Here is a 288358-nt window from a genome sequence, read left to right on the forward strand (position 1 = left end):
CTGCTGAAACACATGCAGAGCTACATCGTTTTCCCTCACGTGGAGGATTTGCCTACAGTGAAAGGTGATTTCCATGCCCTGAGACATATCCTCAACATCATAGGTGCCATTGATGGGACACATGTGGCCTTGGTCCCCCCCGCAGGAGTGAACAGGTTTACAGAAACCGGAAGAGTTATCATTCAATGAATGTGCAGATGGTGTGTTTGGCCGACCAGTACATCTCCCATGTGAACGCCAAGTTTCCTGGCTCAGTGCATAACGCTTACATTCTGCGGAATAGCAGCATCCCTTATGTGATGAGGCAACTCCAGAGGCACCGTGTGTGGCTATTAGGTGAGGACATGGACCCTATACAGTGTGGATAGTTGTCTGGGTCTGGGGTTGTCCCTAAGGGTTAGTGTGTGTCTAACAGTTGTCCCTCGACATTTGCAGGTGACTCTGGCTACCCCAACCTGTCATGGCTACTGACCTCAGTGAGGAATCCCAGGACAAGGGCAGAGGAACGCTACAATGAGGCCCATGGGCGAACTAGGAGGGTTATAGAGAGGACCTTCGGCCTCCTGAAGGCCAGGTTCCGGTGCCTTCATATGACAGGTGGTTCCCTATTCTACTCACCAAAGAAGGTATGCCAGATCATCGTGACCTGCTGTATGCTTCACAACTTAGCTTTGCGACGACAGTTGCCTTTTCTGCAGGAGGATGGGCCAGATGGAGGTGTTGTGGCAGCTGTGGAGCCTGTGGACAGTGAAGACGAGGAAGCTGAAGAAGAGGACATAGACAACAGGAATACGGTGATCCTGCAATTCTTCCAGTGAGACACAGGTAAGAAGACAACACAGCCTGCTACATCTGATTTAAATCTACTACCTCTCATCTGTCTGTCATTTTCACCCAGTGTATGGTCACTGAATTGTCACTTTCCCTTACGATTTCACAGATGTGGGTCCCACTTTGTGACATCTGCTTTGTTTACGCATGGACTGGTGCTGTGTGACATAGGTATGTTGACATTACATTTTATATAGCATTTTGCCACTGTAATTGCAAATACACATGTTCAAAAGCACAGACTGACTCCAGATAGTTATGTGATTTAAGGGTGTTTATTTAAGTACTCAATAGTGGAGGGGGTTGTAAAATGGACAGGGCTGATGGTAGAGGAATGTCCATGACAGAGTCCAGTCTATTAGTCTCACAGGTGCATTGTCCATAGGAAGTGGAGCTGGGGCAGTTTAAGTATGGACAGGGTGACAAAGTGGGACAGAAGGATGACAATCAGGGTGGTCTCATTTTTTGGCGGGGGTCTTGGCATTGTTCTCTCTCTTTGTCCTGGACCTCAGGGACCGTTTGCGGGGTGGTTCTCCATCTGCAAGGGGTGGGGTGCTGGTGTGGTGGTCCTGTGGCGGTGCCTCCTGTCCACTAGTGCCAGCGGAGGTGGTGGGCAGTTTCTTGTTCAGGCTAGTGTCAGGGGCCCCTTGTTGTGCCACAGTGTCCCTCCTGGTGTTGACGAGTTCCTTCAGCACCCTTACAATGGTGCCCAGGGTGGAATTGATGGATCTGAGTTACTCCCTGAAGCCCAAATACTGTTCCTCCTGCAGCCGCTGGGTCTCCTGAAACTTGGCCAGTACCGTTGCGATTGTCTCCTGGGAATGGTGATAGGCTCCCATGATGTTGGAGAGGGCCTCGTGTAGAGTGGGTTCCCTGGGCCTGTTCTCCCCCTGTCGCACAGCAGCCCTCCCAGTTCCCCTGTGTTCCTGTGTCTCTGTCCCCTGAACCGTGTGCCCACTACCACTGCCCCTAGGTCCCTGGTGTTGTTGGGGTGGTGGGTCAGCCTGGGTTCCCTGTAGTGGTGGACACACTGCTGCTTGATATGTCCTGGGGACAGAGGTATGGGCCCGCTGGGGTGCTGCGCTGGTGTTCCCAGAGGGGGAAAGCTCTGTAGTGGCCTGTGCCAGTGTGAGAGGAACTGACTGTCCCGAGGTCCCAGATGGGCCGGGCTGGTCATCTTGATCCAGTTAGACAGAGCTGCTGACATCACTGTGGGCCTCTTCTGTGGGTGGAGTGAACATATCTGGACCCTCCTGTCTGGTGACGTTGGGTAGGGGTCCTGCAGGGGTGTAAAGGCATGATTATTGCATCTGTGTGTGCCATGGTGTGCAATGGGTGGGTGACCGTGTACCCCAGTGCTTGCATTCCTGTGTAGGTCCTTGTGTGATAATGGTTTAGGGGGGTGTATGGGTATTTGTAGTGGCCATTTATTGGTAATGGGTGTCCATGCTTTGGTGTTCCATGCAGGGCTTGAGTTTGAGATGTGTGGTTTGTGATATTGGGACATACGGGAGGAGTTGGAGTGATGGGGGTGCGGGCGAGGGTGGGGGTATGTGATAGCATGGAACCTACCACCTCCTTGCACCACAATAGTCTTATATGTTGTAACACCATAGTTGCCCTACTAAGCCAGACTGTGCCATCCATGTTACCATGTGGCACTATGAATGCAGTGTGACACTTAGTGATCCTTTGTGGCAAATAATAGTTGTGCCAGCCATCCAATGTTAGAGAGTGTGCATCACACATTAGTAGGATGGTATAAATTTAGAGCAGTAGTATCTCCTAGCTTCCAATATATGATTTCTCATAGACACTTTCTATACATGCACAGTGCAGGCTTTGGGAGGGGGCACAGTTATTTTTCACATGGGCCCCTTAGTACTGTGCATGTGAGGTCGAGTCTGTCCTACTATGTCCTACTATGACATCCATGATTGTTAGAGTTTTTTAACAGACTCAGCACCATGGTGGACTTTTTCTGGTATATGGAACAGACATGGTGGTGTTAGGGGGCCCTAGGGGTGCATGTGAGGTGACACTTGAGTAGGTGCTGCACCATTTTTCACGATTCAGCCACATGTTCTTCAATGACAGATCATTAGTGTGTATGTATGTGTGCGACACAATGCAGCAGAAGGTATATGTGCACACAAAAGGTATGTTAGGTATATGTAGATAATATGTATTTGGTTATGGCACCACTTGGGTGGCATTTGATTTAGGTTCTGCCAGAGACTTGCACACCATGGTTTATGTTGGATTGTGCGTATGAGTGACTTACTCAAATTGACCATGGCCTATGGCATTGACATGCCTGTGCGCTTCTTTGTTTGGTGCAATGTGTGTGTGATCTGTATTTAGTTGTCAACCAGTACACAATTGTAGTGGTTTGTGTGCAGCTTCTGTATGCAAAGGGGGACTTGGCTCCACCTGTTTACACGTGGTGGGCCAGTCAGGGTGTGGCTATGTTATGTACATTTGGGTGTATGTGCTTTTGACATGCAATGTATGCAGTGTTGTATGGCATAGTGCATATGTGGTGCTGCATGTACATCTCTGTGGCCCTGCCCATGTGCACTTAGTGTGATGTTTGCCTTGTTTGTGCTAGATGGTTGGTGTGTTATGTGTTATGATTGGTATGGTGGCTTACCTATGAATGGACCATTGTCATATTGGCTATCCTACAACTGCTTGTTATTTCGCCAGGATGTTGGTGAAGAGCCAGCGGTGATTCACGATGGCCTGCACATTGATAGAATGTGTGTACTTGTGGTTCCTATATAGGTATTTTGTTGCTGCAGATAGCACCAGTTGCACATGGGACCAGTCCATTGCACCCAGCACATGTGGAAACCCAGCAATTTGCTTCAAACCTTGCTTGGTCTCCTGCTTCAGATGCTGGGTGTTTGGAAAGCAGTTGTGGCGGGGTATGAGGTGAAGGATAGCATCCAGGACATTTGATAGAAAGACCAAGAAGGATGTCTGGGAGATTACCTAATATGATCCAGACACCATCATATGAAGAACAGCGAGGGGTTTTGTCATGTATGGAATGGTAGTGGAAGTTTGCACCCTTGGCATGATGTGTGGTGCAATAAGGTGAAGCAGGTGTACAATGGACTCCCAGTTGAGTCTGTACATCCAGATCACATTTTGTTTCTGCATTCCAAGAATGGTTGTGTGCTGTCTGAAGGTCCTCCCCCTTTGTGGCTGCTGTGGTAGTGTTTGGGGTTCCTACGGTGGTGGTGGAGGGGTCTGCTGTCTTCTCAGAAGACTGTGGTGTATACCAAGCTGGAGCAGTACCACATCCATGTTGTACTGGACATTTCCAATGCCCCTTCTGTGTGTTTTCCTTAAGTGGTGGTGTGTGAGCCTCTTGTTAACGCCTGGTCTGACCAGGCGTTACAATTTGATGCGAATCAAACTTTTTTAGTCCGATTTCTTGGTTAACGTTTTTTTTGCGTTGGTTGGTAAATATGTCGCCAGAGGGCTAGCATCTTTTTTCAGAAGGAAACACCTACCTTACATCTCCTTGTCGCAATGAGATGCAAGGTGGTTTAGCGCTTCCTTCAAATGGCGCTAAATCCTATATTTTGACATTAGACGGGTCTAGAGTCAAAATATAATTATGGAGTTAATTTTGGGCCACTTTAGCATCAAATTAAATGACGCTAAGGTGGTGCAAATATTTAAGAAATATGGACCTTAGTGTTGTAAAATATTAGTATCTACTTCCTTATCATATTTGATAAAATTACATGTACTGCATGAAAATTAGTAATATTAATCCAAAGTTTTTATTTGCAGAAACTTATGTGAAAATTGGAGAAAGGAGTGAGAACAAAAATTTTGCTTTGTTGGATTTAATGACAATGGCCCTCATTATGACCCTGGCGTTGAGTGATAAAGTGGCGGTAATACCACCAACAGACTGGCGGTAAGTACTGCCAGATTATGACCATGGCGGTGATAACTCCCATAGAAAGCCAATGTACCACACCAACTGCCAGGGCGGAAACAACACTCATCACGGCGGTAGCCGGCAACAACCAGGCGGAAGACATAGTACCGTCCACCATATTAAGACACATGACTCTGCCACCTTTTCCGGGGCGGTACTAATGCCATCAAAAGCCTGGTGGAAACAGAGTTCAGAAGAGAAAGGACTCACCATCGGAGACACAGTGAAGAACAATGCCGCCATGGAACCCGAACTGCAAGTCTTCCCGATGATCTTCTACGTTATGCTTCATGTGGAACACCAACACCGACGAAGATGATGACGGTGAGTACAGCTGCCTAGCACACAAGGGAGGGAGGGAGGAAAACGAGAGTGACATACACACACACAACACACACCCGACACACACACACCATACACACAACCAGCGGTAGACGTAAACCAATGGCACATGACACACGGCAGAATAACACATGATCAGAGTACGGATGTACAGAAAATGTATTAGCATAGAAAAAGCCACCACACGAACCAAATATATACAAATGTTCACAAAGGGCCAATGCCCAGTGCAAAGTCATAAGGGCACACAAGGCCACAGGGCACGGTCCAAGGCCCAACTTGTATCCTGACATTATCCGGTGAGAACACTGCAGGGGCATCATTATGCAAGTGGGCAGGCCTCTCATGGGGTTTGTGGGGCACCTCAGCCGAATATGAAAACTTCCCCACTGGTTCTGGAGGGGGCTCCATGCCCATTTCTCCGTGCTGGGGAGTGCAAGGTCACAGTCTCTGAGCTGGGAAACATGCCCACTGGTTCTGGAGGGGGCTCCTTGCTCATTTCTCTATGCTGAGGAGTGCAATGCCACAGTCACTGAGCTGGGGAACATGACCACTGATTCTGGAGGGGGCTCCAGGCCCATTTGTCTTTGATGGGGAGGGCAAGGTAACAGTCTCTGAGCTGAGGAACATGCCCACTGGTTCTGGAGGGGGCTCCATGCCCATTTCCCTATGCTGGGGAGTGCAAGGCCACAGTCACTGAGCTGGGGAACATGCCCACTGGTTCTGGAGGGGGCCTCTTGTGCATCAGTCCCTGGATGGTGGCCTACAAGTCCTACGCTGGTGTTTATAGCAGAACTGCCTCTGCTGGTGGTCAGGGCTGCTCTGTGGTAACAGGTGATGGTGCCTCCTGGCCTTCCTCTGCTGGCGGTGATAGCTGTAGTGCCTCAGCTGGTGGTGAGGGCTGCTCTGTGGCAATGATTGATGGTGCCTCCAGGCCTGTTCTGTGGCAACAGGTGATGGTGCCTTCTGGCCTGCCTCTGCTGGTGGTGAAGACTCTGTGACCACAGGTCGTGGCGGTGGTGGTTTCACCCTCCCACCTTCCGATGGAGTTGAGGGCTTCATTCCCTCCATGGCATGAGGTGCGAGCACCTTCGTCTTCCTGGCTGTAGGTGTTGTGGGCTCCTTCCCCTTCCTGGCTGTAGGTGTTGTGGGCTCCTTCCTCTTCCTGGCTGTAGGTGTTGTGGGGCGGGAGGATGGAGGAGGGATGGGAGTGGAGGTTGAGGGAGAGGTTGTCGGAGGTGTATGTTTGTTGGATTTGGGTGCAGGTGCATGGGCAGTGTGCATGTGTGAGGTGGATGGCTGTTAGGTGTCTGAGTGCTTGCGTTTGTGTCCTTTAGGAGGGGGACAGACACTGTGGAAGAGGACACAGGGGACAAGTGGATGGATGTTGTGGAGGTGTCTGCTAGTGGGGTGTGTGTGCTGCTCGGTGTTGTGATGCTGGTGGTGGATGTTGATGTAGTACATGCAGGTGTGAGTGTGGATGTGACTGGGAGGGAGGTGGAGGAGGAGGAGGGGGAGACAATGGAGGCAGTGGATGTTGTGTCTGCAACTGTATGGTGTTTGAGTGAGTGCTTGTGGGATGAAGTATGGTGCTTGTGTTTGCCTGTGACACTCTTGGGTGCTGTCTTGTGTGCATGCTCGTCTGTATGTGTGCATGGGATGGCTTGGGGTTGAGGAGAATGGGACTGGGAAGTAGTAGTTGGGGGGGTGGTAGAAACAGGGAAAATGGTTGCCATCAGAGAGGAGGCCAGAGCCTGAATCGATCTCTGTTGGGCCACCAATCCACAGTAAATGCCCTTGAGGAATGCAGTGCATTGCTGCATCTGTGATGACACCCCCTGGATGCATTCACAATGGTTGATTGCCCTACAGAGATGGATGTCAAGAGGTCAATAGCCTCCTCACTGAGATAGCAGGGCTCACTGGGGTATGGCCTGAGTTGCCTGGGGTGAAGGAGATGCCCACCCTCCTGCATGAGCAGGCACGGGCAACTCCCTGAGGGGCTACCGGGAGGGCGGTGCTGATACGGGGGTGGCGGCTGTACCTGCAGCTGGGGTGGTCCGCCACCACCATGGAGCTTCCATCGGTGTAGGTATCCGAGTCTGTGTTGTCTCTTCCAGTCTATGCCATGGTGCTCCCCTCACCCTCCATCCCACTGGTTCCCTTGGCGTCAGTGGACTCTGCCTCCTGGGTCCTGTGGGATGCAGCTCCCTCTGTCGCCGGTGCCCCTGCTCCCTGCCTGATGATGCTTATGCACACGAGGACAGGATGAGAAAAAAAGAAAGGTGGGGAGACAAAGGATACACTTGGTCAATGAATGCACCAACACCACTATTGGCATTCTCATCACCGTTACACACAGGGAACAATTTTAAACACTATGCATTACACTACCAGTTATATGGCTAGTCACTAATGCAAGATGAGGACCACACACTGCCAACTGCAGCACTCCTGTCACCCACAATGCCTTAACTGAAAAGGAATGATAACAAGCTAGGTTACCTGTATTTGCCATAGACCCCTTACCCTTCAGTTGACCCATGCTGCAATGTCTGGCCTGGTCTTAGGGGCACCCACTAACACACATCCACCACCCGAATACCACCCCACCAGCCAAAATATGTATTGATACCCCCTGTACTCACCCCCCTTGCGGCTGCTGTGATTCCCTCAAGCGCCCATCCAGCTCAGAACAGGCCACTGCAAGTATGCGGGGGGTCAGGGTCCGACCGGCACCCGTTCCTCATTGGGAGGCCAACCCTAGCTGGGCCTCCACAGTCTTCCTTGCCCAGCATCTCAAGTCCTCCCACAGTTTCCGACACTGGGTGGCCCGCCTGCCATACACCCCTAGCATCCGCATGTCCTAGGCGATGGCACGCACAATACCCTTCTTTTGATGGGCACTGACCTGCAGAGGCAATACAAACATGAGAACACCATTAGACAAACAGTCCAGCCTGTCACACAAATGGCCAACCATACCCGTTTACATCACCATTGCCACACATATAGCCCAGCGCACAAAATGTACACAGCCACTAGACATTCCCCCTAACCGCTACCCCTATTACATGATGCTTGCACACACAACTCCATGCATCCTCCCCACGTGCATTGTGCCCAAAATGTACTCACCTGTTGGTCTGAAGGCCCATATAGCTTTCAGTACTGGGGTAGTACCCCATCCACCAGTCGCTCCAACTCCTCCGAAGTGAAGGCTGGGGCCCTTTCCCCAGTCACACGGGCCATGGTAGGTTCCAGACACAGGTCACAGCTGTACACGCAGTGTAGGTGTTCTCCTGTTGAAGGTCAGGAAACAAGTGAGGAATTAGATAGAAGATGGCGGTCACGTCCACGACGGTGTATACCGTCACAGCCGGCGTAGATCCCTATTGGCCACTGTACTCCATAGAACCCCACAGTATCCAATGAGAAATTGCACAGCGGTGCAAGACCGCCTTCCGCCACGACGCCCAACGTTGGCAGAATCACCTCACTTCCACCTGTCCCTCCATACAGGACAGGCGGTCGGCGTTTCAGGGGGGTGAACAGGCCTATCGACAATTACTGGTCACAGATTAGATTGGCACATACTTCTCCATTTACTCTGTCCCAATACATACATAAGTGCACCATGTGGACTGCAGTTGTGGTTTTGTTGTTCCAATTGTGACACCCTACTCACTCTTGTGTCCCTTAGATACCCACAGCTGCAGGTGAATAGGAGGTGCAGACATACCCCTGTGTACAGACCTCTGGTGGACTTGGCTACACTGGAGGGGAGGCATATAATACTCACCAGAGATATGTGCCCAGTTGGATCCTGACCTGATATCAGCTATCCGTCATCCCACTGGCATCCCCCCTCTTCTATCAGTGCTCCATTTCTTGGCAACTGGTTCTTTCCAAGTGACAGTGGGCTTGTCAGCACGAATGTCACAGCCAATATTTTCAATCGTGCTGTCAAGAGTTTTGTCTGCCCTGGTGAAACACATGTGCAGCTACATAGCTTTCCCCCAGGTGGAAGATCTGGCCACTGTGAAGGCCGGATTCTATGCAATGGGACATATCCCCAATATTATTGTGGCGATTGACGGGTCATATATTGCGTTTGTCCCTCCCTGTTAGAATGAACAGGTGTTCAAGAATCGTAACAGTTTGCACTCAATGAATGTGCATATGGTGTGCCTAGCGGACCAGTACACCTCCCATGTCAATGCTATGTATCCTGGGTGGGTGCATGATGCCTTTGTTCTGTTGAATAGCAGCATCCCAAATGTTATGGCCCAACTACAGAGGCACAGGGTGTGGCTAATAGGTGATCCAGAGTCCCAACCAACTGTATGTTAGTGTATGCCTTCTGGTGTCAACCCCAAAGGATTGTGTGTGGCTAAATGTTGTCCCTCAAAACTTGCAGGTGACTCTGGCTACCCAAACCTATTGTGGCAGCTGACCCCTCTGAGGAATGCCTGAAAAGGGCTGAAGAATGTTATAATGAGGCACATGGGTGAGCCAGACAGATCATCAAGAGGACCTTTGGCCTCCTGAAGGCCAGGTTCAGGTGCCTCCATCTGACAGGTGGATCACTGTGCTACTCACCTGAGAAGGTCTGCCAGATAGTAGTGGCATGCTGCAAGTTGCAGAACCGGGCCCTCAGACGCCATGTACCTTTTCTGCAGGAGGAGGAGACTGGAGATGCCCCAGTGGCAGCAGTATACCCTGATGACAGTGAGCATGAAGAGGCTGAGCATGGGGATGAGGACAACAGAACATCAGTTATCCGTAAATACTTCCAATGACACACAGGTGAGACACTGCAGATTAACATTGCTATGACTATTGGTGTATCATTTGTGGCTGTGGCATGATGGCATTCACTTCCGTTTACCTCTACCCACTGTCACCTATGGTTTGTCATTTTGCAGATGTTGTTAATATAACAACTGTGTAATGATGTGCTAACTGCAGCCAGCTACAGGTCATTATTTCTATGCTGTCACAATGTACTGTACATTTGCAATTTATTAAATTGTTTCCATGAATACACATTTTCAACACATGACATACAAGCAGTCGAGTTGTGTCCAAGGGTGTTTATTGTAGTGCTAAGACATTGAGGAGAAAGTGTAATGGAATGGGGTGATGATGGAGGAAACTCCAGGGTATTTTTCCCATCTGTGTGTAGCACAGGTCCAGTATCTAAGGGGCCACAGGAAAGGGAGCAACAGCAGTTCAAAGTGGATGAGGTCACAGTGTGGGACACAAGGGGGACAATCAGGAGAGTCTCATTTCCTGGCAGTGGTCTTGACAAGTGTCTCCGGCTACTGTCTGGGTCGCAGGTAACATTTGTGGGGTAGTTCACCATCTTCAGGGGGAGGGATGCTAGTGGCCTGTGGGTCCTGTGGCGGGGCCTCCTGCCCACTAGCGTCAGCGGAAGTGGCGGGCTGGACGATGGACTGGCTAGTGGTAGGGGCCCGCTGGTGTGCTAATACCTCCCTCATGATGTTGGCCATGTCTGCCAGCACCCCTCTATGGAGATCAGGGTGGTGTTAATGGCCTGCAAGTCCGCTCTGATCCCCTGATACTGTCCCTCCTGCAGCCACCTGTTCTCTTGCACGTTGACTGGGATCTGGCCCATCATGTCCTGGGAATGTTGGTAATCTCCCTGAATCTCTGAGAGTGCCTCCTGGAGAGTCAGTTCCCTGCTGCTGTCATACCCCTAGCGCACAGTGGTCCTTCCAGTGTCCCTGTTGGCCTGTGTCTCTGTCCCCTGGTGGTGTGCCCACTGCCACTGACCCCGGGTCCCTGATTGTCTTGGGGGGGTGAGGTGTGGCCTAGTGTCCCTGTACAGGTGGGCATACTGCTGATTGACATGTCCTGGGGATAGAGGTGTGGGTACGCTGGGTGGGTGCGGTGGTGTTGGATCCTGATGGGGAGGCTCTGTGGTAGTCTGTGAGTGGGCTTGGGTGACTGGCTGTCTAGTGGCTCCTGATGGGCCAGGGAGGTCATCCAGATCCAGAAGTCCAGAGTTACTGTCATCACTGGGGTTTCTTCTATTGGGGGACTGGATAACCATTGCACCTCCTCTCCACTGACATTGGCTGGGGTACCTGTGGGGAAGTACGTGATGTATTATGTTTCAGGTGGCATATCCTCTATGGTTTCTGTTGCCCTGCCGCCTTTTGTTTGCGTGTGGTGATGTATTGTGGGACTGTTAGTTTCCTATGCTGTGCATTCTTTAGTGATGGGTGTCCATGCAGGGCTGGGAGGGGTATCCATGCATTGGTATAGCATGCAGGGGTTGACATTGGGGTTAGTCATATCTGCAGGTGCAGTATGTGGGATGGAGTGGAGTGATGGGAGTGAGGGTGAGGGTGTGAGATGGCAATCAGGTATGGTGGGGGTGATAGGTAGTAAATGTTGACTTACCAGTGTCCAGTCCTCCGTCTACTCCAGCAAGTCCCTCAGGATGCAGTAATGCCAGTACTTGATCCTCTGATGCTGTGAGCTGTGGGGGAGGAGGTACAGGTCCACCGCCAGTCCTCTGTATGGCGAGCTGGTGCCTTGAGGCTATGGAACGTAGCTTCCCTTGTAAGTCATTCCACCTCTTCCTGATGTCGTCACTTGTTCGGGGGGGCTGTTCCACGGCGTTCACCCTGTCCACGATTCTTCACCATAGCTCTATCTTCCGGGAAATGGAAATCTGCTATACCTTTGCTCCAAACAGCTGTGGCTCTACCCCGACAATTTCCTCCACCATGACCCTTAACCCCTCCTCAGTGAAATGGGGTTGCCTTTGTGGTGCCATGGGTGTTGTATGTTGTGTGTTGGTGAGCATGTGTTGAGTAATGTGGTGGGGTGTGTGATGTGGGGGGTGTGAGGGATATATGGGTCTAAGCGGTGTGCATGTAGTTGTCTCCCTTATGTCAGAGGCTAACTCTTGCAGTCTTTTGGTGTTGGCAAAGGATTGTGGGTAATGTGGATATGAGTTTTATATTGCTGTGGGTGTGTGGGTGTGGTGGGTGTATGAATGACAGATGTGTGTTTTTAGTATTGGCCAATGTAGTGTTATTTTGTTTGTGGGTATCCATTCTTAGAACAGCGGTATGTACCACCAATGGTTCACCGCCAGTGAATGTCCGTCGTGGTGATTCATGGGTCATAAAGTGGTGGGCATTGTTTTGTTGGCATAACGGTATGGGTGTTGGTACCGTCACTTTAGCACTGACCTTTGGGCTGGTGGATTTGTGTGTGTGGCAATATTATGTTGGATTGGGGTGTGTGTGTGTGTGTGTCATAATATGGAAAGTGGTATGTTGGCGGCCGTCAGCGTGGCTGTAAGCAGCATTTACCACCAGTATCATAATGTTGGCCAATATGTTTTAATCATTGTAATGAAATGACTGTAATGAAAGGTAGAAGTAGGTTGGCCATTTACTAGGTAACTCAATTGCAGTTTTACTGTGCTATTTTCAAAAAGGAGTGTTTCAGGTGAAAACTGTATGTAATAGAATCTTGGGGAAAAGAATTCTGCTGTACACATTGCTGCAGGATGAGCTATGTGCAGGCTGAAGTCTATATGTGGAAGAGGGTTGGTGGAGTATCTTGTGGGGGACTATGGTTCTTATGATAACCTATGAAGAGGATGCAATAATAGGTTATGTATTGTATGGTACCATGGTGTGTCAGTGAGCAGGTATGTTCATATGTGAAAGAATTAATTAAAGTGGCTTATATACGTTCTATTTTGTATTTGGTCAGTGGTACTAGCTGTCTCTGAAAATGTCAATTCAGACTGACAGGTTTATGTTGAATACTCCTGTCAAGCAATAAACTATGTTCTGTTGTGTATTAATGACCTATTTTGGACATTGAAAGGTACACTAACATTATATATATTCATTGTCCTTTTTGGAACAGACCTAATAGTTTAGTGTTATGTCATACATTCATGAACTGGTAGGTGAAGCCACTTCTACATAAAGCTCCCACTGTAAACAAAGCTGTGCATATGGAGGCCAGTATTCAGGTGCACAGGTTTCATAGCACAAGGCCCAGGTACTTCTGCACTCAACTTCCAAAGCTTACTGCTCAGTCACTACTCCCTTACTAGACACAAAAGTTCAACCTTTTTAAAAAAACAAGTTTATCTCTGAACAGAACTGACTATAAACTTTTCAGCTAGTCTAAAACCATACAAACTATGTAGGAGCACTACAATACCCACAATGTACCACCGCCCCCTCACTAAATGCATCAAAAAGAACATGAAGAGACCCTGCATGCCACTACATGGGAATGTAACACCAATTACTGGTGAGCAGTTCTGCAATTGACAAGAAAGTGCAGGACACCCGCATCTCTATTCTCCCACACACAGGCCACCCAGATGGCGATGTCAAGGAGTGCCAGTCCTCTAATGGAAGACGAAAGCTCAGCTCAGGAGAGTGCAGAGGGATGTCTGGACACAGAGGCAATCCCTGGGCCATCCCACAGTCCTCGACATTCACCCTCCAGAAGCAGCACCCATAACACCACTGACACCCCTATCACTCAGCCACCACCATCAGCTCTAGTCCAACGCCCCAATACCAGTGTCTCCAGGCCACGGACTGTCTGCCCACATGTACAAAGGCCTGAGTCTCCTCCCATCACCACGCAGGTTGATGAAGGGCCCAGTGCAAGTGGCACTGCCAGACCTGTACAGGGGACACAGTCACAGGGGGCTAGAGCCATTGGGAGGGTATCAGTGGCCCAGGGGGGTGGCCCAAGGAGGGATGCTGCTGGCCAGGAGGTCATTGCTGAGGTCCTGGGAGCATACCATCATTCCCACAACAGGATGGGCCAGACCATGGCCATGTTGGAGAAGAATCAGTGGCATCTACATCTGCTGCAGCTACCGGACTGGTGGCACTGCCAGAGGACTCACAGGACACCAGTACCCCTTCCCCTGACATCCCACTGAAACACCAGCCAAGATCAAGCCCACCGCCTGGAAGTGGCTCCCTTGTATGCCACTGAGCTACCTTGTTGGCATGCCACTGCCATTTCACCATCTTCCAATGGCCCCATGGAATATGCCTCTATGTTACCAACAGCTGTGCAAATGTACCTGAGTATATTGTTCACCATATGCCTACTCCCTTCCACTGTCCCATCACTCATGTATGTATTATCTACAAATAAATACACTTGTACACACAAAATATCTGTCCTTCTTCAATATGAGCAATCAAATTTGAATGTGTATGCATTAGCCTTTTTCCATCATAATACCACTTTCAATGCAGGAGGGGGACAATGCAGTAAAGCCATTAGCATTATAGTAAATGTACATGAGAGTCACTGGAAGTATAGCCAGATTAGCTGGGATCTGGAGTTGATTTCTTCCCCCTCTTCTTCTCCATCACTCTCACCCATTACACTGTTATGTAATTGTGTCCTTTCCTCCTTTGTGTGCTAGGCTACTGTACTTACCGTCCCGTAGTCATGTTCTTTGGCGGTCATAGTCCTGGAGAAATATGGCAAGGAGAAGCACTGGGATTATTTTCAACTCGCGCTCCATGTCGGCATGTTCTGTGTGCCTCCAATGAGTGTTTCCCTTCATATGGGTCATTTCTGCAAAGCTTTGCGTGGTGGTGGTTCCCGGCCCGGAACTGATGGCAGTGTGGAGTTTCATTATATGGTGTGCAGGTAGAGCCTTTCTGTCGGGCTGAATATGGCCTCTGATGTCATCGGCAGAACTACCAAAATGGCGGTGGGTAGACGCCCCGCTGGCTGTTTCTCATGTGCTTCATTATATGGCAGTCCAGACCGCCAGCCTGTTGGCAGTAGTTGCAGCCACCGCCGGCGGTGCAGTGTTTTCCACCATGTTCATAATGAGGGCTGAAGTCCCCAGGTCAACACTTCACCTACTACCAGACTTTTGAATAAAATTGTTCACTAAGCAAAGCTTACATCTCAGTCACTAATCCCCTACTAGACATGTTAGATGTTATAAGTACCACACACTTTTAATAGAAAAGTATCTTCATAAACAGAGCACATTGCGTATTATCTAGCCTCAGGCCATTTTGTGGAGGAACGCCTACCTAGCCCACCCTGGCCACTGTGGCACAATGCTTAGCAAACTAGTGCAATTGGACCATTGCTCCAATTCGTAAATGTGATGCTGTGTGGAGGATTCTTTGCACCGTCTTAGTGTAAAAAGAAAATGATGCTACAGTGACGCAAGTGGATTGTAAATGAGACCCTGAGCATCTAGCCCTCTACTGCACTTGTAAGGTATTTAAAGTCCTGAGCCTCTCTTCTGTTTCTCTCAGAGCCGAACTGATGATGAAAACTCCAGTCCCCTATCACACATACAGTGTATTGGTAGATGAAGTCACTTGTACACACAGGTGTTTCCTTTAACCCCTTCGCTGCCAGGCCTTTTCCCCCTCCTGTGCCAGGCCTTTTTTTGCCTATTTGGGGCAGTTCGCGCTTAGGCCCTCATAACTTTTTGTCCACATAAGCTAACCAAGCCAAATTTGCGTCCTTTTTTCCCAACATCCTAGGGATTCTAGAGGTACCCAGACTTTGTGGGTTCCCTTGAAGGAGGCCAAGAAATTGGCCAAAATACAGTGAAAATTTTGTTTTTTTTAAAAAAAAATGAAAAAGTGGCTGCAGAAGAAGGCTTGTGGATTTCCCCCTGAAAATGGCATCAACAAAGGGTTTGCAGTGCTAAACTCAGCAGCTTCCTAGCTTTCAGGAACAGGCAGACTTGAATCAGAAAACCCAATTTTTCAACACAATATTGGCATTTTACTGGGGCATACCCCATTTTTGCATTTTTTTGTGCTTTCAGCCTCCTTCCAGTCAGTGACAGGAATGGGCATGAAACCAATGCTGGATCCCAGAGACCTAACCATTTCTGAAAAGTAGACAAAATTCTGAATTCAGCAAGGGGTCATTTGTGTAGATCCTACAAGGGTTTCCTACAGAAAATAACAGCTGAAAAAGAAACATATTGAAATTGAGGTGAAAAAACCATCAATTTTTCTCTACGTTTTACTCTGTAATTTTTCCCTGCAATGTCAGATTATGGAAAGCAATATACCGTTACGTCTGCTGGACTCCTCTGGTTGTGGGGATATATAGGGCTTGTAGGTTCATCAAGAACCCGAGGAACCCAGAGCCAATAAATGAGTTGCACCCTGCAGTGCGTTTTCATTCTATACCGGGAATACAGCAATTCATTTGCTGAAATATAAAGAGTAAAAAATTGCTATCAAGAAAACCTTTGCATTTCCAAAAACGGCACAAGATAAGGTGCTGAGGAGCAGTGGTTATTTGCACATCTCTGAATTCCGGGGTGACCATACTAGCATGTGAATTATAGAGAATTTCTCAAATAGATGTCTTTTTTACACACTCTCCTATATTTGGAAGGAAAAAATGTAGAGAAAGACAAGGGGCAATAGCACTTGTTTTGCTAATCTATGTTCCCCCAAGTCTCCCGATAAAAATTATACCTCACTTGTGAGGGTAGGCCTAGCGCCCGCGACAGGAAACGCCCCAAAACGCAACGTGGACACATCCCATTTTTTTTAAAGAAAACAGAGGTGTTTTTTGCGAAGTGCCTACCTGTAGATTTTGGCCTCTAGCTCAGCCGGCACCTAGGGAAACCTACCAAACCTGTGCATTTCTGAAAACTAGAGACCTAGGGGAATCCAAGATGGGGTGACTTGCGGGGCTCGGACCAGGTTCTGTTACCCAGAATCCTTTGCAAACCTCAAAATTTGGCTAAAAAACACAGGTTCCTCACATTTCTGTGGCAGAAAGTTCTGGAATCTGAGAGGAGGCACAAATTTCCTTCCACCCAGCGTTCCCCCAAGTCTCCCGATAAAAATGATACCTCACTTGCGTGGGTAGGCCTAGCGCCCGCGACAGGAAACACCCCAAAGCGCAACGTGGACACATCCAAAATTTTTGAAGAAAACAGAGGTGTTTTTGGCGAAGTGCCTACCTGTAGATTTTGGCCTCTAGCTCAGCCGGCACCTAGGGAAACCTACCAAACCTGTGCATTTCTGAAAACTAGAGACCTAGGGGAATCCAAGGAGGGGTGACTTGCGGGGCTCGGACCAGGTTCTGTTACCCAGAATCCTTTGCAAACTTCAAAATTTGGCTAAAAAAACACATGTTCCTCACATTTCTGTGGCAGAAAGTTCTGGAATCTGAGAGGAGCCACAAATTTCCTTCCACCCAGCGTTCCCCCAAGTCTCCCAATAAAAATGATACCTCACTTGCATGGGTAGGCCTAGCGCCCGCGACAGGAGACACCCCAAAGCGCAACGTGGACACATCCAAAATTTTGGAAGAAAACAGAGGTGTTTTTTGCGAAGTGCCTACCTGTAGATTTTGGCCTCTAGCTCAGCCGGCACCTAGGGAAACCTACCAAAGCTGTGCATTTCTGAAAACTAGAGACCGAGGGGAATCCAAGGAGGGGTGACTTGCGGGGCTCGGGCCAGGGTCTGTTACCCAGAATCCTTTGCAAACCTCAAAATTTGGCTAAAAAAACACATGTTCCTCACATTTCTGTGGCAGAAAGTTCTGGAATCTGAGAGGAGCCACAAATTTCCTTCCACCCAGCGTTCCCCCAAGTCTCCCGATAAAAATGATACCTCACTTGCGTGGGTAGGCCTAGCAGCCGCGACAGGAAACACCCCAGAGCGCAACGTGGACAAATCCAAAATTTTGGAAGAAAACAGAGGTGTTTTTTGCGAAGTGCCTACCTGTAGATTTTGGCCTCTAGCTCAGCCGGCACCTAGGGAAACCTACCAAACCTGTGCATTTCTAAAAAATAGAGACCTAGGGGAATCCAAGGAGGGGTGACTTGCGGGGCTCGGACCAGGTTCTGTTACCCAGAATCCTTAGCAAACCTCAAAATTTGGCTAAAAAAACACATGTTCCTCACATTTCTGTGGCAGAAAGTTCTGGAATCTGAGAGGAGCCACAAATTTCCTTCCACCCAGCGTTCCCCCAAGTCTCCCAATAAAAATGATACCTCACTTGCATGGGTAGGCCTAGCGCCCGCGACAGGAGACACCCCAAAGCGCAACGTGGACACATCCAAAATTTTGGAAGAAAACAGAGGTGTTTTTTGCAAAGTGCCTACCTGTAGATTTTGGCCTCTAGCTCAGCCGGCACCTAGGGAAACCTACCACAGCTGTGCATTTCTGAAAACTAGAGACCGAGGGGAATCCAAGGAGGGGTGACTTGCGGGGCTCGGGCCAGGGTCTGTTACCCAGAATCCTTTGCAAACCTCAAAATTTGGCTAAAAAAACACATGTTCCTCACATTTCTGTGGCAGAAAGTTCTGGAATCTGAGAGGAGCCACAAATTTCCATCCACCCAGCGTTCCCCCAAGTCTCCCGATAAAAATGATACCTCACTTGCGTGGGTAGGCCTAGCACCCGCGACAGGAAACACCCCAGAGCGCAACGTGGACAAATCCAAAATTTTGGAAGAAAACAGAGGTGTTTTTTGCGAAGTGCCTACCTGTAGATTTTGGCCTCTAGCTCAGCCGGCACCTAGGGAAACCTACCAAACCTGTGCATTTCTAAAAAATAGAGACCTAGGGGAATCCAAGGAGGGGTGACTTGCGGGGCTCGGACCAGGTTCTGTTACCCAGAATCCTTAGCAAACCTCAAAATTTGGCTAAAAAAACACATGTTCCTCACATTTCTGTGGCAGAAAGTTCTGGAATCTGAGAGGAGCCACAAATGTCCTTCCATCCAGCGTTCCCCCAAGTCTCCCGATAAAAATGATACCTCACTTGAGTGGGTAGGCCTAGCGCCGGCGACAGGAAACACCCCAAAGCGCAACGTGGACACATCCAAAATTTTGGAAGAAAACAGAGGTGTTTTTTGCGAAGTGCCTACCTGTAGATTTTGGCCTCTAGCTCAGCCGGCACTTGGGGAAACCTACCAAACCTGTGCATTTCTGAAAACTAGAGACCTAGGGGAATCCAAGATGGGGTGACTTGCGGGGCTCGGACCAGGTTCTGTTACCCAGAATCCTTTGCAAACCTCAAAATTTGGCAAAAAAAACACATGTTCATCACATTTCTGGGGCAGAAAGTTCTGGAATCTGAGAGGAGCCACAAATTTCCTTCCACCCAGCGTTCCCCCAAGTCTCCCGATAAAAATTATACTTCACTTGCGTGGGTAGGCCTAGCGCCGGCGACAGGAAACACCCCAAAGCGCAACATAGACACGTCCTAAATTTTGGAAGAAAACAGAGGTGTTTTTTGCGAATTGCCTACCTGTAGATTTTGGCCTCTAGCTCAGCCGGCACCTAGGGAAACCTACCAAACCTGTGCATTTCTGAAAACTAGAGACCTAGGGGAATCCAAGGAGGGGTGACTTGCGGGGCTCGGACCAGGTTCTGTTACCCAGAATCCTTTGCAAACCTCAAAATTTGGCTAAAAAAACACATGTTCCTCACATTTCTGTGGCAGAAAGTTCTGGAATCTGAGAGGAGCCACAAATTTCCTTCCACCCAGCGTTCCCCCAAGTCTCCCGATAAAAATGATACCTCACTTGCGTGGGTAGGCCTAGCGCCCGCGACAGGAAACACCCCAAAGCGCAACGTGGACACATCCAAAATTTTGGAAGAAAACAGAGGTGTTTTTTGCGAAGTGCCTACCTGTAGATTTTCGCCTCTAGCTCAGCCGGCACCTAGGGAAACCTACCAAACCTGTGCATTTCTGAAAACTAGAGACCTAGGGGAATCCAAGATGGGGTGACTTGCAGGGCTCGGACCAGGTTCTGTTACCCAGAATCCTTTGCAAACCTCAAAATTTGGCTAAAAAAACACATGTTCCTCACATTTCTGTGGCAGAAAGTTAAGGAATCTGAGAGGAGCCACACATTTCCTTCCACCCAGCGTTCCCCCAAGTCTCCCGATAAAAATGATACCTCACTTGCGTGGGTAGGCCTAGCGCCGGCGACAGGAAACACCCCAAAGCGCAACGTGAACACGTCCTAAATTTTGGAAGAAAACAGAGGTGTTTTTTGCGAAGTGCCTACCTGTAGATTTTGGCCTCTAGCTCAGCCGGCACCTAGGGAAACCTACCAAACCTGTGCATTTCTGAAAACTAGAGACCTAGGGGAATTCAAGATGGGGTGACTTGCGGGGCTCGGACCAGGTTCTGTTACCCAGAATCCTTTGCAAACCTCAAAATTTGGCAAAAAAAACACATGTTCATCACATTTCTGTGGCAGAAAGTTCTGGAATCTGAGAGGAGCCACAAATTTCCTTCCACCCAGCGTTCCCCCAAGTCTCCCGATAAAAATTATACCTCACTTGCGTGGGTAGGCCTAGCGCCGGCGACAGGAAACACCCCAAAGCGCAACATAGACACGTCCTAAATTTTGGAAGAAAACAGAGGTGTTTTTTGTGAATTGCCTACCTGTAGATTTTGGCCTCTAGCTCAGCCAGCACCTAGGGAAACCTACCAAACCTGTGCATTTCTGAAAACTAGAGACCTAGGGGAATCCAAGGAGGGGTGACTTGCGGGGCTCGGACCAGGTTCTGTTACCCAGAATCCTTTGCAAACCTCAAAATTTGGCTAAAAAAACACATGTTCCTCACATTTCTGTGGCAGAAAGTTCTGGAATCTGAGAGGAGCCACAAATTTCCTTCCACCCAGCGTTCCCCCAAGTCTCCCGATAAAAATGATACCTCACTTGCGTGGGTAGGCCTAGCGCCCGCGACAGGAAACACCCCAAAGCGCAACGTGGACACATCCTAAATTTTGGAAGAAAACAAAGGTGTTTTTTGCGAAGTGCCTACCTGTAGATTTTGGCCTCTAGCTCAGCCGGCACCTAGGGAAACCTACCAAACCTGTGCATTTCTGAAAACTAGAGACCTAGGGGAATCCAAGGAGGGGTGACTTGCGGGGCTCGGACCAGGTTCTGTTACCCACAATCCTTTGCAAACCTCAAAATTTGGCTAAAAAAACACATGTTCCTCACATTTCTGTGGCAGAAAGTTCTGGAATCTGAGAGGAGCCGCAAATTTCCTTCCACCCAGCGTTCCCCCAAGTCTCCCGATAAAAATGATACCTCACTTGCGTGGGTAGGCCTAGTGCCCGCGACAGGAAACACCCCAAAGCGCAACGTGGACACATCCTAAATTTTGGAAGAAAACAGAGGTGTTTTTTGCGAAGTGCCTACCTGTAGATTTTCGCCTCTAGCTCAGCCGGCACCTAGGGAAACCTACCAAACCTGTGCATTTCTGAAAACTAGAGACCTAGGGGAATCCAAGGAGGGGTGACTTGCGGGGCTCGGACCAGGTTCTGTTACCCAGAATCCTTTGCAAACCTCAAAATTTGGCTAAAAAAATACATGTTCCTCAAATTTCTGTGGCAGAAAGTTCTGGAATCTGAGAGGAGCCACAAATGTCCTTCCACCCAGCGTTCCCCCAAGTCTCCCGATAAAAATGATACCTCACTTGCGTGGGTAGGCCTAGCGCCGGCGACAGGAAACACCCCAAAGCGCAACATAGACACGTCCTAAATTTTGGAAGAAAACAGAGGTGTTTTTTGCGAATTGCCTACCTGTAGATTTTGGCCTCTAGCTCAGCCAGCACCTAGGGAAACCTACCAAACCTGTGCATTTCTGAAAACTAGAGACCTAGGGGAATCCAAGGAGGGGTGACTTGCGGGGCTCGGACCAGGTTCTGTTACCCAGAATCCTTTGCAAACCTCAAAATTTGGCTAAAAAAACACATGTTCCTCACATTTCTGTGGCAGAAAGTTCTGGAATCAGAGGAGCCACAAATTTCCTTCCACCCAGCGTTCCCCCAAGTCTCCCGATAAAAATGATACCTCACTTGCGTGGGTAGGCCTAGCGCCCGCGACAGGAAACACCCCAAAGCGCAACGTGGACACATCCTAAATTTTGGAAGAAAACAAAGGTGTTTTTTGCGAAGTGCCTACCTGTAGATTTTGGCCTCTAGCTCAGCCGGCACCTAGGGAAACCTACCAAACCTGTGCATTTCTGAAAACTAGAGACCTAGGGGAATCCAAGGAGGGGTGACTTGCGGGGCTCGGACCAGGTTCTGTTACCCACAATCCTTTGCAAACCTCAAAATTTGGCTAAAAAAACACATGTTCCTCACATTTCTGTGGCAGAAAGTTCTGGAATCTGAGAGGAGCCGCAAATTTCCTTCCACCCAGCGTTCCCCCAAGTCTCCCGATAAAAATGATACCTCACTTGCGTGGGTAGGCCTAGTGCCCGCGACAGGAAACACCCCAAAGCGCAACGTGGACACATCCTAAATTTTGGAAGAAAACAGAGGTGTTTTTTGCGAAGTGCCTACCTGTAGATTTTCGCCTCTAGCTCAGCCGGCACCTACGGAAACCTACCAAACCTGTGCATTTCTGAAAACTAGAGACCTAGGGGAATCCAAGGAGGGGTGACTTGCGGGGCTCGGACCAGGTTCTGTTACCCAGAATCCTTTGCAAACCTCAAAATTTGGCTTAAAAAATACATGTTCCTCAAATTTCTGTGGCAGAAAGTTCTGGAATCTGAGAGGAGCCACAAATGTCCTTCCACCCAGCGTTCCCCCAAGTCTCCCGATAAAAATGATACCTCACTTGCATGGGTAGGTCTAGCGCCGGCGACAGGAAACACCCCAAAGCGCAACGTGGACACATCCTAAATTTTGGAAGAAAACAGAGGTGTTTTTTGCGAAGTGCCTACCTGTAGATTGTGGCCTCTAGCTCAACCGGCACCTAGGGAAACCTACCAAACCTGTGCATTTCTGAAAACTAGAGACCTAGGGGAATCCAAGATGGGGTGACTTGCAGGGCTCGGACCAGGTTCTGTTACCCAGAATCCTTTGCAAACCTCAAAATTTGGTTAAAAAAACACATGTTCCTCACATTTCTGTGGCAGAAAGTTAAGGAATCTGAGAGGAGCCACACATTTCCTTCCACCCAGCGTTCCCCCAAGTCTCCCGATAAAAATGATACCTCACTTGCGTGGGTAGGCCTAGTGCCCGCGACAGGAAACACCCCAAAGCGCAACGTGGACACATCCTAAATTTTGGAAGAAAACAGAGGTGTTTTTTGCGAAGTGCCTACCTGTAGATTTTCGCCTCTAGCTCAGCCGGCACCTAGGGAAACCTACCAAACCTGTGCATTTCTGAAAACTAGAGACCTAGGGGAATCCAAGGAGGGGTGACTTGCGGGGCTCGGACCAGGTTCTGTTACCCAGAATCCTTTGCAAACCTCAAAATTTGGCTAAAAAAATACATGTTCCTCAAATTTCTGTGGCAGAAAGTTCTGGAATCTGAGAGGAGCCACAAATGTCCTTCCACCCAGCGTTCCCCCAAGTCTCCCGATAAAAATGATACCTCACTTGCGTGGGTAGGTCTAGCGCCGGCGACAGGAAACACCCCAAAGCGCAACGTGGACACATCCTAAATTTTGGAAGAAAACAGAGGTGTTTTTTGCGAAGTGCCTACCTGTAGATTTTGGCCTCTAGCTCAACCGGCACCTAGGGAAACCTACCAAACCTGTGCATTTCTGAAAACTAGAGACCTAGGGGAATCCAAGATGGGGTGACTTGCAGGGCTCGGACCAGGTTCTGTTACCCAGAATCCTTTGCAAACCTCAAAATTTGGTTAAAAAAACACATGTTCCTCACATTTCTGTGGCAGAAAGTTAAGGAATCTGAGAGGAGCCACACATTTCCTTCCACCCAGCGTTCCCCCAAGTCTCCCGATAAAAATGATACCTCACTTGCGTGGGTAGGCCTAGCGCCGGCGACAGGAAACACCCCAAAGCGCAACGTGAACACGTCCTAAATTTTGGAAGAAAACAGAGGTGTTTTTTGCGAAGTGCCTACCTGTAGATTTTGGCCTCTAGCTCAGCCGGCACCTAGGGAAACCTACCAAACCTGTGCATTTCTGAAAACTAGAGACCTAGGGGAATTCAAGATGGGGTGACTTGCGGGGCTCGGACCAGGTTCTGTTACCCAGAATCCTTTGCAAACCTCAAAATTTGGCAAAAAAAACACATGTTCATCACATTTCTGTGGCAGAAAGTTCTGGAATCTGAGAGGAGCCACAAATTTCCTTCCACCCAGCGTTCCCCCAAGTCTCCCGATAAAAATTATACCTCACTTGCGTGGGTAGGCCTAGCGCCGGCGACAGGAAACACCCCAAAGCGCAACATAGACACGTCCTAAATTTTGGAAGAAAACAGAGGTGTTTTTTGCGAATTGCCTACCTGTAGATTTTGGCCTCTAGCTCAGCCGGCACCTAGGGAAACTTACCAAACCTGTGCATTTCTGAAAACTAGAGACCTAGGGGAATCCAAGGAGGGGTGACTTGCGGGGCTCGGACCAGGTTCTGTTACCCAGAATCCTTTGCAAACCTCAAAATTTGGCTAAAAAAACACATGCTCCTCACATTTCTGTGGCAGAAAGTTCTGGAATCTGAGAGGAGCCACAAATTTCCTTCCCCCCAGCGTTCCCCCAAGACTCCCGATAAAAATGATACCTCACTTGCGTGGGTAGGCCTAGCGCCCGCGACAGGAAACACCCCAAAGCGCAACGTGGACACATCCTAAATTTTGGAAGAAAACAAAGGTGTTTTTTGCGAAGTGCCTACCTGTAGATTTTGGCCTCTAGCTCAGCCGGCACCTAGGGAAACCTACCAAACCTGTGCATTTCTGAAAACTAGAGACCTAGGGGAATCCAAGGAGGGGTGACTTGCGGGGCTCGGACCAGGTTCTGTTACCCACAATCCTTTGCAAACCTCAAAATTTGGCTAAAAAAACACATGTTCCTCACATTTCTGTGGCAGAAAGTTCTGGAATCTGAGAGGAGCCGCAAATTTCCTTCCACCCAGCGTTCCCCCAAGTCTCCCGATAAAAATGATACCTCACTTGCGTGGGTAGGCCTAGCGCCCGCGACAGGAAACACCCCAAAGCGCAACGTGGACACATCCTAAATTTTGGAAGAAAACAGAGGTGTTTTTTGCGAAGTGCCTACCTGTAGATTTTCGCCTCTAGCTCAACCGGCACCTAGGGAAACCTACCAAACCTGTGCATTTCTGAAAACTAGAGACCTAGGGGAATTCAAGATGGGGTGACTTGCGGGGCTTGGACCAGGTTCTGTTAACCAGAATCCTTTGCAAACCTCAAAATTTAGCTAAAAAAACACATGTTCCTCACATTTCTGTGGCAGAAAGTTCTGGAATCCGTGAGGAGCCACAAATTTCCTTCCACCCAGCGTTCCCCCAAGTCTCCCGATAAAAATGATACCTCACTTGCGTGGGTAGGCCTAGCGCCCGCGACAGGAAACGCCCCAAAACGCAACGTGGACACATCCCATTTTTTTAAAGAAAACAGGGCCTACCTGTGGATTTTGGCCTCTAGCTCAGCCGGCACCTAGGGAAACCTACCAAACCTGTGCATTTCTGAAAACTAGAGACCTAGGGGAATCCAAGGAGGGGTGACTTGCGGGGCTCGGACCAGGTTCTGTTACCCAGAATCCTTTGCAAACTTCAAAATTTGGCTAAAAAAACACATGTTCCTCACATTTCTGTGGCAGAAAGTTCTGGAATCTGAGAGGAGCCACAAATTTCCTTCCACCCAGCGTTCCCCCAAGTCTCCCAATAAAAATGATACCTCACTTGCATGGGTAGGCCTAGCGCCCGCGACAGGAGACACCCCAAAGCGCAACGTGGACACATCCAAAATTTTGGAAGAAAACAGAGGTGTTTTTTGCGAAGTGCCTACCTGTAGATTTTGGCCTCTAGCTCAGCCGGCACCTAGGGAAACCTACCAAAGCTGTGCATTTCTGAAAACTAGAGACCGAGGGGAATCCAAGGAGGGGTGACTTGCGGGGCTCGGGCCAGGGTCTGTTACCCAGAATCCTTTGCAAACCTCAAAATTTGGCTAAAAAAACACATGTTCCTCACATTTCTGTGGCAGAAAGTTCTGGAATCTGAGAGGAGCCACAAATTTCCTTCCACCCAGCGTTCCCCCAAGTCTCCCGATAAAAATGATAACTCACTTGCGTGGGTAGGCCTACCGCCCGCGACAGGAAACACCCCAAAGCGCAACGTGGACACATCCTAAATTTTGGAAGAAAACAAAGGTGTTTTTTGCGAAGTGCCTACCTGTAGATTTTGGCCTCTAGCTCAGCCGGCACCTAGGGAAACCTACCAAACCTGTGCATTTCTGAAAACTAGAGACCTAGGGGAATCCAAGGAGGGGTGACTTGCGGGGCTCGGACCAGGTTCTGTTACCCACAATCCTTTGCAAACCTCAAAATTTGGCTAAAAAAACACATGTTCCTCACATTTCTGTGGCAGAAAGTTCTGGAATCTGAGAGGAGCCGCAAATTTCCTTCCACCCAGCGTTCCCCCAAGTCTCCCGATAAAAATGATACATCACTTGCGTGGGTAGGCCTAGTGCCCGCGACAGGAAACACCCCAAAGCGCAACGTGGACACATCCTAAATTTTGGAAGAAAACAGAGGTGTTTTTTGCGAAGTGCCTACCTGTAGATTATCGCCTCTAGCTCAGCCGGCACCTAGGGAAACCTACCAAACCTGTGCATTTCTGAAAACTAGAGACCTAGGGGAATCCAAGGAGGGGTGACTTGCGGGGCTCGGACCAGGTTCTGTTACCCAGAATCCTTTGCAAACCTCAAAATTTGGCTAAAAAAATACATGTTCCTCAAATTTCTGTGGCAGAAAGTTCTGGAATCTGAGAGGAGCCACAAATGTCCTTCCACCCAGCGTTCCCCCAAGTCTCCCGATAAAAATGATACCTCACTTGCGTGGGTAGGTCTAGCGCCGGCGACAGGAAACACCCCAAAGCGCAACGTGGACACATCCTAAATTTTGGAAGAAAACAGAGGTGTTTTTTGCGAAGTGCCTACCTGTAGATTTTGGCCTCTAAATCAACCGGCACCTAGGGAAACCTACCAAACCTGTGCATTTCTGAAAACTAGAGACCTAGGGGAATCCAAGATGGGGTGACTTGCAGGGCTCGGACCAGGTTCTGTTACCCAGAATCCTTTGCAAACCTCAAAATTTGGCTAAAAAAACACATGTTCCTCACATTTCTGTGGCAGAAAGTTAAGGAATCTGAGAGGAGCCACACATTTCCTTCCACCAAGCGTTCCCCCAAGTCTCCCGATAAAAATGATACCTCACTTGCGTGGGTAGGCCTAGCGCCGGCGACAGGAAACACCCCAAAGCGCAACGTGAACACGTCCTAAATTTTGGAAGAAAACAGAGGTGTTTTTTGCGAAGTGCCTACCTGTAGATTTTGGCCTCTAGCTCAGCCGGCACCTAGGGAAACCTACCAAACCTGTGCATTTCTGAAAACTAGAGACCTAGGGGAATTCAAGATGGGGTGACTTGCGGGGCTCGGACCAGGTTCTGTTACCCAGAATCCTTTGCAAACCTCAAAATTTGGCAAAAAAAACACATGTTCATCACATTTCTGTGGCAGAAAGTTCTGGAATCTGAGAGGAGCCACAAATTTCCTTCCACCCAGCGTTCCCCCAAGTCTCCCGATAAAAATTATACCTCACTTGCGTGGGTAGGCCTAGCGCCGGCGACAGGAAACACCCCAAAGCGCAACATAGACACGTCCTAAATTTTGGAAGAAAACAGAGGTGTTTTTTGCGAATTGCCTACCTGTAGATTTTGGCCTCTAGCTCAGCCGGCACCTAGGGAAACCTACGAAACCTGTGCATTTCAGAAAACTAGAGACCTAGGGGAATCCAAGGAGGGGTGACTTGCGGGGCTCGGACCAGGTTCTGTTACCCAGAATCCTTTGCAAACCTCAAAATTTGGCTAAAAAAACACATGTTCCTCACATTTCTGTGGCAGAAAGTTCTGGAATCTGAGAGGAGCCACAAATTTCCTTCCACCCAGCGTTCCCCCAAGTCTCCCGATAAAAATGATACCTCACTTGCGTGGGTAGGCCTAGCGCCTGCGACAGGAAACACCCCAAAGCGCAACGTGGACACATCCTAAATTTTGGAAGAAAACAAAGGTGTTTTTTGCGAAGTGCCTACCTGTAGATTTTGGCCTCTAGCTCAGCCGGCACCTAGGGAAACCTACCAAAGCTGTGCATTTCTGAAAACTAGAGACCTAGGGGAATCCAAGGAGGGGTGACTTGCGGGGCTCGGGCCAGGGTCTGTTACCCAGAATCCTTTGCAAACCTCAAAATTTGGCTAAAAAAACACATGTTCCTCACATTTCTGTGGCAGAAAGTTCTGGAATCTGAGAGGAGCCACAAATTTCCTTCCACCCAGCGTTCCCCCAAGTCTCCCGATAAAAATGATACCTCACTTGCGTGGGTAGGCCTAGCACCCGCGACAGGAAACACCCCAGAGCGCAACGTGGACAAATCCAAAATTTTGGAAGAAAACAGAGGTGTTTTTTGCGAAGTGCCTACCTGTAGATTTTGGCCTCTAGCTCAGCCGGCACCTAGGGAAACCTACCAAACCTGTGCATTTCTAAAAAATAGAGACCTAGGGGAATCCAAGGAGGGGTGACTTGCGGGGCTCGGACCAGGTTCTGTTACCCAGAATCCTTAGCAAACCTCAAAATTTGGCTAAAAAAACACATGTTCCTCACATTTCTGTGGCATAAAGTTCTGGAATCTGAGAGGAGCCACAAATGTCCTTCCTTCCAGCGTTCCCCCAAGTCTCCCGATAAAAATGATACCTCACTTGCGTGGGTAGGCCTAGCGCCGGCGACAGGAAACACCCCAAAGCGCAACGTGGACACATCCAAAATTTTGGAAGAAAACAGAGGTGTTTTTTGCGAAGTGCCTACCTGTAGATTTTGGCCTCTAGCTCAGCCGGCACTTGGGGAAACCTACCAAACCTGTGCATTTCTGAAAACTAGAGACCTAGGGGAATCCAAGATGGGGTGACTTGCGGGGCTCGGACCAGGTTCTGTTACCCAGAATCCTTTGCAAACCTCAAAATTTGGCAAAAAAAACACATGTTCATCACATTTCTGGGGCAGAAAGTTCTGGAATCTGAGAGGAGCCACAAATTTCCTTCTACCCAGCGTTCCCCCAAGTCTCCCGATAAAAATTATACCTCACTTGCGTGGGTAGGCCTAGCGCCGGCGACAGGAAACACCCCAAAGCGCAACATAGACACGTCCTAAATTTTGGAAGAAAACAGAGGTGTTTTTTGCGAATTGCCTACCTGTAGATTTTGGCCTCTAGCTCAGCCGGCACCTAGGGAAACCTACCAAACCTGTGCATTTCTGAAAACTAGAGACCTAGGGGAATCCAAGGAGGGGTGACTTGCGAGGCTCGGACCAGGTTCTGTTACCCAGAATCCTTTGCAAACCTCAAAATTTGGCTAAAAAAACACATGTTCCTCACATTTCTGTGGCAGAAAGTTCTGGAATCTGAGAGGAGCCACAAATTTCCTTCCACCCAGCGTTCCCCCAAGTCTCCCGATAAAAATGATACCTCACTTGCGTGGGTAGGCCTAGCGCCCGCGACAGGAAACACCCCAAAGCGCAACGTGGACACATCCAAAATTTTGGAAGAAAACAGAGGTGTTTTTTGCGAAGTGCCTACCTGTAGATTTTGGCCTCTAGCTCAGCCGGCACCTAGGGAAACCTACCAAACCTGTGCATTTCTGAAAACTAGAGACCTAGGGGAATCCAAGATGGGGTGACTTGCAGGGCTCGGACCAGGTTCTGTTACCCAGAATCCTTTGCAAACCTCAAAATTTGGCTAAAAAAACACATGTTCCTCACATTTCTGTGGCAGAAAGTTAAGGAATCTGAGAGGAGCCACACATTTCCTTCCACCCAGCGTTCCCCCAAGTCTCCCGATAAAAATGATACCTCACTTGCGTGGGTAGGCCTAGCGCCGGCGACAGGAAACACCCCAAAGCGCAACGTGAACACGTCCTAAATTTTGGAAGAAAACAGAGGTGTTTTTTGCGAAGTGCCTACCTGTAGATTTTGGCCTCTAGCTCAGCCGGCACCTAGGGAAACCTACCAAACCTGTGCATTTCTGAAAACTAGAGACCTAGGGGAATTCAAGATGGGGTGACTTGCGGGGCTCGGACCAGGTTCTGTTACCCAGAATCCTTTGCAAACCTCAAAATTTGGCTAAAAAAACACATGTTCATCACATTTCTGTGGCAGAAAGTTCTGGAATCTGAGAGGAGCCACAAATTTCCTTCCACCCAGCGTTCCCCCAAGTCTACCGATAAAAATTATACCTCACTTGCGTGGGTAGGCCTAGCGCCGGCGACAGGAAACACCCCAAAGCGCAACATAGACACGTCCTAAATTTTGGAAGAAAACAGAGGTGTTTTTTGCGAATTGCCTACCTGTAGATTTTGGCCTCTAGCTCAGCCGGCACCTAGGGAAACCTACCAAACCTGTGCATTTCTGAAAACTAGAGACCTAGGGGAATCCAAGGAGGGGTGACTTGCGGGGCTCGGACCAGGTTCTGTTACCCAGAATCCTTTGCAAACCTCAAAATTTGGCTAAAAAAACACATGTTCCTCACATTTCTGTGGCAGAAAGTTCTGGAATCTGAGAGGAGCCACAAATTTCCTTCCACCCAGCGTTCCCCCAAGTCTCCCGATAAAAATGATACCTCACTTGCGTGGGTAGGCCTAGCGCCCGCGACAGGAAACACCCCAAAGCGCAACGTGGACACATCCTAAATTTTGGAAGAAAACAGAGGTGTTTTTTGCGAAGTGCCTACCTGTAGATTTTCGCCTCTAGCTCAGCCGGCACCTAGGGAAACCTACCAAACCTGTGCATTTCTGAAAACTAGAGACCTAGGGGAATCCAAGGAGGGGTGACTTGCGGGGCTCGGACCAGGTTCTGTTACCCAGAATCCTTTGCAAACCTCAAAATTTGGCTAAAAAAATACATGTTCCTCAAATTTCTGTGGCAGAAAGTTCTGGAATCTGAGAGGAGCCACAAATGTCCTTCCACCCAGCGTTCCCCCAAGTCTCCCGATAAAAATGATACCTCACTTGCGTGGGTAGGTCTAGCGCCGGCGACAGGAAACACCCCAAAGCGCAACGTGGACACATCCTAAATTTTGGAAGAAAACAGAGGTGTTTTTTGCGAAGTGCCTACCTGTAGATTTTGGCCTCTAGCTCAACCGGCACCTAGGGAAACCTACCAAACCTGTGCATTTCTGAAAACTAGAGACCTAGGGGAATTCAAGATGGGGTGACTTGCGGGGCTTGGACCAGGTTCTGTTAACCAGAATCCTTTGCAAACCTCAAAATTTAGCTAAAAAAACACATGTTCCTCACATTTCTGTGGCAGAAAGTTCTGGAATCCGTGAGGAGCCACAAATTTCCTTCCACCCAGCGTTCCCCCAAGTCTCCCGATAAAAATGATACCTCACTTGCGTGGGTAGGCCTAGCGCCCGCGACAGGAAACGCCCCAAAACGCAACGTGGACACATCCCATTTTTTTTAAAGAAAACAGTGCCTACCTGTGGATTTTGGCCTGTAGCTCAGCCGGCACCTAGGGAAACCTACCAAACCTGTGCATTTCTGAAAACTAGAGACCTAGGGGAACCCAAAGAGGGGTGACTTGTGGGGCTCGGACCAGGTTCTGTTACCCAGAATCCTTTGCAAACCTCAAAATTTGGCTAAAAAAACACATGTTCCTCACATTTCTGTGGCAGAAAGTTCTGGAATCTGATAGGAGCCACAAATTTCCTTCCACCCAGCATTCCCCCAAGTCTCCCGATAAAAATGATACCTCACTTGTGTGGGTGGGCCAGGTGCCTGCAACAGAATAAGGCCCAAAACCTGAAGGGATAGAAGAGATAGCACAGCAAGTTTATAAGGGCATATTCTTTAATACATCTTTAGACGGACTCTGCTTTGGGGACCCACATAAGTGAGGTGTCATTTTACTTGGGAGACTGAGGGGAAAACTGGGGAGTAGGAATTTTGTGCTGGAGCGGTGATCCTACTAAGAAAAATCAGGAAAATATGCTTTTTTATGCAAATTTTGAGGTTTACAGAGTAGTCTGGGTAAGAAAATGTTGGGGGAGCCACGCAAGCCACACCTCCCTAGACTCCTTGGGGTGCCTAGTTTTAAAAAGTTTCTGGGTTTTGTAGGTTTCCCTACATGACGGCTGCACCCAGGACCAAAAACATAGGTGGGCCCTCCCCCCCAAACACAGGTATTTTTGGAATATATCACTTTGATGTGTGCACATACGTCCGTGATGTGCCAAGCACTAAAATTGTGAAAAGAAACACACTTAGGTTATGTGAAGAAGACCCCTCACCCACCAACCAAGTTGGTGGCATGCTTCATCTTCGGGGTCCCACCCGAGGCACCTAGCGTGTCTCAAGTGTGCTGCGACGCCTGATTACAGCGGAGCAGGTTTTGTCATTTGTACCACACATACTGGTTGGATTTGGCACGAGGGTGAGTGATGGTTCAGTAGATCAAATTTTATTAACAAGAGATTTCACAAAAGTGAAATGCACTGGTAATAACTGAAAGGCCAAAAAACTGAACCAATGACTCACAGCTCGTGAGCTGTAAAGCCACGACAAGGCACCAACCGCTTTACAGTCCATTCACACACCTTTCATACATGACATGCACTAGACCATTCACGCCGCCAGCCACGGGCCCAGCACATTACAAGACTCGCATCCACAGACAGCGCCAGTCAAGGGCCCATCACTTTCATACGCCCACATGCCTGATACAGCAATCACACCAGCTGATGAGTGTGTGGACTGGCGTTTGGCCTGCACTGCCAGCCAAGCGCCACCCCACCCACACCACCAGCCAAGCACCACCCCACACACACCGCCAGCCCAGCGCCACCCCACACACACCGCCAGCCCAGTGCCACCACACCCACAACACCAGCCCAGCGCCACCCCACCCACACCGCCAGCCAAGCGCCACCCCACACACACCACCAGCCAAGCGCCACCCCACACACACCGCCAGCCAAGCGCCACCCCACCCACACCGCCAGCCAAGCGCCACCACACCCACACCGCCACACCGCCAGCCAAGCGCCACCCCACACACACCGCCAGCCAAGCGCCACCCCACACACACCGCCAGCCAAGCGCCACCCCACACACACCGCCAGCCAAGCGCCACCCCACCCACGCCGCCAGCCAAGCGCCACCCTACACATGCCATCCCCTTTTTTTTGTTTTTAAACAACAAAAGAAACCACTAATCATAAATTAGTACAAAACTACAAACACAAAAGCTCTAACTGAATACATGACTAATGCCAACCGTGAAACCGAACATATAAAAAAATAAAACACCAGTTTACGCTCACGGAATTTCCCAATAATTCTTCTGTGTGTGGTAGCTCCTGAAACAGCCACCCACACACAGCCCAGGCTTTGAAGGACAATCAGGGCAGTACATCCTAGTCTCCTTCCTGATACCTCTTCGAGCACAGACTCTACATCTCTTAGCAGGAAAGTTTTTTTTGGCCGTGGGAGGAATGTGCTCAGGAAAGTGACGATCTTTCAATCTAGCCACATCCTCCACCACTGCTTCTCTAGGAACTCTTGCCTGTTCCAGCACAACAAGGCTAGCTCTGATAGACTCCTGAAATTTCACAAATGTCATCCTTGACTCTGGAGAACTATCCTTAAACACAACAAAAGCATTAAAAGTTGCCAAATGGAACAAGTGAAGCGCTAATTTCTTATACCACACATAAGACTTACGAGCAGCAGTGTAAGGTTCTAACCTCTGATCTACTCTATCAACACCACCCATGTGCTTATTATAGTCTAAGATGCACACAGGTTTGCGCACTTCGGCAACCTGACCCCAAACAGCCACAGGTGAAGTACTCTCATCATGGATGGTGCTTAGCATGTATACATCCCTCTTGTCTACAAATTTCCGAGCTAGCAGCTCATCATTCCACAAGGCACTGCACTGTCCCTTCTCAAGTTTTTTACAGACAAGCTCTTTTGGATTGTGCCACAAGCAACAGTGTCCACTCTGAACAACTCCTTGAACAACCGAACTCCAGTGTAGAAGTTATCTACATATAAATGGTGACCTTTGTTAAACAGTCGTCTACCAAGTTCCCACACAATTTTCTCACTAACTCCAAAAGTGGGAGGACAACCAGGGGGGTCAATATTGGAATCCCTACCAGTGTAGACCCGGAAATTATAAACATATCCTGTACTACTTTCTGACAGCATATACAATTTAATTCCATACCATGCCCTCTTGCTAGGAATGTACTGCCTAAAAACCAAACGACCCTTGAACAGGACCAAAGACTCATCTACAGATATTTCTTTCCCTGGAACATAGATCTCTGAAAACCGATCTACCAAATGATCAAGGACAGGTCTAATCTTAAAAAGACGGTCAGAATCAGGATGATCTTGTGGCAAGGCTAAAGCATTATCTACAAAATGCAACATCCGAAGAAGAAGCTCATACCGGTTACGACTCATGATGGCAGGAAATATAGCAGTTGCCATCAAGGGACTAGTAAACCAATATGAAGACAGCGATGGCTTCCTTATCAGCCCCATCAAAAAAGTTAAACCCAAGAACTTTTTCAACTCTTCCAGATTTGTGGGAATCCACCGGCTAGCTCTAGAGTGTGGCCTAAGTCTGGCAGCGTTGTCCCTCAAAAACTGCTCTGCATACAAATTAGTCTGCTCAACAATCTCTTCCAAAAATATATCGTCCATAAACAACTCAAAAAAGTTGACGGGCAAAAAGTTTTCCATATTAACTCGACACCCTGGAAAACCAGTAAACGCAGGCAACTGTGGCTGCTCCATGTTTGGTGCAACCCATGCGTCAGGTCTTCCAATGGGAAGCCTTTCAGCCGCTGGCTCCTGCACCATTGGCACATCACTGTCCTCCTCTAAAACAGGCCCTTCATCAGCACTGAGAGTGGCTTCATCATCAGATGATTCATCTCTGACAGAAAATTCACTTCCAGAATCCTGCACTTCCTCCTCTGCCTCAGATGCAGAGTCAGTCTCATATTCATGGTCAGAAGATGACTCAAAAAGCACACTAACAACCTGCTGAGCGGTCATCCTATGGCTAGCCATGATCCTTCCTACAAAAATTAACTGGACAAATACACCACCAACAACCAGCACTGTGTAAGATAAGTAACAAAGTATAGGTTTATCACTAAGAATTATAAACTCAAAAACTATACTGCTCACTTGCCTGAAAAAGCTTGACTCACCAGCAACTACTCTGCACAGCCACAGCAATCACCAACGATATCCCACTAAAAAGAGAAAAAAAAAAGCAAATTAGACATAAGACAACACAATAATCATTGTGCATAACTCTAAGGACAATTTCACACACAATCCTGCATTCAGTACACCACCTACAAACATGTCATTCATGCATTGCAACAATACTCACTTGGAGTAAATTTATTTACTTACCTAAAACATGCAACTACGCAAACCGCAGGACAACTACTGCCAAAACTGCAACAAGCCACAGCAAAGTCAGCAAAAGCTTTGAACAAGAACAAAAAGGAGAAAAACTGTTATTATCATAAAAGCAAATACTTCGCCAGTTGACAAACACTCCGCCACTAACCATTTTTTCATTTTCCCTTGTGTCTAGTCTTCTCTGCTTGGGGGAAGATGGGCCTAAAAAAAAATAGGCCAATCTACCCCCAAGGGGAGGGGGCAGAAATCGCCCAGATTACATTGCACCCTTTGGGGGGGGCGACCCTTGCCCAAGGGGCCACACCCCCACACAAAGCACACACACACACACATATAGTATCCCTGGCGCTATGGGGATTCTGCCCCCCTTGGGGACAGAAAGGCCTAAAAAATAGGCATATCTGCCCCCAAGGGGGGCAGAACTGCCCAATAATACATATGGGCCCCTGGGGCCGACCCTTGCCCAAGGGGCCGCCCCCAACACAAATAAAAAAAAAACAACAATAAAATCCCTGGTGTCTAGTGGCTTTCTGCCCCCCTTGGGGACAGATTGGCCTAAAAATAAGGCCAATCTGCCCCCAAGGGGGGCAGAAACGATGATAAATACATTGCCCCCCCAGGGAGAGTGACCCTTGCCCAAGGGGCCAACCCCCAACACAAAGCACACATACAAAACATAATATTTCTGGCGCTATTGGGATTCTGCCCCAGGCCTAAAAAAAATAGGCCTATCTGTCCCCAAGGGGGGCAGAACTGCCCAAAAATACATTTGGGCCCCTGGGGGCGACCCTTGCCCAAGGGGCCGCCCCCCAATACAAAAAATAAAAACCAACAATAAAATCCCTGGTGTCTAGTGGCTTTCTGCCCCCCTTGGGGACAGATTGGCCTAAAAATAAGGCCAATCTGCCCCCAAGGGGGCAGAAACGACGATAAATACATTGCCCCCCCAGGGGGAGCGACCCTTGCCCAAGGAGCCAACCCCCAACACAAAGCACACATACAAAACATAATATTTCTGGCGCTATTGGGATTCTGGGCCTAAAAAAAATAGGCCTATCTGTCCCCAAGGGGGGCAGAACTGCCCAAAAATACATGTGGGCCCCTGGGGGCGACCCTTGCCCAAGGGGCCGCCCCCCAACACAAAAAATAAAAACCAACAATAAAATCCCTGGTGTCTAGTGGCTTTCTGCCCCCCTTGGGGGCAGATCGGCCTAAAAATAGGGCCAATCTGCCCCCAAGGGGGGCAGAAACGACGATAAATACATTGCGCCCCCGGGGGGAGCGACCCTTGCCCAAGGGGCCACCCCCCAACACAAAGCACACATACAAACATATCTTTCTGGCGCTATTGGGATTCTGCCCCCCTTGGGGGCAGAAAGGCCTAAAAAAAATAGGCCTCTCTGACCCCAAGGGGGGCAGAACTGCACAAAAATACATGTGGGCCCCTGGGGGCGACCCTTGCCCAAGGGGCCGCCCCCCAACACAAAAAATAAAAACCAACAATAAAATCCCTGGTGTCTAGTGGCTTTCTGCCCCCCTTGGGGGCAGATCGGCCTAAAAATAGGGCCAATCTGCCCCCAAGGGGGGCAGAAACGACGATAAATACATTGCGCCCCCGGGGGGAGCGACCCTTGCCCAAGGGGCCACCCCCCAACACAAAGCACACATACATACATACTATTTCTGGCGCTATTGGGATTCTGCCCCCCTTGGGGGCAGAAAGGCCTAAAAAAAATAGGCCTCTCTGACCCCAAGGGGGGCAGAACTGCCCAAAAATACATGAGGGCCCCTGGGGGCGACCCTTGCCCAAGGGTCCGCCCCCCAACACAAAAAATAAAAATCAACAATAAAATCCCTGGTGTTTAGTGGCTTTCTGCCCCCCCTTGGCGGCAGATCGGCCTAAAAATAGGGCCAATCTGCCCCCAGGGGGGGCAGAAACGACGCAAAATACATTTGCCCCCAAAGGGGAGCGACCCTTGCCCAAGGGGTCGCTCCCCCACACTAATAAACACACACACACACACACATAGCGAAATCCCTGGTATCTAGTGGGCATTCCTGCTGCCCGATCGCATCGCGATCGGGCAGCAGGAATGCTCAAAGAGACATCGAGGGAAAGGAAAACCCCTTCCTTTCCCTCGATGCCTCTCTCAGAGCACCCCCACCCCGCACGAAGGTGAAATACTCACCTTCTCCCTTAGACGCGCTGGAAGCAAATGGCTTCCAGCGCGTCTTTCCCCCTTTCCATGAAATCAGCGCGCGATCGTGCTCTGACGTCTTGGGGTGGGGCAGGGGGGGCGTGAAAGGGGAAGGGATTCCCCTTTCAGCCCTGGCCTGGGGGTGTTGGGTGGCGGCCCTCGGGGGAAGCGCTAGCGCTTCCCCCGACTGCCAGTCCCAGGATGTAATGGTTACGTCCATGGTGCCACACGGGCGCTGCCATGGACGTAACCATTACGTCCCTGGCGGGGAAGGGGTTAACAAAGTTTGCACCAAAAGGTCAGTCTCTCAATGAACACATCACATAATTCTGGGCCCAGCCACTTCTGAATACAACTCGGCCCCTAAACAAAGCTTAGAACTATGACCCTCATTATGACTTTGGTGGTCTTCCATGAAGACCGCCAAAGCCACAGGTGCAAGAAGATCGCCAGTGCTGGTGGTCTTCCGCCTACCATATCAATGGTACTGCTGGATTTCTGCCATACTTTGGTGGACATCCAGCAGTAATCATGCTGGCAGTGCAATAATATGGCCTGGCAGTGTCCTGATGGCGGGGGGCTGCCGGCAATAGAAGCACCCCTTCTCGTTCCCTGCCAGATAACCTCCTCGCCGGACAAGGTAAGTTGATCGTCCAACAGGGGAGGGGTGTGTCAGTGGGTATTGTCTGCGTGCGTAATTGTAAGAGTGCATGCATTTGTGTATGCATGTGTGAAAATGTACCTGAATGCATGTGTTTATGTGTGTGTGTATGGGTGTGTGAATACATGTATGATTGTTGAAGTGAGTGTGTGTTGGAATGTTTTTGTGAATGCGTGTATGTATGCATGTGAGTGAATGCGTGTATGTAATTGTTGGTGAATTGGTATATGCGGGGTATTTGCGGGTATGCAAGGGGAAAGTGGTGTGCTGGTATGGAAGGGGGATGGGGGTATAGAAATTGCTGGGGGGGTTTGCCGGAGGCATCTGCTGGTGATAGGAAAGAAACTTCCTGTCACCTGTAGCCTTTCCACCAGGGTTTCTGTAGCGGTGCTACCAACTTTTGCAGCATCTTTGATGGGGAAAGGAAACATACATCAAGCAGTGAGGCTTACTCTAATGAAGAAAGCTATTGTCAAATCAATAGCTTTTTGGTTGCTGTTGATAGAGGTGGCCGGTCTTATGAGGTAAAACAAGGTACAGCCATACCAAAGGAAAAATGATGCATACAATTACACATTAAGTGATCAGGGATAAAAGTTTACAGCAACATCCACCAGCTCCAGTGTATGATTCGCAGTGCATCCGTTTCTAAAACATATGGAAATAATCAATTGACACGATTAGATTATTCCTGGGAAAGTTTCATAGTGGAAACAACAAGTGATGGACGGAATGCTGAACATTGTCAAACACTCACCCCCAGTCATAGATCTGGGTTCAATCCATCGTTCTTTTGCTCACCATGCCACCCCAGTTTGGACCCAGCCATATGCAAATCAGTCTTGACCCTGTTCCTCATGGGAACAGTCCAGACCGAACTGCCAAGCCAGGTCCTCACTGGACCGGAAACAAGCATCCTGGGACCGGTTTCAGGGTTTCACCCCTCATCAGCCAGGCTAGCTTGAATCCAGTGGCATGGGAAGCACGGGACCCACGTCTGGGCATACCCTTCCCACTTAGGGTGACAAAGCAAAAACAACAAGTGATGGACGGAATGCTGAACATTGTCAAACACTCACCCCCAGTCATAGATCTGGGTTTAATCCATCGTTCTTTTGCTCACCATGCCACCCCAGTTTGGACCCAGCCATATGCAAATCAGTCTTGACCCTGTTCCTCATGGGAGCAGTCCAGACCGAACTGCCAAGCCAGGTCCTCACTGGACCGGAAACAAGCATCCTGGGACCGGTTTCAGGGTTTCACCCCTCATCAGCCAGGCTAGCTTGAATCCAGTGGCATGGGAAGCACGGGACCCACGTCTGGGCATACCCTTCCCACTTAGGGTGACAAAGCAAAAACAACAAGTGATGGACGGAATGCTGAACATTGTCAAACACTCACCCCCAGTCATAGATCTGGGTTTAATCCATCGTTCTTTTGCTCACCATGCCACCCCAGTTTGGACCCAGCCATATGCAAATCAGTCTTGACCCTGTTCCTCATGGGAACAGTCCAGACCGAACTGCCAAGCCAGGTCCTCATTGGACCGGAAACAAGCATCCTGGGACCGGTTTCAGGGTTTCACCCCTCATCAGCCAGGCTAGCTTGAATCCAGTGGCATGGGAAGCACGGGACCCACGTCTGGGCATACCCTTCCCACTTAGGGTGACAAAGCAAAAACAACAAGTGATGGACGGAATGCTGAACATTGTCAAACACTCACCCCCAGTCATAGATCTGGGTTTAATCCATCGTTCTTTTGCTCACCATGCCACCCCAGTTTGGACCCAGCCATATGCAAATCAGTCTTGACCCTGTTCCTCATGGGAACAGTCCAGACTGAACTGCCAAGCCAGGTCCTCACTGGACCGGAAACAAGCATCCTGAGACCGGTTTCAGGGTTTCACCCCTCATCAGCCAGACTAGCTTGAATCCAGTGGCATGGGAAGCACGGGACCCACGTCTGGGCATACCCTTCCCACTTAGGGTGACAAAGCAAAAACAACAAGTGATGGACGGAATGCTGAACATTGTCAAACACTCACTCCCAGTCATAGATCTGGGTTTAATCCATCGTTCTTTTGCTCACCATGCCACCCCAGTTTGGACCCAGCCATATGCAAATCAGTCTTGACCCTGTTCCTCATGGGAACAGTCCAGACCGAAAGTTTCATAGTGGAACTTTAAAACTAAAAATTAGGATTTTGCACACTCTTGAGCCTACAAGGTTTGCTTATCCAAACACAAATGTGATTGTAATGTTCATCCTTTGCAAATGCTACATTAAAAAATGTGCAATCTAGTTAGAAGATTGTATTTTGAAAAAAAGTACAGCTCTCCAGCTTTGAATGGAACTATTTTACATGGTTCCTGTGGCTGAACTTTCTACTGTGTATGAAGATATCCAAATATCTTACTTTGGACCAGATAGTCGTGTAGTGTGGTTAGTTTTACGTATCCTTTGCGCGTTAGCTTCAGGCTTTAGGCCTTTGTGCACTTTGCCCTGGATGTATTTTATTCATTTGCTTGCAGCTTAGAGCCTCTGTGCACTTTGCTCTAAATGCTTTTTATTAGGCTTCGTACTGTTATTTTTCAAATAGCCAGTTCTACGGTTTTGTTTTTTATTTCATATCACACTGTTTAGCCTACTTCAGCACTGGAGTTCTCCATAACACATTCACTCTGTGCTTCAGTCAAGGATACAGTCTGGTACATTGCCGATAGACGTGGTAGGAGTTTAGACTTGGCATTCCTGCGTAGGGACATTTTGTGATCACGCTGACATGTTAGTTATAAAATCACTTCCTTGTCGCAATACACGCAAGAGGGAGATTCCGACCAGGGAACCACAACTAGACGCTGACTGCCTCGTTGCAGATGCTGAACCAAGATCACAGGCCTTTGCTCAGGTATGAGGGCTGATGTCTCCCCAGTGACTCAGAAAGGCAAGTTAGAAGCTTAACATGCTGTGCTTGAAATAGAACAAGCAGAGGGAGAGTAGAAACTATTAGACACAATGATCGCTTTGTTCTTATGTTTTACTCTCCTGGTGACTATTTCAATCCTACTGTGTTGTATGGTTCTAGTTATTGTGGCTCACGCCTTATTATCTAAAATACAGTCGCTTTATTAAAACATTATATAAAACTTATACTGTCTTTGTCATTTGTATATGAGATCATACTGTAAATGAGAGAGTTGGTTTGGATCTGAGTGACCACGACTTCCCTGAGAAGTTCCAATGATGTCATGCGCTCGGCTGCCCAATCATCTCTTCCCCGTGGGAGAAATGAGGCACTGCTAGTTAGCCGGAGCAAAGACCGGATTTAGGGTGACAGAGTTCCTTGCACGTGGGTCAGACTCAGTCCCCCAGACCGTTATCGATCCTGCTGCCTAGAAATCCAGTAGTCTCATTTAGGATAATGAGAGCCCACGCGACAGTCAAACAAACATATATAGAGTAGTTGTACCATCTACCTCAGGGAGTAACAGCAATAATAATAAATTAGAGAATTTCAGGAAAGAAAGAAATCAATTTGAATCTACAACTACTGAGTTTCTAAACAAGATATGTGTTTGTTGCCGAAGTACACAATACAAAGCACAAACAACAATCATCGACATCTGTGCAAAAAGTGAAGAGGAAGGTCTTATTCAGTGGTTTGCACTTGCCCTTTATTTATTTGCAGAGGCACAAGTAGTCTGCAAATACTGCATCACTAAACTTGATTATAATACAATGCCTGCTAGAGGTAGTCACAATAATGTTTGCATGTTTCCAGTTGCTCCAGAACTGAAAGAGCTAAATGTCTGTGAAAGCATTTTAATTCAAACCCTGCACCCTTTTCAAGCCATAAACAGAATACAGCCAAAAAGTACAAATTATCTCAAATTGAATTAGTAAAATATCCTAAAGAGAAGGTTGTGTATCTACCGGTAGATTTTAAGCAAAACATTTAAACTCTTCTCATAGTTGAGAAGTCAGGGAACCAGTAGTAGTTTTAGTAAACATGTCCCAACAAATAAGTACAAAAATCCATAGAACATATTAAAAGAAAAAAACATATTCTATAAATATATAAATGTAAATCACCATGTGAGTTTACTGAGGACATCAACTTCAAAGTTTCCTGGGAGTGGGCAACTTGAAAAAGTAGCCTTTGCAAAAGCTGAAGAGATATATGAGCACAACAGTATCCATCCTCTTCATTCTAAGGTTGTAATGGTGATGCTTTAGAATTATATCAAATGAAACAAACCAAAGATACATTTATCAGTCTATGGGAAATGAGCTTAGGAGATCACTGTTTTCAACATCCATTTCCAACTAGAGATGGAGGTTGTAATGAAGATCGCTGAGTTCAGACTCCTCCTTTAGGGTACCGATCAACTAGACTGTATTCATAAGATCCCAGATTTAGAAAAAATGTTCTCTACCCCGTTTACTTTGAAAATGAACTGTTTTGTCATATGCTGTTGCACATATTGTGAAAACAGGAGCATGTTTTTAAAATATGAGTGGAAGATAGTTTGTTTAAAAAGTTTGTGGGAAAGATGAGAATCTTGAGTGTTACCTCATGAATCTCACGGCATGCCAGCTTGGCATTAATGAGTGATTGTTTAGTTAACATGATGAACTAAGGTGAGTGTAATGAAACTTTGGTGTACATACCTGGTTTGTAACTCTAAGTTGTGCAAAGCACTCATGGGATGTTTTGCATACGTTCCTTAGAAAGCTAACATCAGCATTCTAGGCATTAACTTTAAAACACCAGGTGACCATGCAAATGTATGCAGATACCTTAATCATAGATTTCATACTACACTTCACTTTAGCTGCAATAAAAGAAATCATCCTCTTGGTGAGGTTACTTGACTACTTTTGGAAGAAAGTATTCAAAGCATAGGGTGTCTCACACATTGACTTGTTGCTGTGAGTTAAAGGTACACCAACATTTGGAGACTATGCTAATGAGTCAATACTATGATTAAATGAGGAGTATATAACATGTGAGATTCCCAGTGAGAGTCTCAACAAGAGTCTTAGACAGCAAGTGCTGACATTTCGTTCACACAGATGTGGCACATCCTAATTTTGCAAATACAGAACCAAAGGTAAATACTACACCAAATGTCACTTTGGTTTTCCATGGCTTGTTATCACTAAATTAAAGGTAAACAATTTTATGCTGCCAGACATGCAGTCACTATAAACTCTTCAAAGAATGCATACAAAATAAAGAGAAGTGAGGCTTTGAAACTCATCAATAACTACAACCCTGTTATTTTGTCAATGTGGAATGCTAACATGCATATTCAATTTGTGGCAGACAATTCCACTAGAGTTGCACACCATGTTACCTCTTCCATTACAAAGTCTGAAAAAACAGAAATGAAAGAGTTGTGGGAAGAAATTTCAGCAGAAAAGTTTTTAACAAAGAAGTTGTATTTCTTTAGTTTAAAGATGCTTCCTTATAGAGAGGTGAACATGGCAAATTCGTTGTGACTGGTTGTGAGGTTTGTTTAGTTAGATAAAATAAAGCAAGTCTCATAAACCACCATAAACTGCCTTGACAAAGTAATCATAAAAGAGAGTTATTTTATTTTGCTCTTCTTAAGCTGTTTAAAATTTGGCACTGTTCAGTGATTATGACTGCTGTACGGACCAGAAATAATGACCAGTGTTTCCTAATTATTTAAAAAAATTTAAAGATGCGATTCAACAAGAGGAGGCTGTAGCAGTCGAGATTGCATAGGACAGTTCATAAGGAAGCCAATGTTCAGGATCTCATAGTGAAGATCCACTTGAGCACCTCATTATTGAGAATGAGGCAGCCCTTGCAATTAATGAGGTGCAGAATGTTATGGACCAAGTCAAGATTCAAACTATAAACTTGGATGAGTTGGTAGGTCAACTAAACGAAGAGCAATTACAGATATACCAGGAGATAACTGCATCAGTGGATCATGGAATACAGCATGTGACTGTACATGCATCAAATTCAAGCCCACACATCTATATATTGGTAGACATGCAGGGACTGGGAGAAGTTTCCTTATAAAAGTGCATAATGCATTTGTCCAGAAAAAAAAGGATTGTAACCTTTCTTGTGTTGTAACAGCCCCAAGAGGACCTTCTACACACGATAAAAAAGGAATTCCTTTGCATCTACCTCGACTGTCACCAGTGGCGCATGATAACAATCTGGAGTATGTAACGTTAAATGGTGATGCTTGTCATGACGTATCTAAAGTTCTGATGAGGTGGAATGTCCTGATAATAGATGAAGAGAGTATGGTATCAAATTTAATGTGTGCCTTTATTCTCCTTAGAATGCACAATGTTCTCAGGAGAGACAATGGCCCATATTTATACTTTTTTAGCGCCGTATTTGCGTCGTTTTTTGACGCAAAATCATCGCAAACTTCCAAAATACAATTGTATTTTAAAAGTTTGCGCTGCTTTTGCGTCAAAAAATGACGCAAATGCGGCGCTCAAAAAGTATAAATATGGGCCTATGTTGTTTTGTTGGTGGTAAATACATAATAATTTTTGGGGCTCAACTTGAGCCTGCCCCTTTGAAAGGTCAGCAAATGTTGAATAAGTTGTTCTATGATCAAGAAATTCATTAGTCAGCATTGAAAATGTTAATATTTAGATGAATTTTCAATATAGAGAGCTCACTAAAAACATGAGATGCAGATGTAGAGAATGGAGATATTTTGAAAGGCATTTGAATAGGAATATTTAAAAACAAACTGGTTCCTCAGAGTCTAATTTTTGTTACTCTAGTTCCACACCAAAAGTCTCCAGCACTGTAATGGAACATTTTCAAAAAACCCACAAACAAATTGTATGTCTTTAATACAGACTTGCTAAAATTAGAGAATGAGGCCATTACTACCTTTCTGTGCAAAGACACGATGAAACATCACGGTATTAATTTACCATTCTGTCAAACATTGTTTAAGACATTAGAGGGATGAGAGAAATCAGCAGCTTTAGAGAAAAATCTAGTCCTCTTCAGAAAATGTAGGATCATTTTGCATCACAATTTAAATGCTGAGGAGTTTTTAGTGAATGGTGCTATGGGAAATGTGCTAGACTTTTTCACATATCCTTTATACATTCTCATACAAGTTGATCATATACTTGATCCAAAATAAATTGGTAGGTGTAGTGCTAGGTTTCTCCTAGTGAAAGATTGGTATTTATATAGAGAATAGTGTCCTCTATGTTTGGCATGGCCAGTTTCCTTTCTTAAGTCTCAATAATTATGTCTAGATGGAGCACTTATAAATGAAGGGCTAATAGTATTCAAAGAGGGGATATGTTATATTGCACAGTGTTATATCTCTGACTGAACTGTACCTTATAAATTTTGATGAAAGCAAAATAAGTGCATGCAGCTCAAATGTCAGTGAGTACAATTGTTTGAGAAGTCTGTATGCTCCTCATCTGGGTCAATACCCAATAAAACAATCCATCCGTGTCAAATTTAAAGTCGGTAAACTTGGTGAGGAAAGAGATTAGCCAAAGCATGAGTTAAAATCAAAGGTATAGAAGAAAATTAAACTTGGAACTGTAGAACAAATCATTGGATATCAGATATGTAGTATATCTGATAAAAAATGTTATTGAAATGTACTTCTTAATGCTCATTTTGGGATACCATCAGTGCTAGAAAGAATTGAGGAGAACAAAGATAAGGCATTGAGTAGAACACACTTAACTTTATTTACAACTGTATGATTTAAAAAAAGATGCTTCTCACACCAAGACAAGTAAACATAATTGCATTGACACTTGTGCTATTGAACATAAAAAGCAAACCTTTACTTTTTGATACAAGTTCACATTGATGTGCATTTTCCTACTTCTGATTTCAAAATGTTTGCTATATTATTTGTTAATTATACAAGTTTTCAAATAACCTACTTTTTTGAATCTCAAGATGCTGTGTTCAGTCTTAGGCCCTCATTGTGACATTGGCGGTGAGTACTGCTTACTGCCATGCCGACCTCCGCTAACATACCGCCGGTGCGGTGGATTACCGCTACTCATATTATGACACACACATAGCAATCTGTCACTATACAGACACACACACAAGTCTGCCAACCCAAAGGTCAGTGATAAAATGGCGGTTCCAAAACCCACACTTTTACGCCAACAAAACTAAGCCGACAGCATTATGACACACGAATCACTGCGGCAGGCATTCAACCACGGTAAACCATTGGTGGTACATAACGCTGCCCTCAAAATACACACACTCGTACAAAACAACACTACATTGGACAATTTGAATAAAACACACCTGACACACATACACACACCACACCCACACCACTAGAAAACACCCACCCACAATACCCACGAACCCTTATGACTCAAAAATATTGCCAACAGAGAGGCAGACCAAGAGCACCCACAGAACCAGAGCCACAAAACACCATCACCCATACACCAGCCCCGCAACTTACATCACACATCCCAACACATCACTGCACACACCCTCACACACACCACTCACAGTACACCCATGGCACCACAAAGACACCCCAGGTTCTCACTGGTGGAGCTAAGGGTCATGGTGAAGGAAATCATCCGGATAGTGCCACAGCTGTTCGGATCACAGGTGCAGCAGACATCCATTGCTAGGAAGATGGAGCTATGGCGGAGAATCGTGGACAGGGTCAACGCCATGTGACAGCACCCAAGAACAAGGGATGACATCAGGAAGAGGTGGAATGACTGACGTGGAAGGTGCATTCCGTGGTAGCAAGACACCAGATAGCAGTACAGAGGACTGGTGGTGGACCCCCACCTCCTCCCCGACAACTAACAACTTGGGAGGAGCAAGTCTTGGCAATCATGCATCCTGAGGGCCTGGCAGGAGTAGAAGTAGGATTGTACTCTGGAAAGTAAACTATTTAATACTATCACCCCCATACCTGCATGCCATCACATACCCCCACCCACACCCTCACTCCCATCACTCCACCACCTCCCACACACCCCACCATCACAGCACACCCCTCCCAATACCAAGCCCTGCATGTAACACCAATGCACGGACCCCCATCACAGACCTGCATGGACACCCATCACTAAAGCATGCACACTTGAGACAATCACCTAGCCCACCAAATCACTACTCACACAAGTCTATACTACCAGGGCAATAACAACCATAGAGGACAATCCACCCATGCACAAGATAGCACATACAGAAACAATAATACTGCATTTACATCGCCACAGGTCCCCCATCCAACGTCACCAGAGGGGAGGTGCAGCAACAGCCAGTCCCCTCCACAAGAGGCCCACATGGATGACAGCAGCTAGGGACGCTTGGATCTGGATGATCAACCTGGCCCATCAGGGACCTCCAGCCAGTCGGTTACCCAGGCACAGTCCCATATGACCACAGAGCCTCCCCCCTCAGGAAACACCACCACAGCACCCACCCAGCGGACCCATATTACTGTCCCCAGGACACATGAATCAGCAGTGTGTCCACCACTACAGGGACCCCAGGACACCCCACAAACACAGGACGATCAGGGACCTGGGCTCAGTGGTAGTGGGCACATGGATCAGGGGACAGAGGCACAGGACAACAGGGAAACTGGGAGGACTGCTGTACGACAGGGGGAAGAAAGGCCTAGGGAAGTGACTCTCCATGGGGCTCTCACCAACATCCCGGGAGCATACCACCATTCCCAGGAGACCATGGGTCAGATACTGGCCAAGTTGCAGGAGGCAGCGGGTGCAGGATGGATAGTACCTAGGGATCAGCGTGGACCTGAGGGACATCCACACCACCCTGGTCACCATTGCAGGGGTGCTGGCAGACATGGCCAACACCATGAGGAAGGCAGTGACACACCAATGGGTCCCTGACAGTAGCCACACCGATCAACAGCCCTCCATCTCCGCTGCTGCTAGTGAACAGGAGGCCCCGCCACAGGAACAACAGGCCAACAGCACCCATCTACCTGCAGAAGGAGAAGCACCCTGCAAACAGTCCCTGTGATCCAGGCAGAAACCAGAGAACATTGCCAAGACCCCCGCCAGGAAATAAGACTCTCCTGAATGTCTCCCTTGTGTACCACTCTGTCACTCTGTCCACCTTGAACTGCTATTGCTCCACTTCCTATGCCCCCTTGGACAATTCACCTCTGATACAAATAGACTGGAACTATACCCTGGACTTTCCTCCACCATCACCCCAGCCCATTGCAATACCCCTTCCACTTATTAGCACCTAAATAAACACCCTTGGAAAAAATACAAGTATGGAGTCTGTCAATTGATTGAACTATGTATTCATTTTACAAGTTGTAAACATTGCAATTCACCTGTACAGTAATGCATACATAGGTATGACCTGTAGTTGGCTGCAGTCAACACACCAAGAGCCAGAGTGGGGCACAGATATCTGAAAATAAAGATGCCACAGGGTACAGTAAATGGCTGCAGTAGTGGGAAAATCAGCCTGCCATTTACAATGTCCATACAAAGCTGTCAATGGAAGCTGAAGTTCCAGTGTCTTATCTATGTGCCGCTGGAAGTACAGTTGTATGATTGCTGTTCTGTTCTCCTCATCCACATCCTCTGCCTCCTCTTCGTCACTGTCCACAGGGTCCACTGCTGCCACACGCCTATCTCCAGCCTCATCCTCCTACAGAAAAGGCACCTGGCATCTCAAGGCAACATACAGCATGCCACGATGATTTGGCAGATCTTCTTGGGTGAGTAACACAGGGAACTACCTATTAGATGGAGGCACTGAAACCTGGCATTAAGGAGGCCGAATGTCCTCTCTATCATTATTCTTGTTCGCCCATGTGCCTCATTGTAATGTTCCTCTGCCCTTGTCCTGGGATTCCTCACAGGGGTCAGTAGCCATGAGAGGTTGGGGTAACCAGAGTCACCTGCAAATATCGATGAATACCTGTACCCTGAAACCGATCCCAGGATGTTTGTTTCCTATCCAGGGAGGACCTGGCCTAGCAGTTTGGGCTGGACTGTTCCCATGGGGAACAGTGTCAAGACTGATTTGCATATGGCTGGGTCCAAACTGGGGTGATGCGACGAGCAAAATAAAGATGGATTAAACACAGATCTGTGACTGGGGGTGAGTGTTTGAAAAGTTTCAACACTCTGTCCATCATTTTATTTTGTTTTGTGATGTTGCTTTGTGCGCCCTAAGTGCAGGGGTATGCCCAGATGTGGGTCCCTTGCTCGCTGCACCACTGGATTCAAGCTAGCCTGGCTGATGAAGGGTGATACCCTGAAACCGGTCCCAGGATGCTTGTTTCCTATCCAGGGAGGACCTGGCCTAGCAGTTTGGGCTGAACTGTTCCCATGGGGAACAGGGTCAAGACTGATTTGCATATGGCTGCGTCCAAACTGGGGTGACGTGGCGAGCGAGCAAAATAACGATGGATTAAACCCAGATCTGTGACTGGGGGTGAGTGTTTGAAGAGTTTCAACATTCCGTCCATCATTTTATTTTGTTTTGTGATGTTACCTGTTAACCAAACACTACCCTTAGACCAACACCAGACCCATACACCAACATATACTGAATGGGAACCATGGACTCGCCTATTAGCCACACCCTGTGCCTCTGGAGTTGAGCCATCACATATGGGATGCTGCTATTCCTCAGGAGAAATGCATCATGCAGAGACTTAGGATACTTTGCATTGACATGGGAGATGTACTGGTTTGCCAGGCACACTATCTGCACATTTATCGAGTGAAAGCTCTTTCGATTTCTGAACACCTGTTCATTTCTTCCGGGGGGGGGGAGACAAATGTAATACGTGTACCATCAGTAGCCCCAATAATGTTGGGGATATGTCCCGTTGCATAGAAGTCACCATTCACCGTGGCCAATCCTCAACCTGGGGGATAATAATGTAGCTGCGCATGCGTTTAGTGAGGGCAGACAACACTCTGTTCAGCACTATTGAGAACATTGGCTGTGACATTCATGCTGCCAAGCCCACTGTCACTTGGAAAGAACAAGTTGCCAAGAAATGGAGCACAGATGTCACTTGCACAAGAGGGGGGATCCCAGTGGGTTGACAGATAGCAGATATCACGTCTGGCTCCATTTGGGCATGCAACTCTGTAATTGTGGCCCTTTCAAGTCTGTAGGTGAGGATAATGTGCCTGTCCTCCATTGTTGCCAAGTCCACCAGGGGTCTGTACACGGGGGGATATCTCCATCTCCTATTCATCTGCAGCAGTTGTAATCTAGGGGGAAAAACAAGGAGCAGCTAGTCAGTATTCCACATTTCCAAACTGTACACTGCATTGCATGTTGTGACTGAAACAGTGTGTTGTTGTATAGGCCCAAATGGTGCCTATGTGTACTGTGATGCAGTTAGGTGCCATGGCCTGCCTCTCCCCTGAAATGGCATCCGTCTGTCCTGTGTGGATGGACATATGGAAATGAGTTAATTCCACTGACGTTGTGCGCCGTTGTGGGAGGCGGTCGAGTAACGCCATGCAACTCCTCATTGGTTGTCATTGGGCCCTAAGGGTTAAAGTGGCCAATGGTGATGTACGCCGGTGGTGACGGTGCGCTTAGGCCATCATAACCGTATGTCCATATAAGCTACTTATGCCAAATGTGTTCTCTTTTTTCCAACATTCTAGGGATTCTAGAGGTACCCAGGTTTTGTGCGTGACTGCCATTTTCTATCTATTCTCTCACTTGCTACCTGACCTTCAACAGGAGAGGACCTACACTGCAAGTACTGCTGTGACCTGTATCTGGAACCGGCCATGGCTCGAGTCACTGGAGGAAGGGCCCCTGCCTTTACCGCTGCGGAGTTAGAGAGACTGGTGGATGGGGTCCTACCCCAGTACCGAATGCTGTATGTGCTTCCAGACCAACAGGTGAGTACACTGTGAGCACGATGCATGGGGCATGAATGCATGGAGTGCTGTGTGTGAGGGCGTCGTGTAAGGGGGGATTGGTGGAAGGGTCCTGGGCAGCGTTCTGCATGTATGATGGCGTCTCAGGACCTTAAACACCTAACATGTGCAGTGGAGGGCTAGACGCTCAGGGTCTCATTTACAATCCACTTGCGTCACTGTAGCATTGTTTTCTTTTTACACTAAGACAGTGCAAAGAGTCCTCCACACAGCATCACATTTACGAATTGGTGCAATGGTCTAATTGCACTAGTTTGCTAAGCATTGTGCCACAGTGGCCAGCGTGGGCAAGGTAGGTGTTCCTCCACAAAACGGCCTGAGGCTAGATAATACACAGTGTGCTCTGTTTATGAAGATACTTTTCTATTAAAAGTGTGTGGTACTTATAACATCTAATATGTCTAGTAGGGGATTAGTGACTAAGATGTAAGCTTTGCTTAATGAACTATTTTATTCGAAAGTGTCTAAGCCTAGTAGTAGGTGAAGTGTTCACCTGGGGACTTAGGCCCTCATTATGAACATGGTGGAAAACACTGCACCGCCAGTGGTGGCTGCAACTACTGACATCAAGCTGGTGGTCTGGATCGCCATATAATGAAGCACATGAGAAACAGCCAGCGGGCCATCAACCCACCGCAATTTTGATAGTTTCGCTGACGATGGCAGAGGCCATCTTCATCCCGACGGAAAGGCTCTACCCGCACACCACGTAATGAAACACCACACTGCCATCAGTTCCGGGGCGTGAACCACCACCATGCAAAGCTTGGCAGAAATTACCCATTTAAAGGGAAGCATTCACTGGAGGCACACAGAACACGCCAACGCCGACATGGAGCGCAAGTTGAAAATAATCCCAGTGCTTCTCCTTGCCATATTTCTCCAGGACCGTGATCATCAACTAACACGACGACAGTAAGTACAGCAGCCTAGCACACATAGGAGGAAAGAGCACAATTACTCAACAGTGTAATGGGTGAGAGTGCTGGAGAAAAAGAGGGGGAAGAAATCAACTCCAGAACCCAGCTAATCTGGCTATACTTCCATTGACTTTCATGTACATTTACTATAATGCTAATGGCTTTACTGCATTGTTTCAGGGTGACTTATGTAGTAAGTGCTGTGGTGACCCTTACCAGTGATGTGTCAACTTTATGACTGAAGAAACAGATGTGTGTTAAAGCAATGACATGTACAGTGTGATATACTTCAGACACTACAGTCTGTTAGTTCCCCTCCTGCATTGAAAGTGGTATTATGATGGAAACTGGTTAATACATACACATTCACATTCACATTTGATTGCTCATATTGAATAAGGACAGACATTTTGTGTGTACAAGTGTATTTATTTGTAGATAATACATTCATGAGTGATGGGACAGTGGAAGGGAGTAGGCAGATGGTGAACAATATACTCAGGTACATTTGCACAGCTGTTGGTAGCATAGCATAGTCCATGGGGCCATTGGAAGATGGTGAAATGGCAGTGGCATGTCAACATGGTAGCTCAGTGGCACACACGGGAGCCACTTCCAGGCGGTGGTCTTGGTCTTGGCTGGTGTTTCAGTGGGATGTCCGGGGAAGGGGTACTAGTGTCCTGTGAGTCCTCTGGCAGTGCCACCAGTCCGGTAGCTGCAGCAGATGTAGATGGCAGGGTAGTGTCCTGGCTAGTGGAAGGGTCCTGCAGGTGGGTGGAGGAATCAGGCTGGATGTTGGTCTAGCAAGCAGCACCCCTGCAATGGTGGCCATAATAGCATTGAGCTGTTTCCATTGCTCCAGAGCCTCCTGGCGGTGTACTACCTGCAGCCACTGATTATTCTCCAACATGGCTATGATCTGGCCCATCCTGTCTTGGGAATGATGGTATGCTCCCAGTACTTCAGCAATGACTTCCTGGCCAGCAGCATCCCTACTTGGGCCACCCCCCTGGGCCACTGATACCCTCCTAATGGCCCTAGCCCCCTGTGACTGTGTCCCCTGCACAGGTCCGGCACTGCCACTTTCACTGGGCCCTTCATCATCCTGCGTGGTGGTAGGTGGAGATTCAGGCCTTTGTACATGTGGGCAGACAGTCCGTGGCCTGGAGACACTGGTGTTGGGGCGTTGGGCTAGAGCTGATGGATGTGGCTGAGTAATAGGGGTGTCAGTGGTGTCCTGGGTGGGGCTTCTGGAGGGTGAATGTCGAGGACTGTGGGATGGCCCAGTGATTTCCTCTGTGTCCAGACATCCCTCTGCACTCTCCTGAGTGGAGCTTTCATCTTCTGGTGGAGGACTGGCACTCCTTGACATCGCCATCCGGGTAGCACAGGTGGTAGTGTCTGTGTGTGGGAGAATAAAGATGCGGGTGTCCTGCACTTTCTTGTCAATTGCAGCACTGCTCAGTAGTAATTGGTGGTTACATTCCCATGTAGTGGCATGCAGGGTCTCTTTGTGTTCCTTTTGATGCATTTATTGAGGAGGCGGTGGTACATTGTGGGCATTGTAGTGCTCCTACATAGTTTGTATGGTTTTAGACTGGCTGAAAAGTCTATAGTCAGTTCTGTTCATTGATAAACTTGTGTTTTAAAAAAGGTTGAACTTTTGTGTCTAATAAGGGAGTAGTGACTGAGCAGTAAGCTTTGGAAGTTGTATGCAGAAGTACCTGGGCCTTGTGCTAGGAAACCTGTGCACCTGAGTACTGGCCTTCATATGCACCGCTTTGTTTACAGTGGGAGCTTTATGTAGAAGTATGACATAACACTAAACTATTAGGTCTGTTCCAAAAAGGACAATAAATATATCTAATGTTACTGTAGCCTTCAATGTCCAAAATAGGTCATTATTACACAACAGGGCACAGTTTATTACTTGACAGGTGTATTCAACATAAATCTGTCAGTCTGAATTGACATTTTCAGAGACAGCCAGTACCACTGACCAACTACAAAATAGAACTTATGTAAGCCACTTTAATTAATTCTTTCACATATGAACATACCTGCTCACTGACACCATGGTACCATCAAATACGTAACTTATTATTGTCCAAACCTTTTGCATCCTCTTCATAGGTTATCATAAAAACCATAGTCCCCCACAATATACTCCACCAACCCTCTTCCACATATAGACTTCACCCTGAACATAGCTCATCCTGCAGCAATGTGTACAACAGAACATTTTTTTCCAAGATTCTATTACATACAGTTTTCACCTGAAACACTCCTTTTTGAAAATAGCACAGTAAAACTCCAATTGATCACCTAGTAAATGGCCAACCTAATTCTACATTTCATTACAGTAATTTCATTACAACGATTAAAACATATTGGCCCTCATTATGGCACTGGTTGTAAATGCTGTTTACAGCCACGCTGATGGCCGACAACATACCACTTTCCATATTATGACACACACACACACACACCAATCTTACATAATGTTGCCACACACACAAATCCACCAGCCCAAAGGTTAGTGCTAACGTGGCGGTACCAACACCCAACAAAACAATGCCTACCACATTATGACCCATGAATCACCACGGCGGACATTCAATGGCGATGAATCATTTGTGGTACATACGGCTGTGCTCAGAATGCACACCCACAAACAATACAACACTACAATGGCCAATACTAAAAACACATATCTGTCATTCATACACCCACCACACCCACACACCCACAGCACTACAAAAAACATATCCACATTACCCAAAATCCTTTGCCGACACCAAAAGACTGCAAGAGTTAGCTTACGACATCACTGAGACAACTACACACACACCGCTTAGACCTATATATTCCTCACGCACCCCACATCACACACCCAACCACATTACTCAACACACTCTCACCAACACACAACATACAACACCCATGGCACCACAAAGGCAGCCCTGTTTCACTGAGGAGGGGTTAAGGGTCATGGTGGAATTGTCAGGGTAGAGCCACAGCTGTTTGGAGCACAGGTACAGCAGATTTCCATTGCCCGGAAGATGGAGCTATGGTGGAGAATTGTGGACAGGGTGAACGCCATGGGACAGCACCAACGAACAAGGGACGACATCAGGAAGAGGTGGAACGACCTACAAGGGAAGCTACGTTCCATAGTATCTAGGCACCAGCTCGCCATACATAGGATTCCCCCCCCCACAGCTCACAGCATCGGAGGAGCAAGTACTGGCATTACTGCATCCTGAGGGACTTGCTGGAGTAGCTGGAGGACTGGACACTGGTAAGTCAACATTTACTACTTATCACCCCCCCATACCTGCATGCCATCTCACACCCTCACTCCCATCACTCCACTGCATGCCCCATACTGCACCCATACATATGACTAACCCCAATGCCAACCCCTGCATGCTGTACTAATGCATGGACACCCCTCCCAGCCCTGCATGGACACCCATCGCCAAAGCATGCACAGCATAGGGAAACTAACAATCCAACAATACATCACCATACACAAACAAAAGGTGGCAGGGCAACAGAAACCATAGAGGGTATGCCACCTGAAGCATCGTACATCACGTACTTCCCCACAGGTACCCCAGCCAATGTCAGTGGAGAGGAGGTGCCATGGCTATCCAGTGACCCAAGAGAAGAAACCCCAGTGATGACAGTAACTCTGGATTTCTGGATCTGGATGACCTCCCTGGCCCATCAGGGGCCACTGGACAGCCAGTCACCGAAGCCCACTCACAGACTACCACAGAGCCTCCCCCATCAGGATCCAACACCACAGCGCCCACCCAGTGTACCCACACCTCTATCCCCAGGACACATAAATCAGCAGTGTGCCCTCCTGTACAGTGACCCCAGGCCACACCTCACCCCGCCAAGACAATCAGGGACCTGGGGTCAGTGGCAGTGGGCACACAGTCAGGGGACAGAGGCACAGGCCAGGGGGAGGACAGCAGCAGGGAACCGACTCTCCAGGAGGCACTCTCCGAGATCCAGGGAGATTGCCAACATTCCCAGGACATGATGGGCCAGATCCCAGTCAACGTGCAAGAGAACAGGTGGCTGCAGGAGGGACAGTATCAGGGGATCAGAGAGGACTTGCAGGCCATTAACACCACCCTGATCTCCATAGAGGGGTGCTGGCAGACATGGCCAACATCATGAGGGAGGTATGAGCACACCAGCGGGCCCCTACCACTAGCCAGCCAATCGACCAGCCCTCCACTTCCACTGCCGCTAGTGGGCAGGAAGCCCCGCCACAGGACCCACAGGCCACTAGCATTCCTCCCCCTCAGATGGTGAACTACCCCAAAAACGTTCCCTGCGACCCAGACAGGAGCCAGAGACACTTCTCAAGACCACTGCCAGGAAATGAGATTCTCCTGATTGTCCCGCTTGTGTCCCACACTGTCACCTCGTCCACTTTGGACTGCCATTGCTCCCTTTCCTGTGGCCCCTTGGACACTGGACCTGTGCTACAAACAGACGGGAACAATACCCTGGAGTTTCCTCCATCATCACCCCATTCCATTGCACTTTCCCCTCAATTTCTTAGCACTACAATAAACACCCTTGGACACAACTCGACTATTTGTATGTCATGTGTTGAAAATGAGTATTTATGGAAACAGTTTATGTATCTTTGATGGCGAAAGGAAACATACATCAAGCAGTGAGGCTTACTCTAATGAAGAAAGCTATTGTCAAATGAATAGCTTTTTGGTTGCTGTTGATAGAGGTGGTTGGTTTTATGAGGTAAAACAAGGGACAGCCATACCAAAGGAAAAATGATGCATAAAAATACACATTAAGTGATCAGGGGTAAAAATGTATAGCAACATCCACCAGCTCCAGTGCATGATTGGCAGTGCATCCGTTTCTATAACATAAGGAAATAATCAATTGACACAATTAGATTATTCCTTGGAAAGTTAAAGATTTTGCACACTCTTGATCCTACAAGGTTTATCCAAACACAAATGTGAATGTAATTTCCATCCTTTTCAAATGGTGCATTAAAAAATGTGCAATCTAGTTAGAAGATTGTATTTTGAAAAAATGTACACTTCTCCAGCTTTGAATGGAACTATTTTACATGGTACTGTGGCTGAACTTTCTACTGTATCTGAAGATATCCAAATATCTTACTTTGGACCAGAAAGTCACACAAACGGATATAGTGTAGTAGTACCATCTACCTCAGAGAGTAACAGCAATGGTCATAAATTAGAGAACTTCAGGACAGAACGAAATCAATTTGAATCCTGGACTAGTGGGGCATATGAATGATACTTTAAAATCGAGAATCGGCAAGATGTGTGCAATAACAAATCTGAAATGGCCAGATGCATTGCCTTTGGTGTTGATGTCAATGAGAAAATCACCTGACAGGAAAACAGGATTGTCTCCCCACGAGATTCTTATGGGTAGAGCAATGAGGTTGCCAGACGTTCTAGCCAATGCACTTGTAAATATTACAGATGATATGGTGATGGACTACTGCAAGGGTCTAGCGGATGTGGTTCTCACTTTCTCTCAGCAGGCGGAGGCCATCACACCTCCACCAATTCATGATCCAGGACATAACTTGAGAGCCACCGACTCGGCTGTCATCCAAAAACATGTTTGCAAGACTTGTTTAGAGCCACGTTGGAGAGGGCCATACCAGGTGATTCTAACAACTACGACAGCTGTGAAGTGTGCAGGAATCCCAAACTGGATTCACACCAGTCACACGAAGAAAGTAGCATGTACACTGGGTCATGAAGAAGCATTATTAAGAGTTCCAGTGATTGTGAAGAAAATTGCAGCTCCAGAACCAGAGAAGGAACAGAGTGATCCTGAAGTCAAACCAGAGCTGGTGGAAGAGGGTTCTATCACCCCTGTGAGAGATGAAAGAGAAGAGTTACTGAAGGGTGCAGGAGAACTTATCTCAACTGATACAGCAGGAGAATCTATCATAACTGATACCACTGGAGAGCCTAGCTCGGCGGGAGATCTCCCAGAAGCAGACGGGTCCGAAAAACAAACAGAGCAAGGAGCAGGCACAGAGGGTAAAGGAATGGAGCTGGATCAAAGTCAAAATGATTCAACTCTTTCTGAGCCTGTTGCAGGTCCTTGAAGAGAAAACACCATAGAAAAGGAGAATAGTCCAATCCTGAAAAGAATATTGACTGAAGGAACAAGAAAAGGAGACAAGTGGCCAGAATCGCAGATAAAGAAAGAATTAGTTATAAATGAGACAATAGAGGAAGAAGTAAATACAACAAGCAACAAAGAATTGAGTGAAGGAGAATTAAGTGGTGATTGTAAGTTGAAAAGAAAAAGAATAGCAAGTCAAAGATACGCTGGTCCTGAATGGACGTACACAAACACAAATGAATGGCAACTCGAGTTCATGTCTTTTTGCTTTGATAGGGATGTTCTGAGTCAGCATTTTGATGTAACCTCAAGGTGATTAAGGAACTGAATTTGCTCAAAAATCTAAAAAGAGACTGTTAAAAGAATCTGCGAAAGAGACATTGATAACTTGATTTGACATTTGAAAAACCGGATGGGACAAGCTGCTAATCGATTTTGACAAAAGGGTTTCCTAAGAGTGAAACTAAATTGCTGGAGAAGAATTTTTGTTTTTGATTTTTGCTGCACTTTATAAAAGTTACTTTTGCTTTCTGATTATTTACAGATCATGGCTGAGCTAAATAACAAGATTAGAGATGGCAAGCGCTGTAAATATATGTTTGGCGATGATGTGAGGGATTTTTGTTTGTGGTAATGATTGTGAGAATGTCTGTTCTTGATATGAAAGGAGCCAACCATGCTATTGCTTCTTAAACTACTACAATGACTGCTTTAGAGAAGTTTAAGCTAGATGAGACGTATTTGCATGATTATACTAATGCTCAAGGAGAACTTTCTTCTAACATTTTCTATTGCTTGCTGATTGAGTATGTTGAGACAATGGATGCAAAGGATTGTCTTGTGTGCACGTAAATTCCTTCATCAGTTGAACAAGGAGTTACTTATCATAGCTTGCCTTTAACCTATGGAATAGGTTGTAGTCTGCTACTAAAAAGGTTTATGATCAGGAGCATATACAATATGTTTACTCCAACCACGACGTGGTGTTGTCGTTTGTTCCTATTATTAGATATTTGAGTAGAATAGATAAAGATCATGACATAGTACTGGTTAGAGGATTCTTTGAGCTCACACTGACATTTGGGACTGCTTATGCTCATAGTAATATTCTTACATGCTTGTTTCCACCTTTAGAGAAGAGCTTTTTAGGTCATACTGATGACAGGAGAAAGGCATTAAAAATAAAATAGAAAAAGGCTTGGAGAAAAGGACTTACAAAAATGAATATGCTTACACTGCAACTGAGACACAAGGGAAATTAACTTTAGATGCATTACATGTAGGGAAGCTTTGTGTATATATAGGCCAAAATCACGCACTGACACTTTATTTGTAGGAACAAGTGAATATAGCCATGTGTTTTTGTTTCAGAGTAAATTAATCTTTATGTTAAATTGTCAGGACCCTGCGATTCCAGGAATCTATTATATTTGTGAACTTAATGCTTATTATCATCTTCCAAGAGGATGGTATGGGCCATGTTATTTGGGGATGGTATTCCCAAAGATTTACCAGATAGATGACTTGAAAAAGTTATCGAAATTGATTGAATTACATCATAAAAGACAGAGGAGGGAATTATTTTCTGCAGTGATGGGTGATATATTTTGTGCTGTGATTCCTTCCCTGGGAGTCATCCTGAACTCAATCAAAATTCTAAAGTTGTATACTATTGAGGATAGCATGCTGACAAATTTTACTGGGGCAAAATTCCTGATTGATACTGAATTGGCTGTGCATAGAGCTATGATTCTTCAAAATCGCCTTGCTTCAGACATCCTTCTAGCGAAGGACGGCGGAGTCTGTAAAATGATTAACACTAGGCATTGCTGTTCATACATCCCTAACAATAGTAAAGAGATACAAGACTTACTTACTAACCTGACTAACTCAAGTAGTGATTTGAAGGAATTGAAGGAACCAGGTGTTTGGGAAAAGGTTGGAAAAGGATTTGCTTCAGTTGGAAATTTGCTTGGTCAAATATGGAATGGGGTACTATTAAAAATTATACAGGGACTATTGATTGTAATTGCTTGTTTACTAGGTTTATGGGGATTATGCAAATCATGTCAAAAGATTAAATTGAAAAGGTCTAAAAATAATCAATGGAGGGAAGAACTAAACAGGATAAGGACTTATAAAGAAGATTTGAGAAGAAGGCAAAACATTGAGGAAACTGAGTTGTAAAACTAACAAAAGGGAAAAGTAGTGTGATGACATATTTAGTCATCAGAGGAGGTATTGTTAACACAAATGTATTAATTCGAAATTATTAATGAATGTTTCTGTAATTTGAAGAAAGAAATAAGTAGTAAAATGAATAATGCAGAAAATAATGTGCATCTTTAAAATTGTGACCACGGAGTGTGGCTGTCAGTGTTAACGAAGATATTAAAAAGAAGGCTAACTTATACGTAAAAGAAGAAAATGTAATAAAAATAATTTAGTAATGTGACATATTGAAAGATATAACCTATGTTTTATTAATTATGTGCCTTAACTTAGCAATTGTCTTGGCCTAATTTTGGTGAGCTGAACTAACCATGAACTGCCCATTGTTTAATAAAATCTGCTTAGCAAAGAACCTTCATGTGAACCGACGGACAGGATATGGTAGAATCAAAACTGTAGAAATTGTTGTGTAAGTCATACTGGGTATATTTTCCTAGGACTCGAACAATGAAGACACTGACTGGAGAAGAAAATGCAACATTTTCAATACCTGATGAGCCGGATAATGAGGACATCACAAGACGAACCAATCAACAGTCTGAGAACTATGAAATATTAGAATCCATAGATTTGGTGTGTTTTATTCATTGGTTAAGTAAATAACGTATTACTAATTGACCAATTAGGAATTTGGGGATAGTCTGGGTGACTTTGATATAACATCTTGACAGAGGGAAAAGACTTCAGATGGAGAGGGGGAAGGAGAGTTTGCTAGAGCAGACCTTTATCAAAATTGCAGAGGTGACTCGAGAGTCTGTCATTGGGCTCGACTCTCAGACTGAGAGCCTGATGCGATGCTGATCAACTGATGACCTGAGGACAAAGGCTTATTCTGTTGCTGACCCATACCGATGATCGGTAGATATGACAATGTGACTGTATTGCATTGCTTTTCCTTTCTTGGGAACCAACTGCGCTGTTTACATAGTATTCCTTAGTTAGATGATTTTCTTCAAATTCATGTTCTAAATTGTTTTTGCATGACACCCCACATGCTAATGCTGATCTGGGTTAGATAGGGTTTTTCTCTCACATGAAGGTACATGACTATATGACAAATTGATTGACGGACAAATTCTGATGAACTTATGCCACTAACTGGGCTATTGGGATTGATTTTCTTATCGATTTGTGCCAATTCTCTAGAATGTATCTTGATGCAAGCTTTGGTTAAATTATGTTCATGGCATCTTATGATTGACTAATCGTGGTTATTGAATTGAATAAAGTTTTGAATTAATCTTACGTCTTAGTAGTGGAACAAAAGGGCAATAAAAACTACTAAACGTATATTTTGAGGTATGGTTATTCATGGCTGAAAGGTAATGGTGTGTCTATCATTTGGTATTCATGAATAAGGCCCTTATTCTGAACACGGCGGTAAACACCACACTGCCGGTGGTGGCGGTAACAACCTTGCCATAAACCTCCACAACGAGACCACCGACGGTAAGTACCGCAACCTACTAAAAAAGGGAAGAAAGGGCACAGTTACATACCCACCCACTTCACTCACCCTGCAACACTCCCAGAACCCTTCACAGCAGCAAAAGCCACACACCCCACAGCAAGAGGTACTTACTCGACACAAGGCAAATCCAACCTGCCCAAAGTACATACATGTGCCCAACACCCCCAAACAATGAAACGAGAGACCACAGAGTGTGCTTCAAACAACACAGGCCACATATTAACTTTTATTCTTCTCACAGAGCAACAGAAGTGCATAGAAGGCCAATGGCCAGTCCATAGTCCAAGAAGTCCGAATGGCCACAATGACCTCAATTTGATTCCCAGAAGTGCAATGGTACTCCACCTCAGAGGGGCAACAGTGGGACATCCCCGCACCTCAGGAAACAGGGGCAGGGAGTTGTGGGGGTGGGGACTTACGACTGGGGGGAGGCTTTGATTTACATTTGGAAGGTGGAGGGGGCTTGGGTTTTGTGCTTGCAGCTGGTGGAGTGGATTTGGCCTGGGGTGCAGCAGATGTTCCTGGGCCAGCACAGGATCTCTTCCTCACAGGGGGGAATGCGAAGGGCGGACAGGGGCAGGCTGTGACATTGGAGGAGTGGACATGGCAAGGAGGTGAGCATGTTTCGGGACAAGGCAGGGTGGACCAGTGGTTTTAAATAGGTCAACACGGGATAGGAAAAGTTTCTTAGGTGCAATTGGGGTGGACCTGGAGGAAGGTGTGGGAGTGGAGGTAGAGGGAGTGGTCGTGACAGGTGTAGGTGGCCGTGATGTGGGTGAAGGTGACTGGACAGTATGCTGAGGTGTTGTGGATGTGTGATGGGTGGGTGTTTTGGTGAGTTTGAGTGTATTGGGAGGAGGAGGGGTGGATACAGTGGGACAAGACAGGCTGCCAGTGTAAATGGATGTTGTTTGGGTGTCTGCAAGTCTGTTGTGTGCTGCATGTGTCAACCAAAGTCCTTGTGGTGAGTGAAGGTGTGGTGTCTGGGGTGCATGAATGGATGTGTGCTATTGTGGTGACTACAGAAATAGGGTCAGCAACATTGTATGAGGGTGCAGTGCCTGTGGGTGTGCATGTACAGGGGACAGACAGGGAGGCGGAAGAGGTGGACACACTGGGGGAAGTGGATGTTGGTGTGTGTTCATGTGTATGTTGGCTGTGTGTATGCTTGTGGTGGGAGGTGTGGTGCTTGTGTTTTGAAATGTGCTTCTTGTGTGTTGAGGTGTGTGACTGAGTGTCAGAATGTGTAGAGGAGGCCAGAGCCTGAAAAGATCTCTGAAGGCCAGACACGGCACTGTGAATGCCATCCAGATAGGCATTGGTCTGCTGCACCTCTGATGCTAGCCCATGGATGGCATTGACGATGGTTGTCTGCTATTGACCTCCTGAGATGGTTCAGGGTAGGAGGTGCCTGGGGGAAGGAGACGCCCACCCTTCTGGGTGAGCGGGCATGGGCAACTCGGTGGGGAGCAACTGGGAGAGTGGTGATGGTATGGGGATGGCGGAAGATGACACAGTAGGGGTGGGCCCACTAGGGTCCGCCACCGCCAGGGAGCTCCCATCGGAAGGGGTATTGGAGTCACTACCTCCAGTGGTAGTTGCCTCCCCCATGGTATTTCCCTCCCCCTCGAACCCACTTTTCCCCTTGGCGTCGGACGACTCTGCCTCCGAGGATCCATGGGCCGCTGCCTCCCCACTCATCGGTGCCTCAGATCCCTTGCCAGATGATGCTGATGTACACAGACAACACAAGATAACAGGGATAGGGAGACAAAACAGGAGAGATACTTGTAAATAGCTGAATAGAGGTACAGAACTGGTTCACACACACAACCACCCTGAAAATTTTCCACCAGGCAGCACCTACCGCTATGCACATGGCTATGCCCCTGACTAGTGGCCAGAACCCTGCTCTACAGCCATTCTCCAACTAACTTAAGGACCTGATGTGCTGCAGACTTGACCCAAACACCCCTACTCCCCACGGGGGCCATTATGTAGATGGACATCAGTCATATTCCCTGCCACTAGACAGCATAAATACCAATGCACACACACACATCCATCAAGGGGCCAAAATATGGTATATGTGCTCACCCCCTTGTGACTGCTGTGAAGCCTTCAAGCACCCATCCTGGTCCGGGTACGCCACTGCCAGGATGCTTTGCATAAGGGGGGCCAGTGCCCGACGGGCACCCCTTCCTCATTGGGAGGACTTCCCCAGCTGGGCCTCACAGATCTTCCTCACCCAGTGCTGCAGGTCCTCCCACCTCTTCCTGCAATGGGTGCTCCGCCGGTAGTAGACCCCCAGGGTCCGCACCTCCTTGGCGATGGCATGCCAAAGTCCCCTCTTCTGGTGGGCGCTTACCTATAAGGGACATACAGAAAAATAACACTGAGGTTAGACACTGGCCCATCATATACAGCTGGCTATACGTCCACTATGGGACAGACATTTCAAACAGCCTCACAGCACACACACATGCTGAATGTCAGGAACCCTGGACCATGCAGTGTCACAAATGCACACATGTATGCAGCCAACACCCACCACAACACACATTTATGCACCCCAATCCTCCTACTCACCTGTACCTCTGGCCGACTGTAGAGGTTGGAGTACAGGGGCAGGACCCCGTCCACGATCTTCTCCATTTCATCATTGTTGTAGGCCGGGGCCCTTTCCCCTACAACACGTGCCATTTCCATCACCAGAGGCAGGACACAGCAGTATACTCAGTGGAGTACCTGCATGCACAAGATCAGGGAGTCAAGTGATGTTGGGGTGCCAAGTTTGCATACGCACCGTGGCGGTGTGCACCGTCACCACCGGTGGCGATCATGATATGCTAATAATGTCCCCTGACAACCATGTTAACCAATGAATTTGTGCACAGCGGTAAACACCGCCTTACGCTATTACGTCAACCGCTATCGGTATGAGGTCAAGACACATCTGGATTACAAGGGGGAGACATTTTGGCCTTCACTATGCAGTTGTAAAACCCTCATCAGCACAATGCAGGCCCTATTGTCCCCTAAACACCCATAGGCATGTAACAATATACATTACCTCACCTGACCAGTCCTGATATTTCATTGTGGTCATGTTGCTGTAATTTCACAAACACTAAGCATTTGTGTCATTGACAATCATGACAGCCGTGCTGAATGAGAAACAATGTGTGCAGATGTATGTATGTTCCTCACATGTGTTTTCAACTCCTCCTAGGTACAGACCCTTGTGGCGAGGGAGGGCCCCATCAGTGAACAGACCACTTGTTGATTTGCGGACCATCGTGGAGCGTCACATCATTATCAAATACAGACTCACTTGTGTTACTATTGATGAACATTGTGCATTACTGGATCCAGCACTGAAACCGGCTAATCGTAATCAGCATGCCATCCCTACTGAGGTACAGGTGCTCCCTGCTTCCCATTTCCTGGCCACTGGCTCATTTCAAGTGACAGTGGGCATGGGTGCAGGGTTTCACAGCCAATGTTGAGCATTATACTGTCCAGATTCCTGAATGCATTTGTAGGACACCTGCAGTCCTATATGAGGTTTCCCCAAAGTGGTGACCTCCCTGCCATCAAGTCGGACTTCTATGCCTTTGCCAATATACCCCATGTGATAGGTGCCATCGATGGCACCCACATAGCTATCATCCCCCAAGAGTCAGTGAACAGGTGTACAGAAACAGGAAGAACTTTCATTCCATCAACATTCAATTGGTGTGTACTGCAGACCAGTACATCTCACATGTGAATGCCATGTTCCCTGGATCAGTCCATGATTTCTTTGCGCTAAGGAACAGTAGTGTGCCACACAAGATGGAACAACTACAAGAGGATAGAGGGTGGATCATAGGTAGATGTTTCTGATACTTATTGCCACATAGCAGACAACCACATAGCAGACTGAGGGTTGTCAAAGAAAGTCCTGTTTTGCACCATTTTCTTTGTGATTCTGGCTCTCCCAACTTCCATTGGCTCCTGACACCAGTGAGGAATCCTGGAACAGATGCAGAGAGAAATTACAATGAGGCCCATGGACGTACTAGGAGGGTGATAGAGCGCACAATAAGTCTCCTGAAGGCTAGATTTTGTTGCCAACATATCTCTTGTGGTTCCCTGGCCTATGGGCCTGAAAAGGTGTGTAGAATAGTGGTTGCCTGCTGCATGCTGCACAACGTGGCTGTGAGGAATTCTATTCCACTCTTGGAGGGGGAGGGTGCTTTATATCCAGACCAACTTCCTCAGAGAGGTGATGAGAGAGATGGTGATGATGAGGAGGGGGAAGATCTAAATACCAGGACCCAACTGATACAACTCTACTTCCAGTAACTCTGTGGGACAATAGGATAGGATTGCTGTCTGTGCAGCATACTGTCAGTGTGCCTTGTCATCTGGGGGGTGTTGGGTCAATACTAATTGCCACTCTGACCAGGTCTGCATAGGACAGGTTACAATATAATATAATAGTTCAACACATCTGTATACATACCACAATGTAATGCGTGTGGTGTATTTCCTGCTACTCAGATAATAATAAATGAGTTATCATACAGTTGCATCCATACTTTGCTCAACTTAATGACAGGGGATATTAAAACAGTTGAAATTGTGTTTTATTTGGTGGAGGGATTAAATAGTGCAGATGACAGTGATGGGAGTGGGCAACTGGTGGTTGTACAATATGGCAACATTGTCACAGTATTTGTTGGCAGTAGTGGTAGGTCCATCAATGTTTACATGAGTTTGTTGTAGTTCTCCCACGTTTTTGGTTGTTGATTCAGTGGGACACTTGGAGGACAGTTCTTGCCGGAGTCACTTCTTTCAGGGGGCCTTGTTCTTTGCAGGTGTTCCTGTGCCATAGCTGGGCCTGAGGGTCCGTTTGGGTGCCTAGTGTTGGCCAGTACGGGTTGGGATGGACGTCCCCTGTGTGTTCTGAGAGGGTGGTACATGTGCAGTTGATGCTGCCTTTGTCCAGTCTGTATCCTAGTCTGTAGTAGGGGCTTTCTGGTCTGTGTGGGCCTCAGGCTGTGTTGGGACAAGGTGCAGCAGTGCACCTGCTATGCTGGCCATTGTGGCATTGTGCAGTTTCCACTGCTTCTTGGCCTCTTGGTGGTGTGCTAGCTGCATCCTTTGACTCTGCTCCAGGGTGGATACTATCTGAACCAATCTGTCCTGGGTATGGTGATATGTTCCCTGGACCTCAGAAATCTTGTCCTGGGCTGCAGCATCGATCTTGTGGCCTATCCTCTGGACCACTGATGCCCTCCAAATGGGCCGAGCCCCCTGTGCCTGTATCCCCTGCACAGGTCTGGCGGTACCACTTGTATTGGGGCCACCGTCTTCCTGCCTGTTGGTAGGTGGTGACTGTGACCTCTGTCCATGTGTTCCACCAGTCTATGGCCTGAATACACAGGTATGGGGACGGTTGCCCTGGGCTAATGTTGTTGGCTGGGTGGTAGGGGTGTAGGTGGTATCCTGGTTGGGGCTGCTGGATGGTGACAGTCCAGGACTGTGTGAGGGGCCAGGGTGATCGTCAATGTCCAGGGTTCCATCCCCAGTGTCCTGGGAGGTTACCTAGAATCCTTTTCAAACCTCAAAATTTGGCCAAAAAAAAACTTTTTCCACACATTTCGGTGATGGAAAGAGCTGTAATCTGAGTGAAGCCACATACTTCCTTCCTCTCACTGTTCCCCCATGTCTCCTGATAAAAATGGTACCTCACTTGTGTGAGTGGACCCTGTTACCGCATTAGGAAATGTCCCAAAACAAAACTTGTACATATCACCTTTTCCTAGAGAAAACGGACCCGTTTTTTGCAAAGTGCCTAGCTGTGGATTTCAGCCTCTAGCTCAGCCGGCACCTAGGGAAACCTAGCAAACCTGTATATTTTTTAAAACTAGACACCTAGGGGAACATAGTACAGGGTGACTTGTAGGGCTTTCACCAGGTTCTTTTGCCTAGAATCCTTTGCAAACCTCAAGAATTGGCAAACAAATACACTTGTTCCTCATATTTTGGTGATGGAAAGTTCTGTAATCTGAGGGGAGCCACATACTTCCTGCTACCCAGCATTCTCCCAAGTCTCCCGATAAAAATACTACCTCACTTGTGTGGTAGATCCGGTGCCAGTGTTAGGAAATACCCCAAAACACAACGTGGACACATCACCTTTTCCCAAAGAAAACTGACCTGTTTTTTTGCAAAGTGCCTAGCTGTGGATTTTGGCCTCTAAATCAGCCGGCACCTAGGGAAACCTAGCAAACCTGTATAATTTTGGAAATTAGACACCTAGGGAAATACAGGATGGGGTGACTTCTAGGGCTCTCACTAGCTTCTGTTACCCAGAATCCTTTGCAAACATCACAATTTAGCAAAATTAACACTTTCTCCTCACATTTCGGTGATGGAAGGTTCTGGAATCTGAGTCAGAGCCACAGACTTCCTTCCACCCAGCATTCCCTCAATTCTCATGATAAAATGGTACCTCACTTGTGTGAGAGTGTACATTTTCTAACATGTTTATTAATTAATTTATGCTAAAACGTGTGATGCATTAACATGAGAGAGCGAATAGTGTTTAAACAAATAGTAATGCTGATTTTTCTGTCTGTGGTTATTTTCCATTATTCAGAGCTTACACAAAAGTGTTTTCAAAACTTCTGTAGATGTGTCTACAGCTACCCCTAGTGGGTTGCTGCATTATGTCTTACAAGGTCATGTTTTAACCGAGCATTGCATAAATTGAAATGTTTTATGGTTTGAGAATGTTACTAAAATCTGGTCTTTCCTCGATTATGGAAGAGGAATGACAACTGTAAAGCTTTCTTCCTGAGAAGCGGTGACTGAATGGAGATGAGACAATTGAGCCTCAGACAGTCAGAAAAGGATAAAGACAAGGAAAAAGTTTCAGCTAATGCTGAATTGTTGTATTTTAGGCTATCAATTGCTCAATGGTTAGAGAATAAACACCACGAGGACTGACCAAACATAAGTTTTTACAATTTAGTATAACAAGTCAGGGAGAAGAAGAAAGTTGTTGTTGCTTATTTTGGAGTTAGGACAAATGAAGATTAGGAGTTTGCAGAGAGCAATCGATGACAAGAGTCAGACAAACAAGTGTTCCAATATCACAAGGAGGGTTTAGCTGTGTCTAATGGTGTCCACTGGCTGAAGAAGACTGCTTGTTGATGTTTCTAATTAATTGGGTAAAGTATAATATTGTAGTACTATGTGTTTTATTCTGTTTTCAGGTACCAGATGCACTAAGTGATATTAACTGCTGTGCAATATAATAATATAGGTTTTTTTTTCCATTACGCTAATCTAGAATAAGAGTTTTTCAAAATTTCTGTTACTAAATTCTTTTCACATGAATCCCAACATGTTAATGCTAATTTGTGGTTAGCAAGGGAACTAATCTGAAATGCTTATGACATATCTTGAGATCATTTGAATGCTGAACTAATGTATATATTGCCGTTATTACCGATCTTTATTCTGTTAATAATTGTTATCCTATTGGAAGTAATCTGTTTGATTGTCCTAATTAGATTGAGATTTGTGAGAAGATATAGTCAACCACTGATAGTCTTATATGCTTATCATTTGTGTTTGAGAGTCATATTTGTGACATTAGCATTGTTAATATAGAAGAATGAATTCATAATAGTTCTTAATAAATTGGTGTTGTCATTGAGTATAGTTGATATTAAATGTTATTGTTGTTGTTCACCTCACTCATTGATGACATCCCCTCAAACCTATGTTGATTTGATCCATCATCCTCTAGTGCAGAATCCACTTTTTAGAGTAAATAATAGCTAGAATTCCGAGGAGCTGCAGCAGTTTTTGGAAGTAGATTACGGTTACGTCATTGTTTTGATGATGTCATAATGAGGTCATGAGGGGGCGTTGAAAATATTTGATCTGTTCTTATCTTTTCTATTTTTCAAATGGTATACAAATTTAACGTGATGTGCTGCTAGTTACCTTAAGTGACTTCCCCTGGTTCTTGGAGATCCCCTGGGTTGAAGGGCATGTACTTGGCAGTGTTTGAATGGGTTGAGTAAAAGAGAATTTATAAGGATAAGGTATTTTTAGATGGAGTGGGTGTACTCCTATAGTTAGGTATGAGAGTAGAGAAGAAGTGATCTTCATTTGAGTGTAGAGCTTGGTGTAGGAAAAATTATCTACATGGTTTTTGATGACAGACCTAATGATAGAGGTCTGGGACTCCAGAGTATATTGATAAGTGTACACTTGGTATATGTTGTAATTCGTTCATTTAGTAGACCGATTTGTTGAGATTGGTAAAATAAGTTTGTAAGAAGTTAGTGTGAATGAAAATGTACTGAAGACTTGGTGAGTACTAGGTTCACTAGACAATAATACAAGGAACAATGGAGAAGTAAAGTTTGCGGGTCGAATTTTACTCACAATCGTGGGAACTGTGAAAAAGGAGTAAGCGAGAACTGAAGGTTACTTTGGAAGGTTCTAAAGCGTTTGTGTTACCCAACCTGCAGTAAATGAACGAATTTGTTTTTCTTAAGTTAGCTCGCAAATTAATATTGCGTTGATTTTATGTGGGTTTTGAAAGATTTGGTACAACAGACTTTGTCAGCGTCTCAGTGAGTGTGCTGAAGAGGGGTGAATGTGTTAGTGTGACGTGATTGGTGCCGCGCTGGGATTGGTTGGAAGTAGGAACAGAGTCACACAATGATTTGTTCATTAGTCCGACAACAAAACAGATGAACATGATTGGAAAGAAAGGTGGTTGAAGAGGATTGTGGGATCGTAGTCACTTTTCATGATTGATTATTCTTTTACTTTTGAATTATAATTTGTATTTTTTATCTTAATTAGGGTTGATATAAATGTTTTGTTGTGGACATCAGATGTGAATACATTTTTGTCAAAATGAAGTTTTTCAAAGCTTTGAGAAGTGCTTTATGGGGTGATGAATAAATTCCGGCACTTAAGGGAGAGTTTTCCCCGCCAGAAAATACCCCAGCATATATTGCGTTTGAGAAGAGAGGTGAAGTGGCATGCCTTTGGTTGAAACATTGGGTCAAAATGACAAAGAAAGAAGGTTGTCTGGCTTTTCCAGAACATGGAACATTTAACTTAAGAGTTCTGGATAATTTGAATTCAAGGCTGTACAGTTTAAAACCTCCACCGAGGCCAGCACAATATGAAGCATTAGCAATATGTGAGCAGGTAGCGAAACAGCAGCAGGCTTTAAAATTTGAAAAGAAAATTATGATAGTAGAAAATACATTATCTGAAGCTGTGTGGGATGAGGATCAGAAAAGGTGGAGAGTGGACATGTTACATGGAGTCAGACTGTTTCCTGAAAAAACAAAGGAGGATGCGATTGAAATAAAAGATGGAAAGAAAAAGAAAAAGGGTTCATTAGCCACAAAAGAGCAAAATTTGATGGTCCCGAAATGGGTAATGTTTTACGATGATGAAATGGAAAAAGATGTGATAGTTACTCATGTCTTAGAGGCCTATCTACCCCCAGATGTGAGGCAGTAAAATCAAAATAGATTAAATTAAAGAAGAATTAGGAGTAATACAATTCCTACTGCACCATTGATTTCGGTATCAGCAAAAAGTAATCTGGACAATGAGAGAGTCCAGATGCAGAGTAGTTTTAATGACTCATAGAGTAACAGACAACAATTTGAGATTAACATTCCTGAGATACAGCCAGAGGTTCAGGTTGTGAAAACAACTACTAATTTAGTGCTGCCACAAAGTCAGCAAGGTCTGAATTTAAGAGAACCGGTTCATATATAGATTCTGCCAATGCAGAGCCTGGGAGCAGGACAGACACAGAGAGCTGGAACTTTAATAAGTCTGATGCGATTACTGTACCTGTTACAATGGGTCTGGTAACTCCATTGTATACTTGTGTAGACAATAGTGGAGAGAAATCACTAATAAGTGTACAGAATAGACAGGGACAAAGTTTAAATGAAATAAATTATTTAAATGACCTGTCTCCAGTTAAGAATTCTGGAACCACGTCTTATACTAATCAGGGGAAGAGAATAATGGTTCCACAACAATGTGCGAGTTCAGGGCACGAACAAGGAGCAGGTGCACAGGCAAATGGAGTTCCATTAAAGGGTTTGTCAGCACAAGAGATAAGGAAATGGTTAGAAGACCTGTATGGTTCAAAATCACAGGGCAATAAGGAAAAGGAAGATAGAAGAATAAATACAATAACATTGAACATAGAAGGGAGTGAACTTCTAGAAGAAACAATGGGGGTGAGCAGACTTGACTCCTATACTCAAGAGCAGTTGAGAAACGTATGTAAAGTTATTACAAAAGGGGTAGACAGAGTTTATCAACAGTTACAAGAAGTAGCAGATGAATATGCCATTGACTTGACAATGATGAAAACATTAAAAAGAAGTTACAGATTAAATTTGGAGAAGGAAGATGTTGCTCACATGAGATCTGCAGGAATGAGAACACATATTAAAGAATTACTTGAGAAAGTGCAGGTTTGGAGAGCATTAGACAAATGGGAGAGCAGATGGGACAGAAAACGAGAAAGACCAAAGAAAGATGATGTAGAACAGACAGGAGATGCAGTAAAGATGCTGCTGATGAGAGAAGCACCAGGAGGAAATTGTATACATGTACCCTGGAGTAGGAGTGATATCATTAGTTTTACAAATGATTATCCAAGGTTGAGGGAGAAACCAATGGAGTGGTACCAGCAGAAAGATAGATTTGTGAAACTTTCAAAGTGTCTGTGGGAAGACTTGAATACACTTTTTGATATTGTGGTCCCGGCAGATTTATGGGTTGAATGCAAAAGAAGTGTTGATTGGCTGACGAATGAACCACAACGTAATTCAAAAACTGGTGCACCATCTCCTGCAGTAATGAAACATTCCTATAAAGTCATTGAATTCCTGAAAACAAGAATTGCACCGAAAAGAGTTGATTGGCAACTCATAGATAGAACATCACAGGAAGTAAAAGAATCAGTTCATGCGTACTATGAAAGATTGTTAAGGCATTTAAATAATTCAGCGGGGTGGAAACAATTGGTAAGGAGATCATGAATCATCTGGTGTTTAGATTTGTTGAAGGGTTGAAACCAAAAATCAGTCAGATGATTAAAAATAATTTTATCTGCTGGCAAGCAAAGCCGATTGATAAAGTCTTGCAATATGCTAAAAATTGTAGTGATGAAATTGAATTGAAGCCGAAAAAGTTAAAGGAGAAAGCAATGGTCATGCAGATGTAGGCTGCACAGTTAGGTTTACAAGGAAGTATTCAACAACTGTTGCAGGAAAATTGTTTGTTTCCGAGTCAAGGTCAAGGAAGAGGTCTAGGTGGAATGATGCTTCCAGTAGTCAATAAAAATGTTGATTTAAATTCAGTGGTGAAGCAAGATGAGCAGCAGAGCTGAAAGGTGTTGCCTCATCACGTTTGTGGATCGATGGGACATTGGAAAAGACAATGTCTGATGTTGAATCAGGGAGGAATAGTTCAGCAGAAAAATGTTGTCAATTCATTTCATGGCGTGAGAGGAATCAGAATGGGAGGTCAAAATCAGAATTTTCAGAATGACATGAATAATATGCAAGGTTTTCAGCCTTTACAGCTGATGCAAAAGGTACAAAATGTACAACCTTAGGTACAACAGGTACAAATGCCACAAATACAACAAATATAGCCGTGGATGCAGATGGTGTCTGTACAACAAATGCACATACCAAGGCAGGCTCAAATGATACAAAAGCCAATAGAGCAGCAACAGGTAATGCTTTTGCAAGTGGTCACAAATCAGAATAAAGACAAAAGTGCATAAACAGTTTAACAATTTCCTGTAGACAGTGAGAGTGAAATAAATGCTGAATGGCTGTTGGATAGTTCAGATGAGGAGGAATATATGATAGCTGCATCATTAGATGTGGATCTGAGAGGTCCTTATGTGCAGGACAAAGTACATGGCCCTGAGGTTAATTTCCTGGTTGACACAGGGGAAATGCGTTCAACAATAAGAACTGTGGAAGTGCCAGACATACCTGTTTCAGACAGAACAGTGCAGATAGTAGGAGTTGCGAATCAACACCTGGTTAACACTCTTACAGAACCAGTTCTTGTGAAAATTAGAAATTTTAGAGATTATCACTGTTTCATTATTTGTGATTCCTGTCCAGTATCATTATTGGGAAGGGACTTGTTGTGCAAGATAAACTGGTTGATTATGTGTTCCATTCAGGGAATCAAAATAGAGACAAACAGCGATGATGAGAAATATTTGGCAGCCAATGAAGAGAGAAGAGCGATGACTTATGAAATAGCTTTGCTAGATGTTGATGAAGATCAAACAGATGACAATGAGCAGGCAGAGGAGGAGCACAATTTGGAAAACATGATTATTTTTTTCCCAGTCTTTCAAAGAAAAGACTTACCAATTGATTGCCAGGAAAGAGTCAAGCCAAAGGTTTGGGATTTTTTCAGGAAAAGACAGTGGTCTGATCAAGGGAGTTGAGGGATTCAAATTGGCAGTGAAAGAAAATGTGGTGTTTCCACAGACAGCACCATACCCGAGGACAAATGAAATAATTGAAGGGATACGACCATTGATAGAACAATTTGTGAAGCAGGGAGTTTTGAAAGAAGTGTTGAGCAGTCCGTGTAACTCACCAATAATGGGTCTGAAAAAGCCGAATGGAAAGACTCATTTGGTTCAGGATTTGAGAAAAATAAATGACATAGTGGAGAAATGTTGCCCAGTTGTACCAAATCCAGCAGTGCTAATGTTTCAGATTCCATGTGATGCAGAATGGTTTACAGTCATTGATTTGTGTCAAGCATTCTTTTCAGTACCTCTACTTGTGGACAGTAGATATCTCTTTTGTTTTAAATTCCTGACCAGAGTCTACTGCTGGTGCAGAATTCCTCAAGGGTTTTCAGAGTCATCATAAATTTTCAATCAGATTTTGAAAAAGAACCTGGAGTCATTGGTAATGCTTTATCAGTCGACTTTAGTACAGAACATTGATGATTTGTTAATTGCATCCAAAATGAAAGAAGGCTGTAATGAAGATATGTTTGCATTGTTAACATTTCTGGGAGATAATGGTCATAAAGTTTCTCCTGCTAAATTACAATACTGTCAGCAAGAGGTGAAATATCTGGGACATTTGATTGAAAAAGGGTCTAGGAGAATTTCAAGAGAGAGAGAAGCGGCAATAATGAAAATGAAAATACCAGGCTCCCAGAAAGAGTTGAAGATGTTTCTGGGGATGGTAGGCTATTGTCGTCAATGGATTTCAAATTTCTCAGCCATTTCCAAGCCACTGTAGAGATTAACACATAAGGATGTTTCAGATCCGATAATGATGGATGAGGAATGCATGAAAGCCTTTACTAAAATGAGAGAGAGTTTGTGTCAATCACCAGCCCTAGGTATACCTGATTACACAAAACCTTTCCTATTGCTTTGTCATGAGAGAGATGGATGTTCTTTGTCTGCTTTGATACAAACACATGGTGGTGTCAATCGTCCAGTTGCATATTTTTCAGCTACTCTGGACAATGTTGCAGCAGCTTTACCAGGATGCCTGCTGGCAGTTGCAGCTGTAGAGCAGAGTTTAACTCAAAGTGAAAAGATTGTAATGGGTTATCCTCTGACAGTGATGGTACCTCATTCCATAGAAATACTTTTGACCAGATCAAAGACGCAATACCCGACAAATGCGAGATTGACAAGATATGAAACAGTGATTTTGGGTTGACCAAATGTGGCAATAAAAAGATGTACAGTGCTTAACATTATCAGCAAATGAAGAAGGAAATGTAAATAGAATTGATGAAGTTGAACATGATTGTTTGGAGTTGACAGAATTATGTACCAAACCAAGAGATGATATCAAGGATACATGTTTGGAAACAATGATCAAATTCTTTTTGTCAATGGCTCCTGTTTACGAGACAACAGAGGTGCCCTAGGATCAGGATATGCAGTGTGCAAAGTCACAAGCATAATAGAAGCCTTGTGGTTCAAAGGAGTGATTTCCACACAAGTTGCAGAATTGGTGGCTCTTAACAGAGCATGTCTATTATCAGATGAAATGAAAGTGACAATGTATACTGATAGTCAGTATGGATTTGGCATTGTACATGATTTTGGGCGAATTTGGTCACAGAGGGGTTTCCTGACCTCTTCAGGGTCACCCATAAGAAATGGGGAAAGAATACATGATTTGTTACAAGCTGTACAAAAGCCTGAGAAAATTACTTTGGTTAAATGCAGTGCACACCAGAGAGGACATGATTATGTAACATTGGGAAAAGCTCATGCAGACCAAGTTGCAAAATGTTGTGCTCTGAATGGGATTTCATTTAAAAGAAACTGGGAATTGATGTCTGAAAGTGATGAAGTCTATGCAAATTTTACCCAGCAAATAATTGAAACATAAGACAAACTAAAAGCTATTCAGAATAATGTGCCAGAAGAAGAACACTGGTATTGGTTGAAACATCATTGCATACAGAGAGAGGATGAAATTTGGGTAACAGTAGAGGGAAAGGTGGTCGTGCCAAACAGTTTACTAACACAAATTGCCAGGTTTTATCATTGTCAAATGCATATAAGATGGGATGCAAAGATTAGGAGTTTTAATCAATTCTGGTACAACCCGAATTTCAGACAAGTGGCGGAGCTGGTTTGCCATAGGTGTGTAGTTTGTCAACAAATGAACATTGGCAAAGGAACGGTTGTCAACATGGAACACATAGGTATGGCAGGAGGTTCATTCAGTAGGATGCAAATTTATTTCATTGAGATGCATGCATGTGCTTGTTTGAAATATGTGCTGGTGATTGTGTAAATTTTTAGTCGTTGGATTGAGGCTTATCCAACAAGGAGAAATGAAAGTCTACAGCGGCTAAATTACTCTTGCGAGAACTAATTCCACGCTTTGGTTTCCCGGTTTCGATTGAATCAGATAGGGGAACTCATTTCAATAATGAGGTGATACAATTACTTTTTTCAGCATTAAACATTCAACAGAGACTGCATTGTAGTTATCGCCCAGAAGCTTCAGGTCTTGTGGAGCAAATGAATGGAACATTAAAGTCACGATTGGCAAAAGTGTGTGCATCAACTAATCTAAAATGGCTGGAAGCGTTGCCACTAGTGTTAATGTCACTGAGAAATATACCAGATAAGAAAACTGGACTGTTTCCACACGAGATCCTGATGGGAAAAACTATGAGGTTACTAGCTATTCCTTTAAAAGCACTTGTAAATATTATAGATGATATGGTGTTTGATTACTGTAAAAGCCTGGCTGATGTAGTTCGATGTTTTTCCCATCAGGTGGAAGCTGCAACAGTGTAACAAACACAAGGTCAAGGCCACAGTCTGAGAGCTGGTGACTGGGTGCTCATAAGAAAGCATGTACGAAAGTCTTGTCTAGAGCTGCGCTGGAAGGGACCATATCAGATTGTGCTAACTACGACGACTGTTGTGAAGTGCGCCGGTTTGCCAAACTGGGTACATGTGAGCCATACGAGAAAAGTACATGATCCAACAGAAAGAGAAGAAGAACTGTTGAGATTACCAACAGTTGAAAACATTGGAAACAAAGAGAAAGAAAAAAAGAATATTGACAATGACAGAGATATACCTACTCCTATAACAGATGAAAATGAGCGAGATGCTGTAGAAACTGAGTAGTCTGCAAAAGGAGTAGAGAAATCAGTCCAAGAAAAGGAGAAGACTGATTCTGACCCAAAGAGGGTGTCTACGATTGAGAATGAATCACAAGAATCATCGGAAGAAAAATCTGCACAGAGGAGGGTATCCTCAGAGGCAAGTGGTTTGACTTACCAAACTGATATAAAAACTGACCCCATTGGGAAAGGAATTGAGAATAGTCCAGCCCAAGTGGGTTATACTCTTCCTGAACCAGTAGCAGGAATGTCAGGAGAGAAAGGTTCAAAGACAAGTGAAGATTCAATTTTGAGAAAATTGCTAATGAAAAAGACGTTGAAAGGAGACAATTGGCCAGAAAAGGACCAGAAAAGTGGAAAAGTAGATGTGATTCCACCAATACAGGAGGAAAGTGATTCGAATGAAGGAGAACATACTAGTGGAGAAGAAAGTGAAAGTAGCAGAAGGCCAAAGATGAAAAGAGTAGCGAACAGAAGGTATTCTGGCTACAAATTAATTTCAAGAACAATTTTTGAATTATTGCTTTGACAGAGACATTGACAGTTTTTATTTTGGCACATAAAGATAACAAAGAAAAGAATTGGGAAAGAGAAAATAGTATTGCTGTACTTAAAGAAATGCTATCAAACATACTGAAAGAGAAAAATACATAACTGGACTTGATAAAGCTGCTACATTGAACTGACAAAGGGACTATCAAGAGTGAATTAACTTTAAAAAAAAATAGGAGGGATTGTTTGAATTTTTTTGACTTTTTGAAAATTTAAGAAATGTTTTTTTTTTTTTTAGTTTTTAGTTTTTATTTTACCCTTAATATAGAAAACATGAGTAGTTCATATAATCAAAACAATGGAATTAGTTGTTGCAAAGTGATTAATATTGGTTTGGCGGTAGTGAGTATGATAATATGTTTATTATTGTTTATTATTGTTTATTGGAGTGTCTGTTTATGAGATGGATAGAGAGCCAACCAAAGTGCGAAAATTAATATTACATTAGATTTGACTGATATGTCACTAACAAAAGATACATTTAGGATAGATGTCAAATACTTACATAAAGAGGAAGAGCTTTTCTGTAATGTCTTCTATCGCTTATTGCATGAGCATGTTGAAGTGATGGACGTGAATGATTGTTCTGTGTGTACACAGATTCCGACTTCAGTGAAAGGTGGAACTACTTACCACAGACTTCCTGTAACCTTTGATATAAGCTGTAGCCTTTTGCTAACACATTTCTATAATCAAGAGTATATTCAATATTTTTATTCAAATTATTACATGGTATTGTCTCTTGTACCTGTCATAGGATATTAGAATAAAACAGCCAAAGAAAATAACATAGTAATTATTAGCGATTTCTTTGAGCCTACTTTAACCTTTGATACAGCTTTTGCCCATAGACACAATCTCACTTATTTATTAATACCAGTAGAGAAAATGGTTTTAGATAATACATAAGACAGGAGAAGAGAGATAAAGGCAATGGTTGATATGGGAATTATAAATAGAAAGCCTGGAGTAGATTATGGCTATACTGACATTACTAAACAAGGAAGACTAACAATAGATGCTGAGCATGTAGGGAAACATTGTATATATAGACCTTGGAGTAAGAATGATAGAGTGTTTGTTGGAAAGAGTGAAAGTAGATATGTTTTTCTATTTTGGAGTAAGTGGGATTTTATGACGATTGGACAGGACCCTCCAGTACCTGAGATCTATTATATTTGTGAGAGAAATGCCTATTATCGTCTTCCTAGAGGATGGTATGGGACATGTTATTTGGGAATAGTCTTTCCAAAAAATTATCAGTTGGATGATTTGAGTAAGATTCCTGAATCAATGAAATTTAAAACAAGACACAAGCGAGAATCAATTTCTAGCAGTGTGGGTGACATTTTCGGGCCTGTAATCCCTTCAGTGGGAGTAGTCTTGAACTTGATTAAGATTCAGAAGCTGTCCACAATAGTGGACAGCATGTTGACAAGATATTCCGGAGCTAGCATTCTTTTGGATACAGAACTAACTGCTACAAGATCCATGACACTTCAGAATCTCCTTGCTTTAGACATCCTTTTAACGAAAGAGGGCAGAGTTTGTAAATTACTAGGTTCTAATCATTGTTGTTCCTACATACCTGATAATTCAGGTAAAGTTAGAGAGTTGATTAATAATATAACCAATTCTAATTGGGAGGATTTAAAAGAACTAAGAGAAACTACTGTTTGGGAGAAAGCTGAGATGGGATTAAAGCTGTGTGTAATTGGTTAGCAACGTGGGAAGGAATATTGTTCTGACAATAGCAAAATGGATATCAATAATTGTATTTTCTATCATTAGTATTTGGGGAACATATAAAGTGATACAATGTTTTAGGAAAATAAAATTGGAAAAGAAAGGGAGAAATTTAGAAATACAAATGAGTGAATTTTATAGAGAAAACAAAGGGAGGAAAAAGAAAAATACAAAAATTAAAGAGACAAAAATTTGAAAATAATGACAATAAATGAATTTATTGTAGATTGATGTGATGACATAAATAGACATCAGAGGAGGGATTGTGAGAGTGTAAGTTTTCTAACATGTTTAATAATGAATTTATACTAAAACATGTGATGCATTAACATGAGAGAGCGAATAGTGTTTAAACAAATAGTTAGTAATGCTGATTTTTCTGTCTTTAACGAAGCAAAATCTAAACTAATGCTGTGGTTATTTTCCATAATTCAGAGCTTACATAAAAGTGTTTTCAAAACTTCTGTAGATGGGTCCACAGCTACCCGTAGTGGGTTGCTGCATTATGTCTCACAAGGCCATGTTTTTACCGAGCATTGCATAAGTTGAAATGTCTTATTCTTGAGAATGTTATACCTGGTCTTTCTTCGAGGATGGAAGTAGAATGACAACTGTAAAAGTTTCTTCTTGAGAAGCGGTGACTGAACCGAGATGAGATAATGGAGCCTCAGAGGAGTCGGAAAAGGAAAAGGAGAGAGGCGAGGAAAATGTTTCAGCTAATGTTGAATTGTCGTATTTTAGGTCATCAATTTAGTTTTTAATTGGTTCAAGAATGAACACCCCAAGGATTGACCAATCATAAGTTTTTAGAATTTAGTATAACAAGTCAGGGAGAAGAAGAAAGTTGTTGTTGCTGATGTTGGAGTTAGGAGAGAAGAAGATCAGAAGTTTGCAGAGAGCAATCGTTGACAAGAGTCAGACGAACAAGTGCTCCAGTATCCGAGGAGGGTTTAGCTGTATCTGATGGTGTCCACTGGCTAAAAAGTAGACTGCTTGTTTTCAGGTACCAGCTGCAATAAGTGATATTAACTGTTGCACAATATAATAATATTGTTTTTTTTTTCATCACGCTAATCTAGAATAAGAGTTTTTCTAAATTTCAGTTATTGAAGCCCAACATGTTAATGCTAATTTGTGGTTAGTAAGGGAACTAATCTGAAATGCTTATGACATATCTTGAGATCATTTGAATGCTGAATTAATGTATACATTGCCATTATTACAGATCTTTATTTTGTTAATAAGTATGATTCTATTGGAAGTAATCTGTTTGATTGTCCTAATTAGATTGAGATTTGTGATATCTGTGTTTGATTGTTTATAATCAACCACGAATAGTCTTATATGCTTATCATTTGTGTTTGAGAGTCATATTTGTGACATAAGCATTGTTAATATAGGGAAATAAATTCATACTACTTCTTAATAAATTGGTGTGGTCATTGAGTATAGTTGATATTAAATGTTATTGTTGTTGTATACCTCACTCATTGATGACATCCCCTCAAACCTATGCCGCTTCGATCTATCGTCCTATCACAGAATCCATTATTTAGAGTAAATAACATCTAGGATTCCGAGGTGCTGCAGCACTTGTGTAGCTAGGCCTAGAGCCAGTGACAGGAAATGCCCCAAAACATAACGTAGACACATCTCCTTTTCCTAAAGAAAACTGACCTGTTTTTTGGAAAGTGTCTAGCTGTGGATTCTAGCCTCTAGCTCAGCCAGCACCTAGGGAAACCTAGTAAACATGTATATTTTTGGATATTAGACACCTAGGGAAGTCAAGGATGGAGTGACTTGTGGGGCTCTCATCAGGTTCTATTACCCAGAATCCCATGCAAACACCTCTAAATTTAGCACACAAAAAACACTTTTTCCTCATATTTCGGGGATGGAAAGTTCTGGAGACTTACAGGAGACACACACTTCCTTCTACATAGTGTTTTTTGCAAAGTGCTTAGCTGTGGATTTTGGCCCCTAGCTCAACCGACACCTAGGAAACCCTAGCTAACCTGTATAGTTTGGAAACTAAACACCAAGGAAAATCCAGGATGGGGTGACTTGTGGGGCTCTTAACTAGTTCTGCTACTCAGAATCCTTTTTAAACCTCAACATTTGGAAAAAAACACTTTTTCCTCAAATTTCAGTGATGGAAAGTTCTGGAGTCTCAAAGGAGTCACAAACTTCCTTCTACCTAATGTTCCCTCAAATCTCACAATAAAAATGGTAACTCACTTGTATGGGTAGGCTTAGTGCCTGCGACAGGAAATGCCCCAAAAGAGAACGTGGGCACATTACATTTTCACAAAGAAAACTGACCTGTTTTTTGCAAAGTGCCTAGATGTGCATTTTGGCCTCTAGCTCGACCAGCACCAAGGGAAACCTAGTAAACCTTTATATTTTTGGAAATTAGACACATAGGGAAATCCTGGCTGGAGTGACTTGTGGGGCTCTCATCAGGTTCTATTACCCAGAATCCTATGCAAACCTCTAAATTTAGCACAAAAAAAACACTTTTCCCTCACATTTCGAGGATGGAAAGTTCTGGAGTCTGACAGGAACCACAAACTTCCTTCTACCTAGTGTTCCCCCAAGTCTCGCGATAAAAATGGTACCTCACTTGTGTGGGTAAGCGTAGTGCCTGCAACAGGAAATGCCCCAAAACAAAACTTGGACACATTACATTTTTCCAAAGAAAACGGACCTGTTTTTTGCAAAGTGCCTAGTTGTGGATTTTGGCCAGTAGCTCAAACGACACCTAGGGAACTCTAGCAAACCTGCATACTTTTTTAAACTAGACACCAAGGAAAATCCAGGTTGGGGTGTCTCGTGGGGCTCTTAACTAGTTCTGCTACTCAGAATCCTTTTTAAACCTCAACATTTGGAAAAAAACACTTTTTCCTCAAATTTCAGTGATGGAAAGTTCTGGAGTCTCACAGGAGCCACAAACTTCCTTCTACCTAATGTTCCCCCAAATCTCACAATAAAAATGGTAACTCACTTGTGTGGGTAGGCTTAGTGTCTGCGACAGAAAATGTCCCAAAAGAGAACGTGGGCACATTACATTTTCACAAAGAAAACTGACCTGTTTTTTGCAATGTGCCTAGCTGTGCATTTTGGCCTCTAGCTCGACCAGCACCAAGGGAAACCTAGCAAACTTTTATATTTTTGTGAACTAAACACCTAGGGAATTCCAGGACAGGGTGACTTGTGGTGGTCTCTCCAGGTTCTATTGCCTACTATCCTTGGCAAACCTTGCAATTTGGCAACAAAACACTTTTTCCTCATATGTCGGTGATAGAAAGATCTGTAATATGAGTGAAGCCACATACTTCCTTCTACTCCGCATTCTCCCAAGTCTCCCAATAAAAATGGTACCTCACTTGTTTGAGTAGACCCAGTGGCCGTGTTAGGAAATGCCCCTGATACACAACGTGTACACATTATCTTTTCCATAATAAAACAGACAATTTTTTTTTCCACAGTGTCTAGCTGTGGATTTTGGCCTCTAGCTCAGCCGGCACCTAGGGAAACCTAGCAAACCTGTATATTTTTGGAACCTAGACACCTAGGGGAATTAAGGATGGGGTGACTTGTGGGGCTATCACCAGGTTCTATTACCCAGAATTCTTTGCAAACAAGACACTTTAGCAAAATAAATACTTTTTCGTCACATTTTGGTGATTGAAAGTTCTGGAATCTGAGGGGAGCCACAAACTTCCTTCCACCCAGAATTCCATACAGTCTCCCGATATAAATGGTACCTCACTTGTGTAGGTAGGCCTAGTGCCCGTGACAGGAAATGCCGCAAAACATAAAGTGGACACATCTCCTTTTCCTAAAGAAAACGGACCTGTATTTTGCAAAGTGTCTAGCTGTGGATTCTGGCCTCTAGCTCAGTCGGCACTTAGGGAAACCTAGTAAACCTTTATATTTTTGGAAATTAGACACATAGGGAAATCCTGGCTGGAGTGACTTGTGGGGCTCTCACCAGGTTCTATTACCCAGAATCCTATGCAAACCTCTAAATTTAGCACAAAAAAAACACTTTTCCCTCACATTTCGAGGATGGAAAGTTCTGGAGTCTGACAGGAACCACAAACTTCCTTCTACCTAGTGTTCCCCCAAGTCCCACGATAAAAATGGTACCTCACTTGTGTGGGTAAGCTTAGTGCCTGCAACAGGAAATGCCCCCCAAAAAAACATGGACACATTAAATTTTTCCAAAGAAAACGGACCTGTTTTTTGCAAAGTGCCCAGTTGTGGATTTTGGCCAGTAGCTCAACCCACACCTAGGGAACTCTAGCAAACCTGCATACTTTTTTAAACTTGACACCGAGGAAAATCCAGGTTGGGGTGACTCGTGGGGCTCTTAACTAGTTCTGCTACTCAGAATCCGTTTTAAACCTCAACATTTGGAAGAAAACACTTTTTCCTCAAATTTCAGTGATGGAAAGTTCTGGAGTCTCACAGGAGCCATAAACTTCCTTCTACCTAATGTTCCCCCAAATCTCACAATAAAAATGGTAACTCACTTGTGTGGGTAGGCTTAGTGCCTGCAACAGGAAATGCCCCAAAAGAGAACGTGGGCACATTACATTTTCACAAAGAAAACTGACCTGTTTTTTGCAATGTGCCTAGCTGTGCATTTTGGCCTCTAGCTCGACCAGCACCAAGGGAAACCTAGCAAACTTTTATATTTTTGTGAACTAGACACCTAGGGAATTCCAGGACAGGGTGACTTGTGGTGGTCTCTCCAGGTTCTATTGCCTAGTATCCTTGGCAAACCTTGCAATTTGGCAACAAAACACTTTTTCCTCATATGTCGGTGATAGAAAGATCTGTAATATGAGTGAAGCCACATACTTCCGTCTACTCCGCATTCTCCCAAGTCTCCCAATAAAAATGGTACCTCACTTGTTTGAGTAGACCCAGTGGCCTCGTTAGGAAATGCCCCTGAAACACAACGTGTACACATTGGGGGTGATTCTAACATTGGCGGGCGGCGGAGGCCGCCCGCCAATGTTCCCCCGTCAAAATACCGCTCCGCGGTCACAAGACCGCTGAGGGTATTTTGAGATTTGCCCTGGGCTGGCGGGCGGCCGCCAAAAGGCCGCCCGCCAGCCCAGGGCAAATCTACCTTCCCACGAGGACGCCGGCTCCGAATGGAGCCGGCGTAGTGGGAAGGTGCGACGGGTGCAGTTGCACCTGTCGCGTATTTCAGTGTCTGCTTTGCAGACACTGAAATACTTTGTGGGGCCCTCTTACGGGGGCCCCTGCAGTGCCCATGCCATTGGCATGGGCACTGCAGGGGCCCCCAGGGGCCCCGCGGCACCCCCTACCGCCATCCTGTTCCTGGCGGGAGACCCGCCAGGAACAGGATATCGGTAGGGGGTGTCAGAATCCCCATGGCGGCGGAGCGCGCTCCGCCGCCATGGAGGATTCTGTAGGGCAGTGGTAAACCGGCGGGAGACCGCCGGTTTACCCTTTCTGGCCGCGGCTGAACCGCCGCGGTCAAAATGCCCTTGGGAGCACCGCCAGCCTGTTGGCGGTGCTCCCGTGGTCGGTGACCCTGGCGGTCACCGGCCGGCAGGGTCAGAATGACCCCCATTATCTTTTCCATAATAAAACAGACAGTTTTTTTTTCCACAGTGTCTAGCTGTGGATTTTGGCCTCTAGCTCAGCCGGCACCTAGGGAAACCTAGCAAACCTGTATATTTTTGGAACCTAGACACCTAGGGGAATTAAGGATGGGGTGACTTGTGGGGCTATCACCAGGTTCTATTACCCAGAATTCTTTGCAAACAAGACACTTTAGCAAAATAAATACTTTTTCGTCACATTTTGGTGATGGAAAGTTCTGGAATCTGAGGGGAGCCACAAACTTCCTTCCACCCAGAATTCCATACAGTCTCCTGATATAAATGGTACCTCACTTGTCTAGGTAGGCCTAGTGCCCGTGACAGGAAATGCCGCAAAACATAGGTGGTCATTCTGACCCTGGCGGTCTTTGACCGCCAGGGCGGAGGACCGCGGGAGCACCGCCGACAGGCCGGCGGTGCTCCAATGGGGATTCCGACCGCGGCGGTAAAGCCGCGGTCGGACCGGCACCACTGGCGGGGTCCCGCCAGTGTACCGCGGCCCCATTGAATCCTCCGCGGCGGCGCAGCTTGCTGCACCGCCGCGGGGATTCCGACCCCCCCTACCGCCATCCAGATCCCGGCGGTCGGACCGCCGAGATCCGGATAGCGGTAGGGGGGGTCGCGGGGCCCCTGGGGGCCCCTGCAGTGCCCTTGCCACTGGCATGGGCATTGCAGGGGCCCCCGTAAGAGGGCCCCTACATGTATTTCACTGTCTGCTGCGCAGACAGTGAAATACGCGACGGGTGCAACTGCACCCGTCGCACAGCTTCCACTCCGCCGGCTCGATTCCGAGCCGGCTTCATCGTGGAAGCCTCTTTCCCGCTGGGCTGGCTGGCGGTCTGAAGGCGACCGCCCGCCAGCCCAGCGGGAAAGTCAGAATTACCGCCGCGGTCTTTCGACCGCGGAACGGTAACCTGACGGCGGGACTTTGGCGGGCGGCCTCCGCCGCCCGCCAAGGTCAGAATGAGGGCCATAATGTGGACACATCTCCTTTTCCTAAAGAAAACGGACCTGTATTTTGCAAAGTGTCTAGCTGTGGATTCTGGCCTCTAGCTCAGTCGGCACTTAGGGAAACCTAGTAAACCTTTATATTTTTGGAAATTAGACACATAGGGAAATCCTGGCTGGAGTGACTTGTGGGGCTCTCACCAGGTTCTATTACCCAGAATCCTATGCAAACCTCTAAATTTAGCACAAAAAAACACTTTTCCCTCACATTTCGAGGATGGAAAGTTCTGGAGTCTGACAGGAACCACAAACTTCCTTCTACCTAGTGTTCCCCCAAGTCTCACGATAAAAATGGTACCTCACTTGTGTGGGTAAGCTTAGTGCCTGCAACAGGAAATGCCCCCAAAAAAAACATGGACACATTAAATTTTTCCAAAGAAAACGGACCTGTTTTTTGCAAAGTGCCCAGTTGTGGATTTTGGCCAGTAGCTCAACCCACACCTAGGGAACTCTAGCAAACCTGCATACTTTTTTTAACTAGACACCGAGGAAAATCCAGGTTGGGGTGACTCGTGGGCCTCTTAACTAGTTCTGCTACTCAGAATCCTTTTTAAACCTCAACATTTGGAAGAAAACACTTTTTCCTCAAATTTCAGTGATGGAAAGTTCTGGAGTCTCACAGGAGCCACAAACTTCCTTCTACCTAATGTTCCCCCAAATCTCACAATAAAAATGGTAACTCACTTGTGTGGGTAGGCTTAGTGCCTGCAACAGGAAATGCCCCAAAAGAGAACGTGGGCACAATACATTTTCACAAAGAAAACTGACCTGTTTTTTGCAATGTGCCTAGCTGTGCATTTTGGCCTCTAGCTTGACCAGCACCAAGGGAAACCTAGCAAACTTTTATATTTTTGTGAACTAAACACCTAGGGAATTCCAGGACAGGGTGACTTGTGGTGGTCTCTCCAGGTTCTATTGCCTAGTATCCTTGGCAAACCTTGCAATTTGGCAACAAAACACTTTTTCCTCATATGTCGGTGATAGAAAGATCTGTAATATGAGTGAAGCCACATACTTCCTTCTACTCCGCATTCTCCCAAGTCTCCCAATAAAAATGGTACCTCACTTGTTTGAGTAGACCCAGTGGCCGTGTTAGGAAATGCCCCTGAAACACAACGTGTACACATTATCTTTTCCATAATAAAACAGACAATTTTATTTTTCCACAGTGTCTAGCTGTGGATTTTGGCCTCTAGCTCAGCCGGCACCTAGGGAAACCTAGCAAACCTGTATATTTTTGGAACCTAGACACCTAGGGGAATTAAGTTTGGGGTGACTTGTGGGGCTATCACCAGGTTCTATTTCCCAGAATTCTTTGCAAACAAGACACTTTAGCAAAATAAATACTTTTTCGTCACATTTTGGTGATGGAAAGTTCTGGAATCTGAGGGGAGCCACAAACTTCCTTCCACCCAGAATTCCATACAGTCTTCCGATATAAATGGTACCTCACTTGTGTAGGTAGGCCTAGTGCCCGTGACAGGAAATGCCGCAAAACATAATGTTGACACATCTCCTTTTCCTAAAGAAAACGGACCTGTATTTTGCAAAGTGTCTAGCTGTGGATTCTGGCCTCTAGCTCAGTCGGCACTTAGGGAAACCTAGTAAACCTTTATATTTTTGGAAATTAGACACATAGGGAAATCCTGGCTGGAGTGACTTGTGGGGCTCTCACCAGGTTCTATTACCCAGAATCCTATGCAAACCTCTAAATTTAGCACAAAAAAAACACTTTTCCCTCACATTTCGAGGATGGAAAGTTCTGGAGTCTGACAGGAACCACAAACTTCCTTCTACCTAGTGTTCCCCCAAGTCCCACGATAAAAATGGTACCTCACTTGTGTGGGTAAGCTTAGTGCCTGCAACAGGAAATGCCCCAAAATAAAACATGGACACATTAAATTTTTCCAAAGAAAACGGACCTGTTTTTTGCAAAGTGCCTAGTTGTGGATTTTGGCCAGTAGCTCCACCAACGCCTAGTGAACTCTAGCAAACCTGCATACTTTTTTGAACTAGACACCGAGGAAAATCCAGATTGGGATGACTCCTGGGGCTCTTAACTAGTTCTGCTACTCAGAATCCTTTTTAAACCTCAACATTTGGAAGAAAACACTTTTTCCTCAAATTTCAGTGATGGAAAGTTCTGGAGTCTCACAGGAGCCACAAACTTCCTTCTACCTAATGTTCCCCCAAATCTCACAATAAAAATGGTAACTCACTTGTGTGGGTAGGCTTAGTGCCTGCGACAGGAAATGCCCCAAAAGAGAACGTGGGCACATTAAATTTTCACAAAGAAAACTGACCTGTTTTTTGCAATGTGCCTAGCTGTGCATTTTGGCCTCTAGCTCGACCAGCACCAAGGGAAACCTAGCAAACTTTTATATTTTTGTGAACTAGACACCTAGGGAATTCCAGGACAGGGTGACTTGTGGTGGTCTCTCCAGGTTCTATTGCCTAGTATCCTTGGCAAACCTTGCAATTTGGCAACAAAACACTTTTTCCTCATATGTCGGTGATAGAAAGATATGTAATATGACTGAAGCCACATACTTCCTTCTACTCCGCATTCTCCCAAGTCTCCCAATAAAAATGGTACCTCACTTGTTTGAGTAGACCCAGTGGCCGTGTTTGGAAATGCCCCTGAAACACAACGTGTACACATTATCTTTTCCATAATAAAACAGACAGTTTTTTTTTCCACAGTGTCTAGCTGTGGATTTTGGCCTCTAGCTCAGCCGGCACCTAGGGAAACCTAGCAAACCTGTATATTTTTGGAACCTAGACACCTAGGGGAATTAAGGATGGGGTGACTTGTGGGGCTATCACCAGGTTCTATTACCCAGAATTCTTTGCAAACAAGACACTTTAGCAAAATAAATACTTTTTCGTCACATTTTGGTGATGGAAAGTTCTGGAATCTGAGGGGAGCCACAACCTTCCTTCCACCCAGAATTCCATACAGTCTCCCGATATAAATGGTACCTCACTTGTGTAGGTAGGCCTAGTGCCCGTGACAGGAAATGCCGCAAAACATAATGTGGACACATCTCCTTTTCCTAAAGAAAACGGACCTGTATTTTGCAAAGTGTCTAGCTGTGGATTCTGGCCTCTAGCTCAGCCGGCACTTAGGGAAACCTAGTAAACCTTTATATTTTTGAAAATTAGACACATAGGGAAATCCTGGCTGGAGTGACTTGTGGGGCTCTCACCAGGGTCTATTACCCAGAATCCTATGCAAACCTCTAAATTTAGCACAAAAAAACACTTTTCCCTCATATTTCGAGGATGGAAAGTTCTGGAGTCTGACAGGAACCACAAACTTCCTTCTATCTAGTGTTCCCCCAAGTCTCACGATAAAAATGGTACCTCACTTGTGTGGGTAAGCGTTGTGCCTGCGACAGGAAATGCCCCAAAACAAAACGTGGACACATTACATTTTTCCAAAGAAAACTGACCTGTTTTTTGCAAAGTGCCTAGTTGTGGATTTTGGCCACTAGCTCAACCAACACCTAGGGAACTCTAGCAAACCTGCATACTTTTTTAAACTAGACACAGAGGAAAATCCAGGTTGGGGTGACTCGTGGGCCTCTTAACTAGTTCTGCTACTCAGAATCCTTTTTGAACCTCAACATTTGGAAAAAAACACTTTTTCCTCAAATTTCAGTGATGGAAAGTTCTGCAGTCTCACAGGAGCCACAAACTTCCTTCTACCTAATGTTCCCCCAAATCTCACAATAAAAATGGTAACTCACTTGTGTGGGTAGGCTTAGTGCCTGCGACAGGAAATGCCCCAAAAGAGAACGTGGGCACATTACATTTTCACAAAGAAAACTGACCTGTTTTTTGCAAAGTGCCTAGCTGTGCATTTTGGCCTCTAGCTCGACCAGCACCAAGGGAAGCCTAGCAAACTTTTATATTTTTGTGAACTAGACACCTAGGGAATTCCAGGACAAGGTGACTTGTGGTGGTCTTTCCAGGTTCTATTGCCTAGTATCCTTGGCAAACCTTGCAATTTGGCAACAAAACACTTTTTCCTCATATTTCGGTGATAGAAAGATCTGTAATATGAGTGAAGCCCCATACTTCCTTCTACTCCGCATTCTCCCAAGTCTCCCAATAAAAATGGTACCTCACTTGTTTGAGTAGACCCAGTGGCCGCGTTAGGAAATGCCCCTGAAACACAACGTGTACACATTATCTTTTCCATAATAAAACAGACAGTTTTTTTTTCCACAGTGTCTAGCTGTGGATTTTGGCCTCTAGCTCAGCCGGCACCTAGGGAAACCTAGCAAACCTGTATATTTTTGGAACCTAGACACCTAGGGGAATTAAGGATGGGGTGACTTGTGGGGCTATCACCAGGTTCTATTGCCCAGAATTCTTTGCAAACAAGACACTTTAGCAAAATAAATACTTTTTTGTCACATTTTGGTGATGGAAAGTTCTGGAATCTGAGGGGAGCCACAAACTTCCTTCCACCCAGAATTCCATACAGTCTCCCGATATAAATGGTACCTCACTTGTGTAGGTAGGCCTAGTGCCCGTGACAGGAAATGCTGCAAAACATAATGTGGACACATCTCCTTTTCCTAAAGAAAACGGACCTGTATTTTGCAAAGTGTCTAGCTGTGGATTCTGGCCTCTAGCTCAGCCGGCACTTAGGGAAACCTAGTAAACCTTTATATTTTTGGAAATTAGACACATAGGGAAATCCTGGCTGGAGTGACTTCTGGGGCTCTCATCAGGTTCTATTACCCAGAATCCTATGCAAACCTCTAAATTTAGCACTTAAAAATCACTTTTCCCTCACATTTCGAGGATGGAAAGTTCTGGAGTCTTACAGGAACCACAAACTTCCTTCTACCTAGTGTTCCCCCAAGTCTCACGATAAAAATGGTACCTCACTTGTGTGGGTAAGCGTAGTGCCTGCAACAGGAAAATGCCCCAAAACAAAACTTGGACACATTACATTTTTCCAAAGAAAATGGACCTGTTTTTTGCAAAGTGCCTAGTTGTGGATTTTGGCCACTAGCTCAACCGACACCTAGGGAACTCTAGCAAACCTGCATACTTTTTTAAACTAGACACCGAGGAAAATCCAGGTTGGGGTGACTCGTGGGGCTCTCATCTCACCACGTTCCACTACTCCAAATCCTTTTCATACCACAAAATTTGGAACAAAGCACTTTTTCCTCATATTTTGGTGACGGAAAGTTCTGGAGTCTGACAGGAGTCACAAACTTCCTTCTTCCTAGTGTTCCTCCAAGTCTCATGATAACAATGGTACCTCACTTGTGTGGGTAGGCTTAGTGCCTGAGACAGGAAATGCCCCAAAACACAACGTGGACACGTTACATTTTCCCAAAGAAAACAGACCTGTTTTTTGCAAAGTGCCTAGCTGTGGATTTTGTCCTCTATCTCAGCCAGCACATTGGGAAACCTAGCAAACCGGTATATTTTTGGAAACTAGACACCTAGGAAAATCCAGGAGGGGGTGACTTGTGGGGCTCTCACCAGTTTCCATTACCCAGAATCCTTTTCAAACCTCTAAATTTGGCAAAAAACACATTGACGTCACATTTCAGTGATGGAAAGTTCTGGAATCTGAGGGGAGCCACCCAGAGTTCCCCCAAGTCTCCTGATAAAAATAGTACCTCACTTGTGTGGGTAGGCCCAGTGCCCGCGACAGGAAATGCCACAAACCACAACGTGGACACATAGGCCCTCATTACAACCCTGGCGGTCGGTGATAAAGCAGCAGTAATACCGCCAACAGCCCGGCAGAAACAAAAATTTGAATGACGACCATGTCGGAAACCGCCAACATAGACAGCCACTTTAACACTCTGACCACCACAGCGGTAGAAACAAACACCGCAGCGGTAACCGCCAACAAACAGGCGGAGGGCAAAGTAGCACCCACACTATTACAAGAGGCCTATCCACCACCTTTTCCGGGGCTGTACCACTCTATCAAAAGCATGGCGGAAGCAGGAATTGCAACGAAACCACTCACCTCTCGACACCCAATGAGTAACCAGGACGTCATGGAGCCCGAACTGCAGGTCCTGCCCATGCTGGTCTTCCTCTTTCTGTATCAGGAGCAGGAAAGACGCTGTCGATGACCACGGTGGGTACTGCACCTACAACACAGGGGAGGGTGGGCGGGAAAAGAGAGTGACACACACACAAAACACAATACCCCCACCCTCACCCACAACACCGTACACACAAATACATGCAGCAACATTACATATACGCCGCCTCAACCCCTGGAAGAACGCTAGGACAAAAGGAAATGATTGTAACGATTGTAATCAATAAAAATCTGATAGTGCAATTTCAAAAATCAGTATATACAAATAAGTACACCAACTACACAAGTCGGGATATTAATCAAACATCGTCCATGGAGCAGTGTCCCAAAATTCATGGGTGAAGCCTACAAAAGATACCTGACTCGAAACGGAGAGAACACTGCAGGTGCATCAGATCGAAATGAAACAGGCACCTCAGGGGGAGCGGGGATGGGGGCACCTCAGCCGGATGAACGCATGACGCCACTGCTCCACGAGGGGGCTCCATGCCCACTGCTGTATCCTGGGGAGTGCAAAGCCACAGACTCACAAGTCTTTCAAGTGGGTGGTTTGCCCACTGCTCTATCCTGGAGAGTGCAAAGTCACAGTCTCACAAGTCTTTCCAGTGGGTGGTTTGCCCACTGTTCTATCCTGGGGAGAGCAAAGCCACAGTCTCACAAGTCTTTCCAGTGGGTGGTTTGCCACTGCTCTATAGTGGATGTCAGTCTGGTTCTGGAGGGGGCTTGGTGCCCAGAGTGCTTCATCCTGCCAAGGACTGAGGAAGTGGATGTGATTCTCCACTGGTTCTGGAAGGGACTTTGTGCCCAGAGTGCTTCATCCTACCAAAGACTGAGGAAGTGGATGAATCTCTCCACTGGTTCTGGAGGGGGCTTTGTGCCCATAGTGCTTCATCCTGCCAAGGACTGAGGAAGTAGATGTATCTCACCACTGGTTCTGGAGGGGGCTTTGTGCCCAGAGTGATTCATCTTGCCAAGGACTGAGGTTGTAGGTGTGATTCTCCACTGCTTCTGGAGGGGGCTTGTTGCCCAGAGTGCTTCACATGCAGTGTGGCAGGTCCCATTCCCTCACATGGGTGTGTGTGCCACAAGATTGCCTGGGAACAGGTAGCATGATACGCCATGGAGGCAGAGACACACTCCACCCTGCTGCGACTTCGCCTGCCACCTGCAGGTAAAAACAGTGCTGAGAGTCATGCCTCATGGATGCTGGGCAGGGTCCAGGACTCCTCCTGCAGGGTTGGAAGGCTGCCCATTGGAGATGATTGCCATGTCAGCTGTGGTGGCACTGTCTGAGCACGTCGCGGGGCTGGTGGCGGTGGTTGCGGTGGTGTCTGTGGCGGAGGTGCTGGCGGTGGTGCATGTGTGTGCACCTGTTGAGGGACACAGCAGTACGTCTCCTGCAGCCTCGGACGGCTGCCCACTGGGGATGATACTGGGGACTGTTGCTGAGGCAGCAAACGTGCAGGTGGTGGTGCTGGTGGTGGTGCTGGTGGCAGTGCTGGTAGCGGTGCATATGGTGGTGCAAGTGGCAGTGTCCACCACCATACAGGTTGGTGTAGTGGTTGACAGAAAGGGTGACTCTGGTCCCTCAGTCGGAGCCACCGTGCCCTGTCCTGACCTGGCCTTCAGCTTGTGTCCCTTCCCCACCTCTGATGTTGCTGCTGGTGTCTTGCCACTGTCCCCTTTTGGTTTGGAGGAGCCCTTGCTTGCTGGTAGGTGCGGCTTCTCCCTCCGGCATGTGGGCACCTTCTTCATCTTGACAGGTGGCGGAATGGCCTTCTCCTTGGTCTCGCTCAGTGGCACACTGGCAGCCCTGATGGGTGGTGCCCTTGATGAGATCAGAGTTGCTGGTACCACTGTGCTTGGGGATTTGGTGGCTGAGGTGCTGGGCTGGGACCTGGAAAGCCTTACCCTAGGGGAAGGACGGGGGGAGGTGTAAGGAAGAGGTCAATGTTAGCCAGGAAACATTTCTTAGACACACTGGGACGGGAAGATGGAAGGTGTTTGGGAGTGGAGGAAGAGGTAGTGGTTGTACGAGGTGTACATTTGCTGAATTTGGGTGTAGGTGCATGGGCCGGAGGCTGTTGTGAGGTGGATGGCTGTTGGGTGGGTGTGTGCCTGCGTCTGTGTACTTTGGAAGGAGGGCTCACAGACACACTGAGAGAGGACACAGGGGATGTGTGGTAGTGGAGGTTGTGAGTGCACATGAGCGGTGTGTGGTGATGGGCATGCTAGCGATGGAGGTAGTGACTGAGGATGTAGTACATGCAGGTGTGAGTGGAGACGAGACAGGGAGGTAGGAGGAGGACGTGGAGGAGGGGGACACATTGGAGGCAATGGGTGTTGCTGTGTCTGCATGAGGATGGTGCTTGTGTGAGTGCCAGTGGGATGTGTGGTGCTTATCTTTGCCTGAGCCACTTTTGTCTGTTGATGTGTGTGCATGCTGGTCTGATGGTGTGCTTGGGACAGGCTGAGGTACAGGGGATTGGGTCTGGGTGGAGCAAGTTGGAGGGGGGGAGGCTGGACACAGGGACAATGGCTGCTATCAGTGCTGAGGCCAGAGCCTGAAATGCTCTCTGTTGGGCCGCCTGCCCAGAATGAATGCCCTCCAGGTATGCATTTGTTTGCTGCAAATGCCTCTCAACACCCTGGATGGCATTCAAAATGGTAGATTGCCCAACAGTGAGGGATCCTAGGAGGTCAATAGCCTCCTCACTGAGGGCAGCAGGGCTGACGGGGTAAGGGGCTGAGGTGCCTGGGGCGAAGGAGATGCCCACCCTCCTGGGTGAGCGGGCACGGGACAAGCGCTGAGGAGCTGCTGGGAGGGCAGTGCTGGTAGGGGGGTGGCGGCTGTACCTGTTGATGCGGTGGACACAGAGGTGCCCACAACCGCAAGGGAGCTCCCATCAGACGAGGAGTCGCTGTCGCTGGTGTATGCTCCTGTCCCCGTCGTGGAGTTCCCCTCGCCCTCTGTCCCTCTGGTGCCTTCAGGCTCTGTTAATTCACCCTCCAGGGCCACGTGGGATGCAGCACCCTCTTGCTCCGGTGCCACTTCTCCTCCGCCAGATGATGCTAATGCATGCAAGAACAGGGTGACAAAACAAAAAGGGGGGGAAGGCAGAAGATACACATGGTCAGTGCATGCAACACCACTACCGTTGGCGGACACAACACACACAGGTAGCAGCCCTATGCACTAAGCCATGCACTAACAGTGCAGGGGAAAAGCACATGCCTAATGGGGACGCTGTATAGACCCATTTCATGCATAGCTGGCACACATGGGAACCTGACAAGGTGTAGAGGACAAATACCACATTTGGGGTTGGACTGCGAATGAGGCTGCAAAACAATGGCTCTACAATAAGGCGTCTGCCCTTGCCTAGGGGAACCCACAGGCTACCACCCCCACCCAGACACCTTGTTAAGCGTGCAGAGTCAGCCGAATTAGAGTGTACTCACCCCCTTGTGGCTGCTGTGATACCCCCAAGTGGCCATCCAACTCCGGATATGCCACAGCTAGGATCTGGTACATCAGGGGGGTCATGGTGCGACGGGCACCCCTTCCACGTTGGGAGGCCATCCCCAGCTCAGCCTCCGCCGTCTTCTTGCTCCAGCGGCGCAGGTCCTCCCATCTTTTTCAGCAGTGGGTGCTCCGTCTATGGTAACCCCCCAGGGTCTGCACTTCCTTGGCAATGGCATGCCAAATACCTTTCTTCTGGTGGGCGCTGACCTGGAGGAAAAGAATGGATGTTACTATCCCGTATGGTTCTTCTCACACATTGCCTAAAAACCTCCCACCCTGGCCCAGACATACATACACACAAATTATCCTCTAAGCTGGCCTGTCCCCCTCCCCTCCCTCTTCCATCCACGACACTCCATACAATCATGTGCCATCCACCATGCTTACAGTGTACTCACCTGTTTGTCTGGAGGACCGTACAGTTGCGTGTACTGGGGGAGGACCCCATCCACTAGTTTCTCCAACTCCTCTGAAGTGAAGGCAGGGGCCCTTTCCCCAGACACTGTAGCCATCATCGCTTCCAGACACAGGTCACAGCAGCACTTGCAGTGTAGGTCCTCTCCTGTTGAAGGTCAGGTATCAAGTGAGTGAACAGATAGAAAATGGCGGCCACGTCCACAGCGGTGCGTACTGTCACCGCCGGCGTACATCTTCATTGGCTATTGGAACCCATAGGGCCCAATGTTAACCAATGCTGAATTGCGCCACGGTCTTCGAGCACCTACCGCGATGGTGTACAACGCCAGGTCAGTTACCTAATTTCTCCTTGTCCCACCTTACAGGTCAGGCAGCCGCCATTTCAGGGGGCCACATGGCAAGCCAAATAACTGTGTCACACCTATTTAGGCCAGGAATACGGACACTACTATGCAATGAAATACACTGTTCCAAAAAGAAAGACAGGGTAAATACTATGGAGTCCTAATTATTAGGAGCAAGAGTCCTCACACACCCTATTGGGTGTCATGCTTCATCATCGGACGTGCTCCTCGTCAGACTATAAACTAAATTGACTCCTGCAATCTGTAACTGTCAGAAAAAAAGTTACCAGCCACTTCCATGAGTCCAATCTGACCCGAACTTGCTGTTTCTATTCATCTGAATCATTCGGGAGCGCGGACAGTGGTAGGTTACCTACACGCATCCAGGACTAGAAAAAGTTTTGGCAAGCCTGGCTAATGGCCTGTGTGGTCCCAGGAAGCCCAGTCCCTACTTGAGAGGGGTGACTAATAGGAACAGCAAGTTCGGGTCAGATTGGACTTGTGTAAGTGACTGGTAACTTTTTTTCTGACAGTTACAGATTGCAGGAGTCAATTTAGTTTATAGTAGGAGAAGTTTAAGATGCATTAGGTCCTGAAGAAGCGTCATAGGATCCTTTTGGACCATAGAGACGCGAAACATGTCGACCGCATTTTGAGGTTGGTCTGGTAGTTCCTGGCCTCCTCTCTTCCTTAATAAGTTGATATAGAGTGGTTGAGCATTATCTCTATTTCACTCCCTTGTTACATTTTTTAATCTTGGCCATCACCCTACACATACAAATAAACCTAGTATTCAGTTAGAGTCTTGAGCTAATTTTAGTTTTTCTGTTGTTTTCTCCTCTTTTTCTCCTTACTCACTCTTGGGGTTTGTGGCATCATTGAGAAAAAGATCTCCGGCAAAGAGCCCCACTACGGGGGGTGCCCGTCAGACATTGCAGCGCCGGTCTGACGAGGAGCGCGTCCGATGATGAAGAATGACACCCAATAGGGTGTGTGAGGATTCTTGCTCCTAATAATTAGGACTCCATAGTATTTACCCTGTCTTTCTTTTTGGAACAGTGTATTTCATTGCTTAGTAGTATCCACAGGAGGGCATACACTGGACCATTAATCCTCAGAATCCCCCTTCTTTCTTTAAGTATTCAGGAATACGGACAGACAAAGGCACATGGAAAAATGGTAACGTTGTTGCAAAAAAACATTGTGCTACCTAAGTGTTGTATGACCCTCTGTTCACTGTTCTCCTCCATAGGGCATGTCCGCTGGAGCAGGTGATACAATGGCGGCATCCTCAAGTGTACAGACCCCTGGTGGACCTGTCGACAATGGAAGAGAGACACATAATTATCACTTACAGACTTGATTGTGCAACAATTTAGGAACTGTGTGCCCAGTTGGAGCCAGACCTGATTTCAGCTATCTGCCATCCCACAGGAATACCCCCTCTAGTGTCTGTACTCCATTTCCTGGCCAGTGGGTCTTTTCAAACAACAGTGGCCATGGCATCAGGGATGTCCCAGCCAATGCTCTCTAACGTGTTGTCCAGAGTGTTGTCTGCCCTGCTGCAAGACATGCGCAGCTACATTGTTTTCCCTCAAGTGGAGGATTTTCCCACAGTGAAAGGTGACTTCTATGCCCCGGGACATATGCCCAACATCATTGGTGCCATTGATGGTACACATGTGGCTTTTGTCACCCCGCAGGAATGAACAGGTGTACAGAAACCGGAAAAGCTATCATTCAATGAATGTGCAGATGGTGTGTTTGGCAGACCAGTACATCTCCCATATGAATGCCAAGTATCCTGGCACAGTGCATGACGCTTACATTTTGAGAAATAGCAGCATCCCTTATGTGACGGGGCAACTCCAGAGGCACTGTGTGTGGCTAATAGGTGAGCCTAATGTCCCCACACAGTTTCATTTGGTGTCTGGGTATGGGAGTGTCCCTAATGTTTGGAGGATGTCTAACAGTTGTCCCTCGATATTTGCAGGTAACATGTCATGGCTACTGACCCCAGTTAGGAATCACAGGACAAGGGCAGAGGAACGTTACAATGAGGCACATGGGCGAGCTAGAGGGATAATAGAGCACACCTTCAGCCTCCTGAAGGCCAGATTCCGGTGCCTCCATCTGACAGGTGAATCCCTATACTACTCACCAAAGAAGGTGTGGCAGATTATCATGGCCTGCTGTATGTTGCACAACCTGGCTTTGCGATGCCAGGTGCCTTTTCTGCAGGAGGGTGGGCCTGATGGTGGTCTTGTGGCAGCTGTGGAGCCTGTGGAGAGTGAAGAAGAGGAGGCAGAAGAAGAAGATGTAGCAACCGAAACAACATCATCATGCAATACTTCCAGTGAGACACAGGTAAGAAGATGGAACTGCTTCCCACATCTCATACTCTTGAAGGACCTAGCATGAGTCTGCCTTTTTGACTCTGTGTATGGACCCTGATTGTCACTTTGGCTTTCCATTTCACAGATCTGGGTCCCGATTTGTGCCCTCTGCTATGTTTATTCCTGGCCTGCAGCTGTGTAACATTGGTATGTGAACAAGTACATTGACATTGCTATATTTCAGAGATATTGCAATTACACATTTAAGAAAGCACAGACTGACTCCATATTGTTTTGTGATTCAAGGGTGTTTATTTCTGTGCAAATAAGTGGAGGGGTGTGTGGAATGGGCTGGGGTGATGGTGGAGAAATGTCCATGGCAGAGTCCAGTCTCTTGGTCTCACAGGTGCATTGTCCAATGGGGCATAGGAAGTGGAGCTATGGCAGTTTAAGGTGGACAGGGTGACAAAGTTTGACGAAAGGGTGACATTCAGGAGGGTCTTATTTCCTGGCAGAGGTCTTGGCAATGTTCTCTGTCTTTTCTTGGATCTCAGGGACCGTTTACGGGGCGGTTCTCCTTCTGCAGGGGGTGGGGTGCTGGTGGCCTGTTGGTCCTGTGGCGGTGCCTCCTGTCCACTAGCACTGGCGGAGGTGGAGGGCTGTTCATCATCCAGGCTTGTGTCAGGGGCCCGTTTGTGTGCCACTGTGTCCCTCATGGTGTTGACAAAGTCTGCCAGCACCCCTGCAATGGTGACCAGGGTGGCGTTAATGGACTTCAAGTCCTCCCTGATCCCCAGGTAGTGTTCCTTCTGCAGCCGCTGGGTCTCCTGAAACTTGGCCAGTACCGTGCCCATGGTCTCCTGGGAATGGTGGTATACTCCCATGATGTTGGAGAGTGCCTCGTGGATAGTGGGTTCCCTGGGCCTGTTGTCCCCCTGTCGCACAGCAGTCCTCCCAGCTTCCCTGTTATCCTGTGCCTCGGTCCCCTGAACCTTGTGCCCACTGACACTGACCCCAGGTCCTTGGTTGTCTTGGGTTGATGGGTTTGCCTGGGGTCCCTGTAGTCATGGACGTACTGCTGATTGATGTGTCCTGGGGACAGAGGGATGGGCCCGCTGGGTGGGTGCTGTGCTGGTGTTTCCTGAGGGGATAGGCTCTGTGGTGGTTTGGGACTGTGTCAGGGGAACCGACTGTGCCGAGGTCCCTGATGGGCCGGGCTGGTCATCTTGATCCAGGCGTGCAGAGCTGCTGTCATCATTGTGGGCCTCTTCTGTGGTGGTACTGGATATGTCTGGCACCTCCTGTCCGGTGACATTGGGTAGGGGTCCTGTTGGAGTGTAAATGCATAATTTTAGTATGTGTGTGTGCCATCTTGTGCATTGGGTGAGGTACCCTCTACTCCTGTGCTTGCGTCATTGTGTTAGCCCTTTTGTGATAGTTGGTTTGGGGTCTGTGTGGGTTTCTGTACTGGACATGCTTTGGTGACGGTGGTCCATCCATAGGTTGTTGCATGCAGGGCCTTGGTATTGAGACGTGTGGGTTGTGATAGTGGGACATATGGAGTTGATGGTGTGATGGGGTGAGTGTAAGAGTGGGAGTATGTGATGGCATGCAGGTGCGGTGGGGGGGATGAAGTAGTTAAGATATGACTTACCAGAGTCCAGTCCTCCTGCTACTCCTGCGAGGCCCTCGGGATGCATTATTGCCAAGACTTGCTCCTCCCATGTTGTTAGTTGTAGTTGAGGAGGTGGGGGCCTACCGCCAGTCCTCTGTACAGCAATCTGGTGTTTGGATACCACAGAACGTACCTTCCCCCCATAGGTCATTCCACCTCTTCCTGATGTCATCCCGTGTTCTTGGATGCTGTCCCACTGCGTTGACACTATCGACAATTCTCCTCCATAGCTCCACCTTCCTTGCAATGGAGGTCTGCTGCACCTGTGATCCGAATAGCTGTGGCTCTACCCAGATGATTTCCTCCACAATGACCCAGAGCTCCTCCTCTGAAAACCTGTGTTGTCTTTGAGGTGCCATGATGTGGTGTGGGTGATGTGTGAGGTGCTGTCTGTTGTGATGTGTAGGGGGATGTGGTGGTGTGTGTTGTTTGAGGTGTGTGGATGTTGTATAAGTGATGGTGTTGTGTGTCTGTGGATGCTAGTGTTGTGTTAGCTAATCTCTCTCTCTGGCCTTGTTCCAAATTTTTGGTTGCAAGGGTTTGTGGGTAATGTGGGTGTGTGCTTTATATTGGATTGGGTGTGTGGGTGTGGTGTGTGCATGTGTATCAGGTGTGTGCATTTCAAATTGTCCAATGTAGTTGTGTTTTGTAAGTGTGTGTGTATTTTGAGCACAGAGGTGTGTACCGCCAATGGATTACCGCGGTTGAAAGACCACCACGTTGATTTATGGGTTGTGATAGTGTGGACGTATTCTTGTTGGCGCGACGGTGTCGGTTTTGGTATCGCTAGTTTATCACTGACCTTTAGTGAGGCGGACTTGTGTGGGTGTCGGTATTGTGGCGGATTCCAGGATGTGGGTATGTTGGCAGCTTCAGAACGGTGGAAAGTGGAATTTACCGCTAGGGTTGTAATGAGGGCCATAATCTTTTTCTGAACAAAATTTACTTTTTTTGCAAAGTGCCTAGCTGTAGATTTTGGCCTCTAGCTCAGCCAGCATGTAGGGAAACCCAGAAAACCTGTATATTTTTGGAAACTAGACACCAAAGGGAATCTAGGATGGGGTGACTTTTGGTGCTTTCACCAGGTTCTATTGCCCAGAATCCTTTGCAAATCTAAAAATTTGGCAAAAAGACTTATTTTTCCTCACATTTCGCAGATGGAAAGTTCTGTAATCTAAGGGGAGCCACAAACGCCCTGCTACCAAGCGTTCTCTCAAGTCTCCCGATAAAAACAGTACCTCACTTGTGTGGGTAGAGCCAGTGCCCCCATAAGGAAATGCCCCAAAACACAACAAGGACACATCACCTTTTCCCCAAAGAATACTGACCTGTTTTTTGCAAAGTGCCTAGATTTGGATTTTGGCCTCTACATAAGACGGCACCTAAGTAAATCTAGTTAACCTTTATATTTTTGGAAACTAGACACCTAGGGAAATCCAGGACAGGGTGACTTGTAGTGCTCTCCCCGGTTTCTATCACCTAGAATCCTTTGCAAACCTTACAATTTGGCAAAAAAAATACTTTTTCCTCACATTTTGGTGATGGAAAGTTCTGGAATCTGAGCAGAGCCACAAACTTCCTTCCACCCAGCATTCCCATGAGTCTCCCTATAAAAATGGCACCTCACTTGTGTAGGTAGGCCTAGTGCCAGGGACCAGAAATGCCCCAAAACATAACATGGACACATCTCCTTTTCCTAAAGAAAATGGACCTGTTTTTTCAATGTGTCTAGCTGTGGATTTTGGCCTGTAGCTCAGCTGGCACCTAGGAAAACCCAGTAAACATGTATATTTTAGAAATTAGACACCTAGGAAAATCTAGGATGGGTGACTTGTGGGGCTCTAACCAGGTTCTATTACCCAGAATCCTATGCAAACCTCTGGAATCTGAGGGGAACCACAAACTTTCTTCTACCCAGAATTCCCTCAGGTCTCCTGATAAAAATGGTACCTCACTTGTATAGGTAGGCATAGTGCCCAGAACAGGAAATGCCCCAAAACAAAACGTGGACACATTACATTTTTCCAAATAAAACTGACCTATTTTTTGCAAAGTGCTTAGCTGTGGATTTTGGCCTCTAGCTCAACCGACACCTAGGGAACCCTAGCAAACCTGTATATTTTTGGAAACTAGACACCGAGGAAAATCTAGGATGGGGTGACTTGTGGGGCTCTTACCAAGTTCTACTACTCAAAATCCTTTTCAAACCTCAAAATGTGGAAAAAAATGTTTTTCCTCAAATTTCAGTGATAGAAAGTTCTGGAGTCTCACAAACTTCCTTCTACCTAATGTTCCCCCAAATCTCACGATAAAAATGGTAACTAACTTGTGTGGGTAGGCTTAGTGCCTGCAACAGGAATGTCCCAAAAGAGAACGTGGGCACATCACATTTTCCCAAGCAAAACTGACCTTATTTTTGTAAAGTGCCTATCTGTGGATTTGGCCTCTAGCTTAGCCGGCACCTAGGTAAACCTAGGAAACCTTTATATTTTTGGAATCAAAACACCAAGGGGAATCCAGGATGGGGTGACTTGTGCGGTTCTCACCAGGTTCTATGGCCCAGAATGCTTTGCAAACCTCAAAATTTGGAAAAAAAACCTTTTTTCCTCACATTTCGGTGACGGAAAGTAATGTAATCTGAGGAGAGCCACATACTTCGTTCTACCCAGCATTCCCCTAAGTCTCCCGATAAAAATAGTACCTCACTTTTGTGGATAGACCCAGTGCCCGTATTAGGAAATGCCCTAGAACACAACGTGGACACATCATCTTTTCCAAAGAAAACTGAACTGTTTTTTGCAAGTGCCTAGCTTAGGGAAATCCAGAATGGGGTGACTTGTGGGGTTCTCACCAGGTACTATTAGTCAGAATCCTTTGCAAACCTCTTAATTTAGCAAAAAAACACATTTTCGTCACATTTCAGTGATGGAAAGTTCTGGAATCTGAGGGGAGCCACAAATTTCCTTCCACCCAGTGTTCACCCAAGTCACCTGATAAGTATCGTACCTCACTTGTGTGGGTAGGCCTAGTGCCCTTGACAGGAAATGCCCCAAAACAAAAAGTGGACAAATAACATTTTCCAAAGAAAACTGACCTGTTTTTTGCCAAGTGCCTAGCTGTGGATTTTGGCCTCTTGCTCAACCGGCACCTAGGGAACTCTAGCAAACCTGTATAGTTTTGGAAACTAGACAACTAGGAAAATCCAGGATGGGGTGACTTGTGGGGCTCTCACCAGGTTCCATTACTTAGAGTCCTTTTCAAACCTCAAAATTTGGCAAAAACAAACACATTTTCGTCACATTTCAGTGATGAGAAAGTTCTGGAATCTGAGGGGAGCCACAAACTTCCTTCCACCCAGGGTTCCCCCAACTCTCCTGATAGAAAAAGTACCTCACTTGTGTGGGTAGGCCTAGTGAGCGACAGGAAATGTCCCAAAATACAACATGTGCACCTCACATTTTCCCAAAGAAAACTGACATGTTTTTTGCAATGTACCTAGCCGTGTATTTTGGCCTCTAGCTCAGCAGGAACCTAGCAAACATGTATATTTTTTTAAACTATTGCCAATGGGATTCTAGGATGGGGTGACTTGTGGGGCTTTCACCTGGTTATATTACCCAGAATCCTTTGCAAACCTCAACATTTGGAAAAAAACGAACACTTTTTCCACACATTTCGGTGATGGAAGGCTCTGGAATCAGACGGGAGCCACAAACTTCCTTCTACCAAGTGTCACCCCAAGTCTCTTGATACAAATGGTACCTCAGTTGTTTGGGTAGGCCTAGTGCCTGCAACAGGAAATGCCCCAAAACACAACGTGGGCACCTTACATTTTCACAAAGAAAACTGACCTCTATTTTGCAAAGTAGAGAACCGGGTGAGTCTATACTGGAATCCCTACCAGTGTAGACAGATAAATTATAAACATATCCTATACTACTTTCAGACAGCAAATACATCTTAATTCCAGACTGTGCCCTCTTGCTAGGAATGTACTGTCTCAAAACCAAATAGCCCTTGAACAGGACCAACGATAAAAACAGCGCAATTGGTACCTAGAAAGGAAAAGCAAATATGTATAGAAATCACAGTTTATCACATTCTACAAATCCTCAGTATGGATCAGCAAAGCAGAATCAGTCTTCATCTTCAGGACATCAGTCGATCAGCAAGGCATCAGGGTCTTGGTCAGGGAATATGAGCCCAATGTTGGGATGAATGTCTCCCTCTCCTAAAATCTATATAGTCTCTCCCCCTCCTAAAGTGTCTGAACTCTTTTCCCTTCTGCGGAGTTGTCATATCAAAGTCACCTGAACTATCCCCTAATTCCCTGTTGGTCAGTTAATCGTATGTTCACACTCTGTCCAATGATACTACTATATCAAATCTATGAATTCTAATATTTCTACGTTCTCATACAGTTGATTGGTCCACCTTACACTGCTCTCATCATTCGGCTTGTCAGGTAACAATATTGTTGCAGCGTCCACTCTAGTCAGTATCTTCATTGTTCTTGTCTTGGGAAACTCCATCTCACACACATTACACATAAAATGTTGCATTAGCAAGAACATCATCTACCAGCAGTCAGTTTTCACGAAAAGCTTCCAGTAGGCACATTCAAACAATACAATAGACATTTCACAGTTTAATTCACTTGGTCAGCAATTTTATTAAACGCTAAGAAATACAGCTTCTACATGAGGCCAGAAAAATAGGCCATGACGTTCGCTAAGTTACGGCCTACAATTAATAAAGATTAAACCATACTTCATGACTCTTAATATGACATATTATTGCAATAGTCCAACACATATTTAATATTTCATGAGTATTGTTCATTGATTAGTACATTTTGTTAACATTAGTGGCCATTCTTCACGTCACATTTTCAAATGCGTGCATTATTTTTCTATGTTATTTCATTTTCTACATAAACTCACTATTCAAAAAACATAAACACTCATTGATAATTCTAATTAAACACCCCCGCTAGCAACCCCATCAAAAAGGTCAAACCCAAGGACTTTATCATCTCTTACAGATTTGTGGGAATCCACTGAGTAGATCTAGAATGTGGCCTATTTCTGGCAGCGTTGACCCTCAAACACTGCTCCGCCTACAAATTAGTCTCAACAATCTCTTCTAAAAATACATCGTCCATAAACTATTGAAAGAAATTGACAGGCAAAAAGTTTTCTGTATTCACTCTACACCCTGGGAGACCAGTAAAGGCAGGCAACACTGGCTGCTCCATGTTTGGGGCAACCCAGAGTTCAGGACTATCAATGGGAAACCTTTCAGCCCCAGGCTGCTGCACTATTAGCACATCAGTGTCCTCATCTAAAACAGACCCTTCGGGCCATATGTACGAACACATTTTCTCATTGACACAGAATGGGAAAAAACCTTTGCTACATCTGCCCCTTCATCTGCACTGAGAGTGGCTTCCTCATCAGAAGATTCCTCTTGGACAGAAAATTCACTGCCAGAATCTCTCTCTTCCTCCTCTGCCTCAGATGCAGAATCAATCTCATAATCATGATCAGAAGATGACACAAAAAGCATATCAGCAACCTGCTGCGTGGTCACCCTGCAGCTAGCCATAATCCTTTCGAAGAAAAGTAACTTGACAAATGCACCAGCAACAACCAGCAGTGTCCAAAATAAGTAATAAACAAGGTGTGGCTTCCTCAGAAAGAGTCATGTACTCAAAAACTATACCACTCACTTGCTTGAAAAAGCTAGACTCACCAGCAAATACTCTGCACAGACACAGCAATCACCAATGATACACCACTAAAAAGAAAAAATAATTCTTTTTTAGACATAAGCCAAAACAAATATCATTGTTACAAATTGAAGGACAATTTCACACACAATTCTGCATTTAGTGCACCACTTACAAAAATGTCATGCATGCATGGTAACAATACTCCTTTGAGGTAAACAGTTTTTCCTTACTTAAAACATGCAACTACGCAAACTGCCGGTTAACCACAGTGAAAACCACAAGTATTCACAGCAAAGGAAGCAAAAACTTTAAACTAGAACAAAAAGGAGAAATAAACAGTTGTAATCACAAATACAAATACTTTGCCAGTTGATGAACACCCCACCACCAAACATTTAGAAATTTTCCCTGGTGTCTAGTGGTTTCTGCCCCCCTTGGGGGCATGTGGGCCTAATAAAATGAGGCTGCTCTGCCCCCAAGAGGGTTTGGAAATGTCCAACAGTTATATGCCCCCATTAGGGGGCAACCCTTGCCCAAGAGGATGCCCCCTACACAAAAAGAAACATAAACAAACACTATCCATGCCCCTTGGGGTCAGATGGGACTAACAAATATTATGCTGACCTGCCCCCAGGGGGGGCTGAAATGGCCAACAGTTGAGTGTCCCCTTTGGGAGATGACCCCATACACAAAAAATAAAACAAGAAATATCCCTGGCACCTTAGTAGCATCTGCCCCCATTGGGGCAGATGGACCTTAAACAAATAGGCCAATCTGCCCCCTAGGGGGACATGAAGGGCCATCACTATTGTGCCCCCTTTCGGGGTGACCCTTGCCCAAGGGGCTGACCCCCACACAAAAAAACAAAGAACAAAAATCCCTGGCATCACTGTGGCTTCTGCCCCCCTTGAGGATAGATGGGCCTAAAAAGAAATAGGCTGATCTGCCTCCAAGGGGGGCAGGAATGGCCTACAGTTGTGTACCCCCTTTGTGGGGTGATCCTTGCCCAAGGGGCTGCCCCCCACACAAAAAAAATAAAAAATATCCCTGGTGCCTTAGTGGCTTCAAATAGGCTGATCTGCCACCAACGATGGCAGAAATCACCATCAGTACTGTGCCCCCTTAGGGGGGTGACACTTGCCCAAGGGACCACCACTCCACACACAAAACACACACACACAAGATCCTGGGCGCTAAGTGGTTTCTTGGGGGGCAGATGGGCCTAGAAAAATGGGCCTGTCTGCCCCAAAGCGGGCAGAAATGGCCATCAGAGTTGTGCCCCCCTTGGGGCAACCCTTGAACAAGGCCCATCCACAAAAAATAATCCCTGGTGTCTTTTTGGCTTCTGCCCTCATTGGGGGCAAATGGGCCTTAAAAAATAGGCCAATCTGCTCCCAAGGGGGGCAGAATGGCCCAAAAGTGCGGTGCCTTCTTTGGGGGGCAACCCCTGTCTAAGGGGCCACCCCCTAACTCAAGAAAAACTAAGAGCAAAAATCCCTGGCGTCACTGTGGCTTTTGCCATACTTGGGGGAAGATCGGCCTAAAAATAATTGGCTGATCTGCCCCCCAACGGGGGCAGAATGACATACAACATGTTGGCCCCCTTAGGGGAGCAACCCTTGACAAAGGGGCTGCTCCCAGACATATGCAACTTACAAAAACAAAATCCCTGGTGTCTAGTGGGCATTCCTGCTGGCAGATCACAATGCGATTAGGCAGCAAGAAAGCTGACATACATCAAGGGAAAGGAAAACCCTTTCCTTTCCCCTGATGCCTCTTTTAGAGGGATTCCCTCCCGGCTGGAGGAAAACCTTACCTCTTCCCTCCTGGATGTGCTGGAAGCAAACGGCTTCCATCTCGTTCGGCAGCCTCTAATGAAGTCGGCACACGATTGCGCACTGATGTCATAAGATTGGGAGGGGAGCAGATGGGTGGGAGTGGAAGGGGAAGCAATTCCCCATCCCTGTCCATGGGATGGGGGTAGGAGGCCCTCAGGGGGGGCGCAAGTGCTTCCCCCCAGGGCTGGGTGCAGGATGTGAAGGTAACATCCTTAGCACCTGAGAGGTGCTGCCGAGGACGTAACGTATGTCCCTGGCACCCAAAGGGTTCACCCAAAGACACTGAGATACACACTTGCCCACACTACCACAGTCATACATTTATAATTACTCATCACAATCCACAAGTCCACCAAAGCACATGCACCCTCACTAACTTATACTCACAAATGAAACCACATTCTCTATATACCCGTACTCATTGATACTCACATACACACACACACAATTATCACACACAGCCACAGATTTACTTGAACACTCTTTTCTGTTCAGTAACAGACATTCATAACTGCAACCACACAAAAAAACAAATGCATAGCTTGACTCATGCTGACAAACACATGAACTAAATTTATAAACACTCTCTCATGCACTCCTATACTCATGGACACTCAGTGACTCACTTACTCTCACACAAAAACACTAGCACACACAAGCAGAATTTTCAATTTGTATTCAGTCACACATATGCCCAAAATCAGTCAGTAAGTCACATACATTTACACTGTGTACATGCTCACTCACATCCTCACTCATATATACATACAAGCTACCATTCACTTTCTCAGTCTTAAACCAAGGCATGCAAATATTGACCCTATCACAACAACACAGACAAGCATGTACAGAATTCATTACACTCATACAATCACACTCACTCACTCCGCACATGCTCACATTGCAACTTGCTCCCTATTGCTAACACGGTGCAATAAGTTGCACTTTTCTGCAGTTTAGGTAGCCGATAAGAGAAATATTGTGTTAAGTGGCCAGGAATTCGGTCACCCGCTGCTAAAGTTGGTAGAGCAGCAGGAGTGGAGGCAAGTGCAGCATTTCTCTGAAGCTCAGTTCATGTAAGCTGATGTGGATGGATGGTACGCAAGTGATTTGTTATGCTTGAAGTACCATGACTGTACTGCTTGCTGGTACTTCTTGACAGCTGCTTGTTGCACAAATTGCACATACTTTGCAACCACCTCTGTCTCCCAAGGTAGAATGCAAAAGAACTCCCACACCAGTGACTGCTTCTTCGGGCCAGCTGTTCACTTTCCTGATCTTCCACTTTCTTCATGCTACTTTGCCCGCTCAGGTTGCTCTCCAGAAGCCATGATATTAATGTTTTGAAACACAGAGAAAAAATTGTCAAAAATTAGATGCACAGCCAGTAGCAGTGAACTGCAACGAGGCTAGTGACACACCAAAGAACAGAGCTGGGGCGGGAACTTCCTGTTGAAGAAAGGGAGGACTTCTTTTAACCAATGGGCTGTGTTCTTTGATTGTGTTTCAGGAATCATTAGGGTTCTCAATGGCACTGCAGTGGCTCTGCAAATCCTAAAAAGTTATGACAGGACAGATGAAAATGAAAAGTTACACATGACAATTTACTTGAATGTTGTTTATAGAAACATTTACATTGATTAGTATCTAATATGGTGATCTATTTAGAGATAACAGCTCAAAAAAGACAAAACGGGGATCCATACATCTATCACGGTACCCGGAACAGGTTGTATAACATAATGGGGATCTCAGGGCCACACATTTTAGGCTCTGTGGTGGCTTTATATTGCCCAAATGCAGGTAAAAGAAAAATCTACAACTTGGATTGTTACCTTTATTTTTGCAAATGTGGTTTTGTTTTATTTTCACAAACACATTGATTTTAATGTAAAATTCTGCAATAAGATGCAAATCAGGAAAATACGGTGTAGATTTATAGATACAACATAATTGACAGAGAAACGCAGATAAGCTCACTAAAGAATACAGAGATGAAAGTAATTACAGTATATAGTAAGGAGTCATAAAAAAACTGAACTATTGTTAAATAAAAAAAATTAGAAAATCAATTGAAAAAATATGAAGCTTAAAGTAACTTTATATGTAGGAATTAAAATAAATGATTATGGGCCTCATTACGAGTTTAGCGGTCTGACAGTAAGACCGCCGCAGTAGTGACTGCCAAAAGACCACCATGTTGGCGGTCATACAGACCACCGTATTTTAAGTTACACAGGTAGAAAAGCCTAAACTCAGCCAAAATTCAGCCACTGCCAGGATTCTGGAGGGTGGGAAAGAGGAGGTTCCGCCATTAGCACCGCTAGCCCATCAAAAATCCTCTGAACCAATTACAACCCACAATTAGCAATAGCATTTCTCCCATGGTGGAAAACCAATGGTGATGTGAACCGTGGTGGTTGGCGGTCTACACAGTAATAGACTATATTGTATTGGATAGTTTGAATTCCAAAGCTCTGACACACATCCACACACATGACACACCCCATACACAGCAAGATAGAGGCAGCACACAGAAATCAGAAACTATTGAATAGGTACACCTCACCACTCCAAATACCGCTCATTCCACACCTGCACATCATACATATCATATAATTTTTTGACACACATCAGACACCACCCGTCACCCACTCACAACACAGCACCCACACCTCATCATTCATTTTTCATACCTTATTGTGTCATCCACCACTACCATGTCTCCACAAAACATCCAGCTTCACAGACGATGAGTTGAGGGCCATGGTGGATGAAATCATTAGAGCAGAGCCACACCCATCAGAGACACAAGATCACACACATGACAGCATTGGACCCAGATAACATGGCACACAAGTCTATTGTGTGGAACATCCCACTGTCCTGACAGTCTGGGGATGGAACTTAGACACCACCAATATGATGCCATACAGTATCTGGATCTACCCATGTTCACTCAACATGCCAGACCTTCAAATACCACCTGCCTGTCGCAAAATTCAGAACTGACAACATGAGGATAATCTTGTGAAGAAATCTGCAAAGCAAAAATGTAATACAAACAGTATAGGCAGGTAATGGTAATGAAGGTCACTAAAGACGTACTAAATACAATAGTAACACTGATTGTGCAATGTGACAAACATTAACAAAGCAGATCAACAGAATAGTCACAACTCTATGTACAATTTTGCATGCACATCTGAGCTATGTACTGCTAAGCAACTAATGAGCTGTCTGATGGTTATACAAAGACCCTTCTCAAACATCTCTAAGTCCCCCAGTAACCCACTGAGTCAAGTATTTTATAGAACAATACATATCTCAGTCAGTTGAAGTACTGATTGATGATATCGGCTGAGCTGTCTCCAACTTCATCCTCATTACAGTAATCCTCACTTGGCATTTCTGCATTCTCACCCACTGGAACTGGTGGCTCCTCCGCATCTGGTAGATATGGGATCTGACGTCTCAGGGTGAGGTTGTGGAGCATTCAGCAGGCAACCATGATTTGACACACTTTGGCAGGTGAATAAGGGAGGGCTCCACCATACTGATCAATGCAATTAAATCTAGTCTTTAGGAGGCCAAACGTCCACTCCACAACACGATTTGTCCTTCCGTGGGCCTCACTGAAGCAAACTTCCCCTGGCGTGTTTGGGTACCTCACTGCCGTCAACAACCAGGTACGGTTTGGGTAGCCAGAATCCTCTGTAAGGAATCATTACATGTGTGCAAACATAAATCTTGCAAATCCTTACATTTGGCAGCAGACATAAGATACTGACACACATCATATACCTGACTTACTAACTAGCCAGGGCCCCTCTGTGTACTGTCATGTCATCAGCAGTGGGATATTGCTGTTCCACATGACGAAGACATCATGAACGGAACCCAGCTAGTTGAACTTACTTGGGAGATGTTGAGGTTGGCCAAACAGACTTCTTGGACACTTATAGAGTGGAACTTCTTCCTGTTCCGAGACACCTGTTCATTGTCATTTGAGGGAACCAATGCTACATGGGGACCATCAATCGCTCCCACCACATGTGGGTTGTGTGCCAAAGCATAAAAATCAGCCTTCACATGGGCCAAATCTTCAAGCTGTGGATGTAGCTGTACAGGTGTTTCAACAAAGCAGAGAGGACATCCTTCAAGGCCAAACTGAACATAGAATGTAACATCCCAGCAGTTAGGGCCACCGTATTTTGAAAGGAGCCTGTGGCCAGGAAGTGCAGCACTGACATGACTTGTTCAATGGGTGGAATGCTTTTGGGATGACAAATAGCAGGCATCCGATCAGGCTCCAACTGATGACAGAGATCCATGATTGTCTGCCTATCCAGGTGGTAGATCTGGATGACATGTTGATCCTCGATGGTCTGCAGGTCTGCTAGTGGACGGTACAATAGAGGTTGTCTGACCCTTCTCATTCCAGGGTAACTAGATGAAGTAATATACGAAGGTTTGTCTGTCAGTCAATGTGTTTATTGTAAGTATGAAAATACATAAGTCACACATGATGCTTGACATGCCACATGAAATAGTAAAAACATGGTACACTGGACATACCTAAGGAAATTATGGGTTGTTGCTACAATGTCATCCCCTTACCTCAATTATGACTAGAAAATGGAGATGAATCTCACTGAAAGTCTCAGTGATAATGACAATCTCACTATGTTTCACAAAGAATAGACACAAATCCCATCTGTTCCAATGCAATGAGGGAGCAGGCTATGCCACTAATGATACATAACTCACATAACATAATTCTTACAACGTCTATTAATTCGGATTTAAATACATGGTTGCTCAAAGCCAGCACTGAAAACTATGGTGTAGGAATGTTTCTGACCTCGTGACACATCTTCAATGTAACTTTTCCGACCATCTGAGGAACTTAAAACAGCAGCTGTACTGGTAATTAGGAAATTACCTTCATCCGCCGGTAGAAGTCGACATGGTGGTAGACAGACACTACCCTGTGGATATTGCTACCGGAACACATTGCTGCCTTTGGTGGACTTGGGCCAATGGTGATGTTCGCCAGTGTTGATGGTGTCTTACATGGTGGATGTGACCACCATTTCATACTTCATCTCTCACTTGACTCCAAGACTAGAGCTGCAGTGTATTGCCTCTGGGAGCAATCATGCCATATCCTACAGGTGATAGGGCCTCTGCCTTCTCACCCAGGGAGCTAGACACACTTGTGGAGGAGATCCTACCCATATATGGGCAGCTCTATGGTGCACCAGAGGAGCAGGTAAGTGTGCAATGTGCACAAATATTTCATTAGCTCAAATATACTTTGTTAAAAGAAGCAAAGGCTGATGGGCAATGTTTCTGATTATGTCCTTAAGGTCTGTAGGGTGCCAAAGTTGTGATAGACTGAGATATGCTCCTGGTCATGAACTTATGTTGTGTGACATATTTTGAGTCCCTGACCCATCTTGTGACTGTTGCACAAGGTCACTGGAGTTGGTATACCAGACTCCACCTGAAATAGCATATTTGCTAATGTGGTTGTGATTACATGACAGCTGATGTTGGAAGTGCATGTTGTCTGCTTGTTTCAACCTCACATCTGGCCTGACTCATTGTGAGAAACAAAAGGCTGATTGCAGAGGCCACCTGACTTTTTGCTCCCTTTTTTCATTTTTTTCTAGTGTTTTCCTTGCTCTGATGGTGCCCTGGTTGTTGGTAACTAGTCGAAGGGCCTGTACTCTGTATAAAATGAGTATGCAAATTAGGTTAATTATAATTGGCTAAGTCAACCTACCTTTAAGTCCCTAGTGTATGGTAGGGCATGTGGGTTTAAGCACCCCAGCATTGATGGTGCACCCATAGGTACACTGCTGAAGTGCCCAGTGTCATTGTAAAGGCAGGCCTGCTTTGTTGGCTGCTTTTAAATTAAAGTTACATGCAAATTCGACTTTGGAATTAAAAGTACTTCCAAAGTCTTGTATCACCTTATTTTTACATATAAGTCACCCCTAATGTGTGCCCTGTGTGCCCCTAGGGCTGGGTGCCATGTGACTATAAGCAGGGACCTTATGAAAATAGTTATTTAGGCCTGGTGAGGTAAAACAGCCAAATATGTGTTTCTCTTTTTGTAGTGAATGGCCTCCATAGTATAAAATGGGGAGACTTTATTTTAATTTATAAAGTCCCCTTAGGTGACAGATACCTTAAGTCTGGTATCAAATTAATTGTTATAATAAATCCCACAACTTACTATTGTTGGATTTCCTATAACTTGTTAAGGTAAAGAGTTTTACACTTTGCCTGAAAAGTTGTCAACTTCAGCCCTGCAGTGTTGTGCTGCTTTGCTCTGATTGGCGAGCCTCTGGCAGCCAGCCAGGCTGCCTTGATGAGGTGTGAAGTGGCCTGGCTCAACACAAAGAGATGTGCCTGGTGGAGAAGTTTTTTCCCCAGCAGATGGAGAGGCAGGTAGGGGGGAGGGCTGCCAAACTAATCTTCTAAGGCAGGGAAGGACATTTGTAGCAACCCAGCACCTCCCTCATATCCTGCGAACCCAGATAATTAGGTGTCCCCTGATTAGATTAAGAGAGGGCAGGAGTGGGGTGTGTTTAAGATTTTTAGCCACACCAGTGGGTGGGCTCAGCCAGATGTAACCTCCACAAAACCCTTTCAGGCATGATGGATTTTTATGGAATGTTGCTCCTTGGGATTGATTTTTGCCATACTTCCCAGGAAGTGGTCATGTTAGGGGGAAGGACCCTGCACCTGATTGGAGAACCAGGACCACCCTGTTTTTCGACCAGGAGAAAGGATAAAACTGGCGGACCTGCACCCACACCTCAGATCCCTACCATATTCCAACAAGGAAGAACAACAGAAGAAGAAGGACTGCCCTGTTGGACCCCTGACCTGCATCTGGACATTGAACTCTGGAGGACTGCACCAGCTGCACACTTGGGTTCCACCACAAGAAGGACTTTGCCTGGCTTCAACTGGTTCAAGGAGGGACTTCCTGTTTGCTACAGGTGAAAACTTGCTAACCAGAATCCCCTTCACCAACTCCTGAAGAAACAAACCAGCTGACCACTCTCATGTGGCCAAAAAGGAGTATGCGCCAGGTGCATTCTGGGAGTTGTATTCCGCACCCTCAAGGAGCATCTCAGAGCTTCTGGAACCTTCGGGTGAGCTATGGACCTCAAAAGACCCTCAAAGGAACATCTGGAAGAAGATGAAGTTTTGAGAACTTTTGGAAAAAAGCTACATAAAGGGGACGACCCGCCACAGTAACTCTAGCCGACTTTTCTCAACAGCGGCCCAGCCTGACTTGCAGGTTTGTCCCTGTGAAGAAAATCTCAGAAAAAGTGACTAAGGGGGTTATTCTAACTTTGGAGGAGTGTTAATCCGTCCCAAAAGTGACGGTAAAGTGACGGATATACCACCAGCCGTATTACGAGTTCCATAGGATATAATGGACTCGTAATACGGCTGGTGGTAAATCCGTCACTTTTCCGTCACTTTTGGGACGGATTAACACCTCCTCCAAAGTTAGAATAACCCCCTAAGTCTGAACGTAGAAAGTTGACCGGGACCTCCCACAGTGTATCTGAAGAGGGCTCCTGGGAAGTCGAATCAAAATTCAGGTTTGCCCCGGTTGTAGGATCTTCATCTCAAAAAACGACTAAGTCTGAAGGTAAAAATCTCCACTGAGGGCTCCTGCTACGCGTATCCAAGTAAGAGTTCTAGGAGGTCTGATTGGACTGGTGACTTGGTCCCGCTGAAGAAAATCTCCAGAAAAACGACTAAGTCCTAATGTAAACTTTTGACCTAGGCCTCCTGCAAGCTGAAGCCCAGCAGGGTTCTATTGCGGTCTGCCTCAAACTTTGACCTTTCCCCAGTCGAGGTGCGACCAGATGACCAGATTGGCGCTATTCGTTTCTAAGCGGTAAAAACATTAATTCTTTAAAAATTTATATCTCCAGTTCCCTTTATCCAATTTTATTCTTTTTTAGTGTCATTTTAAAGATAAAAATATAATCAATTTTTATCAATTTGTGTTGGATTTTTATTTGTTTTGTGTTTTACGTATTTACTGTTTTGTGATTTTTAAATGCTACCAAGGGTTGAGCTGGGTTTAATTTATTGAGACCTAACTGGACCCAAGTTGAGGTTAGTGGCCTATTGATAGTGTAGGTGCTTACCTGCCCTTACAAATAACCCATTTTCCCACACTCATCTATAAGTGGAGGGGATGTTAAAGACAGTCTGTGTTTGGCTTGTTGTATTAACTTGTTAGTAACCCTGCCTGTTTTAGTATGGTACATGTGGACATAACATATTTTTTTATCTATGTCATCCATGCAGGAGGACCTGAGAAGCTGGACCCAGAAGATCGCAGAGGCCCAGCTAGGCATGTACTTCAAACGAGGATGGGATACCTGTCGGACTATGACCAGTGGCCTACCCTGAGTTGGATGGGTGTTTGAAGTCAGCACAGCAGCCACAAAGAGAGAAGTATAAACCTAAGTTATGTCTGTCACTTTACTAGATGATTGAGTGAGAGAACAGAATATTGGCTCTGACAATGTGGTAAGTGCAAAGTGTCACATATCTCCTGTGTGCACATTGATGGACTGTAGCCATCTATAGCACACCAGTGTGCACATACAAATGTATTTAGAGGTATGTTACTCAACTATGTTGTTTCCTCAGTACAACAGCACATTATGGTGAACATATGACAGTGTCATATGTGTACACTATACAGCATTTTCTACTCTGGTGATTGTTAAAACTTACCAACAGGTCAATTCTCCCGGTGTCAGGGGTGGTAAGTGTTTTGCTTTCCTTCTTTTATCTTATGACCGAGCTTACAAAACCTCTCTGGAATGCACTTCTCAGTTTAAAGAAGACATTTATTATTATTATGACTTCACCACAAGGTTCCAGAAAGACGAAATTAATAGGTTGGAAGCACACGTTTAAAAGTAGTCGCAGCAATGAAAGCAAAATGTATCAAAGTACTTCTCAGTTGCAATGTGCACAGCAAATACATGTGATTATATTATAGTATAACTTCAAAGCAAAGCATAAAAGTCAAAATTGCATCACCGTAGGGCCTATCACTCCGCTTCATCTTTCTGGTGCTTGCAAGTAGATGACTCCAGTTTAACTGCGAGAAAGAGATTTTCTACCCAAACGGGAGACAGGCAACTGACGTCCGTTCCTGTCTGAAGTCAAGATATTTCTCCCCCTCACTGTTGCCCAGGGCCATCGTTCCAAAAACGTGCCCCCTCCTCTCAGACTCGGGAAAACTAAGCATGCCTTTGGAGACTGGCCAGAGCTCCTAGACCCCTCCTCTTCCCAAGGCTGAGCAGAAAGGAAAACACCAAATGTACTCTCTCTTATCAGCTAGGGTTTGGTGTGAATTCAATTTGAAAAACACAGCTTGGTCTATCATGTGGAAAAACACAGCTCATCTGAAATGTCTCAACTGCAATGTCTAACTCCACGTTAAAGCCAATAGGCAGCTAATCTAAATACCAAATGTAATGGCTAACTCCACGTTAAAGCCAATAGGCAGCTAACCTGAATACCAAATGTAATGTCTAATGCCATGTTAAAACCAATAGCAGGTAAACTGAATACAGAATGTAATGGCTAATGCCATGTTAAAGCCAATAGGCAGCTAAACTGAATACAACATGTAATTTGCTACTGGTGAACATTGAGCAACTAATATGCGCAGTGGTGAAACACAAAGTCATTGGTCAAACACAATTAATAGCATCACAGTAAGGTATGAAGGCCCTTGATCTCTGTCCTCTACAATGTCTCAAGATTCATGACTGTGCGAAACATAAAGTAAGCCATATTCAAGTCATCTCAGGTTTTCAAATGCTTTCTGATAAGTGACAGTAGCATGTGAGGCTGTGATGCCCATCTGACATGTCACATGACATAGAAGGTTAACATCTTCACACCTGCTACAATGTAATCCCACTTAGTAAGTGCGGGATGTACATAGACATTTGCAGTCTCATCAGAGTAGACAACATGCATGTTGGATACCATTGTGGGGTTGCAACATTTCATTGGGCACACATATATTAGTATCGGAAGCTAGGAATGTTACTACCTTGCTAATGTTCTGTTAGTGGAACGTGGCCACACAGAATTGTCCTTGGGCATACTGTTATAGGCATTGCACATAGGCAATGGTAGCGTATTCACAGCTACATTTTTTACAGATATGCATCAACATCATGTAACACTTGAAAGGTCTAGTCATGAATCAACATTGGAAATAGTTATGTCTACGTGCTGTTGCCATGAAGGATGTGGCAAATGAGTCCTGGGTGTTTAGGAACCTAACGCTGGCAATGACACCTGTGTGGTGCAGGTGTGGTAGTTCACATACACATGAGTAGTATTGTAAATGTATCTAGGCTTGTGGCTTGCATCATGATTGGTGTACCTGTCATGCTAGCAACACATGTGTTTGGCCCTGATAATCCTCCACAGATAGAAGTAATGATTGCCATGTCTGATGTGTGTGTAGTGATGTAGTGATGTACCCACTCAGGCAGTGGCCTACTAAAAGACTGATAGACTAATTGCATAATTAGGTAGGTCTGATTGTCATCTTTCTGCACAGTATAGTAGTCCATATGTAAGGTACACTCTTTTTGACATCTTGTGGTTGTCTGTGGGACATGGGTCTGAGCTTACTCGGCCCTTTCCTGACTGGTAAAGTTTGTTTCAGAAGTCCAGTGACCTAGATGACTTGGTTCACATTGTATTTTCAGTCCTTGATACATCACAATTGGTGCATGTGTGTGTATGTGACGTGTTCTGACTCCTCAACCTTAAATTGAAATGAATGACAATTTGAGTTCTTGCAGGTTTGCATATTTCATTTGTGCATGGTTTTATGTGTCATAGCGTGGTACATGACATCAGAGAAAATTATTTGTGTGTGCTGAGTAGGAGTTTTTAATTAGTGGTAAGCAATGTCACATTCCAAAACTATTGCTTGATTGGTGCTTGACTATGTTATATTGAATAGGGAACCTGTATCATGTGGCAAAGTCACCTTATATGGTATGGTCGGTGTAATTGGTTAACTTTATTCATGGTATTGTGAGTGTCAGTTAGGTAGCTTAGCTGGTGTTTAAGAATGTTGAGACATGATGTTGGCACTTTACGGGTACTACCTGGGAGTGCTGGTGAACAGGATGTAATGAAACTTATGTGTACTGTATGATGGAAGAGTTATCTTGTGATTGTGATGGCCATACCTGACTTTCTGTTTTTTAGCATCAGCACTGGCAGGAGAAGGAGACGGGACACAGCCAAGTGGTGAAGCTTCTGACAACAGGACCTCCAGTCACGAGAACACTAATAGCGAGGGACCCAGTGGCCTGAAGGACGAAGGAAATGCCATGGGGGACACCAGATCCACTACATCTTCTTCAGAATCCTCCTCCAGTGGTCATTTCCTAGTGGTGGAAGACACATCTGGGACCACCTCAGTACCATCTCTGTCTACCCTCCCCCATTCTATAACCACCGCCCTGTAGCTCCCCACCCAGTTGACCATGCCCGCCCATCCAAGAAGGTGGGCTTTTCCTTCGCTGCAGGCACCTCTGTCCCAGCCCCTGTTAGCCCTGCTGTCCTCAGTGAGGAAGCTATTGACCTCCTGAAGTCAATCTCTGTGGGTCATCCGACCATCGTGAATGCCATCCAGGGAGTGGGATCTGAAATTGAACAGAGCAATGCGCTGCTAGAAGGCATTCATGTGTACTAGCTGGCCTAAAGAGAACATTTCAGGCTCTGGCCTCCACAATGGGAGCAGCCAGTCACCCCTTGTCTAATGTCCCCCCTCTACCTTTATCTTCCCAGTCCGAATTCCCCCTTTTCCCGAACCAGCCAAAGCACACAAACAGACAGACATGCATCCACCTCAACATCCAATGGTAGCAGAGACAAATATAAGCACCACAAGACACACTAACGGCAACCCCAGCATCACAAACACACCTGACACACCTGCAGACATCCACCCCAGTCACTGTATCTACAGAGACCACAACCATTGACACGCCTAAATTCAGCATATTCACCATACCTGCAGTCACCCTCCCACCATGGCATCCCACAGCACCTCCAACCCCTCTTAGCCCAAGACACAGAAATGACCTCACTCACCCACCCAACAGACAGTCACCCACCACAAGCATACCTCCCACAAACACGCACCCAAGACATCCTCAGCTAAATGTTAAACAGCCACTCCCTCACCCTCCACATCCAAATCCCCTTCTGATGACTGTCGCCATGTATCTAATATACTTTCCTTTTGGAAGTTAACCTTTTCCAAACTCCCCCGTGACCCTAAGAGAAATATTTTCCTCCCCAAGGCCATCCCTTCCACCTCCAAAGCCTCTCCTACTCCTCTGACAGCACCCATGCCCCTCCCCACCATGAAGAAGCCCACCCCTCTCAAAAATGTCCAACCCCTCCCACCCCAAAGCCTAAACCCCCCTTTCATGCCTAAGCCCAACCTCTATCCGACATCACCCTCCAAGAATCCCTGAGGTACCTGCCCCCTTGATTCCCCTACCTGTGGAGGTTACATGGCAGTGAGGAGTCAATTTGGGGTGCAATTTTGTGCCTTTGGTGCATAAATTATATATATGGACTGGTCAATTGTCTTGAGCTTCTATTTGTTTATGAAAAACAATAACATATATAACTAACCAGTTGCTGGTTTTCGGTTACATCTTTGTCCTGTACTTCCTTTCTCAATTTTGAGCTGTTCCTGGTTAACATTGGTTGTGCAGCAGTGTGTGTGTGGGTGTGCATTTGCTGCTAGATGCTCCCAGTATTGTCTGAGCAGTCTTTGAGGTTGTGTGCAGTGCTTTTGTGTGATGGGGATGTAAATGTGGCTGAAGTGTGGTTGTCATGGTGGTATGTTGTGTTAGTGTTGATATTTGTTTGTTGTAGTGCTGTTTGGCTTTGTGTGTGATACAGTTTGAGTCTGCATGTATTTTACAAAGCATAACAGGTTTGGTCCACTGTGTGTGTGTGATGTGTATGTCGATTGCTGGGTTGTATGATGATATAATTGTGTGTGTTTCATCACAGATGGTTGCATATTGTGTTGTATGTGCATGGAGTCCCTAGCCAGTGTTGGTTGTGAGTGGTTGACATGTGTTTATCTTTGTGCAGTTGTGGTGTTGTTGTTAGGAGTTTGTATGTCCCCTTAGGTGACAGATACCTTAAGTCTGGTATCAAATTAATTGTTATAATAAATCCCACAACTTACTATTGTTGGATTTCCTATAACTTGTTAAGGTAAAGAGTTTTACACTTTGCCTGAAAAGTTGTCAACTTCAGCCCTGCAGTGTTGTGCTGCTTTGCTCTGATTGGCGAGCCTCTGGCAGCCAGCCAGGCTGCCTTGATGAGGTGTGAAGTGGCCTGGCTCAACACAAAGAGATGTGCCTGGTGGAGAAGTTTTTTCCCCAGCAGATGGAGAGGCAGGTAGGGGGGAGGGCTGCCAAACTAATCTTCTAAGGCAGGGAAGGACATTTGTAGCAACCCAGCACCTCCCTCATATCCTGCGAACCCAGATAATTAGGTGTCCCCTGATTAGATTAAGAGAGGGCAGGAGTGGGGTGTGTTTAAGATTTTTAGCCACACCAGTGGGTGGGCTCAGCCAGATGTAACCTCCACAAAACCCTTTCAGGCATGATGGATTTTTATGGAATGTTGCTCCTTGGGATTGATTTTTGCCATACTTCCCAGGAAGTGGTCATGTTAGGGGGAAGGACCCTGCACCTGATTGGAGAACCAGGACCACCCTGTTTTTCGACCAGGAGAAAGGATAAAACTGGCGGACCTGCACCCACACCTCAGATCCCTACCATATTCCAACAAGGAAGAACAACAGAAGAAGAAGGACTGCCCTGTTGGACCCCTGACCTGCATCTGGACATTGAACTCTGGAGGACTGCACCAGCTGCACACTTGGGTTCCACCACAAGAAGGACTTTGCCTGGCTTCAACTGGTTCAAGGAGGGACTTCCTGTTTGCTACAGGTGAAAACTTGCTAACCAGAATCCCCTTCACCAACTCCTGAAGAAACAAACCAGCTGACCACTCTCATGTGGCCAAAAAGGAGTATGCGCCAGGTGCATTCTGGGAGTTGTATTCCGCACCCTCAAGGAGCATCTCAGAGCTTCTGGAACCTTCGGGTGAGCTATGGACCTCAAAAGACCCTCAAAGGAACATCTGGAAGAAGATGAAGTTTTGAGAACTTTTGGAAAAAAGCTACATAAAGGGGACGACCCGCCACAGTAACTCTAGCCGACTTTTCTCAACAGCGGCCCAGCCTGACTTGCAGGTTTGTCCCTGTGAAGAAAATCTCAGAAAAAGTGACTAAGGGGGTTATTCTAACTTTGGAGGAGTGTTAATCCGTCCCAAAAGTGACGGTAAAGTGACGGATATACCACCAGCCGTATTACGAGTTCCATAGGATATAATGGACTCGTAATACGGCTGGTGGTAAATCCGTCACTTTTCCGTCACTTTTGGGACGGATTAACACCTCCTCCAAAGTTAGAATAACCCCCTAAGTCTGAACGTAGAAAGTTGACCGGGACCTCCCACAGTGTATCTGAAGAGGGCTCCTGGGAAGTCGAATCAAAATTCAGGTTTGCCCCGGTTGTAGGATCTTCATCTCAAAAAACGACTAAGTCTGAAGGTAAAAATCTCCACTGAGGGCTCCTGCTACGCGTATCCAAGTAAGAGTTCTAGGAGGTCTGATTGGACTGGTGACTTGGTCCCGCTGAAGAAAATCTCCAGAAAAACGACTAAGTCCTAATGTAAACTTTTGACCTAGGCCTCCTGCAAGCTGAAGCCCAGCAGGGTTCTATTGCGGTCTGCCTCAAACTTTGACCTTTCCCCAGTCGAGGTGCGACCAGATGACCAGATTGGCGCTATTCGTTTCTAAGCGGTAAAAACATTAATTCTTTAAAAATTTATATCTCCAGTTCCCTTTATCCAATTTTATTCTTTTTTAGTGTCATTTTAAAGATAAAAATATAATCAATTTTTATCAATTTGTGTTGGATTTTTATTTGTTTTGTGTTTTACGTATTTACTGTTTTGTGATTTTTAAATGCTACCAAGGGTTGAGCTGGGTTTAATTTATTGAGACCTAACTGGACCCAAGTTGAGGTTAGTGGCCTATTGATAGTGTAGGTGCTTACCTGCCCTTACAAATAACCCATTTTCCCACACTCATCTATAAGTGGAGGGGATGTTAAAGACAGTCTGTGTTTGGCTTGTTGTATTAACTTGTTAGTAACCCTGCCTGTTTTAGTATGGTACATGTGGACATAACATATTTTTTTATCTATGTCATCCATGCAGGAGGACCTGAGAAGCTGGACCCAGAAGATCGCAGAGGCCCAGCTAGGCATGTACTTCAAACGAGGATGGGATACCTGTCGGACTATGACCAGTGGCCTACCCTGAGTTGGATGGGTGTTTGAAGTCAGCACAGCAGCCACAAAGAGAGAAGTATAAACCTAAGTTATGTCTGTCACTTTACTAGATGATTGAGTGAGAGAACAGAATATTGGCTCTGACAATGTGGTAAGTGCAAAGTGTCACATATCTCCTGTGTGCACATTGATGGACTGTAGCCATCTATAGCACACCAGTGTGCACATACAAATGTATTTAGAGGTATGTTACTCAACTATGTTGTTTCCTCAGTACAACAGCACATTATGGTGAACATATGACAGTGTCATATGTGTACACTATACAGCATTTTCTACTCTGGTGATTGTTAAAACTTACCAACAGGTCAATTCTCCCGGTGTCAGGGGTGGTAAGTGTTTTGCTTTCCTTCTTTTATCTTATGACCGAGCTTACAAAACCTCTCTGGAATGCACTTCTCAGTTTAAAGAAGACATTTATTATTATTATGACTTCACCACAAGGTTCCAGAAAGACGAAATTAATAGGTTGGAAGCACACGTTTAAAAGTAGTCGCAGCAATGAAAGCAAAATGTATCAAAGTACTTCTCAGTTGCAATGTGCACAGCAAATACATGTGATTATATTATAGTATAACTTCAAAGCAAAGCATAAAAGTCAAAATTGCATCACCGTAGGGCCTATCACTCCGCTTCATCTTTCTGGTGCTTGCAAGTAGATGACTCCAGTTTAACTGCGAGAAAGAGATTTTCTACCCAAACGGGAGACAGGCAACTGACGTCCGTTCCTGTCTGAAGTCAAGATATTTCTCCCCCTCACTGTTGCCCAGGGCCATCGTTCCAAAAACGTGCCCCCTCCTCTCAGACTCGGGAAAACTAAGCATGCCTTTGGAGACTGGCCAGAGCTCCTAGACCCCTCCTCTTCCCAAGGCTGAGCAGAAAGGAAAACACCAAATGTACTCTCTCTTATCAGCTAGGGTTTGGTGTGAATTCAATTTGAAAAACACAGCTTGGTCTATCATGTGGAAAAACACAGCTCATCTGAAATGTCTCAACTGCAATGTCTAACTCCACGTTAAAGCCAATAGGCAGCTAATCTAAATACCAAATGTAATGGCTAACTCCACGTTAAAGCCAATAGGCAGCTAACCTGAATACCAAATGTAATGTCTAATGCCATGTTAAAACCAATAGCAGGTAAACTGAATACAGAATGTAATGGCTAATGCCATGTTAAAGCCAATAGGCAGCTAAACTGAATACAACATGTAATTTGCTACTGGTGAACATTGAGCAACTAATATGCGCAGTGGTGAAACACAAAGTCATTGGTCAAACACAATTAATAGCATCACAGTAAGGTATGAAGGCCCTTGATCTCTGTCCTCTACAATGTCTCAAGATTCATGACTGTGCGAAACATAAAGTAAGCCATATTCAAGTCATCTCAGGTTTTCAAATGCTTTCTGATAAGTGACAGTAGCATGTGAGGCTGTGATGCCCATCTGACATGTCACATGACATAGAAGGTTAACATCTTCACACCTGCTACAATGTAATCCCACTTAGTAAGTGCGGGATGTACATAGACATTTGCAGTCTCATCAGAGTAGACAACATGCATGTTGGATACCATTGTGGGGTTGCAACATTTCATTGGGCACACATATATTAGTATCGGAAGCTAGGAATGTTACTACCTTGCTAATGTTCTGTTAGTGGAACGTGGCCACACAGAATTGTCCTTGGGCATACTGTTATAGGCATTGCACATAGGCAATGGTAGCGTATTCACAGCTACATTTTTTACAGATATGCATCAACATCATGTAACACTTGAAAGGTCTAGTCATGAATCAACATTGGAAATAGTTATGTCTACGTGCTGTTGCCATGAAGGATGTGGCAAATGAGTCCTGGGTGTTTAGGAACCTAACGCTGGCAATGACACCTGTGTGGTGCAGGTGTGGTAGTTCACATACACATGAGTAGTATTGTAAATGTATCTAGGCTTGTGGCTTGCATCATGATTGGTGTACCTGTCATGCTAGCAACACATGTGTTTGGCCCTGATAATCCTCCACAGATAGAAGTAATGATTGCCATGTCTGATGTGTGTGTAGTGATGTAGTGATGTACCCACTCAGGCAGTGGCCTACTAAAAGACTGATAGACTAATTGCATAATTAGGTAGGTCTGATTGTCATCTTTCTGCACAGTATAGTAGTCCATATGTAAGGTACACTCTTTTTGACATCTTGTGGTTGTCTGTGGGACATGGGTCTGAGCTTACTCGGCCCTTTCCTGACTGGTAAAGTTTGTTTCAGAAGTCCAGTGACCTAGATGACTTGGTTCACATTGTATTTTCAGTCCTTGATACATCACAATTGGTGCATGTGTGTGTATGTGACGTGTTCTGACTCCTCAACCTTAAATTGAAATGAATGACAATTTGAGTTCTTGCAGGTTTGCATATTTCATTTGTGCATGGTTTTATGTGTCATAGCGTGGTACATGACATCAGAGAAAATTATTTGTGTGTGCTGAGTAGGAGTTTTTAATTAGTGGTAAGCAATGTCACATTCCAAAACTATTGCTTGATTGGTGCTTGACTATGTTATATTGAATAGGGAACCTGTATCATGTGGCAAAGTCACCTTATATGGTATGGTCGGTGTAATTGGTTAACTTTATTCATGGTATTGTGAGTGTCAGTTAGGTAGCTTAGCTGGTGTTTAAGAATGTTGAGACATGATGTTGGCACTTTACGGGTACTACCTGGGAGTGCTGGTGAACAGGATGTAATGAAACTTATGTGTACTGTATGATGGAAGAGTTATCTTGTGATTGTGATGGCCATACCTGACTTTCTGTTTTTTAGCATCAGCACTGGCAGGAGAAGGAGACGGGACACAGCCAAGTGGTGAAGCTTCTGACAACAGGACCTCCAGTCACGAGAACACTAATAGCGAGGGACCCAGTGGCCTGAAGGACGAAGGAAATGCCATGGGGGACACCAGATCCACTACATCTTCTTCAGAATCCTCCTCCAGTGGTCATTTCCTAGTGGTGGAAGACACATCTGGGACCACCTCAGTACCATCTCTGTCTACCCTCCCCCATTCTATAACCACCGCCCTGTAGCTCCCCACCCAGTTGACCATGCCCGCCCATCCAAGAAGGTGGGCTTTTCCTTCGCTGCAGGCACCTCTGTCCCAGCCCCTGTTAGCCCTGCTGTCCTCAGTGAGGAAGCTATTGACCTCCTGAAGTCAATCTCTGTGGGTCATCCGACCATCGTGAATGCCATCCAGGGAGTGGGATCTGAAATTGAACAGAGCAATGCGCTGCTAGAAGGCATTCATGTGTACTAGCTGGCCTAAAGAGAACATTTCAGGCTCTGGCCTCCACAATGGGAGCAGCCAGTCACCCCTTGTCTAATGTCCCCCCTCTACCTTTATCTTCCCAGTCCGAATTCCCCCTTTTCCCGAACCAGCCAAAGCACACAAACAGACAGACATGCATCCACCTCAACATCCAATGGTAGCAGAGACAAATATAAGCACCACAAGACACACTAACGGCAACCCCAGCATCACAAACACACCTGACACACCTGCAGACATCCACCCCAGTCACTGTATCTACAGAGACCACAACCATTGACACGCCTAAATTCAGCATATTCACCATACCTGCAGTCACCCTCCCACCATGGCATCCCACAGCACCTCCAACCCCTCTTAGCCCAAGACACAGAAATGACCTCACTCACCCACCCAACAGACAGTCACCCACCACAAGCATACCTCCCACAAACACGCACCCAAGACATCCTCAGCTAAATGTTAAACAGCCACTCCCTCACCCTCCACATCCAAATCCCCTTCTGATGACTGTCGCCATGTATCTAATATACTTTCCTTTTGGAAGTTAACCTTTTCCAAACTCCCCCGTGACCCTAAGAGAAATATTTTCCTCCCCAAGGCCATCCCTTCCACCTCCAAAGCCTCTCCTACTCCTCTGACAGCACCCATGCCCCTCCCCACCATGAAGAAGCCCACCCCTCTCAAAAATGTCCAACCCCTCCCACCCCAAAGCCTAAACCCCCCTTTCATGCCTAAGCCCAACCTCTATCCGACATCACCCTCCAAGAATCCCTGAGGTACCTGCCCCCTTGATTCCCCTACCTGTGGAGGTTACATGGCAGTGAGGAGTCAATTTGGGGTGCAATTTTGTGCCTTTGGTGCATAAATTATATATATGGACTGGTCAATTGTCTTGAGCTTCTATTTGTTTATGAAAAACAATAACATATATAACTAACCAGTTGCTGGTTTTCGGTTACATCTTTGTCCTGTACTTCCTTTCTCAATTTTGAGCTGTTCCTGGTTAACATTGGTTGTGCAGCAGTGTGTGTGTGGGTGTGCATTTGCTGCTAGATGCTCCCAGTATTGTCTGAGCAGTCTTTGAGGTTGTGTGCAGTGCTTTTGTGTGATGGGGATGTAAATGTGGCTGAAGTGTGGTTGTCATGGTGGTATGTTGTGTTAGTGTTGATATTTGTTTGTTGTAGTGCTGTTTGGCTTTGTGTGTGATACAGTTTGAGTCTGCATGTATTTTACAAAGCATAACAGGTTTGGTCCACTGTGTGTGTGTGATGTGTATGTCGATTGCTGGGTTGTATGATGATATAATTGTGTGTGTTTCATCACAGATGGTTGCATATTGTGTTGTATGTGCATGGAGTCCCTAGCCAGTGTTGGTTGTGAGTGGTTGACATGTGTTTATCTTTGTGCAGTTGTGGTGTTGTTGTTAGGAGTTTGTATGTCCCCTTAGGTGACAGATACCTTAAGTCTGGTATCAAATTAATTGTTATAATAAATCCCACAACTTACTATTGTTGGATTTCCTATAACTTGTTAAGGTAAAGAGTTTTACACTTTGCCTGAAAAGTTGTCAACTTCAGCCCTGCAGTGTTGTGCTGCTTTGCTCTGATTGGCGAGCCTCTGGCAGCCAGCCAGGCTGCCTTGATGAGGTGTGAAGTGGCCTGGCTCAACACAAAGAGATGTGCCTGGTGGAGAAGTTTTTTCCCCAGCAGATGGAGAGGCAGGTAGGGGGGAGGGCTGCCAAACTAATCTTCTAAGGCAGGGAAGGACATTTGTAGCAACCCAGCACCTCCCTCATATCCTGCGAACCCAGATAATTAGGTGTCCCCTGATTAGATTAAGAGAGGGCAGGAGTGGGGTGTGTTTAAGATTTTTAGCCACACCAGTGGGTGGGCTCAGCCAGATGTAACCTCCACAAAACCCTTTCAGGCATGATGGATTTTTATGGAATGTTGCTCCTTGGGATTGATTTTTGCCATACTTCCCAGGAAGTGGTCATGTTAGGGGGAAGGACCCTGCACCTGATTGGAGAACCAGGACCACCCTGTTTTTCGACCAGGAGAAAGGATAAAACTGGCGGACCTGCACCCACACCTCAGATCCCTACCATATTCCAACAAGGAAGAACAACAGAAGAAGAAGGACTGCCCTGTTGGACCCCTGACCTGCATCTGGACATTGAACTCTGGAGGACTGCACCAGCTGCACACTTGGGTTCCACCACAAGAAGGACTTTGCCTGGCTTCAACTGGTTCAAGGAGGGACTTCCTGTTTGCTACAGGTGAAAACTTGCTAACCAGAATCCCCTTCACCAACTCCTGAAGAAACAAACCAGCTGACCACTCTCATGTGGCCAAAAAGGAGTATGCGCCAGGTGCATTCTGGGAGTTGTATTCCGCACCCTCAAGGAGCATCTCAGAGCTTCTGGAACCTTCGGGTGAGCTATGGACCTCAAAAGACCCTCAAAGGAACATCTGGAAGAAGATGAAGTTTTGAGAACTTTTGGAAAAAAGCTACATAAAGGGGACGACCCGCCACAGTAACTCTAGCCGACTTTTCTCAACAGCGGCCCAGCCTGACTTGCAGGTTTGTCCCTGTGAAGAAAATCTCAGAAAAAGTGACTAAGGGGGTTATTCTAACTTTGGAGGAGTGTTAATCCGTCCCAAAAGTGACGGTAAAGTGACGGATATACCACCAGCCGTATTACGAGTTCCATAGGATATAATGGACTCGTAATACGGCTGGTGGTAAATCCGTCACTTTTCCGTCACTTTTGGGACGGATTAACACCTCCTCCAAAGTTAGAATAACCCCCTAAGTCTGAACGTAGAAAGTTGACCGGGACCTCCCACAGTGTATCTGAAGAGGGCTCCTGGGAAGTCGAATCAAAATTCAGGTTTGCCCCGGTTGTAGGATCTTCATCTCAAAAAACGACTAAGTCTGAAGGTAAAAATCTCCACTGAGGGCTCCTGCTACGCGTATCCAAGTAAGAGTTCTAGGAGGTCTGATTGGACTGGTGACTTGGTCCCGCTGAAGAAAATCTCCAGAAAAACGACTAAGTCCTAATGTAAACTTTTGACCTAGGCCTCCTGCAAGCTGAAGCCCAGCAGGGTTCTATTGCGGTCTGCCTCAAACTTTGACCTTTCCCCAGTCGAGGTGCGACCAGATGACCAGATTGGCGCTATTCGTTTCTAAGCGGTAAAAACATTAATTCTTTAAAAATTTATATCTCCAGTTCCCTTTATCCAATTTTATTCTTTTTTAGTGTCATTTTAAAGATAAAAATATAATCAATTTTTATCAATTTGTGTTGGATTTTTATTTGTTTTGTGTTTTACGTATTTACTGTTTTGTGATTTTTAAATGCTACCAAGGGTTGAGCTGGGTTTAATTTATTGAGACCTAACTGGACCCAAGTTGAGGTTAGTGGCCTATTGATAGTGTAGGTGCTTACCTGCCCTTACAAATAACCCATTTTCCCACACTCATCTATAAGTGGAGGGGATGTTAAAGACAGTCTGTGTTTGGCTTGTTGTATTAACTTGTTAGTAACCCTGCCTGTTTTAGTATGGTACATGTGGACATAACATATTTTTTTATCTATGTCATCCATGCAGGAGGACCTGAGAAGCTGGACCCAGAAGATCGCAGAGGCCCAGCTAGGCATGTACTTCAAACGAGGATGGGATACCTGTCGGACTATGACCAGTGGCCTACCCTGAGTTGGATGGGTGTTTGAAGTCAGCACAGCAGCCACAAAGAGAGAAGTATAAACCTAAGTTATGTCTGTCACTTTACTAGATGATTGAGTGAGAGAACAGAATATTGGCTCTGACAATGTGGTAAGTGCAAAGTGTCACATATCTCCTGTGTGCACATTGATGGACTGTAGCCATCTATAGCACACCAGTGTGCACATACAAATGTATTTAGAGGTATGTTACTCAACTATGTTGTTTCCTCAGTACAACAGCACATTATGGTGAACATATGACAGTGTCATATGTGTACACTATACAGCATTTTCTACTCTGGTGATTGTTAAAACTTACCAACAGGTCAATTCTCCCGGTGTCAGGGGTGGTAAGTGTTTTGCTTTCCTTCTTTTATCTTATGACCGAGCTTACAAAACCTCTCTGGAATGCACTTCTCAGTTTAAAGAAGACATTTATTATTATTATGACTTCACCACAAGGTTCCAGAAAGACGAAATTAATAGGTTGGAAGCACACGTTTAAAAGTAGTCGCAGCAATGAAAGCAAAATGTATCAAAGTACTTCTCAGTTGCAATGTGCACAGCAAATACATGTGATTATATTATAGTATAACTTCAAAGCAAAGCATAAAAGTCAAAATTGCATCACCGTAGGGCCTATCACTCCGCTTCATCTTTCTGGTGCTTGCAAGTAGATGACTCCAGTTTAACTGCGAGAAAGAGATTTTCTACCCAAACGGGAGACAGGCAACTGACGTCCGTTCCTGTCTGAAGTCAAGATATTTCTCCCCCTCACTGTTGCCCAGGGCCATCGTTCCAAAAACGTGCCCCCTCCTCTCAGACTCGGGAAAACTAAGCATGCCTTTGGAGACTGGCCAGAGCTCCTAGACCCCTCCTCTTCCCAAGGCTGAGCAGAAAGGAAAACACCAAATGTACTCTCTCTTATCAGCTAGGGTTTGGTGTGAATTCAATTTGAAAAACACAGCTTGGTCTATCATGTGGAAAAACACAGCTCATCTGAAATGTCTCAACTGCAATGTCTAACTCCACGTTAAAGCCAATAGGCAGCTAATCTAAATACCAAATGTAATGGCTAACTCCACGTTAAAGCCAATAGGCAGCTAACCTGAATACCAAATGTAATGTCTAATGCCATGTTAAAACCAATAGCAGGTAAACTGAATACAGAATGTAATGGCTAATGCCATGTTAAAGCCAATAGGCAGCTAAACTGAATACAACATGTAATTTGCTACTGGTGAACATTGAGCAACTAATATGCGCAGTGGTGAAACACAAAGTCATTGGTCAAACACAATTAATAGCATCACAGTAAGGTATGAAGGCCCTTGATCTCTGTCCTCTACAATGTCTCAAGATTCATGACTGTGCGAAACATAAAGTAAGCCATATTCAAGTCATCTCAGGTTTTCAAATGCTTTCTGATAAGTGACAGTAGCATGTGAGGCTGTGATGCCCATCTGACATGTCACATGACATAGAAGGTTAACATCTTCACACCTGCTACAATGTAATCCCACTTAGTAAGTGCGGGATGTACATAGACATTTGCAGTCTCATCAGAGTAGACAACATGCATGTTGGATACCATTGTGGGGTTGCAACATTTCATTGGGCACACATATATTAGTATCGGAAGCTAGGAATGTTACTACCTTGCTAATGTTCTGTTAGTGGAACGTGGCCACACAGAATTGTCCTTGGGCATACTGTTATAGGCATTGCACATAGGCAATGGTAGCGTATTCACAGCTACATTTTTTACAGATATGCATCAACATCATGTAACACTTGAAAGGTCTAGTCATGAATCAACATTGGAAATAGTTATGTCTACGTGCTGTTGCCATGAAGGATGTGGCAAATGAGTCCTGGGTGTTTAGGAACCTAACGCTGGCAATGACACCTGTGTGGTGCAGGTGTGGTAGTTCACATACACATGAGTAGTATTGTAAATGTATCTAGGCTTGTGGCTTGCATCATGATTGGTGTACCTGTCATGCTAGCAACACATGTGTTTGGCCCTGATAATCCTCCACAGATAGAAGTAATGATTGCCATGTCTGATGTGTGTGTAGTGATGTAGTGATGTACCCACTCAGGCAGTGGCCTACTAAAAGACTGATAGACTAATTGCATAATTAGGTAGGTCTGATTGTCATCTTTCTGCACAGTATAGTAGTCCATATGTAAGGTACACTCTTTTTGACATCTTGTGGTTGTCTGTGGGACATGGGTCTGAGCTTACTCGGCCCTTTCCTGACTGGTAAAGTTTGTTTCAGAAGTCCAGTGACCTAGATGACTTGGTTCACATTGTATTTTCAGTCCTTGATACATCACAATTGGTGCATGTGTGTGTATGTGACGTGTTCTGACTCCTCAACCTTAAATTGAAATGAATGACAATTTGAGTTCTTGCAGGTTTGCATATTTCATTTGTGCATGGTTTTATGTGTCATAGCGTGGTACATGACATCAGAGAAAATTATTTGTGTGTGCTGAGTAGGAGTTTTTAATTAGTGGTAAGCAATGTCACATTCCAAAACTATTGCTTGATTGGTGCTTGACTATGTTATATTGAATAGGGAACCTGTATCATGTGGCAAAGTCACCTTATATGGTATGGTCGGTGTAATTGGTTAACTTTATTCATGGTATTGTGAGTGTCAGTTAGGTAGCTTAGCTGGTGTTTAAGAATGTTGAGACATGATGTTGGCACTTTACGGGTACTACCTGGGAGTGCTGGTGAACAGGATGTAATGAAACTTATGTGTACTGTATGATGGAAGAGTTATCTTGTGATTGTGATGGCCATACCTGACTTTCTGTTTTTTAGCATCAGCACTGGCAGGAGAAGGAGACGGGACACAGCCAAGTGGTGAAGCTTCTGACAACAGGACCTCCAGTCACGAGAACACTAATAGCGAGGGACCCAGTGGCCTGAAGGACGAAGGAAATGCCATGGGGGACACCAGATCCACTACATCTTCTTCAGAATCCTCCTCCAGTGGTCATTTCCTAGTGGTGGAAGACACATCTGGGACCACCTCAGTACCATCTCTGTCTACCCTCCCCCATTCTATAACCACCGCCCTGTAGCTCCCCACCCAGTTGACCATGCCCGCCCATCCAAGAAGGTGGGCTTTTCCTTCGCTGCAGGCACCTCTGTCCCAGCCCCTGTTAGCCCTGCTGTCCTCAGTGAGGAAGCTATTGACCTCCTGAAGTCAATCTCTGTGGGTCATCCGACCATCGTGAATGCCATCCAGGGAGTGGGATCTGAAATTGAACAGAGCAATGCGCTGCTAGAAGGCATTCATGTGTACTAGCTGGCCTAAAGAGAACATTTCAGGCTCTGGCCTCCACAATGGGAGCAGCCAGTCACCCCTTGTCTAATGTCCCCCCTCTACCTTTATCTTCCCAGTCCGAATTCCCCCTTTTCCCGAACCAGCCAAAGCACACAAACAGACAGACATGCATCCACCTCAACATCCAATGGTAGCAGAGACAAATATAAGCACCACAAGACACACTAACGGCAACCCCAGCATCACAAACACACCTGACACACCTGCAGACATCCACCCCAGTCACTGTATCTACAGAGACCACAACCATTGACACGCCTAAATTCAGCATATTCACCATACCTGCAGTCACCCTCCCACCATGGCATCCCACAGCACCTCCAACCCCTCTTAGCCCAAGACACAGAAATGACCTCACTCACCCACCCAACAGACAGTCACCCACCACAAGCATACCTCCCACAAACACGCACCCAAGACATCCTCAGCTAAATGTTAAACAGCCACTCCCTCACCCTCCACATCCAAATCCCCTTCTGATGACTGTCGCCATGTATCTAATATACTTTCCTTTTGGAAGTTAACCTTTTCCAAACTCCCCCGTGACCCTAAGAGAAATATTTTCCTCCCCAAGGCCATCCCTTCCACCTCCAAAGCCTCTCCTACTCCTCTGACAGCACCCATGCCCCTCCCCACCATGAAGAAGCCCACCCCTCTCAAAAATGTCCAACCCCTCCCACCCCAAAGCCTAAACCCCCCTTTCATGCCTAAGCCCAACCTCTATCCGACATCACCCTCCAAGAATCCCTGAGGTACCTGCCCCCTTGATTCCCCTACCTGTGGAGGTTACATGGCAGTGAGGAGTCAATTTGGGGTGCAATTTTGTGCCTTTGGTGCATAAATTATATATATGGACTGGTCAATTGTCTTGAGCTTCTATTTGTTTATGAAAAACAATAACATATATAACTAACCAGTTGCTGGTTTTCGGTTACATCTTTGTCCTGTACTTCCTTTCTCAATTTTGAGCTGTTCCTGGTTAACATTGGTTGTGCAGCAGTGTGTGTGTGGGTGTGCATTTGCTGCTAGATGCTCCCAGTATTGTCTGAGCAGTCTTTGAGGTTGTGTGCAGTGCTTTTGTGTGATGGGGATGTAAATGTGGCTGAAGTGTGGTTGTCATGGTGGTATGTTGTGTTAGTGTTGATATTTGTTTGTTGTAGTGCTGTTTGGCTTTGTGTGTGATACAGTTTGAGTCTGCATGTATTTTACAAAGCATAACAGGTTTGGTCCACTGTGTGTGTGTGATGTGTATGTCGATTGCTGGGTTGTATGATGATATAATTGTGTGTGTTTCATCACAGATGGTTGCATATTGTGTTGTATGTGCATGGAGTCCCTAGCCAGTGTTGGTTGTGAGTGGTTGACATGTGTTTATCTTTGTGCAGTTGTGGTGTTGTTGTTAGGAGTTTGTATGTTGTATGTGAATTTCTGAGGCAGGGCCTCTGCTGTGTTAACATGTATAGCTGGGTGTTTTTGATGTCTTGTGTGTCTGTATGTGTGTGCTGGCTGCTGTGTGCGTGATGTGTATGTGTGGGTATATTTGTTGCTGTATGTGAGTGTGTGTGTGTAGCTGTCCTAGTATATCTGAGTATAGCCTTCGCATCCCTCTCCCTCTGGTATGTTACGTAACAGTTCAAATTTCTATATTTTACAACTGTAACAGGTGAGTGTATGTACTTGCAGTTGTTGTTTTCCTTGTCGGCGTTGTCTCTCTGCCAGCAGGAGCAGCGGGATGACTTCTAGTTGGGGTTCTATGACAGCTCCAGAGGAGTGTGGCTTCCTGGAGGTGAGTGTCTCCTTTTATTCGGTACGTTTCCACCTGGTATTCTGTGGTGGTCCAACCGCATCGAAAATGTTGGTGGTGAGCAACCTCGTAATGAATATGGCGGAAACATGGTCTCCACCGGACTTGTGGTGGATCCATTCAACCGTGGCAGTCTGCCTGCACTGGCGGTGCCAGCGCTGCTTTGGCGAGATTCTGAATGTATCACCGCCATGTCGTAATTTGGCAGTCTTCTCCACCAGCCTGTTGGCGGTCGGACCGCCACAGCCAACATGGTGGTCCTCAGACAGCCAAAACCTGTATTGAGGCCCTAAGTGTTAAAAAGTTGTGAAACTCAATGAAAAAAAACAAAGATTGAAGTAACCTAATAGTTAGGAGTAACACAATTGGAAGTAGAGTTAAAAAAGACCTAGGAAATTAACTGAGAAAACAAAGGTTAATGTATTTTTGTATTTAGGAGTCATGAAAACTGTTTTTTTTTGTTTTGTTTTTTAAAACCTACAAAATAGTGATATAGTTAGATGAGACTTTCAGTTATAACTTAACATTTTGAACTTAAAGAAATACAGAAAGCTTTTTATGCCATACCTTGTTATGGAGTAATGTGGGAAAACTAGCTTGGATAATGTTATCAGTGATGTCATCAGTAATGCCAGGCTCCGACGATAAGGAGAAAATCACATACACTCTTGTCATGAGAATTGAATCAATAATTTATTGTGGCAACCCACTCAACATTTTTGAACTCCGATGGGTGTCTTGGTCACTCGTGCCCTAAGGAAACTATAACACGTGCCCCCGCCAAGCACAGTATTGTTATCAATAATTATATGATCAATTTTGCAGGATAATATCAATGATGCCTTAGAAGATGTCATGAATAGTGTAATATGTGGAGTAATTAGCTGTGCATGGTGATGGCACGATATATAGCTAGCTTAGGGCATAAATTATAGTTACTTGAAATAACTCTAACAGCTGAATTTAAATGGTTTTAGAGTGTAAATTCAGAATCTAACTATAACATCCCTGTAACCTTTGATTTTGTTCAGAGAATTTCTAAGGTTTTTTTGAAATGCTAATTGCTAATTCCTAACTATCACACCCTTATAATCTTTGTTTTTTTCAGTCAATTTCTATGATTTTTTTATGTAGCAAGGGGTTGGTTGAAGAGGCCTGGCGCCAACCACTTGCATGCATTTAGGCCCATGCCACACATGACCTTCATCCTACCTTTAGACCTGGACCTGTGCCCAACCCCCACATGCTGCCACCCACAGCATGCATCCAGCCCAATACCACACAAGGCCTACCCCCGGAGGCTTCCAGGGCATGCACAGCCTTTGAGCATACATTGTGGTACTGGCAGCAGGACGTGCCATTTAGAGTTATAAGTTAGAGGCATTGAAGTACCTGCGTGACAGTAGATGCAATAAGGGCAACTCAGTGACAGAATATCACAAGACTATGACATTTTCCCATGACCTACTGACCATGACTTGCTGTCACATCAGATTATGATGAGTATAATAAATAGACCAGCTCTGTATATCTACCATGTATTTTATTCCAAAGATGCACAAACGTCCCACTAAGCCACTGGGAAGACCCATACTGTGACCAAATGAGGGGCTATTGGAGAACACTGCAATATATTTGAAACATTTTTTAGCACCCTTTGTTTCTACCACTGCCATAATATTGCAGGACACATAAGATTCTTTATAAAAGGATAAACAGCATCCAGTGTGAATCTAATTACACTCTTATAACTCTAGATATGAATTAATTATATACATCCATAAAACAGAGACAGGAGCTCATGGTCTGCATGCACTTTCTCAAAAGGAAGACTAATTATTATATGTGATCACACCAACATGCTGAGGTCCTGATGGAGTACTGTTTACAACAGATTGATTTTGTTTTTGATAATACCTATTACCTCAGGGTATCGAGAATAGCAATGGGCACCTGCTTCGCCCCAAGCTTTGTAAATGTATTTATGGGCTGCTGAGAAGAGCAGGTGGTCTGAAAGGACAAATACTTGCACTGGACATCACACATTCCCCTCCGGATAAGGTAAATTGGAAACCTTTTTTGTGAAATGAGAGGTTGACCCCAGAAAGAGATCTATTAATTTTTTTGCAACAGAATGACCTTAACTTGAGCTTCACATGCAAAATGGATAACACAAGAGCTGGATATTTAGATATGCTGGTAACAGTATAAAATAATCAACTCAATATGCAACTTAACAGGACAGAGGCAACTGGCAACAGCATGCTCAGTGCTGACAGTCACAAGCCCACTATTTTGAACTGGAACATTTATTTATGGAAATTGCTCCATGCCAGATGCAATTGCAGCAGTAATGAAACATATGGGAGAGAACAAGATGTCATTGAAAATAATTGAACAATGAAGATCTCCCACAAAGGTACTATGCCAAGAAACTGAAAAAATGAAAAGGTAAACCAAAGATTAAATTTTGCTACAAGCCGCAACAATGACTCAATTAAATTAATAACAGGGTTCAGCAGTCAGTCCAATACATTCTTCACAAGTACTAGGGGATCTTACTGTCTGAGTGAAAGCCTATTTATTCGGGCACACTCCTCAGTTGCATGTAGGAGAACTAAAACTCTCCAAAACTATTTTGTACACAGTCTTATAACCATACAGCACCCAAAAGAGTCCAGGATACACATAGGGATTTCATTAAAGGCAATGCTTGTAAGGCATGTAAGTCAAGCAAGAGCGTATATTCTGTTTCTTTACCTACTGATACAATTAAGAGAATCACACAATGAATGTCTTGCAATTTCAATTTGTGTAAATATGACCTGTAATGTCTGAGAATGTGGCAAGTACCAAATTCCTGGTGCTCAAACCTTACTGGGCTATTAGGAATCAGGATATCATCTATCCCGTGCCAGACTTTCAGTTGAGAAGCACAAAAGTCAAACTGAACTTATTTAAGTTTTTTAGAAGTGGATAGGATTCCCATCTTGTGGAGGTGATAAAGAGAAAAGAAATCACATACAAGGTGGATCTTGGAATTTGGCACAAAACATCCAAATTGGATGAACATAGATGGGGAATTATTCACACATTTTGGTTGACTGTTAATTCAAATAGCATGCTATATTTTAGGGCTTCACCATATACTCCCTTGTCATGATATGCATATGGGTTCTAGTGAAGTTATTTGACTTTTTCAATATGTTCTTAGATGATGATCTTGGGCTTCACAGAAGTGAATCCCCATTTGCCTTTTACATTACAAAAGGTTTCCCAGAAGACACTAGGTGAGGTCTTACTGGGGAAATGAATAGAAACACACCTTCAAAATTTCCTTCAAGTGGTAAAGCTGTCCAGTGACAGTGATGTACCCATATTCACACTTCCTGCTATTCCTGTAGTGTGTTCAAACTCTAACTCAAGAACAAAGAATAAAGCTCCCCTTACCTATTTCCCTTTTCTGATGTCTACACAACTGTGGGATCTGACTCTAGGACTCTAGGGCTGCTAACCAAGAAGGAGAATAGTGTAGCCTGAGAGAGAGGAAGGGAGGGACCGGAAGAAGAGGAAGAGGATGAGTTAGTTAATCTCTTCAAGGATAGGTGAGCAGGAGTGGAGGTAAGGTACTAAAGAGAAATAAAAAGGCTTTCCATCCTCAATCGGTGTCCTGTCATTCTTGAGGCTCTAAAGTAGGGATGCAACAGTTGGTAACAAGGAGGTCTGGTCCCACCACAAGGCTGCAATCTTTTATTGGGCAGGTTGACAGAGACTTCCACAAATCCCTGGTGGCCATCTTGGATTGGGCAGCTCATCTACAGTCAACTATGACCAGCAGCTGACATCAAGGGTTGGGCTAGGCATCCCAGTGTCCACAGTGGCACTTTGCAGTCATTTTTGGTAGATCAAAAGTATCCTTTAGTGGGTTTTCCCCATGTGGGTGGCAATCTCCTGATACTACCTCACTCAGAAAACTTCATGCTGGGAAACCCACCTCAGCTACCACTTTGGGACTCTCGGTGAGACAACAACAACCATGTCTAAGGACAAAATAGTCACATATGATGCTGCTGCTTTCCTGGAACCACCACACCCTTTTGAGCAGGGAAAACACAACATAGGTGCAAGATAGTTTGACTGGATGGAATCAGGAGCAATCCACAAGGAAAATGTGCTAGCCATGCCGAGCAATCACCAGTCACAACAAATCAAACGCAAGCCCCCATCCAGAGTAACCTCACAAACATGCTCTAGATTTGGCCTTCCCTTTCCCCATGAAGCAACATGCCCAGCCATAGTGCAGGGTTGAAAAGGGTGCAGAAAAGAAAACTACTTCAAATCCATCTGTCAGGTATGGGACAGGTGTAAGACACCTGACCCATGCAGGCCCCAGGAACAACCGGAGAGAAAGAGGCAAAAAGGCATTTCACCATGTGAGGAGCATGGGGTTGTCACCCAGATATCAACCATCCACATGATCCTCCACCCAGTCAATGATGTAAACAACCAGCAACAGTGAAGAAAAAAGTTATCTTGTGATGCTGTCAACAAGAGGTCTAGCAGAGAAGAGGCTTATATGCAACCTCCTAATGGGACACACAACAGTAGACGTTGCCATAGACATCAGGGCTTCATTCAATGTGATGGGCATACCTAAATGAAACAAGGAAGACAATCTGGGTGTGGGGTGGGACACAACTGCTAAATTTCCTTGGGAAATTCACTGCAGTCCTCAGATACAAAGTTCGGGCAGAGACTATCAGGTTTCACTGTCAAGACACTGTCACTAAATTGGGAATAATGGGCAGGCCTCCGAGGGGCACAGTGATAACAGAAGTAAGGCCCAAAGAAGGACTCACCAAATGCCCAGTTGTACACCTCACAGTGAATAACCACACTATACAATTCATAATTGACAGCAGAGCATCCACCAATGTGATGCCAGTTGATTCAATAAATTAATACCTCCTCCCAGGCTAAAACAATCCAGCATCCAAATCTACTCTTGAACCATATACAAGCCTTTACACAGTAGAAGGCCATTCACAGCAACTGTGGAAGATAGTCAGACAAACACCAAAGCAACAGTACACATAATGCAAGGCAAAACAACGGGTGCATGCCTCCTCAGCTTCACCACAGCCATGAAAATGGGCCTAATAGCTATCAAATAAAACATACAGACTGGATGAAATGAAATTGAATAACTATTCGCTGCTCTGTTCAGTGGCTTAGGGAAGCTAAGAGGCATGAGTATCAACCTTCACATCAGAGAGGACATCCATCCCGTAACACAAATACACAGGCAAGCGACATTCCATCTACACGAGACAGTCAAGAAGGAAATCAAGAACCTTCTCAAACTTAACATCTTCAACACATTCACTAGGCCTTCTCCCTTGAGTGTCTCTGATTGTCACGGTGCTGAAGGAAGACAGATCCAGTGATCTTAGGATATTTGTTGACATTCAGCAACCTAAGAGGGCCATAGAACGAGAATGTCACCCCGCCCCAGACATTACGGACATGATTGCCCAGCTGAATGGAGGTTACATTTTCTCCAAACTCAACCTAAACAAAGGTTATCACCTAATAGAACTTAGAGAAGGCTGCTGATACATCACTGTCTTTTCCACTCAACAGTGTGTTTTCAGATACAAGATCCTACATTTTGGCATCTCATCAGCAGCTGAAACCTTCAAAGATGTCATTAACGGGGACATACAGCCGGTGGTGATTACCTTCAACTACAGACACGACATCCTAATATTCGGCACAATAGTCACACCATATGATGTGGCCTTTGATAAAACCTGTCAACTACTAACTGAGACTGGTTTGAATCTGAATGCTGAGAAGTGTGAGTTCCACAAAATCAAGCTGTCACTTTTTTGTCACATATTTTCTGAACAAGGAATGGCACCACACCTAGATAAAGTCCTTTTCCCTCAATACAGTCAGCCTGCAATGAGATGTACTTGGCAGGTCACTGTGCCAAGTACATACATCATTATGCCACTATCAGTGCCCCTCTCTGGCACCTATCCAGAGAAAGTGTAGACTTCCAATGGCCATCAAAGTGTGAACAAAGCAATTACTAATGCATATATCATGGCCTACTTCGACCCCAAGCTAGCAACCAAAGTGACTGTCAAGAACCAGCCCGGGAGGGCTAGGAGGCATTATAGAGCAACATTTAGGAGGTCCAGAGTCCCTGCGGTGCATGGTGACATACATCAGCAGGATCCTACTTGATAGCATGAGGACTTATTCCTAACGTGAGAAAGAGAGTCTATCAGTATTCTGTATGTGTGAACACTTTCATATTTTTATACTTAGCAAACAATTCACTATCATAACTGACCATCAGGACCTCCTGTCAAAATGTCACCCAGGATTGAAAGGTGGGAAATTCACCTCCAAGAGTAGGACTATGTCATCACTCACAAACTGGAAAAGGAACACATCCCTGCTGACTACCTCTCATGACACCCCACATCACAGTCAAGGCAGCGCACACCCATTGCTGAAGAATACCTCCACTTTATGATCAACACAGGCTTACGCCAGTACTGTCAGTTCCTCAGGTGGTTGTCATCACGCAGGAGGATGGGGACCTAACATTACATGGAACTATGCAAACATCTGATCACCATTCAGAAGTAGAAGCACAGCAAGGACTGGAGTGGTGTCTCCGAGGAAAAATCTTTGTGCCATGTCTTGCACAGCTATTACATTACCTCTCATGAAATGACAGGTGAAAGTCCTGCCACATTCATCTTTGGGCAATCCACCAGAACCAAACTCCAGCAGTGACACCAACAAGATCAGGATCAATGACAGGATGAAGAAGGAGAAAATGAAGGCATATGGTGACACCACTCAGTGAGCGTGAGAAGACATCCCAGAGTCTGGAGAGTGAGTGATCATCAAAATAAGGCAGACAAAACAATCTGGCACCATGTACGACACTGAACCTTTACAGGTAACAACCCAGAAAAAGAGCATGATCACAACATCCCGGACTGGGAAGTCCACCATACAGAACGCGTCACACTTCAGGATGGCTGCACCACCCCTCAAACACATGGATTGAGGAGACTGAGACCGATGTAGTGTCCACCAACCCTCTCTATGAGCCAGTCTTGGGAGAAATGGCCATCCTGAAGAATAGATACTTTAACTGCCCATTAAATGACTTGGTCTAGGTGACTCATTGAGGAGATGTTAACTCCATAGACGTTGAAGCTTATCTTTAAATGGGGGGAGGTGTGGGATCAGACTCTAGGATCCTAGAGATACCAACCAGGAAGGAGGATGGTGCAGCATGGAGAAAGAAAGGGTCAGACCTGATGGAAAGGAGTTAGTTAAACCCTGGAAGGGACGGCAGAGGAGAGCAGGAGTGGAGGTCTGGAGTGTGAGAGAAATAAAAAGGCTTTTTACCTTCAATCAGTGTCCTGTCATTCATGAGGCTCTAGAGTGGGAACACAACAACTACGTTAATGTATTCTGTCAAATGAAGTGGTCTTCTCACAATGGATAAGTATTACAGCAACATGCACTAAAATAAAACTCTCTTTGTTCCAAAAATATGCAATGAAAAGCAGTCTTCCAGTAGGGGTAACTTCCATAGGGAAAGGAAATGTAAGAAAGCAACCTCTCTTTTCAAACATTTTAACAGATTTGTCACAAGCAATGCACTTTTATCTTGGAAGATATGTACAAAGTCAACATACAACATGGAAATGTGTCTGTATAGTTATGTGCATTTGTTTGAATAAACCTAGCTGTAAAGTAGCAGGTACTGCATGGTATAGGCTTAGATTATTCGGAAATCCATTTTGACTTGCTTAGCTGAAGTGAGATGCCCTATTAAATGGCTCTGAATTGTCGGAGCAGTCAATCGTTTTACTTATGAATGATCAGTGTTAAATTGAAATACCAGACTCTGGGAGACTGCAGCAGAGGACTTGTCATCTCATCATTTCTATTTCTTCTGCTTTCTTGTCTAACAAGGGCAAAACCAGCCCTGGGTTGCTTGTGTTCAGGTTCAGGGAGCTCCTGGTCTAGCAAATCAGGCTGTATTGTTCACATTAGAATAGGTTTGAAAATGATTTGCATTTTACTGGGTCCAAACTGAGTTGGCATGGTGTGCAAAGTAACAATGGCACAAAAGTGTGATGGGTAGGGCTAGATATGGGTTCCACGCACACTGTGACACTGGAACCCGTGTCACTGGAACTACGCTGTACCCAGCTGATGAGACCATAACTAGTTTGGAACCGGTCCTGGGTTGCTTGTGTTCCAGTTCAGGAAGGACCTGGCTGTTTGGGTTGGACTGTCCCCATTGGCCCAGGATCAAGACTAATTTTCATATGGCTGGGTCCAAACTGCAGTGGCATGAGCTTGTATGAAGGCCTGAGTGATAACCAGTCGACGAGATTAATTTATGTATTCCTTCATTGACTTGTTTGTATAATTTAGCTAGGACTGCAGAAGCATTTATTTACAACTCTAAAGTAAACAACAGAACATAACACAGTAACCTAACATAAGGCAACATAATAACACAACAAAGAGACCAACACAAGAACCACATGCAGCATAAAACACAATAACACAAAAGCGTAACACATGACCACATCAACAAGATACCACACAAAAAAATACATATCCTTGTCACTCACCTCCAGAAATTTCCATTTATAAGCAGTGGTAATGGTGTTTGCATCAGATAATGCCAGATGTGCTACCAAAGATATATACCAGTGTGAGGCAAAATAGTTTTGCATCACTGTAATTTGATCATCCTCCCTCTATTTCAAGTGTACGTTAAATCTGTATTGTTTTAGACAGCTGCTATTGGTGAATTAAATATCTGTTTATCTTTTCGCCGGTTTTAATTTATCTGCCTCGTTGTCTGCTTCATTTCCGTGTCAAGCTGAGCTGTAATACCCTATCTGTGTTTTTGACGTTGCTATGTATGTCACTCTGGTTGTTGATCCACTGTAGTCTTGGGGGCATATTTATACTCTGTTTGCGCCGAATGTGCATCAAATATTTTGACGCACATTCAGGGCAAACCTTGCCCCATATTTATGCTTTGACGCCCGACCCCGCGGACGTCAAAATTCCTCTGTGTGCGTCATTTTTTGGATGCGGGAAACCACCTTGCTTTAATGACATGCAAAGTAGGCGTTCCCACCCAAAAAATGACATTAAGGCCTGTGCGCCTTATTTATACTCCTGCGTCAGTTTGATACACAGGAGGGGGCGGGCCTTAAAAAATGACGTACAGCCTGATGTTCACCGTTTTTTAACGCCTGGGTGAGGGCAGGCGTTAAGCGACCTGTGGGCTCACTTCCAAGGTCTCTGACCATGGAAGCAGTCCACAGGTGCCCTTCCCTGCCCCCAGGGACATCCCCTGCCACCCTCGCCCACCCCTGGAGGACACCCATGGACGGGCGGACCCTTCCCAGGTAGGTACAGGTAAGTTGGGGTGAGTATTTTTTTATTTTATTTTTTAATGGCATGGGGGGCCTAATTTGCCCCCCCCCTACATGCTACTGTGCCCAATGCCCATGCCCAAATGACTGAAGTCCCCTTGGCATGGCCCCTGAGCAAGGGGGCATGACTCCTGTTTTTGCTAAGACAGGAGTCATTTCAATGGGGGTTGTGTGTCAAAAAATGGCGCAAGTCCGGTTTGAGCCATGGTTTTTGCCTCAAACCTGACTTGCACCATTTTTTGACGCACAACCCCCATTTTCCCCTAAAATGCCTGGATTGAGTCATTTTATTTAACTCTGACCAGCCCGCAGCGCCGCCTAACATCAATCCTTAAATAAGGCGCCCGCATGGCGCGTAAGAATGGCGTTAGTTGGCGGTAAAACTTTTGACGCAAACCGGCGCTGGTTTGCGTCAAAAGTATAAATATGGGCCTTGGTTTTTGTTCATATGCGCTCCTCAATTCTAGATTCCGCTTTCGACGTGCCACTCCCTCAGTGATAACGTAGTTTATTCCACCACTCTACCTTACATTATCACATTTTACTGTCACCTCGGCTATTTATACTAACCATTTTGCATTCCTGCTTTTCTTTCTGATCTGGTTGCTGGTCTGATCATACACAACCCCTAATTTATAACGCAGTACATAGAATATTTTATTTATGTATGCACCCGTATGTCCTTCTATGAATACCAATACAGAAGCTCACAGTGAATTATGTTGAAACACATGAAAAAAGGACACTGCAAGATCTTCCCTTGAACAGAAAGTCAATAGACAGGCTTGATTATGCATAGTCACACTGCCGTATAAATCTTTTCTTGGAATGTCTTCGCTATTCAAAGTGCAATGCCATTATCACCATCTAATCAAGAACTCCTCGCTGCAACCTTTCACAGCGTGACATTTATTCGGCGGGTTTCGTTATACATTTTTAGCAGCCATTTTTGATGGCTCAACTGAGTGCCTGATAATTTTCTCTTAAGATATTTGTATGAACCAATTGCCTTGATCTCATAAAAATAAAGCTGTGAGCGGTACGAAAATGCCGCCCTGTGAAATGCCTGTGCTGATTGCATGCATCACTCTTCATAAGAAAACCTTACCCTGAAATATCAGTGCATATACACCAGTCTAAAAAGTGATAACAACAGAGACATTTCCAGGTTTAATCTACTTTAATCTGCATTCAGAAAATGGCTCTTACTAATTAAAATATACGTCTAATACAGATGGGTTTTGATTATTTTTTGTGTATTAACATTCTAGATCCGAGTGGTTGTGTTATTCCTAATATGGGCGTTTGCAGGTGGCAATGTTCACGCCTAGGTATGTCTTTTAACGTCATTGACTGATAATAAATGTTTATTGTTAACCAGATCAATGGTACTCATGTAATTTATCTCGGGAGAAAGAAAGGCTGAGTGGACCCACTGGGATTCAAACCTGCAACCATGGAATCATAGACAGTTCCCTTGAGTGGACGCATATTTCCACTGAGCCGCCAGAACGTGCAGCAATACATTTATGTCCTTGTCTCTGCTGTGGTGGTAGCTTTTTGACGAAGAAAGGTACTGCCCTGCAGTGCCACTGATATGCAAATAAAGGAATCCCACCATACACAGATACATGTTAGAGGCAAGGAGGGCACTTAATAATGTGCTGAAATTCTGTCATCCGTGTTTATTGAGGTCTGATAGGCAGCATTGTAAAGGGCATGGTAGGTCCTGTTGACAATTCAAGGTCTCCTACAAGAATTTCTCTCCTCAATATGGAGTGGTTGACCCCCTCCTACAGAATTGCAGGGGTACTTAAGTGCCCTGTCTGTGATAAGCGGGTGTGAGCATCTAGCCTTTAAGGAAAACCATGACCCTTCAAAAGACTGTTTGCTGTTTGGGGCTATCCCCTCATGTGGAGGTCTTTAAAACACAGCCTCATGGGGTGAAGGCAACTGAATTCCACTACCATTAGTCGGCAAGTTATCCTACTTCTCATTCATGTTGTTCTACATGCCCTCTTCTGCACTAAAGCAACACAACTATGAACACCTGTACGGGAGAAAATATTTATTTGGATTTTGCAATGCCAGGTGTGCTCCCTGTTGGCTCAAGGCACAGCCCATTGTACTGTGACAATGTGCAATTTAACACAATGGTTGCACAAAAATATACTTTTATTCTACCAAATTCTGACTTTGCTCCTGTGTTGGATCTGATCACCATAGAGTGCTCTTCCTCCAAACCTTTTGCCTGATTGCCTCATATTTTCACTGTATCTTTTAGTTGGCTTTAGGACCTTACCACTGCGTACCAGTGCTAAAGTGCATGTGCCTCTCTCCAAATCTAGGCAACATTGATGTGTAGACAAAAACAAACCAGGGAGATTGTTTCTTCTTTCTATGTGTGCTGCATAATTCAGCACACATAGAAAGAGGAAAAAATAAGGAGACGCACCACAAGGTTTATAGAGCCTTGTAAATCTGCAAATGTGTCAAAACCCACGAGTTTTGTTTGGGAAAACCCACTGCAATGCTCATGGAATGCCCCCCTGAAGCAGTGTAAGGCAACGCAGTGACTTCTGCTGCGTTGCCTTACATCATATCTATGAGGCCATAAAAAGTCACACATAATTGGTTTGAGTGGACACATAGATATGGTGCACCAGCAGTGCAAGGAGCTTGCAAATGTGCCTCTAGTGACAAAGACAGATTCTAATCCCATGCCCTGGGCTGATGTGCTGATTGACCGGTGAGGGGCTGCCTAATACTTTAGTACCTTTGATCTTACATCAGGGCACTGGCAGATCGCCCTAACAAATGTTGCCAAGGAGAGGTCAGCCTTCTCCACTCCAGAGGGCCTTTACCATTTTTGAGTTACACTCTTCAGACTCAAGAATGCCCCTCCCACCTTTCAGAGGTTGGTGAGCCAGGTCCTTGCCGGTATTGAGGCCGTCTCAGGTCAAAGCATTCTTTGGCCTCAATGGGTTCTACACAAGGTTTGTTAAAGGATATGGCCCCATTGTTGCCCTCTTGACAGAGCTGACTTCAACGAAGCAACCCAGAAATGTGACTCAGACAGAGGAATGCCAAAAAGCCTTTGATTCTCTGAAGTAAGCCATGTGCACAGCCCTTGCGCTCATGGTCATTGACTTCTCCGAGGAGTTTTTCATTCAAAAACAAAAACAAACCAGGGAGATTGTTTCTTCTTTCTATGTGTGCTGCATAATTCAGCACACATAGAAAGAGGAAAAAATAAGGAGACGCACCACAAGGTTTATAGAGCCTTGTAAATCTGCAAATGTGTCAAAACCCACGAGTTTTGTTTGGGAAAACCCACTGCAATGCTCATGGAATGCCCCCCTGAAGCAGTGTAAGGCAACGCAGTGACTTCTGCTGCGTTGCCTTACATCATATCTATGAGGCCATAAAAAGTCACACATAATTGGTTTGAGTGGACACATAGATATGGTGCACCAGCAGTGCAAGGAGCTTGCATATGTGCCTCTAGTGACAAAGACAGATTCTAATCCCATGCCCTGGGCTGATGTGCTGATTGACCGGTGAGGGGCTGCCTAATACTTTAGTACCTTTGATCTTACATCAGGGCACTGGCAGATCGCCCTAACAAATGTTGCCAAGGAGAGGTCAGCCTTCTCCACTCCAGAGGGCCTTTACCATTTTTGAGTTACACTCTTCAGACTCAAGAATGCCCCTCCCACCTTTCAGAGGTTGGTGAGCCAGGTCCTTGCCGGTATTGAGGCCGTCTCAGGTCAAAGCATTCTTTGGCCTCAATGGGTTCTACACAAGGTTTGTTAAAGGATATGGCCCCATTGTTGCCCTCTTGACAGAGCTGACTTCAAAGAAGCAACCCAGAAATGTGACTCAGACAGAGGAATGCCAAAAAGCCTTTGATTCTCTGAAGTAAGCCATGTGCACAGCCCTTGCGCTCAAGGTCATTGACTTCTCCGAGGAGTTTTTCATTCAAATAGATGCCTAAGAACATGACATGAGGCATTTTTATCACAACTAAATAAAGAGGTCCTGGACCAATCTGTAGCCTTCAACTCTAGGAGATTACTCCCCACCAAACAGGGATGGAGTACTATAGAAAGAGAAGATTTTGCTGTGGTTTAGGCACTGAAGAAGTTGAGGCCATACCTGTTTGGCACTCACTTCCTGATTCACACTGACCACAGGCCCCTCAGGTGTCTCATGCAAATGAGGGGTAAAAATCCAATATTGTTGAGGCTTTCCATTTCACTGCTGGGTATAGACTTCAGGTGGATCACAGGACAGGGGTAAACCACACCAATACTGATGGTCTATGCAGATTTTCCCACCTTAATAATGGGAAATCCCTAGAGGTTGGGTAGCTCCCCCCACTTTTCAGCTGGGGGGCATGTGTTAGACCTGTCAGCCTTAGGGCGGTCTCCCCCAAACCTTTTGCCTATTTGCCTCACATTTGTGTTGTACCTTTTTGTTAGCTTTAGGACTCTGAGCACTTTAGCACTGCTGACCAGTGCTAAAGTGCCTATGCTTCTCCCCTAAACGTGGTAACATTGGTGTATCCACAATTGTCATATTTAATTATCTTGTCCCTTGTAAAGAGGTATACCATATATCTAGGGCCCGTAAATTGAATGCTGCTAGTATGCCTGCAATACCGATTGTGACACCAATTTAAGTACCCCTTTAAACATGTCTTAGGTCTGCCACTGAAGAACCTATGTGTGCAGTTTCACTGCCACTTCAACTTTACATTTAAAACTCCTTGCTAAGTCTTAAAACTGCCTTTTATTACGTATAATTCACCATTAAGGTAGTCCTCTGGGACCCCATAGGGCAGGGTAGGAGGTAACTAAAAGGTGGTGTAGGAAGGGGCCCTCTTTCTTGGCATGGTTATCCCCCTTTTCTGCCTGTTGTCAGTGTGTTTGACTGTGTTCACTGTGATCCAGCTATCCAGGACCCCAGTGATTATGCTCTCTCCCTTCTAACTTGGTAACTGTACCTTTTTCTTTCCACAGTTGGCATACTGGTCCCCCATGTAAGTCCCTAGTATATGGTACCTAGATACCCAGGGCATTGGGGTACCAGGGGATACCTATGGGCTGCAGCACTTATTCTACCACCCATAGGGAGCCCATGCAAAGGGTTGTGCAGGACTACCATTGCAGTTTGCGTGAAACAGGTGCATGTACCCGTTTTCACTACAGGCCACTGCTCCAGGCCACTGTAAGTAAACCCTATTGTAGGCCCTTTCAGCCCAGAGGGCAGGGTGCAGCTATCTGTGTGTGAGGGCACCCCTGCACTAGTAGAGGTGCCTCCAAAAACCCCAGGCCCATTTTTCTGTACTTTGTAAGTGCTTGGATGCCATTTTTCATGTGTACTGGACAGAGGTCACTACCTATGTCCAGCTACATAATGCTAACTCTGACCCTGGGCATGTTTGGTATCATACATGTCAGAATCATCCCCCAATACTGTTGCAAATATTGGAAGTATGATTCCATGCACTCTAGGGTCTCCTTAGAGGAGCCCCAGCATTGCTACACCAATCTTACAAGGTTTTTCGAGCAGCCCAAGCTGCTGCCACCCCTAAAACATGTTTCTTACCTCCTGCTGCTTGATCTGATGAAGCCCAGGAGGGCAGAACAAAGCATTTCCTTTGGGAGAGGGAGGTAACACCCTCTCCCTTTGGAAATAGGTGTGACTGGCTTAGGGGTGTAGCCTCCCCAAGCCACTGGTATGCTTAGAAGGGCGCATTTGGTGCCCTCTGTGCATAAACCAGTCCGCACCAGTTCAGTGACCCCCAAGCCCTGCTCTGGCATGAAACTGGACAATGGAAAGGAGATTAATCACTCCCCTGTCCATCACCACCCAGGGGTCGTGCTCAGAGTGCCTCCAGAGGGTCCCTGGGTTCTGCCATCTTGTTTCCAAGGGTGTCAGGGAACTCTGGGAGCATCTGAGTTCACGCCAGGCAGGTGACGTCAGAGACCTCTCCTGATATCTGCTTACCTGGCTAGGTGACCAATCCCACTTTCAGGGCTAGTTAGGGTCTCTCTCCTGGGTGGGTACTCAGATTTGGCTTGCAAGCTTTCAGCAGGACTCCTCTGCAACCTTCACTTTGACATCTGGCCACTGGAACTGCCACTGGACCCTCCAGGAACTGACAATGCAGCAATCCACAAAGAAGACTCTTCTGCAACTTTGTTTCCACGGCTCCTGCCAGCTTTGCAACATTTCACTGACTGTGCATCCCCAGAAGACAGCAACTCTTCAGCCTGCACAAGAAAAAGAAGAAATCTCCCTTGGAGCGAAGGAGTCACTCCCCTGCATCTGCAGGCACCTGCTTCAACAATGACCAGCTGCGTGGATCTCCTCTCATCCTGAGCTGCATGGATCCTGCATCACGGGTGGTAATCCAGAGTAGTCCTCTTGGTGCTCTCTGCCAGCTGTCCAAATTCGGTGGAGGTAAGCCCTTGCCTTCCCATGGAGGATAGTACCGCCATACACTGTGTCTCTTACAGCTACTAAGGCTTGTTTGCATCTCCTCCAAAGGATCTTCAGGTGACCTGTAGGTCCATTCCCCAGTACTCTTTACTGTGATGCACAGCCCTCTGCGTGGTTATCCTGTGACGTGGGATCCCTTTCTGTGGTGCTGCATTGACTTCTTCTGCAGCTTCTGTGTCATCATCCTGTGGCACTTCTGTGGATGCTGCCTCCACTCCTGTGGGTGATCTGTGTCGGTGAGGGTCCCCTCTGACTCCCGTTCCTGGATTGAGTCCCCTGGGCCTTGCTAGTCCCTGGCACCACCACTTTTCCACTAACTGCGAGTTTGCCTTTCACCAAGGCTTTTTGATGGAATTCCTGCACGGACAACCATCTGCAATCTTCACTCTAGTGTGGGGCATCATCTGTATCCATCAGGAACTCTTCTCCAGCTACAGGGCTGCAGTGCTAACCTGTTCTTCCTCACTCAACCAACTCCTGCAAGTAAAGCTAGGTGGGTAGTAGTGCCTACTCCTCCTGGTCCCACTGTGACTTTTGTACTTGGTCCTCTCTATCCACAGGTCTTCTTCTCCAGGAATCCACTGCTGGGTTCTTGCAGTCTTGTCTGGGTGTCTTCTTTTCTTTGTGTTCTTCCTTTTGGGTGGTTCGGGAACATTCTACAGAATTACTCCTGCTTTCCTGGTCACTGGGAGGTACTGTGTTACTTACCTCTGTGGTTTTCCGTACTCCCAGCTCCCTCCTGCACATTCCACATACCTAGGTGGGGGTCCTGTGTTTGCATTACATTCTTTTAGTATATGGTTTGGGCTCCCCCTAGGGTCACTATTGTTTACTATTATTTGCACGGTTTTCTAACCTCTTCAATGCCTATTTCTGATTACTAATGTACATATTTAGTGTGTCTACTTACCTCCTGAAGGAGTATTGCCTTAATAGTAATTTTGGTATTCTGTTCCTAAAATAAAGTACCTTTATTTTTTTGACACTGTGTGGTTTCTTTCATGTGTATTAGTGTTGTGTAACTACAGTGGTATTGCATCAGCTTTGCCTGTCTCCTAGATAAGCCTTGGCTGTTCTTCCAAGGGTACCTATAGAGAACCTGGCTTCTAGGCACTGCCAACACTTCACTAAGAGGGATAACTGGACCTGTTGTAAGGTGTAAGTACCTTAGGTACCCACCACCCGCCAGGCCAGATCCTACAGGTGGTACATGTACTTTTATGTTTTACATGTCCTGGTAGTGAAAAACTCCCAAAGTCATTTTTCACTAGTATGAAGCCTACTCCTTTCATAGCTAGCATTAGAATTTCCTTAATATACTTTCAAGCTGTAATAATCAGAAAGGAATAGTTGCATAATTTTTCATATCATTCGAATGGTAATGATAAATTCTTTTTACGGGTAAGGTCAGATTTCAGATTAGTATTTTAGAAATGTCCCTTTTATAAAGTGGACATATCTCTGCTCTTACAGCCTGGTGGGCCTGCAGCCTGTCTCCAATACACTTTGTACATTCCCTCTAGACAGCTACAAACACATGTGGATAAGGTATCTCTGAGTACTGAGTACTCATCTGCATTCATCTGCAATCGTCTGCATTCTGATGGTTCTTCTGGGGCAGAAAGGGAGGGGAGATGACACACCTAAATAGGTGGGTGCCTGCCCCTACACAAAGGGCTGATTACCCACTACTGCTAGTCTGGTTATCAGGGCTGAGGAAGAAAGGATGTCTATGCACTTCAAAGACCCTTCTTTCAAGGTATGCCCACTTCAAAGGCACATTAGTGTGTAAGAACTCGGTCTCTCATACTATCAAATCAGTACACCACTATGCTTATGAAGAATTCTACCAGGAGCAAGGACTGCTGTGCTACAAGGAGTACCACTCTGCTGGACTGTTTTCCAAGAAGCACTGCTCTCTGCTTTGATGAGTTTCCATGCTGTCTACTGATCTCTGCCTTGCTTAGGAATACCTAGACCCCTCTCATCTGAACCCCGATTGACTCCAGGGACTTGTTTCCTTCCCCCCTATTCTCTTGCAGTCTTAGTTACATAAAAGACTGACTGCAACTTACAATCAGCACCTGGATACTATCTGCTTTGAGTTTTGCTCTGCCAAGTGGTGCCAATCCAGTCCTGGACCCTTGGGAGTGAGTATGTGTGCTGCAACTGAAGAAAACTAAAGCATCAATGAAGTTGTACCGATCAAAACTAGTGCATTTCCACTTGGCGCCGACACATCACTGCTGTTGCCTGAGCCTCAAACACTGCATTTCTGACTGCGTGACACATTGTCGCTGGATTTTGATGAATCATCTACCTTTCACAGCTTGGCGCCAACATTTAGCCCCAGCCCAATGATTCAAAGTCAATGCATTTCCTTGATGCCTAACACTATTGGATCTTCGATGCATCCTCGACACTGCGTAGCTCAGAACCTACGCATCACCTACATCTCCTCGATTGACAGAGATGCATCTCCTCCTCTGCTCCATAATTCAGTCCTTGACATTGACACTTTTTCAATCTAAGGTACTTTCTCAGCAGACCCTGCTTGGTTCTGCAGCCGGACTACCCTCCATTGCGGTCATATTTTTGATTTACCCTGGTTTAGCATAATGTCAAGTAACCTTTTAGCACTATTGCCTTTTAAGCACAATTTTTACTTTATTTAAAAAAAAATTATTTCTCATTAGATTTTTTTCATTTTGGTCTTGTTCTACTCATAAACACAGGTTCTATTTTTCTAACCCTGTGGTGAGTACTTTTTGTGGTGTTTTCATTGTGTTGCTGTGTGTTTGTGTTGTCCAAATAACTTACACATTGCTTCATTAGATAAGCCTGACTGCTCTGTGCCAAACTACCAGAGGATGAGCACAGGTTCTTTCTAAGTGTGTATCTGACTTACCCTGACTAGAGTAGTGGTTTCTGCTTGTATAGGATGCAGTATCCCACAATCAGAAACCCCAGTTCTAACATGCTGTCATTCTTGTAAAACAACTTTCCTGCTTCGAACTAGCCACTTCCGCTGTTTAACCCATTTTCATATTGCAATGCTGTGCACCTCAACATCTTCTCCTTTTTTTGCTGCATAATGAAATGGATGCTCTCCACTACTCTTATACCAACTAGGAAAACCCAATTTCTGTGTTCTGGTACTATGAATTGCAGCAGATGTGGTCAGGGTGAATATGTCAATAGGATATACTGACTGGCCAGGAGCAGGCATATGAATCCTTTCAAACCTCAGTGCTTACTCCCATGGATGGGATTTCTTAATAACCAGAAATTGCATTTTCCTACTGTGTCTGCTGTTTGAGAAGCATTCCTGTGCTGGCTTCTTCCTCACCATGTGTTTTGTTTTGGTATCATACGTATGAGCAGGGAGATTTAGGACAGAGCTGTGAACATGATTCACTGATGGGACATGTGCTGGAAAGAAAATCTACAGGGACAGAGTCATTGAAAATGTCACCTTTCCTACTGCAATTGTCTACATTTCCTGAAGCTGCTTTCACGACAGTGCACTCAAATTCCAGTCTCTCAATGACAACCACTGGAACTCCCAGCTATAGTACTCTTTAGTGTCAAGATACCTACAAGGAGCTTACACATTTTTGTCTATTGTCATAAGCCCAAGTCACTACCCCCTCTCTAGGGATCAACTTACATTTCTAAATCACTTACACTTTGCCTAGATGGGAATGGTGATCTGAACCCTATTATTAATGTAAACAAATCTTACTTTGTTTTGACCACTTTGCCCTACTAGCCTGCAAGAGAGACCAAGTACAAATTCCTACAAAACCACTTTGGTCATGTTGGGGGTGGGTTAAAAACTTAGGAACTTTGTATGCATGTATATATACAGAATTTCAGTAGTTCTGATCTAGTCAAAAGAACACTGTATGTGGTCAAAGATAAGCATAAGCAGTGAATATGTAATAGGAAAGGGATCCAGGTTGTGGATGGTTAATGCACTGTGATATAGTCTTCTTTAAAGAGGTGAGTTCTCATTTCCTTCATAAACTGGAGCAGTTTTGGGTCAGTCCTGATAGGTATGAGGTGTTGTTTCAGATCCTGCTTTGCAAGATAGAAAAGCCTTCAGCCTCATGATGTCCTGGCTGTAGGTTTTCTGAGAGCCACAAGAAACATATGAGCTTGTCTGCAAGACAGAGGGGGTGCTGATCGTGATGGCTTTCTAAATGAGGCAGTTTGTTTTGAAGATTGTGTGAGCTGGCAAGAGTATCAATTGAAGTTCCATTAGGAAAGGGGTGAAGTGATCATATTTCTTTGAGCCCTGCATGAGACATGCTGGAGTATGTGTGTTGCTCCTAAGAGGTGCCAGTGTTAAGTCGTAGAGGCCATGAAATAGGGATTTACCTCCATCCGGACGCAAAACTACAAAGGCTTTAAAAGCAGTTCTGAAGTTATTTTCTGGAAGAAACACTTGACTTTCTTTAGTACCTTCTCCAAATCCAAAATACATAACATCTTGAACCTGGACTGGAAGAAAACTCTAGTACCAATCAGAGACACAGAGAATATACAGAAAAAATAGTCCACCAGCATTTCCAAAAACATTGATATTCATAGCTATAGATATGAGAGTAAAAGCAAATGAATGCCTATGCAGACTTATTTCAAAACATAGCAAGGCCAGACGTACTAAAGGGTTTGTCAGATTCAATTCACTAAAGTTACACCAATATCTACTCCAGTAGTACCACTGCCCATACAGGTTTAGAACGGCTTCAACTTAGCCTTGAGTAGTTCACACACTGCACCTGACCACTTACATGTATTGCAGGGGAATCTCATAGCAATCAGTGCTGCCAATAAATAACACTACCAGCAGTTCAACAGTTAAACAATGTAAACTGTGGTCATCTGGATGGGGTAGACCGACACCTAGGCATAATTGGAAGCTGACTGAGATAGACGATGGATCAGCTACAGAAACCTGGTTCCACCGAGTTGGAAACATTACCTTCAGACGTAGGGCCTAATTTTTGTCTTGGCAGTATGTATACTCCATTGCAATGGCCAAGATTAAGACCCACCCCAGATTTAGATGTGGGCAGACCATAGGTTTAATCAGAGAACACTCTGGCCCTCATTACAACCCTGGTTTGTAAATCCCTCTTACCGCCGTGCTGACGGCCGCCAACATACCGTGACCACGGCGGAATTCTGTTACGGGTATTATGACCCACAGTGAGAAATCCGTCACTATACAGACACCAACACAAGTCCGCCACACCAAAGGTCAGTGATAAACTGGTGATAGCAAAACCCACACCGTTACGCCAACAGGAATACGCCCAGAGTATCACGACCCACGAATCACCGCAGCGGTCTTTCAACCGCGGTAAACCATAGGCGGTACACACCGCCGCACTCAAAATATGCACACACTTACAAAACTACACCACATTTGACAATGCAAACTACACACGCCTGACACACATGCACACACCACACCTACACACTCACACCACTATAAAACACACACCCACATTACCCACAACCCTTTCAACTAACAAATTAGAACAAGCAGAGAGAGAGAAAAGCAAAGACCATACCATCACCCAGAGGCACACAATACCATCACATATACACCATACACTCACATCACATAATACATTATAACACAGCACCCCACACATCACCTCACACATCACTCACATCACATCATGTCACCTCAAAGACACCCCAGGTTTTCTGAGGAGGAGCTAAGGGTCATGGTGGAAGAAATCATCGGGGTAGAGCCACAGCTATTCGGATCACAGGTGCAGCAGACCTCCATTGCAAGAAAGATGGAGCTATGGCGGAGAATCGTGGACAGGGTAAACGCCATGGGACAGCATTCAAGAACAAGGGATGACATCAGGAAGAGGTGGGATGACCTACCGGGGAAGGTGCGATCTGTGGTTTCAAGACACCAGATTGCTGTACAGAGGACTGGCGGTGGACCCTCACCTCCTCCCCCACAACTAACAACATGGGGGAGCAAGTCTTGGCGATCCTGCACCCTGAGAGTCTCGCAGGAATAGCAGGAGGACTGGACTCTGGTAAGGCAAATCTTTATTACTTTATCCCACCACCCTACCTGCATGCCATCACAAACTCCTACCCCTACCCTCACCACCATCACTACAACACCTCAGATATACCCACTATCACAACCCACCCCTCCCAATACCAAGGCCTGCATGCAACAACAATGCATGGACCCCCATCACAGACCTGCATGGACATCCATCACCACAGCATGCACACTCAATAGACTCACCCAGCCCACATAATCACCAACCACACAAGGCCAAGGTGACAGTGCAAGCACGTTTATACAGGGAAACACACACATTGCACAAGATGCCACACACAGATACAATAACAATGCATTTGCATCCCAACAGGACCGCTACCCAATGTCACCGGACAGGAGGTGCCAGCTACATCCAGTCCCCCCCAGAAGAGGCCCACAGTGATTACAGCAGCACTGCAAGCCTGGATATGGATGACCAGTCTGGCCCATCTGGGACCTCTGGGCAGTCGGTTTCCCTGCCACAGTCCCAACCCATCACAGAGCCTCCCCCCTCAGGAAACACCAGCACAGCACCCACCCAGCGGGCCCATCCCTCTGTCCCCAGGACACATCAATCAGCAGTGTGTCCACCACTACAGGGACCCCAGGCAAACCCACAATAACAGGACGATCAGGAACCTGGGGTCAGTGGCAGCAGGCACACGGTTCAGGGGACAGAGGCACAGGACAACAGGGAAGCTGGGAGGACTGCTGTGCGACAGGGGGAGGACAGGCCCAGGGAACCCACTCCCCACGAGGCACTCTCCAATATCATGGGAGAATACCACCATTTCCAGGAGACCATGGGCATGGTTCTTGCCAAGTTTCAGGAGGCCCAGTGGCTGCAGGAGGGACAATACATGGGGATCAGAGATGACCTCACCAAAATTTTCACCATCCTGGTCACCATAGCAGGGGTGCTGGCTGATATGGGTAAGACCATGAGGGAGGCAGTGGCTCAACAAAGGACCCCTGACACTAGCCAAACCGAGGAACAGCCTTCCACCTCTGCCGGCGCTAGTGGACAGGATGCCCCACCACAGGGCCAACAGGCCACCAGCACCCCACCCCCTGCAGAAGGAGAACCACCACTAAAACGGTCCCTGCAATCCCGGCAGAAGACAGAGAACATTGCCAAGATCCCCGCCAGGAAATGAGACTTTCCTGATTGTCACCATTCTGTCCCACTATGTCACCCTGTCCAACTTGAACTGCCATTACTCCCCTTCCTATGCCCCATTGGACAATGCACCTGTGATACAAATAGACTGGATTCTACCATCGACCTTCCTCCACCATCACCCCAGCCCCTTGCACATACCCCTATACCCATTAGCACCTAAATAAACACCCTCAAATTAAAAACCAACCTGGAGTTTGTCTGATCTTTCACAAAGGTATAATTACAACATTAGCAACAAATAGCACTGTAAATGTTCATTTACTCATACCAATGTATGAAAGTTGTTGGGCAGCAGAACATATAGCAGAATGCAGAATGGGGTACCCAGATCTGGAAAAAGGAAATCCAAAGGGAACAGTCAGTGTCCATAGACAGAGGTTAAGAGGCTGACATGTACAATGTTCCACAGTATACTGAAATGTGAGGAGGAGTTACAGTCTCTTACCTGTGTGTCACTGGAAGTGCTGCATGATGATGTTCGTTCTGTTGTCAATATCTTCTTCCTCTGCCTCCTCTTCCTCAATGTCCATGAGCTCCTCCGCTGCCACAAGACCATCATCATTCTCATCCTCCAGCAGAAAAGGCACCTGGCGTCTCAATGCCAGGTTGTGCAACATCCAGCATGCCACGATTATCTGGCACACCTTCTTCGGTGAGTAGTATAGGGAGCCACCTGTTAGATGAAGGCACCAGAATCTGGCCTAGGGAGGCAGAACGTCCTCTCAATAATACACCTAGTTCATCCATGTGCCTCATTGGAGCGTTCCTCTGCCCTTGTCCTGGCATTCCTCACTGGGGTCAGTAGCCATGAGAGGTTGGGGTAACCAGAGTCACCTACATATTTCGAGGGATACCTGTTAGACACACACTCACCGTTAGGGACTACCCCATACCCAAACACGTACACATACTGTGTGGGGACCTTGGGCTCACCTATTAGGCACACCCGGTGCCTCTGGAGTTGGCCCATCACATAAGGGATACTGTTATTCTGCAAGATATAGGTGTCATGCACAGAGCCAGGATACTTGGCATTCACATGGGAAATGTACTGGTCAGCCAAACACACCATTTGCACATTCAAAGTGAGGTAGCTTTTTCTATTTCTGTACACCTGTTCATTTCTGCGAGGGGGACAAATGCCACATGTGTACTATCAATAGCACCAATGATGTTGGCGATATTTCCCAGGGCATAAAAGTCAGCTTTCACAGTTGCCAATTCCTCCACCTGGGGGAACACGATGTAGCTGCGCATGTGTTTCAGCAGGGCAGACAAATCTCTCGTCAACACGTTAGAAAACATTGGCTGGGACATCCCAGATGCCATGGCCACTGTAGTTTGAAAGGAGCCACTTGCAGGAAATGGAGCACTGACAGGACCTGCACTAGAGGGGGGATACTTGTGGGCTGGTGGATTGCTGACATCAACTCTGGCTCCAAATGGGCACGCAGTTCTTGGATTGTAGCACAAACAAATCTGTATGTGATTATGATGTGTCTGTCTTCCATTGTCGACAGGTCCACCAAGGGTCTGTACATCGGAGGATGCCACCATCTCACCATCTTCCCCAACGGTTGTAGCCTGTGGAGGAGAACAGTGACCAGAGGGTCATTTACCACATAGGTAGCACAACTGTGTCTGCATGAATGATAGTGAATATGTGTGTGAAAGAGTTAGTCTGTAAATGCGCCAATATGTGGTGTGACGCAGTTAGGTGCCATGCCATGTGCACCCCTGAAATGGCAGTTGCCTGACTTGTGAGGAGGGACAAAGGGAAATGAGGTAACTGTGCTGGCATTGTGCAGCATCGCCGTAGGCGGTCAAAGACCGTCGCGCAACTCAGCATTGGTTATCATTGGGCCCTATGGGTTCCAGGAGCCAATGGCCATGTACGCCGGCGGTGACGGTATGCACCACCGCGGACGCGACCGCCATTTTCTATCTGTTCACTCACTTGATACCTGACCATCAACAGGAGTGGACCTACACTGCAAGTGCTGCTTTGACCTGAGTCTGGAAGCGACAATGGCTACAGAGTCTGGGGAAAGGGCCCCTTCCTTTACTGTGGAAGAGTTGGACAAACTGGTGGATGGGGTCCTCCCCAGTACACGCTACTCTACGGTCCTCCAGACAAACAGATGAGTACACTGTACGCATGAAGCGTGGGCAATGCCTGTTTGGAGTGGTGTGGGTGGAAGCCACATGTTGTGAGGGGCTGAGTGCTGCATGTGAGGATGGTCAGGGTATGTGCATCAGGGCATGGGTAGGAACTGGTGGTCAATGAGTATGACGTTCCGGACGGGTGAGTAATTTCCTTTCCTCCTATACTTTCCCTCTAGGTCAGTGCCCACCAGAAGAAGGGTATTTGGCATGCCATCGCCAAGGAAGTGCGGACCCTGGGGGGGTCTATCACAGACAGAGCACTCACTGCCACAAATGATGGGAGGACCTGCGAGGCAGGACCAAGAGGACAGTGGAGGCCCAGCTGGGGCTGGCCTCCCAACGTGGAAGGGGTGCCCGTCGCACGATGACCCCCCTGATGTTCCGCATTCTGGCGGTGGCCTATCCAAAGTTGGATGGGCGCTTGAGGGCATCACAGCAGCCACAAGGGGGTGAGTACAGTGTCATAAAGCTGACTCTGTGTGGTTTAGGAGGGATCTAGGTGAGGGGTGTGGGCTATGTGTGCCCCTAGGCCAGTGCAGTCATGCCAGGGTAGGTCCCTTGTTTGCAGGCTCTGAAGCACCCCTACCCCAATGGTACAATTGGGCAGCTACTAGTGTGCAGGGTCTTGTGGGTGTCAGGCGTGCATGTGTTGGCGTTAGGCATTGTACCCTATGGGGTGGTGACAACCATAGTGACTGGTTGGGCAAGGCCTAGTGTGCAGGGAAGCTCAGTGTGTGTTACGTCCGCCAACGGTAGTGGTGTTGCTGGCATTGACCATGTGTGTCCTCTGTCTTTCCCCCCTTCTTGTTTTGTCACCCTGTCCTTGTGTGCATTAGCATCATCTGGCAGAGGAGCAGAGGCACCTGCGACGGAGGGAGCTGCATCCCACATGGCCCAGGAGGGTGAATCCACTGAGGGTGAAGGCATCAGTGGGACGGAGGGCGAGGGGAGCAGGAGGGGATAGCAGCGACAGTGACTCCTCCTCTGATGGAAACTCCCTGGCGGACACCTCTGTGCCCACCCCAACAACAGGTACAGCCATCACCCCCCCTACAAGTACTGCCCTCCCAGCAGCCCCTCAGCGTGTTTCCCGTGCCTGCTCACCCAGGAGGGTGGGCATCTCCTTCGCCCCAGGCACCTCAGGCCCTGCCCCAGTCAACCCCGCTGCCCTCAGTGAGGAGGCTATTGACCTCCTGAGATCCCTCACTGTTGAGCAGTCAACCATTCTGAATGCCATCCAGGGTGTTGAGAGGCATTTGCAACAAACAAATGCATACCTGGAGGGCTTTCATTCTGGCATGGCGGCCCAACAGAGAGCATTTCAGGCTCTGGCCTCAGCACTGCTGGCAGCCATTGTCCCTGTGTCCAGCCTCCTCCCTCCAACTTCCACTACCCAGACCCAATCCCCTCTACCTCAGCCTATCCCAAGCACACCTTCAGACCAGCATGCACACACATCAACAGACAAAAGTGGCTCAGGAAAACATAAGCACCACACATCACATAGGCACTCACAAAAGCAGCATAACCATGCACACATACCAACATCCACTGCCTCCACTGTGTCCCCCTCCTCCACGTCCTCCACCTCCCTCCCAGTCTCGTCTCCACTCACACCTGCATGCACTACATCTTCAGCCACTGCATCCATCACTAGCACACCCATCACATCACACCGCTCACATGCAATCACAACCCCCACTACCATTCACACGTCCCCTGTGTCCTCTCCCAGTGTGTCTGTGAGCCCTCCTTCCAAAATATGCAAACCCAGGCACACACCCACCCAACAGCCATCAACCGCACAACAGCCTCCAGCCCATGCACCTTCACCCAAACTCAGCAGACGTACACCTCCTACAACTACTACCTCTTCCTCCACTCCCACACCCCCTCCATCTTCCCGTCCCAGTGTGCCTAAACAACTTTTCCTAGCTAACTTGATCCTCTTCCCTACACCTCCCCCAGTCCATCCCCTAGGGCCAGGATGTCTGGATCCCAGCCCAGCACCTCAGCCACCAAATCTGCGTCTGCTGTGATCCGTGCAAGTCGGGGTGGATCAAAGGGGGCACCCGTCAGAGCTGCTAGTGTGCCACCTACAGATGTGAAGGGGCACACGATTCCGCCACCTGCCAAGGTAAAAAAGGGGCCGGCTTCCAGGAGGGGAAGGATTCACCACACACCCAGCAAGGCCTCACCCAAACACAGAGAGGAGAGTGCCAAGGTCCCAGCAGCGACTGCCAAGGTGGGGAACGGACACAAGACAAAGGGCACCTGCACCGCTGCTACGACCGCCACCTGCACCGCTGCAATGACCGCCACCTGCAACGCCGCTGCCACAACGTCAGTCTGCATCCTCCTCCCCAAGGATCAGCCATCCGAGGCTGCCGGATACGGTATGGTGTCTCCCTCCACCACACCAGCCACCTGCACCACGGCCAGTACCGGCAGCATCTCCGCTGCAGCCACTGCCACCTGCACCACCATCTACCCCGCTGCGAGCCCAGCCACGACCAGTATATTGGGCGTCAGCAGTGGGCAGCCGTCCGAGGCTGCAGGTGAGGTCCTGGACCCTGGACACGCCACTTGAGGCACCACCACTAGCACTGGCACGATCAGCAGTTGGCAGCCTAAGTCACCACTGAATGGAGTGTGGCTCTGTATCCATGGAGTATCATCCTACCTGTTCCATGTACATCTCGTGGCTCAGACACCCAGATGAGAGGATGTTAACTGCCACACCCCAGGTGCAGCATCACTGGGCACAAAGCCCCCTCCAGAACCAGTAGAGAAAGGCATCCACTCCCCCAATCCTTGGCAGGGTGAAGCACTCTGGGCACAAAGCCCCCTCCAGAACCAGTGGAACATGTCACCCATTTGAGAGACTGTGGCTTTGCACTCCCAGGACCAAGCAGTGGGCAACCCACCCACTTGAGAGACTTGAGAGACTGTGGCATTGCACTCCCCAGGACCAAGCAGTGGGCAACCCTCCCACTTGAGAGACTGTGGCTTTGCACTCCCCAGGACCAAGCAGTGGGCAACCCGCCCCCTTGAGAGTCTGTGGCTTTGCACTCCCCAGGACCAAGCAGTGGGCATGGAGCCCCCTTGAGCGGCATTGACGTCGTACCATCATCCGGCTGAGGTGCTAGGTGCAGTACTCACCATCGTCGCCGCCACTGCCACCTTCTTTCTACTTCGTGGTGTATTAGTAGATACACCAACATGGGTAGGATCTGCAGTTCGGGCTCCATGGCGTCCTGGTTCTTCTTGGAGTGTCAGAAGGTGAGTGGTTCCCCTTCGTTGTTCTGTTTCTGCCGTGCTTTTGATGGCATTGGTACCGCCCCGGAAAAGCTGGCGGATCGGCCTCTCATAATATTGTGGGGTTACATAGTCTTCCGCCTGTCTGTTGGCGGTGACCGCTGTGGTGTTTGTTGCTACCGCCGTGGGGGTCGGAGTGTTAAAGTGGCTGTCTATGTTGGCGGTTCCCGCCGTGGTCGTGATCCCATTTTTTTTTTACCTCCTGCCTGTTGGTGGTGTTACCGCTGCTTTAACACCGACCGCCAGGGTTTAATGAGTGCCTCTGTCTCTTCCTTGGTTAAGCCCTTTCAATTCCCCTGAAGAGTAAGGGCTGACGGAGGCAGATCTATAATTCTGTCCACCTTATGTAGATTTGCAGAATTATAAGTCAATTTTCACAGCCTGTCATCATCAGGAAAACTCCAGTGGTAAGAAGGAGTGAAAACTACTAAGGCCCATATTTATACTTTTTGACGCAAACCAGCGCCGGTGCTGGTTTGCATAAAAAATTTCACAGCCAGCTAACGCCATTCCTACGCGCCAGGCAGGCACCTTATTTAAGGATTGATGTTAGCCGGCGCTGCGGGCTGGTCAGAGTAAAAAAAAATTACTCAAACCAGGCAGTGCCGTCGTAGGGGAAAATGGGGGTTGTGCGTCAAAAAATGGTGCAAGTCAGGTTTGAGGCTCAAACCGGGCTTGCGTCATTTTTTGATGCACAACCCCCATTGAAATGACTCCTGTCTTAGCAAAGACAGGAGTCATGCCCCCTTGCCCAATGGCCATGCCCAGGGGACTTCAGTCCCCTGGGCATGGCCATTGGGCACACTGGCATGTGGGGGGGGCAAATTAAGCCCCCTATGCCACTTTAAAAAAATAAAAAAAAAAATACTTACCCCAACTTACCTGTACCTACCTGGGATGTGTCCCCCCATCCATGGGTGTCCTCCAGGGTGAGCGAAGGTGGCAGGATGTGTTCCTGGGGGCAGGGAAGGGCACCTGTGGACTGCTTCCATGGTCAGAGGCCATGGAAGTGAGCCCACAGGTACCTTAACGCCTGCCCTTACCCAAGTGTTAAAAAATGGCGCACATCAGGCCCATTATTTGGGAGGGAACGCCTACCTTGCATGTCATTAACGCAGGCGGATTCCCGCATCCAAAAAATGATGCACACGGAGGAATTTTTACGTCCGCGGGTCGGGCATCAAAGTATAAATATAGGGCAAGGTTTGCTCTGAATGTGCGCCAAACATTTTGATGCACATTCGGCGCAAATAGAGTATAAATATGCCCCTAAATGCCCCTCTCACCATGGGAGAGAACTCCCATGGTGAGGGCTGCATTTTATTTTTTATTTTCAAAGTGAAAATCCCATCAAAGTCTTGCTTTGCTTTGAAGGCAGGAGTTAGATTGCATGCAGGTTGGGTGCAGGCCCTACCAACAGGCCTGGCTGTATAGGCAGCCCTTGCTGAGCAAGGCTGAAGGACATGCACAGCAGGTGCTGGATAACTGCAGTGAGAGGGCCAAATGATGTGCGCAGCAGGGGTCGGAAATTCAATAATTTACAAAGAAGCTATCAAAGTTAACTGAAAACCCACAGGTAAAAATGAAGGGCCTGGTATATAGGTGGGGGATGCGTATGCCCATCAAAAACTGTCTATTTAACTTTGTGCCACTATGGATGACAATATGTCTACTTTAGAGTATGGTGGAGTGACAGACAAACGGTTGTCACTGTTTTCCACCTCTGCTGCATTTTCTTTCCCCCGTCATTGAACTTATACTACAAACGTGATGACATAGCAATGTGAAAGGAAGACACAAGGTTGTAGTGGTAAGTGGTTTATTGCCTACACTCGTCTTCCTCCTTGCCCAACTGCCACTCTCCTCACTCCCCAGTTTCCACGCAGGGAACCAGAACCGTGCCACATCAACATTCTTCCCAACACCCCCCCTCCTTTACAATGAGAACTACAAAACATTAGCAGAAAAATTATAGCAAATAAGAGAAAACAAAACTTATATACCACACAATTATCAAATTTAGCATTATCAGGACATCAGAACTCTTAACTAACCTGGTTGAGTCATAGAAGCTAATCCATTCTGTAATCTCGGAACCTTGCAGGACCAGACTTAGACCTGAACGAAATTCTCCTATCCCCCTTACCATTCCTGCAACACTTCCTTTTTGCACGCCCATCTTATCCCTCATATATTCAGCTTTATTTTCAGGTATGATGGAAAGGAAGGACTTGTTCTTCATTTTCCCATTATCCAACACCACCACGTGATCCTTGACCTCCTTCACTCTCACAGGAGAAGACCAACAAGATAACCCTTTGTGGACAAAACCTGGCTTCCTGATCCTGACCAACTTTCCTTCCTAAACATCCAATCTCCTGTGCACACAGTCCTTGGACATGTACTTCTTTTGTATTGCAGATCTAACATCCACCACACTTCCTATTCTTTCCAAATCAATACCCTTCTTGTCCATCCATTCTTTGTTTAATATAGAACCAGCCACTCTACCTTTCAGCAGGGTGAATGGGGACATGCCACTACTTATGTGTGGTGTAGTTTTTATTCCACACAATAGCTCTTCAATAGAATCTTTCCAATCTATTCAATTGATAAGAGCAAGTTGCAGATTTTCTTTTATGACCCTGTGTAACCTTTCTATCAGGCCGTTGGTGCGGAGATGATATCTAGATGTTAAAACATGCTTTATGCCTGCACTTACTAGGAAACGTTGCATTTCCAATGACACCAGTTGGGTACCATTGTCGGTTACCATTTCCTCTGGGAAACCTTCCCTCGAAAACACCTCTTTAAAGAATTTGATAATGGAATCCGAACTCATATCATCCACAAATTTTACTTCTGGTCACTTGCGCATGTAGTCTATCATGACCAAAGCATATTTAGGTGAACTACCAAAAACTCCAAATTGTCCACATACATCAAATGCAACCAAGGTCCATGGTATATTCTTTACCACAATTGGGTGCACAAGTGAGGGATACGTTACCTGAGTCTTGTCACTTAACACACAAACTGCACTCATACATAATGTTCTATGGCTTTGTCAACAGCTGGCCACCTATAATCCTCCCTCACTCTGCATTTCATGGGGTTAATTCCAGGATGCCCCTCATTTGCTAAGTCTAATACCCTTGTACGTAAGGTTCCTGGAACCCCAATTGATCACCTCCTCGAAGTATGTTTCCAACCACAGACAATTCCTCCTCAACTCTCTTGTAGGGAATTAACCCCTTCTGTGCCGTGGACATAGTGGTTACGTCCCGCGGCACAGTGCTGCTGTGCCGAGGACGTAACCACTACGTCCTCGGCACACAGCCCAGAGGGAGCGCTCTCGCTCCCTCTGTGTGCTTCCCCCCCACCCCCCAAAGTCAGGGATGGAAGGGGAAGCCCTTCCCCTTCCTCCCCCGAACCCCCCACACCCCCATAATGACGTCAGCGTGCGATCGCGCACTGACTTCATTATGGGATTCTCGCCGCACAGGAAGCCATTTGCTTCCTGTGCGGCGACGAGTGAAGAGGTGAGTTCCTCTTCCCGGTGGGTGGGGGGTTGGGGCTAAAGAGGCACCAGGGAAAAGGAAAGGCTTTTCCTTTTCCCCGGTGTCTCTTTGAGCATTCCTGCTGCCCGATCGCATTGCGATCGGGCAGCAGGAATGCCCACTAGACACCAGGGATTTGTTTTTTTTTGTTGTACTTTCTGTTTCTGGCTTGCGGGGAGCGGCCCCTTGGGCAAGGGCCGCTCCCCTTTAGGGGGCAATTACTTAGGCCATTTCTGCCCCCCTTGTGGGCAGATCTGGCTACTTTTTAGCCAGATCTGCCCCCAAGGGGGGCAGAAAACACTAGATCACCAGGGATTTATATTGTTGTGTGCATTTATGTGTGGGGGGGTGCCCCCTTGGGCAAGGGGCGCCCCCCCCAAGGGGGCAGAGAACAGTTGGCCTTTTCTGCCCCCCTTGGGGGCAGATCGGCCTATTTTTTTTAGGTCCATCTGCCCCCAAGGGGGCAGAAGCCACTTAGGCACCAGGGATTGTGTGTGTAGTGGATGGGGGGGCGCCCCCTTGGGCAAGGGTCGCTCCCCTTTGGGGGGCATGTCTTTTAGGGCCATATCTGCCCCCCTTGAGGGCAGATTGGCTACTTTTTAGCCAGATCTGCCCCCAAGGGGGGCAGAAAACATTAGATCACCAGGGTTTTTTATTTTTATGTGTATTTATGTGGGGGGGGGTGCCCCCTTGGGCAAGGGGCGTACCCCCAAGGGGGCAGAGAACTGTTGGCCTTTTCTGCCCCCCTTGGGGGCAAATCGGCCTATTTTTTTTTAGGTCCATCTGCCCCCAAGGGGGGCAGAAGCCACTTAGGCACCAGGGATTGTGTGTGTAGTGGATGGGGGGGGCGCCCCCTTGGGCAAGGGTCGCTCCCCTTTGGGGGTCATGTCTTTTAGGGCCATTTCTGCCCCCCTTGAGGGCAGATCAGCCTATTATTTTTAGGCTGATCTGCCCCAAGGGGGGCAGAAACCACTAGAACGCCAGGGATTTTTTTTTATATTTGTTTATTTTAGTGGGCCTATTTTTGTAGGCCCACCTGCCCCCAAGGGGGGCAGAAGCCACTTAGACACCAGGGATAGTGTGTGTGTGTGTTAGTGGATGGGGGGGGGGGCCTTGGGCAAGGGTCGCCCCCCACTTTGGGGGCACATGTACCCAGGCCATTTCTGCACCCCTTGGAGACAGATCAGCCTATTATTTTTAGGCTGGTCTGCCCCCAAGGTGAGCAGAAACCACTAGAACGCCAGGGTTTTTTTTTTTTATTTGTTTAATTTTGTGGGGGGGCGTCCCCTTGGTCACGGGGCGCCCCCCCAAGGGGGGCATTGACCTGTTGGCCATTTCTACACCCCCTGGAGGCAGATGGGCCTATTATGTTAGGCCCACCTGCCCCCAAGGGGGGCAGAAGCCACTTAGACACCAGGGATAGTGTGTGTGTGTGTTAGTGGATGGGGGGGGGCCTTGGGCAAGGGTCACCCCCCACTTTGGGGGCACATGTACCCAGGCCATTTCTGCACCCCTTGGAGACAGATCAGCCTATTATTTTTAGGCTGGTCTGCCCCCAAGGGGGGCAGAAACTACTAGAACGCCAGGGATTTTTTTTTATTTGTTTATTTTTGTGGGGGGGCGTCCCCTTGGTCACGGGGCGCCCCCCCAAGGGGGGCATTGACCTGTTGCCCATTTCTACACCCCCTGGGGGCAGATGGGCCTATTTTGTAAGGCCTACCTGCCCCCAAGGGGGGCAGAAGCCACTTAGACACCAGGGATAGTGTGTGTGTGTGTGTGTGTTAGTGGATGGGGGGGGCCTTGGGCAAGGGTCGCCCCCCACTTTGGGGGCACATGTACCCAGGCCATTTCTGCACCCCTTGGAGACAGATCAGCCTATTATTTTTTTAGGCTGGTCTGCCCCCAAGGTGGGCAGAAACCACTAGAACGCCAGGGTTTTTTTTATATTTGTTTATTTTTGTGGGGGGGCGTCCCCTTGGTCACGGGGCACCCCCCCAAGGGGGGCATTGACCTGTTGGCCATTTCTACACCCCCTGGGGGCAGATGGGCCTATTATGTTAGGCCCACCTGCCCCCAAGGGGGGCAGAAGCCACTTAGACACCAGGGATAGTGTGTGTGTGTGTGTTAGTAGATGGGGGGGCCTTGGGCAAGGGTCGCCCCCCACTTTGGGGGCACATGTACCCAGGCCATTTCTGCACCCCTTGGAGACAGATCAGCCTATTATTTTTAGGCTGGTCTGCCCCCAAGGTGGGCAGAAACCACTTAGGCACCAGGGATTGTGTGTGTAGTGGATGGGGGGGGGCGCCCCCTTGGGCAAGGGTCGCTCCCCTTTGGGGGTCATGTCTTTTAGGGCCATTTCTGCCCCCCTTGAGGGCAGATCAGCCTATTATTTTTAGGCTGATCTGCCCCAAGGGGGGCAGAAACCACTAGAACGCCAGGGATTTTTTTTTATATTTGTTTATTTTTGTGGGCCTATTTTTGTAGGCCCACCTGCCCCCAAGGGGGGCAGAAGCCACTTAGACACCAGGGATAGTGTGTGTGTGTGTGTGTTAGTGGATGGGGGGGGGCCTTGGGCAAGGGTCGCCCCCCACTTTGGGGGCACATGTACCCAGGCCATTTCTGCACCCCTTGGAGACAGATCAGCCTATTATTTTTAGGCTGGTCTGCCCCCAAGGTGAGCAGAAACCACTAGAACGCCAGGGTTTTTTTTTTTTATTTGTTTATTTTTGTGGGGGGGCGTCCCCTTGGTCACGGGGCGCCCCCCCAAGGGGGGCATTGACCTGTTGGCCATTTCTACACCCCCTGGAGGCAGATGGGCCTATTATGTTAGGCCCACCTGCCCCCAAGGGGGGCAGAAGCCACTTAGACACCAGGGATAGTGTGTGTGTGTGTTAGTGGATGGGGGGGGGCCTTGGGCAAGGGTCACCCCCCACTTTGGGGGCACATGTACCCAGGCCATTTCTGCACCCCTTGGAGACAGATCAGCCTATTATTTTTAGGCTGGTCTGCCCCCAAGGGGGGCAGAAACCACTAGAACGCCAGGGATTTTTTTAAATTTGTTTATTTATGTGGGGGGGGCGTCCCCTTGGTCACGGGGCACCCCCCCAAGGGGGGCATTGACCTGTTGGCCATTTCAACACCCCCTGGGGACAGATGGGCCTATTTTGTTGGGCCCACCTGCCCCCAAGGGAGGCAGAAGCCACTTAGACACCAGGGATAGTGTGTGTGTGTGTGTGTGTGTGTGTTAGTGGATGGGGGGGGCCTTGGGCAAGGGTCGCCCCCCACTTTGGGGGCACATGTACCCAGGCCATTTCTGCACCCCTTGGAGACAGATCAGCCTATTATTTTTAGGCTGGTCTGCCCCCAAGGGGGGCAGAAACTACTAGAACGCCAGGGATTTTTTTTTATTTGTTTATTTTTGTGGGGGGGCGTCCCCTTGGTCACGGGGCGCCCCCCCAAGGGGGGCATTGACCTGTTGCCCATTTCTACACCCCCTGGGGGCAGATGGGCCTATTTTGTAAGGCCTACCTGCCCCCAAGGGGGGCAGAAGCCACTTAGACACCAGGGATAGTGTGTGTGTGTGTGTGTGTTAGTGGATGGGGGGGGCCTTGGGCAAGGGTCGCCCCCCACTTTGGGGGCACATGTACCCAGGCCATTTCTGCACCCCTTGGAGACAGATCAGCCTATTATTTTTTTAGGCTGGTCTGCCCCCAAGGTGGGCAGAAACCACTAGAACGCCAGGGTTTTTTTTATATTTGTTTATTTTTGTAGGGGGGCGTCCCCTTGGTCACGGGGCACCCCCCCAAGGGGGGCATTGACCTGTTGGCCATTTCTACACCCCCTGGGGGCAGATGGGCCTATTATGTTAGGCCCACCTGCCCCCAAGGGGGGCAGAAGCCACTTAGACACCAGGGATAGTGTGTGTGTGTGTGTTAGTAGATGGGGGGGCCTTGGGCAAGGGTCGCCCCCCACTTTGGGGGCACATGTACCCAGGCCATTTCTGCACCCCTTGGAGACAGATCAGCCTATTATTTTTAGGCTGGTCTGCCCCCAAGGTGGGCAGAAACCACTAGAACGCCAGGGTTTTTTTAAAATTTGTTTATTTTTGTGGGGGGGCGTCCCCTTGGTCACGGGGCGCCCCCCCAAGGGGGGCATTGACCTGTTGGCCATTTCTACACCCCCTGGGGGCAGATGGGCCTATTATGTTAGGCCCACCTGCCCCCAAGGGGGGCAGAAGCCACTTAGACACCAGGGATAGTGTGTGTGTGTGTGTGTGTGTGTTAGTGGATGGGGGGGGCCTTGGGCAAGGGTCGCCCCCCACTTTGGGGGCACATGTACCCAGGCCATTTCTGCACCCCTTGGAGACAGATCAGCCTATTATTTTTAGGCTGGTCTGCCCCCAAGGGGGGCAGAAACCACTAGAACGCCAGGGATTTTTTTTAATTTGTTTATTTTTGTGGGGGGGGCTTTCCCTTGGTCACGGGGTGCCCCCCCAAGGGGGGCATTGACCTGTTGGCCATTTCTGCCCCCCCTGGGGGCAGAAGCCACTTAGACACCAGGGATAGTGTGTGTGTGTTAGTGGATGGGGGGGGCCTTGGGCAAGGGTCGCCCCCCACTTTGGGGGCACATGTACCCAGGCCATTTCTGCACCCCTTGGAGACAGATCAGCCTATTATTTTTAGGCTGGTCTGCCCCCAAGGTGGGCAGAAACCACTAGAACGCCAGGGTTTTTTTTTTATTTTATTTTTTTTGTGGGGGGCGTCCCCTTGGTCACGGGGTGCCCCCCCAAGGGGGGCATTGACCTGTTGGCCATTTCTACACCCCCTGGGGGCAGATGGGCCTATTTTGTTAGGCCCACCTTCCCCCAAGGGGGCAGAAGCCACTTAGACACCAGGGATAGTGTGTGTGTGTGAGTGTGTGTTAGTGGATGGGGGGGGCCTTGGGCAAGGGTCGCCCCCCACTTTGGGGGCACATGTACCCAGGCCATTTCTGCACCCCTTGGAGACAGATCAGCCTATTATTTTTAGGCTGGTCTGCCCCCAAGAAACCACTAGAACGCCAGGGATTTATTTTAATTTGTTTATTTTTGTGGGGGGGGGGGTGTCCCCTTGGTCACGGGGTGCCCCCCCAAGGGGGGCATTGACCTGTTGGCCATTTCTACACCCCCTGGGGGCAGATGGGCCTATTTTGTTAGGCCCACCTGCCCCCAAGGGGGGCAGAAGCCACTTAGGCACCAGGGACAGTGTTGTGTGTGTTTTTTTGTTTTTTTGTTTGTTTGAGGGCTGTCCCCTTTGGCAAGGGTCGCTCTCCATGGGGACACACTACTAAAGGTATTTTCTGGCTTCCTTGGGGCAGACAGGCCTATTCTTTTAGTAGGCCCATCTGCCCCTATGGCAGAATCCACTTAGGCACCAATTTCTAAATGTTTGATGGTGGGGTGTTTGTCAACTGAAGAAGTCTTTGCATTTGTGATAAAAAATGTTTTCCTCCTTTTTGTTCTAGTTCAAAGCTTTTGCTTTATTTGCTGTGGCTCCTTGCGGTTTTGGCGGTGGTTGACCTGCAGTTTGCACAGTTGCATGTTTTAGGTAAGTAAAAACAATTTACTCCAAAGGAGTATTGCTGCAATGCATGAATGACATGTTTGTAGGGGGTGTACTAAATGCAGGATTGTGTGTGAAATTGTCCTTAGGTTTGTGCACAATGATATTTGTTTTGTCTTATTTCTAATTTGCCTTTCTTTCTTTATTTTTAGTGGGATATCATTGGTGATTGCTGTGTAGTTGCTGGTGAATCAAGCTTTTTCAGGCAAGTGAGCGGTATAGTTTGTGAGTTTATAACTCTTACTAACAAAGCTACACTTTGTTACTTGTCTTACACAGTGCTGTTGTTGGTGGTGAATTTGTCCAGTCAATTTTAGAAGGAGAGATTATGGCTAGCCGCAGGATGACCGCTCAGCAGGTGGTTGGTATGCTTTTTGAGTCACAGTCTGATCATGACTATGAGACGGACTCTGCATCTGAGGCAGAGGAGGAAGTCAGAGATTCTGGCAGTGATGTTTCTGTTGGAGGGGAATCTTCTGATGATGAAGCCACACTCAGTGCAGATGAAGGGCCTGTTTTAGAGGAGGACATTGATGTGCCAATAGTGCAGCAACCTGGGGCTGAAAGGTTTCCCGTTATAAGACCTGATGTCTGGGTTGCCCCAAACATGGAGCAGCCAGAGTTGCCTGCCTTTACTGGTCTCCCGGGGTGTAACGCCAATACAGAGAACTTTATGCCTATCAATTTCTTTGAGTTATTCATGGATGATATGTTTTTGGAAGAGATTGTTGAGCAGACTAATTTGTATGCGGAGCCGCATTTGAGGGACAACGCTGCTAGACTTAGGCCACACTCTAGAGCTGCCCAGTGGATTCCCACAAATTTGGAGGAGTTAAAAAAGTTTTTGGGTTTGACTTTTTTGATGGGGTTGATAAGGAAGCCGTCACTGGCTTCGTATTGGTCTACTAGTCCCTTGATGGCAACAGCTATATTTCCAGCGACCATGAGTCGTAATCGGTATTTGCTTCTTCTTAGGATGCTGCATTTTGTTGACAATGCATTAGCCTTGCCATGAGATCACCCAGATTCTGACCGTCTTTTTAAGATTAGGCCTGTACTTGATCATTTTGTAGATCGGTTTTCGGAGGTCTATGTTCCAGGCAAAGTGTTAAGTGTGGACGAGTCTTTGGTCCTCTTCAAGGGTCGTTTGGTTTTTGGGCAGTACATTCCTAGCAAAAGGGCACGATATGGAATTAAATTGTATATGCTGTCTGAAAGTAGGACAGGATATGTGTATAGTTTCCGTGTGTACACTGGTAGGGATTCCAATATTGACCCCCCTGGTTGTCCTCCCACTTTTGGAGTTACTGAGAAAATTGTGTGGGATCTTGGTAGACGACTGTTCAACAAAGGTCACCATTTGTATGTAGATAACTTCTACACTGGTGTGCAATTGTTCAAGGAATTGTTTAGAGTGGACACAGTTGCTTGTGGCACAATCCGTTCTAACCGGAAAGGCTATCCAAGGGAGCTTGTCTGTAAAAAACTTGAGAGAGGACAGTGCTGTGCCTTGCGGAACGAGGAGCTGCTAGCTTTGACATTTTCAGACAAGAGGGATGTCTACATGCTAAGTACCATCCATGATGAGAGTACTTCCCCTGTGACTGTTTGGGGCCAGGTTGCTGAAGTGCGCAAACCTGTGTGCATTTTAGATTATAATAAGCACATGGGAGGTGTAGATAGAGTTGACCAGAGGTTGGAACCTTATACTGCTATTCGTAAGTCTTACGTTTGGTATAAGAAGTTAGCACTTCACCTCTTCCACTTAGCAACCTTCAATGCTTTTATTGTGTTTAGGGTTAGGTCTCCAGAGTCAAAGATGACATTTGTGAAATTTCAGGAGTCAGTGATAGAGAGCCTTATTGTGGTGGAACAGGCCAGAGTTCCTAGAGAAGCAGTGGTGGAGGATGTGGCTAGATTGAAAGATCACCACTTTGATGAGCACATTCCTCCCACACCCAAAAAAAGACTTTCCAGCTAAGAAATGTAGAGTGTGTTTTCGAAGAGGTATCCGGAGGGAGACTCGAATCTACTGCCCAGATTGTCCTTCAAAGCCTGGGCTGTGTGTCGGTGCTTGTTTTAAGAATTACCACACCCAGAAGAATTTCTGGGAACAACCATGAGTGTAAACTCATGTCTGTTTTGTATTTTCATGTGTTTAGTTTCATGGTTAGCATTTCTGTCATGTTCTTAGTTAGAGCTTTTGTGTTTGTAGTTTTGTAATTCTTTCTACTTAGTTAGGGGAGCCTCTGTTAAAAAAAAATAAAAAATGATGCCATTGTGTGTGGAGTGGGGCTTGGCTGAGAGTGTACATATTGACTTGCTGTTGGCTACTGCAACACACTGCCAGCCAAACACCAGTCCACACACTCCCATCAGCTGGTGTGATTGTTGTATCAGGCATGTGGGTGTATGTAAGTTATGGGCCCTTGAGTGGCGCTGTCTGTCGATGTGAGTGTTGTAATGTGCTGGGCCCGTGGCTGGCGGTGTGAATGGCCTTGTGTGTGTCATGTATGAAAGTTGTGTGAATGGACTGTAAAGCGGTTGGTGCCTTGTCGCTGCTTTACAGCTCACGAGCTGTGAGTCATTGGTTCAGTTTTTTGCCTTTCAGTTACTGTGAGAAAACAGGGCTGATTGCAGAGGCCCCATAACTTTTTGCCCCCATTTTCCACTTTTTGCTGGTGTTTTCCTGACTTTAAAGGTGCCCTGGGTACTGCTAACCAGTCCCAGGGCCTGTGCTCTGTGTAAAATGGATATGCAAATTAGGCTAATTATAATTGGCTAAGTTAACCTACCTATAAGTCCCTAGTATATGGTAGGGCATGTAGGTTTAGGGACCACAGCATAGGTGGTGCACACCTAGGTGCACTGCTGAGGTGCCCAGTGTCATTTTAAAAGCAAGCCTGCCTTGCTGGCTGCTTTTAAATTAAAGTTATATGCAAATTCGACTTTGGAATTAAAAGTACTTCCACAGTCTTAAACTACCTTATTTTTACATATAAGTCACCCCTAAGGTGTGCCCTATGTGCCCCTAGGGCTGGGTGCCATGTAACTATAAGCAGGGACTTTATAAAAATAGATTTATAAGCCCTGGTGAGGTAAAAACAGCCAAATTCGTTTTTCCCTCATTGAAGTAAATGGCCTTCATAGGCTAGAATGGGCAGACTTTATTTTAAATTTTAAAGTCTCCTTAAATGTTACATACCAAGAATTTGGTATCAAATTAATTGTTAAAATAAATCCCACAACTTCCAGTTGTTGGATTTAATATAACTTGTTCAGGTAAAAAGTTTAGCCTTTACCTAAAAAGTTGCCAATTTCAGCTCTGCATTGTTTTTGCTGCTGTGCTCTGATTGGCCAGCCTGCAGCAGCTTCTGCCAGGCTTCCTTGATTAGGTGTGAAGTGGCCTGGCTTCACACAAAGGAATGTGCTTGGGGGAGAGAATCTCCCCTCAGCAGATGGTGAGGCAGGAAGGGGGAGGGCTGCCAAACTGGTCTTCAAAGGCAGAGAAGGACATTTGGAGCACCCAGCAACACCCCCACATCCTGCAACCCCAGACAATTAGGTGCCCCCTTGATTAGATTAGGAGAGGGCAGGAGAGGGGTGTGTTTATGATTTTTAGCCACACCAGTGGGTGGGCTCAGCCAGATGTAACCTCCAAAAATCAGATTCATCCATGTTGGATTTTTAGAGACTGTTGCCTTCTGGGATGGATTTTTGCCACACTTCCCAGGAAGTGGTCATCACAGGGGGACGACCCTGTCCCTGATTGGAGAACCAGGGCCCCCCTGCTTTTCACCCAGGAGCAAGGATAAAACTGGCAGACCTGCACCCACACCTCAGATCCCCTCCAAAATTCAACAAGAAAGGAACTAAAGAAGAAGAAGGACTGCCCTGCTGGACCCCTGGCCTGCACCTGGACCCTGCACTCAGAAGGACTGCACCAGCTGCACACTTGGGCTTCACCACAAGACGGACTTTGCCTGGCTTCAACTGGTTCAAGGAGGGACTCCCTGTTTGCTACAGGTGAAAAATTGCTAAACCAGAGTCCACTGCACCAACTCCTGAAGAAAGCGACCAGCTGACCACTGTCCAGTGGCCAAAAAGGAGTTTGCGCCAGGTGCATTCTGGGAGTTGAAGTCCGCACCCCCCAAGGACCATCACAGAACTTCTGGACCCTTGGGGTGAGCTGTGGACCCCAAAAGAACCTTAAAAGAACATCTGGGTGAAGCCCCAGAAGTTTGGAAAAGATTTGAGAATTTTTGGAAAAAAGCTCCAGAGAGGGTCCGACCCGCTGCGGAAATTCTAGCCGGCTTGCCTCAACCGCGACCCGGCCTGACTTCGTGGTTCGTCCCGGTAAAGAAAAACATCCAAAAAAGAGACTAAGTCCGAACGTAAAAAGTTGACCGGGACCTCCCAGCCATCGTATCCGAGAAGGGCTCCATGGACGTCGGATCAAGATCCAGGTTTACCCCGGTCGAAGGATTTTCATCTAAAAAAAACGACTAAGTCCGAAGGTAAAAGTCTCCACCGAGGAAACCCACATCGCGTATCCGGACAAGGGCTCCAGGAGGTCGGATTCAACTGGGAGGTTCGTCCCGGTGAAGAAAAACTTCAAAATAAAGACTAAGTCAGAAGGTAACTTTTTAACCGAGGCCTCCCGCGACCTGTAGCCGAGCAGGGCTCCATCGCGGTCGGCCTGAAAGTTTGACTTTGCCCCGGTCGAGGTGCATCCAGATGACCCGATTGGCGCTTTTTGTTTCTAAGCGCTAGAAAAGTAATAATTCTTTAAAAATTCATATCTCCGGTTCCCCTGAACCGATTTTAATTGTTTTTGTGTCATTTTAAAGATAAAAATATAAACTATTTTTATAAATTGGTTTTGGATTTTTAAACTGTTTCCTGTGTTTTATTTAATTACTGTTTTGTGATATTTGAATGCTTTACACTTTGTCTCCTAAGTTAAGCCTTGACGCTCGTTGCCAAGCTACCAAGGGTTGAGCTGGGATTAATTTACTGAGACCTAACTGTACCTATGTGGAGGTTAGTGGCTTGTTGCTAGGTGTAGGTACCTACCTGCCCTACCAATAACCCATTTTCCAACAGTTACTAACCGTGCATTTCATTTTTGTGAAAGCTCGTCTGTTAGTAAAATTTGATCCACTGAACCATCACTCACCCTCATGCCAAATCCAACCAGTATGTGTGGTAAAAATGACAAAACCTGCTCCGCTGCAATCAGGCGTCGCAGCACACCTGTGACACGCTAGGTGCCTCAGGTGGGACCCCAATGATGAAGCATGCCACCAACTTGGTTGGTGGGTGAGGGGTCTTTTTCACATAACCTAAGTGTGTTTCTTTTCAAAATTTTAGTGTTTGGCACATCACGGACGTATGTGGGCACATCAAAACGATATATTACAAAACTACCTGTGTTTGGGGGGGAGAGGGCACCTATGTTTTTGGTCCTGTGTGCGGCCTTCATCTAGGGAAACCTACCAAACCCAGACATTTTTTTAAAACTAGACACCCCAAGGAGTCCAGGGAGGTGCGGCTTGCGTGGATCCCCCAAATTTTTCTTACCCAGACTCCTCTGTAAACCTCAAAATGTGCTTAAAAAAGCATATTTTCCTTACTTTTCTTCGTAAGATCACCAATCCAGCACAAAATTCCTACTCCCCAGTGTTCCCCTCAGTCTCCCAAGTAAAATGACACCTCACTTATGTGGGTCCCCAAAGCAGAGTCAATCTAAAGATGTATAAAAGAATATGTCCTTATAAACTTGCTGTGCTATCCCCTCTATCTCTACAAGTTTTGGGCCTTATTCTGTTGCAGGCACCTGGCCCACCCACACAAGTGAGGTATCATTTTTATCGGGAGACTTGGGGGAACGCTGGGTGGAAGGAAATTTGTGACTCCACTCAGATTCCAGAACTTTCTGTCACCGAAATGTGTGGAAAATGTGTTTTTTTAGACAGAATTTGAGGTTTGCAAAGGATTCTGGGTAACAGAACCTGGTCAGAGCCCCGCAAGTCACCCCATCTTGGATTCCCCTAGGTCTCTAGGTTTCAAAAATGCACAGGTTTGGTAGGTTTCCTTAGGTGCCGGCTGAGCTAGAGGCCAAAATCTACAGGTAGGCACTGTCTTCAATGAAAAAATGTGATGTGTCCACGATGCGTTTTGCGGTGTCTGCTGTCGCGGGCGCTAGGCCTACCCACACAAGTGAGTTATCATTTTTATCGGGAGACATGGGGAAATGCTGGGTGGAAGGAAATTCGTAACTCCTCTCAGATTCCAGAACTTTCTGCCACAGAAATGTGAGGAACATGTGTTTTTTTAGCCAAATTTTGAGGTTTACAAAGGATTCTGGGTAACAGAACCTGGTCCGAGCCACACAAGTCACCCCATCTTGGATTCCCCTTGGTCTCTAGTTTTCAGAAATGCACAGGTTTGGTAGATTTCCCTAGGTGGCGGCTGAGCTACAAGCCAAAATCTAAAGGTAGGCACTTTGCAAAAAACACCTCTGTTTTCCTTCACAAATTTGGATGTGTCCAAGTTGCGCTTTGGGGCGTTTCCTGTCGCAGGCGCTAGGCCTACCCACACAAGTGAGGTATCATTTTTATCGGGAGACGTGGGGGAACGCTGGGTGGAAGGAAATTCGTGGCTCCTCTCAGATTCCAGAACTTTCTGCCACAGAAATGTGAGGAACATGTGTTTTTTTAGCCAAATTTTGAGGTTTGCAAAGGATTCTGGGTAACAGAACCTGGTCCGAGCCACACAAGTCACCCCATCTTGGATTCCCCTTGGTCTCTAGTTTTCAGAAATGCACAGGTTTGGTAGGTTTCCCTAGCTGGCGGCTGAGCTACAAGCCAAAATCTACAGGTAGGCACTTTGCAAAAAACACCTCTGTTTTCCTTCACAAATTTGGATGTGTCCACGTTGCGCTTTGGGGCGTTTCCTGTTGCGGGCGCTAGGCCTACCCACACAAGTGAGGTATCATTTTTATCGGGAGATGTGGGGGAACGCTGGGTGGAAGGAAATTTGTGGCTCCTCTCAGATTCCAGAACTTTCTGCCACAGAAATGTGAGGAACATGTGTTTTTTTAGCCAAATTTTGAGATTTGCCAAGGATTCTGGGTAACAGAACCTGGTCCGAGCCACACAAGTCACCCCATCTTGGATTCCCCTAGGTCTCTAGTTTTCAGAAATGCACAGGTTTGGTAGGTTTCCCTAGGTGGCGGCTGAGCTACAGGCCAAAATCTACAGGTAGGCACTTTGCAAAAAACACTTCTGTTTTCCTTCAAAAATTTGTCTGTGTCCACGTTGCGCTTTGGGGCATTTCCTGTCACGGGCGCTAGGCCTACGCACACAAGTGAGGTATAATTTTTATCGGGAGATGTGGGGCAACGCTGGGTGGAAGGAAATTCGTGGCTCCTCTCAGATTCCAGAACTTTCTGCCACAGAAATGTGAGGAACATGTATTTTTTTAGCCAAATTTTGAGGTTTGCAAAGGATTCTGGGTAACAGAACCTGGTCCGAGCCACACAAGTCACCCCATCTTGGATTCCCCTAGGTCTCTAGTTTTCACAAATGCACAGGTTTGGTGGGTTTCCCTAGGTGACGGCTGAGCTACAAGCCAAAATCTACAGATAGGCACTTTGCAAAAAACACCTCTGTGTTCCTTCACAAATTTGGATGTGTCCACGTTGCGCTTTGGGGCGTTTCCTGTCGCGGGCGCTAGGCCTACCCACACAAGTGAGGTATCATTTTTATCGGGAGACGTGGGGAAACTCTGGGTGGAAGGAAATTTGTGGCCCTCTCAGATTCCAGAACTTTCTGCCACAGAAATGTGAGGAACATGTGTATTTTTAGCCAAATTTTGAGGTTTGCAAAGGATTCTGGGTAACAGAACCTGGTCTGAGCCACACAAGTCACCCCATCTTGGATTCCCCTAGGTCTCTAGTTTTCAGAAATGCACAGGTTTGGCAGGTTTCCCTAGGTGGCGGCTGAGCTACAGGCCAAAATCTACAGGTAGGCACTTTGCAAAAAAACACCTCTGTTTTCCTTCACAAATTTGGATGTGTCCACGTTGCGCTTTGGGGCGTTTCCTGTCGCGGGCGCTAGGCCTACCCGCACAAGTGAGGTATCATTTTTATCGGGAGACGTGGGGGGAACGCTGGGTGGAAGGAAATTTGTGGCTCCTCTCAGATTCCAGAACTTTCTGCCACAGAAATATTAGGAACATGTGTTTTTTTAGCCAAATTTTGAAGTTTGCAAAGGATTCTGGGTAACAGAACCTGGTCCGAGCCACACAAGTCACCCCATCTTGGATTCCCCTAGGTCTCTAGTTTTCAGAAATGCACAGGTTTGGTAGGTTTTCCTAGGTGGCGGCTGAGCTACAGGCCAAAATCTACAGGTAGTCACTTTGCAAAAAACACCTCTGTTTTCCTTCACAAATTTGGATGTGTCCATGTTGCGCTTTGGGGCGTTTCCTGTCGCGGGCGCTAGGCCTACCCACACAAGTGAGGTATCATTTTTATCGGGAGACGTGGGGGAATGCTGGGTGGAAGGAAATTTGTGGCTCATCTCAGATTCCAGAACTTTCTGCCACAGAAATGTTAGGAACATGTGTTTTTTTAGCCAAATTTTGAGGTTTGCAAAGGATTCTGGGTAACAGAACCTGGTCCGAGCCACACAAGTCACCCCATCTTGGATTCCCCTAGGTCTCTAGTTTTCAGAAATGCACAGGTTTGGAAGGTTTCCCTAGTTGGCGGCTGAGCTACAGGCCAAAATCTACAGGTAGGCACTTTGCAAAAAACACCTCTGTTTTCCTTCACAAATTTGGATGTGTCCACGTTGCGCTTTGGGGCGTTTCCTGTCGCGGGCGGTAGGCCTACCCACACAAGTGAGGTATAATTTTTATCGGGAGACATGGGGGAACGCTGGGTGGAAGGAAATTTGTGGCTCCTCTCAGATTCCAGAACTTTCTGCCACAGAAATGTTAGGAACATGTGTTTTTTTAGCCAAATTTTGAGGTTTGCAAAGGATTCTGGGTAACAGAACCTGGTCCGAGCCACACAAGTCACCCCACCTTGGATTCCCCTACGTCTCTAGTTTTCAGAAATGCACAGGTTTGGTAGGTTTCCCTAGGTGGCGGCTGAGCTACAGGCCAAAATCTACAGGTAGGCACATTGCAAAAAACACCTCTGTTTTCCTTCACAAATTTGGATGTGTCCACGTTGTGCTTTGGGGCGTTTCCTGTCGCGGGCGCTAGGCCTACCCACACAAGTGAGGTATCATTTTTATCGGGAGATGTGGGGCAACGCTGGGTGGAAGGATATTCGTGGCTCTTCTGAGATTCCAGAACTTTCTGCCACAGAAATGTGAGGAACATGTGTTTTTTTAGCCAAATTTTGAGGTTTGCAAAGGATTCTGGGTAACAGAACCTGGTCCGAGCCACACAAGTCACCCCATCTTGGATTCCCCTAGGTCTCTAGTTTTCAGAAATGCACAGGTTTGGTAGGTTTCCCTAGGTGGCGGGTGAGCTACAAGCCAAAATCTACAGGTAGGCACTTTGCAAAAAACACCTCTGTTTTCCTTCACAAATTTGGCTGTGTCCACGTTGCGCTTTGGGGCGTTTTCTGTCACGGGCGCTAGGCCTACCCACACAAGTGAGGTATCTTTTTCATCGGGAGACGTGGGGGAACGCTGGGTGGAAGGAAATTTGTGGCTCCTCTCAGATTCCAGAACTTTCTGCCACAGAAATTAGAGGAACATGTGTTTTTTTAGCCAAATTTTGAGATTTGCAAACGATTCCGGGTAACAGAACCTGGTCCGAGCCACACAAGTCACCCCATCTTGGTTTCCCCTAGGTCTCTAGTTTTCAGAAATGCACAGGTTTGGTAGGTTTCCCTAGGTGGTGGCTGAGCTACAGGCCAAAATCTACAGGTAGGCACTTTGCAAAAAACACCTCTGTTTTCCTTCACAAATTTGGATGTGTCCACGTTGCGCTTTGGGGCGTTTCCTGTCGCGGGCGCTAGGCCTACCCGCACAAGTGAGGTATCATTTTTATCGGGAGACGTGGGGGAACGCTGGGTGGAAGGAAATTTGTGGCTCCTCTCAGATTCCAGAACTTTCTGCCACAGAAATGTTAGGAACATGTGTTTTTTTAGCCAAATTTTGAAGTTTGCAAAGGATTCTGGGTAACAGAACCTGGTCCGAGCCTCACAAGTCACCCCATCTTGGATTCCCCTAGGTCTCTAGTTTTCAGAAATGCACAGGTTTGGTAGGTTTCCCTAGGTGGCGGCTGAGCTACAGGCCAAAATCTACAGGTAGTCACTTTGCAAAAAACACCTCCGTTTTCCTTCACAAATTTGGATGTGTCCATGTTGCGCTTTGGGGCGTTTCCTGTCGCGGGCGCTAGGCCTACCCACACAAGTGAGGTATCATTTTTATCGGGAGACGTGGGGGAATGCTGGGTGGAAGGAAATTTGTGGCTCATCTCAGATTCCAGAACTTTCTGCCACAGAAATGTTAGGAACATGTGTTTTTTTAGCCAAATTTTGAGGTTTGCAAAGGATTCTGGGTAACAGAACCTGGTCCGAGCCACACAAGTCACCCCATCTTGGATTCCCCTAGGTCTCTAGTTTTCAGAAATGCACAGGTTTGGAAGGTTTCCCTAGGTGGCGGCTGAGCTACAGGCCAAAATCTACAGGTAGGCACTTTGCAAAAAACACCTCTGTTTTCCTTCACAAATTTGGATGTGTCCACGTTGCGCTTTGGGGCGTTTCCTGTCGCGGGCGTTAGGCCTACCCACACAAGTGAGGTATAATTTTTATCGGGAGACATGGGGGAACGCTGGGTGGAAGGAAATTTGTGGCTCCTCTCAGATTCCAGAACTTTCTGCCACAGAAATGTTAGGAACATGTGTTTTTTTAGCCAAATTTTGAGGTTTGCAAAGGATTCTGGGTAACAGAACCTGGTCCGAGCCACACAAGTCACCCCACCTTGGATTCCCCTACGTCTCTAGTTTTCAGAAATGCACAGGTTAGGTAGGTTTCCCTAGGTGGCGGCTGAGCTACAGGCCAAAATCTACAGGTAGGCACATTGCAAAAAACACCTCTGTTTTCCTTCACAAATTTGGATGTGTCCACGTTGTGCTTTGGGGCGTTTCCTGTCGCGGGCGCTAGGCCTACCCACACAAGTGAGGTATCATTTTTATCGGGAGATGTGGGGCAACGCTGGGTGGAAGGATATTCGTGGCTCTTCTGAGATTCCAGAACTTTCTGCCACAGAAATGTGAGGAACATGTGTTTTTTTAGCCAAATTTTGAGGTTTGCAAAGGATTCTGGGTAACAGAACCTGGTCCGAGCCACACAAGTCACCCCATCTTGGATTCCCCTAGGTCTCTAGTTTTCAGAAATGCACAGGTTTGGTAGGTTTACCTAGGTGGCGGGTGAGCTACAAGCCAAAATCTACAGGTAGGCACTTTGCAAAAAACACCTCTGTTTTCCTTCACAAATTTGGATGTGTCCACGTTGCGCTTTGGGGCGTTTTCTGTCACGGGCGCTAGGCCTACCCACACAAGTGAGGTATCTTTTTCATCGGGAGACGTGGGGGAACGCTGGTGGAAGGAAATTTGTGGCTCCTCTCAGATTCCAGAACTTTCTGCCACAGAAATTAGAGGAACATGTGTTTTTTTAGCCAAATTTTGAGATTTGCAAACGATTCCGGGTAACAGAACCTGGTCCGAGCCACACAAGTCACCCCATCTTGGTTTCCCCTAGGTCTCTAGTTTTCAGAAATGCACAGGTTTGGTAGGTTTCCCTAGGTGGCGGCTGAGCTACAGGCCAAAATCTACAGGTAGGCACTTTGCAAAAAACACCTCTGTTTTCCTTCACAAATTTGGATGTGTCCACGTTGTGCTTTGGGCGTCTCCTGTCGCGGGCGCTAGGCCTACCCACACAAGTGAGGTATCATTTTTATCGGAGACGTGGGGGAATGCTGGGTGGAAGGAAATTTGTGGCTCATCTCAGATTCCAGAACTTTCTGCCACAGAAATGTTAGGAACATGTGTTTTTTTAGCCAAATTTTGAGGTTTGCAAAGGATTCTGGGTAACAGAACCTGGTCCGAGCCACACAAGTCACCCCATCTTGGATTCCCCTAGGTCTCTAGTTTTCAGAAATGCACAGGTTTGGTAGGTTTCCCTAGGTGGCGGCTGAGCTACAGGCCAAAATCTACAGGTAGGCACTTTGCAAAAAACACCTCTGTTTTCCTTCACAAATTTGGATGTGTCCACGTTGCGCTTTGGGGCGTTTCCTGTCGCGGGCGCTAGGCCTACCCACACAAGTGAGGTATCATTTTTATCGGGAGACATGGGGTAACGCTGGGTGGAAGGAAATTTGTGGCTCCTCTCAGATTCCAGAACTTTCTGCCACAGAAATGTTAGGAACATGTGTTTTTTTAGCCAAATTTTGAGGTTTGCAAAGGATTCTGGGTAACAGAACCTGGTCCGAGCCACACAAGTCACCCCACCTTGGAATCCCCTACGTCTCTAGTTTTCAGAAATGCACAGGTTTGGTAGGTTTCCCTAGGTGGCGGCTGAGCTACAGGCCAAAATCTACAGGTAGGCACTTTGCAAAAAACACCTCTGTTTTCCTTCACAAATTTGGATGTGTCCACGTTGTGCTTTGGGGCGTTTCCTGTCGCGGGCGCTAGGCCTACCCACACAAGTGAGGTATCATTTTTATCGGGAGATGTGGGGCAACACTGGGTGGAAGGATATTCGTGGCTCTTCTGAGATTCCAGAACTTTCTGCCACAGAAATGTGAGGAACATGTGTTTTTTTAGCCAAATTTTGAGGTTTGCAAAGGATTCTGGGTAACAGAACCTGGTCCGAGCCACACAAGTCACCCCATCTTGGATTCCCCTAGGTCTCTAGTTTTCAGAAATGCACAGGTTTGGTAGGTTTCCCTAGGTGACGGCTGAGCTACAAGCCAAAATCTACAGGTAGGCACTTTGCAAAAAACACCTCTGTTTTCCTTCACAAATTTGGATGTGTCCACGTTGCGCTTTGGGGCGTTTTCTGTCACGGGCGCTAGGCCTACCCACACAAGTGAGGTATCTTTTTCATCGGGAGACGTGGGGGGAACGCTGGGTGGAAGGAAATTTGTGGCTCCTCTCAGATTCCAGAACTTTCTGCCACAGAAATTAGAGTAACATGTGTTTTTTTAGCCAAATTTTGAGATTTGCAAAGGATTCTGGGTAACAGAACCTGGTCCGAGCCACACAAGTCACCCCATCTTGGATTCCCCTAGGTCTCTAGTTTTCAGAAATGCAAAAGTTTGGTAGGTTTCCCTAGGTGGCGGCTGAGCTACAGGCCAAAATCTACAGGTAGGCACTTTGCAAAAAACACCTCTGTTTTCCTTCACAAATTTGGATGTGTCCACGTTGCGCTTTGGGGCGTTTCCTGTCGCGGGCACTAGGCCTACCCACACAAGTGAGGTATCATTTTTATCGGGAGACGTGGGGGAACGCTGGGTGGAAGGAAATTTGTGGCTCCTCTCAGATTCCAGAACTTTCTGCCACAGAAATGATAGGAACATGTGTTTTTTTAGCCAAATTTTGAGGTTTGCAAAGGATTCTGGGTAACAGAACCTGGTCCGAGCCACACAAGTCACCCCATCTTGGATTCCCCTAGGTCTCTAGTTTTCAGAAATGCACAGGTTTGGTAGGTGTCCCTAGGTGGCCGCTGAGCTACAGGCCAAAATCTACAGGTAGGCACTTTGCAAAAAACACCTCTGTTTTCCTTAAAAAATGTGGCTGTGTCCACGTTGCGCTTTGGGGCATTTCCTGTCGCGGGCGCTAGGCCTACCCACACAAGTGAGGTATCATTTTTATCGGGAGACGTGGGGGAATGCTGGGTGGAAGGAAATGTGTGGCTCATCTCAGATTCCAGAACTTTCTGCCACAGAAATGTTAGGAACATGTGTTTTTTTAGCCACATTTTGAGGTTTGCAAAGGATTCTGGGTAACAGAACCTGGTCCGAGCCACACAAGTCACCCCACCTTGGATTCCCCTACGTCTCTAGTTTTCAGAAATGCACAGGTTTGGTAGGTTTCCCTAGGTGGCGGCTGAGCTACAGGCCAAAATCTACAGGTAGGCACTTTGCAAAAAACACCTCTGTTTTCCTTCACAAATTTGGATGTGTCCACGTTGTGCTTTGGGGCGTTTCCTGTCGCGGGCGCTAGGCCTACCCACACAAGTGAGGTATCATTTTTATCGGGAGATGTGGGGCAACGCTGGGTGGAAGGATATTCGTGGCTCTTCTGAGATTCCAGAACTTTCTGCCACAGAAATGTGAGGAACATGTGTTTTTTTAGCCAAATTTTGAGGTTTGCAAAGGATTCTGGGTAACAGAACCTGGTCCGAGCCACACAAGTCACCCCATCTTGGATTCCCCTAGGTCTCTAGTTTTCAGAAATGCACAGGTTTGGTAGGTTTCCCTAGGTGGCGGCTGAGCTACAGGCCAAAATCTACAGGTAGGCACTTTGCAAAAAACACCTCTGTTTTCCTTCACAAATTTGGAGGTGTCCACGTTGCGCTTTGGGGCGTTTTCTGTCACGGGCGCTAGGCCTACCCACACAAGTGAGGTATCTTTTTCATCGGGAGACGTGGGGGAACGCTGGGTGGAAGGAAATTTGTGGCTCCTCTCAGATTCCAGAACTTTCTGCCACAGAAATTAGAGGAACATGTGTTTTTTTAGCCAAATTATGAGATTTGCAAAGGATTCTGGGTAACAGAACCTGGTCCGAGCCACACAAGTCACCCCATCTTGGATACCCCTAGGTCTCTAGTTTTCAGAAATGCACAGGTTTGGTAGGTTTCCCTAGGTGGCGGCTGAGCTACAGGCCAAAATCTACAGGTAGGCACTTTGCTAAAAACACCTCTGTTTTCCTTCACAAATTTGGATGTGTCCACGTTGCGCTTTGGGGCGTTTCCTGTCGCGGGCACTAGGCCTACCCACACAAGTGAGGTATCATTTTTATCGGGAGACGTGGGGGAACGCTGGGTGGAAGGAAATTTGTGGCTCCTCTCAGATTCCAGAACTTTCTGCCACAGAAATGTTAGGAACATTTGTTTTTTTAGCCAAATTTTGAGGTTTGCAAAGGATTCTGGGTAACAGAACCTGGTCCGAGCCACACAAGTCACCCCATCTTGGATTCCCCTAGGTCTCTAGTTTTCAGAAATGCACAGGTTTGGTAGGTGTCCCTAGGTGGCGGCTGAGCTACAGGCCAAAATCTACAGGTAGGCACTTTGCAAAAAACACCTCTGTTTTCCTTCAAAAATTTGGCTGTGTCCACGTTGCGCTTTGGGGCGTTTCCTGTCGCGGGCGGTAGGCCTACCCACACAAGTGAGGTATAATTTTTATCGGGAGACATGGGGGAACGCTGGGTGGAAGGAAATTTGTGGCTCCTCTCAGATTCCAGAACTTTCTGCCACAGAAATGTTAGGAACATGTGTTTGTTTAGCCAAATTTTGAGGTTTGCAAAGGATTCTGGGTAACAGAACCTGGTCCGAGCCACACAAGTCACCCCACCTTGGATTCCCCTACGTCTCTAGTTTTCAGAAATGCACAGGTTTGGTAGGTTTCCCTAGGTGGCGGCTGAGCTACAGGCCAAAATCTACAGGTAGGCACATTGCAAAAAACACCTCTGTTTTCCTTCACAAATTTGGATGTGTCCACGTTGTGCTTTGGGGCGTTTCCTGTCGCGGGCGCTAGGCCTACCCACACAAGTGAGGTATCATTTTTATCGGGAGATGTGGGGCAACGCTGGGTGGAAGGATATTCGTGGCTCTTCTGAGATTCCAGAACTTTCTGCCACAAAATGTGAGGAACATGTGTTTTTTTAGCCAAATTTTGAGGTTTGCAAAGGATTCTGGGTAACAGAACCTGGTCCGAGCCACACAAGTCACCCCATCTTGGATTCCCCTATGTCTCTAGTTTTCAGAAATGCACAGGTTTGGTAGGTTTCCCTAGGTGGCGGCTGAGCTACAAGCCAAAATCTACAGGTAGGCACTTTGCAAAAAACACCTCTGTTTTCCTTCACAAATTTGGATGTGTCCACGTTGCGCTTTGGGGCGTTTTCTGTCACGGGCGCTAGGCCTACCCACACAAGTGAGGTATCTTTTTCATCGGGAGACGTGGGGGAACGCTGGGTGGAAGGAAATTTGTGGCTCCTCTCAGATTCCAGAACTTTCTGCCACAGAAATTAGAGGAACATGTGTTTTTTTAGCCAAATTTTGAGATTTGCAAACGATTCTGGGTAACAGAACCTGGTCCGAGCCACACAAGTCACCCCATCTTGGTTTCCCCTAGGTCTCTAGTTTTCAGAAATGCACAGGTTTGGTAGGTTTCCCTAGGTGGCGGCTGAGCTACAGGCCAAAATCTACAGGTAGGCACTTTGCAAAAAACACCTCTGTTTTCCTTCACAAATTTGGATGTGTCCACGTTGCGCTTTGGGGCGTTTCCTGTCGCGGGCACTAGGCCTACCCACACAAGTGAGGTATCATTTTTATCGGGAGACGTGGGGGAACGCTGGGTGGAAGGAAATTTGTGGCTCCTCTCAGGTTCCAGAACTTTCTGCCACAGAAATGTTAGGAACATGTGTTTTTTTAGCCAAATTTTGAGGTTTGCAAAGGATTCTGGGTAACAGAACCTGGTCCGAGCCACACAAGTCACCCCACCTTGGATTCCCCTACGTCTCTAGTTTTCAGAAATGCACAGGTTTGGTAGGTTTCCTAGGTGGCGGCTGAGCTACAGGCCAAAATCTTCAGGTAGGCACTTTGCAAAAAACACCTCTGTTTTCCTTCACAAATTTGGATGTGTCCACGTTGTGCTTTGGGGCGTCTCCTGTCGCGGGCGCTAGGCCTACCCACACAAGTGAGGTATCATTTTTATCGGGAGACGTGGGGGAATGCTGGGTGGAAGGAAATTTGTGGCTCATCTCAGATTCCAGAACTTTCTGCCACAGAAATGTTAGGAACATGTGTTTTTTTAGCCAAATTTTGAGGTTTGCAAAGGATTCTGGGTAACAGAACCTGGTCCGAGCCACACAAGTCACCCCATCTTGGTTTCCCCTAGGTCTCTAGTTTTCAGAAATGCACAGGTTTGGTAGGTTTCCCTAGGTGGCGGCTGAGCTACAGGCCAAAATCTACAGGTAGGCACTTTGCAAAAAACACCTCTGTTTTCCTTCACAAATTTGGATGTGTCCACGTTGCGCTTTGGGGCGTTTCCTGTCGCGGGCGCTAGGCCTACCCACACAAGTGAGGTATCATTTTTATCGGGAGACATGGGGTAACGCTGGGTGGAAGGAAATTTGTGGCTCCTCTCAGATTCCAGAACTTTCTGCCACAGAAATGTTAGGAACATGTGTTTTTTTAGCCAAATTTTGAGGTTTGCAAAGGATTCTGGGTAACAGAACCTGGTCCGAGCCACACAAGTCACCCCACCTTGGATTCCCCTACGTCTCTAGTTTTCAGAAATGCACAGGTTTGGTAGGTTTCCCTAGGTGGCGGCTGAGCTACAGGCCAAAATCTACAGGTAGGCACTTTGCAAAAAACACCTCTGTTTTCCTTCACAAATTTGGATGTGTCCACGTTGTGCTTTGGGGCGTTTCCTGTCGCGGGCGCTAGGCCTACCCACACAAGTGAGGTATCATTTTTATCGGGAGACATGGGGTAACGCTGGGTGGAAGGAAATTTGTGGCTCCTCTCAGATTCCAGAACTTTCTGCCACAGAAATGTTAGGAACATGTGTTTTTTTAGCCAAATTTTGAGGTTTGCAAAGGATTCTGGGTAACAGAACCTGGTCCGAGCCACACAAGTCACCCCACCTTGGAATCCCCTACGTCTCTAGTTTTCAGAAATGCACAGGTTTGGTAGGTTTCCCTAGGTGGCGGCTGAGCTACAGGCCAAAATCTACAGGTAGGCACTTTGCAAAAAACACCTCTGTTTTCCTTCACAAATTTGGATGTGTCCACGTTGTGCTTTGGGGCGTTTCCTGTCGCGGGCGCTAGGCCTACCCACACAAGTGAGGTATCATTTTTATCGGGAGATGTGGGGCAACACTGGGTGGAAGGATATTCGTGGCTCTTCTGAGATTCCAGAACTTTCTGCCACAGAAATGTGAGGAACATGTGTTTTTTTAGCCAAATTTTGAGGTTTGCAAAGGATTCTGGGTAACAGAACCTGGTCCGAGCCACACAAGTCACCCCATCTTGGATTCCCCTAGGTCTCTAGTTTTCAGAAATGCACAGGTTTGGTAGGTTTCCCTAGGTGACGGCTGAGCTACAAGCCAAAATCTACAGGTAGGCACTTTGCAAAAAACACCTCTGTTTTCCTTCACAAATTTGGATGTGTCCACGTTGCGCTTTGGGGCGTTTTCTGTCACGGGCGCTAGGCCTACCCACACAAGTGAGGTATCTTTTTCATCGGGAGACGTGGGGGAACGCTGGGTGGAAGGAAATTTGTGGCTCCTCTCAGATTCCAGAACTTTCTGCCACAGAAATTAGAGTAACATGTGTTTTTTTAGCCAAATTTTGAGATTTGCAAAGGATTCTGGGTAACAGAACCTGGTCCGAGCCACACAAGTCACCCCATCTTGGATTCCCCTAGGTCTCTAGTTTTCAGAAATGCACAAGTTTGGTAGGTTTCCCTAGGTGGCGGCTGAGCTACAGGCCAAAATCTACAGGTAGGCACTTTGCAAAAAACACCTCTGTTTTCCTTCACAAATTTGGATGTGTCCACGTTGCGCTTTGGGGCGTTTCCTGTCGCGGGCACTAGGCCTACCCACACAAGTGAGGTATCATTTTTATCGGGAGACGTGGGGGAACGCTGGGTGGAAGGAAATTTGTGGCTCCTCTCAGATTCCAGAACTTTCTGCCACAGAAATGATAGGAACATGTGTTTTTTTAGCCAAATTTTGAGGTTTGCAAAGGATTCTGGGTAACAGAACCTGGTCCGAGCCACACAAGTCACCCCATCTTGGATTCCCCTAGGTCTCTAGTTTTCAGAAATGCACAGGTTTGGTAGGTGTCCCTAGGTGGCCGCTGAGCTACAGGCCAAAATCTACAGGTAGGCACTTTGCAAAAAACACCTCTGTTTTCCTTAAAAAATGTGGCTGTGTCCACGTTGCGCTTTGGGGCATTTCCTGTCGCGGGCGCTAGGCCTACCCACACAAGTGAGGTATCATTTTTATCGGGAGACGTGGGGGAATGCTGGGTGGAAGGAAATGTGTGGCTCATCTCAGATTCCAGAACTTTCTGCCACAGAAATGTTAGGAACATGTGTTTTTTTAGCCACATTTTGAGGTTTGCAAAGGATTCTGGGTAACAGAACCTGGTCCGAGCCACACAAGTCACCCCACCTTGGATTCCCCTACGTCTCTAGTTTTCAGAAATGCACAGGTTTGGTAGGTTTCCCTAGGTGGCGGCTGAGCTACAGGCCAAAATCTACAGGTAGGCACTTTGCAAAAAACACCTCTGTTTTCCTTCACAAATTTGGATGTGTCCACGTTGTGCTTTGGGGCGTTTCCTGTCGCGGGCGCTAGGCCTACCCACACAAGTGAGGTATCATTTTTATCGGGAGATGTGGGGCAACGCTGGGTGGAAGGATATTCGTGGCTCTTCTGAGATTCCAGAACTTTCTGCCACAGAAATGTGAGGAACATGTGTTTTTTTAGCCAAATTTTGAGGTTTGCAAAGGATTCTGGGTAACAGAACCTGGTCCGAGCCACACAAGTCACCCCATCTTGGATTCCCCTAGGTCTCTAGTTTTCAGAAATGCACAGGTTTGGTAGGTTTCCCTAGGTGGCGGCTGAGCTACAGGCCAAAATCTACAGGTAGGCACTTTGCAAAAAACACCTCTGTTTTCCTTCACAAATTTGGAGGTGTCCACGTTGCGCTTTGGGGCGTTTTCTGTCACGGGCGCTAGGCCTACCCACACAAGTGAGGTATCTTTTTCATCGGGAGACGTGGGGGAACGCTGGGTGGAAGGAAATTTGTGGCTCCTCTCAGATTCCAGAACTTTCTGCCACAGAAATTAGAGGAACATGTGTTTTTTTAGCCAAATTATGAGATTTGCAAAGGATTCTGGGTAACAGAACCTGGTCCGAGCCACACAAGTCACCCCATCTTGGATACCCCTAGGTCTCTAGTTTTCAGAAATGCACAGGTTTGGTAGGTTTCCCTAGGTGGCGGCTGAGCTACAGGCCAAAATCTACAGGTAGGCACTTTGCTAAAAACACCTCTGTTTTCCTTCACAAATTTGGATGTGTCCACGTTGCGCTTTGGGGCGTTTCCTGTCGCGGGCACTAGGCCTACCCACACAAGTGAGGTATCATTTTTATCGGGAGACGTGGGGGAACGCTGGGTGGAAGGAAATTTGTGGCTCCTCTCAGATTCCAGAACTTTCTGCCACAGAAATGTTAGGAACATTTGTTTTTTTAGCCAAATTTTGAGGTTTGCAAAGGATTCTGGGTAACAGAACCTGGTCCGAGCCACACAAGTCACCCCATCTTGGATTCCCCTAGGTCTCTAGTTTTCAGAAATGCACAGGTTTGGTAGGTGTCCCTAGGTGGCGGCTGAGCTACAGGCCAAAATCTACAGGTAGGCACTTTGCAAAAAACACCTCTGTTTTCCTTCAAAAATTTGGCTGTGTCCACGTTGCGCTTTGGGGCGTTTCCTGTCGCGGGCGGTAGGCCTACCCACACAAGTGAGGTATAATTTTTATCGGGAGACATGGGGGAACGCTGGGTGGAAGGAAATTTGTGGCTCCTCTCAGATTCCAGAACTTTCTGCCACAGAAATGTTAGGAACATGTGTTTGTTTAGCCAATTTTTTAGGTTTGCAAAGGATTCTGGGTAACAGAACCTGGTCCGAGCCACACAAGTCACCCCACCTTGGATTCCCCTACGTCTCTAGTTTTCAGAAATGCACAGGTTTGGTAGGTTTCCCTAGGTGGCGGCTGAGCTACAGGCCAAAATCTACAGGTAGGCACATTGCAAAAAACACCTCTGTTTTCCTTCACAAATTTGGATGTGTCCACGTTGTGCTTTGGGGCGTTTCCTGTCGCGGGCGCTAGGCCTACCCACACAAGTGAGGTATCATTTTTATCGGGAGATGTGGGGCAACGCTGGGTGGAAGGATATTCGTGGCTCTTCTGAGATTCCAGAACTTTCTGCCACAAAATGTGAGGAACATGTGTTTTTTTAGCCAAATTTTGAGGTTTGCAAAGGATTCTGGGTAACAGAACCTGGTCCGAGCCACACAAGTCACCCCATCTTGGATTCCCCTAGGTCTCTAGTTTTCAGAAATGCACAGGTTTGGTAGGTTTCCCTAGGTGGCGGCTGAGCTACAAGCCAAAATCTACAGGTAGGCACTTTGCAAAAAACACCTCTGTTTTCCTTCACAAATTTGGATGTGTCCACGTTGCGCTTTGGGGCGTTTTCTGTCACGGGCGCTAGGCCTACCCACACAAGTGAGGTATCTTTTTCATCGGGAGACGTGGGGGAACGCTGGGTGGAAGGAAATTTGTGGCTCCTCTCAGATTCCAGAACTTTCTGCCACAGAAATTAGAGGAACATGTGTTTTTTTAGCCAAATTTTGAGATTTGCAAACGATTCTGGGTAACAGAACCTGGTCCGAGCCACACAAGTCACCCCATCTTGGTTTCCCCTAGGTCTCTAGTTTTCAGAAATGCACAGGTTTGGTAGGTTTCCCTAGGTGGCGGCTGAGCTACAGGCCAAAATCTACAGGTAGGCACTTTGCAAAAAACACCTCTGTTTTCCTTCACAAATTTGGATGTGTCCACGTTGCGCTTTGGGGCGTTTCCTGTCGCGGGCACTAGGCCTACCCACACAAGTGAGGTATCATTTTTATCGGGAGACGTGGGGGAACGCTGGGTGGAAGGAAATTTGTGGCTCCTCTCAGGTTCCAGAACTTTCTGCCACAGAAATGTTAGGAACATGTGTTTTTTTAGCCAAATTTTGAGGTTTGCAAAGGATTCTGGGTAACAGAACCTGGTCCGAGCCACACAAGTCACCCCACCTTGGATTCCCCTACGTCTCTAGTTTTCAGAAATGCACAGGTTTGGTAGGTTTCCTAGGTGGCGGCTGAGCTACAGGCCAAAATCTTCAGGTAGGCACTTTGCAAAAAACACCTCTGTTTTCCTTCACAAATTTGGATGTGTCCACGTTGTGCTTTGGGGCGTCTCCTGTCGCGGGCGCTAGGCCTACCCACACAAGTGAGGTATCATTTTTATCGGGAGACGTGGGGGAATGCTGGGTGGAAGGAAATTTGTGGCTCATCTCAGATTCCAGAACTTTCTGCCACAGAAATGTTAGGAACATGTGTTTTTTTAGCCAAATTTTGAGGTTTGCAAAGGATTCTGGGTAACAGAACCTGGTCCGAGCCACACAAGTCACCCCATCTTGGTTTCCCCTAGGTCTCTAGTTTTCAGAAATGCACAGGTTTGGTAGGTTTCCCTAGGTGGCGGCTGAGCTACAGGCCAAAATCTACAGGTAGGCACTTTGCAAAAAACACCTCTGTTTTCCTTCACAAATTTGGATGTGTCCACGTTGCGCTTTGGGGCGTTTCCTGTCGCGGGCGCTAGGCCTACCCACACAAGTGAGGTATCATTTTTATCGGGAGACATGGGGTAACGCTGGGTGGAAGGAAATTTGTGGCTCCTCTCAGATTCCAGAACTTTCTGCCACAGAAATGTTAGGAACATGTGTTTTTTTAGCCAAATTTTGAGGTTTGCAAAGGATTCTGGGTAACAGAACCTGGTCCGAGCCACACAAGTCACCCCACCTTGGATTCCCCTACGTCTCTAGTTTTCAGAAATGCACAGGTTTGGTAGGTTTCCCTAGGTGGCGGCTGAGCTACAGGCCAAAATCTACAGGTAGGCACTTTGCAAAAAACACCTCTGTTTTCCTTCACAAATTTGGATGTGTCCACGTTGTGCTTTGGGGCGTTTCCTGTCGCGGGCGCTAGGCCTACCCACACAAGTGAGGTATCATTTTTATCGGGAGACGTGGGGGAACGCTGGGTGGAAGGAAATTTGTGGCTCCTCTAAGATTCCAGAACTTTCTGCCACAGAAATGTTAGGAACATTTGTTTTTTTAGCCAAATTTTGAGGTTTGCAAAGGATTCTGGGTAACAGAACCTGGTCCGAGCCACACAAGTCACCCCATCTTGGATTCCCCTAGGTCTCTAGTTTTCAGAAATGCACAGGTTTGGTAGGTGTCCCTAGGTGGCGGCTGAGCTACAGGCCAAAATCTACAGGTAGGCACTTTGCAAAAAACACCTCTGTTTTCCTTCAAAAATTTGGCTGTGTCCACGTTGCGCTTTGGGGCATTTCCTGTCACGGGCACTAGGCCTACGCACACATGTGAGGTATCATTTTTATCGGGAGACGTGGGGGAAAGCTGGGTGGAAGGAAATTTGTGGCTCCTCTCAGATTCCAGAACTTTCTGCCACAGAAATGTGAGGAACATGTGTTTTTTTAGCCAAATTTTGAGGTTTGCTAGGATTCTGGGTAACAGAACCTGGTCCGAGCCACACAAGTCACCCCATCGTGGATTCCCCTAGGTCTCTAGTTTTCAGAAATGCACAGGTTTGGTAGGTTTCCCTAGGTGGCGGCTGAGCTACAAGCCAAAATCTACAGGTAGGCACTTTGCAAAAAACACCTCTGTTTTCCTTCACAAATTTGGATGTGTCCACGTTGCGCTTTGGGGCGTTTCCTGTCGCGGGCGCTAGGCCTACCCACACAAGTGAGGTATCATTTTTATCGGGAGACGTGGGGGAACGCTGGGTGGAAGGAAATTTGTGGCTCCTATCAGATTCCAGTACTTTCTCCCACAGAAATGTGAGGAACATGTGTTTTTTTAGCCAAATTTTGAGGTTTGCAAAGGATTCTGGGTAACAGAACCTGGTCCGAGCCACACAAGTCACCCCATCTTGGATTCCCCTAGGTCTCTAGTTTTCAGAAATGCACAGGTTTGGTAGGTTTCCCTAGGTGGCGGCTGAGCTACAGGCCAAAATCTACAGGTAGGCACTTTGCAAAAAACACCTCTGTTTTCCTTCAAAAATTTGAATGTGTCCATGTTGCGCTTTGGGGCGTTTTCTGTCACGGGCGCTAGGCCTACCCACACAAGTGAGGTATCATTTTTATCGGGAGACATGGGGGAACGCTGGGTGGAAGGAAATTTGTGGCTCCTCTCAGATTCCAGTACTTTCTGCCACAGAAATGTGAGGAACATGTGTTTTTTTAGCCAAATTATTATGTTTGCAAAGGATTCTGGGTAACAGAACCTGGTCCGAGCCACACAAGTCACCCCATCTTGGATTCCCCTAGGTCTCTAGTTTTCAGAAATGCACAGGATTGGTAGGTTTCCCTAGGTGGCGGCTGAGCTAGAGGCCAAAATCTACAGGTAGGCACTTTGCTAAAAACAGCTCTGTTTTCCTTCACAAATTTGGATGTGTCCACGTTGCGCTTTGGGGCGTTTTCTGTCACGGGCGCTAGGCCTACCCACACAAGTGAGGTATCATTTTTATCGGGAGACGTGGGGGAACGCTGGGTGGAAGGAAATTTGTGGCTCCTCTCAGATTCCAGAACTTTCTGCCACAGAAATGTTAGGAACATGTGTTTTTTTAGCCAAATTTTGAGGTTTGCAAAGGATTCTGGGTAACAGAACCTGGTCCGAGCCACACAAGTCACCCCATCTTAGATTCCCCTAGGTCTCTAGTTTTCAGAAATGCACAGGTTTGGTAGGTTTCCCTAGGTGGCGGCTGAGCTACAGGCCAAAATCTACAGGTAGGCACTTTGCAAAAAACACCTCTGTTTTCCTTCACAAATTTGGATGTGTCCACGTTGCGCTTTGGGGCGTTTCCTGTCGCGGGCGCTAATCCTACCCACACAAGTGAGGTATCATTTTTATCGGGAGACATGGGGGAACGCTGGGTGGAAGGAAATTTGTGGCTCCTCTCAGATTCCAGAACTTTCTGCCACAGAAATGTTAGGAACATGTGTTTTTTTAGCCAAATTTTGAGGTTTGCAAAGGATTCTGGGTAACAGAACCTGGTCCGAGCCACACAAGTCACCCCACCTTGGATTCCCCTACGTCTCTAGTTTTTAGAAATGCACAGGTTTGGTAGGTTTCCCTAGGTGGCGGCTGAGCTACAGGCCAAAATCTACAGGTAGGCACTTTGCAAAAAACACCTCTGTTTTCCTTCACAAATTTGGATGTGTCCACGTTGTGCTTTGGGGCGTTTCCTGTCGCGGGCGCTAGGCCTACCCACACAAGTGAGATATCATTTTTATCGGGAGATGTGGGGCAACGCTGGGTGGAAGGATATTCGTGGCTCTTCTGAGATTCCAGAACTTTCTGCCACAGAAATGTGAGGAACATGTGTTTTTTTAGCCAAATTTTGAGGTTTGCAAAGGATTCTGGGTAACAGAACCTGGTCCGAGCCACACAAGTCACCCCACCTTGGATTCCCCTACGTCTCTAGTTTTTAGAAATGCACAGGTTTGGTAGGTTTCCCTAGGTGGCGGCTGAGCTACAGGCCAAAATCTACAGGTAGGCACTTTGCAAAAAACACCTCTGTTTTCCTTCACAAATTTGGATGTGTCCACGTTGCGCTTTGGGGCGTTTTCTGTCACGGGCGCTAGGCCTACCCACACAAGTGAGGTATCTTTTTCATCGGGAGACGTGGGGGAACGCTGGGTGGAAGGAAATTTGTGGCTCCTCTCAGATTCCAGAACTTTCTGCCACAGAAATTAGAGGAACATGTGTTTTTTTAGCCAAATTATGAGATTTGCAAAGGATTCTGGGTAACAGAACTTGGTCCGAGCCACACAAGTCACCCCATCTTGGATACCCCTAGGTCTCTAGTTTTCAGAAATGCACAGGTTTGGTAGGTTTCCCTAGGTGGCGGCTGAGCTACAGGCCAAAATCTACAGGTAGGCTCTTTGCTAAAAACACCTCTGTTTTCCTTCACAAATTTGGATGTGTCCACGTTGCGCTTTGGGGCGTTTCCTGTCGCGGGCACTAGGCCTACCCACACAAGTGAGGTATCATTTTTATCGGGAGACGTGGGGGAACGCTGGGTGGAAGGAAATTTGTGGCTCCTGTCAGATTCCAGAACTTTCTGCCACAGAAATGTTAGGAACATTTGTTTTTTTAGCCAAATTTTGAGGTTTGCAAAGGATTCTGGGTAACAGAACCTGGTCCGAGCCACACAAGTCACCCCATCTTGGATTCCCCTAGGTCTCTAGTTTTCAGAAATGCACAGGTTTGGTAGGTGTCCCTAGGTGGCGGCTGAGCTACAGGCCAAAATCTACAGGTAGGCACTTTGCAAAAAACACCTCTGTTTTCCTTCAAAAATTTGGCTGTGTCCACGTTGTGCTTTGGGGCATTTCCTGTCACGGGCACTAGGCCTACGCACACAAGTGAGGTATCATTTTTATCGGGAGACGTGGGGGAAAGCTGGGTGGAAGGAAATTCGTGGCTCCTCTCAGATTCCAGAACTTTCTGCCACAGAAATGTGAGGAACATATGTTTTTTTAGCCAAATTTTGAGGTTTGATAGGATTCTGGGTAACAGAACCTGGTCCGAGCCACACAAGTCACCCCATCGTGGATTCCCCTAGGTCTCTAGTTTTCAGAAATGCACAGGTTTGGTAGGTTTCCCTAGGTGGCGGCTGAGCTACAAGCCAAAATCTACAGGTAGGCACTTTGCAAAAAACACCTCTGTTTTCCTTCACAAATTTGGATGTGTCCACGTTGCGCTTTGGGGCGTTTCCTGTCGCGGGCGCTAGGCCTACCCACACAAGTGAGGTATCATTTTTATCGGGAGACGTGGGGGAACGCTGGGTGGAAGGAAATTTGTGGCTCCTCTCAGATTCCAGTACTTTCTGCCACAGAAATGTGAGGAACATGTGTTTTTTTAGCCAAATTTTGAGGTTTGCAAAGGATTCTGGGTAACAGAACCTGGTCCGAGCCACACAAGTCACCCCATCTTGGATTCCCCTAGGTCTCTAGTTTTCAGAAATGCACAGGTTTGGTAGGTTTCCCTAGGTGGCGGCTGAGCTACAGGCCAAAATCTACAGGTAGGCACTTTGCAAAAAACACCTCTGTTTTCCTTCAAAAATTTGAATGTGTCCATGTTGCGCTTTGGGGCGTTTTCTGTCACGGGCGCTAGGCCTACCCACACAAGTGAGGTATCATTTTTATCGGGAGACGTGGGGGAACGCTGGGTGGAAGGAAATTTGTGGCTCCTCTCAGATTCCAGTACTTTCTGCCACAGAAATGTGAGGAACATGTGTTTTTTTAGCCAAATTTTTATGTTTGCAAAGGATTCTGGGTAACAGAACCTGGTCCAAGCCACACAAGTCACCCCATCTTGGATTCCCCTAGGTCTCTAGTTTTCAGAAATGCACAGGATTGGTAGGTTTCCCTAGGTGGCGGCTGAGCTAGAGGCCAAAATCTACAGGTAGGCACTTTGCTAAAAACAGCTCTGTTTTCCTTCACAAATTTGGATGTGTCCACGTTGCGCTTTGGGGCGTTTTCTGTCACGGGCGCTAGGCCTACCCACACAAGTGAGGTATCATTTTTATCGGGAGACGTGGGGGAACGCTGGGTGGAAGGAAATTTGTGGCTCCTCTCAGATTCCAGAACTTTCTGCCACAGAAATGTTAGGAACATGTGTTTTTTTAGCCAAATTTTGAGGTTTGCAAAGGATTCTGGGTAACAGAACCTGGTCCGAGCCACACAAGTCACCCCATCTTGGATTCCCCTAGGTCTCTAGTTTTCAGAAATGCACAGGTTTGGTAGGTTTCCCTAGGTGGCGGCTGAGCTACAGGCCAAAATCTACAGGTAGGCACTTTGCAAAAAACACCTCTGTTTTCCTTCACAAATTTGGATGTGTCCACGTTGCGCTTTGGGGCGTTTCCTGTCGCGGGCGCTAATCCTACCCACACAAGTGAGGTATCATTTTTATCGGGAGACATGGGGGAACGCTGGGTGGAAGGAAATTTGTGGCTCCTCTCAGATTCCAGAACTTTCTGCCACAGAAATGTTAGGAACATGTGTTTTTTTAGCCAAATTTTGAGGTTTGCAAAGGATTCTGGGTAACAGAACCTGGTCCGAGCCACACAAGTCACCCCACCTTGGATTCCCCTACGTCTCTAGTTTTTAGAAATGTACAGGTTTGGTAGGTTTCCCTAGGTGGCGGCTGAGCTACAGGCCAAAATCTACAGGTAGGCACTTTGCAAAAAACACCTCTGTTTTCCTTCACAAATTTGGATGTGTCCACGTTGTGCTTTGGGGCGTTTCCTGTCGCGGGCGCTAGGCCTACCCACACAAGTGAGATATCATTTTTATCGGGAGATGTGGGGCAACGCTGGGTGGAAGGATATTCGTGGCTCTTCTGAGATTCCAGAACTTTCTGCCACAGAAATATGAGGAACATGTGTTTTTTTAGCCAAATTTTGAGGTTTGCAAAGGATTCTGGGTAACAGAACCTGGTCCGAGCCACACAAGTCACCCCACCTTGGATTCCCCTACGTCTCTAGTTTTTAGAAATGCACAGGTTTGGTAGGTTTCCCTAGGTGGCGGCTGAGCTACAGGCCAAAATCTACAGGTAGGCACTTTGCAAAAAACACCTCTGTTTTCCTTCACAAATTTGGATGTGTCCACGTTGCGCTTTGGGGCATTTTCTGTCACGGGCGCTAGGCCTACCCACACAAGTGAGGTATCTTTTTCATCGGGAGACGTGGGGGAACGCTGGGTGGAAGGAAATTTGTGGCTCCTCTCAGATTCCTGAACTTTCTGCCACAGAAATTAGAGGAACATGTGTTTTTTTAGCCAAATTATGAGATTTGCAAAGGATTCTGGGTAACAGAACCTGGTCCGAGCCACACAAGTCACCCCATCTTGGATACCCCTAGGTCTCTAGTTTTCAGAAATGCACAGGTTTGGTAGGTTTCCCTAGGTGGCGGCTGAGCTACAGGCCAAAATCTACAGGTAGGCACTTTGCTAAAAACACCTCTGTTTTCCTTCACAAATTTGGATGTGTCCACATTGCGCTTTGGGGCGTTTCCTGTCGCGGGCACTAGGCCTACCCACACAAGTGAGGTATCATTTTTATCGGGAGACGTGGGGGAACGCTGGGTGGAAGGAAATTTGTGGCTCCTCTCAGATTCCAGAACTTTCTGCCACAGAAATGTTAGGAACATTTGTTTTTTTAGCCAAATTTTGAGGTTTGCAAAGGATTCTTGGTAACAGAACCTGGTCCGAGCCACACAAGTCACCCCATCTTGGATTCCCCTAGGTCTCTAGTTTTCAGAAATGCACAGGTTTGGTAGGTGTCCCTAGGTGGCGGCTGAGCTACAGGCCAAAATCTACAGGTAGGCACTTTGCAAAAAACACCTCTGTTTTCCTTCAAAGATTTGGCTGTGTCCACGTTGCGCTTTGGGGCATTTCCTGTCACGGGCACTAGGCCTACGCACACAAGTGAGGTATCATTTTTATCGGGAGACGTGGGGGAAAGCTGGGTGGAAGGAAATTCGTGGCTCCTCTCAGATTCCAGAACTTTCTGCCACAGAAATGTGAGGAACATGTGTTTTTTTAGCCAAATTTTGAGGTTTGCTAGGATTCTGGGTAACAGAACCTGGTCCGAGCCTCACAAGTCACCCCATCGTGGATTCCCCTAGGTCTCTAGTTTTCACAAATGCACAGGTTTGGTAGGTTTCCCTAGGTGGCGGCTGAGCTACAAGCCAAAATCTACAGGTAGGCACTTTGCAAAAAACACCTCTGTTTTCCTTCACAAATTTGGATGTGTCCACGTTGCGCTTTGGGGCGTTTCCTGTCGCGGGCGCTAGGCCTACCCACACAAGTGAGGTATCATTTTTATCGGGAGACGTGGGGGAACGCTGGGTGGAAGGAAATTCGTGGCTCCTCTCAGATTCCAGTACTTTCTGCCACAGAAATGTGAGGAACATGTGTTTTTTTAGCCAAATTTTGAGGTTTGCAAAGGATTCTGGGTAACAGAACCTGGTCCGAGCCACACAAGTCACCCCATCTTGGATTCCCCTAGGTCTCTAGTTTTCAGAAATGCACAGGTTTGGTAGGTTTCCCTAGGTGGCGGCTGAGCTACAGGCCAAAATCTACAGGTAGGCACTTTGCAAAAAACACCTCTGTTTTCCTTCAAAAATTTGGATGTGTCCACGTTGCGCTTTGGGGCGTTTTCTGTCACGGGCGCTAGGCCTACCCACACAAGTGAGGTATCATTTTTATCGGGAGACGTGGGGGAACGCTGGGTGGAAGGAAATTTGTGGCTCCTCTCAGATTCCAGTACTTTCTGCCACAGAAATGTGAGGAACATGTGTTTTTTTAGCCAAATTTTTATGTTTGCAAAGGATTCTGGGTAACAGAACCTGGTCCGAGCCACACAAGTCACCCCATCTTGGATTCCCCTAGGTCTCTAGTTTTCAGAAATGCACAGGATTGGTAGGTTTCCCTAGGTGGCGGCTGAGCTAGAGGCCAAAATCTACAGGTAGGCACTTTGCTAAAAACAGCTCTGTTTTCCTTCACAAATTTGGATGTGTCCACGTTGCGCTTTGGGGCGTTTTCTGTCACGGGCGCTAGGCCTACCCACACAAGTGAGGTATCATTTTTATCGGGAGACGTGGGGGAACGCTGGGTGGAAGGAAATTTGTGGCTCCTCTCAGATTCCAGAACTTTCTGCCACAGAAATGTTAGGAACATGTGTTTTTTTAGCCAAATTTTGAGGTTTGCAAAGGATTCTGGGTAACAGAACCTGGTCCGAGCCACACAAGTCACCCCATCTTGGATTCCCCTAGGTCTCTAGTTTTCAGAAATGCACAGGTTTGGTAGGTTTCCCTAGGTGGCGGCTGAGCTACAGGCCAAAATCTACAGGTAGGCACTTTGCAAAAAACACCTCTGTTTTCCTTCACAAATTTGGATGTGTCCACGTTGCGCTTTGGGGCGTTTCCTGTCACGGGCGCTAGGCCTACCCACACAAGTGAGGTATCATTTTTATCGGGAGACATGGGGGAACGCTGGGTGGAAGGAAATTTGTGGCTCCTCTCAGATTCCAGAACTTTCTGCCACAGAAATGTTAGGAACATGTGTTTTTTTAGCCAAATTTTGAGGTTTGCAAAGGATTCTGGGTAACAGAACCTGGTCCGAGCCACACAAGTCACCCCACCTTGGATTCCCCTACGTCTCTAGTTTTTAGAAATGCACAGGTTTGGTAGGTTTCCCTAGGTGGCGGCTGAGCTACAGGCCAAAATCTACAGGTAGGCACTTTGCAAAAAACACCTCTGTTTTCCTTCACAAATTTGGATGTGTCCACGTTGTGCTTTGGGGCTTTTCCTGTCGCGGGCGCTAGGCCTACCCACACAAGTGAGATATCATTTTTATCGGGAGATGTGGGGCAACGCTGGGTGGAAGGATATTCGTGGCTCTTCTGAGATTCCAGAACTTTCTGCCACAGAAATGTGAGGAACATGTGTTTTTTTAGCCAAATTTTGAGGTTTGCAAAGGATTCTGGGTAACAGAACCTGGTCCGAGCCACACAAGTCACCCCATCTTGGATTCCCCTAGGTCTCTAGTTTTTAGAAATGCACAGGTTTGGTAGGTTTCCCTAGGTGGCGGCTGAGCTACAAGCCAAAATCTACAGGTAGGAACTTTGCAAAAAACACCTCTGTTTTCCTTCACAAATTTGGATGTGTCCACGTTGCGCTTTGGGGCGTTTTCTGTCACAGGCGCTAGGCCTACCCACACAAGTGAGGTATCTTTTTAATCGGGAGACGTGGGGGAACGCTGGGTGGAAGGAAATTTGTGGCTCCTCTCAGATTCCAGAACTTTCTGCCACAGAAATTAGAGGAACATGTGTTTTTTTAGCCAAATTTTGAGATTTGCAAAGGATTCTGGGTAACAGAACCTGGTCCGAGCCACACAAGTCACCCCATCTTGGATTCCCCTAGGTCTCTAGTTTTCAGAAATGCACAGGTTTGGTAGGTTTCCCTAGGTGGCGGCTGAGCTACAGGCCAAAATCTACAGGTAGGCACTTTGCAAAAAACACCTCTGTTTTCCTTAAAAAATTTGGCTGTGTCCACGTTGCGCTTTGGGGCATTTCCTGTCGCGGGCGCTAGGCCTACCCACACAAGTGAGGTATCATTTTTATCGGGAGACGTGGGGGAATGCTGGGTGGAAGGAAATTTGTGGCTCATCTCAGATTCCAGAACTTTCTGCCACAGAAATGTTAGGAACATGTGTTTTTTTAGCCAAATTTTGAGGTTTGCAAAGGATTCTGGGTAACAGAACCTGGTCCGAGCCACACAAGTCACCCCACCTTGAATTCCCCTACGTCTCTAGTTTTTCAGAAATGCACAGGTTTGGTAGGTTTCCCTAGGTGGCGGCTGAGCTACAGGCCAAAATCTACAGGTAGGCACTTTGCAAAAAACACCTCTGTTTTCCTTCACAAATTTGGATGTGTCCACGTTGTGCTTTGGGGCGTTTCCTGTCGCGGGCGCTAGGCCTACCCACACAAGTGAGGTATCATTTTTATCGGGAGATGTGGGGCAACGCTGGGTGGAAGGATATTCGTGGCTCTTCTGAGATTCCAGAACTTTCTGCCACAGAAATGTGAGGAACATGTGTTTTTTTAGCCAAATTTTGAGGTTTGCAAAGGATTCTGGGTAACAGAACCTGGTCCGAGCCACACAAGTCACCCCATCTTGGATTCCCCTAGGTCTCTAGTTTTCAGAAATGCACAGGTTTGGTAGGTTTCCCTAGGTGGCGGCTGAGCTACAGGCCAAAATCTACAGGTAGGCACTTTGCAAAAAACACCTCTGTTTTCCTTCACAAATTTGGATGTGTCCACGTTGCGCTTTGGGGCGTTTTCTGTCACGGGCGCTAGGCCTACCCACACAAGTGAGGTATCTTTTTCATCGGGAGACGTGGGGGAACGCTGGGTGGAAGGAAATTTGTGGCTCCTCTCAGATTCCAGAACTTTCTGCCACAGAAATTAGAGGAACATGTGTTTTTTTAGCCAAATTATGAGATTTGCAAAGGATTCTGGGTAACAGAACCTGGTCCGAGCCACACAAGTCACCCCATCTTGGATACCCCTAGGTCTCTAGTTTTCAGAAATGCACAGGTTTGGTAGGTTTCCCTAGGTGGCGGCTGAGCTACAGGCCAAAATCTACAGGTAGGCACTTTGCTAAAAACACCTCTGTTTTCCTTCACAAATTTGGATGTGTCCACGTTGCGCTTTGGGGCGTTTCCTGTCCCGGGCACTAGGCCTACCCACACAAGTGAGGTATCATTTTTATCGGGAGACGTGGGGGAACGCTGGGTGGATGGAAATTTGTGGCTCCTCCCAGATTCCAGAACTTTCTGCCACAGAAATGTTAGGAACATGTGTTTTTTTAGCCAAATTTTGAGGTTTGCAAAGGATTCTGGGTAACAGAACCTGGTCCGAGCCACACAAGTCACACCATCTTGGATTCCCCTAGGTCTCTAGTTTTCAGAAATGCACAGGTTTGGTAGGTGTCCCTAGGTGGCGGCTGAGCTACAGGCCAAAATCTACAGGTAGGCACTTTGCAAAAAACACCTCTGTTTTCCTTCAAAAATTTGGCTGTGTCCACGTTGCGCTTTGGGGCATTTCCTGTCACGGGCACTAGGCCTACGCACACAAGTGAGGTATCATTTTTATCGGGAGACGTGGGGGAACGCTGGGTGGAAGGAAATGTGTGGCTCCTCTCAGATTCCAGAACTTTCTGCCACAGAAATGTTAGGAACATGTGTTTTTTTAGCCAAATTTTGAGGTTTGCAAAGGATTCTGGGTAACAGAACCTGGTCCGAGCCACACAAGTCACCCCATCTTGGATTCCCCTAGGTCTCTAGTTTTCAGAAATGCACAGGTTTGGTAGGTGTCCCTAGGTGGCGGCTGAGCTACAGGCCAAAATCTACAGGTAGGCACTTTGCAAAAAACACCTCTGTTTTCCTTCAAAAATTTGGCTGTGTCCACGTTGCGCTTTGGGGCATTTCCTGTCACGGGCACTAGGCCTACGCACACAAGTGAGGTATCATTTTTATCGGGAGACGTGGGGGAAAGCTGGGTGGAAGGAAATTCGTGGCTCCTCTCAGATTCCAGAACTTTCTGCCACAGAAATGTGAGGAACATATGTTTTTTTAGCCAAATTTTGAGGTTTGCTAGGATTCTGGGTAACAGAACCTGGTCCGAGCCACACAAGTCACCCCATCGTGGATTCCCCTAGGTCTCTAGTTTTCAGAAATGCACAGGTTTGGTAGGTTTCCCTAGGTGGCGGCTGAGCTACAAGCCAAAATCTACAGGTAGGCACTTTGCAAAAAACACCTCTGTTTTCCTTCACAAATTTGGATGTGTCCACGTTGCGCTTTGGGGCGTTTCCTGTCGCGGGCGCTAGGCCTACCCACACAAGTGAGGTATCATTTTTATCGGGAGACGTGGGGGAACGCTGGGTGGAAGGAAATTTGTGGCTCCTCTCAGATTCCAGTACTTTCTGCCACAGAAATGTGAGGAACATGTGTTTTTTTAGCCAAATTTTGAGGTTTGCAAAGGATTCTGGGTAACAGAACCTGGTCCGAGCCACACAAGTCACCCCATCTTGGATTCCCCTAGGTCTCTAGTTTTCAGAAATGCACAGGTTTGGTAGGTTTCCCTAGGTGGCGGCTGAGCTACAGGCCAAAATCTACAGGTAGGCACTTTGCAAAAAACACCTCTGTTTTCCTTCAAAAATTTGAATGTGTCCATGTTGCGCTTTGGGGCGTTTTCTGTCACGGGCGCTAGGCCTACCCACACAAGTGAGGTATCATTTTTATCGGGAGACGTGGGGGAACGCTGGGTGGAAGGAAATTTGTGGCTCCTCTCAGATTCCAGTACTTTCTGCCACAGAAATGTGAGGAACATGTGTTTTTTTAGCCAAATTTTTATGTTTGCAAAGGATTCTGGGTAACAGAACCTGGTCCAAGCCACACAAGTCACCCCATCTTGGATTCCCCTAGGTCTCTAGTTTTCAGAAATGCACAGGATTGGTAGGTTTCCCTAGGTGGCGGCTGAGCTAGAGGCCAAAATCTACAGGTAGGCACTTTGCTAAAAACAGCTCTGTTTTCCTTCACAAATTTGGATGTGTCCACGTTGCGCTTTGGGGCGTTTTCTGTCACGGGCGCTAGGCCTACCCACACAAGTGAGGTATCATTTTTATCGGGAGACGTGGGGGAACGCTGGGTGGAAGGAAATTTGTGGCTCCTCTCAGATTCCAGAACTTTCTGCCACAGAAATGTTAGGAACATGTGTTTTTTTAGCCAAATTTTGAGGTTTGCAAAGGATTCTGGGTAACAGAACCTGGTCCGAGCCACACAAGTCACCCCATCTTGGATTCCCCTAGGTCTCTAGTTTTCAGAAATGCACAGGTTTGGTAGGTTTCCCTAGGTGGCGGCTGAGCTACAGGCCAAAATCTACAGGTAGGCACTTTGCAAAAAACACCTCTGTTTTCCTTCACAAATTTGGATGTGTCCACGTTGCGCTTTGGGGCGTTTCCTGTCGCGGGCGCTAATCCTACCCACACAAGTGAGGTATCATTTTTATCGGGAGACATGGGGGAACGCTGGGTGGAAGGAAATTTGTGGCTCCTCTCAGATTCCAGAACTTTCTGCCACAGAAATGTTAGGAACATGTGTTTTTTTAGCCAAATTTTGAGGTTTGCAAAGGATTCTGGGTAACAGAACCTGGTCCGAGCCACACAAGTCACCCCACCTTGGATTCCCCTACGTCTCTAGTTTTTAGAAATGTACAGGTTTGGTAGGTTTCCCTAGGTGGCGGCTGAGCTACAGGCCAAAATCTACAGGTAGGCACTTTGCAAAAAACACCTCTGTTTTCCTTCACAAATTTGGATGTGTCCACGTTGTGCTTTGGGGCGTTTCCTGTCGCGGGCGCTAGGCCTACCCACACAAGTGAGATATCATTTTTATCGGGAGATGTGGGGCAACGCTGGGTGGAAGGATATTCGTGGCTCTTCTGAGATTCCAGAACTTTCTGCCACAGAAATATGAGGAACATGTGTTTTTTTAGCCAAATTTTGAGGTTTGCAAAGGATTCTGGGTAACAGAACCTGGTCCGAGCCACACAAGTCACCCCACCTTGGATTCCCCTACGTCTCTAGTTTTTAGAAATGCACAGGTTTGGTAGGTTTCCCTAGGTGGCGGCTGAGCTACAGGCCAAAATCTACAGGTAGGCACTTTGCAAAAAACACCTCTGTTTTCCTTCACAAATTTGGATGTGTCCACGTTGCGCTTTGGGGCATTTTCTGTCACGGGCGCTAGGCCTACCCACACAAGTGAGGTATCTTTTTCATCGGGAGACGTGGGGGAACGCTGGGTGGAAGGAAATTTGTGGCTCCTCTCAGATTCCTGAACTTTCTGCCACAGAAATTAGAGGAACATGTGTTTTTTTAGCCAAATTATGAGATTTGCAAAGGATTCTGGGTAACAGAACCTGGTCCGAGCCACACAAGTCACCCCATCTTGGATACCCCTAGGTCTCTAGTTTTCAGAAATGCACAGGTTTGGTAGGTTTCCCTAGGTGGCGGCTGAGCTACAGGCCAAAATCTACAGGTAGGCACTTTGCTAAAAACACCTCTGTTTTCCTTCACAAATTTGGATGTGTCCACATTGCGCTTTGGGGCGTTTCCTGTCGCGGGCACTAGGCCTACCCACACAAGTGAGGTATCATTTTTATCGGGAGACGTGGGGGAACGCTGGGTGGAAGGAAATTTGTGGCTCCTCTCAGATTCCAGAACTTTCTGCCACAGAAATGTTAGGAACATTTGTTTTTTTAGCCAAATTTTGAGGTTTGCAAAGGATTCTTGGTAACAGAACCTGGTCCGAGCCACACAAGTCACCCCATCTTGGATTCCCCTAGGTCTCTAGTTTTCAGAAATGCACAGGTTTGGTAGGTGTCCCTAGGTGGCGGCTGAGCTACAGGCCAAAATCTACAGGTAGGCACTTTGCAAAAAACACCTCTGTTTTCCTTCAAAGATTTGGCTGTGTCCACGTTGCGCTTTGGGGCATTTCCTGTCACGGGCACTAGGCCTACGCACACAAGTGAGGTATCATTTTTATCGGGAGACGTGGGGGAAAGCTGGGTGGAAGGAAATTCGTGGCTCCTCTCAGATTCCAGAACTTTCTGCCACAGAAATGTGAGGAACATGTGTTTTTTTAGCCAAATTTTGAGGTTTGCTAGGATTCTGGGTAACAGAACCTGGTCCGAGCCTCACAAGTCACCCCATCGTGGATTCCCCTAGGTCTCTAGTTTTCACAAATGCACAGGTTTGGTAGGTTTCCCTAGGTGGCGGCTGAGCTACAAGCCAAAATCTACAGGTAGGCACTTTGCAAAAAACACCTCTGTTTTCCTTCACAAATTTGGATGTGTCCACGTTGCGCTTTGGGGCGTTTCCTGTCGCGGGCGCTAGGCCTACCCACACAAGTGAGGTATCATTTTTATCGGGAGACGTGGGGGAACGCTGGGTGGAAGGAAATTCGTGGCTCCTCTCAGATTCCAGTACTTTCTGCCACAGAAATGTGAGGAACATGTGTTTTTTTAGCCAAATTTTGAGGTTTGCAAAGGATTCTGGGTAACAGAACCTGGTCCGAGCCACACAAGTCACCCCATCTTGGATTCCCCTAGGTCTCTAGTTTTCAGAAATGCACAGGTTTGGTAGGTTTCCCTAGGTGGCGGCTGAGCTACAGGCCAAAATCTACAGGTAGGCACTTTGCAAAAAACACCTCTGTTTTCCTTCAAAAATTTGGATGTGTCCACGTTGCGCTTTGGGGCGTTTTCTGTCACGGGCGCTAGGCCTACCCACACAAGTGAGGTATCATTTTTATCGGGAGACGTGGGGGAACGCTGGGTGGAAGGAAATTTGTGGCTCCTCTCAGATTCCAGTACTTTCTGCCACAGAAATGTGAGGAACATGTGTTTTTTTAGCCAAATTTTTATGTTTGCAAAGGATTCTGGGTAACAGAACCTGGTCCGAGCCACACAAGTCACCCCATCTTGGATTCCCCTAGGTCTCTAGTTTTCAGAAATGCACAGGATTGGTAGGTTTCCCTAGGTGGCGGCTGAGCTAGAGGCCAAAATCTACAGGTAGGCACTTTGCTAAAAACAGCTCTGTTTTCCTTCACAAATTTGGATGTGTCCACGTTGCGCTTTGGGGCGTTTTCTGTCACGGGCGCTAGGCCTACCCACACAAGTGAGGTATCATTTTTATCGGGAGACGTGGGGGAACGCTGGGTGGAAGGAAATTTGTGGCTCCTCTCAGATTCCAGAACTTTCTGCCACAGAAATGTTAGGAACATGTGTTTTTTTAGCCAAATTTTGAGGTTTGCAAAGGATTCTGGGTAACAGAACCTGGTCCGAGCCACACAAGTCACCCCATCTTGGATTCCCCTAGGTCTCTAGTTTTCAGAAATGCACAGGTTTGGTAGGTTTCCCTAGGTGGCGGCTGAGCTACAGGCCAAAATCTACAGGTAGGCACTTTGCAAAAAACACCTCTGTTTTCCTTCACAAATTTGGATGTGTCCACGTTGCGCTTTGGGGCGTTTCCTGTCACGGGCGCTAGGCCTACCCACACAAGTGAGGTATCATTTTTATCGGGAGACATGGGGGAACGCTGGGTGGAAGGAAATTTGTGGCTCCTCTCAGATTCCAGAACTTTCTGCCACAGAAATGTTAGGAACATGTGTTTTTTTAGCCAAATTTTGAGGTTTGCAAAGGATTCTGGGTAACAGAACCTGGTCCGAGCCACACAAGTCACCCCACCTTGGATTCCCCTACGTCTCTAGTTTTTAGAAATGCACAGGTTTGGTAGGTTTCCCTAGGTGGCGGCTGAGCTACAGGCCAAAATCTACAGGTAGGCACTTTGCAAAAAACACCTCTGTTTTCCTTCACAAATTTGGATGTGTCCACGTTGTGCTTTGGGGCTTTTCCTGTCGCGGGCGCTAGGCCTACCCACACAAGTGAGATATCATTTTTATCGGGAGATGTGGGGCAACGCTGGGTGGAAGGATATTCGTGGCTCTTCTGAGATTCCAGAACTTTCTGCCACAGAAATGTGAGGAACATGTGTTTTTTTAGCCAAATTTTGAGGTTTGCAAAGGATTCTGGGTAACAGAACCTGGTCCGAGCCACACAAGTCACCCCATCTTGGATTCCCCTAGGTCTCTAGTTTTTAGAAATGCACAGGTTTGGTAGGTTTCCCTAGGTGGCGGCTGAGCTACAAGCCAAAATCTACAGGTAGGAACTTTGCAAAAAACACCTCTGTTTTCCTTCACAAATTTGGATGTGTCCACGTTGCGCTTTGGGGCGTTTTCTGTCACAGGCGCTAGGCCTACCCACACAAGTGAGGTATCTTTTTAATCGGGAGACGTGGGGGAACGCTGGGTGGAAGGAAATTTGTGGCTCCTCTCAGATTCCAGAACTTTCTGCCACAGAAATTAGAGGAACATGTGTTTTTTTAGCCAAATTTTGAGATTTGCAAAGGATTCTGGGTAACAGAACCTGGTCCGAGCCACACAAGTCACCCCATCTTGGATTCCCCTAGGTCTCTAGTTTTCAGAAATGCACAGGTTTGGTAGGTTTCCCTAGGTGGCGGCTGAGCTACAGGCCAAAATCTACAGGTAGGCACTTTGCAAAAAACACCTCTGTTTTCCTTAAAAAATTTGGCTGTGTCCACGTTGCGCTTTGGGGCATTTCCTGTCGCGGGCGCTAGGCCTACCCACACAAGTGAGGTATCATTTTTATCGGGAGACGTGGGGGAATGCTGGGTGGAAGGAAATTTGTGGCTCATCTCAGATTCCAGAACTTTCTGCCACAGAAATGTTAGGAACATGTGTTTTTTTAGCCAAATTTTGAGGTTTGCAAAGGATTCTGGGTAACAGAACCTGGTCCGAGCCACACAAGTCACCCCACCTTGAATTCCCCTACGTCTCTAGTTTTTCAGAAATGCACAGGTTTGGTAGGTTTCCCTAGGTGGCGGCTGAGCTACAGGCCAAAATCTACAGGTAGGCACTTTGCAAAAAACACCTCTGTTTTCCTTCACAAATTTGGATGTGTCCACGTTGTGCTTTGGGGCGTTTCCTGTCGCGGGCGCTAGGCCTACCCACACAAGTGAGGTATCATTTTTATCGGGAGATGTGGGGCAACGCTGGGTGGAAGGATATTCGTGGCTCTTCTGAGATTCCAGAACTTTCTGCCACAGAAATGTGAGGAACATGTGTTTTTTTAGCCAAATTTTGAGGTTTGCAAAGGATTCTGGGTAACAGAACCTGGTCCGAGCCACACAAGTCACCCCATCTTGGATTCCCCTAGGTCTCTAGTTTTCAGAAATGCACAGGTTTGGTAGGTTTCCCTAGGTGGCGGCTGAGCTACAGGCCAAAATCTACAGGTAGGCACTTTGCAAAAAACACCTCTGTTTTCCTTCACAAATTTGGATGTGTCCACGTTGCGCTTTGGGGCGTTTTCTGTCACGGGCGCTAGGCCTACCCACACAAGTGAGGTATCTTTTTCATCGGGAGACGTGGGGGAACGCTGGGTGGAAGGAAATTTGTGGCTCCTCTCAGATTCCAGAACTTTCTGCCACAGAAATTAGAGGAACATGTGTTTTTTTAGCCAAATTATGAGATTTGCAAAGGATTCTGGGTAACAGAACCTGGTCCGAGCCACACAAGTCACCCCATCTTGGATACCCCTAGGTCTCTAGTTTTCAGAAATGCACAGGTTTGGTAGGTTTCCCTAGGTGGCGGCTGAGCTACAGGCCAAAATCTACAGGTAGGCACTTTGCTAAAAACACCTCTGTTTTCCTTCACAAATTTGGATGTGTCCACGTTGCGCTTTGGGGCGTTTCCTGTCCCGGGCACTAGGCCTACCCACACAAGTGAGGTATCATTTTTATCGGGAGACGTGGGGGAACGCTGGGTGGATGGAAATTTGTGGCTCCTCCCAGATTCCAGAACTTTCTGCCACAGAAATGTTAGGAACATGTGTTTTTTTAGCCAAATTTTGAGGTTTGCAAAGGATTCTGGGTAACAGAACCTGGTCCGAGCCACACAAGTCACACCATCTTGGATTCCCCTAGGTCTCTAGTTTTCAGAAATGCACAGGTTTGGTAGGTGTCCCTAGGTGGCGGCTGAGCTACAGGCCAAAATCTACAGGTAGGCACTTTGCAAAAAACACCTCTGTTTTCCTTCAAAAATTTGGCTGTGTCCACGTTGCGCTTTGGGGCATTTCCTGTCACGGGCACTAGGCCTACGCACACAAGTGAGGTATCATTTTTATCGGGAGACGTGGGGGAACGCTGGGTGGAAGGAAATGTGTGGCTCCTCTCAGATTCCAGAACTTTCTGCCACAGAAATGTTAGGAACATGTGTTTTTTTAGCCAAATTTTGAGGTTTGCAAAGGATTCTGGGTAACAGAACCTGGTCCGAGCCACACAAGTCACCCCATCTTGGATTCCCCTAGGTCTCTAGTTTTCAGAAATGCACAGGTTTGGTAGGTGTCCCTAGGTGGCGGCTGAGCTACAGGCCAAAATCTACAGGTAGGCACTTTGCAAAAAACACCTCTGTTTTCCTTCAAAAATTTGGCTGTGTCCACGTTGCGCTTTGGGGCATTTCCTGTCACGGGCACTAGGCCTACGCACACAAGTGAGGTATCATTTTTATCGGGAGACGTGGGGGAAAGCTGGGTGGAAGGAAATTCGTGGCTCCTCTCAGATTCCAGAACTTTCTGCCACAGAAATGTGAGGAACATGTGTTTTTTTAGCCTAATTTTGAGGTTTGCTAGGATTCTGGGTAACAGAACCTGGTCCGAGCCACACAAGTCACCCCATCGTGGATTCCCCTAGGTCTCTAGTTTTCAGAAATGCACAGGTTTGGTAGGTTTCCCTAGGTGGCGGCTGAGCTACAAGCCAAAATCTACAGGTAGGCACTTTGCAAAAAACACCTCTGTTTTCCTTCACAAATTTGGATGTGTCCACGTTGTGCTTTGGGGCGTTTCCTGTCGCGGGCGCTAGGCCTACCCACACAAGTGAGGTATCATTTTTATCGGGAGATGTGGGGCAACGCTGGGTGGAAGGATATTCGTGGCTCTTCTGAGATTCCAGAACTTTCTGCCACAGAAATGTGAGGAACATGTGTTTTTTTAGCCAAATTTTGAGGTTTGCAAAGGATTCTGGGTAACAGAACCTGGTCCGAGCCACACAAGTCACCCCATCTTGGATTCCCCTAGGTCTCTAGTTTTCAGAAATGCACAGGTTTGGTAGGTTTCCCTAGGTGGCGGCTGAGCTACAGGCCAAAATCTACAGGTAGGCACTTTGCAAAAAACACCTCTGTTTTCCTTCACAAATTTGGATGTGTCCACGTTGCGCTTTGGGGCGTTTTCTGTCACGGGCGCTAGGCCTACCCACACAAGTGAGGTATCTTTTTCATCGGGAGACGTGGGGGAACGCTGGGTGGAAGGAAATTTGTGGCTCCTCTCAGATTCCAGAACTTTCTGCCACAGAAATTAGAGGAACATGTGTTTTTTTAGCCAAATTATGAGATTTGCAAAGGATTCTGGGTAACAGAACCTGGTCCGAGCCACACAAGTCACCCCATCTTGGATACCCCTAGGTCTCTAGTTTTCAGAAATGCACAGGTTTGGTAGGTTTCCCTAGGTGGCGGCTGAGCTACAGGCCAAAATCTACAGGTAGGCACTTTGCTAAAAACACCTCTGTTTTCCTTCACAAATTTGGATGTGTCCACGTTGCGCTTTGGGGCGTTTCCTGTCGCGGGCACTAGGACTACCCACACAAGTGAGGTATCATTTTTATCGGGAGACGTGGGGGAACGCTGGGTGGAAGGAAATTTGTGGCTCCTCTCAGATTCCAGAACTTTCTGCCACAGAAATGTTAGGAACATTTGTTTTTTTAGCCAAATTTTGAGGTTTGCAAAGGATTCTGGGTAACAGAACCTGGTCCGAGCCACACAAGTCACCCCATCTTGGATTCCCCTAGGTCTCTAGTTTTCAGAAATGCACAGGTTTGGTAGGTGTCCCTAGGTGGCGGCTGAGCTACAGGCCAAAATCTACAGGTAGGCACTTTGCAAAAAACACCTCTGTTTTCCTTCAAAAATTTGGCTGTGTCCACGTTGCGCTTTGGGGCATTTCCTGTCACGGGCACTAGGCCTACGCACACAAGTGAGGTATCATTTTTATCGGGAGACGTGGGGGAAAGCTGGGTGGAAGGAAATTCGTGGCTCCTCTCAGATTCCAGAACTTTCTGCCACAGAAATGTGAGGAACATGTGTTTTTTTAGCCAAATTTTGAGGTTTGCTAGGATTCTGGGTAACAGAACCTGGTCCGAGCCACACAAGTCACCCCATCGTGGATTCCCCTAGGTCTCTAGTTTTCACAAATGCACAGGTTTGGTAGGTTTCCCTAGGTGGCGGCTGAGCTACAAGCCAAAATCTACAGGTAGGCACTTTGCAAAAAACACCTCTGTTTTCCTTCACAAATTTGGATGTGTCCACGTTGCGCTTTGGGGCGTTTCCTGTCACGGGCGCTAGGCCTACCCACACAAGTGAGGTATCATTTTTATCGGGAGACGTGGGGGAACGCTGGGTGGAAGGAAATTTGTGGCTCCTCTCAGATTCCAGTACTTTCTGCCACAGAAATGTGAGGAACATGTGTTTTTTTAGCCAAATTTTGAGGTTTGCAAAGGATTCTGGGTAACAGAACCTGGTCCGAGCCACACAAGTCACCCCATCTTGGATTCCCCTAGGTCTCTAGTTTTCAGAAATGCACAGGTTTGGTGGTTTCCCTAGGTGGCGGCTGAGCTACAGGCCAAAATCTACAGGTAGGCACTTTGCAAAAAACACCTCTGTTTTCCTTCAAAAATTTGAATGTGTCCACGTTGCGCTTTGGGGCGTTTTCTGTCACGGGCGCTAGGCCTACCCACACAAGTGAGGTATCATTTTTATCGGGAGACGTGGGGGAACGCTGGGTGGAAGGAAATTTGTGGCTCCTCTCAGATTCCAGTACTTTCTGCCACAGAAATGTGAGGAACATGTGTTTTTTTAGCCAAATTTTTATGTTTGCAAAGGATTCTGGGTAACAGAACCTGGTCCGAGCAACACAAGTCACCCCATCTTGGATTCCCCTAGGTCTCTAGTTTTCAGAAATGCACAGGATTGGTAGGTTTCCCTAGGTGGCGGCTGAGCTAGAGGCCAAAATCTACAGGTAGGCACTTTGCTAAAAACAGCTCTGTTTTCCTTCACAAATTTGGATGTGTCCACGTTGCGCTTTGGGGCGTTTTCTGTCACGGGCGCTAGGCCTACCCACACAAGTGAGGTATCATTTTTATCGGGAGACGTGGGGGAACGCTGGGTGGAAGGAAATTTGTGGCTCCTCTCAGATTCCAGAACTTTCTGCCACAGAAATGTTAGGAACATGTGTTTTTTTAGCCAAATTTTGAGGTTTGCAAAGGATTCTGGGTAACAGAACCTGGTCCGAGCCAAACAAGTCACCCCATCTTGGATTCCCCTAGGTCTCTAGTTTTCAGAAATGCACAGGTTTGGAAGGTTTCCCTAGGTGGCGGCTGAGCTACAGGCCAAAATCTACAGGTAGGCACTTTGCAAAAAACACCTCTGTTTTCCTTCACAAATTTGGATGTGTCCACGTTGCGCTTTGGGGCGTTTCCTGTCGCGGGCGGTAGGCCTACCCACACAAGTGAGGTATCATTTTTATCGGGAGACATGGGGGAACGCTGGGTGGAAGGAAATTTGTGGCTCCTCTCAGATTCCAGAACTTTCTGCCACAGAAATGTTAGGAACATGTGTTTGTTTAGCCAAATTTTGAGGTTTGCAAAGGATTCTGGGTAACAGAACCTGGTCCGAGCCACACAAGTCACCCCACCTTGGATTCCCCTACGTCTCTAGTTTTCAGAAATGCACAGGTTTGGTAGGTTTCCCTAGGTGGCGGCTGAGCTACAGGCCAAAATCTACAGGTAGGCACATTGCAAAAAACACCTCTGTTTTCCTTCACAAATTTGGATGTGTCCACGTTGTGCTTTGGGGCGTTTCCTGTCGCGGGCGCTAGGCCTACCCACACAAGTGAGGTATCATTTTTATCGGGAGATGTGGGGCAACGCTGGGTGGAAGGATATTCGTGGCTCTTCTGAGATTCCAGAACTTTCTGCCACAAAATGTGAGGAACATGTGTTTTTTTAGCCAAATTTTGAGGTTTGCAAAGGATTCTGGGTAACAGAACCTGGTCCGAGCCACACAAGTCACCCCATCTTGGATTCCCCTAGGTCTCTAGTTTTCAGAAATGCACAGGTTTGGTAGGTTTCCCTAGGTGGCGGCTGAGCTACAAGCCAAAATCTACAGGTAGGCACTTTGCAAAAAACACCTCTGTTTTCCTTCACAAATTTGGATGTGTCCACGTTGCGCTTTGGGGCGTTTCCTGTCGCGGGCACTAGGCCTACCCACACAAGTGAGGTATCATTTTTATCGGGAGACGTGGGGGAACGCTGGGTGGAAGGAAATTTGTGGCTCCTCTCAGATTCCAGAACTTTCTGCCACAGAATTGTCAGGAACATGTGTTTTTTTAGCCAAATTTTGAGGTTTGCAAAGGATTCTGGGTAACAGAACCTGGTCCGAGCCACACAAGTCACCCCATCTTGGATTCCCCTAGGTCTCTAGTTTTCAGAAATGCACAGGTTTGGTAGGTTTCCCTAGGTGGCGGCTGAGCTACAAGCCAAAATCTACAGGTAGGCACTTTGCAAAAAACACCTCTGTTTTCTTCACAAATTTGGATGTGTCCACGTTGTGCTTTGGGGCGTTTCCTGTCGCGGGCGCTAGGCCTACCCACACAAGTGAGGTATCATTTTTATCGGGAGACGTGGGGGAACGCTGGGTGGAAGGAAATTTGTGGCTCCTCTAAGATTCCAGAACTTTCTGCCACAGAAATTAGAGGAACATGTGTTTTTTTAGCCAAATTTTGAGATTTGCAAAGGATTCTGGGTAACAGAACCTGGTCCGAGCCACACAAGTCACCCCATCTTGGATTCCCCTAGGTCTCTAGTTTTCAGAAATGCACAGGTTTGGTAGGTTTCCCTAGGTGGCGGCTGAGCTACAGGCCAAAATCTACAGGTAGGCACTTTGCAAAAAACACCTCTGTTTTCCTTCACAAATTTGGATGTGTCCACGTTGCGCTTTGGGGCGTTTCCTGTCGCGGGCACTAGGCCTACCCACACAAGTGAGGTATCATTTTTATCGGGAGACGTGGGGGAACGCTGGGTGGAAGGAAATTTGTGGCTCCTCTCAGATTCCAGAACTTTCTGCCACAGAATTGTTAGGAACATGTGTTTTTTTAGCCAAATTTTGAGGTTTGCAAAGGATTCTGGGTAACAGAACCTGGTCCGAGCCACACAAGTCACCCCATCTTGGATTCCCCTAGGTCTCTAGTTTTCAGAAATGCACAGGTTTGGTAGGTTTCCCTAGGTGGCGGCTGAGCTACAAGCCAAAATCTACAGGTAGGCACTTTGCAAAAAACACCTCTGTTTTCCTTCACAAATTTGGATGTGTCCACGTTGTGCTTTGGGGCGTTTCCTGTCGCGGGCGCTAGGCCTACCCACACAAGTGAGGTATCATTTTTATCGGGAGACGTGGGGGAACGCTGGGTGGAAGGAAATTTGTGGCTCCTCTAAGATTCCAGAACTTTCTGCCACAGAAATGTTAGGAACATTTGTTTTTTTAGCCAAATTTTGAGGTTTGCAAAGGATTCTGGGTAACAGAACCTGGTCCGAGCCACACAAGTCACCCCATCTTGGATTCCCCTAGGTCTCTAGTTTTCAGAAATGCACAGGTTTGGTAGGTGTCCATAGGTGGCGGCTGAGCTACAGGCCAAAATCTACAGGTAGGCACTTTGCAAAAAACACCTCTGTTTTCCTTCAAAAATTTGGCTGTGTCCACGTTGCGCTTGGGGCATTTCCTGTCACGGGCACTAGGCCTACGCACACATGTGAGGTATCATTTTATCGGGAGACGTGGGGGAAAGCTGGGTGGAAGGAATTTGTGGCTCCTCTCAGATTCCAGAACATTCTGCCACAGAAAATGTGAGGAACATGTGTTTTTTAGCCAAATTTTGAGGTTTGCTAGGATTCTGGGTAACAGAACCTGGTCCGAGCCACACAAGTCACCCCATCGTGGATTCCCCTAGGTCTCTAGTTTTCAGAAATGCACAGGTTTGGTAGGTTTCCCTAGGTGGCGGCTGAGCTACAAGCCAAAATCTACAGGTAGGCACTTTGCAAAAAACACCTCTGTTTTCCTTCACAAATTTGGATGTGTCCACGTTGCGCTTTGGGGCGTTTCCTGTTGCGGGCGCTAGGCCTACCCACACAAGTGAGGTATCCTTTTTATCGGGAGACGTGGGGGAACGCTGGGTGGAAGGAAATTTGTGGCTCCTCTCAGATTCCAGTACTTTCTCCCACAGAAATGTGAGGAACATGTGTTTTTTTAGCCAAATTTTGAGGTTTGCAAAGGATTCTGGGTAACAGAACCTGGTCCGAGCCACACAAGACACCCCATCTTGGATTCCCCTAGGTCTCTAGTTTTCAGAAATGCACAGGTTTGGTAGGTTTCCCTAGGTGGCGGCTGAGCTACAGGCCAAAATCTACAGGTAGGCACTTTGCAAAAAACACCTCTGTTTTCCTTCAAAAATTTGAATGTGTCCATGTTGCGCTTTGGGGCGTTTTCTGTCACGGGCGCTAGGCCTACCCACACAAGTGAGGTATCATTTTTATCGGGAGACATGGGGGAACGCTGGGTGGAAGGAAATTTGTGGCTCCTCTCAGATTCCAGTACTTTCTGCCACAGAAATGTGAGGAACATGTGTTTTTTTAGCCAAATTATTATGTTTGCAAAGGATTCTGGGTAACAGAACCTGGTCCGAGCCACACAAGTCACCCCATCTTGGATTCCCCTAGGTCTCTAGTTTTCAGAAATGCACAGGATTGGTAGGTTTCCCTAGGTGGCGGCTGAGCTAGAGGCCAAAATCTACAGGTAGGCACTTTGCTAAAAACAGCTCTGTTTTCCTTCACAAATTTGGATGTGTCCACGTTGCGCTTTGGGGCGTTTTCTGTCACGGGCGCTAGGCCTACCCACACAAGTGAGGTATCATTTTTATCGGGAGACGTGGGGGAACGCTGGGTGGAAGGGAATTTGTGGCTCCTCTCAGATTCCAGAACTTTCTGCCACAGAAATGTTAGGAACATGTGTTTTTTTAGCCAAATTTTGAGGTTTGCAAAGGATTCTGGGTAACAGAACCTGGTCCGAGCCACACAAGTCACCCCATCTTAGATTCCCCTAGGTCTCTAGTTTTCAGAAATGCACAGGTTTGGTAGGTTTCCCTAGGTGGCGGCTGAGCTACAGGCCAAAATCTACAGGTAGGCACTTTGCAAAAAACACCTCTGTTTTCCTTCACAAATTTGGATGTGTCCACGTTGCGCTTTGGGGCGTTTCCTGTCGCGGGCGCTAATCCTACCCACACAAGTGAGGTATCATTTTTATCGGGAGACATGGGGGAACGCTGGGTGGAAGGAAATTTGTGGCTCCTCTCAGATTCCAGAACTTTCTGCCACAGAAATGTTAGGAACATGTGTTTTTTTAGCCAAATTTTGAGGTTTGCAAAGGATTCTGGGTAACAGAACCTGGTCCGAGCCACACAAGTCACCCCACCTTGGATTCCCCTACGTCTCTAGTTTTTAGAAATGCACAGGTTTGGTAGGTTTCCCTAGGTGGCGGCTGAGCTACAGGCCAAAATCTACAGGTAGGCACTTTGCAAAAAACACCTCTGTTTTCCTTCACAAATTTGGATGTGTCCACGTTGTGCTTTGGGGCGTTTCCTGTCGCGGGCGCTAGGCCTACCCACACAAGTGAGATATCATTTTTATCGGGAGATGTGGGGCAACGCTGGGTGGAAGGATATTCGTGGCTCTTCTGAGATTCCAGAACTTTCTGCCACAGAAATGTGAGGAACATGTGTTTTTTTAGCCAAATTTTGAGGTTTGCAAAGGATTCTGGGTAACAGAACCTGGTCCGAGCCACACAAGTCACCCCACCTTGGATTCCCCTACGTCTCTAGTTTTTAGAAATGCACAGGTTTGGTAGGTTTCCCTAGGTGGCGGCTGAGCTACAGGCCAAAATCTATAGGTAGGCACTTTGCAAAAAACACCTCTGTTTTCCTTCACAAATTTGGATGTGTCCACGTTGCGCTTTGGGGCGTTTTCTGTCACGGGCGCTAGGCCTACCCACACAAGTGAGGTATCTTTTTCATCGGGAGACGTGGGGGAACGCTGGGTGGAAGGAAATTTGTGGCTCCTCTCAGATTCCAGAACTTTCTGCCACAGAAATTAGAGGAACATGTGTTTTTTTAGCCAAATTATGAGATTTGCAAAGGATTCTGGGTAACAGAACCTGGTCCGAGCCACACAAGTCACCCCATCTTGGATACCCCTAGGTCTCTAGTTTTCAGAAATGCACAGGTTTGGTAGATTTCCCTAGGTGGCGGCTGAGCTACAGGCCAAAATCTACAGGTAGGCTCTTTGCTAAAAACACCTCTGTTTTCCTTCACAAATTTGGATGTGTCCACGTTGCGCTTTGGGGCGTTTCCTGTCGCGGGCACTAGGCCTACCCACACAAGTGAGGTATCATTTTTATCGGGAGACGTGGGGGAACGCTGGGTGGAAGGAAATTTGTGGCTCCTGTCAGATTCCAGAACTTTCTGCCACAGAAATGTTAGGAACATTTGTTTTTTTAGCCAAATTTTGAGGTTTGCAAAGGATTCTGGGTAACAGAACCTGGTCCGAGCCACACAAGTCACCCCATCTTGGATTCCCCTACGTCTCTAGTTTTCAGAAATGCACAGGTTTGGTAGGTGTCCCTAGGTGGCGGCTGAGCTACAGGCCAAAATCTACAGGTAGGCACTTTGCAAAAAAACCTCTGTTTTCCTTCAAAAATTTGGCTGTGTCCACGTTGCGCTTTGGGGCATTTCCTGTCACGGGCACTAGGCCTACGCACACAAGTGAGGTATCATTTTTATCGGGAGACGTGGGGAAAGCTGGGTGGAAGGAAATTCGTGGCTCCTCTCAGATTCCAGAACTTTCTGCCACAGAAATGTGAGGAACATATGTTTTTTTAGCCAAATTTTGAGGTTTGCTAGGATTCTGGGTAACAGAACCTGGTCCGAGCCACACAAGTCACCCCATCGTGGATTCCCCTAGGTCTCTAGTTTTCAGAAATGCACAGGTTTGGTAGGTGTCCCTAGGTGGCGGCTGAGCTACAGGCCAAAATCTACAGGTAGGCACTTTGCAAAAAACACCTCTGTTTTCCTTCAAAAATTTGGCTGTGTCCACGTTGCGCTTTGGGGCATTTCCTGTCACGGGCACTAGGCCTACGCACACAAGTGAGGTATCATTTTTATCGGGAGACGTGGGGGAACGCTGGGTGGAAGGAAATGTGTGGCTCCTCTCAGATTCCAGAACTTTCTGCCACAGAAATGTTAGGAACATGTGTTTTTTTAGCCAAATTTTGAGGTTTGCAAAGGATTCTGGGTAACAGAACCTGGTCCGAGCCACACAAGTCACCCCATCTTGGATTCCCCTAGGTCTCTAGTTTTCAGAAATGCACAGGTTTGGTAGGTGTCCCTAGGTGGCGGCTGAGCTACAGGCCAAAATCTACAGGTAGGCACTTTGCAAAAAACACCTCTGTTTTCCTTCAAAAATTTGGCTGTGTCCACGTTGCGCTTTGGGGCATTTCCTGTCACGGGCACTAGGCCTACGCACACAAGTGAGGTATCATTTTTATCGGGAGACGTGGGGGAAAGCTGGGTGGAAGGAAATTCGTGGCTCCTCTCAGATTCCAGAACTTTCTGCCACAGAAATGTGAGGAACATGTGTTTTTTTAGCCTAATTTTGAGGTTTGCTAGGATTCTGGGTAACAGAACCTGGTCCGAGCCACACAAGTCACCCCATCGTGGATTCCCCTAGGTCTCTAGTTTTCAGAAATGCACAGGTTTGGTAGGTTTCCCTAGGTGGCGGCTGAGCTACAAGCCAAAATCTACAGGTAGGCACTTTGCAAAAAACACCTCTGTTTTCCTTCACAAATTTGGATGTGTCCACGTTGTGCTTTGGGGCGTTTCCTGTCGCGGGCGCTAGGCCTACCCACACAAGTGAGGTATCATTTTTATCGGGAGATGTGGGGCAACGCTGGGTGGAAGGATATTCGTGGCTCTTCTGAGATTCCAGAACTTTCTGCCACAGAAATGTGAGGAACATGTGTTTTTTTAGCCAAATTTTGAGGTTTGCAAAGGATTCTGGGTAACAGAACCTGGTCCGAGCCACACAAGTCACCCCATCTTGGATTCCCCTAGGTCTCTAGTTTTCAGAAATGCACAGGTTTGGTAGGTTTCCCTAGGTGGCGGCTGAGCTACAGGCCAAAATCTACAGGTAGGCACTTTGCAAAAAACACCTCTGTTTTCCTTCACAAATTTGGATGTGTCCACGTTGCGCTTTGGGGCGTTTTCTGTCACGGGCGCTAGGCCTACCCACACAAGTGAGGTATCTTTTTCATCGGGAGACGTGGGGGAACGCTGGGTGGAAGGAAATTTGTGGCTCCTCTCAGATTCCAGAACTTTCTGCCACAGAAATTAGAGGAACATGTGTTTTTTTAGCCAAATTATGAGATTTGCAAAGGATTCTGGGTAACAGAACCTGGTCCGAGCCACACAAGTCACCCCATCTTGGATACCCCTAGGTCTCTAGTTTTCAGAAATGCACAGGTTTGGTAGGTTTCCCTAGGTGGCGGCTGAGCTACAGGCCAAAATCTACAGGTAGGCACTTTGCTAAAAACACCTCTGTTTTCCTTCACAAATTTGGATGTGTCCACGTTGCGCTTTGGGGCGTTTCCTGTCGCGGGGCACTAGGACTACCCACACAAGTGAGGTATCATTTTTATCGGGAGACGTGGGGGAACGCTGGGTGGAAGGAAATTTGTGGCTCCTCTCAGATTCCAGAACTTTCTGCCACAGAAATGTTAGGAACATTTGTTTTTTTAGCCAAATTTTGAGGTTTGCAAAGGATTCTGGGTAACAGAACCTGGTCCGAGCCACACAAGTCACCCCATCTTGGATTCCCCTAGGTCTCTAGTTTTCAGAAATGCACAGGTTTGGTAGGTGTCCCTAGGTGGCGGCTGAGCTACAGGCCAAAATCTACAGGTAGGCACTTTGCAAAAAACACCTCTGTTTTCCTTCAAAAATTTGGCTGTGTCCACGTTGCGCTTTGGGGCATTTCCTGTCACGGGCACTAGGCCTACGCACACAAGTGAGGTATCATTTTTATCGGGAGACGTGGGGGAAAGCTGGGTGGAAGGAAATTCGTGGCTCCTCTCAGATTCCAGAACTTTCTGCCACAGAAATGTGAGGAACATGTGTTTTTTTAGCCAAATTTTGAGGTTTGCTAGGATTCTGGGTAACAGAACCTGGTCCGAGCCACACAAGTCACCCCATCGTGGATTCCCCTAGGTCTCTAGTTTTCACAAATGCACAGGTTTGGTAGGTTTCCCTAGGTGGCGGCTGAGCTACAAGCCAAAATCTACAGGTAGGCACTTTGCAAAAAACACCTCTGTTTTCCTTCACAAATTTGGATGTGTCCACGTTGCGCTTTGGGGCGTTTCCTGTCACGGGCGCTAGGCCTACCCACACAAGTGAGGTATCATTTTTATCGGGAGACGTGGGGGAACGCTGGGTGGAAGGAAATTTGTGGCTCCTCTCAGATTCCAGTACTTTCTGCCACAGAAATGTGAGGAACATGTGTTTTTTTAGCCAAATTTTGAGGTTTGCAAAGGATTCTGGGTAACAGAACCTGGTCCGAGCCACACAAGTCACCCCATCTTGGATTCCCCTAGGTCTCTAGTTTTCAGAAATGCACAGGTTTGGTGGTTTCCCTAGGTGGCGGCTGAGCTACAGGCCAAAATCTACAGGTAGGCACTTTGCAAAAAACACCTCTGTTTTCCTTCAAAAATTTGAATGTGTCCACGTTGCGCTTTGGGGCGTTTTCTGTCACGGGCGCTAGGCCTACCCACACAAGTGAGGTATCATTTTTATCGGGAGACGTGGGGGAACGCTGGGTGGAAGGAAATTTGTGGCTCCTCTCAGATTCCAGTACTTTCTGCCACAGAAATGTGAGGAACATGTGTTTTTTTAGCCAAATTTTTATGTTTGCAAAGGATTCTGGGTAACAGAACCTGGTCCGAGCAACACAAGTCACCCCATCTTGGATTCCCCTAGGTCTCTAGTTTTCAGAAATGCACAGGATTGGTAGGTTTCCCTAGGTGGCGGCTGAGCTAGAGGCCAAAATCTACAGGTAGGCACTTTGCTAAAAACAGCTCTGTTTTCCTTCACAAATTTGGATGTGTCCACGTTGCGCTTTGGGGCGTTTTCTGTCACGGGCGCTAGGCCTACCCACACAAGTGAGGTATCATTTTTATCGGGAGACGTGGGGGAACGCTGGGTGGAAGGAAATTTGTGGCTCCTCTCAGATTCCAGAACTTTCTGCCACAGAAATGTTAGGAACATGTGTTTTTTTAGCCAAATTTTGAGGTTTGCAAAGGATTCTGGGTAACAGAACCTGGTCCGAGCCAAACAAGTCACCCCATCTTGGATTCCCCTAGGTCTCTAGTTTTCAGAAATGCACAGGTTTGGAAGGTTTCCCTAGGTGGCGGCTGAGCTACAGGCCAAAATCTACAGGTAGGCACTTTGCAAAAAACACCTCTGTTTTCCTTCACAAATTTGGATGTGTCCACGTTGCGCTTTGGGGCGTTTCCTGTCGCGGGCGGTAGGCCTACCCACACAAGTGAGGTATCATTTTTATCGGGAGACATGGGGGAACGCTGGGTGGAAGGAAATTTGTGGCTCCTCTCAGATTCCAGAACTTTCTGCCACAGAAATGTTAGGAACATGTGTTTGTTTAGCCAAATTTTGAGGTTTGCAAAGGATTCTGGGTAACAGAACCTGGTCCGAGCCACACAAGTCACCCCACCTTGGATTCCCCTACGTCTCTAGTTTTCAGAAATGCACAGGTTTGGTAGGTTTCCCTAGGTGGCGGCTGAGCTACAGGCCAAAATCTACAGGTAGGCACATTGCAAAAAACACCTCTGTTTTCCTTCACAAATTTGGATGTGTCCACGTTGTGCTTTGGGGCGTTTCCTGTCGCGGGCGCTAGGCCTACCCACACAAGTGAGGTATCATTTTTATCGGGAGATGTGGGGCAACGCTGGGTGGAAGGATATTCGTGGCTCTTCTGAGATTCCAGAACTTTCTGCCACAAAATGTGAGGAACATGTGTTTTTTTAGCCAAATTTTGAGGTTTGCAAAGGATTCTGGGTAACAGAACCTGGTCCGAGCCACACAAGTCACCCCATCTTGGATTCCCCTAGGTCTCTAGTTTTCAGAAATGCACAGGTTTGGTAGGTTTCCCTAGGTGGCGGCTGAGCTACAAGCCAAAATCTACAGGTAGGCACTTTGCAAAAAACACCTCTGTTTTCCTTCACAAATTTGGATGTGTCCACGTTGCGCTTTGGGGCGTTTCCTGTCGCGGGCACTAGGCCTACCCACACAAGTGAGGTATCATTTTTATCGGGAGACGTGGGGGAACGCTGGGTGGAAGGAAATTTGTGGCTCCTCTCAGATTCCAGAACTTTCTGCCACAGAATTGTCAGGAACATGTGTTTTTTTAGCCAAATTTTGAGGTTTGCAAAGGATTCTGGGTAACAGAACCTGGTCCGAGCCACACAAGTCACCCCATCTTGGATTCCCCTAGGTCTCTAGTTTTCAGAAATGCACAGGTTTGGTAGGTTTCCCTAGGTGGCGGCTGAGCTACAAGCCAAAATCTACAGGTAGGCACTTTGCAAAAAACACCTCTGTTTTCCTTCACAAATTTGGATGTGTCCACGTTGTGCTTTGGGGCGTTTCCTGTCGCGGGCGCTAGGCCTACCCACACAAGTGAGGTATCATTTTTATCGGGAGACGTGGGGGAACGCTGGGTGGAAGGAAATTTGTGGCTCCTCTAAGATTCCAGAACTTTCTGCCACAGAAATTAGAGGAACATGTGTTTTTTTAGCCAAATTTTGAGATTTGCAAAGGATTCTGGGTAACAGAACCTGGTCCGAGCCACACAAGTCACCCCATCTTGGATTCCCCTAGGTCTCTAGTTTTCAGAAATGCACAGGTTTGGTAGGTTTCCCTAGGTGGCGGCTGAGCTACAGGCCAAAATCTACAGGTAGGCACTTTGCAAAAAACACCTCTGTTTTCCTTCACAAATTTGGATGTGTCCACGTTGCGCTTTGGGGCGTTTCCTGTCGCGGGGCACTAGGCCTACCCACACAAGTGAGGTATCATTTTTATCGGGAGACGTGGGGGAACGCTGGGTGGAAGGAAATTTGTGGCTCCTCTCAGATTCCAGAACTTTCTGCCACAGAATTGTTAGGAACATGTGTTTTTTTAGCCAAATTTTGAGGTTTGCAAAGGATTCTGGGTAACAGAACCTGGTCCGAGCCACACAAGTCACCCCATCTTGGATTCCCTAGGTCTCTAGTTTTCAGAAATGCACAGGTTTGGTAGGTTTCCTAGGTGGCGGCTGAGCTACAAGCCAAAATCTACAGGTAGGCACTTTGCAAAAAACACCTCTGTTTTCCTTCACAAATTTGGATGTGTCCACGTTGTGCTTTGGGGCGTTTCCTGTCGCGGGCGCTAGGCCTACCCACACAAGTGAGGTATCATTTTTATCGGGAGACGTGGGGGAACGCTGGGTGGAAGGAAATTTGTGGCTCCTCTAAGATTCCAGAACTTTCTGCCACAGAAATGTTAGGAACATTTGTTTTTTTAGCCAAAATTTGAGGTTTGCAAAGGATTCTGGGTAACAGAACCTGGTCCGAGCCACACAAGTCACCCCATCTTGGATTCCCCTAGGTCTCTAGTTTTCAGAAATGCACAGGTTTGGTAGGTGTCCATAGGTGGCGGCTGAGCTACAGGCCAAAATCTACAGGTAGGCACTTTGCAAAAAACACCTCTGTTTTCCTTCAAAATTTGGCTGTGTTCCACGTTGCGCTTTGGGGCATTTCCTGTCACGGGCACTAGGCCTACGCACACATGTGAGGTATCATTTTTATCGGGAGACGTGGGGGAAAGCTGGGTGGAAGGAAATTTGTGGCTCCTCTCAGATTCCAGAACATTCTGCCACAGAAATGTGAGGAACATGTGTTTTTTTAGCCAAATTTTGAGGTTTGCTAGGATTCTGGGTAACAGAACCTGGTCCGAGCCACACAAGTCACCCCATCGTGGATTCCCCTAGGTCTCTAGTTTTCAGAAATGCACAGGTTTGGTAGGTTTCCCTAGGTGGCGGCTGAGCTACAAGCCAAAATCTACAGGTAGGCACTTTGCAAAAAACACCTCTGTTTTCCTTCACAAATTTGGATGTGTCCACGTTGCGCTTTGGGGCGTTTCCTGTTGCGGGCGCTAGGCCTACCCACACAAGTGAGGTATCCTTTTTATCGGGAGACGTGGGGGAACGCTGGGTGGAAGGAAATTTGTGGCTCCTCTCAGATTCCAGTACTTTCTCCCACAGAAATGTGAGGAACATGTGTTTTTTTAGCCAAATTTTGAGGTTTGCAAAGGATTCTGGGTAACAGAACCTGGTCCGAGCCACACAAGACACCCCATCTTGGATTCCCCTAGGTCTCTAGTTTTCAGAAATGCACAGGTTTGGTAGGTTTCCCTAGGTGGCGGCTGAGCTACAGGCCAAAATCTACAGGTAGGCACTTTGCAAAAAACACCTCTGTTTTCCTTCAAAATTTGAATGTGTCCATGTTGCGCTTTGGGGCGTTTTCTGTCACGGGCGCTAGGCCTACCCACACAAGTGAGGTATCATTTTTATCGGGAGACATGGGGGAACGCTGGGTGGAAGGAAATTTGTGGCTCCTCTCAGATTCCAGTACTTTCTGCCACAGAAATGTGAGGAACATGTGTTTTTTTAGCCAAATTATTATGTTTGCAAAGGATTCTGGGTAACAGAACCTGGTCCGAGCCACACAAGTCACCCCATCTTGGATTCCCCTAGGTCTCTAGTTTTCAGAAATGCACAGGATTGGTAGGTTTCCCTAGGTGGCGGCTGAGCTAGAGGCCAAAATCTACAGGTAGGCACTTTGCTAAAAACAGCTCTGTTTTCCTTCACAAATTTGGATGTGTCCACGTTGCGCTTTGGGGCGTTTTCTGTCACGGGCGCTAGGCCTACCCACACAAGTGAGGTATCATTTTTATCGGGAGACGTGGGGGAACGCTGGGTGGAAGGGAATTTGTGGCTCCTCTCAGATTCCAGAACTTTCTGCCACAGAAATGTTAGGAACATGTGTTTTTTTTAGCCAAATTTTGAGGTTTGCAAAGGATTCTGGGTAACAGAACCTGGTCCGAGCCACACAAGTCACCCCATCTTAGATTCCCCTAGGTCTCTAGTTTTCAGAAATGCACAGGTTTGGTAGGTTTCCCTAGGTGGCGGCTGAGCTACAGGCCAAAATCTACAGGTAGGCACTTTGCAAAAAACACCTCTGTTTTCCTTCACAAATTTGGATGTGTCCACGTTGCGCTTTGGGGCGTTTCCTGTCGCGGGCGCTAATCCTACCCACACAAGTGAGGTATCATTTTTATCGGGAGACATGGGGGAACGCTGGGTGGAAGGAAATTTGTGGCTCCTCTCAGATTCCAGAACTTTCTGCCACAGAAATGTTAGGAACATGTGTTTTTTTAGCCAAATTTTGAGGTTTGCAAAGGATTCTGGGTAACAGAACCTGGTCCGAGCCACACAGTCACCCCACCTTGGATTCCCCTACGTCTCTAGTTTTTAGAAATGCACAGGTTTGGTAGGTTTCCCTAGGTGGCGGCTGAGCTACAGGCCAAAATCTACAGTAGGCACTTTGCAAAAAACACCTCTGTTTTCCTTCACAAATTTGGATGTGTCCACGTTGTGCTTTGGGGCGTTTCCTGTCGCGGGCGCTAGGCCTACCCACACAAGTGAGATATCATTTTTATCGGGAGATGTGGGGCAACGCTGGGTGGAAGGATATTCGTGGCTCTTCTGAGATTCCAGAACTTTCTGCCACAGAAATGTGAGGAACATGTGTTTTTTTAGCCAAATTTTGAGGTTTGCAAAGGATTCTGGGTAACAGAACCTGGTCCGAGCCACACAAGTCACCCCACCTTGGATTCCCCTACGTCTCTAGTTTTTAGAAATGCACAGGTTTGGTAGGTTTCCCTAGGTGGCGGCTGAGCTACAGGCCAAAATCTATAGGTAGGCACTTTGCAAAAAACACCTCTGTTTTCCTTCACAAATTTGGATGTGTCCACGTTGCGCTTTGGGGCGTTTTCTGTCACGGGCGCTAGGCCTACCCACACAAGTGAGGTATCTTTTTCATCGGGAGACGTGGGGGAACGCTGGGTGGAAGGAAATTTGTGGCTCCTCTCAGATTCCAGAACTTTCTGCCACAGAAATTAGAGGAACATGTGTTTTTTTAGCCAAATTATGAGATTTGCACAAAGGATTCTGGGTAACAGAACCTGGTCCGAGCCACACAAGTCACCCCATCTTGGATACCCCTAGGTCTCTAGTTTTCAGAAATGCACAGGTTTGGTAGATTTCCCTAGGTGGCGGCTGAGCTACAGGCCAAAATCTACAGGTAGGCTCTTTGCTAAAAACACCTCTGTTTTCCTTCACAAATTTGGATGTGTCCACGTTGCGCTTTGGGGCGTTTCCTGTCGCGGGCACTAGGCCTACCCACACAAGTGAGGTATCATTTTTATCGGGAGACGTGGGGGAACGCTGGGTGGAAGGAAATTTGTGGCTCCTGTCAGATTCCAGAACTTTCTGCCACAGAAATGTTAGGAACATTTGTTTTTTTAGCCAAATTTTGAGGTTTGCAAAGGATTCTGGGTAACAGAACCTGGTCCGAGCCACACAAGTCACCCCATCTTGGATTCCCCTACGTCTCTAGTTTTCAGAAATGCACAGGTTTGGTAGGTGTCCCTAGGTGGCGGCTGAGCTACAGGCCAAAATCTACAGGTAGGCACTTTGCAAAAAAACCTCTGTTTTCCTTCAAAAATTTGGCTGTGTCCACGTTGCGCTTTGGGGCATTTCCTGTCACGGGCACTAGGCCTACGCACACAAGTGAGGTATCATTTTTATCGGGAGACGTGGGGGAAAGCTGGGTGGAAGGAAATTCGTGGCTCCTCTCAGATTCCAGAACTTTCTGCCACAGAAATGTGAGGAACATATGTTTTTTTAGCCAAATTTTGAGGTTTGCTAGGATTCTGGGTAACAGAACCTGGTCCGAGCCACACAAGTCACCCCATCGTGGATTCCCCTAGGTCTCTAGTTTTCAGAAATGCACAGGTTTGGTAGGTTTCCCTAGGTGGCGGCTGAGCTACAAGCCAAAATCTACAGGTAGGCACTTTGCAAAAAACACCTCTGTTTTCCTTCACAAATTTGGATGTGTCCACGTTGCGCTTTGGGGCGTTTCCTGTCGCGGGCGCTAGGCCTACCCACACAAGTGAGGTATCATTTTTATCGGGAGACGTGGGGGAATGCTGGGTGGAAGGAAATTTGTGGCTCCTCTCAGATTCCAGTACTTTCTGCCACAGAAATGTGAGGAACATGTATTTTTTTAACCAAATTTTGAGGTTTGCAAAGGATTCTGGGTAACAGAACCTGGTCCGAGCCACACAAGTCACCCCATCTTGGATTCCCCTAGGTCTCTAGTTTTCAGAAATGCACAGGTTTGGTAGGTTTCCCTAGGTGGCGGCTGAGCTACAGGCCAAAATCTACAGGTAGGCACTTTGCAAAAAACACCTCTGTTTTCCTTCAAAAATTTGAATGTGTCCATGTTGCGCTTTGGGGCGTTTTCTGTCACGGGCGCTAGGCCTACCCACACAAGTGAGGTATCATTTTTATCGGGAGACGTGGGGGAACGCTGGGTGGAAGGAAATTTGTGGCTCCTCTCAGATTCCAGTACTTTCTGCCACAGAAATGTGAGGAACATGTGTTTTTTTAGCCAAATTTTTATGTTTGCAAAGGATTCTGGGTAACAGAACCTGGTCCAAGCCACACAAGTCACCCCATCTTGGATTCCCCTAGGTCTCTAGTTTTCAGAAATGCACAGGATTGGTAGGTTTCCCTAGGTGGCGGCTGAGCTAGAGGCCAAAATCTACAGGTAGGCACTTTGCTAAAAACAGCTCTGTTTTCCTTCACAAATTTGGATGTGTCCACGTTGCGCTTTGGGGCGTTTTCTGTCACGGGCGCTAGGCCTACCCACACAAGTGAGGTATCATTTTTATCGGGAGACGTGGGGGAACGCTGGGTGGAAGGAAATTTGTGGCTCCTCTCAGATTCCAGAACTTTCTGCCACAGAAATGTTAGGAACATGTGTTTTTTTAGCCAAATTTTGAGGTTTGCAAAGGATTCTGGGTAACAGAACCTGGTCCGAGCCACACAAGTCACCCCATCTTGGATTCCCCTAGGTCTCTAGTTTTCAGAAATGCACAGGTTTGGTAGGTTTCCCTAGGTGGCGGCTGAGCTACAGGCCAAAATCTACAGGTAGGCACTTTGCAAAAAACACCTCTGTTTTCCTTCACAAATTTGGATGTGTCCACGTTGCGCTTTGGGGCGTTTCCTGTCGCGGGCGCTAATCCTACCCACACAAGTGAGGTATCATTTTTATCGGGAGACATGGGGGAACGCTGGGTGGAAGGAAATTTGTGGCTCCTCTCAGATTCCAGAACTTTCTGCCACAGAAATGTTAGGAACATGAGTTTTTTTAGCCAAATTTTGAGGTTTGCAAAGGATTCTGGGTAACAGAACCTGGTCCGAGCCACACAAGTCACCCCACCTTGGATTCCCCTACGTCTCTAGTTTTTAGAAATGCACAGGTTTGGTAGGTTTCCATAGGTGGCGGCTGAGCTACAGGCCAAAATCTACAGGTAGGCACTTTGCAAAAAACACCTCTGTTTTCCTTCACAAATTTGGATGTGTCCACGTTGCGCTTTGGGGCGTTTTCTGTCACGGGCGCTAGGCCTACCCACACAAGTGAGGTATCTTTTTCATCGGGAGACGTGGGGGAACGCTGGGTGGAAGGAAATTTGTGGCTCCTCTCAGATTCCTGAACTTTCTGCCACAGAAATTAGAGGAACATGTGTTTTTTTAGCCAAATTATGAGATTTGCAAAGGATTCTGGGTAACAGAACCTGGTCCGAGCCACACAAGTCACCCCATCTTGGATACCCCTAGGTCTCTAGTTTTCAGAAATGCACAGGTTTGGTAGGTTTCCCTAGGTGGCGGCTGAGCTACAGGCCAAAATCTACAGGTAGGCACTTTGCTAAAAACACCTCTGTTTTCCTTCACAAATTTGGATGTGTCCACGTTGAGCTTTGGGGCGTTTCCTGTCGCGGGCACTAGGCCTACCCACACAAGTGAGGTATCATTTTTATCGGGAGACGTGGGGGAACGCTGGGTGGAAGGAAATTTGTGGCTCCTCTCAGATTCCAGAACTTTCTGCCACAGAAATGTTAGGAACATTTGTTTTTTTAGCCAAATTTTGAGGTTTGCAAAGGATTCTTGGTAACAGAACCTGGTCCGAGCCACACAAGTCACCCCATCTTGGATTCCCCTAGGTCTCTAGTTTTCAGAAATGCACAGGTTTGGTAGGTGTCCCTAGGTGGCGGCTGAGCTACAGGCCAAAATCTACAGGTAGGCACTTTGCAAAAAACACCTCTGTTTTCCTTCAAAAATTTGGCTGTGTCCACGTTGCGCTTTGGGGCATTTCCTGTCACGGGCACTAGGCCTACGCACACAAGTGAGGTATCATTTTTATCGGGAGACGTGGGGGAAAGCTGGGTGGAAGGAAATTCGTGGCTCCTCTCAGATTCCAGAACTTTCTGCCACAGAAATGTGAGGAACATGTGTTTTTTTAGCCAAATTTTGAGGTTTGCTAGGATTCTGGGTAACAGAACCTGGTCCGAGCCACACAAGTCACCCCATCGTGGATTCCCCTAGGTCTCTAGTTTTCACAAATGCACAGGTTTGGTAGGTTTCCCTAGGTGGCGGCTGAGCTACAAGCCAAAATCTACAGGTAGGCACTTTGCAAAAAACACCTCTGTTTTCCTTCACAAATTTGGATGTGTCCACGTTGCGCTTTGGGGCGTTTCCTGTCGCGGGCGCTAGGCCTACCCACACAAGTGAGGTATCATTTTTATCGGGAGACGTGGGGGAACGCTGGGTGGAAGGAAATTTGTGGCTCCTCTCAGATTCCAGTACTTTCTGCCACAGAAATGTGAGGAACATGTGTTTTTTTAGCCAAATTTTGAGGTTTGCAAAGGATTCTGGGTAACAGAACCTGGTCCGAGCCACACAAGTCACCCCATCTTGGATTCCCCTAGGTCTCTAGTTTTCAGAAATGCACAGGTTTGGTAGGTTTCCCTAGGTGGCGGCTGAGCTACAGGCCAAAATCTACAGGTAGGCACTTTGCAAAAAACACCTCTGTTTTCCTTCAAAAATTTGGATGTGTCCACGTTGCGCTTTGGGGCGTTTTCTGTCACGGGCGCTAGGCCTACCCACACAAGTGAGGTATCATTTTTATCGGGAGACGTGGGGGAACGCTGGGTGGAAGGAAATTTGTGGCTCCTCTCAGATTCCAGTACTTTCTGCCACAGAAATGTGAGGAACATGTGTTTTTTTAGCCAAATTTTTATGTTTGCAAAGGATTCTGGGTAACAGAACCTGGTCCGAGCCACACAAGTCACCCCATCTTGGATTCCCCTAGGTCTCTAGTTTTCAGAAATGCACAGGATTGGTAGGTTTCCCTAGGTGGCGGCTGAGCTAGAGGCCAAAATCTACAGGTAGGCACTTTGCTAAAAACAGCTCTGTTTTCCTTCACAAATTTGGATGTGTCCACGTTGCGCTTTGGGGCGTTTTCTGTCACGGGCGCTAGGCCTACCCACACAAGTGAGGTATCATTTTTATCGGGAGACGTGGGGGAACGCTGGGTGGAAGGAAATTTGTGGCTCCTCTCAGATTCCAGAACTTTCTGCCACAGAAATGTTAGGAACATGTGTTTTTTTAGCCAAATTTTGAGGTTTGCAAAGGATTCTGGGTAACAGAACCTGGTCCGAGCCACACAAGTCACCCCATCTTGGATTCCCCTAGGTCTCTAGTTTTCAGAAATGCACAGGTTTGGTAGGTTTCCCTAGGTGGCGGCTGAGCTACAGGCCAAAATCTACAGGTAGGCACTTTGCAAAAAACACCTCTGTTTTCCTTCACAAATTTGGATGTGTCCACGTTGCGCTTTGGGGCGTTTCCTGTCGCGGGCGCTAGGCCTACCCACACAAGTGAGGTATCATTTTTATCGGGAGACATGGGGGAACGCTGGGTGGAAGGAAATTTGTGGCTCCTCTCAGATTCCAGAACTTTCTGCCACAGAAATGTTAGGAACATGTGTTTTTTTAGCCAAATTTTGAGGTTTGCAAAGGATTCTAGGTAACAGAACCTGGTCCGAGCCACACAAGTCACCCCACCTTGGATTCCCCTACGTCTCTAGTTTTTAGAAATGCACAGGTTTGGTAGGTTTCCCTAGGTGGCGGCTGAGCTACAGGCCAAAATCTACAGGTAGGCACTTTGCAAAAAACACCTCTGTTTTCCTTCACAAATTTGGATGTGTCCACGTTGTGCTTTGGGGCGTTTCCTGTCGCGGGCGCTAGGCCTACCCACACAAGTGAGATATCATTTTTATCGGGAGATGTGGGGCAACGCTGGGTGGAAGGATATTCGTGGCTCTTCTGAGATTCCAGAACTTTCTGCCACAGAAATGTGAGGAACATGTGTTTTTTTAGCCAAATTTTGAGGTTTGCAAAGGATTCTGGGTAACAGAACCTGGTCCGAGCCACACAAGTCACCCCATCTTGGATTCCCCTAGGTCTCTAGTTTTCAGAAATGCACAGGTTTGGTAGGTTTCCCTAGGTGGCGGCTGAGCTACAAGCCAAAATCTACAGGTAGGAACTTTGCAAAAAACACCTCTGTTTTCCTTCACAAATTTGGATGTGTCCACGTTGTGCTTTGGGGCGTTTTCTGTCACAGGCGCTAGGCCTACCCACACAAGTGAGGTATCTTTTTAATCGGGAGACGTGGGGGAACGCTGGGTGGAAGGAAATTTGTGGCTCCTCTCAGATTCCAGAACTTTCTGCCACAGAAATTAGAGGAACATGTGTTTTTTTAGCCAAATTTTGAGATTTGCAAAGGATTCTGGGTAACAGAACCTGGTCCGAGCCACACAAGTCACCCCATCTTGGATTCCCCTAGGTCTCTAGTTTTCAGAAATGCACAGGTTTGGTAGGTTTCCCTAGGTGGCGGCTGAGCTACAGGCCAAAATCTACAGGTAGGCACTTTGCAAAAAACACCTCTGTTTTCCTTCACAAATTTGGATGTGTCCACGTTGTGCTTTGGGGCGTTTCCTGTCGCGGGCGCTAGGCCTACCCACACAAGTGAGGTATCATTTTTATCGGGAGATGTGGGGCAACGCTGGGTGGAAGGATATTCGTGGCTCTTCTGAGATTCCAGAACTTTCTGCCACAGAAATGTGAGGAACATGTGTTTTTTTAGCCAAATTCTGAGGTTTGCAAAGGATTCTGGGTAACAGAACCTGGTCCGAGCCACACAAGTCACCCCATCTTGGATTCCCCTAGGTCTCTAGTTTTCAGAAATGCACAGGTTTGGTAGGTTTCCCTAGGTGGCGGCTGAGCTACAGGCCAAAATCTACAGGTAGGCACTTTGCAAAAAACACCTCTGTTTTCCTTCACAAATTTGGATGTGTCCACGTTGCGCTTTGGGGCGTTTTCTGTCACGGGCGCTAGGCCTACCCACACAAGTGAGGTATCTTTTTCATCGGGAGACGTGGGGGAACGCTGGGTGGAAGGAAATTTGTGGCTCCTCTCAGATTCCAGAACTTTCTGCCACAGAAATTAGAGGAACATGTGTTTTTTTAGCCAAATTTTGAGATTTGCAAAGGATTCTGGGTAACAGAACCTGGTCCGAGCCACACAAGTCACCCCATCTTGGATACCCCTAGGTCTCTAGTTTTCAGAAATGCACAGGTTTGGTAGGTTTCCCTAGGTGGCGGCTGAGCTACAGGCCAAAATCTACAGGTAGGCACTTTGCTAAAAACACCTCTGTTTTCCTTCACAAATTTGGATGTGTCCACGTTGCGCTTTGGGGCGTTTTCTGTCACGGGCGCTAGGCCTACCCACACAAGTGAGGTATCTTTTTCATCGGGAGACGTGGGGGAACGCTGGGTGGAAGGAAATTTGTGGCTCCTCTCAGATTCCAGAACTTTCTGCCACAGAAATTAGAGGAACATGTGTTTTTTTAGCCAAATTTTGAGATTTGCAAAGGATTCTGGGTAACAGAACCTGGTCCGAGCCACACAAGTCACCCCATCTTGGATTCCCCTAGGTCTCTAGTTTTCAGAAATGCACAGGTTTGGTAGGTTTCCCTAGGTGGCGGCTGAGCTACAGGCCAAAATCTACAGGTAGGCACTTTGCAAAAAACACCTCTGTTTTCCTTCACAAATTTGGATGTGTCCACGTTGCGCTTTGGGGCGTTTCCTGTCGCGGGCGCTAGGCCTACCCACACAAGTGAGGTATCATTTTTATCGGGAGACATGGGGGAACGCTGGGTGGAAGGAAATTTGTGGCTCCTCTCAGATTCCAGAACTTTCTGCCACAGAAATGTTAGGAACATGTGTTTTTTTAGCCAAATTTTGAGGTTTGCAAAGGATTCTAGGTAACAGAACCTGGTCCGAGCCACACAAGTCACCCCACCTTGGATTCCCCTACGTCTCTAGTTTTTAGAAATGCACAGGTTTGGTAGGTTTCCCTAGGTGGCGGCTGAGCTACAGGCCAAAATCTACAGGTAGGCACTTTGCAAAAAACACCTCTGTTTTCCTTCACAAATTTGGATGTGTCCACGTTGTGCTTTGGGGCGTTTCCTGTCGCGGGCGCTAGGCCTACCCACACAAGTGAGATATCATTTTTATCGGGAGATGTGGGGCAACGCTGGGTGGAAGGATATTCGTGGCTCTTCTGAGATTCCAGAACTTTCTGCCACAGAAATGTGAGGAACATGTGTTTTTTTAGCCAAATTTTGAGGTTTGCAAAGGATTCTGGGTAACAGAACCTGGTCCGAGCCACACAAGTCACCCCATCTTGGATTCCCCTAGGTCTCTAGTTTTCAGAAATGCACAGGTTTGGTAGGTTTCCCTAGGTGGCGGCTGAGCTACAAGCCAAAATCTACAGGTAGGAACTTTGCAAAAAACACCTCTGTTTTCCTTCACAAATTTGGATGTGTCCACGTTGCGCTTTGGGGCGTTTTCTGTCACAGGCGCTAGGCCTACCCACAAAAGTGAGGTATCTTTTTAATCGGGAGACGTGGGGGAACGCTGGGTGGAAGGAAATTTGTGGCTCCTCTCAGATTCCAGAACTTTCTGCCACAGAAATTAGAGGAACATGTGTTTTTTTAGCCAAATTTTGAGATTTGCAAAGGATTCTGGGTAACAGAACCTGGTCCGAGCCACACAAGTCACCCCATCTTGGATTCCCCTAGGTCTCTAGTTTTCAGAAATGCACAGGTTTGGTAGGTTTCCCTAGGTGGCGGCTGAGCTACAGGCCAAAATCTACAGGTAGGCACTTTGCAAAAAACACCTCTGTTTTCCTTAAAAAATTTGGCTGTGTCCACGTTGCGCTTTGGGGCATTTCCTGTCGCGGGCGCTAGGCCTACCCACACAAGTGAGGTATCATTTTTATCGGGAGACGTGGGGGAATGCTGGGTGGAAGGAAATTTGTGGCTCATCTCACATTCCAGAACTTTCTGCCACAGAAATGTTAGGAACATGTGTTTTTTTAGCCAAATTTTGAGGTTTGCAAAGGATTCTGGGTAACAGAACCTGGTCCGAGCCACACAAGTCACCCCACCTTGGATTCCCCTACGTCTCTAGTTTTTAGAAATGCACAGGTTTGGTAGGTTTCCCTAGGTGGCGGCTGAGCTACAGGCCAAAATCTACAGGTAGGCACTTTGCAAAAAACACCTCTGTTTTCCTTCACAAATTTGGATGTGTCCACGTTGTGCTTTGGGGCGTTTCCTGTCGCGGGCGCTAGGCCTACCCACACAAGTGAGGTATCATTTTTATCGGGAGATGTGGGGCAACGCTGGGTGGAAGGATATTCGTGGCTCTTCTGAGATTCCAGAACTTTCTGCCACAGAAATGTGAGGAACATGTGTTTTTTTAGCCAAATTTTGAGGTTTGCAAAGGATTCTGGGTAACAGAACCTGGTCCGAGCCACACAAGTCACCCCATCTTGGATTCCCCTAGGTCTCTAGTTTTCAGAAATGCACAGGTTTGGTAGGTTTCCCTAGGTGGCGGCTGAGCTACAAGCCAAAATCTACAGGTAGGAACTTTGCAAAAAACACCTCTGTTTTCCTTCACAAATTTGGATGTGTCCACGTTGCGCTTTGGGGCGTTTTCTGTCACAGGCGCTAGGCCTACCCACACAAGTGAGGTATCTTTTTAATCGGGAGACGTGGGGGAACGCTGGGTGGAAGGAAATTTGTGGCTCCTCTCAGATTCCAGAACTTTCTGCCACAGAAATTAGAGGAACATGTGTTTTTTTAGCCAAATTTTGAGATTTGCAAAGGATTCTGGGTAACAGAACCTGGTCCGAGCCACACAAGTCACCCCATCTTGGATTCCCCTAGGTCTCTAGTTTTCAGAAATGCACAGGTTTGGTAGGTTTCCCTAGGTGGCGGCTGAGCTACAGGCCAAAATCTACAGGTAGGCACTTTGCAAAAAACACCTCTGTTTTCCTTAAAAAATTTGGCTGTGTCCACGTTGCGCTTTGGGGCATTTCCTGTCGCGGGCGCTAGGCCTACCCACACAAGTGAGGTATCATTTTTATCGGGAGACGTGGGGGAATGCTGGGTGGAAGGAAATTTGTGGCTCATCTCACATTCCAGAACTTTCTGCCACAGAAATGTTAGGAACATGTGTTTTTTTAGCCAAATTTTGAGGTTTGCAAAGGATTCTGGGTAACAGAACCTGGTCCGAGCCACACAAGTCACCCCACCTTGAATTCCCCTACGTCTCTAGTTTTCAGAAATGCACAGGTTTGGTAGGTTTCCCTAGGTGGCGGCTGAGCTACAGGCCAAAATCTACAGGTAGGCACTTTGCAAAAAACACCTCTGTTTTCCTTCACAAATTTGGATGTGTCCACGTTGTGCTTTGGGGCGTTTCCTGTCGCGGGCGCTAGGCCTACCCACACAAGTGAGGTATCATTTTTATCGGGAGATGTGGGGCAACGCTGGGTGGAAGGATATTCGTGGCTCTTCTGAGATTCCAGAACTTTCTGCCACAGAAATGTGAGGAACATGTGTTTTATTAGCCAAATTTTGAGGTTTGCAAAGGATTCTGGGTAACAGAACCTGGTCCGAGCCACACAAGTCACCCCATCTTGGATTCCCCTAGGTCTCTAGTTTTCAGAAATGCACAGGTTTGGTAGGTTTCCCTAGGTGGCGGCTGAGCTACAGGCCAAAATCTACAGGTAGGCACTTTGCAAAAAACACCTCTGTTTTCCTTCACAAATTTGGATGTGTCCACGTTGCGCTTTGGGGCGTTTTCTGTCACGGGCGCTAGGCCTACCCACACAAGTGAGGTATCTTTTTCATCGGGAGACGTGGGGGAACGCTGGGTGGAAGGAAATTTGTGGCTCCTCTCAGATTCCAGAACTTTCTGCCACAGAAATTAGAGGAACATGTGTTTTTTTAGCCAAATTTTGAGATTTGCAAAGGATTCTGGGTAACAGAACCTGGTCCGAGCCACACAAGTCACCCCATCTTGGATACCCCTAGGTCTCTAGTTTTCAGAAATGCACAGGTTTGGTAGGTTTCCCTAGGTGGCGGCTGAGCTACAGGCCAAAATCTACAGGTAGGCACTTTGCTAAAAACACCTCTGTTTTCCTTCACAAATTTGGATGTGTCCACGTTGCGCTTTGGGGCGTTTTCTGTCACGGGCGCTAGGCCTACCCACACAAGTGAGGTATCTTTTTCATCGGGAGACGTGGGGGAACGCTGGGTGGAAGGAAATTTGTGGCTCCTCTCAGATTCCAGAACTTTCTGCCACAGAAATTAGAGGAACATGTGTTTTTTTAGCCAAATTTTGAGATTTGCAAAGGATTCTGGGTAACAGAACCTGGTCCGAGCCACACAAGTCACCCCACCTTGGATTCCCCTACGTCTCTAGTTTTTAGAAATGCACAGGTTTGGTAGGTTTCCCTAGGTGGCGGCTGAGCTACAGGCCAAAATCTACAGGTAGGAACTTTGCAAAAAACACCTCTGTTTTCCTTCACAAATTTGGATGTGTCCACGTTGCGCTTTGGGGCGTTTTCTGTCACGGGCGCTAGGCCTACCCACACAAGTGAGGTATCTTTTTCATCGGGAGACGTGGGGGAACGCTGGGTGGAAGGAAATTTGTGGCTCCTCTCAGATTCCTGAACTTTCTGCCACAGAAATTAGAGGAACATGTGTTTTTTTAGCCAAATTATGAGATTTGCAAAGGATTCTGGGTAACAGAACCTGGTCCGAGCCACACAAGTCACCCCATCTTGGATACCCCTAGGTCTCTAGTTTTCAGAAATGCACAGGTTTGGTAGGTTTCCCTAGGTGGCGGCTGAGCTACAGGCCAAAATCTACAGGTAGGCACTTTGCTAAAAACACCTCTGTTTTCCTTCACAAATTTGGATGTGTCCACGTTGCGCTTTGGGGCGTTTCCTGTCGCGGGCACTAGGCCTACCCACACAAGTGAGGTATCATTTTTATCGGGAGACGTGGGGGAACGCTGGGTGGAAGGAAATTTGTGGCTCCTCTCAGATTCCAGAACTTTCTGCCACAGAAATGTTAGGAACATTTGTTTTTTTAGCCAAATTTTGAGGTTTGCAAAGGATTCTTGGTAACAGAACCTGGTCCGAGCCACACAAGTCACCCCATCTTGGATTCCCCTAGGTCTCTAGTTTTCAGAAATGCACAGGTTTGGTAGGTGTCCCTAGGTGGCGGCTGAGCTACAGGCCAAAATCTACAGGTAGGCACTTTGCAAAAAACACCTCTGTTTTCCTTCAAAAATTTGGCTGTGTCCACGTTGCGCTTTGGGGCATTTCCTGTCACGGGCACTAGGCCTACGCACACAAGTGAGGTATCATTTTTATCGGGAGACGTGGGGGAAAGCTGGGTGGAAGGAAATTCGTGGCTCCTCTCAGATTCCAGAACTTTCTGCCACAGAAATGTGAGGAACATGTGTTTTTTTAGCCAAATTTTGAGGTTTGCTAGGATTCTGGGTAACAGAACCTGGTCCGAGCCACACAAGTCACCCCATCGTGGATTCCCCTAGGTCTCTAGTTTTCACAAATGCACAGGTTTGGTAGGTTTCCCTAGGTGGCGGCTGAGCTACAAGCCAAAATCTACAGGTAGGCACTTTGCAAAAAACACCTCTGTTTTCCTTCACAAATTTGGATGTGTCCACGTTGCGCTTTGGGGCGTTTCCTGTCGCGGGCGCTAGGCCTACCCACACAAGTGAGGTATCATTTTTATCGGGAGACGTGGGGGAACGCTGGGTGGAAGGAAATTTGTGGCTCCTCTCAGATTCCAGTACTTTCTGCCACAGAAATGTGAGGAACATGTGTTTTTTTAGCCAAATTTTGAGGTTTGCAAAGGATTCTGGGTAACAGAACCTGGTCCGAGCCACACAAGTCACCCCATCTTGGATTCCCCTAGGTCTCTAGTTTTCAGAAATGCACAGGTTTGGTAGGTTTCCCTAGGTGGCGGCTGAGCTACAGGCCAAAATCTACAGGTAGGCACTTTGCAAAAAACACCTCTGTTTTCCTTCAAAAATTTGGATGTGTCCACGTTGCGCTTTGGGGCGTTTTCTGTCACGGGCGCTAGGCCTACCCACACAAGTGAGGTATCATTTTTATCGGGAGACGTGGGGGAACGCTGGGTGGAAGGAAATTTGTGGCTCCTCTCAGATTCCAGTACTTTCTGCCACAGAAATGTGAGGAACATGTGTTTTTTTAGCCAAATTTTTATGTTTGCAAAGGATTCTGGGTAACAGAACCTGGTCCGAGCCACACAAGTCACCCCATCTTGGATTCCCCTAGGTCTCTAGTTTTCAGAAATGCACAGGATTGGTAGGTTTCCCTAGGTGGCGGCTGAGCTAGAGGCCAAAATCTACAGGTAGGCACTTTGCTAAAAACAGCTCTGTTTTCCTTCACAAATTTGGATGTGTCCACGTTGCGCTTTGGGGCGTTTTCTGTCACGGGCGCTAGGCCTACCCACACAAGTGAGGTATCATTTTTATCGGGAGACGTGGGGGAACGCTGGGTGGAAGGAAATTTGTGGCTCCTCTCAGATTCCAGAACTTTCTGCCACAGAAATGTTAGGAACATGTGTTTTTTTAGCCAAATTTTGAGGTTTGCAAAGGATTCTGGGTAACAGAACCTGGTCCGAGCCACACAAGTCACCCCATCTTGGATTCCCCTAGGTCTCTAGTTTTCAGAAATGCACAGGTTTGGTAGGTTTCCCTAGGTGGCGGCTGAGCTACAGGCCAAAATCTACAGGTAGGCACTTTGCAAAAAACACCTCTGTTTTCCTTCACAAATTTGGATGTGTCCACGTTGCGCTTTGGGGCGTTTCCTGTCGCGGGCGCTAGGCCTACCCACACAAGTGAGGTATCATTTTTATCGGGAGACATGGGGGAACGCTGGGTGGAAGGAAATTTGTGGCTCCTCTCAGATTCCAGAACTTTCTGCCACAGAAATGTTAGGAACATGTGTTTTTTTAGCCAAATTTTGAGGTTTGCAAAGGATTCTAGGTAACAGAACCTGGTCCGAGCCACACAAGTCACCCCACCTTGGATTCCCCTACGTCTCTAGTTTTTAGAAATGCACAGGTTTGGTAGGTTTCCCTAGGTGGCGGCTGAGCTACAGGCCAAAATCTACAGGTAGGCACTTTGCAAAAAACACCTCTGTTTTCCTTCACAAATTTGGATGTGTCCACGTTGTGCTTTGGGGCGTTTCCTGTCGCGGGCGCTAGGCCTACCCACACAAGTGAGATATCATTTTTATCGGGAGATGTGGGGCAACGCTGGGTGGAAGGATATTCGTGGCTCTTCTGAGATTCCAGAACTTTCTGCCACAGAAATGTGAGGAACATGTGTTTTTTTAGCCAAATTTTGAGGTTTGCAAAGGATTCTGGGTAACAGAACCTGGTCCGAGCCACACAAGTCACCCCATCTTGGATTCCCCTAGGTCTCTAGTTTTCAGAAATGCACAGGTTTGGTAGGTTTCCCTAGGTGGCGGCTGAGCTACAAGCCAAAATCTACAGGTAGGAACTTTGCAAAAAACACCTCTGTTTTCCTTCACAAATTTGGATGTGTCCACGTTGCGCTTTGGGGCGTTTTCTGTCACAGGCGCTAGGCCTACCCACACAAGTGAGGTATCTTTTTAATCGGGAGACGTGGGGGAACGCTGGGTGGAAGGAAATTTGTGGCTCCTCTCAGATTCCAGAACTTTCTGCCACAGAAATTAGAGGAACATGTGTTTTTTTAGCCAAATTTTGAGATTTGCAAAGGATTCTGGGTAACAGAACCTGGTCCGAGCCACACAAGTCACCCCATCTTGGATTCCCCTAGGTCTCTAGTTTTCAGAAATGCACAGGTTTGGTAGGTTTCCCTAGGTGGCGGCTGAGCTACAGGCCAAAATCTACAGGTAGGCACTTTGCAAAAAACACCTCTGTTTTCCTTAAAAAATTTGGCTGTGTCCACGTTGCGCTTTGGGGCATTTCCTGTCGCGGGCGCTAGGCCTACCCACACAAGTGAGGTATCATTTTTATCGGGAGACGTGGTGGAATGCTGGGTGGAAGGAAATTTGTGGCTCATCTCACATTCCAGAACTTTCTGCCACAGAAATGTTAGGAACATGTGTTTTTTTAGCCAAATTTTGAGGTTTGCAAAGGATTCTGGGTAACAGAACCTGGTCCGAGCCACACAAGTCACCCCACCTTGAATTCCCCTACGTCTCTAGTTTTCAGAAATGCACAGGTTTGGTAGGTTTCCCTAGGTGGCGGCTGAGCTACAGGCCAAAATCTACAGGTAGGCACTTTGCAAAAAACACCTCTGTTTTCCTTCACAAATTTGGATGTGTCCACGTTGTGCTTTGGGGCGTTTCCTGTCGCGGGCGCTAGGCCTACCCACACAAGTGAGGTATCATTTTTATCGGGAGATGTGGGGCAACGCTGGGTGGAAGGATATTCGTGGCTCTTCTGAGATTCCAGAACTTTCTGCCACAGAAATGTGAGGAACATGTGTTTTTTTAGCCAAATTTTGAGGTTTGCAAAGGATTCTGGGTAACAGAACCTGGTCCGAGCCACACAAGTCACCCCATCTTGGATTCCCCTAGGTCTCTAGTTTTCAGAAATGCACAGGTTTGGTAGGTTTCCCTAGGTGGCGGCTGAGCTACAGGCCAAAATCTACAGGTAGGCACTTTGCAAAAAACACCTCTGTTTTCCTTCACAAATTTGGATGTGTCCACGTTGCGCTTTGGGGCGTTTTCTGTCACGGGCGCTAGGCCTACCCACACAAGTGAGGTATCTTTTTCATCGGGAGACGTGGGGGAACGCTGGGTGGAAGGAAATTTGTGGCTCCTCTCAGATTCCAGAACTTTCTGCCACAGAAATTAGAGGAACATGTGTTTTTTTAGCCAAATTTTGAGATTTGCAAAGGATTCTGGGTAACAGAACCTGGTCCGAGCCACACAAGTCACCCCATCTTGGATACCCCTAGGTCTCTAGTTTTCAGAAATGCACAGGTTTGGTAGGTTTCCCTAGGTGGCGGCTGAGCTACAGGCCAAAATCTACAGGTAGGCACTTTGCTAAAAACACCTCTGTTTTCCTTCACAAATTTGGATGTGTCCACGTTGCGCTTTGGGGCGTTTTCTGTCACGGGCGCTAGGCCTACCCACACAAGTGAGGTATCTTTTTCATCGGGAGACGTGGGGGAACGCTGGGTGGAAGGAAATTTGTGGCTCCTCTCAGATTCCAGAACTTTCTGCCACAGAAATTAGAGGAACATGTGTTTTTTTAGCCAAATTTTGAGATTTGCAAAGGATTCTGGGTAACAGAACCTGGTCCGAGCCACACAAGTCACCCCATCTTGGATACCCCTAGGTCTCTAGTTTTCAGAAATGCACAGGTTTGGTAGGTTTCCCTAGGTGGCGGCTGAGCTACAGGCCAAAATCTACAGGTAGGCACTTTGCTAAAAACACCTCTGTTTTCCTTCACAAATTTGGATGTGTCCACGTTGCGCTTTGGGGCGTTTCCTGTCGCGGGCACTAGGCCTACCCACACAAGTGAGGTATCATTTTTATCGGGAGACGTGGGGGAACGCTGGGTGGAAGGAAATTTGTGGCTCCTCTCAGATTCCAGAACTTTCTGCCACAGAAATGTTAGGAACATGTGTTTTTTTAGCCACATTTTGAGGTTTGCAAAGGATTCTGGGTAACAGAACCTGGTCCGAGCCACACAAGTCACCCCATCTTGGATTCCCCTAGGTCTCTAGTTTTCAGAAATGCACAGGTTTGGTAGGTGTCCCTAGGTGGCGGCTGAGCTACAGGCCAAAATCTACAGGTAGGCACTTTGCAAAAAACACCTCTGTTTTCCTTCAAAAATTTGGCTGTGTCCACGTTGCGCTTTGGGGCATTTCCTGTCACGGGCACTAGGCCTACGCACACAAGTGAGGTATCATTTTTATCGGGAGACGTGGGGGAAAGCTGGGTGGAAGGAAATTCGTGGCTCCTCTCAGATTCCAGAACTTTCTGCCACAGAAATGTGAGGAACATGTGTTTTTTTAGCCACATTTTGAGGTTTGCTAGGATTCTGGGTAACAGAACCTGGTCCGAGCCACACAAGTCACCCCATCGTGGATTCCCCTAGGTCTCTAGTTTTCAGAAATGCACAGGTTTGGTAGGTTTCCCTAGGTGGCGGCTGAGCTACAAGCCAAAATCTACAGGTAGGCACTTTGCAAAAAACACCTCTGTTTTCCTTCACAAATTTGGATGTGTCCACGTTGCGCTTTGGGGCGTTTCCTGTCGCGGGCGCTAGGCCTACCCACACAAGTGAGGTATCATTTTTATCGGGAGACGTGGGGGAACGCTGGGTGGAAGGAAATTTGTGGCTCCTCTCAGATTCCAGTACTTTCTGCCACAGAAATGTAAGGAACATGTGTTTTTTTAGCCAAATTTTGAGGTTTGCAAAGGATTCTGGGTAACAGAACCTGGTCCGAGCCACACAAGTCACCCCATCTTGGATTCCCCTAGGTCTCTAGTTTTCAGAAATGCACAGGTTTGGTAGGTTTCCCTAGGTGGCGGCTGAGATACAGGCCAAAATCTACAGGTAGGCACTTTGCAAAAAACACCTCTGTTTTCCTTCACAACTTTGGATGTGTCCACGTTGCGCTTTGGGGCGTTTTCTGTCACGGGCGCTAGGCCTACCCACACAAGTGAGGTATCTTTTTCATCGGGAGACGTGGGGGAACGCTGGGTGGAAGGAAATTTGTGGCTCCTCTCAGTTTCCAGAACTTTCTGCCACAGAAATTAGAGGAACATGTGTTTTTTTAGCCAAATTTTGAGATTTGCAAAGGATTCTGGGTAACAGAACCTGGTCCGAGCCACACAAGTCACCCCATCTTGGATACCCCTAGGTCTCTAGTTTTCAGAAATGCACAGGTTTGGTAGGTTTCCCTAGGTGGCGGCTGAGCTACAGGCCAAAATCTACAGGTAGGCACTTTGCTAAAAACACCTCTGTTTTCCTTCACAAATTTGGATGTGTCCACGTTGCGCTTTGGGGCGTTTCCTGTCGCGGGCACTAGGCCTACCCACACAAGTGAGGTATCATTTTTATCGGGAGACGTGGGGGAACGCTGGGTGGAAGGAAATTTGTGGCTCCTCTCAGATTCCAGAACTTTCTGCCACAGAAATGTTAGGAACATGTGTTTTTTTAGCCAAATTTTGAGGTTTGCAAAGGATTCTGGGTAACAGAACCTGGTCCGAGCCACACAAGTCACCCCATCTTGGATTCCCCTAGGTCTCTAGTTTTCAGAAATGCACAGGTTTGGTAGGTGTCCCTAGGTGGCGGCTGAGCTACAGGCCAAAATCTACAGGTAGGCACTTTGCAAAAAACACCTCTGTTTTCCTTCAAAAATTTGGCTGTGTCCACGTTGCGCTTTGGGGCATTTCCTGTCACGGGCACTAGGCCTACGCACACAAGTGAGGTATCATTTTTATCGGGAGACGTGGGGGAAAGCTGGGTGGAAGGAAATTCGTGGCTCCTCTCAGATTCCAGAACTTTCTGCCACAGAAATGTGAGGAACATGTGTTTTTTTAGCCAAATTTTGAGGTTTTCTAGGATTCTGGGTAACAGAACCTGGTCCGAGCCACACAAGTCACCCCATCGTGGATTCCCCTAGGTCTCTAGTTTTCAGAAATGCACAGGTTTGGTAGGTTTCCCTAGGTGGCGGCTGAGCTACAAGCCAAAATCTATAGGTAGGCACTTTGCAAAAAACACCTCTGTTTTCCTTCACAAATTTGGATGTGTCCACGTTGCGCTTTGGGGCGTTTCCTGTCGCGGGCGCTAGGCCTACCCACACAAGTGAGGTATCATTTTTATCGGGAGACGTGGGGGAACGCTGGGTGGAAGGAAATTTGTGGCTCCTCTCAGATTCCAGTACTTTCTGCCACAGAAATGTAAGGAACATGTGTTTTTTTAGCCAAATTTTGAGGTTTGCAAAGGATTCTGGGTAACAGAACCTGGTCCGAGCCACACAAGTCACCCCATCTTGGATTCCCCTAGGTCTCTAGTTTTCAGAAATGCACAGGTTTGGTAGGTTTCCCTAGGTGGCGGCTGAGCTACAGGCCAACATCTACAGGTAGGCACTTTGCAAAAAACACCTCTGTTTTCCTTCAAAAATTTGGATGTGTCCACGTTGCGCTTTGGGGCGTTTTCTGTCACGGGCGCTAGGCCTACCCACACAAGTGAGGTATCATTTTTATCGGGAGACGTGCGGGAACGCTGGGTGGAAGGAAATTTGTGGCTCCTCTCAGATTCCAGTACTTTCTGCCACAGAAATGTGAGGAACATGTGTTTTTTTAGCCAAATTTTTATGTTTGCAAAGGATTCTGGGTAACAGAACCTGGTCCGAGCCACACAAGTCACCCCATCTTGGATTCCCCTAGGTCTCTAGTTTTCAGAAATGCACAGGATTGGTAGGTTTCCCTAGGTGGCGGCTGAGCTAGAGGCCAAAATCTACAGGTAGGCACTTTGCTAAAAACAGCTCTGTTTTCCTTCACAAATTTGGATGTGTCCACGTTGCGCTTTGGGGCGTTTTCTGTCACGGGCGCTAGGCCTACCCACACAAGTGAGGTATCATTTTTATCGGGAGACATGGGGGAACGCTGGGTGGAAGGAAATTTGTGGCTCCTCTCAGATTCCAGAAATTTCTGCCACAGAAATGTTAGGAACATGTGTTTTTTTAGCCAAATTTTGAGGTTTGCAAAGGATTCTGGGTAACAGAACCTGGTCCGAGCCACACAAGTCACCCCACCTTGGATTCCCCTACGTCTCTAGTTTTCAGAAATGCACAGGTTTGGTAGGTTTCCTAGATGGCGGCTGAGCTACAGGCCAAAATCTACAGGTAGGCACTTTGCTAAAAACAGCTCTGTTTTCCTTCACAAATTTGGATGTGTCCACGTTGCGCTTTGGGGCGTTTTCTGTCACGGGCGCTAGGCCTACCCACACAAGTGAGGTATCATTTTTATCGGGAGACGTGGGGGAACGCTGGGTGGAAGGAAATTTGTGGCTCATCTCAGATTCCAGAACTTTCTGCCACAGAAATGTTAGGAACATGTGTTTTTTTAGCCAAATTTTGAGGTTTGCAAAGGATTCTGGGTAACAGAACCTGGTCCGAGCCACACAAGTCACCCCATCTTGGATTCCCCTAGGTCTCTAGTTTTCAGAAATGCACAGGTTTGGTAGGTTTCCCTAGGTGGCGGCTGAGCTACAGGCCAAAATCTACAGGTAGGCACTTTGCAAAAAACACCTGTTTTCCTTCACAAATTTGGATGTGTCCACGTTGTGCTTTGGGGCGTTTCCTGTCGCGGGCGCTAGGCCTACCCACACAAGTGAGGTATCATTTTTATCGGGAGACGTGGGGGAATGCTGGGTGGAAGGAAATTTGTGGCTCATCTCAGATTCCAGAACTTTCTGCCACAGAAATGTTAGGAACATGTGTTTTTTTAGCCAAATTTTGAGGTTTGCAAAGGATTCTGGGTAACAGAACCTGGTCCGAGCCACACAAGTCACCCCATCTTGGATTCCCCTAGGTCTCTAGTTTTCAGAAATGCACAGGTTTGGTAGGTTTCCCTAGGTGGCGGCTGAGCTACAGGCCAAAATCTACAGGTAGGCACTTTGCAAAAAACACCTCTGTTTTCCTTCACAAATTTGGATGTGTCCACGTTGCGCTTTGGGGCGTTTCCTGTCGCGGGCGCTAGGCCTACCCACACAAGTGAGGTATCATTTTTATCGGGAGACATGGGGGAACGCTGGGTGGAAGGAAATTTGTGGCTCCTCTCAGATTCCAGAACTTTCTGCCACAGAAATGTTAGGAACATGTGTTTTTTTAGCCAAATTTTGAGGTTTGCAAAGGATTCTGGGTAACAGAACCTGGTCCGAGCCACACAAGTCACCCCACCTTGGATTCCCCTACGTCTCTAGTTTTTAGAAATGCACAGGTTTGGTAGGTTTCCCTAGGTGGCGGCTGAGCTACAGGCCAAAATCTACACGTAGGCACTTTGCAAAAAACACCTCTGTTTTCCTTCACAAATTTGGATGTGTCCACGTTGCGCTTTGGGGCGTTTTCTGTCACGGGCGCTAGGCCTACCCACACAAGTGAGGTATCTTTTTCATCGGGAGACGTGGGGGAACGCTGGGTGGAAGGAAATTTGTGGCTCCTCTCAGATTCCAGAACTTTCTGCCACAGAAATTAGAGGAACATGTGTTTTTTTAGCCAAATTTTGAGATTTGCAAAGGATTCTGAGTAACAGAACCTGGTCCGAGCCGCACAAGTCACCCCATCTTGGATACCCCTAGGTCTCTAGTTTTCAGAAATGCACAGGTTTGGTAGGTTTCCCTAGGTGGCGGCTGAGCTACAGGCCAAAATCTACAGGTAGGCACTTTGCTAAAAACACCTCTGTTTTCCTTCACAAATTTGGATGTGTCCACGTTGCGCTTTGGGGCGTTTCCTGTCCCGGGCACTAGGCCTACCCACACAAGTGAGGTATCATTTTTATCGGGAGACGTGGGGGAACGCTGGGTGGAAGGAAATTTGTGGCTCCTCTCAGATTCCAGAACTTTCTGCCACAGAAATGTTAGGAACATGTGTTTTTTTAGCCAAATTTTGAGGTTTGCAAAGGATTCTGGGTAACAGAACCTGGTCCGAGCCACACAAGTCACCCCATCTTGGATTCCCCTAGGTCTCTAGTTTTCAGAAATGCACAGGTTTGGTAGGTGTCCCTAGGTGGCGGCTGAGCTACAGGCCAAAATCTACAGGTAGGCACTTTGCAAAAAACACCTCTGTTTTCCATCAAAAATTTGGCTGTGTCCACGTTGCGCTTTGGGGCATTTCCTGTCACGGGCACTAGGCCTACGCACACAAGTGAGGTATCATTTTTATCGGGAGACGTGGGGGAAAGCTGGGTGGAAGGAAATTCGTGGCTCCTCTCAGATTCCAGAACTTTCTGCCACAGAAATGTGAGGAACATGTGTTTTTTTAGCCAAATTTTGAGGTTTGCTAGGATTCTGGGTAACAGAACCTGGTCCGAGCCACACAAGTCACCCCATCGTGGATTCCCCTAGGTCTCTAGTTTTCAGAAATGCACAGGTTTGGTAGGTTTCCCTAGGTGGCGGCTGAGCTACAAGCCAAAATCTACAGGTAGGCACTTTGCAAAAAACACCTCTGTTTTCCTTCACAAATTTGGATGTGTCCACGTTGCGCTTTGGGGCGTTTCCTGTCGCGGGCGCTAGGCCTACCCACACAAGTGAGGTATCATTTTTATCGGGAGACGTGGGGGAACGCTGGGTGGAAGGAAATTTGTGGCTCCTCTCAGATTCCAGTACTTTCTGCCACAGAAATGTAAGGAACATGTGTTTTTTTAGCCAAATTTTGAGGTTTGCAAAGGATTCTGGGTAACAGAACCTGGTCCGAGCCACACAAGTCACCCCATCTTGGATTCCCCTAGGTCTCTAGTTTTCAGAAATGCACAGGTTTGGTAGGTTTCCCTAGGTGGCGGCTGAGCTACAGGCCAAAATCTACAGGTAGGCACTTTGCAAAAAACACCTCTGTTTTCCTTCACAAATTTGGATGTGTCCACGTTGCGCTTTGGGGCGTTTTCTGTCACGGGCGCTAGGCCTACCCACACAAGTGAGGTATCTTTTTCATCGGGAGACGTGGGGGAACGCTGGGTGGAAGGAAATTTGTGGCTCCTCTCAGATTCCAGAACTTTCTGCCACAGAAATTAGAGGAACATGTGTTTTTTTAGCCAAATTTTGAGATTTGCAAAGGATTCTGGGTAACAGAACCTGGTCCGAGCCACACAAGTCACCCCATCTTGGATACCCCTAGGTCTCTAGTTTTCAGAAATGCACAGGTTTGGTAGGTTTCCCTAGGTGGCGGCTGAGCTACAGGCCAAAATCTACAGGTAGGCACTTTGCTAAAAACACCTCTGTTTTCCTTCACAAATTTGGATGTGTCCACGTTGCGCTTTGGGGCGTTTTCTGTCACGGGCGCTAGGCCTACCCACACAAGTGAGGTATCATTTTTATCGGGAGACGTGGGGGAACGCTGGGTGGAAGGAAATTTGTGGCTCCTCTCAGATTCCAGAACTTTCTGCCACAGAAATGTTAGGAACATGTGTTTTTTTAGCCAAATTTTGAGGTTTGCAAAGGATTCTGGGTAACAGAACCTGGTCCGAGCCACACAAGTCACCCCATCTTGCATTCCCCTAGGTCTCTAGTTTTCAGAAATGCACAGGTTTGGTAGGTGTCCCTAGGTGGCGGCTGAGCTACAGGCCAAAATCTACAGGTAGGCACTTTGCAAAAAACACCTCTGTTTTCCTTCAAAAATTTGGCTGTGTCCACGTTGCGCTTTGGGGCATTTCCTGTCACGGGCACTAGGCCTACGCACACAAGTGAGGTATCATTTTTATCGGGAGACGTGGGGGAAAGCTGGGTGGAAGGAAATTCGTGGCTCCTCTCAGATTCCAGAACATTCTGCCACAGAAATGTGAGGAACATGTATTTTTTTAGCCAAATTTTGAGGTTTGCTAGGATTCTGGGTAACAGAACCTGGTCCGAGCCACACAAGTCACCCCATCGTGGATTCCCCTAGGTCTCTAGTTTTCAGAAATGCACAGGTTTGGTAGGTTTCCCTAGGTGGCGGCTGAGCTACAAGCCAAAATCTACAGGTAGGCACTTTGCAAAAAACACCTCTGTTTTCCTTCACAAATTTGGATGTGTCCACGTTGCGCTTTGGGGCGTTTCCTGTCGCGGGCGCTAGGCCTACCCACACAAGTGAGGTATCATTTTTATCGGGAGACGTGGGGGAACGCTGGGTGGAAGGAAATTTGTGGCTCCTCTCAGATTCCAGTACTTTCTGCCACAGAAATGTAAGGAACATGTGTTTTTTTAGCCAAATTTTGAGGTTTGCAAAGGATTCTGGGTAACAGAACCTGGTCCGAGCCACACAAGTCACCCCATCTTGGATTCCCCTAGGTCTCTAGTTTTCAGAAATGCACAGGTTTGGTAGGTTTCCCTAGGTGGCGGCTGAGCTACAGGCCAAAATCTACAGGTAGGCACTTTGCAAAAAACACCTCTGTTTTCCTTCAAAAATTTGGATGTGTCCACGTTGCGCTTTGGGGCGTTTTCTGTCACGGGCGCTAGGCCTACCCACACAAGTGAGGTATCATTTTTATCGGGAGACGTGGGGGAACGCTGGGTGGAAGGAAATTTGTGGCTCCTCTCAGATTCCAGTACTTTCTGCCACAGAAATGTGAGGAACATGTGTTTTTTTAGCCACATTTTTATGTTTGCAAAGGATTCTGGGTAACAAAACCTGGTCCGAGCCACACAAGTCACCCCATCTTGGATTCCCCTAGGTCTCTAGTTTTCAGAAATGCACAGGATTGGTAGGTTTCCCTAGGTGGCGGCTGAGCTAGAGGCCAAAATCTACAGGTAGGCACTTTGCTAAAAACAGCTCTGTTTTCCTTCACAAATTTGGATGTGTCCACGTTGCGCTTTGGGGCGTTTTCTGTCACGGGCGCTAGGCCTACCCACACAAGTGAGGTATCATTTTTATCGGGAGACGTGGGGGAACGCTGGGTGGAAGGAAATTTGTGGCTCCTCTCAGATTCCAGAACTTTCTGCCACAGAAATGTTAGGAACATGTGTTTTTTTAGCCAAATTTTGAGGTTTGCAAAGGATTCTGGGTAACAGAACCTGGTCCGAGCCACACAAGTCACCCCACCTTGGATTCCCCTACGTCTCTAGTTTTCAGAAATGCACAGGTTTGGTAGGTTTCCTAGATGGCGGCTGAGCTACAGGCCAAAATCTACAGGTAGGCACTTTGCTAAAAACAGCTCTGTTTTCCTTCACAAATTTGGATGTGTCCACGTTGCGCTTTGGGGCGTTTTCTGTCACGGGCGCTAGGCCTACCCACACAAGTGAGGTATCATTTTTATCGGGAGACGTGGGGGAACGCTGGGTGGAAGGAAATTTGTGGCTCATCTCAGATTCCAGAACTTTCTGCCACAGAAATGTTAGGAACATGTGTTTTTTTAGCCAAATTTTGAGGTTTGCAAAGTATTCTGGGTAACAGAACCTGGTCTGAGCCACACAAGTCACCCCATCTTGGATTTCCCTAGGTCTCTAGTTTTCAGAAATGCACAGGTTTGGTAGGTTTCCCTAGGTGGCGGCTGAGCTACAGGCCAAAATCTATAGGTAGGCACTTTGCAAAAAACACCTGTTTTCCTTCACAAATTTGGATGTGTCCACGTTGTGCTTTGGGGCGTTTCCTGTCGCGGGCGCTAGGCCTACCCACACAAGTGAGGTATCATTTTTATCGGGAGACGTGGGGGAATGCTGGGTGGAAGGAAATTTGTGGCTCATCTCAGATTCCAGAACTTTCTGCCACAGAAATGTTAGGAACATGTGTTTTTTTAGCCAAATTTTGAGGTTTGCAAAGGATTCTGGGTAACAGAACCTGGTCCGAGCCACACAAGTCACCCCATCTTGGATTCCCCTAGGTCTCTAGTTTTCAGAAATGCACAGGTTTGGTAGGTTTCCCTAGGTGGCGGCTGAGCTACAGGCCAAAATCTACAGGTAGGCACTTTGCAAAAAACACCTCTGTTTTCCTTCACAAATTTGGATGTGTCCACGTTGCGCTTTGGGGCGTTTCCTGTCGCGGGCGCTAGGCCTACCCACACAAGTGAGGTATCATTTTTATCGGGAGACATGGGGGAACGCTGGGTGGAAGGAAATTTGTGGCTCCTCTCAGATTCCAGAACTTTCTGCCACAGAAATGTTAGGAACATGTGTTTTTTTAGCCAAATTTTGAGGTTTGCAAAGGATTCTGGGTAACAGAACCTGGTCCGAGCCACACAAGTCACCCCACCTTGGATTCCCCTACGTCTCTAGTTTTTAGAAATGCACAGGTTTGGTAGGTTTCCCTAGGTGGCGGCTGAGCTACAGGCCAAAATCTACAGGTAGGCACTTTGCAAAAAACACCTCTGTTTTCCTTCACAAATTTGGATGTGTCCACGTTGTGCTTTGGGGCGTTTCCTGTCGCGGGCGCTAGGCCTACCCACACAAGTGAGATATCATTTTTATCGGGAGATGTGGGGCAACGCTGGGTGGAAGGATATTCGTGGCTCTTCTGAGATTCCAGAACTTTCTGCCACAGAAATGTGAGGAACATGTGTTTTTTTAGCCAAATTTTGAGGTTTGCAAAGGATTCTGGGTAACAGAACCCGGTCCGAGCCACACAAGTCACCCCATCTTGGATTCCCCTAGGTCTCTAGTTTTCAGAAATGCACAGGTTTGGTAGGTTTCCCTAGGTGGCGGCTGAGCTACAAGCCAAAATCTACAGGTAGGCACTTTGCAAAAAACACCTCTATTTTCCTTCACAAATTTGGATGTGTCCACGTTGCGCTTTGGGGCGTTTTCTGTCACAGGCGCTAGGCCTACCCACACAAGTGAGGTATCTTTTTAATCGGGAGACGTGGGGGAACGCTGGGTGGAAGGAAATTTGTGGCTCCTCTCAGATTCCAGAACTTTCTGCCACAGAAATTAGAGGAACATGTGTTTTTTTAGCCAAATTTTGAGATTTGCAAAGGATTCTGGGTAACAGAACCTGGTCCGAGCCACACAAGTCACCCCATCTTGGATTCCCCTAGGTCTCTAGTTTTCAGAAATGCACTGGTTTGGTAGGTTTCCCTAGGTGGCGGCTGAGCTACAGGCCAAAATCTACAGGTAGGCACTTTGCAAAAAACACCTCTGTTTTCCTTCACAAATTTGGATGTGTCCACGTTGCGCTTTGGGGCGTTTCCTGTCGCGGGCACTAGGCCTACCCACACAAGTGAGGTATCATTTTTATCGGGAGACGTGGGGGAACGCTGGGTGGAAGGAAATTTGTGGCTCCTCTCAGATTCCAGAACTTTCTGCCACAGAATTGTTAGGAACATGTGTTTTTTTAGCCAAATTTTGAGGTTTGCAAAGGATTCTGGGTAACAGAACCTGGTCCGAGCCACACAAGTCACCCCATCTTGGATTCCCCTAGGTCTCTAGTTTTCAGAAATGCACAGGTTTGGTAGGTTTCCCTAGGTGGCGGCTGAGCTACACACCAAAATCTACAGGTAGGCACTTTGCAAAAAACACCTCTGTTTTCCTTCACAAATTTGGATGTGTCCACGTTGCGCTTTGGGGCGTTTTCTGTCACGGGCGCTAGGCCTACCCACACAAGTGAGGTATCTTTTTCATCGGGAGACGTGGGGGAACGCTGGGTGGAAGGAAATTTGTGGCTCCTCTCAGATTCCAGAACTTTCTGCCACAGAAATTAGAGGAACATGTGTTTTTTTAGCCAAATTTTGAGATTTGCAAAGGATTCTGGGTAACAGAACCTGGTCCGAGCCACACAAGTCACCCCATCTTGGATTCCCCTAGGTCTCTAGTTTTCAGAAATGCACAGGTTTGGTAGGTTTCCCTAGGTGGCGGCTGAGCTACAGGCCAAAATCTACAGATAGGCACTTTGCAAAAAACACCTCTGTTTTCCTTCACAAATTTGGATGTGTCCACGTTGCGCTTTGGGGCGTTTCCTGTCGCGGGCACTAGGCCTACCCACACAAGTGAGGTATCATTTTTATCGGGAGACGTGGGGGAACGCTGGGTGGAAGGAAATTTGTGGCTCCTCTCAGATTCCAGAACTTTCTGCCACAGAAATGTTAGGAACATGTGTTTTTTTAGCCAAATTTTGAGGTTTGCAAAGGATTCTGGGTAACAGAACCTGGTCCGAGCCACACAAGTCACCCCATCTTGGATTCCCCTAGGTCTCTAGTTTTCAGAAATGCACAGGTTTGGTAGGTTTCCCTAGGTGGCGGCTGAGCTACAAGACAAAATCTACAGGTAGGCACTTTGCAAAAAACACCTCTGTTTTCCTTCACAAATTTGGATGTGTCCACGTTGCGCTTTGGGGCGTTTTCTGTCACAGGCGCTAGGCCTACCCACACAAGTGAGGTATCTTTTTAATCGGAAGACGTGGGGGAACGCTGGGTGGAAGGAAATTTGTGGCTCCTCTCAGATTCCAGAACTTTCTGCCACAGAAATTAGAGGAACATGTGTTTTTTTAGCCAAATTTTGAGATTTGCAAAGGATTCTGGGTAACAGAACCTGGTCCGAGCCACACAAGTCACCCCATCTTGGATTCCCCTAGGTCTCTAGTTTTCAGAAATGCACAGGTTTGGTAGGTTTCCCTAGGTGGCGGCTGAGCTACAGGCCAAAATCTACAGGTAGGCACTTTGCAAAAAACACCTCTGTTTTCCTTCACAAATTTGGATGTGTCCACGTTGCGCTTTGGGGCGTTTCCTGTCGCGGGCACTAGGCCTACCCACACAAGTGAGGTATCATTTTTATCGGGAGACGTGGGGGAACGCTGGGTGGAAGGAAATTTGTGGCTCCTCTCAGATTCCAGTACTTTCTGCCACAGAAATGTAAGGAACATGTGTTTTTTTAGCCAAATTTTGAGGTTTGCAAAGGATTCTGGGTAACAGAACCTGGTCCGAGCCACACAAGTCACCCCATCTTGGATTCCCCTAGGTCTCTAGTTTTCAGAAATGCACAGGTTTGGTAGGTTTCCCTAGGTGGCGGCTGAGCTACAGGCCAAAATCTACAGGTAGGCACTTTGCAAAAAACACCTCTGTTTTCCTTCACAAATTTGGATGTGTCCACGTTATGCTTTGGGGCGTTTCCTGTCACGGGCGCTAGGCCTACCCACACAAGTGAGATATCATTTTTATCGGGAGATGTGGGGCAACGCTGGGTGGAAGGATATTCGTGGCTCTTCTGAGATTCCAGAACTTTCTGCCACAGAAATGTGAGGAACATGTGTTTTTTTAGCCAAATTTTGAGGTTTGCAAAGGATTCTGGGTAACAGAACCCGGTCCGAGCCACACAAGTCACCCCATCTTGGATTCCCCTAGTTCTCTAGTTTTCAGAAATGCACAGGTTTGGTAGGTTTCCCTAGGTGGCGGCTGAGCTACAAGCCAAAATCTACAGGTAGGCACTTTGCAAAAAACACCTCTATTTTCCTTCTCAAATTTGGAAGTGTCCACGTTGCGCTTTGGGGCGTTTTCTGTCACAGGCGCTAGGCCTACCCACACAAGTGAGGTATCTTTTTAATCGGGAGACGTGGGGGAACGCTGGGTGGAAGGAAATTTGTGGCTCCTCTCAGATTCCAGAACTTTCTGCCACAGAAATTAGAGGAACATGTGTTTTTTTAGCCAAATTTTGAGATTTGCAAAGGATTCTGGGTAACAGAACCTGGTCCGAGCCACACAAGTCACCCCATCTTGGATTCCCCTAGGTCTCTAGTTTTCAGAAATGCACAGGTTTGGTAGGTTTCCCTAGGTGGCGGCTGAGCTACAGGCCAAAATCTACAGGTAGGCACTTTGCAAAAAACACCTCTGTTTTCCTTCACAAATTTGGATGTGTCCACGTTGCGCTTTGGGGCGTTTCCTGTCGCGGGCACTAGGCCTACCCACACAAGTGAGGTATCATTTTTATCGGGAGACGTGGGGGAACGCTGGGTGGAAGGAAATTTGTGGCTCCTCTCAGATTCCAGAACTTTCTGCCACAGAATTGTTAGGAACATGTGTTTTTTTAGCCAAATTTTGAGGTTTGCAAAGGATTCTGGGTAACAGAACCTGGTCCGAGCCACACAAGTCACCCCATCTTGGATTCCCCTAGGTCTCTAGTTTTCAGAAATGCACAGGTTTGGTAGGTTTCCCTAGGTGGCGGCTGAGCTACAAGCCAAAATCTACAGGTAGGCACTTTGCAAAAAACACCTCTGTTTTCCTTCACAAATTTGGATGTGTCCACGTTGCGCTTTGGGGCGTTTTCTGTCACGGGCGCTAGGCCTACCCACACAAGTGAGGTATCTTTTTCATCGGGAGACGTGGGGGAACGCTGGGTGGAAGGAAATTTGTGGCTCCTCTCAGATTCCAGAACTTTCTGCCACAGAATTATGAGGAACATGTGTTTTTTTAGCCAAATTTTGAGATTTGCAAAGGATTCTGGGTAACAGAACCTGGTCCGAGCCACACAAGTCACCCCATCTTGGATTCCCCTAGGTCTCTAGTTTTCAGAAATGCACAGGTTTGGTAGGTTTCCCTAGGTGGCGGCTGAGCTACAGGCCAAAATCTACAGGTAGGCACTTTGCAAAAAACACCTCTGTTTTCCTTCACAAATTTGGATGTGTCCACGTTGCGCTTTGGGGCGTTTCCTGTCGCGGGCACTAGGCCTACCCACACAAGTGAGGTATCATTTTTATCGGGAGACATGGGGGAACGCTGGGTGGAAGGAAATTTGTGGCTCCTCTCAGATTCCAGAACTTTCTGCCACAGAAATGTTAGGAACATGTGTTTTTTTAGCCAAATTTTGAGGTTTGCAAAGGATTCTGGGTAACAGAACCTGGTCCGAGCCACACAAGTCACCCCATCTTGGATTCCCCTAGGTCTCTAGTTTTCAGAAATGCACAGGTTTGGTAGGTTTCCCTAGGTGGCGGCTGAGCTACAAGCCAAAATCTACAGGTAGGCACTTTGCAAAAAACACCTCTGTTTTCCTTCACAAATTTGGATGTGTCCACGTTGCGCTTTGGGGCGTTTTCTGTCACAGGCACTAGGCCTACCCACACAAGTGAGGTATCTTTTTAATCGGAAGACGTGGGGCAACGCTGGGTGGAAGGAAATTTGTGGCTCCTCTCAGATTCCAGAACTTTCTGCCACAGAAATTAGAGGAACATGTGTTTTTTTAGCCAAATTTTGAGATTTGCAAAGGATTCTGGGTAACAGAACCTGGTCCGAGCCACACAAGTCACCCCATCTTGGATTCCCCTAGGTCTCTAGTTTTCAGAAATGCACAGGTTTGGTAGGTTTCCCTAGGTGGCGGCTGAGCTACAGGCCAAAATCTACAGGTAGGCACTTTGCAAAAAACACCTCTGTTTTCCTTCACAAATTTGGATGTGTCCACGTTGCGCTTTGGGGTGTTTCCTGTCGCGGGCACTAGGCCTACCCACACAAGTGAGGTATCATTTTTATCGGGAGACGTGGGGGAACGCTGGGTGGAAGGAAATTTGTGGCTCCTCTCAGATTCCAGAACTTTCTGCCACAGAATTGTTAGGAACATGTGTTTTTTTAGCCAAATTTTGAGGTTTGCAAAGGATTCTGGGTAACAGAACCTGGTCCGAGCCACACAAGTCACCCCATCTTGGATTCCCCTAGGTCTCTAATTTTCAGAAATGCACAGGTTTGGTAGGTTTCCCTAGGTGGCGGCTGAGCTACAAGCCAAAATCTACAGGTAGGCACTTTGCAAAAAACACCTCTGTTTTCCTTCACAAATTTGCATGTGTCCACGTTGCGCTTTGGGGCGTTTTCTGTCACGGGCGCTAGGCCTACCCACACAAGTGAGGTATCTTTTTCATCGGGAGACGTGGGGGAACGCTGGGTGGAAGGAAATTTGTGGCTCCTCTCAGATTCCAGAACTTTCTGCCACAGAAATTAGAGGAACATGTGTTTTTTTAGCCAAATTTTGAGATTTGCAAAGGATTCTGGGTAACAGAACCTGGTCCGAGCCACACAAGTCACCCCATCTTGGATTCCCCTAGGTCTCTAGTTTTCAGAAATGCACAGGTTTGGTAGGTTTCCCTAGGTGGCGGCTGAGCTACAGGCCAAAATCTACAGGTAGGCACTTTGCAAAAAACACCTCTGTTTTCCTTCACAAATTTGGATGTGTCCACGTTGCGCTTTGGGGCGTTTCCTGTCGCGGGCACTAGGCCTACCCACACAAGTGAGGTATCATTTTTATCGGGAGACGTGGGGGAACGCTGGGTGGAAGGAAATTTGTGGCTCCTCTCAGATTCCAGAACTTTCTGCCACAGAATTGTTAGGAACATGTGTTTTTTTAGCCAAATTTTGAGGTTTGCAAAGGATTCTGGGTAACAGAACCTGGTCCGAGCCACACAAGTCACCACATCTTGGATTCCCCTAGGTCTCTAGTTTTCAGAAATGCACAGGTTTGGTAGGTTTCCCTAGGTGGCGGCTGAGCTACAAGCCAAAATCTACAGGTAGGCACTTTGCAAAAAACACCTCTGTTTTCCTTCACAAATTTGCATGTGTCCACGTTGCGCTTTGGGGCGTTTTCTGTCACGGGCGCTAGGCCTACCCACACAAGTGAGGTATCTTTTTCATCGGGAGACGTGGGGGAACGCTGGGTGGAAGGAAATTTGTGGCTCCTCTCAGATTCCAGAACTTTCTGCCACAGAAATTAGAGGAACATGTGTTTTTTTAGCCAAATTTTGAGATTTGCAAAGGATTCTGGGTAACAGAACCTGGTCCGAGCCACACAAGTCACCCCATCTTGGATTCCCCTAGGTCTCTAGTTTTCAGAAATGCACAGGTTTGGTAGGTTTCCCTAGGTGGCGGCTGAGCTACAGGCCAAAATCTACAGGTAGGCACTTTGCAAAAAACACCTCTGTTTTCCTTCACAAATTTGGATGTGTCCACGTTGCGCTTTGGGGCGTTTCCTGTCGCGGGCACTAGGCCTACCCACACAAGTGAGGTATCATTTTTATCGGGAGACGTGGGGGAACGCTGGGTGGAAGGAAATTTGTGGCTCCTCTCAGATTCCAGAACTTTCTGCCACAGAAATGTTAGGAACATGTGTTTTTTTAGCCAAATTTTGAGGTTTGCAAAGGATTCTGGGTAACAGAACCTGGTCCGAGCCACACAAGTCACCCCATCTTGGATTCCCCTAGGTCTCTAGTTTTCAGAAATGCACAGGTTTGGTAGGTGTCCCTAGGTGGCGGCTGAGCTACAGGCCAAAATCTACAGGTAGGCACTTTGCAAAAAACACCTCTGTTTTCTTTCAAAAATTTGGCTGTGTCCACGTTGCGCTTTGGGGCATTTCCTGTCACGGGCACTAGGCCTACGCACACAAGTGAGGTATAATTTTTATCGGGAGACGTGGGGGAAAGCTGAGTGGAAGGAAATTCGTGGCTCCTCTCAGATTCCAGAACTTTCTGCCACAGAAATGTGAGGAACATGTGTTTTTTTAGCCAAATTTTGAGGTTTGCAAAGGATTCTGGGTAACAGAACCTGGTCCGAGCCACACAAGTCACCCCATCTTGGATTCCCCTAGGTCTCTAGTTTTCAGAAATGCACAGGTTTGGTAGGTTTCCCTAGGTGGCGGCTGAGCTACAAGCCAAAATCTACAGGTAGGCACTTTGCAAAAAACACCTCTGTTTTCCTTCACAAATTTGTATGTGTCCACGTTGCGCTTTGGGGCATTTCCTGTCGCGGGCGCTAGGCCTACCCACACAAGTGAGGTATCATTTTTATCGGGAGACGTGGGGGAACGCTGGGTGGAAGGAAATTTGTGGCTCCTCTCAGATTCCAGTACTTTCTGCCACAGAAATGTGAGGAACATGTGTTTTTTTAGCCAAATTTTGAGGTTTGCAAAGGATTCTGGGTAACAGAACCTGGTCCGAGCCACACAAGTCACCCCATCTTGGATTCCCCTAGGTCTCTAGTTTTCAAAAATGCACAGGTTTGGTAGGTTTCCCTAGGTGGCGGCTGAGCTACAGGCCAAAATCTACAGGTAGGCACTTTGCAAAAAACACCTCTGTTTTCCTTCAAACATTTGGATGTGTCCACGTTGCGCTTTGGGGTGTTTTCTGTCACGGGCGCTAGGCCTACCCACACAAGTGAGGTATCATTTTTATCGGGAGACGTGGGGGAACGCTGGGTGGAAGGAAATTTGTGGCTCCTCTCAGATTCCAGAACTTTCTGCCACAGAAATATGAGGAACATGTGTTTTTTTAGCCACATTTTTATGTTTGCAAAGGATTCTGGGTAACAAAACCTGGTCCGAGCCACACAAGTCACCCCATCTTGGATTCCCCTAGGTCACTAGTTTTCAGAAATGCACAGGATTGGTAGGTTTCCCTAGGTGGCGGCTGAGCTAGAGGCCAAAATCTACAGGTAGGCACTTTGCTAAAAACAGCTCTGTTTTCCTTCACAAATTTGGATGTGTCCACGTTGCGCTTTGGGGCGTTTTCTGTCACGGGCGCTAGGCCTACCCACACAAGTGAGGTATCATTTTTATCGGGAGACGTGGGGGAACGCTGGGTGGAAGGAAATTTGTGGCTCCTCTCAGATTCCAGAACTTTCTGCCACAGAAATGTTAGGAACATGTGTTTTTTTAGCCAAATTTTGAGGTTTGCAAAGGATTCTGGGTAACAGAACCTGGTCCGAGCCACACAAGTCACCCCACCTTGGATTCCCCTACGTCTCTAGTTTTCAGAAATGCACAGGTTTGGTAGGTTTCCTAGATGGCGGCTGAGCTACAGGCCAAAATCTACAGGTAGGCACTTTGCTAAAAACAGCTCTGTTTTCCTTCACAAATTTGGATGTGTCCACGTTGCGCTTTGGGGCGTTTTCTGTCACGGGCGCTAGGCCTACCCACACAAGTGAGGTATCATTTTTATCGGGAGACGTGGGGGAACGCTGGGTGGAAGGAAATTTGTGGCTCATCTCAGATTCCAGAACTTTCTGCCACAGAAATGTTAGGAACATGTGTTTTTTTAGCCAAATTTTGAGGTTTGCAAAGGATTCTGGGTAACAGAAACTGGTCCGAGCCACACAAGTCACCCCATCTTGGATTCCCCTAGGTCTCTAGTTTTCAGAAATGCACAGGTTTGGTAGGTTTCCCTAGGTGGCGGCTGAGCTACAGGCCAAAATCTACAGGTAGGCACTTTGCAAAAAACACCTGTTTTCCTTCACAAATTTGGATGTGTCCACGTTGTGCTTTGGGGCGTTTCCTGTCGCGGGCGCTAGGCCTACCCACACAAGTGAGGTATCATTTTTATCGGGAGACTTGGGGGAATGCTGGGTGGAAGGAAATTTGTGGCTCATCTCAGATTCCAGAACTTTCTGCCACAGAAATGTTAGGAACATGTGTTTTTTTAGCCAAATTTTGAGGTTTGCAAAGGATTCTGGGTAACAGAACCTGGTCCGAGCCACACAAGTCACCCCATCTTGGATTCCCCTAGGTCTCTAGTTTTCAGAAATGCACAGGTTTGGTAGGTTTCCCTAGGTGGCGGCTGAGCTACAGGCCAAAATCTACAGGTAGGCACTTTGCAAAAAACACCTCTGTTTTCCTTCACAAATTTGGATGTGTCCACGTTGCGCTTTGGGGCGTTTCCTGTCGCGGGCGCTAGGCCTACCCACACAAGTGAGGTATCATTTTTATCGGGAGACATGGGGGAACGCTGGGTGGAAGGAAATTTGTGGCTCCTCTAAGATTCCAGAACTTTCTGCCACAGAAATGTTAGGAACATGTGTTTTTTTAGCCAAATTTTGAGGTTTGCAAAGGATTCTGGGTAACAGAACCTGGTCCGAGCCACACAAGTCACCCCACCTTGGATTCCCCTACGTCTCTAGTTTTTAGAAATGCACAGGTTTGGTAGGTTTCCCTAGGTGGCGGCTGAGGTACAGGCCAAAATCTACAGGTAGGCACTTTGCAAAAAACACCTCTGTTTTCCTTCACAAATTTGGATGTGTCCACGTTGTGCTTTGGGGCGTTTCCTGTCGCGGGCGCTAGGCCTACCCACACAAGTGAGATATCATTTTTATCGGGAGATGTGGGGCAACGCTGGGTGGAAGGATATTCGTGGCTCTTCTGAGATTCCAGAACTTTCTGCCACAGAAATGTGAGGAACATGTGTTTTTTTAGCCAAATTTTGAGGTTTGCAAAGGATTCTGGGTAACAGAACCCGGTCCGAGCCACACAAGTCACCCCATCTTGGATTCCCCTAGGTCTCTAGTTTTCAGAAATGCACAGGTTTGGTAGGTTTCCCTAGGTGGCGGCTGAGCTACAAGCCAAAATCTACAGGTAGGCACTTTGCAAAAAACACCTCTATTTTCCTTCACAAATTTGGATGTGTCCACGTTGCGCTTTGGGGCGTTTTCTGTCACAGGCGCTAGGCCTACCCACACAAGTGAGGTATCTTTTTAATCGGGAGACGTGGGGGAACGCTGGGTGGAAGGAAATTTGTGGCTCCTCTCAGATTCCAGAACTTTCTGCAACAGAAATTAGAGGAACATGTGTTTTTTTAGCCAAATTTTGAGATTTGCAAAGGATTCTGGGTAACAGAACCTGGTCCGAGCCACACAAGTCACCCCATCTTGGATTCCCCTAGGTCTCTAGTTTTTAGAAATGCACAGGTTTGGTAGGTTTCCCTAGGTGGCGGCTGAGCTACAGGCCAAAATCTACAGGTAGGCACTTTGCAAAAAACACCTCTGTTTTCCTTCACAAATTTGGATGTGTCCACGTTGTGCTTTGGGGCGTTTCCTGTCGCGGGCGCTAGGCCTACCCACACAAGTGAGATATCATTTTTATCGGGAGATGTGGGGCAACGCTGGGTGGAAGGATATTCGTGGCTCTTCTGAGATTCCAGAACTTTCTGCCACAGAAATGTGAGGAACATGTGTTTTTTTAGCCAAATTTTGAGGTTTGCAAAGGATTCTGGGTAACAGAACCCGGTCCGAGCCACACAAGTCACCCCATCTTGGATTCCCCTAGGTCTCTAGTTTTCAGAAATGCACAGGTTTGGTAGGTTTCCCTAGGTGGCGGCTGAGCTACAAGCCAAAATCTACAGGTAGGCACTTTGCAAAAAACACCTCTGTTTTCCTTCACAAATTTGGATGTGTCCACGTTGCGCTTTGGGGCGTTTTCTGTCACAGGCGCTAGGCCTACCCACACAAGTGAGGTATCTTTTTAATCGGAAGACGTGGGGGAACGCTGGGTGGAAGGAAATTTGTGGCTCCTCTCAGATTCCAGAACTTTCTGCCACAGAAATTAGAGGAACATGTGTTTTTTTAGCCAAATTTTGAGATTTGCAAAGGATTCTGGGTAACAGAACCTGGTCCGAGCCACACAAGTCACCCCATCTTGGATTCCCCTAGGTCTCTAGTTTTCAGAAATGCACAGGTTTGGTAGGTTTCCCTAGGTGGCGGCTGAGCTACAGGCCAAAATCTACAGGTAGGCACTTTGCAAAAAACACCTCTGTTTTCCTTCACAAATTTGGATGTGTCCACGTTGCGCTTTGGGGCGTTTCCTGTCGCGGGCACTAGGCCTACCCACACAAGTGAGGTATCATTTTTATCGGGAGACGTGGGGGAACGCTGGGTGGAAGGAAATTTGTGGCTCCTCTCAGATTCCAGAACTTTCTGCCACAGAATTGTTAGGAACATGTGTTTTTTTAGCCAAATTTTGAGGTTTGCAAAGGATTCTGGGTAACAGAACCTGGTCCGAGCCACACAAGTCACCCCATCTTGGATTCCCCTAGGTCTCTAGTTTTCAGAAATGCACAGGTTTGGTAGGTTTCCCTAGGTGGCGGCTGAGCTACAAGCCAAAATCTACAGGTAGGCACTTTGCAAAAAACACCTCTGTTTTCCTTCACAAATTTGGATGTGTCCACGTTGCGCTTTGGGGTGTTTTCTGTCACGGGCGCTAGGCCTACCCACACAAGTGAGGTATCTTTTTCATCGGGAGACGTGGGGGAACGCTGGGTGGAAGGAAATTTGTGGCTCCTCTCAGATTCCAGAACTTTCTGCCACAGAAATAAGAGGAACATGTGTTTTTTTAGCCAAATTTTGAGATTTGCAAAGGATTCTGGGTAACAGAACCTGGTCCGAGCCACACAAGTCACCCCATCTTGGATTCCCCTAGGTCTCTAGTTTTCAGAAATGCACAGGTTTGGTAGGTTTCCCTAGGTGGCGGCTGAGCTACAGGCCAAAATCTACAGGTAGGCACTTTGCAAAAAACACCTCTGTTTTCCTTCACAAATTTGGATGTGTCCACGTTGCGCTTTGGGGCGTTTCCTGTCGCGGGCACTAGGCCTACCCACACAAGTGAGGTATCATTTTTATCGGGAGACGTGGGGGAACGCTGGGTGGAAGGAAATTTGTGGCTCCTCTCAGATTCCAGAACTTTCTGCCACAGAAATGTTAGGAACATGTGTTTTTTTAGCCAAATTTTGAGGTTTGCAAAGGATTCTGGGTAACAGAACCTGGTCCGAGCCACACAAGTCACCCCATCTTGGATTCCCCTAGGTCTCTAGTTTTCAGAAATGCACAGGTTTGGTAGGTTTCCCTAGGTGGCGGCTGAGCTACAAGCCAAAATCTACAGGTAGGCACTTTGCAAAAAACACCTCTGTTTTCCTTCACAAATTTGGATGTGTCCAAGTTGCGCTTTGGGGCGTTTTCTGTCACAGGCGCTAGGCCTACCCACACAAGTGAGGTATCTTTTTAATCGGAAGACGTGGGGGAACGCTGGGTGGAAGGAAATTTGTGGCTCCTCTCAGATTCCAGAACTTTCTGCCACAGAAATTAGAGGAACATGTGTTTTTTTAGCCAAATTTTGAGATTTGCAAAGGATTCTGGGTAACAGAACCTGGTCCGAGCCACACAAGTCACCCCATCTTGGATTCCCCTAGGTCTCTAGTTTTCAGAAATGCACAGGTTTGGTAGGTTTCCCTAGGTGGCGGCTGAGCTACAGGCCAAAATCTACAGGTAGGCACTTTGCAAAAAACACCTCTGTTTTCCTTCACAAATTTGGATGTGTCCACGTTGCGCTTTGGGGCGTTTCCTGTCGCGGGCACTAGGCCTACCCACACAAGTGAGGTATCATTTTTATCGGGAGACGTGGGGGAACGCTGGGTGGAAGGAAATTTGTGGCTCCTCTCAGATTCCAGAACTTTCTGCCACAGAATTGTTAGGAACATGTGTTTTTTTAGCCAAATTTTGAGGTTTGCAAAGGATTCTGGGTAACAGAACCTGGTCAGAGCCACACAAGTCACCCCATCTTGGATTCCCCTAGGTCTCTAGTTTTCAGAAATGCACAGGTTTGGTAGGTTTCCCTAGGTGGCGGCTGAGCTACAAGCCAAAATCTACAGGTAGGCACTTTGCAAAAAACACCTCTGTTTTCCTTCACAAATTTGCATGTGTCCACGTTGCGCTTTGGGGCATTTTCTGTCACAGGCGCTAGGCCTACCCACACAAGTGAGGTATCTTTTTAATCGGAAGACGTGGGGGAACGCTGGGTGGAAGGAAATTTGTGGCTCCTCTCAGATTCCAGTACTTTCTGCCACAGAAATGTAAGGAACATGTGTTTTTTTAGCCAAATTTTGAGGTTTGCAAAGGATTCTGGGTAACAGAACCTGGTCCGAGCCACACAAGTCACCCCACCTTGGATTCCCCTACATCTCTAGTTTTTAGAAATGCACAGGTTTGGTAGGTTTCCCTAGGTGGCGGCTGAGCTACAGGCCAAAATCTACAGGTAGGCACTTTGCAAAAAACACCTCTGTTTTCCTTCACAAATTTGGATGTGTCCACGTTGTGCTTTGGGGCGTTTCCTGTCGCGGGCGCCAGGCCTACCCACACAAGTGAGATATCATTTTTATCGGGAGATGTGGGGCAACACTGGGTGGAAGGATATTCGTGGCTCTTCTGAGATTCCAGAACTTTCTGCCACAGAAATGTGAGGAACATGTGTTTTTTTAGCCAAATTTTGAGGTTTGCAAAGGATTCTGGGTAACAGAACCCGGTCCGAGCCACACAAGTCACCCCATCTTGGATTCCCCTAGGTCTCTAGTTTTCAGAAATGCACAGGTTTGGTAGGTTTCCCTAGGTGGCGGCTGAGCTACAAGCCAAAATCTACAGGTAGGCACTTTGCAAAAAACACCTCTATTTTCCTTCACAAATTTGGATGTGTCCACGTTGCGCTTTGGGGCGTTTTCTGTCACAGGCGCTAGGCCTACCCACACAAGTGAGGTATCTTTTTAATCGGGAGACGTGGGGGAACGCTGGGTGGAAGGAAATTTGTGGCTCCTCTCAGATTCCAGAACTTTCTGCAACAGAAATTAGAGGAACATGTGTTTTTTTAGCCAAATTTTGAGATTTGCAAAGGATTCTGGGTAACAGAACCTGGTCCGAGCCACACAAGTCACCCCATCTTGGATTCCCTTAGGTCTCTAGTTTTCAGAAATGCACAGGTTTGGTAGGTTTCCCTAGGTGGCGGCTGAGCTACAGGCCAAAATCTACAGGTAGGCACTTTGCAAAAAACACCTCTGTTTTCCTTCACAAATTTGGATGTGTCCACGTTGCGCTTTGGGGCGTTTCCTGTCGCGGGCACTAGGCCTACCCACACAAGTGAGGTATCATTTTTATCGGGAGACGTGGGGGAACGCTGGGTGGAAGGAAATTTGTGGCTCCTCTCAGATTCCAGAACTTTCTGCCACAGATTTGTTAGGAACATGTTTTTTTTTAGCCAAATTTTGAGGTTTGCAAAGGATTCTGGGTAACAGAACCTGGTCCGAGCCACACAAGTCACCCCATCTTGGATTCCCCTAGGTCTCTAGTTTTCAGAAATGCACAGGTTTGGTAGGTTTCCCTAGGTGGCGGCTGAGCTACAAGCCAAAATCTACAGGTAGGCACTTTGCAAAAAACACCTCTGTTTTCCTTCACAAATTTGGATGTGTCCACGTTGCGCTTTGGGGCGTTTTCTGTCACGGGCGCTAGGCCTACCCACACAAGTGAGGTATCTTTTTCATCGGGAGACGTGGGGGAACGCTGGGTGGAAGGAAATTTGTGGCTCCTCTCAGATTCCAGAACTTTCTGCCACAGAAATTAGAGGAACATGTGTTTTTTTAGCCAAATTTTGAGATTTGCAAAGGATTCTGGGTAACAGAACCTGGTCCGAGCCACACAAGTCACCCCATCTTGGATTCCCCTAGGTCTCTAGTTTTCAGAAATGCACAGGTTTGGTAGGTTTCCCTAGGTGGCGGCTGAGCTACAGGCCAAAATCTACAGGTAGGCACTTTGCAAAAAACACCTCTGTTTTCCTTCACAAATTTGGATGTGTCCACGTTGCGCTTTGGGGCGTTTCCTGTCGCGGGCACTAGGCCTACCCACACAAGTGAGGTATCATTTTTATCGGGAGACGTGGGGGAACGCTGGGTGGAAGGAAATTTGTGGCTCCTCTCAGATTCCAGAACTTTCTGCCACAGAAATGTTAGGAACATGTGTTTTTTTAGCCAAATTTTGAGGTTTGCAAAGGATTCTGGGTAACAGAACCTGGTCCGAGCCACACAAGTCACCCCATCTTGGATTCCCCTAGGTCTCTAGTTTTCAGAAATGCACAGGTTTGGTAGGTTTCCCTAGGTGGCGGCTGAGCTACAAGCCAAAATCTACAGGTAGGCACTTTGCAAAAAACACCTCTGTTTTCCTTCACAAATTTGGATGTGTCCACGTTGCACTTTGGGGCGTTTTCTGTCACAGGCGCTAGGCCTACCCACACAAGTGAGGTATCTTTTTAATCGGAAGACGTGGGGGAACGCTGCGTGGAAGGAAATTTGTGGCTCCTCTCAGATTCCAGAACTTTCTGCCACAGAAATTAGAGGAACATGTGTTTTTTTAGCCAAATTTTGAGATTTGCAAAGGATTCTGGGTAACAGAACCTGGTCCGAGCCACACAAGTCACCCCATCTTGGATTCCCCTAGGTCTCTAGTTTTCAGAAATGCACAGGTTTGGTAGGTTTCCCTAGGTGGCGGCTGAGCTACAGGCCAAAATCTACAGGTAGGCACTTTGCAAAAAACACCTCTGTTTTCCTTCACAAATTTGGATGTGTCCACGTTGCGCTTTGGGGCGTTTCCTGTCGCGGGCACTAGGCCTACCCACACAAGTGAGGTATCATTTTTATCGGGAGACGTGGGGGAACGCTGGGTGGAAGGAAATTTGTGGCTCCTCTCAGATTCCAGAACTTTCTGCCACAGAATTGTTAGGAACATGTGTTTTTTTAGCCAAATTTTGAGGTTTGCAAAGGATTCTGGGTAACAGAACCTGGTCCGAGCCACACAAGTCACCCCATCTTGGATTCCCCTAGGTCTCTAGTTTTCAGAAATGCACAGGTTTGGTAGGTTTCCCTAGGTGGCGGCTGAGCTACAAGCCAAAATCTACAGGTAGGCACTTTGCAAAAAACACCTCTGTTTTCCTTCACAAATTTGCATGTGTCCACGTTGCGCTTTGGGGCGTTTTCTGTCACGGGCGCTAGGCCTACCCACACAAGTGAGGTATCTTTTTCATCAGGAGACGTGGGGGAACGCTGGGTGGAAGGAAATTTGTGGCTCCTCTCAGATTCCAGAACTTTCTGCCACAGAAATTAGAGGAACATGTGTTTTTTTAGCCAAATTTTGAGATTTGCAAAGGATTCTGGGTAACAGAACCTGGTCCGAGCCACACAAGTCACCCCATCTTGGATTCCCCTAGGTCTCTAGTTTTCAGAAATGCACAGGTTTGGTAGGTTTCTCTAGGTGGCGGCTGAGCTACAGGCCAAAATCTACAGGTAGGCACTTTGCAAAAAACACCTCTGTTTTCCTTCACAAATTTGGATGTGTCCACGTTGCGCTTTGGGGCGTTTCCTGTCGCGGGCACTAGGCCTACCCACACAAGTGAGGTATCATTTTTATCGGGAGATGTGGGGGAACGCTGGGTGGAAGGAAATTTGTGGCTCCTCTCAGATTCCAGAACTTTCTGCCACAGAAATGTTAGGAACATGTGTTTTTTTTAGCCAAATTTTGAGGTTTGCAAAGGATTCTGGGTAACAGAACCTGGTCCGAGCCACACAAGTCACCCCATCTTGGATTCCCCTAGGTCTCTAGTTTTCAGAAATGCACAGGTTTGGTAGGTGTCCCTAGGTGGCGGCTGAGCTACAGGCCAAAATCTACAGGTAGGCACTTTGCAAAAAACACCTCTGTTTTCTTTCAAAAATTTGGCTGTGTCCACGTTGCGCTTTGGGGCATTTCCTGTCACGGGCACTAGGCCTACGCACACAAGTGAGGTATCATTTTTATCGGGAGACGTGGGGGAAAGCTGGGTGGAAGGAAATTCGTGGCTCCTCTCAGATTCCAGAACTTTCTGCCACAGAAATGTGAGGAACATGTGTTTTTTTAGCCAAATTTTGAGGTTTGCAAAGGATTCTGGGTAACAGAACCTGGTCCGAGCCACACAAGTCACCCCATCTTGGATTCCCCTAGGTCTCTAGTTTTCAGAAATGCACAGGTTTGGTAGGTTTCCCTAGGTGGCGGCTGAGCTACAGGCCAAAATCTACAGGTAGGCACTTTGCAAAAAACACCTCTGTTTTCCTTCAAAAATTTGGATGTGTCCACGTTGCGCTTTGGGGTGTTTTCTGTCACGGGCGCTAGGCCTACCCACACAAGTGAGGTATCATTTTTATCGGGAGACGTGGGGGAGCGCTGGGTGGAAGGAAATTTGTGGCTCCTCTCAGATTCCAGAACTTTCTGCCACAGAAATATGAGGAACATGTGTTTTTTTAGCTAAATTTTTATGTTTGCAAAGGATTCTGGGTAACAGAACCTGGTCCGAGCCACACAAGTCACCCCATCTTGGATTCCCCTAGGTCTCTAGTTTTCAGAAATGCACAGGTTTGGTAGGTTTCCCTAGGTGGCGGCTGAGCTAGAGGCCAAAATCTACAGGTAGGCTGTTTGCTAAAAACAGCTCTGTTTTCCTTCACAAATTTGGATGTGTCCACGTTGCGCTTTGGGGCGTTTTCTGTCACGGGCGCTAGGCCTACCCACACAAGTGAGGTATCATTTTTATCGGGAGACGTGGGGGAACGCTGGGTGGAAGGAAATTTGTGGCTCCTCTCAGATTCCAGAACTTTCTGCCACAGAAATGTTAGGAACATGTGTTTTTTTAGCCAAATTTTGAGGTTTGCAAAGGATTCTGGGTAACAGAACCTGGTCCGAGCCACACAAGTCACCCCACCTTGGATTCCCCTACGTCTCTAGTTTTCAGAAATGCACAGGTTTGGTAGGTTTCCTAGGTGGCGGCTGAGCTACAGGCCAAAATCTACAGGTAGGCACTTTGCAAAAAACACCTCTGTTTTCCTTCACAAATTTGGATGTGTCCACGTTGTGCTTTGGGGCGTTTCCTGTCGCGGGCGCTAGGCCTACCCACACAAGTGAGATATCATTTTTATCGGGAGATGTGGGGCAACGCTGGGTGGAAGGATATTCGTGGCTCTTCTGAGATTCCAGAACTTTCTGCCACAGAAATGTGAGGAACATGTGTTTTTTTAGCCAAATTTTGAGGTTTGCAAAGGATTCTGGGTAACAGAACCCGGTCCGAGCCACACAAGTCACCCCATCTTGGATTCCCCTAGGTCTCTAGTTTTCAGAAATGCACAGGTTTGGTAGGTTTCCCTAGGTGGCGGCTGAGCTACAAGCCAAAATCTACAGGTAGGCACTTTGCAAAAAACACCTCTGTTTTCCTTCACAAATTTGGATGTGTCCACGTTGCGCTTTGGGGCGTTTTCTGTCACAGGCGCTAGGCCTACCCACACAAGTGAGGTATCTTTTTAATCGGAAGACGTGGGGGAACGCTGGGTGGAAGGAAATTTGTGGCTCCTCTCAGATTCCAGAACTTTCTGCCACAGAAATTAGAGGAACATGTGTTTTTTTAGCCAAATTTTGAGATTTGCAAAGGATTCTGGGTAACAGAACCTGGTCCGAGCCACACAAGTCACCCCATCTTGGATTCCCCTAGGTCTCTAGTTTTCAGAAATGCACAGGTTTGGTAGGTTTCCCTAGGTGGCGGCTGAGCTACAGGCCAAAATCTACAGGTAGGCACTTTGCAAAAAACACCTCTGTTTTCCTTCACAAATTTGGATGTGTCCACGTTGCGCTTTGGGGCGTTTCCTGTCGCGGGCACTAGGCCTACCCACACAAGTGAGGTATCATTTTTATCGGGAGACGTGGGGGAACGCTGGGTGGAAGGAAATTTGTGGCTCCTCTCAGATTCCAGAACTTTCTGCCACAGAATTGTTAGGAACATGTGTTTTTTTAGCCAAATTTTGAGGTTTGCAAAGGATTCTGGGTAACAGAACCTGGTCCGAGCCACACAAGTCACCCCATCTTGGATTCCCCTAGGTCTCTAGTTTTCAGAAATGCACAGGTTTGGTAGGTTTCCCTAGGTGGCGGCTGAGCTACAAGCCAAAATCTACAGGTAGGCACTTTGCAAAAAACACCTCTGTTTTCCTTCACAAATTTGGATGTGTCCACGTTGCGCTTTGGGGTGTTTTCTGTCACGGGCGCTAGGCCTACCCACACAAGTGAGGTATCTTTTTCATCGGGAGACGTGGGGGAACGCTGGGTGGAAGGAAATTTGTGGCTCCTCTCAGATTCCAGAACTTTCTGCCACAGAAATAAGAGGAACATGTGTTTTTTTAGCCAAATTTTGAGATTTGCAAAGGATTCTGGGTAACAGAACCTGGTCCGAGCCACACAAGTCACCCCATCTTGGATTCCCCTAAGTCTCTAGTTTTCAGAAATGCACAGGTTTGGTAGGTTTCCCTAGGTGGCGGCTGAGCTACAGGCCAAAATCTACAGGTAGGCACTTTGCAAAAAACACCTCTGTTTTCCTTCACAAATTTGGATGTGTCCACGTTGCGCTTTGGGGCGTTTCCTGTCGCGGGCACTAGGCCTACCCACACAAGTGAGGTATCATTTTTATCGGGAGACGTGGGGGAACGCTGGGTGGAAGGAAATTTGTGGCTCCTCTCAGATTCCAGAACTTTCTGCCACAGAAATGTTAGGAACATGTGTTTTTTTAGCCAAATTTTGAGGTTTGCAAAGGATTCTGGGTAACAGAACCTGGTCCGAGCCACACAAGTCACCCCATCTTGGATTCCCCTAGGTCTCTAGTTTTCAGAAATGCACAGGTTTGGTAGGTTTCCCTAGGTGGCGGCTGAGCTACAAGCCAAAATCTACAGGTAGGCACTTTGCAAAAAACACCTCTGTTTTCCTTCACAAATTTGGATGTGTCCAAGTTGCGCTTTGGGGCGTTTTCTGTCACAGGCGCTAGGCCTACCCACACAAGTGAGGTATCTTTTTAATCGGAAGACGTGGGGGAACGCTGGGTGGAAGGAAATTTGTGGCTCCTCTCAGATTCCAGAACTTTCTGCCACAGAAATTAGAGGAACATGTGTTTTTTTAGCCAAATTTTGAGATTTGCAAAGGATTCTGGGTAACAGAACCTGGTCCGAGCCACACAAGTCACCCCATCTTGGATTCCCCTAGGTCTCTAGTTTTCAGAAATGCACAGGTTTGGTAGGTTTCCCTAGGTGGCGGCTGAGCTACAGGCCAAAATCTACAGGTAGGCACTTTGCAAAAAACACCTCTGTTTTCCTTCACAAATTTGGATGTGTCCACGTTGCGCTTTGGGGCGTTTCCTGTCGCGGGCACTAGGCCTACCCACACAAGTGAGGTATCATTTTTATCGGGAGACGTGGGGGAACGCTGGGTGGAAGGAAATTTGTGGCTCCTCTCAGATTCCAGAACTTTCTGCCACAGAATTGTTAGGAACATGTGTTTTTTTAGCCACATTTTGAGGTTTGCAAAGGATTCTGGGTAACAGAACCTGGTCAGAGCCACACAAGTCACCCCATCTTGGATTCCCCTAGGTCTCTAGTTTTCAGAAATGCACAGGTTTGGTAGGTTTCCCTAGGTGGCGGCTGAGCTACAAGCCAAAATCTACAGGTAGGCACTTTGCAAAAAACACCTCTGTTTTCCTTCACAAATTTGCATGTGTCCACGTTGCGCTTTGGGGCATTTTCTGTCACAGGCGCTAGGCCTACCCACACAAGTGAGGTATCTTTTTAATCGGAAGACGTGGGGGAACGCTGGGTGGAAGGAAATTTGTGGCTCCTCTCAGATTCCAGTACTTTCTGCCACAGAAATGTAAGGAACATGTGTTTTTTTAGCCAAATTTTGAGGTTTGCAAAGGATTCTGGGTAACAGAACCTGGTCCGAGCCACACAAGTCACCCCACCTTGGATTCCCCTACATCTCTAGTTTTTAGAAATGCACAGGTTTGGTAGGTTTCCCTAGGTGGCGGCTGAGCTACAGGCCAAAATCTACAGGTAGGCACTTTGCAAAAAACACCTCTGTTTTCCTTCACAAATTTGGATGTGTCCACGTTGTGCTTTGGGGCGTTTCCTGTCGCGGGCGCCAGGCCTACCCACACAAGTGAGATATCATTTTTATCGGGAGATGTGGGGCAACACTGGGTGGAAGGATATTCGTGGCTCTTCTGAGATTCCAGAACTTTCTGCCACAGAAATGTGAGGAACATGTGTTTTTTTAGCCAAATTTTGAGGTTTGCAAAGGATTCTGGGTAACAGAACCCGGTCCGAGCCACACAAGTCACCCCATCTTGGATTCCCCTAGGTCTCTAGTTTTCAGAAATGCACAGGTTTGGTAGGTTTCCCTAGGTGGCGGCTGAGCTACAAGCCAAAATCTACAGGTAGGCACTTTGCAAAAAACACCTCTATTTTCCTTCACAAATTTGGATGTGTCCACGTTGCGCTTTGGGGCGTTTTCTGTCACAGGCGCTAGGCCTACCCACACAAGTGAGGTATCTTTTTAATCGGGAGACGTGGGGGAACGCTGGGTGGAAGGAAATTTGTGGCTCCTCTCAGATTCCAGAACTTTCTGCAACAGAAATTAGAGGAACATGTGTTTTTTTAGCCAAATTTTGAGATTTGCAAAGGATTCTGGGTAACAGAACCTGGTCCGAGCCACACAAGTCACCCCATCTTGGATTCCCCTAGGTCTCTAGTTTTCAGAAATGCACAGGTTTGGTAGGTTTCCCTAGGTGGCGGCTGAGCTACAGGCCAAAATCTACAGGTAGGCACTTTGCAAAAAACACCTCTGTTTTCCTTCACAAATTTGGATGTGTCCACGTTGCGCTTTGGGGCGTTTCCTGTCGCGGGCACTAGGCCTACCCACACAAGTGAGGTATCATTTTTATCGGGAGACGTGGGGGAACGCTGGGTGGAAGGAAATTTGTGGCTCCTCTCAGATTCCAGAACTTTCTGCCACAGATTTGTTAGGAACATGTTTTTTTTTATCCAAATTTTGAGGTTTGCAAAGGATTCTGGGTAACAGAACCTGGTCCGAGCCACACAAGTCACCCCATCTTGGATTCCCCTAGGTCTCTAGTTTTCAGAAATGCACAGGTTTGGTAGGTTTCCCTAGGTGGCGGCTGAGCTACAAGCCAAAATCTACAGGTAGGCACTTTGCAAAAAACACCTCTGTTTTCCTTCACAAATTTGGATGTGTCCACGTTGCGCTTTGGGGCGTTTTCTGTCACGGGCGCTAGGCCTACCCACACAAGTGAGGTATCTTTTTCATCGGGAGACGTGGGGGAACGCTGGGTGGAAGGAAATTTGTGGCTCCTCTCAGATTCCAGAACTTTCTGCCACAGAAATTAGAGGAACATGTGTTTTTTTAGCCAAATTTTGAGATTTGCAAAGGATTCTGGGTAACAGAACCTGGTCCGAGCCACACAAGTCACCCCATCTTGGATTCCCCTAGGTCTCTAGTTTTCAGAAATGCACAGGTTTGGTAGGTTTCCCTAGGTGGCGGCTGAGCTACAGGCCAAAATCTACAGGTAGGCACTTTGCAAAAAACACCTCTGTTTTCCTTCACAAATTTGGATGTGTCCACGTTGCGCTTTGGGGCGTTTCCTGTCGCGGGCACTAGGCCTACCCACACAAGTGAGGTATCATTTTTATCGGGAGACGTGGGGGAACGCTGGGTGGAAGGAAATTTGTGGCTCCTCTCAGATTCCAGAACTTTCTGCCACAGAAATGTTAGGAACATGTGTTTTTTTAGCCAAATTTTGAGGTTTGCAAAGGATTCTGGGTAACAGAACCTGGTCCGAGCCACACAAGTCACCCCATCTTGGATTCCCCTAGGTCTCTAGTTTTCAGAAATGCACAGGTTTGGTAGGTTTCCCTAGGTGGCGGCTGAGCTACAAGCCAAAATCTACAGGTAGGCACTTTGCAAAAAACACCTCTGTTTTCCTTCACAAATTTGGATGTGTCCACGTTGCACTTTGGGGCGTTTTCTGTCACAGGCGCTAGGCCTACCCACACAAGTGAGGTATCTTTTTAATCGGAAGACGTGGGGGAACGCTGCGTGGAAGGAAATTTGTGGCTCCTCTCAGATTCCAGAACTTTCTGCCACAGAAATTAGAGGAACATGTGTTTTTTTAGCCAAATTTTGAGATTTGCAAAGGATTCTGGGTAACAGAACCTGGTCCGAGCCACACAAGTCACCCCATCTTGGATTCCCCTAGGTCTCTAGTTTTCAGAAATGCACAGGTTTGGTAGGTTTCCCTAGGTGGCGGCTGAGCTACAGGCCAAAATCTACAGGTAGGCACTTTGCAAAAAACACCTCTGTTTTCCTTCACAAATTTGGATGTGTCCACGTTGCGCTTTGGGGCGTTTCCTGTCGCGGGCACTAGGCCTACCCACACAAGTGAGGTATCATTTTTATCGGGAGACGTGGGGGAACGCTGGGTGGAAGGAAATTTGTGGCTCCTCTCAGATTCCAGAACTTTCTGCCACAGAATTGTTAGGAACATGTGTTTTTTTAGCCAAATTTTGAGGTTTGCAAAGGATTCTGGGTAACAGAACCTGGTCCGAGCCACACAAGTCACCCCATCTTGGATTCCCCTAGGTCTCTAGTTTTCAGAAATGCACAGGTTTGGTAGGTTTCCCTAGGTGGCGGCTGAGCTACAAGCCAAAATCTACAGGTAGGCACTTTGCAAAAAACACCTCTGTTTTCCTTCACAAATTTGCATGTGTCCACGTTGCGCTTTGGGGCGTTTTCTGTCACGGGCGCTAGGCCTACCCACACAAGTGAGGTATCTTTTTCATCGGGAGACGTGGGGGAACGCTGGGTGGAAGGAAATTTGTGGCTCCTCTCAGATTCCAGAACTTTCTGCCACAGAAATTAGAGGAACATGTGTTTTTTTAGCCAAATTTTGAGATTTGCAAAGGATTCTGGGTAACAGAACCTGGTCCGAGCCACACAAGTCACCCCATCTTGGATTCCCCTAGGTCTCTAGTTTTCAGAAATGCACAGGTTTGGTAGGTTTCTCTAGGTGGCGGCTGAGCTACAGGCCAAAATCTACAGGTAGGCACTTTGCAAAAAACACCTCTGTTTTCCTTCACAAATTTGGATGTGTCCACGTTGCGCTTTGGGGCGTTTCCTGTCGCGGGCACTAGGCCTACCCACACAAGTGAGGTATCATTTTTATCGGGAGATGTGGGGGAACGCTGGGTGGAAGGAAATTTGTGGCTCCTCTCAGATTCCAGAACTTTCTGCCACAGAAATGTTAGGAACATGTGTTTTTTTAGCCAAATTTTGAGGTTTGCAAAGGATTCTGGGTAACAGAACCTGGTCCGAGCCACACAAGTCACCCCATCTTGGATTCCCCTAGGTCTCTAGTTTTCAGAAATGCACAGGTTTGGTAGGTGTCCCTAGGTGGCGGCTGAGCTACAGGCCAAAATCTACAGGTAGGCACTTTGCAAAAAACACCTCTGTTTTCTTTCAAAAATTTGGCTGTGTCCACGTTGCGCTTTGGGGCATTTCCTGTCACGGGCACTAGGCCTACGCACACAAGTGAGGTATCATTTTTATCGGGAGACGTGGGGGAAAGCTGGGTGGAAGGAAATTCGTGGCTCCTCTCAGATTCCAGAACTTTCTGCCACAGAAATGTGAGGAACATGTGTTTTTTTAGCCAAATTTTGAGGTTTGCAAAGGATTCTGGGTAACAGAACCTGGTCCGAGCCACACAAGTCACCCCATCTTGGATTCCCCTAGGTCTCTAGTTTTCAGAAATGCACAGGTTTGGTAGGTTTCCCTAGGTGGCGGCTGAGCTACAGGCCAAAATCTACAGGTAGGCACTTTGCAAAAAACACCTCTGTTTTCCTTCAAAAATTTGGATGTGTCCACGTTGCGCTTTGGGGTGTTTTCTGTCACGGGCGCTAGGCCTACCCACACAAGTGAGGTATCATTTTTATCGGGAGACGTGGGGGAGCGCTGGGTGGAAGGAAATTTGTGGCTCCTCTCAGATTCCAGAACTTTCTGCCACAGAAATATGAGGAACATGTGTTTTTTTAGCTAAATTTTTATGTTTGCAAAGGATTCTGGGTAACAGAACCTGGTCCGAGCCACACAAGTCACCCCATCTTGGATTCCCCTAGGTCTCTAGTTTTCAGAAATGCACAGGTTTGGTAGGTTTCCCTAGGTGGCGGCTGAGCTAGAGGCCAAAATCTACAGGTAGGCTGTTTGCTAAAAACAGCTCTGTTTTCCTTCACAAATTTGGATGTGTCCACGTTGCGCTTTGGGGCGTTTTCTGTCACGGGCGCTAGGCCTACCCACACAAGTGAGGTATCATTTTTATCGGGAGACGTGGGGGAACGCTGGGTGGAAGGAAATTTGTGGCTCCTCTCAGATTCCAGAACTTTCTGCCACAGAAATGTTAGGAACATGTGTTTTTTTAGCCAAATTTTGAGGTTTGCAAAGGATTCTGGGTAACAGAACCTGGTCCGAGCCACACAAGTCACCCCACCTTGGATTCCCCTACGTCTCTAGTTTTCAGAAATGCACAGGTTTGGTAGGTTTCCTAGGTGGCGGCTGAGCTACAGGCCAAAATCTACAGGTAGGCACTTTGCAAAAAACACCTCTGTTTTCCTTCACAAATTTGGATGTGTCCACGTTGTGCTTTGGGGCGTTTCCTGTCGCGGGCGCTAGGCCTACCCACACAAGTGAGGTATCATTTTTATTGGGAAACGTGGGGGAACGCTGGGTGGAAGGAAATTTGTGGCTCCTCTCAGATTCCAGAACTTTCTGCCACAGAAAGGTGAGGAACATGTGTTTTTTTTTGCCAAATCTTGAGGTTTGCAAAGGATTCTGGGTAACAGAACCTGGTCCGAGCCACACAAGTCACCCCATCGTGGATTCCCCTAGGTCTCTAGTTTTCAGAAATGCACAGGTTTGGTAGGTTTCCCTAGGTGGCGGCTGAGCTACAAGCCAAAATCTACAGGTAGGCACTTTGCAAAAAACACCTCTGTTTTCCTTCACAAATTTGGATGTGTCCACGTTGCGCTTTGGGGCGTTTCCTGTCGCGGGCGCTAGGCCTACCCACACAAGTGAGATATCATTTTTATCGGGAGACGTGGGGAAACGCTGGGTGGAAGGAAATTTGTGGCTCCTCTCAGATTCCAGAACTTTCTGCCACAGAAATGTGAGGAACACGTTTTTTTTAGCCAAATTTTGAGGTTTGCAAAGGGTTCTGGGTAACAGAACCTGGTCGAGCCACACAAGTCACCCCATCTTGGATTCCCCTAGGTCTCTAGTTTTCAGAAATGCACAGGTTTGGTAGGTTTCCCTAGGTGGCGGCTGAGCTACAGGCCAAAATCTACAGGTAGGCACTTTGCAAAACACACCTCTGTTTTCCTTCACAAATTTGGATGTGTCCACGTTGCGCTTTGGGGCATTTTCTGTCGCGGGCGCTAGGCCTACCCACACAAGTGAGGTATCATTTTTATCGGGAGACGTGGGGGAACGCTGGGTGGAAGGAAATTTGTGGCTCCTCTCAGATTCCAGAACTTTCTGCCACAGAAATATGAGGAACATGTGTTTTTTTAGCCAAATTTTGATGTTTGCAAAGGATTCTGGGTAACAGAACCTGGTCCGAGCCACACAAGTCACCCCATCTTGGATTCCCCTAGGTCTCTAGTTTTCAGAAATGCACAGGTTTGGTAGGTTTCCCTAGGTGGCGGCTGAGCTACAGGCCAAAATCTACAGGTAGGCACTTTGCAAAAAACACCTCTGTTTTCCTTCACAAATTTGGATGTGTCCACGTTGCGCTTTGGGGCGTTTCCTGTCGCGGGCACTAGGCCTACCCACACAAGTGAGGTATCATTTTTATCGGGAGACGTGGGGGAACGCTGGGTGGAAGGAAATTTGTGGCTCCTCTCAGATTCCAGAACTTTCTGCCACAGAAATGTTAGGAACATGTGTTTTTTTAGCCAAATTTTGAGGTTTGCAAAGGATTCTGGGTAACAGAACCTGGTCCGAGCCACACAAGTCACCCCATCTTGGATTCCCCTAGGTCTCTAGTTTTCAGAAATGCACAGGTTTGGTAGGTTTCCCTAGGTGGCGGCTGAGCTACAAGCCAAAATCTACAGGTAGGCACTTTGCAAAAAACACCTCTGTTTTCCTTCACAAATTTGGATGTGTCCACGTTGCACTTTGGGGCGTTTTCTGTCACAGGCGCTAGGCCTACCCACACAAGTGAGGTATCTTTTTAATCGGAAGACGTGGGGGAACGCTGCGTGGAAGGAAATTTGTGGCTCCTCTCAGATTCCAGAACTTTCTGCCACAGAAATTAGAGGAACATGTGTTTTTTTAGCCAAATTTTGAGATTTGCAAAGGATTCTGGGTAACAGAACCTGGTCCGAGCCACACAAGTCACCCCATCTTGGATTCCCCTAGGTCTCTAGTTTTCAGAAATGCACAGGTTTGGTAGGTTTCCCTAGGTGGCGGCTGAGCTACAGGCCAAAATCTACAGGTAGGCACTTTGCAAAAAACACCTCTGTTTTCCTTCACAAATTTGGATGTGTCCACGTTGCGCTTTGGGGCGTTTCCTGTCGCGGGCACTAGGCCTACCCACACAAGTGAGGTATCATTTTTATCGGGAGACGTGGGGGAACGCTGGGTGGAAGGAAATTTGTGGCTCCTCTCAGATTCCAGAACTTTCTGCCACAGAATTGTTAGGAACATGTGTTTTTTTAGCCAAATTTTGAGGTTTGCAAAGGATTCTGGGTAACAGAACCTGGTCCGAGCCACACAAGTCACCCCATCTTGGATTCCCCTAGGTCTCTAGTTTTCAGAAATGCACAGGTTTGGTAGGTTTCCCTAGGTGGCGGCTGAGCTACAAGCCAAAATCTACAGGTAGGCACTTTGCAAAAAACACCTCTGTTTTCCTTCACAAATTTGCATGTGTCCACGTTGCGCTTTGGGGCGTTTTCTGTCACGGGCGCTAGGCCTACCCACACAAGTGAGGTATCTTTTTCATCGGGAGACGTGGGGGAACGCTGGGTGGAAGGAAATTTGTGGCTCCTCTCAGATTCCAGAACTTTCTGCCACAGAAATTAGAGGAACATGTGTTTTTTTAGCCAAATTTTGAGATTTGCAAAGGATTCTGGGTAACAGAACCTGGTCCGAGCCACACAAGTCACCCCATCTTGGATTCCCCTAGGTCTCTAGTTTTCAGAAATGCACAGGTTTGGTAGGTTTCTCTAGGTGGCGGCTGAGCTACAGGCCAAAATCTACAGGTAGGCACTTTGCAAAAAACACCTCTGTTTTCCTTCACAAATTTGGATGTGTCCACGTTGCGCTTTGGGGCGTTTCCTGTCGCGGGCACTAGGCCTACCCACACAAGTGAGGTATCATTTTTATCGGGAGATGTGGGGGAACGCTGGGTGGAAGGAAATTTGTGGCTCCTCTCAGATTCCAGAACTTTCTGCCACAGAAATGTTAGGAACATGTGTTTTTTTAGCCAAATTTTGAGGTTTGCAAAGGATTCTGGGTAACAGAACCTGGTCCGAGCCACACAAGTCACCCCATCTTGGATTCCCCTAGGTCTCTAGTTTTCAGAAATGCACAGGTTTGGTAGGTGTCCCTAGGTGGCGGCTGAGCTACAGGCCAAAATCTACAGGTAGGCACTTTGCAAAAAACACCTCTGTTTTCTTTCAAAAATTTGGCTGTGTCCACGTTGCGCTTTGGGGCATTTCCTGTCACGGGCACTAGGCCTACGCACACAAGTGAGGTATCATTTTTATCGGGAGACGTGGGGGAAAGCTGGGTGGAAGGAAATTCGTGGCTCCTCTCAGATTCCAGAACTTTCTGCCACAGAAATGTGAGGAACATGTGTTTTTTTAGCCAAATTTTGAGGTTTGCAAAGGATTCTGGGTAACAGAACCTGGTCCGAGCCACACAAGTCACCCCATCTTGGATTCCCCTAGGTCTCTAGTTTTCAGAAATGCACAGGTTTGGTAGGTTTCCCTAGGTGGCGGCTGAGCTACAGGCCAAAATCTACAGGTAGGCACTTTGCAAAAAACACCTCTGTTTTCCTTCAAAAATTTGGATGTGTCCACGTTGCGCTTTGGGGTGTTTTCTGTCACGGGCGCTAGGCCTACCCACACAAGTGAGGTATCATTTTTATCGGGAGACGTGGGGGAGCGCTGGGTGGAAGGAAATTTGTGGCTCCTCTCAGATTCCAGAACTTTCTGCCACAGAAATATGAGGAACATGTGTTTTTTTAGCTAAATTTTTATGTTTGCAAAGGATTCTGGGTAACAGAACCTGGTCCGAGCCACACAAGTCACCCCATCTTGGATTCCCCTAGGTCTCTAGTTTTCAGAAATGCACAGGTTTGGTAGGTTTCCCTAGGTGGCGGCTGAGCTAGAGGCCAAAATCTACAGGTAGGCTGTTTGCTAAAAAC

Source organism: Pleurodeles waltl, chromosome 2_1, assembly GCF_031143425.1.
Source record: "Pleurodeles waltl isolate 20211129_DDA chromosome 2_1, aPleWal1.hap1.20221129, whole genome shotgun sequence".
In the NCBI taxonomy this organism is placed as follows: domain Eukaryota; kingdom Metazoa; phylum Chordata; class Amphibia; order Caudata; family Salamandridae; genus Pleurodeles; species Pleurodeles waltl.